The sequence below is a fragment of the Microplitis mediator genome, chromosome 6 (assembly GCF_029852145.1).
Source record: "Microplitis mediator isolate UGA2020A chromosome 6, iyMicMedi2.1, whole genome shotgun sequence".
NCBI classification, from domain to species: Eukaryota; Metazoa; Arthropoda; class Insecta; order Hymenoptera; family Braconidae; genus Microplitis; species Microplitis mediator.
Genome location: NC_079974.1, coordinates 8,832,785 through 9,121,142, shown reverse-complemented (window position 1 = coordinate 9,121,142; position 288,358 = coordinate 8,832,785). Strand labels below are relative to the sequence as shown.

General features: G+C 32.3%; 5 protein-coding genes and 1 long non-coding RNA gene across 13 annotated transcripts; 4 read left to right on the top strand and 2 right to left on the bottom strand.

The window, feature by feature from the left end:
* The first annotated feature begins 40,294 nt into the window (after nucleotides 1–40,294).
* LOC130670489 (uncharacterized) lies at nucleotides 40,295–42,948 on the top strand. Its single transcript, XM_057473897.1, has 2 exons — nucleotides 40,295–40,611; nucleotides 42,138–42,948. The coding sequence occupies exons 1-2, from the start codon at nucleotides 40,295–40,297 to the stop codon at nucleotides 42,946–42,948; spliced, it is 1,128 nt and encodes a 375-aa protein (XP_057329880.1).
* Nucleotides 42,949–55,438: 12,490 nt separating this feature from the next.
* On the bottom strand, nucleotides 55,439–57,067 carry LOC130670488 (uncharacterized). The gene has a single exon (XM_057473896.1). The coding sequence runs from the start codon at nucleotides 57,065–57,067 to the stop codon at nucleotides 55,439–55,441; it is 1,629 nt and encodes a 542-aa protein (XP_057329879.1).
* A 69,607-nt stretch (nucleotides 57,068–126,674) lies between these two features.
* On the bottom strand, nucleotides 126,675–242,543 carry LOC130669708 (uncharacterized). Of its 6 annotated transcripts, none has more exons than XR_008990235.1 (6): nucleotides 177,626–177,791; nucleotides 131,323–131,566; nucleotides 131,183–131,245; nucleotides 130,589–130,795; nucleotides 130,308–130,523; nucleotides 126,675–129,183 (listed from the first exon to the last, which is right to left on the bottom strand). XR_008990235.1 is itself a non-coding variant. In XM_057472738.1 (6 exons), exons 1-6 carry the CDS (start codon nucleotides 242,230–242,232, stop codon nucleotides 129,127–129,129), a joined length of 795 nt encoding a protein of 264 aa, XP_057328721.1. In that variant the 5' UTR covers nucleotides 242,233–242,543; the 3' UTR covers nucleotides 126,675–129,126. The 6 variants fall into 6 exon arrangements, 3 of the variants coding, with proteins under 3 accessions (XP_057328721.1, XP_057328719.1, XP_057328722.1); XR_008990236.1 differs by lacking the exon at nucleotides 177,626–177,791 and adding an exon at nucleotides 137,560–137,718; XM_057472738.1 differs by lacking the exon at nucleotides 177,626–177,791 and adding an exon at nucleotides 242,225–242,543.
* On the top strand, nucleotides 139,244–141,209 carry LOC130669709 (uncharacterized protein DDB_G0290685-like). 3 transcript variants are annotated; one of them, XM_057472742.1, is made up of 3 exons: nucleotides 139,244–139,384; nucleotides 139,971–140,611; nucleotides 140,688–141,209. In XM_057472742.1, exons 2-3 carry the CDS (start codon nucleotides 139,977–139,979, stop codon nucleotides 140,818–140,820), a joined length of 768 nt encoding a protein of 255 aa, XP_057328725.1. In that variant the 5' UTR covers nucleotides 139,244–139,384; nucleotides 139,971–139,976; the 3' UTR covers nucleotides 140,821–141,209. The 3 variants fall into 3 exon arrangements, with proteins under 3 accessions (XP_057328725.1, XP_057328723.1, XP_057328724.1); XM_057472740.1 differs by lacking the exon at nucleotides 139,244–139,384 and adding an exon at nucleotides 139,507–139,854; XM_057472741.1 differs by lacking the exon at nucleotides 139,244–139,384 and adding an exon at nucleotides 139,507–139,890.
* Nucleotides 141,540–142,436, top strand: LOC130669710 (uncharacterized). The gene is made up of 3 exons (XR_008990238.1): nucleotides 141,540–141,995; nucleotides 142,114–142,260; nucleotides 142,335–142,436. It is a non-coding gene; the product is annotated as an uncharacterized LOC130669710 (long non-coding RNA).
* An 11,143-nt stretch (nucleotides 242,544–253,686) lies between the features above and the next one.
* Nucleotides 253,687–257,305, top strand: LOC130669497 (uncharacterized protein DDB_G0271670-like). The gene is made up of 2 exons (XM_057472440.1): nucleotides 253,687–253,840; nucleotides 254,700–257,305. Exons 1-2 carry the CDS (start codon nucleotides 253,690–253,692, stop codon nucleotides 256,235–256,237), a joined length of 1,689 nt encoding a protein of 562 aa, XP_057328423.1. The 5' UTR covers nucleotides 253,687–253,689; the 3' UTR covers nucleotides 256,238–257,305.
* The last annotated feature ends 31,053 nt before the right edge of the window (nucleotides 257,306–288,358 follow it).

The following is a 288,358-nucleotide window of genomic DNA, read 5'->3' as shown; positions in this document are numbered from 1 at the left end:
ACGTAAACCACTAACACTTATGGGTTTCTTTTAGATTCAACCACTAAATACTGCTTAACTATACTTTATAAGATATTTTTAATGAGAAGTTTAGGTTTTATTTATTAAGATATATATTAAGATTTATTTATAAGAGAGAATACGAAAGAAAATTTCCGACTGAACGGTTCAACTTCTCAAGCTTGAGTGACGTCTTTTGATGAATTGTCTTGGGTCACAACCTCGTGCTGACCCCTCCCAATCATGCGCAGTGACAGATTTGCGGTCACCTCCTGCGCTTAAACTGCCGCCAAGACTCAGCCACACTCGCAGATCAGAAAATATACGACAGAGGGAGAGAGAGAGAAAGAAACAATGGAAGCGAGAGAGCCACACTCTCACGTCTTAAGTCGCTGCTGCACGGTTACAATCTCCAAAACTTCAATGCGTTTGGGAGGGTCCTTACGAAATTGAAAATAGGCTAAATAACGTAGTTTATAGAATCAGAAAAATCACCAAAGGAAAATATTAAATCGTGCATGTAAACCGTCTTGCACCGTACTGTGATCAATAAGAAAAATAAAAGAGAAGTCCGGCTGGGGCCCTGAACGATCTCAGTGTAGACGTTGTAAAGGGTTCCCGGGATTCTGTAGTCAATTAGTGAGTCTAGAATATCTTGCAAACTGATAGAACCGAAGACGTCTGAACGACTGCTAAAGACTGGTATAGTCCTTAGGAGAAGTCTGACAGTGGACCCCGAATAACCATTTTTATATAGTGGAAACCTAAACATGCAAACATGCAAATAACCTTCTCAATAAGACAATTTATAGATAAATTGAGAAAAATATAGATAGCCCGCACTGGGAATCGAACCCAGACCAATTCGGTATTGCGCCGAGTGCTCTACCAGTTGAGCTATCCGGCACTATACTATATTCCATTCAATTTGATCTATCACTTATTGAGCCACACCGTCCATCGTACGGTAATACACCATTTAAATATAGTGGAAACCTAAACATGCAAACCTCTCAATAAGAGTTCTGGTTCAACCACACTGTAGACGGTGTTGACGAGTTCCCGAGATTCTGAAAGAAGTCTGGCTGAGGGCTCTGAACGATCTCGGTGGTAACGCTGTTCGAGGGATTCCCGGGATTCTATAAGGACTGGAATGTTCTAAGTTCGGTTATTAGCTGAGGCAAGTCCGTCTGAGGACCCTGAACGACTAGTCGTTGTAAGGGGTTCCCGGGATTCTTGGGCCTTTGATGAGAGACTGGATATTTCTATTGGTTTAAGTGAGCTCAGCTCAAATCAAAAGTTTGAATTCTTAGGGCTTATCATTGGTTAACAGTATCCTGACTGGAGCTTTGGGATCCATCCGGAGTTGGCATAGTCAACATTTCTCTTGAGTAGTGCACGACTTCTGGGAGATAGGTGGATACCCTGGAGAGTTTCCGAGGAACTTTTAGGGGGAAAAATTGAAATTCGTTGCAACGTGTATTATTCAGTAATCATTGATATGTTAGCTATAGATAACATATTGGCATATGAGCTGAATGGATCGAACGGTGAAACATCGAGCATTTAAGATCGAAAAAGTAGCAAATTGATCACACTAAAAGTTTATAATTAACAACTGATAAATATTAGAATGTAATGATGAAATATGTTTAAATATGAAATTTAATAAAATATTGGAGATACTCGTTTTGTTTTTTTTTTTTATTATGTGCAGATAATATTTCCAATTTCATTGGCGAAGGAGAGAAGGAGTCCATTCCTAGTCCTTCAAGGAGGAGAGGAAGGAGTTCCTGTTCCCATCCCGTACCTGATCCCATTCCCATTGAAGGTCCATTCAATCAAGAGGAGGGTTACATTTTTAATTTCACTTATTTTAATTCGTTGAATAGGAAAATAGAGTCACGTGTACTGATTCACTTCTTAGCACAATATTTTATTTTTTTATTATCAATTCTTAGCTCAATTAAACTATAGAAAATTTTTTTTATCTTTTTATTATCTTTGCGTCAGCCTATAGGGTTGTTTTTTGGCTATGGTGTTTTTTTCCCTGTGGGATGATAGATAGGGTGTGTTGGGACCATAGCGGAATCGAACCAAAATTGCAAATGGTTTTAATTTCAATTAAGTTCGATTCTTCCAACACAAATTTTATCGGGACGATAATTTATTGAGACGGGGGTAGTGTAACAAATGTGAAACTGATCTTTAAAATATTTGAATAGCTAGAAAACAAATGCCTTCTTCTCTTGTTTTATAGATGCGTGACAAAAGTCAGTCAGTCTTATATTGACAGTTTAACAGCAAACATTGTATTTCAATAAACTATATATTGCTCTTGCTTTCTTTTACTGCTGTTAATTGTGGTGTTGTTATTTCTAATATAAGTGAGTTATCATTGTAGTGTATTAGTGATATTAATTTAAGATACTAATCACTACAGTATTTATGTAATATAACGGACTTTTGAGGACACGATTGCGTCTACGATTCTTATCCGATCTTAATGACATTATCTACACTTATTTTATGTGTAATTACCACGGTTAAGTTCGGAGATGCGCTAAATCAGTCGATTAGTTTCGAAGTTATGGCTGTTTGAAATTTTAACGATTTTTCGAAAAAATCAGTTTTCAATCACTTTTAAAGTCCATATAAATTAAAAACTAAAATTCATAGATAATTCCTGTAAAAAGTATTCGAAAGCTTGACTAATAAGCTTTAATTCATGACCTCAAACTTTATATTTTGACCATTTCTTCCAATAATTTGATAGCCTTGAAATTTTTAATGAAATCAAAAAATGTTGTAAATATGGTTCTCTATTCTACATTACTTAAGCATTTCCCATTATAATCCAATTTCGTCAGTTGTATTTTATTGTGAAGAAAATAACTTGTGACTTTCACAGCTATTTTACATTTTAAAAGGATTTCTTTTATCACTTATGATGTATCAAATGTACTCCTAATCCCTACGATTATCACTGGTCTTGCCATCGTAATAGCGATTACAATTATGATCTTCTACTAATTAAATTTTCTATACTTTGTTTACGTAAAGGCTAGTTTGATACATTACCTATATAATGTTTTGTCAAATCAACTATCTGAAGTTTTCTATCGAAAATAGTCGTTGTCTTTTTGTACTCTCACTCTAAGAAAACGAGCCTAATTCCATATCATGACTATACACTAACATATATCACAAGATATGTATGAAACTTTTTATATAGATTAATTGGAAAATCTACCTTCCATTTCGGCTGCCGCATGGCCTTTTTTTTAATATGTATTGACTTTTATAAGAATTTTTTTTCGTAAATTATTTTAAATAATTCATTTTTTTTTCTAAAAGCAGTATGCAAGCGTTTTTGGCATTGACAGGCCAACGTGTAGATTTGACATTCAAATCAATTATTTCGATCCATTTCGTTTTATCTTTGACTATTGCAATGTACTGGTTAGAATTTTTATTTACAGTAGACTTAAAAATTGCGCTTACGACATTATATATTTTAACACAGAGACATATCTTGGACGTTGGAATAGATTTTATAATACCTTTGTTCATAACTTTTGTTTTATTTCTTTCAATTATCGATGTATCCAAATGAATAATTATTTTATCACTAAAAGAACTTAATGAAATTTTACTATTAGTTTTATTTTCGCTTTTACAATGATTACAGAATTTAAAATTATTGAACCCATTGATTCGTTTCTTCATACAAAGTAATGTAATTACATACTGTGCACCTATTAGTATACGTGAAATCGAGTTTGTACCAAATTTTTTATGTTGTCATTATTACCAAGGATATAATGAAATATTATTAAAGGGTCTTCATTGAAATGGAGACAGTTTTGTTCAAATAGTGATTCTTTTATTAAACTTGCCTCTAAAATTTGTTTATTTATATACATATTTAACAATTTACGTCATTCTGTATTAAATAAATTTTGTGGTTTCTGAAGTAATTGTACTCTAATAATTTTGTTATTGAAAATACATTGCATAACTGAATTAATATCACTAGAAACGCCATCGGAATTTTTAATATCACGTACTGATGATATTAAATCTACATGATAAGACTTACCCGTAATTTTTTGTTCATTTTGATGAACTGAATATTCATCAGTTCCCCATATTAAATCCCATATTTTATGCCAACGTATTTTTAAAACTAAAATTATTGGAAGATCAGGTTTGTATATTCGTCTTAAATGGCTATATTTTTCAATCGCTGATGAGTTATCATTAACAGATGTAAGGGTTGGCCCTTGCTTCCCCGTACTAAGAAGTTCGGACCATCCTTCGATAGAAAATTGAGTGTTCAAATTTTCGGGTTCTGAAATGTCTGACGTAGCTGAGTACGCAGCTCGATTTGGAATAGGGGGAAAGGTAGTTAAAATAATGTAACAGTGACTCTAAATTTAATTGTGGCTCTTTTATTATAAATACTTAATTAATTGTTTAATATATACACTTAATACTAAATTTAATCATAATTAATAATTAATAATCGAGAGTTTTACAACGTAGTTTTACTACGCATGCGCCGCTTCCGTCTCACCGGGATACCAGTCCCAACTTTATTAATATGAATTTTCTCGATAATTTAATTATAATAATATTCCCGAGTCTTTTATTTAATTTAAAAAAATAAAGAAATTTAACGTTGTCGAGGGAAAATCCTGACAACTAAATTTTACCGATAATAACTTCTCGCATGCACAGAGAATAGAAAATAATTTTGACAAATTTAATATAAGAATTTAGAATCAAAAGACGATAAAATAAATGAGGGGATCTCCTCCACGTGTTTGACGAATATAAAATATTATTAATTTCAAAACCTTGATCCTGAAGAACTTACATCAACCTGTCCCAGGTGTTGCGGGGCGTTGGACATCTTAGTGAAAAGCAGCAGGATCTTTCCTTTCAAATACGAGGATTACGTAGTAAGAACTTTGGCTGAAGATGGAACACTCACAATCTGTGGCGTCTGCCTGAATAATAGACTTTATAGATATTTGGTGTGGTGGAAAAATTGAGCGACTGCTCTATTCAACAAGTAGATGTTAATTAATTTTCGGTTGTGTCGTCTGGCAACGAGGTGTCCAGTTTACCCCTATTTTCGCGCCGTTAAACCAAATTCGACGCAAGGGCGGGTGCGCAGATAAAGAAGGGCGCGAAATTTAATTTTTGCTGACCTGGCAGTCAAACACCAGGTCACCCCGTTACACAGAATATGGATCAAAGTTTATTAAATGTACTCCTTCTAAATTAGTTACTCGAAAAAGTGCTACGTATATTTGACCAACGTGAAAAATACTGTTCCCTGCTTCAATGACAGCATTTTTAAGACTTAATCCTTGGCTTATATGAATAGTTACTCCATAACTAAGGCATAACGGAAATTGTTCTCTCATAATAAATATTTTATCTGAGATTTGAAATTTTACTTTGACTTTTTCGATAACTTTCGAATAGATGGATTTATCAAAAAATGATAAGAGATCTTTTTTGTAGAGCGTTAAATTTTCTACAAGAATATGCTATGGGCTTCTTAATATGAGGTGCGAATACCGAGCTAGAGAAATAAAAACATAAAATTTGTTTTTCCCATGTTATTTAAATGGGAAATCGAAAAATAGAAATAGGCACTTCTAAATATTAATATTAAAAGTTCCGCTAGGAACAGGCTTCTTTTCCCACCTTCCTGCGAGTTTTCAGCTTGTTTTATTGTTGAAAACAAAAAAGTCGCCTCAAAATGGCACACCCTAATAACTATTTTTTTAATCGGCAAAATGAACATTCAATCCATCAGTTTAACTCAGGAAAGAATATAAAGGTACAGATTGATGAAGAAAGAACAGATATCACAGTACATATTAAGTAGATCTGACTATAGGCGTTTATATGTAAGTGTGCGTTTCAATCAGGGGATGTCAACCTTCGACTCTGACTATAGAAAACTGAATTATCCCTGATTAAAAACTACGATTGAAACCAATGAACTCTGATTTAAAGTCTTTCAGATTTTAATCGGAATCAATCAGATTCAATTCGATTCAATTGGAATTCAGTGGTTTCAATCGGAGTTTTTAATGAGGGAAACTTTTTTAGGTTTAAAACATGATTTAGGCTTGGAATAAACCTTTTAGACTTAAAATTTTATAAATCGATGATATATATTAGCTTATATATTAACATTATAAAATTCCTTATGTGTTTATAATATAATTTTCAATATATGGAGTTCATATAGATTGAATATATGCCAACATATAATGTTATATATCATATTTGTATATTTTAAGAATATATAATTATATAATTAAAACGGCAAAAAAATAGTTATTTTAATATATATGACTTCTTATATAAATAATTTTATTGTAATATAAACTGTGATATTATTCAGTATAATTTTAGGATATAAGTTTTTTTCATGCGGGATGTATTGATAACAGCGGGAAATTTTGGGTCTGGCTCGTAGGATCAACCGTTTTCCAGATTTGTTAAAAATAATTTTCAGATGCTCGTAGTTCTACGTCAGTGTACGTGGATCTACATTGACTTATGTGGATACTCATTGATCTATGCAAATCCAATTGGATTGTATAAGATAATAAAATTCAAATCTATGTAGATTAATGAAATTACCGAGAAACTGCATAGACTTTTGTAGCACTCTTTAGATCTATGTAGATCAGTTTTAAAATTTAGATGCACGTAGATCTAATTAATTTTACCACGGGTTGTTTGATATATTTGTACATACTTTGTTAAGATTATTATCTGTTGGCTATGGTTCCGTAACAAAATATCCGAAGACAAAATAACCGCGACAAAATAACCGCACGACTATATATCCGGGGGAAAAATAACCGCACGACTAACTATCCGCAGACATAATAACCGTGGACAAAACATCCTCACGACAAAATAACAACACGACATAATATCCGCGCGATAAAATTTACTGGAAAAATTAAATCAGTTGACGAAGCAACCGTAACGAAATCACTGTACGGTCAAATATCAGGTGCCAAAAAAACGTCAAATCGATATATTTAGATAACTAATTATTAATGATTAATTAGGAATTATCAAGCGAGTTTTGACAAGTCTTATTATTGAAGTATATAATAATAATTTCAATATATAACAATATTATTAATGATCTGCAAATATAATGATCTAATGACATAAATATCTTAATTCATAAATACATTCAAATTATCAAGTATACAGTTGTCATGATTAAATTACATTTGATAGTCATTTATAACTATTGTGTATGTACAATTACAAAAATATACCTACACACATAAAAGCTGTGAAAAATAGCACCCTTTTTTCACAAATTTTGTGTGTGTGCAATTACGAAAATATACCAACACACAAAAAAGGTATGAAAAATGGCGCCGTTTTTTCACAAATTTTGTGTGTGTGTGTGTGTGTGATTGTAAAAATATACCTACAAACAAAAAAGTGTGACAAATAGCACTAGAATCATGAAAAAACCGCAAATGTTAATTTATTTCAATTTAATTGATTTTTTTTGCATACAGAAGACATATTTTATAGTCAAAAATGGGTAGAGCCTCACTTGGAGACTATTACCTTATAAATTTTTCTTAAGGATATATTGTCCTGTGGTTATTTTGTCCGCGGATATTTTGTCATGTGGTTATTTTGTCCGCGGATATTTTGTCATGTTGTTTTTTTTTGTCGTGAGGATGTTTTGTCCGCGGTTATTTTGGCCGCGGATATTTTGTCGCGGTCATTTTGTCCGCGGATATGTAGTCGTGGCACCGTTGGCTATAATCTTTTGATACTTTATTAAATATTAGTATGACAAATAGATCACTTATTTAACTTTTACATTGTGAAATAGACATTTTTAACATTTAAAAAATGAATGAAGCTTAAATTTTGTAACTTATACTGAAAAGACTCGACTTTTTCCAATATCTTATTTTCAATTGATATGATATGATTTATAAGAAAATTTTAATTACCTCATTTCATAACTATGTCAAATGCAATTTTGATACAGTAAAATTCTTAAACAAGATAAAATCTATTGATTTCTTTTATTTTAACCAAAATATTACATACTTAAACACATTTTTGTAAATGTAATCTATTGAATATGTTTTGAACATATTAATGTCAATTTAAAAATTATATATTTCTTGCAAGCTATCATTATATTGCAGGCAAATTCATGTGTCCGTTAATGCAACTATTGCAGAACCGGCAGGTTCTTCACTGATACCAACACAGCTCCATTCAAACCAAAACAAACATTGGTCACAACAAACGCATTTTTCAGAAATAGTTGTGTTGCATAATTTACACAACTTCAATCTGGAATTTATTTTTTTACAAACAATATTAGATATATATTCGAAAGCCCATGGCGTGAAATATTGTTTGACAGTAGCCAGATCATAACTCATGACAGGATCTTAGTAGATAGGTAGGCGGAGTTCTGGCTCACTTGGGGCAAGATGGGCATGATCTGTTGTACCAGCGGATGGTAAGTTATCGATTAGCGATGTTGTACCTGCGGATGGTAAGTTATCGATGTTGTATCGACTGTTGGTTATCGATTGTCGATAATGTATCGACTGTTGGTGTGGTTATCTAGGGCTCTTTTGACATCATTTTGAAGCTAATTGACATCATTTCAGCTTATCTGGGACCTTTTTTACCGCCTGAGCTTATCTAGGGTCCGTTTGATGCTAATTGTCAGCCATTTTGAGCTCTTATCTGCCATTTTGAGGTCTTATCTGCCATTTTGAGCTCGTGATACATGGCACATCTCGCGTGTTTTGTGTGGAAAATTTTCCAAACAAAATGACACCGTGAGGGTGCTCAAGGCTGATATTTTTTCAGTCTATCAGCCTTGAGCGTCATCACGGTGCCAATTTACCCCCTGACTAATGTTTTATATATTGAAACTGGAGTGAGTAAGGGTACATGCGGGAAGCATGCAAGAACACGCCATCTAGTGGTGTAGTTTCCCCCCACCCTCTTTTTTTTCGCTAATGCGTAGTAGATGACGTCATCAGACAAGTCTGAACTTGTTTTTTCTTTGTTTGTGACGTCATTCGACAACTCTGAACTTGTTTTCGGCTGATGGTGGGGGAAATGAGCTGAGCACTGAGCTCAAGAGCTCACAGCAGTCAGTCTTTATCGAGAAACGTTCTAGTTAATAGTGAAAAAACTTGTGTGGCTTATTAAATTAAAATTAAAATTTTATCAATAAGAAATTGTTTTTAATTCATTATTAATTAAGATCTATTTCAATCCTACATTAAGTAAGTATTAATTTATATTGTTTCAGCGAATTGTGATCAATTGCATTGAAAAAATTATCTAATTAAATTACTAGTTTTCAAGATGGATCTATCAAAAATCAACGAAATCAACACCTTGGCATACATCTTGCCTGTCAAAAAACTTCAGGAATTAGAAGTTGACAAGACCTACAAAATTACTGAAATTAAAAAAATTTCAACGCAGTGTGGACCTAAAGTAGTTGCTAACTTGGATGACAAATTTACGATCTACTTTCCTACAAGAACAAATAATGAATCGTTACTTCATGAAGATAAATTAAAAACTCTCATTGATATTGTTTCTCAAGAAAATCTCCATCTTCTTTTCCATGGAACAAAATACAGTAAAGTTGAATTTATAACTCAATCATTATAAATTTTTATGATGTAAAATGTATATTTATAATAAAATTCCAAACATCTTAATGTAAATATTGTCTTATTATTACTATTTATAGATCTTATTACATTAATTTTATCCTTTAAATTTCATTATTAAGATAAAAAAATTTATTAATCAATTTAAAAATTCAAAAAACACGCGCTTGCACATGCGTCTGACTGAAAATGATTCACTCAATGTTTTTGAAATAGTTAGTGTTACAACCGTGGAGAGCGCGCGGCAAATTTAAAATCACTTTATTACACATGTGCTGTAAATATTATAGGTTCAACTCAATGTTTTTGAAATAGTTAGTGTTACAACCGTGGAGAGCGCGCGGCAAATTTAAAATCACTCTATTACGCATGTGCTGTAAATATTATAGGTTCAGCTCTATGTTTGTGAAATAGTTAGTGCTGGCAGATGGTATAATAAAGAGTAAAAGAGATCATGAGAAAGAACAGATGGGAAAACATACGCGGCAAAATTCGAATAAAAATATTATTATTATTATTTGTTTTCTTTTTTTTTCGTTAACTCAGTAGAGAGCACCATGGTTTTGATATCAGAGGAAAGTAAATTAGTAAAAAAAATTATTTGTTAATAAAAACATTTTGCAATTCAATTTTTAAATTTTTACTATCAATTAAAACGTAAAATAATAATGATGACATCTTATATCAAAAGAACTAATTAAACTAATATTAAGAAATTATTGATAAAATCTTATAAATAAAAACTCTAAATAATTTTATAAAATATCAATTGTACAAAGTGTCTATATTAAAAAGATTAATTATTGAATGAATGAATGATTATATGTTATTCATCAGTATAAAAAGTAAAAAAAAAATGTTTTATATCTCTTTCCAATTTTTATCAAAAACTAAATTTATTATGCGTTAATATATATATGAAGTTAACGTTTCTATATAAATTTTCCTAAAGATAAAAATAGAAATAATGAGCATTAACATAATAAAAAGCTTTATAAAAAATCAACATTTTTATATCTTTTTCTCTTAAAAAAAAAATAATTAAAGACCATATTATGTATCTTTATAAATACTAAGCAATTGTATCAGGTCCCCTTTATAAAAAAATTAACGTTTATCTTTTCTAATTTTTTAAAAAGTATCATCATCAGAGTCGCTTATTTCTAATATATCATGTTCACCATCTGAATTTTGAACAATCGAATCACAAGATATAATTAACGTGTCGGCAATTGAGTCTGCATCAGAATCATTACACGCTTGTAGGTCTTGGTGTTGCTCTTGTTGCTGTTCACGTTGTTCTCGTCTTAATAGTAATGAACCTCTCAAACATAATTGTAAAATCAAACTACCAGTGAAATAATAATTTTCAATGCTTGGTACAGTTGTTACGTCGGTTTGGACTCTAAACCACCAATAATGCTCTTCATCATTAATTATTAGATATGCAGACACAGTCCTAATGGTAACAATTGGTTGGCTGAGTCGTTGTCTGTTGTCATTTCGTATTAAGCTCAGATGATTTGATACAGCAGTTATGATGTATCCCATTGAAAAAGTGCTCAACCATGCTCGTGGGATAATGGCTTCATATTTTACATACCTTACCATAAAGTGTTCTAGCTGCACACCTTGATTTTCGTTTATTATCATTTGCTGAAGAGCTTGCAGAGGTGCCAGGGTGATGTTTTCATTGTGTAACCGATTAATTTCTGTCCTCCACGGCACTTCCAGATCGGGATACATTTCCATGAGTAAATTTTGCATAAAATGATACTTCCATGGTGATGGTACCCTATCACCAGGAACCTGGAACTACCAGCTCATGTTAATGTCACTTATCTGTAGAACTGTTGTTGTATTGCCAAGCGTAATTATTGCATCATTGAATTTTTCATTAATTCTATAAACTTCCAATTGATCAGAAATTTCCTTTGAAATAGTTTTAAGTCCTAAATTTAACCATTCAATAGGAAAAATGATTCCATATTGTAGTGTATTCCCCATCTAGAAAGAAAAATAAAAAAAATTTCAAATTAAAAAAATTTTTGAATATGTCAGCTTAATCAAATCTAAAGATATTTACTTTATTAATGATGTTGTCTTTGATAATATTGACTACAATGATATCCTGATGTTCTTGTTGATCAGTGTTGATTTTTGAGAATTCAAATAATGTTATATATTTTTTTATCTGCAATTATAAAATTTACGTTAATAAATATTTGTTGAAGTAGAACATGATGTTGATTCATTAAAAATCATAAATTTATTTTTCTATTTCGAAAATATTATTTTTGTTTCACACCAGTATTTTTTATTAACAAAATAAGTTATGCACTGATTCATGATTAATTGTTAATCAATTATAGATTTATTTATACACTTATCCAAAAAATTAAAGGAACAAGAAAATTTTATAAATTTTTTAGTGATTTTTGGAAGGCTGTATTTTCGTGGAAAATGACCGTATCGAAAAAATTAAAAAAGCAAATTGAAGCTTGAAATCTCTAGTTCAAAGATCTTCCAGCAAAATATTTCTTTGAGCTACGGTTTTTGCGGAATCATAAGAAAAAGGTCGAGACGAAATTTTTCTAAATTTTTTGGTTTTGTTTTTTAGGTCTACGGGGCCGGGAAAAATCTTTTCAAAAAAAAAAATTCATGTCTCGTTTAGGAAATTGATTCAGCTACAAGTTGCTTTTTTTTTGGTTCTCTGTACAACAATTTGCTGCTGAGATATCAGCCTTCAAATGAAAAAGGATCCTTTTGTCTTTGATTATTCATATCTCAGCAAGTAATGGTCACACAGTAATTTAAAGGGCAGTTTAATAAACTTGAATAAATTCCCTACAAGCTCCATTTTTGATTTTTTCAAAAAAAAATTTTTTTTAATCCTTGATATCCATTTGAAAAACCCACAAAAAATGGCCATTTTCTGGTTTTTTAGTCAACTCATCGCTACTCTGCAAATATTGATAAAAAAATAATGTTGCCAGGTAATTTTACAGCTTAATGTATCCCCAAAAACCCTGGAAATTTTCAGATTGATCCATTGAACCGTTTGTCCAGACCGATTGCTCAACGTTTTACAAATCAATTAAAGGAACAAGTTTTGTTTCTTAATTTGTGTAATCATTACGAAAATGAAAAAATTAATTTTTTTTTTATTTTCTTTCATTTTTGCGTTAGTTATTCAGTGCATTAAGCTAAAGAGGAAAAAAATAACTTTTCCAAAAAACGAGACCAAACAAGAATTTTTTAACATTTTTTTTTTTACGTTTTATTCGTGGGGTTATTTTTTTTTCCGTTTTTCAGAAAAAAATTTCTTTTTTTTTCTTTTCTACCTTAATGTACTGAATAACTAACGCAAAAATGAAAGAAAATAAAAAAAAAATTAATTTTTTCATTTTCGTAATGATTACACAAATTAAGAAACAAAACTTGTTCCTTTAATTGATTTGTAAAACGTTGAGCAATCGGTCTGGACAAACGGTTCAATGGATCAATCTGAAAATTTCCAGGGTTTTTGGGGATACATTAAGCTGTAAAATTACCTGGCAACATTATTTTTTTATCAATATTTGCAGAGTAGCGATGAGTTGACTAAAAAACCAGAAAATGGCCATTTTTTGTGGGTTTTTCAAATGGATATCAAGGATGAAAAAAAATTTTTTTTTGAAAAAATCGAAAATGGAGCTTTTAGGGAATTTATTCAAGTTTATTAAACTGCCCTTTAAATTACTGTGTGACCATTACTTGCTGAGATATGAATAATCAAAGACAAAAGGATCCTTTTTCATTTGAAGGCTGATATCTCAGCAGCAAATTGTTGTACAGAGAACCAAAAAAAAAGCAACTTGTAGCTGAATCAATTTCCTAAACGAGACATGAATTCGTTTTTTTGAAAAGATTTTTCCCGGCCCCGTAGACCTAAAAAACAAAACCAAAAAATTTAGAAAAATTTCGTCTCGACCTTTTTCTTATGATTCCGCAAAAACCGTAGCTCAAAAAAATATTTTGCTGGAAGATCTTTGAACTAGAGATTTCAAGCTTCAATTTGCTTTTTTAATTTTTTCGATACGGTCATTTTTCACGAAAATACAGCCTTCCAAAAATCACTAAAAAATTTATAAAATTTTCTTGTTCCTTTAATTTTTTGGATAAGTGTAGAAGAACATCAATCACGGAATGGATGTTGCATATATATATTAGGGTGATCCAAAAAATAACAAATTTTTTTTTTCTTCCAAACAGGTTCAAAAGTTTCATTCAGATAAAAAAAGACACTTGTAAAAATTAGAGCTCTTAATATTAACATTACGAGGTTCCTCATCGCACTTTTCTATTTTCCATAAGAATAACATGGGAAAAATTTTTTTTACGTCTTCTGATTTTTATAAGTAGCTAACGATGCGTCATAGGAATAAATGGCAGGCATATTTTTGTAGGGAATTGAATGCTCTACAAAAAAAGATTCTTATCATTTTTTGAGGAATCGATTTGTTCAAAAGTTATTTGAGGTTGAAGTCGAATTCATATTAAATTTTGAGATTTTCTACTTGTCCGGCGAAACTATCAGACTTATTACAAAATATCACCAGACCTTTTTTGTAGACAATTTTATTCCCTAAAAGTTATTTCCAATAAAGTTTTTTCGAATTCCGCATTGTTTTCTAGTTATTTTTATTTTAATGTCAAGCTCTTAAAATTGATCAGAAGACTATTTTTTTATGAGCATGACATTAAAATAAAAATAACTAAAAAACAATGCGAAATTCGAAAAAACTTTATTAGAAATAACTTTTAGGGAATAAAATTGTCTACAAAAAAAGTCTGATGATATTTTGTAATGTTATGTCCGCCGCTTAATTTTTTATTATTTATCCGGGATTTCTCCCTTTGGTAGCGATAGTAATTTTGGACAAGCGGGTTGGAGGGTGCGGACAACAATAGAGAATACGAGGAAGAAATTATCTTCCTATAATTTATTATTTATAGTGGATCTTTTCGAAAATTAAGAACCCAAACGTCTTCAAAGAGACTGGTGCTCTTGTTTAAGCCAAAAGTATTTTATGATGATAGAAAAATAGTTCTTTCACCTACCTTTCGATGTAACTTCTTCTAGTACGGCAGATTTTACCCCTCCAGAACGTTGCAGCTCGCTTGACCTTCCTCCTAGGATTTGGGTTGAGTGGGCGCGGCTGGGTTATAGGATAAGACCTTATGTACTACTCTCGAATGAAAACCGCAAGGTTGGAGTGATGAACTTTGTCTTTATTTTGATGGTTCAAATTACAACGTTTTCAACTAAACGTCACTTATTCACTCTAATTTTCACAATTTTAAGTTTACTTATATTATAGGATTATTTATCCTTGACAATTATTTTATTAAGATTTTAATATATATTTAATGCGTCCTTTTACACACCCGAAAAGTGGTTTTATGCGCAAATTAACTCGGCACGAGATGGAATCGCAAATTCACGTGATTTGCGTCACTGGTTCGATCGTACCGGATGGTTTTTAAAATCCGGCAAATATTGTATTAGACGAACGATTACTACAGTTGCGTCAGATCGAATTTTAGATCAATATTTGAGGATTTTTAATAATAATTTGAATTCAATTACTGATTATTCGACGCCGAAACGGATTCCTGCAATAATTGACTCAAAAGATTTTAGTTTTAAATGCCTTACTGATTATTCTACGCCTAGGGCGGATTCCTGCAGTAAGGTTAGTGATAAATTCACGATCTTTGACTATTTCTTATTGATTATTTCGACGCCGTAGCGGATTCCTGCAATAAGAATTAGTCTAGATAAATTAAGAAATGCCTTATTGATTATTCAACGCCGAAACGGATTCCTGCAATAAGGTTTATATTGAAAATATTAAAAATCCTCTTATTGACTTTTCAACGCCTAGGGCGGAATCCTGCAATAAGAGTGCACGAAATTTCGACGTTCGAATCTTCGCGGACCGTAAGTTTTAAGAACCGACTAGCCCTGAGCTATGGGTGCTCAGGCTTTTTATAAACTTTGATTGGTAATTTGATGGGGAATTTATAATCATTGTCATTGGTGGAAAGTGACGACAGTTTATTATTTATTCGTTAAACTTATTGCAGGTGTCTTCCCACTATTCTTTGCCGCATAAAAAGGTGAAAAAGCTGACGCTGCGTTTTCGCGCGCTTTTCAAAGAGGAGCTCAGGAATAATTATTTTAAATAATTATTAACATAAAAAAAATTATTTGGACATAACAATCCCCCGGAAAGTAAGAGTGTTGCAAAACTCTCTTGCTTTCCTAAACATATGTCCCCTCTTTCGAAAAGCTCGCGATAACGCTTACAAATTTATTTAAAAAGAAACTTACAGCTAAATATATGAAAGTATTTAAAATATAGAAGATTACATCTGAGGTTCCCAATATTTATGGTGTATACGTTGTAATGCACGTATATATGTTAGTTAGTAAAAATTTATAAAGTTTTTCCCCTAAAATCTACGATTTCCATCACCAAAGAAAAATATAATTATTATTTATAAATATAAGGATTAAATATAAAATTCCATTCATATGATTCCCATATAGTTGTAAATATATATATAGATATATATATATATATATGCATCAATATACAGGTGACCTTGAGAAATATAAGGTTGTCTAGATACTGAAATAAGCTGGAGAAGATAGTTTCGCGATTGACTGCAAATCTGCATCGAGCCGACATCTGGCGATGTTTAATTGCGAGTTCGTTTTGCCGCGTCTGCACAAGCGAATTTGATCTCCGGCTACCGTCTTATCTCGGTACGCATTCCAATTGCCGCTGAGAGCTATTCTCAGTGTGCAATTCGACTTGTTGAAGTGAAGGTGAATAAAAAAAAAAAAAAAAAAAATAAGAAATGTATGCCACCGACGAACACATCCAGGGCTTCTCGTCCTGGATGCAATACGTCATTCACCGCGGCGGATCCAGGGTAAGTTTGGCTCCATTTACTAATCGTATTTATCCGTCGGTTTTTTTTTTATTAAAAAAAAAATTTTCTTTCAGACCATCTTACAGATGGGTGTTCTCGTGGGTAGCTTGGTCGGGTTTATAAACCCGACCAATGCTATCGAGGTGATAGACGTGGTGTGGTCGATGGCTGCGGGGCATCTTCCACCGGAATTGATCCAGGCTCGGTGGTTCTTCGAAGGTGCCCTGGAGTCCACGGGGCCATTTGAGGTTGTCATGGCCCCCAACCATGAGGAGATCGAGGTATTGTCGGTCTGCCTCATGGAGACGGCCGAGAGCCTGTTACGGTAAGCTAAAATTCATCTGAATTAATAAAAAAAAAAAAAAATCTATTAATGTTTATCCCTTATCTCCCCCTTTTTTTTTTCCAGTGACTGGACTCGGGAACTCCTAAGGCTCCAGTAGGGTTCCACGGTCGAATAGGGGAAGAGGCAGAGGGAAGCCGAAAAAGAGAGGGAAAAAAAAAATTTTATACCATAATTAATAAATATTAAGTGTTATAAATATCCAAAAAAAAAAAATTCAATTTCGTGTGTGGTGTTTTTTTTTTTTCCAATAATAAAATTTAAAATTTAATTTTTTTGAATTTCTGTGTTTGTTTGTTTTTTTTTTTCTTTTCCCCCCCCCTTTTTATTTTCCATTAAAAGAAAATCAGTAGGTGGGTTTATTAATTAAGTTATCAAAATAAGTTAGTTTAATTAATTTAGGTTAAGTCGTTTATTATTTTATTTATTTTAGTTTTAATAAAACTTAGTTTAATTATTATTGTTAAATTTAATTTATAAAATGGTCGTGTAGGAGCGAGTGAGCGCGATAGATTTAGTCGGGACGTGGGAGGGAGAGAGAGCCCGTTGCGCGACCGTGAGCGACAGCTGTCGCTAATCGGTCTCTTCTTTGCCCGCGTTCGCAACTCTCGCGACGGTGTGGCATCAATGAGATGCTAAGTATCGACCGCTGAATTGATCTTAGATTTACCGGTAAGTGTCTCCATCTTACAGTCACCGAAAGGACTATTCTCTAAACAGCTTATTTCATGTATAAATCAATGATATGTTTTATATCGTAAATAATTTTGAATAATTGATGGCTTTTTAATGATAATGTTGAAGAATTCGACCTGAAAATTAAGAATGAAGGTCACTTATATAGATAGCATGCATGAGGAATGATTTTTTTTTTTTTTTGAGATTATTCTCAGTATACCCATAAGTATTTCAGTGATATTTTATGGAAAGATTTTTGAGAATTCTTTTCGTTGCTTTTGCGTATATCGCTTGGTTTTATTCGCGGTCAGTTTTTTTTTTTTTTAATTTGCTGATTTCGCAAGGCCACGGTTATTATTGTGTTTGTTTTTTTTTTTTCTTTTATAGAGTAAGAAAAGATGATTTTTAAACATATTTCTTTACATCAAGTAGTTCTTAAAGCTAGTGGACGCTCGTTACAGTTGAGGGGTAAGTCGGTATAAAAACCCATTTTCAATTTAAAATTAAGGAATTTGATAACTCCAAAAAAAAATTATTTATATATTGAAACTCGTAATTTCAGAATTTACTGAAAATGTGTTTTACTCATCAAACTATCGAGATTGCTGATCCGGAAATGGATCTTTTACCAGTTTTACTGGATGAAATTTTGATGGAGGTGCGAGCCCGTTGGTACCTAGATTCGGATCCAATCTTTTTGTTCGTTTCTCATCAATATGAGGTTGACTGGATCCATTCAATCGCACCACCCTTGCCCCCAATAGGAGCGGATGGTCGCGCTCTTACCTTACTAGAGGTATTTTTATATACTCATATTTTTCTTTATATAAGGAGGCATTCTTTAAAAGTGATAATTTTTGACCATTTTAGTATGTCGTGATCAACTAACATTGGTATTTTACGGACGATGTTCTAATTGGTAACAGCTATTTAATGGAAGTCCTGAGATATATCCGTCGCATTCGAGGATGCAGAAATGATTTGCGTCTGTTAAATTCTACTCTGAAAGACTCTAGTATCGCCTGGCTTTTCAAAAGGCGCTAATGTTTTGAATTTGAAAAAAAATAAATTGCGAACGAATTTAGAAAAATGTATAGCGTTTTATTTGTTTAGTCTTTAAAAATCATTCTCATTGTTTTAGTCTTAAGTTTAGTTTGCGTGACTTCGACAACCGTTCTCACGGTTAGCGCGTCTTGTTACTGCTGACGACGCGTTTATGCGTTAAGTCGGGCATTCAGTCATCTGATTTGTAACTAGTACAATGTGTAAGTCCTTCGGTCAGAAGTATAACCTTGGGGATCCCATTTATTATTTTATAAGATCTTATTCCGAATTTATTTATATTCGGAGGATTTTTGAAATTTGGGCCCCCAACATTCATACTTGTGAGTGTTATAATGTTTGTGGTGTGCGTAATAATTTGCTACACGTAAGTGTTGAGGTGAAAAGTCTAGTTGATCGTGATTTTAGTGTCATTTAAAATGTCGGTTTGTTTGTCTAGTATTATTTGAGTCGGGGTTCTCTGCCGGACTGCCCATCCCGTTTAAAGCGTGAGCTTTTTCTGGCATGGAGCAAGCATCTTTGGAGGGAAAAGGACGAGGATTTGGATGATTGGATGGAGGATTGGAAATCCATTTCCTGGCTCTTTAGGGAGGATGGAGAAGACGAGCCGGAAGAAGAGGAATTCGAGATGGAGGAAGAAAATGGGGCAATTCAGCCATCACCAGCGTTCGCTGGGTAACCGAAATGATGTTACTACTTGCAAGTCAAGTTCAGCTGTCGGTTTTCTTTTATTAATAAAAGGAAAATCAGCTTAAAGATCGTGCGTTCCTTCTTTTTAACCCAAAAATTCACACATTCTTTAAAATAACCGTATACAACTCGGATATGGTTAAATATGCGAGTGTATACGTAAGGAAAACTTGGTTTTTCCTTTTTCTTTTTGAATTTAAAGTTTCACCCCCCTTCTTTTTTTTTGTTTTCCCTTTTTTTTTTTTTTTTATTACGGCGCAATTATCTAATTCGCCAGGTAAGTGTTCTTAGTTTATTATGGAACATATGACTAATCTGAGGTGAGTAACATTCTGAAGTTGGTCTTGAAACAAAAGTTTCTATCTATTTACTGCTTCCATTTTCTTGTTATAGGTGGTGGAAAAGGAGTATTTTAAGGAGTTCTCCAGGATTTATTTTTAAAGGAGAATTTGGCGGAGAATTGATGTCCTATGAGAAAATTTGTCAAGGCTGTGGTGATATTTGTCAGCGGCTGTCGTCTGCGTTTGGATTCGCGCATGCGCTATGAAAGGTAAACGTTTAAATAATTTGCTTTAATTTCAAAGGTAATTTCGCGGTTTTTAACAGGAATTTACCAATTATCCTGTTTCCTCGAATGTTCAGGTGATTTTAAATTTCTTTAATAGTTTAAATGTAAAAATCTATTATTAAATTTACTCTTTTTCTTTCAAAATTTATCATAAAATTTAAGTCTAGTCTAGTAATATGTCTCTTAATTAAAATTTTTTCTCTTTTTTTTTAAAGTAAAGTGGTGGTAAAATAGGAATCTTCTTCGAAGATAACCATAGATATGTTTAACTGAATACAAAAATTTGTAGATGTTTTCAAAAATGGCCCCGAAAATTACTTCGGGGTCAGTTCCTAAATAATTAGAAGAAGATTGCTATTTTTACCACGCGAAAAATTTTTTTTTGTTTGATTATACATTTCTCTTATCTTATTTAGGTTGATTATATTGGTGCATTGAAGTCGGAGAGACGGAGACCTCTGGATGTACGAGTTGGAGTTGTTCGCCGATTTGCGGAGAATGAGACATGAGTTGGTGTCGACGGATGATCTTGGAGTTCGATGACCTCTGGTTGGTCCTTAATTTGGACTGCCTTTGGTTTGAGATCGGAGGTACGTTTGGTTTCTGTTATTGTCTTATGAAGTACCTCGACTGGCTGCTTGTTTTTCTTGTAGGTGAAGCAGCGCCTCTTGCCTGAGCAGATACAACACTTGAGGAAAACTGGTACGATGAGAATGACACACAAGATGACAAGGATAGACATATTTCCCGCTGTCATCGTTCGTTGTATCTCGTCCTCCTGATGATGCAGCGATATTTCAGACATCCGGTTTTCTGTTTCTTCTAGTCCTGCTCCCCAGGGTTGAAATTTATCGATTGTGTTTAACGGGTCGATGTTCTTTTTGAAGAGAAACCCTGAGACTTTGGGCTCAGCTGTTAAATTTGTTGACAGTGTTTCCAAGGTTAAATTTAACTTCGGCAGCGTGATATTCAGCTGGGTGATTTCCTCATCTATACTTTTGATTAAGTATTTTCCGTTTTTCATTTCGCATCTGCCCTGGATATGGATCATCCCTGTTCCATTGATGTAGTAATCTTTTTCGACGGGGTCCAAACATTTGAGACTTAATTTTTCCTCTTTGCAGGTCGAGTAAGCCCAAGAGTTTGGTTGATTTAGCTTTATCCACGTAGTTTTGCAATCGGGGATAATGCGGATGTTGCAAGTTCTCGAAATATCTTCTGTCGATTTCAAGAGCAGCTTCATTTCGCAGTCGACTTCTTCAGGATCTTCTGTAGATTGAAATGGAATATCGGGACGACACGATAGATCTTCTCCGATGGTTCTGCATTTATTTATATATTCAGAGTCTGCCAGGAAAAATCTTCGCAGGCCTGGATCTGTAACCAAGAACCTTTTGGATGGTAAGATGGTCAAAGTTTGAATTTTTCCGTTCACGTTTTCTGGTTTTGGCAACGGTCTCATTTCATACGATAGTAGCGGAATCTTGTGAAACAGAGGCAGGGTTACTATGATGAGCAGATAACCTTTTGCCCTCGCTACCTTTACTGTCGATACTGCTGACAAGGTTGAGAGGTCCATCCTGTCAATCGGCTGAGGTGGATTTAAATCAGGATGTTTCCGCATGATGTCGATCGTTGCTTTGTAAAGTTGTTTTGGCGATATCGCTTGAGGAGAGAGTCTGCCGGCTTTTGCCTCTTCGATGATAGTTTCAGCCTCTCTCAGGACTCGTAGGTGGTGATTGGCGACTTCCAAGCGCTCATCCCCCAGCATGAGGACTTTCGTGACATAAACGACTTTTTCTAAGGAGTTTAGCGTTGCGTTTATGAATGCGTGAGTGACGTCCGCGAGTTTGTTTAGATTTGACTGCATCTGAGCCTCACTCTGAAGGATGGTATTAATCTCACTCTTGACGATGTGAGTGGCGTTCTGTACCAGGTGCACCATTTCGGCATTATCTTGGTATAACTTGTTGATTTCCTTATTAATGTGTTCCTTGTCTTCATAATCCATGGTCCCAAACAATTCTCGAGAAATCGTGCCTATAAAACCGAACCATGGAGCTCTCTGGTTACGGTCAAGTGGCGGTGTTTGGAAATTCGTTTCGTCGAGGAGTTGGTCTAAGCGATGCATGGCCTGATATATTTGAACCTGTACCTCATTTATCATGTCGATTTTCAGATAATGCATGCAGGACCCGACGTCGATGATCTTGGCACAAGCGAGCATGGTTGAATGTATATGTTCCAACTCGAAGGGGTACAGGTCTACCAACCCCTTGACGTTAATGGAAGAAATGATGCACCAATTTTCTTCAATCAGGTGAATCCTCTTAAATGGGTCATACAATAACCCTGGGTTGTCTGCCAATGGTTGAATGGTCATGACGTCCTTGGATTGGCTGCCTTCTATGATGATGGCCAAGAATATCAACAACGCCTTCATGGTGGTAAATTATTTCCTTGGATCTGAAACAGAGAACTTTATAAAGGTTTAGCCTTTTGATCGACAGCAGGTTTAGCCTTATTAGGGTTGACCAATTTTCGGTTCCCTTTGTCATTCAGATAAATAAGACTTCCAAATTCGTTAATTTCGACAATTTCATAAGGCCCGGTGTAATAAACATCGAGTTTATTTTTCCTCGGCTCTTTTAGAACATAAATAAAATCACCTACTTTAAAGGTTCTGGCATGTATGTGTCGATCATAACGAATTTTGGAATCTTGTTTTGCCTTATTGAGACAATCAGCAGCGATTTCTCTAACTTCTGATAATCTTCCCATAAGGTCAGCGAGATAATCAGAATAAGTTTCGATTCTGGAATAATCAGGGAATTGGGTTGGCAATCTCGCTCTTCGACCAAACATCAACTCAAATGGAGTGAATTTGGTAGAGGTGTGCACGTTTGTATTGTAACTCAACGCAGCAAGACCCACATATCGATCCCAGTTCGGATACTTATCTGAAATTACTCGCAAAAAGTCTATCAGTGGTTGATGGCTCCTTTCTAAGGATCCATTTGACTGGGGGTAATAACCCGAAGTCGTTAATCTTTGTATTTTTAAAGCTTTTGCAAGCTGTTGTATTATTTTCGAGGTAAATGACGTACCTTTGTCTGAGAGGATGACTCTCGGGCACCCATAATAACACATATATCGATCGACAAGGGCTTCAGCCACTGTTGTCGATCGGATATCGGGTATTGGGATCGCGGTTACGGCTTTCGAAAAGTTATCCTGGATCGTCAGGATATGGACATTTCCACTTCTGGTCATTGGAAGTGGTCCAACGGTATCGATGGAAATTTTCTCGAAGGGCTCGAAGGGAGTATCGGTTATCATCATTGGTTGTTTAGTTTTTATTCGCGTGAGTTTGTTTTTCTGGCAAATTTCGCATTTCTGGATAAATCTATAGATCTTTTCCTTCATGCCGGGCCAGTAGAATCTCTCGCGGATTCGCCAATAAGTTTTCACGACACCTTTGTGGCCTGCTATAGGGCTACAGTGGTTTTCTTCGATGATTTTATCGCGTAATTCTTCGGCAGGAACTTCTATATTTCCCTCGCAAAGAGTTACCTCGATTGGACAATCGCCCAACTCTTGTATGAGATAAGACTTTATGTTCAAATCGTCGAAGTCATCCCCCTGTTTCGCTATGCGGAACGTATAAATCTCATGTTTGAACATGGATGCTCGTAGATTTCGTAGTCCTTCAATTAAATTTGTTAAGTCGATTTTTTCAAAATGATTTTTCTTGACGAAAACGGTAAAGATGGAACATTGACCCAATTTTGTGACAAGTACGTCACCCAATTTTGGTCTAGCCGCTTTCAGATCTTCTCGATTGATGAAAGTGAGGTCTCTCAACAGCTTTGAAACTGGTTTCATCATTTCACAATCCAAGGACAGGAAATGCACCATGTGATCTCTCACATACGTGATTCCATCTCGACTGTCTTTGAATTTAATTTGATTTTTAGGCAGTTTCTGAGGTCTGTCAGATTCAGAGCCAGATGAAGAAGAAACTTCGGGCGGTGAGTAGTTTTGACCACTCAAATCTTCGGCTATGTCCGAAGATGGAGGGTCGAAGACGCACCATGGAGCTTGATTCGGAAATTTAGGTGGCAAATCATCATTCACAGCCAGCTCATCCCCCAGTTGTTCGTCAACAACTTCCGGACGTGTCACATGGCGAAGATCCGATTCATTTGCCTGCTCATTTCCGTCGTCTTGTTCTTGGTGTACCTCTACTTGAATCACCGTGGCTTCGTCATATTGTGTGGTCTCTGATTGGTTTGATTGAGAAGAGCTCTCTTCCCCTCTCGTCAGATCTTTTGTAAAATTTTTATTTGGTGGTTTGGGTTGCTGGCTTTCGTTCAGCAACGTTTTGTCATTATCATTATTTTTTGGAGAAACTTCCCCCGTTCGCTTGGGAGTTTCCTTTGGTGCTATACTGGAAGATGCAGCTGGAAAATCTTCAGTATTTAAGGTTTGAGAAGTAGAAGGTCTTGCTGTGATGGTAGAATTCCGACTGTCTGCTTCTACATCGTCATTCCAATAAAAGGTTTTAGAATGGTCATCATATTCCAGCCCTTTATGCTCTTTCTGTGCAGCTCTCAACACAGTGTGTTTCCACATGGGAGTAGATGGGCTTGAACCACCACTTAAATATTTTTCGCGAAGTTTGGTAGCTCGCGACAACGGTGGAGTTGCTGGATTTGTCTCGACTTGGACTTCTGGTTCAGAGCAGCTGGCTTCGCTGGAGTCTTCATCTTCTTCAGTATTTTCATTATCTCGAAGAAATTCGTCTTCTTCTTCTTCTTCTATTTCTTCGGATTCGTCCGGGTCTTCGTTTTCATCGTATTCGTGCGGAAGGTAACTCTGTTCAAGATATTCTCTGACTTCTTTGGCCACCTGAGGGCTGACTACTGGCAGTGGATTGTAGTAGTCGTCTGGATGGACAGAGCAATCCGCTTCTTTATCTGGGATGTTAACGGTTCGTTGTTCAAGAGCTCTGTTGAAACGTTCGAATGATTTTCTCAAATCTTCCCGCAATTGTTGTCGATCTATCGCCTCGGGCGAATTTTCATCCCCCTGATCACTGGAGCTTTTATCCTGTTCGTTCATCAGATATTCTTCGTTCATGAGTCGGACTGCTTCTTCTTCCTCCTCATCTGTTTCTTCCGAATTTGTTTCAGGTTCTGGTTCCGGATCTACTGGAGCTTGAGGTTTTGATGATGCGGGTGGTTGATTTTCTTCGAATACGTCGTCTTCAATACCCCCTGAAACGTCAGGTTCGGCGGTACTTATCTCACAATAATTTACCTTTTTCCGATTTGGGTTTAGTTCTGTGGCTCTTCTCATACGTAAACGAGAAGCAATTGTGTCACGAGGTTGTGGAGCGCTGTTGACACGGGGTTTATTTTTACCTCCCGGTTTTCGACCTCGTTTTACTGCTGCTACTGCTTTGTCGTCAGGACAAGAGTTTTTCTTGAGCGGTAACATTACGGCTTCCTTGATAGGTGTTTCTTCTGAATTAATCTCTGCCGGAGATCTTCCCTCGGGATTGTAAGATAGTCCTTCTGCATATTGCTCGGAGATTTTATGACGAACAACAACAGAGAATTTATATTCGCTTAATTTAGATCTCCATTTGATTTGGCGTTCTGTAACGGTTTGGCTATCCTTTAACCAGGACATACACGGACTACTTGTATACAAGGTGAAGGGCTTACCGTAGAGGTAAGGCCGGAATTGTTGCACCGCATACAAAACAGCCAAACATTCTTTTTCGTTGTGTGTATATCTGGTTTCAGTTTCTTGCAAAACTCTAGATGTACATGAGATAATTTTCTCGACATTTGCATCCGGGTTTTCGGGAGTTTGATCTTCGTTATCGAGTTCTTGGCTCAAAATACCCGAGATGCCAACATCAGACGAACTAGTCGCTAATATGAATGGTCGATTAAAGTCTGGATAAGCGAGGAATGAATTTTCGCACAGTGCATTCTTTATGTCATCGAAAGCTTTTTGAGAATCAGCTGACCAGACGAACGGTTTAGTTTTTCTGGTAAGGTCAGTGATTGGTTTCGCTCTTTCAGCGAAGTTTTCGATGAAACGTCGGTAGTAGTTAGCTAATCCCATAAATTTGCGCGCCTCCGTATGGTTACGGGGGTGGGATGCATTTTTAAGGGATGAAATTTTCTTCGGGTCAGGTTTCACGCCATTTTTAGTGATAATATGACCCAAATATTCCACCTCAGGGCAGAGAAATTTACATTTCTCGGGCTGAAGAGTTAGCCCAGCCTCTCGAAGGCGGTTGAAAAGTCTTTGCACTCGCACTTCATGCTCTTCAAGTGAAGATGCGTAACTTACAAAATCATCCAGGTAAATGAACAATTCGGTGCCTTTTAACCCACTCAAAGTGGAGTCCATCATGCGTTGGAAAATTGCTGGAGCGCACTCAAGCCCAAAAGGCATGCAGCAATATTCCCAATGGCCATCAGGGGTAGAAAACGCAGTTTTCTCAGCATCCCTGGGATCCATTGGTACTTGATGGAAACCGCTTGCAAGATCAAACACGCTGAAATATTTCGCTCCACCGAGTTGATCTAGAATGTCAATTATGAGTGGTAAGGGATAAGCATCCCCGATGGTTATTTTATTCAAATTTCGAAAATCGATAACCATTCTCCATTTTTTATTACCTTGTGCGTCAGATTTCTTAGGGACGATCCACAAGGGCGAATTATACGGAGATTTTGATTTTCGTATAATTCCTTGTTTGAGTAAATTATCGACTTGTTTCTTGATTTCCTCGCGATGTTCTTGAGGAAACCGGTATTGTTTGATTCGGACTGGCGTATCACTCGTGGTTTCGATTCTACAAGTGAACCTTTTAGATCGTCCCAGACGGTCGCCAGGAAGGTGAAAAATATCGTGATTTTTCTGTATAAGTCGAAAGATTTGTTTCCTTTCCGTACGACTGAGGTGGTCAGTGGGGATTTTGTCAAAGATTGAGTGGACACGTTCTTGCTTAGAAAGTGAGTTCGTTTCCGGTGGAGTTTCAGCAGTATCGGAATATTCGTCGGATGAATCGAGGTGATCGAATTCGAATTCTTCAAGCATTTGAGGTTCGATCTCGATTTTCGCTGGGTCCGATGTCGTGTTGATCACCATACACATCGCCTGGCCATCATCCACAGAAACAACGGCTTCGCCCATTAAGAGTCCTTCCTTAAGAGGGACCTTACGGAGATAGCCTTGTCTGATTTTTGGATTCAAGACAGGTACGGAGACAGACATTCGCATACGGGGTGGAATGACATACGAACGTGATGGCTTTACCCCTAGGCTGAAGTATAGGGGTCGGGAAGGTCTGGAAAATAAATTCAGAGATTGATGATGATACGAGATTTCGGCCTGTTCCTTTCTCAGGAAGTTGTTTCCCAAGATGCCCACGCCATTGAAGGGTAAATTACCCTCACAAACGTGAAATCGAATTTTGGATCCCAAAACTTTCAGTTCGACAGAACCGATCGTCTCCATGGGATGCCCATTCAAACCACGGAGTAGCATCGTGTCACCACGATCCACTCTAATTTCGGGTTTAAGGGCTGAAGAATTTATCAAACAGACATCCCCCCCTGTATCCACGAGAAAGCATTGTAATTCTCCATGAAGGGAATTACACGAGTCAAAAATTTTTGGTCCTGTCCCTAAGGACAGGATATAACCTCCGTCAAGGTCGTCTTCCATCGTAAAAGGGATAGGACGGGTAGGTCGATTTTTGAGGACCAACGTATTCCAATAAAAGGAAATGCCAGCTCGTTCTTTGATGAAAAATTCGTTTCCAAGGATACCCGGGTAACCTCCAGGTGATCCAGGTACAACCTGAAAACAAATATCTACTTCAAAGACCTTGAGCGTCACAGTTTCAATGATTGGCATACTGCTGGTCGCTATGCCGCCCACTTTACCTCCGTTTTCTGGGTAAACGATGGTGTCATCCCCCAGAGCGTCGATACAAAGAAGGTTCAGGTCAGAACCTGTATCCAGTAGAACTTCACAACCACCCTGGAAGAGGTCTGGAGATTTCATCCAGACTCTCGGACCTTTACCGATTACTAGTGCGAGGGCTTCGGGCGTTGAAGGATTTTGAATTCCTTCGCAGTCTGAGGCCTCTGCTGGGCACTCATGGATCGGCGAGGCTCGCGGGGCATACTCGCAGTCGCCTCGGCCTGTCGAGCGCCCATTAAGTTTAAATGATCGTCGTTGTTTTTCCTTGGGGCGGATTTATTCGAATCGCGGTGAGGGCAGAACGGACAGTCGCAACATGGAGCGTTTAATTTCAGATGCTCCAGTTTTTCAGCGTCTATGTCAGCAGGATCAAACGTCACAGTCTTTGGTCTGGCTGTAAACTGCTCTTCTGTACGAGAACGTAAAGTGCTTTTCTTGTACGTTCGTGGAGTCGAATCATCGTCACGAGTCTGGCTACGTCCCCCTTTACTTGAGGTGTAAGCGTAAGTTAAGTAGTCTGCGGACTCTGCACTGGCGTCAGAGTCTACACTGTCTTCGTCGTCTGTGTCATATTTACTTCGTCTGTGGTTATTCTTAGAGTAACTGAATGTTCGTCCTCTAGTCTCTCTACGATCGTCGTAATCGTTGTAATCTCGACGAGGTCTCTGATAATCGTCTTTTGAGTATCGTCTGTTATAGTCTCCGTCGTAGTCTCGACGGTCTTTATGAGAATTACGCGAAAATTCGTTAGAATCGCGTTTCCGAGCAGGCCGCAAACATTCGCGAGTTCGCTCTTCTTTAATCGCTTTGTAAAGCTCTTCCAGCGTTCTGGGGTTTTTTAGACGCGCAAGACATTTTGGAAGGTCAGGCAAAGCGGAATAAAGGAGGTCGAATGCAACCTTTTCTTGCTGCGACATGATGGCGTCTCGATTTTCTGCTGGGAGTGCAGCTTCCAGGCCTTTGATCATCTTGCGTAACCTGAAATAAAAGTCTTCGATGGTTTCCCCGTCCTTCGGGGACGCTGCAGCTAGACGTTTGTGCCAGATGAGAGCAGGATCGCCGTGGCGAAACCTCTCTCCCAGAGCGTCCAGAAGTTCTTCAACGCTGTGAATCGGAGTGTATTCAATGATGCTCTTAGCACGACCCGAAATTCTCTTCGCGATTTTTGCAACGAACATGTCATGGTGGTCTGGGAGGATGCATGGTAACCAGCTTCGTACGATTGCGTCAAATTCTCTGAAATCTTGTTCGCAAGTTGGGCCTTCACCGTTGAAATTAGGTAGCTCTCGATAGAGATCTTTGGCCATATCGTACTGGGTTGGTGGGGTGTTTGCATCGTGCAAAGTGGCATCCAGCCGGATGATGGGTCTGTCGTTGTCAGGCATTTCTGCTTGTAAGCCGTGAAATGGGGGAGGCGTTAGATTTCTTCGCCTCCGGTGTTGTTTATTACGAGTAATGGTGGTGACCACACCCTAAGGTGTTGGTGAAGCGACGATTTTATGAGTCGTTAAACTCGAAATGCAAATTGCTGACTTAGTCAGACAGAAAGAGAAAGAATTACTTTCAACAGCTCGAAGCTGTGACAATAAAGTCGATGTTTGACTTTTCGCTGACTTTGCGGTTTGATCGCGAAGTCGCGGACTGTGAACTCAGGTGTTTCGCAACTCGATTGAGGGGCAGAAAACGCTGAGTTCGCAATACGTGGAATTGCTAACCGTTAAGGTGTGGCAAGTCCACGAAAACAGGGTGTGGCACTTTCAAAAATGCCACGAAAATATAATTTTGAAATTTTTAGAATTTTGAAAATAGGAAAATTACCACAAATCTACCTTTAATATCAAAATTGGTAGAAAAATGATACCTGTGGCTCAAAAAGAAGGATTTTTAATTTCGAAAATCCCACCGCTGCCACCAGTGTTCTTTATGTTATGTCCGCCGCTTAATTTTTTATTATTTATCCGGGATTTCTCCCTTTGGTAGCGATAGTAATTTTGGACAAGCGGGTTGGAGGGTGCGGACAACAATAGAGAATACGAGGAAGAAATTATCTTCCTATAATTTATTATTTATAGTGGATCTTTTCGAAAATTAAGAACCCAAACGTCTTCAAAGAGACTGGTGCTCTTGTTTAAGCCAAAAGTATTTTATGATGATAGAAAAATAGTTCTTTCACCTACCTTTCGATGTAACTTCTTCTAGTACGGCAGATTTTACCCCTCCAGAACGTTGCAGCTCGCTTGACCTTCCTCCTAGGATTTGGGTTGAGTGGGCGCGGCTGGGTTATAGGATAAGACCTTATGTACTACTCTCGAATGAAAACCGCAAGGTTGGAGTGATGAACTTTGTCTTTATTTTGATGGTTCAAATTACAACGTTTTCAACTAAACGTCACTTATTCACTCTAATTTTCACAATTTTAAGTTTACTTATATTATAGGATTATTTATCCTTGACAATTATTTTATTAAGATTTTAATATATATTTAATGCGTCCTTTTACACACCCGAAAAGTGGTTTTATGCGCAAATTAACTCGGCACGAGATGGAATCGCAAATTCACGTGATTTGCGTCACTGGTTCGATCGTACCGGATGGTTTTTAAAATCCGGCAAATATTGTATTAGACGAACGATTACTACAGTTGCGTCAGATCGAATTTTAGATCAATATTTGAGGATTTTTAATAATAATTTGAATTCAATTACTGATTATTCGACGCCGAAACGGATTCCTGCAATAATTGACTCAAAAGATTTTAGTTTTAAATGCCTTACTGATTATTCTACGCCTAGGGCGGATTCCTGCAGTAAGGTTAGTGATAAATTCACGATCTTTGACTATTTCTTATTGATTATTTCGACGCCGTAGCGGATTCCTGCAATAAGAATTAGTCTAGATAAATTAAGAAATGCCTTATTGATTATTCAACGCCGAAACGGATTCCTGCAATAAGGTTTATATTGAAAATATTAAAAATCCTCTTATTGACTTTTCAACGCCTAGGGCGGAATCCTGCAATAAGAGTGCACGAAATTTCGACGTTCGAATCTTCGCGGACCGTAAGTTTTAAGAACCGACTAGCCCTGAGCTATGGGTGCTCAGGCTTTTTATAAACTTTGATTGGTAATTTGATGGGGAATTTATAATCATTGTCATTGGTGGAAAGTGACGACAGTTTATTATTTATTCGTTAAACTTATTGCAGGTGTCTTCCCACTATTCTTTGCCGCATAAAAAGGTGAAAAAGCTGACGCTGCGTTTTCGCGCGCTTTTCAAAGAGGAGCTCAGGAATAATTATTTTAAATAATTATTAACATAAAAAAAATTATTTGGACATAACAGTAATAAGTCTGATAGTTTCGCCGGACAAGTAGAAAATCTCAAAATTTAATATGAATTCGACTTCAACCTCAAATAACTTTTGAACAAATAGATTCCTCAAAAAATGATAAGAATCTTTTTTTGTAGAGCATTCAATTCCCTACAAAAATATGCCTGCCATTTATTCCTATGACGCATCGTTAGCTACTTATAAAAATCAGAAGACGTAAAAAAAATTTTTCCCATGTTATTCTTATGGAAAATAGAAAAGTGCGATGAGGAACCTCTTAATGTTAATATTAAGAGCTCTAATTTTTACAGGCGTCTTTTTTTATCGAAATGAAACTTTTGAACCTGTTTGGAAGAAAAAAAAAAAATTTGTTATTTTTTGGATCACCTTAATATATATATATATATATATCATTTATTATTATTTTATTATTTCTATTTATTCAATATATTTTTATCATTTTATATATTTGAATCAATTATATAATAAATAATAATAAATGATTATAAATAATAATTATTAATTAAAAACAGTACTTACGATTTTTCTCAAAAATCCGTGGTCGACACCCAACACGTTAAGACACTTTTGATATTTTAGTTGAGAGATTTGCATCTCCGAGAGTAAAAAAATTTTTTTGTTTAGTTTTAAACAACCAATGATAATGCATGAGGCCTAAAAACTCGAGACCTGATTGGTCCATTACACTATGACGCAGTTTTGCTGTCACCGGCAAGTTATGACGTCAAAAATGATAGTAACTATTTTTTGATGCACTTTATACCAAAAATGCAATTAAATACATGTCTTGATGCGATATTGAGCATTAATTTACAGAATTTTATCAATCATATATAGAATAAAAATTGATTGTTATTTACGGGCGGGAAAGGTTATATCTACCGAGGCGACCTTACTGAGATAGACTGATATCACGCATCGATACTTGTGATCGATAATGGTGGTAAAAATTTCGAATTTGAATAAATTAAACTTATGAAAGTAAAAATTTAATAATTATACATACCTGACAAATGTTTGTTTCATAAAATCAATTAAGCAATTCGTTTTAAACTTAGAATATATAAAAAATTGATCAACATATTTAAAAAAATATTAATAAAGAATTATACTCTTGGCGGTAAAAATTTTAAATTCAAATATTATACATACCTGACAAATATTTTTTTCTTTAAACTTAAAATATATATTTATATTAATTAATTTTTTTTATAAATTGTGATTAACTTAATCTATTAATTTTATTGAAGGTTAAAAAATAAAAAATTCAAATATTATTATTTCAAATTAAAGTTTTTGTTGAGTGTCAACAAACCAATCTTTCAACATTTTTACATTCTCAAGTGCACATAAATAATAATTATTATTATTATAATTTAATTGGCAATGATATTTACAAAAATCATTGTTGGATAATTTTAAATTTTTTAGCGCAGGACATTTGAAGTCATCTAAGTCAATCACAATTTTCTCATGATCAATTAAATCTCTTATCCACAACTTTTTTTCATAACCCTTGACGTAAATATATTTATAATTACGTGTTACATGATTAATTACTTCATTCAGATTATAATATGATGTATTTCCAGCATTCCAGTTAATTCCATGATAATAATGTGTTACCCAAGTATTTAGACGTTGATATTGATATGATAATGATTTCCAGTGATAAGGTGGCTTGAATAATGTGCATGATAACTCTTCAATATCATCAATTACATATTGAATTGTGATTGTAGCAAGTTCTTTCGCGATAAACTGATTATCAGGACCTCTGAATCCCTGCACATCCAGTATCATTTCCATTTTTATAGCTTGTATCACAATGACACTCAACAAACAACTAAAGTATTAAAAAATTCAGCTCAACTATTTTTTATTATCCCCCCACCACACTATTTTTTTGATTAATTTGATGGGCTTAAAAAAATTTCTTTGTTCTATTTCTAACTGCGAAGTAAAATATTTATTTTTTAACTGCGCAGTAGAATGTTCTAGATGATGACGTCATCTAACAGCTTTGAACTTGTTTTTTCCTTTGTTCTTTTCTAACTGCGTCGTAGAATATTTATTTTTAGATGGTGACTCACTCGATTCTATTTTTACATCATGACTCATCAGTGAAATTTTTAACTGCGTAGTAGATGACGTCAAACTCTCCGTCACGCCATCTAGATCTTAGGTTATGTTGATAAAATCTAGGGAACTTTTTGTCAAGATTCTAGAGGATTTTGTTTTAAAAGGTTGGTACTTTGTTATTTTCTAGGGAATTTTTGCAAGTTTCTGGGGATTTTATTTCATTAGGTTGGTACTTTTGAGAACTATAAAATTTTTTACTGCGCAGTTAATGAGTCGCGCCCCACCTATAAACGCACCGCGCGAGAGCATACTTCATCAAAAAGAAGTACGAGTTCCCTCAATGAAGTACGAATCTCTGCTCAAAATTTCTTTAACATAAAATCTGATAAAAAAGTTATTCATCTCTTAATGGTACAGCAAAATGTTAAATTAAATACATCTGATTTTGATATCAAAAATTTTCAACCCAAATTTCACTTTGCTTTGATCAAAGATCTTTCACGTCTAGTTAAATCTCAAGTTTCCAAGTTAAACAGCAAATTATTTTTTTGTGATCGATACTTGAATTATTTTAAATATGTTTATTCATATAAAAATCACAAAGCTGACTGTTTTAAAATAAATAAAGTCCATATGACATTCCCAAAAGAAAAAGATCAAATTTAAAAATTCAAAAACTATTAAAACAAAGACACTGTACCTTTTGTTGTGTATGTAGACTTGGAATGTACACTAGAAAAAACCCCAGGAGATGATGAAACTCAGAAGCATGTTCCACACAGTGTAGCATTCTATCAGCATTGCAGTTATGATAATAAATTATCTAAATTCGAATTAAATCGTTAAAAATTTTGTATTGGGTGGTTTATTTTAAAGTTAAAAAAATTAGCTATTGAATACGAAGGATATTTAAAAAATCCTATACCAATGAAACCACTCACCAAACAACATCAAGAGACACATGATCAGGCAACTGTTTGTCATATTTGTGAAAAAACGATCACTACAAATACCGACAAGTGTTATGATTACTGTCATTTCACTGGTAATTATCGCGGTCCAACTCATATATCTTGTAATGTCAATTATCCTAAGTCTCATGTTATTCCCATAGTCTTTCACAATTTATCCGGTTATGATTGACATTTTTTAATTAAAAGTTCAGCTACATTAATTAAAGGTGATATAACTCTGCTACCAATTAATAAAGAAAAATATATATCTTTTACAAAATCGATTAAAAATACTTCAGTGACATTACGTTTCATAGACTCATTCAGATTTATGGCATCTAGCCTTGAAAAATTAGCTTCAAATCTTGGTGATAATGAAAAGCTTATAACGAAACTTCACTATCCCGACCTAGATGAATTTAAATTAGTTACGCGTAAAGGTATATTTCCATATGAATATATATCCAGTATTGATAAGCTGAATGACAAGCAATTGCCTGATCAAGTATCATTTTTTTCAAAATTAATGAATGAAAGTGTCTCTGATGAAGATTATTTTTTTGCTCAGCTAGTCTGGAACAAATTTAACATCAACACACTAGGAGAGTACTCGGATTTATATCTTAAAACTGATGTACTTCTTCCAGCGGATGTCTTTGAAAATTTTAGACGAAGCTGCTTTGAAACTTACAGTTTGGATCCGTTACATTAATATACTGCTCCCGGTCTGTCTAATGATGCAATGCTAAAATATACTGATGTGGAACTTCAGCTTTTAACTGATCCTAAAATGGTACTTTTTTATTGAAAAAGAAATCAGGGGTGGGGTATCTCAGTGTACAAACCGATATGCTGCTGCTAATAATCGGTACATGGGTAAGGACTTTGATCCAAGCAAAGCTGAATCTTACTTGATGTACTATGATGTAAATAATTTATACGGTGCAGCTATGAGTATGGCACTGCCAACAGGTTCATTTCAATGGGTGGAAAATGTAGATGATGATGTAAATAAATTTGTAAATGATAATGATGATCGTGTGGGACACATTTTAGAAGTAGACTTAGAGTATCCAGAAGATTTACATGAACTTCACAAGGACTTGCCCTTGTGCCCTGAGCACTTTGTTCCGCCAGGATCTAAACACTCAAAATTATCGACAACTTTGTACGATAAAGAAAATTATATTATACATTACAAAAATTTAAAACAATGTCTAGAATTAGGATTGGAATTAACAAAAGTCCACAGAGTACTGCAGTTCAAACAATCGCCATGGCTCAAATCATATATTGATAAAAACACTGACGGTAGAAAATTAGCAAAAAACGAATTTGAAAAAAATTTTTATAAACTGATGAATAACGCTGTATTTGGTAAGACTATGGAAAATGTAAGAAAGCATAAAGATGTACAATTAAAAACCGAATGGGAGAGTAGATTTGGTGTCAAAGAATTGATATGTAAACCAAATTTCCATAGTCTTACCATGTTTGATAAAGATATGGTAATTATTGAGATGAAGAAAGTAAAAGTCTGTTTCAATAAACCTATCTATGTGGGCTTTTGTATTTTAGATCTGTCTAAAACATTTATTTATGACTTTCATCATAATTATGTAAGAAAGAACTTTAAAAATGATGAGTCTAAATTGATGTATACTGACACCGGCAGTCTCATCTATCATTTTACTGTGCCAGATATCTATGAGATCATCATACGTGATATCTCAAAGTTCGACACCTCTGACTACCCCGCTGATAATGTTTACGATATGCCACAAGCCAATAAGAAAGTCCTGGGTCTAATGAAGGATGAGAATAATGGTGAAATCATGACTGAATTCACTGGACTCAGAGCTAAATTATATGCATTTGAAACATATAAGAATAAAAAGGCCAAAAAGCGAGCAAAGGGAGTTAAGGGTCCTACTTTGAGAACGATCACGTTTGATGATTTCAAGCAATGTCTTGAAAATCATGTCACATTAACAAAAAAACAATATTTAATAAAATCAAACAAACATGATGTTAGGACAATTGCACAAAATAAAATTGCATTGAGCTGGGCTGATGATAAGCGCCAGCTAATTGACGGCAGCCATGACACCCTACCATGGGGCTATAAAAAAAATGATGATGATGATGATGATGATGAAATAATAATTAAAAAAAGAAAATTAATGTAAATAGTTGTAAATAAAAAAAAAAGAAAACTTATGTAAATAGTTGTAAATAAAAAAAGAAAACTTATGTAAATAAAAATTATTTCTAAGTTTTTGTAAAAATAGTTTTAAGGATTATAAATAAAAAAATGTATATATACAATTAAAAATTTTGTTTTTATTTATTAGAATATAAGATTACATAATAAGTTTTTTACAGGTCTGATTTATCAATCCAGGTGTTGTGAGAGCTATCGAAGCCGAGCCACTTTACATATAATTTATTTCCACGTTTTTTTATAATTTTTTCTATTAGATAGACATCTGGATGCTTGACTTTGCTGAGTTCTTCAACCTAATTCCACCTTCAATTGGCTTATCTTGGTAGTCAACAAGTTTGTATGTTGTTGGATTTGTATTCTGCACTGTCTTGATTGTAAAAATTTCAGTGGTCCAGTTGGGTGTGTAGCCTTTTTCAAATACATGTTTGAACTTGCTGATTCGAACTTTGTCTCCAACTTCGAATTTATGTTTTCGTGCTTGCCGCTGAGCTTGAAGAGGTTTGTATATTTTTTCAAATATCTGCTTCTCATTTTTAGCAGTTACATCAAAAGGTTCCAGTTGAATAGTACGATGTTTTCTAGTATTATATTTGTGTACCAAATCTTCCAATATATCAATCCACTTATAGATACCACGAGCAGTGAATTGACGCCACATGTTATTCTCAAGTGTTCGATTAAAACGTTCACATATTGATGCCTTCATGTTGCTGAATGTCGAGTACATGTTGATGTTTTTACGTTTCATCAATTCTTGAAATTCTTTATTGTAAAATTCTTTGCCTTGGTCGACATGCAGATTTTCTGGTACACGTCCTTGTTGAAATATAGATTTCATTGCACTAGTGACATCACTGCCACTTTTACTTTTAATCGGGACAGCCCAAGCATACTTTGAAAAAATATCTATGACAGTTAGCAGATATTTGTTTCCTTTATTAACTGTTGCATAAGGAATCATTTCAAGTAGATCAGCTTGCCAAGTTTCATCAAGTGCTCGTATGTCAACATGACAACGTTGGTAATTTCTGCGTGCTGGTCTGTGTAGCTCATACGCTATTACTGATTTTTTGTCCTCCATTGTCAACAAAAATTTTAGCTTCCAGTTCTTTTATTTGCTGTGTATTTCTATTAATTAAATCTTTTCGTGACTTTATACGTTTTATTATAACTTTTAATTCTTGATTTTCTTTTCTTAAAAGCGTCACAGTAGAGTCCAGTGTTACTACTTGAGAGTGCAAGTGTGAAATGATCTCTGACTGATCATTCCTCATACTATCATACAGTAGCGACAGCTCTTTGTGTACAAGATCACGTGTAACTTTGACAGTTGCTGCATCATTGTCCTCAGCAGGTTTGCCAACATGACACAGTCTCTTGCTCTCAACATCATACTGTCCATCAACAGTTATTTGAAATCCTCATCCAGGTGGTCCTGGTGGTCCGCTGATTGCAGCACCAGTTTGTAGCGAACGTCCACAAATATCGATACTCATTTTTGCTCTTTTCACTTCAACAGTCAGCAAGTAAATGATATAAATTTGATGTAGCGGCTGCTAATAAAAAATTCCTGCTTCCCGTAGCTCTTCAATAATTGATATGATTTCATTGGTGTGACTTGGATTCCCAGCTGCTTGAGATGTCATGAGTAAACGAAGACGGTCAACTAGTTCATTCGGATCATCTCAGTAGACATAATCCATATGTGCTTTTTTCTTTTTCGCAATCATAAGATCAGGTAATCCTTTACTTCTTGATAAGTTTGCATTTTTAGCAACAAAATCAGCAATATAATTATTATACTTGATTGTTGAGTCTTCATAAAAACTACCATCTGGCTTATAATTTTTTCTATGAGTATTTGTTATCTTTATAATTTCGAGATATTTATTTTTATCATCTTGTGTGACATTTGAATCATCAGGTGATTTTTTAAATAATAATTCCATTAAATCTGGAGTCACTGAGTAATTTTGATTTTTTATATTAATCTCAGTATCATCAAAAGTAATTTTAGAATCACCAATATAAAAGTCATTGTAACGTCGACGGACACCATATCACATATCCATATCTTTACTTTTTTTATTTACTTTAGCTAAATAAGATTTTATTGAACTGTTTCGCTTAGCAGGGGTACTTGATGCAGCAGGAGATATTTGTGTTTCTTCCAGAGTCCCGCTTTTATCTTCAGAGATGATACTGTTATATTTACTTGCATCATCATCATCAAATTCTGTATTATTATTCACAGAAAAAATGAATCAGCTATTATTAATCTTGATGATAAACATAAACCTGGTACTCATTGGGTTGCATACAAGAAAAATAATAATAAAGTTATTTATTTTGACAGTTTTGGTAATTTACAACCACCACAAGATCTTATGGAATATCTCGATGTTGGTAGCGTGAAATATAATCACAAAAGATATCAGGATTTTGATACAATTATATGTGGAAATCTATGTCTCAAATTTCTAACTGGACAACTATAAATTGAAGTGACTTTGTGTACAACACATCAGTCATGGCTGAGTCATTCACATTAACACTGACAGGATCGTTATCCGAGTTGGAGGCTAACTACTTCCCTCCAATTGAATGATCATCAGCTAAAAATTATTTTCTGAAACTTGTAGAGTTATTAACATTTAATTCGATACCCAGTATTGATGTGGGTGCTAATAAATTCTATGTCTCTTATCCTGTGGATAATATTGATATCAAAAAAATTGATACAAATAATGTTGATAATAATGTTGATGAGAAAAAAATAGCCAAGAAAAAAGAGCTAAAACAAATGCTGCAATAATTACAAAGTTTGATGACAATATCTCACTAACAGCGAAGAATATAGAAGCTGAAAAATATGAAACTATTGAAGAGAGAGTCTTGACGATACCAACAGGAAGTTACGAGATAACTGACATTGAAAAATATATTAAAAAAAAATTACGAAGACTCAGCATTAGCATCAGAGCCAATAATAATGAATTGAGAAGTGAGATAAAATGTGATCAATTTATAAATTTTACACCTCAAGATTCTATTGGTCGGCTATTGGGATTTACAAATCGGAAGCTGATGCCACATAAAACTGACTCATCAGATTTACCAGTGAAGGTATTAAAACTCAATGCTCTGAGAGTTGAGTGCAACATCACGTCTGGTGCTTACATAAATGAACACAGAGTTCACACTATTCATGAATTTTTCCCAAGTGTACCACCAGGATATAAGATTGTTGAATTGCCATCACACGTCATTTATCTACCGATCGCCGTACAAGCAATACAAAATCTCAGACTGAGAATTGTAGATCAGGACGGAAAACTGGCTAATTTCAGAGGTGAAACGATAACCATAAGACTGCATAAAAAAGTTTATAAAATAATAGGTATCGTGTATGAAACAAAAAGTGGTGCTGGGTATAAAAAGACAGCAGCATGGTCGAGCAACATCAGTCACCGAGTACCTCACAAGGTGTTAACACATCAGAACGCTCAGTTTCTACAGAGCCTAGGACTAAAATTACGTGGAAAATTAAGAAAATAAAAATTTATTTTTGTTGTTTGACGTGTACACGACAATGGCGGCGGCGGCGGAAATCTTAAATATTCAACGACAAATAATTTTTGATGAGTCAATAGCGCACTATGAAGCGCATGCTCATCTCCCGTATGCTTTATCAACATTCAACAACAGCGATGAAATAAGAATTGCAGTTCAACACCAAGATTTGTGTCTACTTCCAAGTAAAAGTACATTACATGTGTATGGAAAATTCACAAAGTCCGATGGTACAGCTGTGAGTGCAACGACTCACATGGTCAACATGACAGGTTGTCATATGTTTGAAGAAATACGTTACGAACGAATGGTGTTGAGATTGATCGTAGCAAAAATGTTGGTATCACAAGTCTCATGAAAGGATACACATCACTAAGTCCTGCTCAAGAAAATATACTTGAAAATTCAGGCTGGATTATGGATAAAGCTGTAAACAAATTACACAATGACAATGGTTTCTTTGATATATCTTGTGACGTTACATTGCCGAGGGGATGGAGTTGAAGGTTGGAGTACGTGGGAGTCGGTGTGCTAGAGAGAAATAAAGTGACTGTGTGTGTTGAGTTGGGTGTAGTAGAGAATGAGTTGAGGATATGGAGTATAAATGTGTATGACCAGTTAAGTGTGTGATAGAGTACGTGTACGGTACGGAGTATGTTTTTAGAGTGTCTGTGTGATGGAGCGTGGATTTAACGGGGGATGTCTAGCTGTGTCGCGGATAGTGGCCAATATAACGTGCCTCCCGACCAGTGATGACGACTAGGCCTAGGCTTAGCCCTCGGGGTTGACGTGGTGATTGCGGAGGTGCGACTGAGATGTCGCCGCCCCTTCATGGTGGTACTCGAAGTTAGCTGGGGTACGTGTACGGTTATTGGGGGGATGGCAGGCCTCGTTTGCGATGCTCGAGGAAGCCAAAAATTCGCTAACTTCGGATATCACGGGGAGTGACATTACGGGAAGGCCCGTGAGTCCACGGCTTGTATGTTTGTGAAGGTAAGAATGGATGGAGAAGCGAGAATGTAGGATTGAAAGAGATGGAGTAAAGTAAGCGAGTTAGAGTGGGAGATTATCGTGAAACAGTTGTGCGAGTACCGTTGAGGAGTAAAGTTGAGACCTGGCGTCGCTCGTATACGAGTCGACCCAGTAGTCGAGTTTGGAGTCTTGGAGTAAGCGGTAGTGGGTCGGAGAGTCGCCATGGTGGACCTCGACCACCACCCTAGACTTTCGTCGTTTTGGAGCCTGTAGCCCTGTGTATGGTGCTCTTGGAGCCGTCTGTCGCATTAATTAATTATCGTGAATTATCGCATTAATTATTTATATTTTATTTTATATCTCATTTAGTAGTGTATTAAGTTTGTGATTCGTCGTCGTCTAGGGGTTCCCGATGTCTTACTCAGGTAATTATTTGCGTGATGGACCGAGAGTATTGGGCCGCGGGTCTTTTGGGCCCTCCGCGTCGCTCTCGCGTTATCTTTATTACATTTTATTCAGTTTTGTTTTGTTATTTTACGTCTTTCCTATTAGTTAATTAATCGGCTTCTTTCGCATTGAAAGAACCGCGACCCTCTCTCCACAACCTAGCATACTGAGCGCACCAGGACATGCCGCTACCACCGGTCATGTCTCTCATCTCCAAAGGGTATAGTTTTTAGGTTTTAATTTACGTGTACGTTTAGACCGGTTGCCGATACCAGGGAAATAAAAGTCGGCTGGCGCCCGTCAGGATCTGGAGGAGATGAGAGGGGTGATTGGTGGGCGAAGTGTAACGTAGCCCGATTTTGAGTAATTTGAGTTTTGAGTTTTGGAGTAAATTTATCGAGTAAAAAGTTTTGAGTAATTATTGGGTTTAATTGAGTTTTAAGAAATATTACGTTACAATCTATACCACTGAGTCTCCTGCTTGGTTTTGCTGAAGATTACCATAAAATTGTCATCAATGCAAGATATGAATTAATTTTGATAAGATCAAATTCTGATTTAAATGCATACATTGTGGCCACACCTGCTGCTGGAGCTCATGCTGAAGCTGTTAAAATTACACTGCAAAAAATCGAGTGGATTGTACCATATGTGACTATGGCTGATAAACAAAAAATTGAAGCTTTGAATTATATTACAAGTGATCCAGCTATCTCAATCAGTTTCCATGCTTGGGAGCTGTATGAGTATCCTCTATTACCAAATACTTCGAAGCACATATGGGCAGTCAAAACTTCTACGCAGCTCGAGAAACCACGTTTTGTGATACTTGGATTTCAAACAGCAAGAAAAAATGACGCAACTAAAAATGCCAGCGGATTTGATCACTGCAACATCAGAGACATAAAATTATTTTTAAACTCTCAGAGTTATCCTTATAGGAATTTGAATCTCAACATTGCAAATAATCAATATGCTTTGTTGTACGACATGTATATAAATTTCCAAATTTCATGCTACAACAAAGAACCAGAGCCACTGCTGACAAAGAAAAAATTTTTGGAACAAGCACCACTGTATGTTATCGATTGCTCGAAACAAAACGAATCAATAAAATCTGGACCAGTAGACATTCGCCTAGAATTTGAATCTGCAAATCAATTCCCTGCGCAGACATCAGCTTATTGCCTCATTATACGTGATCGCATAGTTGAGTATAATCCCATGAGCAGCATCGTACAAAAACTAATATGAAGACTATTCAATTTAATCCAACGCCAACCATACATTATATCTATGTATGGAGATTTGCACACGAACAAGCAAGAAGAGGTGAATGGGAACAAGCAGCAAGAGATCGGGAACGATTTAAACAAAGAATTAATAAATTAAATATAATTACTAAACCTGTATTAATTCAAAAACTTACATTTATAAATAAATAAATTTTTTTATATTGACATATATTGTTTTTTATTATTTTTAACCTAAAATATACATTTAAGTCTTACATAACCTTAAATATTTTTTTTATTCTACATAACCTCCAATACATAATAAATTATAAATATTTTTCTTAAACTAAAATATACATTTTGGTGTAACATAACCTTAAATACATAATAAACTATAGATATTTTTCTCATCCTTAAAATATACATTTTGGTCTTACATAACCTCCAATACATAATCAACTATAGATATTTTTCTTAACCTAAAAATATACATTTTTTAGTCTTACATAAACTATAGTCTTTTTATCTTAACCTAAACGTACAATTGCAGCAATCTTTTCTGAATGGATATGCAAGGCTATCAGGGATATCATCATAGAAAAGAGAATGATCCCGACACCTGTGATAGCCAATCAATTTTTCATTATTTTGTAATCGTTCCGGTAGTTTGTGTCAAGCGAAATCGATTTGTTGGGTTGCATTTTCAATGATGAATGCAACATCAAGATATGATATATCTTCATTATCCATACACAGTAAGTTCCCCAACTGATTGAAGATCTGAACTGACTTTTCATAGGTTGGTTGGTTTCCATAACAAGTCCAAAACCACTTCTTGAAAAATTGAACATTTTGATATGCACATGAAGAATAAAACTTTTTTTTTATGATGAACATGGTATGGACAGCGATGTTTTGGAAAATCATAAGCATCAAATAGAGAAAAATGTCTTAATTTTTCCATATCCATTATAGGTACAACAGAGTCAATTAGATCATCAAGCCATTTTTTCTTTCGTTCACCTTGAACGTGAAAGTAACGTGCATTTCTCACCAAAATATCTAGATTTCCTTTCAATGATTCATATGGTTGCACACCAGATGTCCATGAAATTGAATGTTGGGGTCCACAATGATTAACACTTTTTTGCATTAGTGCAACATCAATCTGATCTAAAGGTGGTCCGAATAACCAATGTTCACATTGCACACGTTTATATGGATTGACTTTAACAGAAATATCACTAGCACAAAGTTCTTTTATCACAAATCTGCCATCAGGCATCTCAAAACCCACAAAATCAATTATAAGTTCCATTATTGCGGTTTGTTAGCTTTAAATAATGACTTAGTTAATATGAATGTGATTTCATGACACGCTTCTTCGTCATTTTCGCGATCATTAAAGTTTAATAATAATTCTTTCTAATGAGAAAGTTGTAAGTTGATTTCTTTCCTTCGAATAGCCAATTCTTTATTTCTTTCCTCATTCGCTTTCATAAGATAATAGGAATCTGGGATAGCGTTGTTGTCGTTGTCGCCGTAGTCATTAAAAATATCACTTTCGCTGCTTATATCCTCAAACTCGATTTGGGCATCGTGGTTACACTCAACAGTGAACTCAACTATACATGAAGTCTGTAAAAGTTAATAATTAAATTATCATAGTTAAGTTATTAAAAAAAAAAAACAATTTTTGAAATAATAATTCTTACATACTTTGAACCGTGAGGACCCATTTTTTATGATTTCCCAAGTATACGTAATTGTAGTTTTTCCGTTTTTTCACTAATTTCGAATAGATTCTTCGCTAACTTTCGTTTTTCAACACAGCCTGGACACGATACTTCTTGCGCACTTTCAATAATTTCAATATTTTTGGCAAATGCAATTACATCATTGATAAATTTACCAATATCCTCGAGAGGTATGTCACCAAATAACGATTCAATAATATCGTCAAGATTATCAGTGTACGGCCGGTTATGTATGAGAAAAATTCTTTCACTTTCACTGAATTTATTATCCATTTGCACAAGATGTTAACTAGAACGTTTCTTGATGTAGACTGACTGCTGCTGCGAGCTCAGCGCTCAGCTCGATTCCCCCACTCTAGCTCAAAAACAAGTTCGAACCTGTTAGATGCCGTCATCATCTAGAACATTCTACTGCGCAGTTATAAAATAAATATTTTACTGTTTTATACTGCTGATTGTAACTTTCTTCCAATGAACTATTAGCTAAATTTTGAAATAATTTAAATATTTTTTCTTTTTTATCTCCTGATATTTGCTTATTATTTAAAGCTCTTTTTACTGCTTGCATTGTGTGAAAGAAACAAATATATACTGGAATATTTTTGAAATTATCTTTTAACACTCGACGTTCAACAATACTTATCTGCCATGAAAGATTTTATTCTAGGACATGGCTCTTGATTGTTTTTGAAAAATATTTTTATAAACCAATCAAAAGATTTTCTGATACTAGTAAACCAATTGCTACAATGTTAGTCGAGCCATTGGAATCCTCTACAGCCACAATACCGAGAGTCAAATTGTTGTCAAGCAGTGTGTAGGTTCCATCAATGAACACAATTTCAGGCCATGCATCCATACAATTTTTCATGTCAAGGGTTGAAAAATATAATCCTTTAAATTGATTTTCTTCCTTAGAAACTGATACATCTGCACCTGAAATATATTCTATTTTAGAGGACTATATGAGAAACAAAGCTAAGGTAAAAGTAGTTGCATCACCACCGAGTATCAAAGTTATTTTAAACACTGATTAAAAACTCCGATTAATACTGATTGAAACTTAATCGGATTTCCTTCAGATCCAATCGTAAACAAAAAATCAATCAGAATTGCTCGGAGCGTTCCAAGTATCCGATTAAAATTTAATCAGATTTAATCGGCAAAAAAATTTATTAATTTCTGTTCAAATCAAATAAATAAATTTATTTTTCACTTGAATCCGATAGGAATATCTATATGACCCAGAGAGGAAAGTACCACAGGCTCAGGCTTGGCTCAGATTTAGCGCAACTTTGTAGAACATTGGGCCAGGCTTGTAAACCAGTCTTGGCCCAGTTTTGGTAAAAGTCTGGAATGATAATCTCGGGCCAAGCCTGGTTGCCAGACCTGGCCCAGACTTCGTTGTCAGACCTTGCCCATGCATCAAGGAAACGAATAAATTTAATTAAAAAAAAATTTTATTATTATTAAACTCTTAGAGTTCATGACCATTAATGTTTAAACTATCTAAGAGAGGTAAATGATGTGAAAAAAACTTGTGAAAATTCTGCTGGGCTCTAGGCGCGAACTGCCGTTCTTCTGATTGCTGAGTCCGAACGGTAGCTACTGGACGAACCTACTAATGTTGAACTGATACATTTATATGAACCATTTTTATATAGTGGAAACCTAACCATGCAAACATGCAAATAACCTTCTCAATAAGACAATTTATAGATAAATTGAGAAAAATATAGATAGCCTGAACTGGGAATCGAACCCAGACCAATTCGGTATCGCGCCGAGTGCTCTACCAGTTGAGCTATCCGGCACTATACTTTATTCCGTTCAATTTGATCTATAACTTATTGAGCCACACCGTCCTTCGTACGGTAATACACCATTTTTATATAGTGGAAACCTAAACATCTACTTATTAAACCATAGGTATAGCTAAACTAGGGTAATCCTGCCTTGGCCCAAGCTCGGGTAATCATTGTAACGCCCAAGGCTAGGTTACCCAGTCCTGACCCAAGTCTGGGTTGCCATTGAATGACCAAGGCTAGGTTTCCCAGTCTTGGCGCAAGCCCGGGTAATCATTGTAACGGCCAAGACTGAGTACCCAATCTTGAGCCAAGCATGGGCCAATATAGGTGTGCCAAAGCTAGGTTCCCTAGTGCTGGGCCAAGTGGGGCCTGTCGTTTAACTCTGGCAGCTCCTGCATGAGGATATACGCTTACTATTGCTCACACTATGCTAATTCATGAAAATGAGCCAATAAAAAGTTATTCGTTATATAATATCAATAAAACAAATTTCACACTATTCCTATTGAAATACTTTTTGTTTTGAGTTCCGAGCTTCATATATAAATAATCACAATACTGACTCATTGCATATTTTATCAAAAACATATTTTTGAAAAATATTTTCTTTATGAAAAAGTTTCGAATTTATAAAATTTTACCAAAAAAAAAAAAAAAAAAAAAAAAAAAGATGAGATCTCAAAATTTATGTGTCAAAAATTTTTATTTCAATCCATAGTTTCATAATCGAGTCAAAATTTGAGAGATACACAGAAAAAAAAATTCTCGACTGAAGGTAAATATTCTAAATTCAAGAAAATTTTTTTGGAAACCTAAATTTTCTCACATAAAGTACAAATCTTCTTCAACCAAGACGAATTTTTTTTTAACCAAGACAAATTCTCTTAGCTCAAGAAAATCTTGACTTGGTTCCCGAAAACATTTGTCTTCCAAAATATTTTCTTGACTCAAGAAAACTTTTTTTTCTGTGTATGAGAGAGAGAGAGAGAGAGTTTCTTGCTGTAAAAGCCAGTTATGTAGGGCAGTCTTGAATGCCGATGTGCTCTGAGTTTGTTTCAGGGAGTCAGGAAGATCGTTCCACAGATAAGGTCCAGCAATAGAAAAGGCAGCTCTGTAGGCATCAGTTCGATGGTTGGGTACAACAAGAGTAGATGCTGGAAGTTGGCTACGTAGTGGTCTAGCAGGAACATGAGCAAGTAGCAGATCAGTCAGATATGGTGGCCGATGGTATAGATAAGCATTCCTAACCGCAATAATTAAGGAACGAGATCTTGCTTGTCCAACTGATAGCCAGCCGAGGTCAACTCTAGCTTGAGTGATAGGAGAGTCCCACGGAAGTCCCAGAACAAATCTAATACTCTTGTGGACTATTCTCTGGAGCTTGGTGTCCAAGATCGACCCAATGCCATGCAGGACTGCTGAACAGTAGTTGACGTGTGGCAGAACTAAGGCATTTACCAGGTTCTTGCGAGTATTCACATCAGTGAAAGTACGCAAGCCACACAAGCCATAGAGCGCTGAGTTAATCTTGGCAGCCACATGCTTCACATGATCTGCAAAGGTAAGTTTGGAATCCAGGATGACTCCCAGGTTGCGCACCGATGAAACGGACTCAACATTGATACCGTCACAGCCAAGTTTGAAAGCAGAGGTGTCAATAGAGTTGATAAAAGGTCTGGACCCGAGGATTATGGCTTTAGTCTTGCCCAGATTTAATTTGAGTTCATTCGAGGTGGCCCCTTGCTTGATACGAGCAATGTCCTCATTGATCTTGGCAATACAATCATCCATATCCCGTGGGTAACACGGTAGATAGATCTGGAGATCATCCGCATACAGCAGTCTTTTGCACCAATGAATACAAGAGCCAATATCATTGATGAAGAGTGAAAATAGCAGAGGTCCAAGGATTGAACCCTGTGGAACACCAATATTAGTACGAATCCAGTCAGTAAGTTTACCACCATCGTGCTTTACAGCTTGCTCTCTTCCAGAGACATAGGACATGATCCAGTAGGCAGCAGACGAAGAAAATCCGATTGTTATCAGCTTGCGTATTAGCAGTGCAGGAACAACTGTGTCAAAGGCCTTGGAAAAATCGAAGAGAACCAGAATGGTGACCATACGCTTATCCATATTGTATCTCACGTCATTAAGCAGCTTTAGCAAGGCTGTTCGAGTGCTATGTCCAGTGCGGAAGCCGCATTGGAGTGGATCAAGTAAATTATATTGACCAAGATACAGCGATATCTGATTAAAGACAACCCTTTCCAATACCTTACCCAAAATAGGTAGCAAAGCAATCGGCCGATAGTCATTAGGTGTTGAAGGTGTCGAGACCTTGTTGACTGGCACTATTATAGCCCTTTTCCAAGCATCAGGAAAGGTATTGCTAGTTAAAGACGCATTAAAGATACACGTAATGTGATCCAGGACCATAGGTAAGATAGCCAACAGCATCTTTCTAGATATTCAATCGGCTCCAACTGCATCAGTGCTTACAGAGGATAAGATTTTACGAACTTCATCTGCATTGGTCTCTTTAAATAGTAGCTCAGGTTGCAAACCTGATTTGATTGCTGGTTCTGTGAAGTGATATACTGTACATGACTGGGATATGGCCGCGAAAGTCATGTTAAGTTCAGTGGGATCAACGGCAAGGGGCTTAGGACTAGTGTCCTTGAGCAAACCGAGCTTCCGCAGCTCCAGCCACATTGCACTACTAGATAGGCCCTTTAGACGATTGGCATAATAATCAGCTCTAGCACGATTAAGTTGAGAGCGATGGATATCACGAGCAGCACGATAATGCAACAAGTCATCATGTCTTTTGTGCCGTTGAAAGCGTCTATAGATAGCTCGAACACGCCGCTCAGAGTCATCAAAGTCCTTCGAGATCCACGGAGCAGTTTTGAGTGAGTTGACAGTGATTTTACGAACTGGTGCATACTCATCAACATGTGTCATAAGTTGTTGGGTGAGTCTAGATGCCAATTGATCAGCTGACAGATCTGGTGATGAGACCCATGACCAGTCCCCACTGCGTAGTGACTCAATAGCAGGTTGTGTAGAGAGTAAGTCAAGTTTTCGAGACAAAATTACTTTGGGCGATGGAGCTTTAGCAGTTAGTTGAACAGCAATAGAGACCAAGTGATGACCCGCACCCAGAGGACGATCAGATTTGCCCCATGATACAACCGTGTCAAGTTCATCAACCATGCATAGATCAAGCCAGGTTTGTGATCGCGATGTAACATGAGTGAAGCCGTGATCGATGAGCTTCAGAGAATTCATATGTAAGAAAGATCTAAGATAATCAGCATCATCACTGGATGACAGTTGGTCAGCATTAAAGTCACCACAAATGATTTTATGGCTAAAACCCTCCATGGCTGAAGCAATAACTGTTGCTAGATCATTGTGCAGCGAAAAAGGAGCGTGCGGTGGTCGGTATATAGCTGCGATGAAGACAGGTTGAGAACCATTGATGTTTAACTTGCACAGCAGAATTTCAGGTAGACCAGGTGGACCAGTCCAGATTATCGGTTGCTTGAGAATGACAGTTAAGTGTAGAGATTTGTGGTAGTATATAGCAATGCCACCCCCATGCGTGTTCCGATCGTTTCTGACAATACAATAATCCGGCAAGCTGACAACCGTGTCATCAATTAAGTTGCTGAGCCAAGTTTCAGTAACCACAATGACATGGTACAAAGGTTCATTGGCCAAATACTGCTGCAAGACACATAAGTTAGCACGTAGTGAGTTGATGTTGACACAGCAAGCACGCAGAACAAAGTGGTCAGTGGTATTAGATACACGGGGACCACCTGTAGATAAACTCGCTATTAGTTTTTTGGGTGAAGCTGCAATAGCTTATTAATGTCACTTTGAGATGAAATGATGTGGACAAGTGCATGGTCATTGAGCTTGGCAAAGATCGTGTCATTTTTGGCCCAGATGTATTTAAATCCCAGCGGTTTCAGCAATTTTTTCGATTCGCCAAGAAGCTTAAAAGTTCTGCTGGTTAAAAGCTCATTAACATAAATACTAAAATCACTGTACAGAATAAGTTTCAGATCACTGTTAGCAGGTAGGCCGGTAACTGCCGTCCACTTGAGTTGACCATACTTCTTCTTGGCATTGATGATCCTAGACACAGTAATCACATCAGCGCACTTGATGGCAATAGAAATACGTTTGTTACTCGCAGAGCTAGGTGGCCGTAACAAAGCAGGAGTATCCGAAGATGTTGAGGGTGGTACATTCGAAACTGCTTCGCGTCTCAAGCATCTGACATTAGAGGAGTCAAGACCAGGCACATTGAAATTGAAAGTAGCAAGTACTGGAGCAGCAGTCAATAAGGTCATTTGTGAATTAGAAGTAGATGATGATCCAGCAACAGAGGTTTGCTCGAGCCTATCAAGTCGAGAAATGACATCAGATAGCACAGCTTTGAACTCAGTGTTTTCCGACTTAAGCTCTGAAGTTGATTTTTTAAGTTCAGAAATATCATGATTATAGGCTTCCAGCTTATCATTTATACTAGGCAGTTCTTTTAATAGATTGCTATGAACTTCAAGTACTTCGTTTATTGAATTAATACCTGCTGCAATCGTGACAATAGGAGGCTGACGACCAGTTGGTTTTTTAGGAGGTGGCATAAGTTCCCGATCATCACGTGGTCTGCCGCGCTTAGATGAACTGAATGACTTATCCGAGGAGTCAGAATCAATATGATCAATACCATCCATATTACAAAGTTACTCAAGATGGCGTTGGTTGATTGTACTTATATCGATCTTGAAGAATTACAATCAGTTTGGATCAGAGTACAACCAGCTCACTGCAGATGGCGCTTAGCTACTATTCTCACTTAAATGAGGTGTCACAAGTATGGCAAACCCACTATAGATGGCGCTCCAGTAGCATAAGCAGATGGATAATAAAAAATAAACACCAACCTCAAAATCCAGAAACCCAAAAGAAAATTGATGAAATAAGTATAAAACAGGCCTCAAAAAGTAATTAATAATATCTCACAAGCGAGACCTGCTATTAAGGCAAGCAGAGTAACTAAAACAGAAAATGCCCGGGGGCAAATTATGCAGAATCGAGCACCAAAAGATAGAGCACAAAAAAACACACACTGTAATACTTACAGAGAGAGAGAGAGAGAGAGGGAGAGAGGGAGAGAGAGAGAGAGAGAGAGAGAGAGAGAGAGAGAGAGAGAGAGAGAGAGAGAGAGAGAGAGAGAGAGAGAGAGATTGATTGATTAGATTTTATTATGCCAAGGCACAGGCCAAATGACAATTTACATAAATACAAAATACAAAAGTTGAACAAAATAAGAATGTGAAATGTAAGTACATTAAAAGTAACAAAAATAAGAACTTTAGATGTTAAATCGTATGATTTAACTAATAAACAAATATAGATTCAACTATAATAAACTATAACATTCATTTTACTGGTAAACTCCACTAATTTATTTACACTTGCTAGTATAAAGACTAAGAACAGGTCGAAACCGTTTATAAGACATATTAATATTTATCATTACTCTGTCACGTAGCCATTCAAATAAATTAATAATTAATTAGGAATAAGTAATAAAAATAATATTTAAGTTCAAATTTGAATGGTTACGCGGGCATTTCGTTGCCACGCCGGTGAGACAGCGTTTGCTCGCGCATGCGCGCGGTATGACTGAGAGCACGTGTGTGCAAAAATTTTACTTTTCAATTTAAAAATAATTATATTTAATATTAATTATTTATAAGGGAATATTTATGATTTGGCGTTATTCAGGGGACATAATGTGTGGTCACATCATGCCCCAATTATTATTTTTATTTTATTTCGATTTAATTTCATGTCCAGGTATTGAGGAGATGAGAAATATTGACCGCAGAGGAGGGGAAAATCAATATTTTCTCCTGCAATATCGACGCGGGTGACATGTGTTAAATAATTATTATTTAATTATATATATGTTTTACGATTATTATTCTGGTATAAATAAATACCATATATATATATATATATATATATATATATATATTCAATTTATTATGTATCATTCAGGTGGGGTAAAAATGTTCTTATAATTTATTTAATTAATTCAAAGGCCCGGGGCTAGGTAACAATGATAATAATAATTAAGGGCGATTGTTGCGCCACGTGGGTGGCCAACAAGTGGCCGGCCCATTAAGTACTCAGAAAGGTACGGAAAGTGATACTGAGCAGACGCTGTTTCTCATTTTACGTTGTCAACACGTTTTGATCTATTAATTAATTTTGTCGTTGTTTGCGGTCTAACTAATGAAAAGTTATTTGTTAAATTCACCGGATACGTGGTTATCAGGCTATTTCTTTGGAAGTTGAAGCAGTAATTAGTAAGTACTTTGATTTCTCTCCATGCATTGTTACCTGTAACCTCCCCGGGAATTGTTGGCAATCACGACGCGAATAATTCGACTGATTTTATATTTCGCTACCCCCTGAATGATACATTTTTATATATAAACGGAACTGGGGATAATAAATTAAGTGTATTTTGTTTAATTTACGATTTAATATTGGAAATTGCGCGGTTGCGGTAGTTCGCTGTATAGATGTATCGATAGTTACGTATATCAATAGCTACATATATCTATACCTATAGCTATAGCTATACACCGGCTAAGAAAATTCCTGAGGGACGACGTAATAATTCAGAGGAAAAATTCCTGAGCCAATAATAATTATAAAGTGGAATTATTATTATTATTTAATATAGTTACTATTAGTATTTAATTAATTAGTCCCGAATTATTATTTATATTTTTCTTTTTGTATACCCCAGTGGACAAGTAATTGAAATTATATTTTTTTAATTATAAATAATTATTGAAAGAGGAATAATTATTTATTACAAATAATTTATATTATATTTTTAATTATAAATAATTACGGACAGAGGAATAATTATTTATTTAAAGTATTTTATGTAATAATTTTCTGGAAATTTATATTGAGAGTGAGTGTGTGCCGTATCTTTCTCCCCTTATATAGTGTAAAGGGGTAACCCAAGGTTCGAGGTGGTGATAATTTTTTTATTGACATTTTGTTTATTTTGTTTGAGTGAATTATTATTATAATATCTTTATATTATATATTGGATTTAAATTCAAAATTTTCTTTGGATTATATAGATTCTGCCCCCAGGGGTTTATTGACGAGTATAATTTATATTAATAAGCAATATATTGTATCAGAGATTCTTGATAATTTTTTATAAATAATTGGATCCAACAATTCTCGGGGAAATACTCTGTATTTATTTGCCTGGGTCTTTTCCTGCTATATTTAATTTATTTTATCATTTAATATATATTTAACTGTGCTTATTATTTTCTTTTCTGATTATTTCTTTTTTTTTATTATTTCATTCGATTTATCCGCCTTGTTACTGGCTATACTCGCTCGGATTTATCCTCGCGAATTTCCCCCTGATAAAATATTTTGTCCGTTTTTGAGAAACGGTCTGGCGCCTACGTGCACTAACCCAGCCTGAGGAGCTGGTCCAGGCACACCTTATTTTTTTTTATTTGCAATTTAATAACCTTATTATTTATTTAAAAAGTTAAAATTTAATTGAAGTAAGATTTATCAATATTTTATTTTTCCGGACTTCGACATTATAATTTTTTTTGTTTTACACGTGGGTGACCGCATACAGTACTGGGATAATTCGCGTCTCCGTCGCGAAATTTAAAACAGTATTTGTTATAACTCAAGATAAAAAATTTGTAGTTGAAAAGTCAATGATCCAAATTCAAGAGATAGTCGAACACTTTATTTTTAAATACTTCTAAGCTACAAGAATTTACTATCTCACCAGGTAATTCCTCCCACATCCTTATCACAGTTACCAAAAAAGATTTTTCAAGATAAGTAGTGGTGAAATTTGGCAATTTAAATGACGAATGTCTCTTAGCCGCCAGTCTTTTTGAACGCTTAACATCAGTCTCTTCAACAAATTGATCACGTAAATACCGAGGTTTGCCGACATCTAGTAGCTTATAAAAGTAGCATACTAAAAAATACAGCCTGCGGTATTTGACTGATAACCATCCAAGTTCTCGGCGATACGGGGTGATATGTTCATCTTTTTTTAAATAAAAAATGAACCTTATCAAAGCATTTATTGCACGCTGCAATTTTAGATCATTTTCAAAAGTACAATCAGTGAGTACAACAGAGCAGTAATCAATGAGAGGTAAGATGGTTGCTGATACCAATAACTTCCTGATCTCAACAGTAAAAATGTTCTTCCTGACTTTAAGACTATGGAGAGCTGAGTTAACTTTGCTGGAAATTTGTGCGACATGATTGTTCCAAGATAAGTTCTGGCTTAAATATATCCCTAAGCATTTAGTTAATTCAACATAGGGTATTACAATACCATTTACTATAGTAGGAAGAACATCTATAGCTTGAATTTGCCTTAATTTACTACTCGAACCCAAGATCATAGCTTTCGTCTTTGACAAGTTTATCTCTAAACCATGCTGCTTCGCCCAATCTGCAACTGCTTGAGCATCAACAGTGACCTGCCTGGCTGCTTCTTGAAGCTGATAAATATAACAGTGCCGATAGATATATTTGTCATCAGCAAACAATCCATGCTTGCAAGATACTAACTGTTTGACCACGGAATTCATAACAATTAGGAATAATATCGGTCTCAGGACAGAGCCTTGAGGGACTCCTGATGACGTTTTCAGAAATCTTATTGGGATTCCTAAATCATTCAATAATGATTGAGATCGATTTGATAAGTAAGAGGAAAACGAAGTTATTACTTCAATTGAAAAACCAAGCTCAAAAAGTGCAATAAATATAGTTTTTGGATCCACGTAGTCAAACGCCTTGCTTAGGTCAAATAGAACCAGCAAGGTCACTTGATTTTTATCCATAGCTTGTCATCAGTGAGCTTTAGCAATGCAGACTGCGTACTGTGATGTTTGCGAAATCCAGACTGAAGTGGATCAAACAAGTCATTACCCTCCCGGTAAGCTACCACTTGACTTGCAATAATTCTCTCAAAAACTTTTGCTAAATGAGATAAATTTGCAATCGGCGTAGTGTCCAACGGAGATCTAGGCGGTGTCACTTTGTTTAATGGTATTATATAAATGGTCTTCCAAACCTCGGGAAAAGTACAGGTGTCAAGAGATCTGTTGAATAAGGCAGTGAGAAAGAGTGAGATTTGTGAAAAATGATCTCTCAGCCATCTTAAATCCAGCCCATCAGGACTATTCCCTTTAGATTCAGAGAGCGTAAGATGTAATGCTTTAGTAACATCGACAATTTTTGACCACTTAAACGAGCACTCAACTAACCTCGAACAAGTCAAAGGTAAAAGATCTATAAAACCATTACTGCAAGGTGGATGTTTTCTAACTATATTAGCATAGTAGTCATTGAGCTCAGAAGCGTTGAAGAAATTAAGCGGTGATGAAGAGTTTGATTTAATTAATCCAAGATGTTTAAGTTTGCTCCAGACAGTTGATCCATGCGGTAGTTTTGAGAGAGCAGTTTTCAAGTATATTTCACGGGCACGATTCAACTCAACTTTTAGCTTTTTCCTCTTTACTCTGTAAAGAGCAAGTAAATTTGGATCTCGATTTCTTCTAGCTTGCTTGTAAATTTCATCTCGTTCTTTGCACTTCACTTTTAATTCTTTTGTTAACCAAGGATTACTATGACGAACAATTTTTTTTGTAATTACTGGTGCAAATACATCCAAAGTTGATAGAATTTCAGTTTTAAACAAATCAAGTAGTTTAATTGGATCTAAGCGTTCAAAAACCGAATTTCCCACATTTAGAGACTTTGCTAATGAATTTGACAAGGCTATGTGATCACAGCTCTTTAAATTTCTGAAAGCAATCTTTTTTTCCAAATGATTTGAATTACTTATAAGATACTGACAAAATAAGTAATCATGACCATCTATGAAAAGGGAGTCAGATTTAGTATAAGATGCCAACTTACTTTCATTATCTAACAGATTCACATCTAACCAGGAGTCACAATTATTTTTATGAAATGTAGCACTAAAGGAAATACAGTACAATGATGATTCAGCAATAAAGTTCTTTAAGTGGTTAGTAGTGCAACTATTTTCAAGTAAATTACAGTTTAGATCACCAGCTATAATGATATTTTTGAAATTTGGAGCAAGCTTTGCGTAAATATCAAAAAATTCATTCAAGAAAAGACCTTTTGGTCTTCTATAAATACCGCAAAGTAAGAGATGGGTCCCAGTAGCTAGAGTAACATCTGTTTTAAAAAATTCCGGTTGATTTACATGTTCTGAAGATGATATATGAAGTATTTTTACCTTGAGTGATTTATGAACTAAACAAGCAACACCACCACCTTGAATATAACGACCTGTGTTAGAATGTTGCAGAGTTCGGTCTTTACGGACAGCTATATAATCATCAAGTGAGAAAATACTATTATCAGTAGATGGCTTTAACCAGGTTTCAGTTAAAATAATTATATCAGGCTTCTTCATAGCAACTAGGTTTAAGAATTGAGCAATATGACCCACAAAACTGTTTATATTTAAGCTTAGGATATTTATTGGTAAATTTTGTTGAACAGAGTTTATAGTTGAATCTACAGAATGCTATTCCAGCTTAGTTAGATCAGAATCACAGCTTATAGTTAATCTTTCAGAGCCATCATCTCTTCTAGCAAAAACTTGTCCACTTCTAACCCAAACATATTTAAACCTCTTGGTTTTGGCCTTCTCTTTGGTTCGCTGTAGAAGTCGGTGAGTTTCCAGGGAAAGAAATTCATTGATATAAATGAGTCCTTTGAAGTTTGAGTCTACATAAGCAGGAAAAACAGTACTTGCTAGTAGATTTCTCGACTTACGTTTCTTATCAATTATAAAATCACGAATCTGCGACGACTTCAGGCAAACCAAGTAAGAATGAGACAAAGGCTTATCGTGATTGGTATTAGAATTTTTCGTGTTTTCAAATTTACGTACGGTTAGGACATCACCAATCAAATTTGGTAACTCTAAGTTATTTAGAACAGCTGATGAGATTTCAATTGGAGACAGATTTTTAATTACCAGGTCAGGAATTCCAGAGATAAGCAATTCAGATGTACTAGACGATTGTAAAGATGACAAGGCTCTATTGCCCAAGGTCTCTGGCTTCACCACAAGCCTATGCAATTTTGTAGTACAACACAACAAATTGATGTCAACAGAGATGATAATACCACTATGGTAACACTACGAAGTGATGTTACCTTACCATCAGAGTGAGTAACAAACTGAAGTCAACTGATTACCATGTGCTGTCACTATGATTTCTAAGCTACCACTTTTACACGAGACACTGAGAACTAATCTCTTCAATGTTGAAAATGCTTAATTCAATTTTTTAGCAATCCACAAGGCACAGATAAAAAAAATTTATATTACAGCTTGCAGATTGCAGTTTCGTGGTTGCAATAGCTCTGAAACAAAAAATGCCCGGAGGCAAAAAACAGCAGGATCAAGTTCTAAAGACAGAGCGAAAAAAATAATGTGCTTATGTACTTACGTAGAGAGAGAGAGAGAGAGAGAGAGAGAGAGAGAGAGAGATAAATACATATATAAACTTTTGAACTGAATGTATTTCCTGACTCAGTTTAGAGGTAGCAAAATTTTTCGAAAATTCCATCATGGGGACAAATACAATAGTTAGATTTTTATGAAATCTACTAAAAAGGACGCATTTAGAAATAAACTTGGATATACGTATGTATAAGTCTATATATTATTTGTTCTGATGCGGCTTGTTTTTTATAAAACCTGAATAGTTCAAAAACTTATTTTTTTTTGACTCAAATTTTCGATGATTTTCAAAAAAATTCAGGAAGCTATTGTTTTCGCCGCGATTTTCGGAAATCGAATTTTCATCAGATACCGACGTTTTAAAGTCCTAGGAAGCTATTCTGACTATTTTCGGATTGATATTTTTTGTTATTGGGCACAACCACAAATCGAAAATATATGACAAAATAAAAATTCTGTCGATTTTTGATTTCCCATTCAAATAACATGGAAAAGAAAAAAATTTTTTGTTTGAAATTGTTTAACTTGGCAATGGCTTATTGTATAGATAAGCCTAGTATACATTTTTGTAGCAAATTTAACGCTCTACAAAAAACGTTTCCTATCATTTTTTGATAAATTCATCTGTTCAGAAGTTATTGGAGCTCGAAGTTGAGTTAATTTTGAGATTTTTTTACTCTTTAAACATGAACAAGTGAACTGAGTGAATATTCACTAATTCTGAGTGCCAATCGAACCACTTTTTGAAATTAGTGATTCGGTTTGCACTTGGAATTAGTGAATATGCACTCATTTTCACTAATTCATGTTCAGAGAGTACTTTTACGGCGAAACTATCATAAAATGGCACACAGTAAAAAACGAATCGTCAAAGTGTAAGAGAAAACGTGTGTTAAAATTCTGAGTGTTGACTTTTGAACAATTTTGTGTGTCAATTTAACACACAGTGTTTATCTTGTTTGAACTGTCGCAATCGATCGATTTTTTAAGACACAAAAATGTCATTTTATTTGTAAGTAGCACTTTTTATATGTTACTATCAAATCAACACACAAAATATGTTAAAAATAATGTCGACCATCACAAAAGAATTCTACGAAAATTTTGATTTTTAACGTATACGTGTGTAACTTTTTTCAACACTCACACCATGTTGAAGTAACATATAAATGAGTGTAAAACGTTTGTTTTACACACGGTATGTGTTAATTTTGACAAATCCATTTTTACTGTGTGGATTTTTAACTTCCCGCTAAGAAAATTGTAAATTTTCAAAAATTCGGGAAGTTATTGGTTTCGGTCCGGTTTACGAAAATCGAATTTCCATCAGATGTCGACGTTTTGAGGTCCTAGGAAGCTATTCTGACTAATTTCAAGATGATGTCCGAGTGTATGTATGTATGTATGTACGTACGTACGTACGTACGTATGTAAATACCTGTATCTTTTGAACGGATGAACCGATTTTGAACTTTAAGGTGCCATTCGACGCGGATTGTCAATATCTTGAAGCCGAGAGAGAATTGAGCTTGATCGGTATGGCTCGTTCAGAGATATTCCAGTAATAAAGTTTTTTCAAAAATGTTTATTTTGGATAACTTTTAATGTGCTCGATGGATTAATTCCAAAATAGACTGGGCTCTAGAGCTTTATGAGCTGCGTCGAATGCTACCTCAACCATCAAAATCGGTTCATTCGTTCGAGAGCAACCGTTGTCGAAAGAATTAAAAAAAAAAATTTTTTTATTTTTCCTGAAATATCTCAAAAACGACTCGATAAATCGAATCCAAAATTTGATCAGCTCTAGAACTTGACAAAACGCGTCGATTGCCGCCTCAACCATCAAAAGCGGTTAATTCGTTAGCGAGATATCGTGGGAGAAAGAAATGCTAAAAAATGGTTTTTTACAAAACAATGGCATACAAAAGTATTTGCGAGCTCGAAGAGCTCGAAAATGTATTTACAATAGTGTTTTCGAGCTCAACAAGCTCGAAAACAGCGGGAAGTTTTGGGGCTGGCCCGCAGGGTCAACTGACAGACCGATTTTTTTCCTGATTTGCCTGAAGCACCACAAGGACTCGCTCAGGTTAATATAAGATTTACCTTATTTGGGCTAACCTGACAAGTTCCTTATCAGGACCTCATCAGTATATCCTTATTGAAAAAAAAATCACTTGCCATCGGGTCAACCTTACAAGTTTCTTATCAGGACCTCATCCGGATATCCCCAGTAAACGGAATCGCATTGAATCGCATTCACTTTTCTATCCGATTCAATCCTATTTTGGGAATAACCGTCTTGTCAATCCGAATCAATGCGATTCAATGCGACACGTTGATATAGGCAAAGTAGGAAATTTTTTTTACCGATAAACCCAAAAATCTAGATTACCGATAGCCGAAAGTTAAAAATTTCAATACGATTATCATATGACTCAAAAATAATTGAGAGAAAAAAAATTATTTTAATACACAGTGTAAATAGAAAACATCTAGTAAAATTATAGCTTTTGCAATCATTTTAATGATATCAAATTTTTTTAGTAAAATAATCCACTAAGCACAAAAAATTGAATCACTGTGAAAGTAATGAAGTTTAAAAGCATGCATTTATTTATTTAAAAGATACAAACTATTGAACTTTGTTAATATATAAATATTACAAATGTCAGATAGACAAAGGAAACTAATTTGAAACGAATTTCATTAGCATAAAATGATATAAAAAAAATTATTACAAGTAGAATGATGGTTTTTTTGGAGTAAATACTAGCAAACGTACAATATAATATATTTTTTATTTTACAATTATAAATAATCATAGTTACAAATGTAAAAAATTTGAAATAATATGCATAATGCAGACAAAATCCATTTGGGTCATTCCATGTCAAATCGACCAATAGTTGGAATCGACCCCTTTCGATTTGGACGAATTTTGGTCAGAAGTTTTTTCTCATCATATTACGAAGTTCTGCCACGGGAAAAAGAAATAAAAAATTTTTTTTCAAAAGTTATGCAATTTTGAAAATTTCACTAATTTTCCTGTTTCTTAAACTTATTCTTTAAAGATCTCGACAACTATTACAATAACTCTAATGATCTAAGCTAGGTTTTAAAGAGGATACTTAAAGGTACCAAAAAAAAATTTTTTCGAAAAAATTTTTCAAAAATTCGCTTTTTGGGAAAATTTTGAAATTTCAAAATTGCAAAAGTCAATGACCGCCATCAAATTTTTCGCTCAAATTTTTTTCTAGAGTACCTCTAATTGATTTAAAAAGATCCTGAAATTTTTAAGTAGGGGTTTTTTTTTGTTCAAAAGATATAAATTTTTGAATTTTAGGAAAAAAAAAATTTTCTTTTTTTGGCATTGACTGAATAAAATAATGATAAATTTACTTGTAATTTTTAATTTTAAGGCTCAAAAATTTATTTTAATGCAATAGAGTCAACAAAAAACTTATTAATGTGATATTTTTGTTTTTCAGCTACATTTTGATTTTAAATTGGATATAATTTTGTTAGAATGATCGTTTTTTCTTAGCCCCTTGCTGTGGTGTTGATTTTGCACTTCTTTTTCTCAATCTGAAAGTAAATAGTATTATTAGAAAGCTATTTTTCAATGGAAATTTTATATGAATCGAATATACATGTATACTAATAATACTATTTACTTTCAGATTGAGAAAAAGAAGTGCGAAATCAACACCACAGCAAGGGGCTAAGAAAAAACGATCATTCTAACAAAATTATATCCAATTTAAAATCAAAATGTTGCTGAAAAACAAAAATGTCACATTAATAAGTTTTTTATTGACTCTACTGCATTAAAGTAAATTTTTGAGCCTTAAAATTAAAAATTTCAAGTGTATTTATCATTATTTTATTCAGTCAATGCCAAAGAAAGAAAATTTTTTTTTTCCTAAAATTCAAAAATTTATATCTTTTGAACAAAAAAAAACCCCTACTCAAAAATTTCAGGATCTTTTGAAATCAATTAGAGGTACTCTAGAAAAAAATTTGAGCGAAAAATTTGATGGCGGTCATCGACTTTTGCAATTTAGGAAATTTCAAAATTTTCCCAAAAAGCGAATTTTTGAAAAATTTTTTCAAAAAAATTTTTTTTTGGTACCTTTAAGTATCCTCTTTAAAACCTAGCTCAGATCTTTAGAGTAATTGTAATAGTTTTCGAGATCTTTGAAGAATAAGTTTAAGAAACAGGAAAATTAGTGAAATTTTCAAAATTGCATAACTTTTGAAAAAAAATTTTTTATTTTTTTTCCCTTGGCAGAACTTTGTTATATGATGAGAGAAAACTTCTGACCAAAATTCGTCCAAATCGAAAGGGGTTGATTCCAACTATTGGTCGATTTGACATGGAATGACCCATTTATAATATTTTCTTCAATTATTCAGATAATTACTAGGTACCATGGCAATATAATTAGAACTTTCACCCTTGATATAGATTACTAAGAATGTTATTCAAAGACGTAGTTGCAATAATATGTCGTTCTGCTTTTACTTTCCAGATGTGAGTCATAACCACACCATTTACAATTATTTTTTCAACATTATATAATTTGACAGTCAAAAAATTTTTCTGGTTATACAAATATATTTCCTGAATTTGAGCGAATTCACCGGATTTAAGTTGTACGTAACTATCATCCCACTTATCCGTTTTGTTACAATACACACTAGTATAAGCAATTTTTCCATTAATACGTTTGTTGTAATATATTTTATTGGGATCATTATTAATTATATCGTTATTGTGATCGCTATAAATTACACCGTTTTTTTTTTGTACCCGTTACTGGCTGACCAGAATTAGAAAAAAGATTCTTGCAAAATATTTTCACTTTTTCATTTTTGGTTCCATTATTATCGTTTAATTCCGTTTTATAACTTGTTACATTAATAGATTTTTGAACAATCTGAAGATCAACGCCTTTAGGGCCATTGACTAACATTTTTAAGAAGTGAATGTTGCTTTCATGAGGATATGTGTAATTAGCCCATAAAGGACCGCTCTTACGCGCAGAGTCTACTGCGTGTAGTAACAAGTGGACATTAAATCTCATAGCTGATTCACCAAAAAAATTCTGAAAATTTCCAACAAATATAATTAACATTTCTTCACAGTTATTTAATTCTTCTTCGGTTATTTCAAGTTGTAATAAAATAAACAAACTTTTAGATAGCAATACTAGTAAATATAAAATTTCGTCACAAAATAAATCAATTCCAATAGGTATGCTGTAATATAATAACAGAGCATTAAAATATTTCGCTTTGAAATTATTAAAGTCAGCAAGTGCTTTTGGTAGAGTCCCAACGGTCCGAGGTGGTTTTATATTTTTTATTACATCATCAAGTCTTCTTTTCTCATCTTTATGTAATCCTTTTATTATCAACTCCCATATAAACTTAGTGACGCCCAGATCCTACGTGTGCATGCTATCAAATGGAAAATTCCATACCATGTTAAAGTTGGGCAAAGATGACAACGCCGAGAGTCTTTTTACCCCACGACATTCAAGCTTAGATTTCATCTGAATACTTTCCTCAACATCAATCATGTGTGATTTATTGGTTCTTAATTCTTCAATCGTAGCAGTGAATGGGAAATGTCTAGCTCCATCAGTTGTTTTTCCCATTATATAACAGTAGCTACAAGCGAAATAGCCACTGTGCTTTACTCTATTTTGACATAATGCTCGCGCTACAGAATCAGCGGAAAAGTTCGAAACGGTAACTTTAATGGTATCATCTTTCATCTCTTGATTATCGTTGGTTAGACTGAACCCAGTTTTATGTAATTTACTAATTTGTTGAACAAAGCTTTCCATATATAAGTTCATCAATTGTGGAGTAGGCTTATGTTTTACAATCATTAGACCGGCGATAATTACGTTTTTAAATCGAAGCCTTGGTGGTAAATTATTTATCATCATTTCTAAAGGCCACATACTTCTTTTGGATTTTCTAAAAAATGGTGCTCCATCCGTGCTGACATTTAAATAAATAGTTTTTTCATGATGATTGGCAAATTTAACAAATAATTCTGAATCTGTAACGTCGGTAATTTCTGAGTTTTATGATACTCCACTTGAAAACTGTCATGTACTGCAGAATAAACATTTTTTAATTTCAATATTTCCTCCAGTTGATACTCTAGATTAATTGATAAAAAGTAATTTTCGTTCAAAGAATTCAGTAAAATATCTTCCTTACATTGCTCACACTACTTTTTAAAAAAGAAAAATTTCATTTAAATGATGAGTAGATATAGATAACCGGCTAAATTTTGGCCCCGCACATAGTTTAAACATTTCCACTAATTGCGTTCTAGCTTTATTACATAATCCGAATCGCAATGTATAACCAGCTACCATTGTTAGAACATCATTTATGGTACACTTCGATTCTTCAAACATTATCCGTTCATAACTTAACGAAGATTGATTTAATATTTTAGCGTAATCTTCATGTCGAGAAGTATTTCCGGTTTTTGTTGATGTTTTTAAAGAACCCGTCAACGATTCAACTCTTTCTTGACTGTTGGAATGAGGCCTTTTATTGTTGGGTGAATTGTTTTGACTTTACCGTCTATTGGATCGTTGACTTGTACGTTACGATTATCAACCATATCTACGAACGCATTATCAGAAGACAAAGGGTTATTGGGTGAATGTTGAGCGTTCGATATTGTAGAATTCATGAAATTTGTGACATCAAATGCATTTAATGAACGACCCGCGTTATCTGTAAAAAATTATTTTTAATACGAAAGCATTATAAATATTATTTACAATCAGGTTTTCAATCCGTTATTTCATTTTAATATAAGTTTAAATGAATCTGTACACTATATTTATGTATAAATATTGATAATGATCATTATAATTTAAACTCAGATTGAAAAGCTGGCACTTTTTTGTTTAGTAACTTACATTTTTCCTTATATTTATGCACAGCTTTTGAAAAAGGAGCGTTCCGTTCAACCCATTTTTTATGAGTTGATTTGCTTACCATTTCAGAATTATAATCAGGTTTTAAATAGAGCTTATAGCACTTTGGTGGTTGCTCTGTCATTTTATCTCGTCTGTAAAGAAAAAAAAATTATAACTAGTTAACGAATAAAGGTAGTATTTTATCAAAACGGCGATTCAAAATTATTGATAAAATTAAACTTTGGATTTTATCAGTATTTTAATCATTTTTCATTTTTTTTTATTTTTTTAGTATCCTTGTATAGGCTTAAAATATCGAGTAATGGTAAATCTGCATTAAAATTTTATAACTTATTGAAAAATTTTCCCTTAATTTTGAGAAGTTTTTTTACTACCGTTAACGACCAATGAATAAAAAAAAAGGTACATAACAACAGACATAAGTGAAAATCTTAACTGGATTTTTAATCCAAAAAAAATTAAATTAAAAAAATTACATTTTTCAATGTAACGCAAAACTGGAAAAATTAAACGAGTATAATTTTCAAATTTTACGATTTTTCAGATTTTAATACTTTAAAATTAAATATTTATTTTAACTTCGTTGTGCTCAAACATGTGATTATGGAGACAATATACATGTATATAGTCTCCATACATGTGATCTATCATAACCTACAACTATCATGCATGTGAGAACTCTCGAAATTTATTTTTTTTTAGTTACATTAATAAAATTGCATACTTACAATTCATTTATTCCCGTATATTTTTCACGCTTAGCAAAAAGAATTAAATTATTAAAAATATTACACTGCAGAATAAAAACGCTCAGTATTAAAACAAATACAATTCACAACACTCCGTGTAATAACGCCACGCACCTTTCTATCTTCACTTTACTGTATACTGATCTCCCAAGAACCTAAAACGTTTGAGGTTTGAGGTCTCTTCCGAGGTAGTGGTGGAAAGGTTCGAACTACACACTAATGGCCCAGTCGATGCGCCCGAAAAAATGGTCAAAGATCATTTTGTCGGTGGGTAAAGATCAATTTAAAAAAATTTTTTTTTTAAAATACTAAAAAAAATTTAAGGACAAAAATTGACATAAAATTGGAAAGAGATCATTTGTTTTTTATAAAAAAATTATATGTAAAATGCAATATCTCCGAAACTATTGAGAAGTTATCGAGACAAACTAGTATCATTGTTTTTGCGATTTAATAACGAAAAAAATTAATTTTGAACAAAGTCTCAACGACGAATAGTTGCTGAGATAAAAATTATTTAAGCGCGAAAAACATAAAAGTGCGTCATTTTGTCCGCGCGCGGATAAACAAAACAGTGTAACTCGGCAGGAAATCGATATTTTTACAAATTATTTTTTATTCTCTTAGAAAATCGTTTATCAACCATACCAAAAATTTATTAACTTCCAAAAAAATTTTTTCAAATTGTAAATTTTAAATAAGTAAAAATCACTTTTTGTTAAATAAAAAATAAAAAAAATTAAATTACCCAATGGATAACGGAAATTACCCAATGGATACGTCTTTATTTATAATGAATTAGTTAACAAATTTGAAAAAAAATTTTTAAAAAAAGTTATCTACACGATAAGTTATTTTTCCGATTCAGAAAATTTGCAATCTTTTGATACCTATATTGTACAAACGATTTTTTTTTTGTTTTTATGACATATTATTTATAACAAAATAAGAAATGCGAATTGATGAAAAAGAGAGTTTCAGTCGTTGGAAACGAAAAAAATTAAAAAGATCATAATCTGTCCGTGGGGATATGCACGGACTCAATCCTTTAGAGAAAGACACAACGTCTTTTGCCTACTTTCTCTCTCTAACAATTCCCAAAGATATCCGAAGTCCTATTTTTATCAACTCCCGCAGCAAGAAATATTTCTAAGTTTTTATATTGAAAATTATAAAGGATAAATTTCACAAAATCGATCAAAATTAGTATATACCATTCGATTAAGTATTGCGTGAGATGAATTTCTGTCGTATAAAAAAAAAAGAATTTTTTTGTTGCTGATAAATTTCAAAAATATTCAAAATGCTTTTTTTTATGAAAAAAAAATTTTTTTTATCTGTCTTAACCCGAAATTGTTCGGGTAATGGTTCAAACAAAATTATTCATTGGATAATTTAATTTTGTTTATTTTTTATTTAACAAAAAGTGATTTTTACTTATTTAAAATTTACAATTTAAAAAAATTTTTTTGGAAGTTAACAAATTTTTGGTATGGTTGATGAACGATTTACTAAGAGAATAAAAAAAAAATTGTAAAAATATCGATTTCCTGCCGAGTTATACTGTTTTGTTTATCCGCGCGCGGACAAAATGACGCACTTTTTTGTTTTTCGCAATTAAATAATTTTTATCTCAGCAACTATTCGTCGTTGAGACTTATAAAAGAAACGTCTTAGCGTAAGTGCCCGGTAAGTAGCCAAATAGGAGAGACAGTCTATCGAAACATTTCAAAGACTCGTTGACTAGGTGTCACCAAATATTTTGCCGTATCGTCGCCTTCACGCACGACGCGCAGTAATCAAAACTTTGAAGTGTGATATGTAGTCCATGGGTCTTTGAAATATTTTGATAGGCTGTCTCTCCATTTGGCCATTGAACCTGGACTTACCTTAATCCATGATAAATGTATATCTGTATAGTATTCAATTCATATTATTTAAAATCGTTTTACCTATTCAAAATTACTTTTATTCATAAACTGGAAAAAGATGAAAAAAAAGGATAAACAGTTTTAGTTTGATAAAGTTAAATTCTTATTCTATTTTAATGTCTGTTAAAATGAATGATTATTTTTTTTTTTTATTCAAATTATTATAAAGCCAGCTACTTTACATCAAAGGCACTTTTAAATAAAATAATTATAACTAATCACTGAAAAAAAATGCTTGCAGAAACCAAAGATGAAGTCCAGAAGAAAATAAATGACGCAGGGAGACTACGATTTTACCCTGAAAAATTTTTGAAAAGTTCGAGAAACTTAGCAGTGCAGCTCAAAAAGTCAACGAATTCAATCCCAAGTAATCTGACAGTACCTGACGATGTTATACCTGATACTCTATTAAGTACACCTGATCACCAATCTTCAGACTCTATTACTCAGCGGTTAACGCAGTTACAAAATAAAAAAAGAGGTCTGATTCAGTCAGATCCATGTTGTAAAAAATGTTTTGATTACAAAAGTGAAAATAAGGAATTAAAATTACAGCTGCAAGATTTAAAGAAGAGAAATGAAGAGTTATCTGAATTAAATATTCAATATCAATAAAAAAGTTTAAGTATTTTTGACAAAATTGAAAGGGGTGAGCATTTAGATAATATTTTTGTAAGCTTAAAAAAATTACTGAACTTTAACAATGATTTTAATTTTTATTTATACTTTTTATCTCTTTAGATCTTGTACGGACTGTCGATGGCGGTGATAATCAATCTACTGAGTTAGAAAAATCAACTCAAATCGGTGAAATGTCAGAAGATGGCGAACAGGTGATTACCTAAATTTTTTTTAAGTACTTCAATTAGCAATTCTTTTTCCTTCTAAACGAATAGTTAATTATTATAATTGTGATTGTTATTGTCACTCCTGTTATTTATATCATTACTTTTTGTAGGTTCACATCAGAGGGGGCATGTGGTTACCCACACCCACATACTATAATATTACCACCAAGAGTAGTGTTACCAAGATGGTTCATTTATTAATGGACAACGTCTTTGAACAGCAGGAGCTTGAAACTTTAACTATCAGCGGCAAACCATCTAACCGAAAGCGTAAAGGTCTTGAAGATGAAGAAATTTTAATTAATCAATTAGACAGGAAAAAAGTTTGGATAATACAAGGTATGCTGAAATAGAAATCATCTATTACTAATATAATTAAGATTTTAATTTTTACCCGTTGTGTCTCTTCATAAATATTTTTAGTACAGTCAGAGTGCATCAATAAAAGTTGAACTTATCAATTTTAGAAGTAAATCGGTCGATTTTAAGAAATTTTTGTAACCTATTTCGATGCTTTCTTTACATTTGTTTAAAAAATTGTAATTTTTCAACTACCGTTTGAATGTACAATTGTGCAGTTCCGCACGCGTGCTATCTTTAACACACTTCGATGAAACTATTTATGTCACATTAAAAAATTTTTTTTACAACTCAATATTAAAATCAATTTAACTTATTTGTGTTACAGAATTGATACGTAGTTATTAAATTAAAAAAAATTGGAGCAGTTAAATACAGTAAGTACTTCAATGACATAATCCGATTCCTATAAAGGTTTCTTACAATTTTTAAAATTTTCATTACTAAACTGAAAAATATATGACACTTTATGAAGAATGTTTCTTCTTTGTATTTTGCCATAACTTCTAAAATATTAACACGATTTTTTTTTATTTTTATTTTTTAACTCCAGCTTTTAAAGATAAACTACAATAGTAACTTTATTTTTTGAATCAATTTTTATAATTTCTGATCTTTTATGTTAAATGTATTTTTGAGAATAAGCCGTAAGAGATGAGATTATGAATGAAAAATTGTAAGAAATGTTTTTAGTATGTTTGAAAATTAAAAAAAATAAAGATTTTTATAATAATTAAATAATTTTATCGTATTCTATTGTTTACAGAACCTAAAAGAAAATTGAAATTGTTAAGCAATAAAATAATTGAAGATGATAATCGTCTGGAAAATGCAGATTCAATTACCTACGAAGAAGACAGCCGACATAGTTTAAATAATGTAATTATCGAAGAGACGATGATTGTAAACATGTCTGACGATTCAGACACTGAAAATATTCAAACAAATTAATAAAAATAAAATAATTTTTTATAAATTTAGTCTGTTCTCTTTCCGTACCTTTCAAAGATTCATATTATTTCATAATACAAAAATGTTTACTTATATAAATCGAAAAATCAATTTTTAATTTTTTCTGCTCCACTAACCAATGTCAGGTCCAGAAAAATTGTCAAGATCTTACTTTGACGTTTGACTGTCAAGAAATTTTAGTATTTTTTAAATTGTCTTCTCTAAAATTTACGCGGTTAAATTTAATTAAAAAATTACTATTCAATAATCGAATATTTATTTTAAATAAAATTATTTAAAAAAATTACATTTTTACTTGTAATCTAATATTTTTTTAAAATTAACCGCAAAATAACCTCTTTACATGGACGATATAATTTAATTTTATTATAAAATATATATGATGACGGTTATTATTTTTCATTTTATGAGAAGCTTTTGCTTCGAATAAATGACCGCGATAATTAAATAGTAATTCGATTTGATATTTCATTTGAATAATTACTACTTTAACGGCTTATGGTACACAGAAATCTTTGTTGGTTATTCAGTTTGATCTCTAAACTGCATGATCTACGGAATCTAGAAAATCCTATGCGATTCAATACTTTCCAATGCGAAACATAGGGTTTCAAAAATAATATTGAATCGCATTGAAACGCATTGGATCGCATTGGCTTCCAATGCGATCCCGATTGCTGGGTCCTTATTCAAAAAAAAGTTATCCTATCCCTTTCAATATTTTATTTACAGGCTGAAAATGAAACAAAGTACAAAAGAAAATTATATAAAAATTATGTTAATCATTATTGCAGCACGAATTTTTTACTTTTTCATCAGTTAATCTTTGGCATCATCATGAATATAATAATAATATTTACACTTCCAAGATTACATGTGTATTTCAGCGTAGTGGATAGAATCAAGGACTTTGGATCAAAAGGATGCAGGTTCGAGCCCAGCAGTCTTTGGGATTTTCTCATCAATAAAAAACATGTCTATTAATGCTATTAATGCAATAAATAACACTCCCGATCGAATTAAAATTTCTTATTTTTTTTTTTCGCAATTTAACTTTTTTTAAAAAATAATTACTAAAAAGGCATCTTTGATAAGGATTTGATGAAGATATCCTGGTAAGGATTCGATGAGGATATCCTGGTAAGGTTCTGATGAGGCATCCTGATAAGAACCTCATGGGTCTTAAGCGTTACATCCATATCAGTTCCTCGTCAGGATATCCTGATCTGGACCTTATTTAAAATAAGGTTAACCTGGTAATGACCTCATCAGGTCCTTATGAAAAATTTTAGTCGGGAATATTAAAAAAAAAATACAGATATATAATAATAATTAATTTTTTTTTAGTTTTTTATTGATTAAGAACGGTGTAAAATGAAATATAAATTTAATAATTATAAAAGTGATAATGAGTTCCGCTTGTAGAACAAGCTTTATTGTTGTCATTGTTGTTATTATTGTCATTGTTGTCATCGCTGTTATTGTTATTGTTGTCATTGTTGTTATTATTGTTATTATTCTTATAATTGGTGTTACCGTTGCGAGATGTAAATTTTTTCAATTCATGGTAAATTGTTTTTTTCAGCTTCCTCTGCTGACCACCATTAAAGCCTCTTTTACGCTTAATGAATCCTATAAACAAATTTTTTTAAAATTAATTGTAGTAAAGATATGTATACACGAAGAAAAATGCAGGTCAAAATTAAATAATAATTACAACCAGTAGTTAAACAAGGAGGCTGTGGGGGTGAGGTTTATTTCCCCGAAGACTAAAATCCCGAATGAAATTATTATCGACATAGAAATACGGTAATGTAGTTTCAATGTGAATGAATAGATGGCGGACTGCGTGCAATAAATGAATATTGCGGGAATTTATTAGAATAAAAGTACAGATCGAGAAGAGCTATGAGTATGATGTAGCATAACCCTGACAGACGGAGGTGGGGGGCTTCCGGTCATAATTTAAAATCTCGATAGCAATTTATGAGTAATATACAAATAAATTGTAGTCCGGTTAATTTTTTTTCAGAGAAAATATAAGACCGGAAGTAAGGCCCCTGGGACCCATAAAAATTATTGAGCACTAGTTTTAAAATTTTAGAATAGAAGAGAATTAATATTTAAGCAAATAATACTCATGATGATGAGAAATAAATAATAATGCCGAAAGTAGGACTACTAAGGCCCAAAACTGTTTTTAGACAGAGAATGATATAACAAATTGCAAATATAGCTCTAATTGTTATTTAAATAATTATTATCCATGAAGGCCACAAAAAATTAATAATTATTTTGGGGCCTTAAGGCCCAAAAAAAAATTTTCACCTTTTTTAACAAATTAACGTAAAAAGATGCTTTTATGGTACAAAATTTAAAATATAGTTAAAAATTGGTCTATACTAGTAGCCGTTTAGTATGAAACGGGTAGTGTAAAATGTTTCCGAAGTAAATAAAGAAAATTTTAACCGTGTTTTGTAGGAAAAGAAGATGAAATTGCCAAGCGTAAGAGAACGTTGTCATATAATTAATAATTGCATCTAACGAATACCCGTTTACCATAAAACGGGTAGATTTAACCGCTGTAGTAGGGTAAAATGAAATTCTGTGACTAATTTTTCCAAGTATATAAACGTATATAGCCCATTTATGTGAAGAAATGGCCTAGCGTAAAAGTTCATTGACATATAATTATTAATAGCACCGCACAAGTGCCCGTTTACTGTTAAACGTACGACATATAATAAATAGTTGCACCCTACAAGTGTTTTGTATAAAACGGGTAGTATCAACTGCTATGGTAGATAGTATAACAATTCGTTGGATATTTTTTAGAATATAGGGCCGTATAAAGTCCATACACGTGATAAAATGGCCTAGTCTAGGAGTACGTTGCCATGTAATCAGTAATTGCGTCCTACAAGTGCCCGTTTACTATCAAACGGGTAGTATTAACTGCTGTAATAGAGAGTAAAAAAATTCGGTGACTATTTCTCAGGCATATATAGACGTATAAAGTCCACACATGTAACAAAGTGGCCTAGCCTAGGAGTACGTCGACATATAATAAGTAGTTGCACCCTACAAGTGCCCGTTTTGTATAAAACGGGTAGTATCAACTGCTGTGGTAGACAGTTGAAAAATTCGGTGACTATTTCGTAGGCGTATATAGACGTATAAAGTCCACACATGTAACAAAGTGGCCTAGCCTAGCAGTACGTCGACATATAATAAGTAATTGCGTCCTACAAGTGCCCGTTTACTATCGAACGGGTAGTATTAACTGCTGTGATTGATAGTAGAAAAATTCGGTGACTATTTCTCAGGCGTATATAGACGTATAAAGTCCACACATGTAACAAAGTGGCCTAGCCTAGGAGTACGTCGACATATAATAAGTAGTTGCACCCTACAAGTGCCCGTTTTGTATAAAACGGGTAGTATCAACTGCTGTGGTAGACAGTTGAAAAATTCGGTGACTATTTCGTAGGCGTATATAGACGTATAAAGTCCACACATGTAACAAAGTGGCCTAGCCTAGGAGTACGTCGACATATAATAAGTAATTGCGTCCTACAAGTGCCCGTTTACTATCGAACGGGTAGTATTTACTGCTGTGGTAGACAGTTGAAAAATTCGGTGACTATTTCTCAGGCGTATATAGACGTATAAAGTCCACACATGTAACAAAGTGGCCTAGCCTAGGAGTACGTCGACATATAATAAGTCATTGCGTCCTACAAGTGCCCGTTTACTATCAAACGGGTAGTATTAACTGCTGTAATAGAGAGTAAAAAAATTCGGTGACTATTTCTCAGGCGTATATAGACGTATAAAGTCCACACATGTAACAAAGTGGCCTAGCCTAGGAGTACGTCGACATATAATAAGTAGTCGCACCCTACAAGTGCCCGTTTTGTATAAAACGGGTAGTATCAACTGCTGTGGTAGACAGTTGAAAAATTCGGTGACTATTTCGTAGGCGTATATAGACGTATAAAGTCCACACATGTAACAAAGTGGCCTAGCCTAGGAGTACGTCGACATATAATAAGTAATTGCGTCCTACAAGTGCACGTTTACTATCAAACGGGTAGTATTAACTGCTGTGATTGATAGTAAAAAAATTCGGTGACTATTTCTCAGGCGTATATAGACGTATAAAGTCCACACATGTAACAAAGTGGCCTAGCCTAGGAGTACGTCGACATATAATAAGTAATTGCGTCCTACAAGTGCACGTTTACTATCAAACGGGTAGTATTAACTGCTGTGATTGATAGTAAAAAAATTCGGTGACTATTTCTCAGGCGTATATAGACGTATAAAGTCCACACATGTAACAAAGTGGCCTAGCCTAGGAGTACGTCGACATATAATAAATAGTTGCACCCTACAAGTGCCCGTTTTGTATAAAACGGGTAGTATCAACTGCTGTGGTAGACAGTTGAAAAATTCGGTGACTATTTCGTAGGCGTATATAGACGTATAAAGTCCACACATGTAACAAAGTGGCCTAGCCTAGGAGTACGTCGACATATAATAAATAGTTGCACCCTACAAGTGCCCGTTTTGTATAAAACGGGTAGTATCAACTGCTGTGGTAGACAGTTGAAAAATTCGGTGACTATTTCGTAGGCGTATATAGACGTATAAAGTCCACACATGTAACAAAGTGGCCTAGCCTAGGAGTACGTCGACATATAATAAGTCATCGTGTCCTACAAGTGCCCGTTTACTATCAAACGGGTAGTATTAACTGCTGTGATAGATAGTAAAAAAATTCGGTAACTATTTCGTAGGCGTATATAGACGTATAAAGTCCACACATGTAACAAAATGGCCTAGCCTAGGAGTACGTCGACATATAATAAGTAGTTGCACCCTACAAGTGCCCGTTTTGTATAAAACGGGAAGTATTAACTGCTGTGATAGATAGTAGATTAATTTGGTGACTATTTCTCAGCGTATATAGACGTATAGATTCCATATATGTACTACAATGGCCTAGCCTAGGAGTACGTTGCCATATAATCAGTAATTGCCCCCTACAAGTGCCCGTTTAGAATAAAACGGGTAGTCTCAACAGCTGTGGTAGATAGTAACAAAATTTTGTGACTATTTTTCTGAAGTTTATATGCCTATGTATTTGAAACATTGTTCCAGCCTAGGAGTACGTTGGCATGTTTTCAATATCTGCACCTCACAAGTACCCGTTCACTATAAACCGAGTAGTCTGAACTGCTGCGATAAATCGTAAAAACGGTTCTGTAATTATTTATCAGAAGTCTATGAAAGTATAAAGACCATATGAGCAAAACATGGGCCTAGTCTAGGCGTACGATGATATGTAATTAATATCTGCACTTTACAAGTGCCTGTTTACTTTAACATGAGTAGACTTAACTGCTGCGGTAAGTCGTAAAAAAATTCTGTGACTATTTTTTAGAGCTAAATGACGGAAAATATCTCACATATATATAAAAATGGCCTAGTCGAGTAGTTTATTGCCAACTCATTATTAATAGCACTATTCAAGTGCCCGTTTAGTATAAAATGGGTAGTCTAAACTGTTGGGGTAAATAGTCAAAAAAATTCTGTAATTATTTATTTGAAGGATATGGAAGTATAAAGACCATATGAGCAAACCAATGGCCTAATCTACAAGTATGTTGCCATATAATCAGTAATTTCACCCTACAAGTCCTTGTTCTGTATCAAACAGGTAGTGTTTCTTTCTGTAGTGGATAGAAAAAATATTCAGTGACTATTTTTTAGAAGTATATGGACGTATAACGCCCTTATGTGTAAACCAATCGCCTAGTCTAGGAGTACATTGCTATGTTATTAATATCTGCACCTTACAAGTGCTCGTTTACTATAAAACGGCTAGTTTTAACTGATGCGGTGATTAATAAAAAAATTTACCTACTATTTTTTAAAAGTATATGGAGATATAAAGCCCATATACATATAAAATGGCCTAGTATAGTAGTTTCTTGCCATATCGTTATTAATATCACCATCCAAGTGCCCGTTTACTATGAAACGGGTAGTGTCAACTGCTGTGGCTGAAAGGAAGAAATTTCTGTGACTATATTTTAGAAATATATGGACGTGTAAAGCCCCTATATGTGAAAAATTGGCATAGCCTAGAAGTTCGTTGCTATATAATTAGTTATATCACTTTACAAGTGCCTGTTTACTATAAAACGGGTAGTCTTATATGCTTCGGAACTTCAGAGAAATATTTTTTTACTATTTTCTGGAAGTTTGTAACATTTATAAAGCTCATACATGAAAAAAATGGCCTAATGTTGGAGTCATTTTCCATATTATTACTTATTGCACTTCATAAGCGATGATTTATTATAACATGAGCAGTGTTTATTGTTTCATAACAAGTCAAAAAAATTTATAACCATTTTTTGAATGTATTTAAGTGTATTAAGTCCATACAAATGGATAAATGATCTAGTGTAGGATTATTTTCCCATATCCCTGATTCAGAAATCTCTTTTGGAATGATTCAATCCATGCTAAAGTGTATATCTACATATAGTCAAGTTTTCCAACTTTGAATTGTTTCGGATCGTGTTTGAATTATTTTAAATTAGGTTTCTCAATCAAGGATAGTTAATCATGGCTCTATGTCACCTTTTTACAATGTATACTGGTTTTCATATTGTTTCATTTTTTTCAATGAGCTTTTATTTTTCCTCAATATTATCTAAAAATTTTCCCATTATTAATGTTATAATTCAACCAATTCAATGTTACGTGACATGTTTTTATTTATTAAAATTAAGTCGTTAGTATGCAATCACTGCTTTCTTAATTTTTGTGATTGTATAGAAAACTTTAAGTATTTAAAATGAAATTGGAAATGAAAAAAAATTTATTAATTCTTAAATCTAAATATTCCGATGTTAATTGATGCCTTAAAGTTTGTGATTGTCAAGCGTTAGTGCCGTCATTTGTTTATCTAAACCTAAAAACTTAACAGTAAGTAACATATAATTATACGAAGCTACAAACGTAAGTATTTACTTTTCATTATTTCTATTTTAATTAATATTTTTTTTTCTATCGCTACTTTTCTTTGTGAATATATTTTTACTATCGTTGTTACTGTTCTCACAAGCATATCTGTTTTAAATTTTACTTATATACTCTGACATTTCAAAATTTTGCATATTTTTTGCCCCTTGTTTTATTTTTTATTTTGAACGGTTAGCTAATATTCTACAAACTTAATCATTATAATGATAATAAAAATAACAATAATAATATCTCACTGTTGCAAGTCTTTTCTGTTTCTGGCAAAAGTCAGTCATGATGCTCTTACGACTTTTTATGTTGCTGCAATATAATATTTCTGTTTCTATTATCTAAAAATTATATTGCTTCTACAAAACTGTGTCCTGTTTCTGCATATATTTACTTTTGTACCTGTAGTTATAAATTTTTTTTCAGCCGCATTAGTAACACAAAATTTAAACCAATATTCCATGTGATATTTTTTTTTTTTCAACAAATATCAATTTGTTATTTTTCTTGTATATTCCAAATAAGTATACATTAAAAATATTTACTAATCTATTTTATTCCAGCAATTTAGAAATGGCGGAGTATTTTTCACTTGCAAAAAATTATAGTAATACGAAAGATTTTTTGAAAGATATTGACCACTATGAAGAAGAAACTGGATTTGAGTTTTCATCATACGAGACTAGAACAATAAAAAATTGTCGTGATAAAATTGGCAAAATGAAAAATTTTGGTGCAATTAGTATGTCTGAAATGTATTTACAATGCGTATTTGGAAACAAAAAAAAATTAGCATCCCAGCATTCAAAGTAAGCAATTTTTTTTTTTTAATATTACTGAAACTTTGTTATTTATTTTTTTCTCATTTCTGTTTTATTCTTTATTTTTATATTCATAATTTTTATACTTTCACTAAAGATTCTTTTGAAGAATTATGAAACATGTCAAAAACATTTTTTTGTCCGATTTTGTTAATGAGCAATAACTTTTACTTCAATTTAAAAAAAAATCGTTAAACTTTGAAGGATTTTAAAAATCCATTTAATTATAAAAATTATTTAATAATATATATTCAATAATTTTAACTTAAAATAATGGAAATTTTTATTACTTTTTTTATATTTTTCTTCAAAAGTTCATTGGCGATAGATTAGTATAAATAAATATTGATTGGATTATTAATTATGTTTCTTTGACGAAACATAGGATCGACTGTCCCGTGAGACTGATTGGTAGGCTGCAGAAGAAGTCCAGAAAGTTTGTTATCACAACATGGATTCATGAGCATAACCACCAGCCAGCTGAGGTAAATAATAAATTATTGTAATCTTTACTGCGAGCACTTTCAAATATCTAAACGGAGAAAAGTACATACGAATTTAGGCCATCGCACATCGCATGTAAATCTCAACAATATGCAATTTTATGACTTTTATCCAATTTTTTACGAAAAAATTTACCTTTTAGCGATATTTTATATTTCCGTGATAAAATGCATACCAAAGTTTAAAAGTTTGAGCTTCTGTGTATCTAATTTAAACACTTTCGAACGCTATGTCGCTCATTTCGATCGGTTGATTCATTCTAAAGATAACGTACGATAGAATTTGATTCACATACATACATACATACATACATACATACATACATACATACATGCATACATACATACATACATACATACATGCATACATACATACATTCATACATACATACATACATACATACATACATACATACATACATACATACATACATACATGCATACATACATACATACATACATACATACATACATACATACATACATATACATACATACATACATACATATACATACATACATACATACATACATACATCCATACATACATACATACATACATACATACATACATACCGGGAATAGTCAGAATGGCTTCCTGGGACCTTAAAACGTGTAGATCTGATGAAAACTCGCATTTCCATAATCGTACCGAAATTAATTACTTCCTATTTTTGAAAATGATGCATTGTCAAAGCGGGAAAAGTTATAAATTTCATAGTTTCTTCTCTCGTTTCAGAGACAATGTGATCAAACTTGGGTTAACAGATATAGAACTCCTGGACAAGCGAAAAAAGCTAAATGGGCACTGAAAAAGACGGAACGTAACATAAAAATGGTAAAAACTATTGAAGAAGAAGCAGTTGATAAATTGTGGATAAAGATAAGCAGAAATATTTTGAAAAATCCTGAAACTGTGAAAGAAAAGTTATTGTTGCTAAGCAATTGTGCGAGAGAAATTATTAAAATTGATGATCATAACTTTCCTGATTCTATTGATAATGAGTCTATATTATCAATAGAATCAGAAAATAATGACTTTGAAATAGCCGATAATAGCACAATTAATCAACCCGACGTAATGGAACAAAATTCAGATCAAACTATGAGTGAGCCTGGCAGATTTGAAATGGAAGTAACATCAGTCAGCGACATGACAGACAATGATAATGAACGGAATGGAGAAGTAGTAACGATCAACAGCACAAATGGAAAATTGGATGAACAATTGGAAAAAGAAAAAGATAACTCTATTAACAACGTTGGAGCGAAAAACTTAAAAGATTTAAATAACTTGACGACTGAATACTTCATCGGTGACATGACGCGACTTGACGAAGCCAAAACTTCTCTGAAAGAAAATGAATATTCAAAAATAATTGAACAATTATTTACAGATGTAATCGCATAAACGAAAAGTTTTTATTAATATTTGGAAAAATTGTTTTCATTATCATTACTGTAGTCATCATTAAATATGAAAACAATTTACTTAAATAAATGACAGAAAAATTTTTAAATCAATAAATTTGAAGAAATAAAAAAATTTTTTTCAGCCAAGAAACAATTTTTAGTTCAATTTTTTTTTTGCCCATAAAAATATGAATTTCGTCTAACATGATTTCCGTCTTCCAACAAATTTTTTTGGTTCCATAAATTTTTTATAGGTTCAAATAAACCTTTTTTTTATCCAAACTTTAAATTTCATATCATAATTAATCGGCCCTAGGCTTTCAGTCCATGTTCATATTTTCGTGCCTTTGCTCAGCTTTATTGAAAATAATATTTGTTTAACTTTCTCTGCTATTTATTATTAATTTCGTTAATAAACAATTAAGGTTTATCAATCATATTATTATTCATTACCCGATCGGCATGAATATCAGAAAGATATATTTTTTACATCGGAAATATAACAAAATTTATTTAAATAACTTCATGATACCAGTAACATGAACTTCTGACATTTATGCCGAGCAGGTAATTATCATCTTAGAAAAAGTGTCATTTTATATTTTTAAATATAATATTATTTAATATCGAAATTTATACAGGTTAACCTCAAGAAGTAACTAACAAATTTATTTAAGCTTACAATAACTCTGTAAAGGTAAGTTTGAGTTATATATTTTTTCAACACGACGATAATGACTAGAGTAAATGTTTTTTTTTTTTTTAATTTTATTTTAGTTTTTCCATATATTTATGTTTAACGATTATTCCGTATTGTTTATTTTCTTGACAAATACGCATTTGTATTTTGACGAATTTACACACATACATATGAACATATATATATGTATATATATATATATATATAAATGTTTATATATATATACATAAACATATCTATATATTTGTTATTGCTTCGCTATTGTTTTTTATAAGCGGCTAGTTTCAGTCTTATTCGTATGCTTCAACAAAGTTAATTTATTATTTTCTTTAAATTATTCTTATTTTAATTGACTGTTACTGTTTATTTTTAAATACAAGTATTGAGATCAATAATATATATTTTCATTAAATTATTTCATTAAATAAATTATTTTCATTTGCTGTAAATTTTATTTTTTTATTAAAAAATGGAGTATGGTGATTATAATTATCACCGTAATCAAGTCATTAGGCTTGATGATGGGACAATTTCCGCTATGTAAGTAATTTTATTGCAATACTCTGGTTAAAAGAAACGATTCTAAATTATTCGCAATGTTAAAAGCTTATAAGAAGGGTGATTCAAAAGTATTCAAGGTTATCAAAAGCATTGAAAAGTATTAAAAAAATTTATTTTTTTCCAGTTGTTTTAAATCGTTTCTTTTTATAAATGTACCTTAATAACAATTAATTTCAATTCATAGTTTATCAAAAAAATGATATCTAAAATTTAATTTTTAACTTCCTACTACGAAATCAATGATTTTTAATAATTGGTACTCTTTGAGTTTCTACTACCCGGGTTAATAATCAAACTTGATTCAGGCTCGCTTCACCTTATTTTCTTTTTAAATTACAAATTTGCCGACGATTTTTCAATAAGCGATCGACTTTTTCGACTTAAATAAAATTTTTGGCAACTCTTAAAACTTTTGTCATCTTAGCTTCAACTTACTCGTCTTCACTTTGAGCACGACAATCGTTCCCCTTACTTTTGACTTGCTGATTCAAGTCGAAAAAAGTTATTTACTAACCTTACTTTAGACTTAATCAACCAAGTTAAAAGCAAGCGGTATTTTTTAGTGTAAAACTTGTTTTTCACATTTCATCTTAGCTATACTAATAAAGAAAACGTTTCCTTCAAATTATTTTTTTTTTTTTGGAATTTGTAATTGATATAAAATTGTTTTAAGTGTTGGATCGGTAATGCGCGTTTTCATCCCCCGACAAAATATCTTTCGATATAATTTTCACAATTTTCCTGAAAAAACTAGCATCTAAGCAGGCAGTTATTTTTTATTTATAAATTCCCACAATTTTCCTGAAAAACAAGCACCCAAATTAGTTGTGAATAGTACAAATAAGCATTAAATTTTTTTTGGGGGACATAATATCCTCGACAAAATATCTTTCGATATAATTTTCACAATTTTCCTATAAAACTAGCACTCTAAATAGGCAGTTACTTTTTGTTTATAAACTAGACACAATATGCTCGCTTCGCTCGCCTTCATTCTTTCAAAAATCCCGCCACTATCTCAGTCGACCAATCGACAACCGAAAAAAATAGTCACAGAAGTGACGTAAAACGATACGACATCCGGTCATCAACTTTTTAGAAGAGGATTATCACAATTTCCCTGAAAAACAAGCACCCAAATTAGTTGTGAATAGTGCTAATAAAACATTTAAATAAAATAGAGAAATTTTGCTGATAGGATATTTTGTCGGGGATATTATTTCCAGAAATATTTTGTCGGGGAATGAAAACGCGCGAAATCGTTAGATCCTGTTATATTTTTATACTGAAAATCAATAAATATTTTTTCTTCTTTTCGTAGATATTACAATTGTCACTATAAAAAATTTAAAGGCAATGATCACTGCACCGGAACGTTAGTTTGGAGAGATGGTTGGTTCACGGAGAATCAAAAACATAGTTGCTTAAAAAATAAAATGCTTGGGGCGAAACGTCGATTTAGGCAGGCATTAAAAGAGAAATGTTTGCCTAATTGTGATAAAAAATTGATTTACTCCGAAATCGCTAAAGAGTTAGTATCTTTATTTATTATAATGAAAGTAATTACCCAAGTAACACGTGTTTGAGCAAGATTCTGTATTAAGTATCTTGAGCAAGACCCCCTGCTGCTAGTGTCTTTTACTACTCATGTGTCTTTGACAAGATTTGGCAAGATCGTGTATCAAGAAACCTACGTCAAGATTTGTGTATGTCTTGCTCATGTTCTCGTACACAACTATATTAAAGATATTTTGAACACGTGTAATGAAAAGTATCTGACGCATTTTCTGCAACAGTAACTTACAGTAGATACTCCCGCATGACTTGCTCAAGATCTCCCAAGGCTAACGGTCAATTTTGAAGCTTGACCATATCTTAAGCAAGCCATGCGCAACTATTTTCAACTATAGTCTTCCTCCAGAATTGAGTTTTCATCTGGCACGAATTTTTGTGTAAGGCTTACACTAGGCTTGCAATTTAAATCTGTTCACTAGTATCTGCAGCAAGACACATACGTAGAAAAAGACACTAGCACCTATCGATCTTGAGAGTAGACCCGATGAAAAATAATTTAGTATAATTATATGTGACTCCATATATAATCAGATCTGAAAATTGGCCAGATCTGATCATATATAATCATAAATGATTATACATAATCATGCATGAACGAATATAGTCATTTTTAAAATCTCATTGAAAATATCTGTAAATTATTAATTAAGTAATTAAATTCGATTTTTTTGTCTTCAGTAATATATATGTCGGTTAAATTTAAATTGAAAAAAAAAAAAAAAAAAAAAAAAACATTTACTCTCGGTTAACTATTATTTTACTACGGGTCACCTGTGTAGATAATATCCCACGTCAATCCTGCTTAACTGGTTATTGCTGGATTGTAGTGTGATCCTCTAGTCGGCTATACACTGATAATTAAAAAAAAGACATGGCATAACTTAACTCAAATAATCTAGTTGATACATCCTACGCAAATAATGCACCTAATGATGAATTTGGTTTTGTACATAAATTACAATAGCATTGATAAGATAGATGCAATCAAATCTTTTTATCTATAAACATAAAAAATCCATATATAAATCGATATTGATTTATACTTTTAAATTGCTGCCGAAACCTTTCAATAATTTGTAAGTAATGGGGATTAAAGTTTGATTGATAGTTGACAAAATAAAAATTTAATAACATTAATACTAAAATGGTCATATTATGTTATATATATATTAGGGTGGTCGTTAAAAATTAAATTTTCTCAGGTGCCCCATAAAAAGCTTCTTTTTAGTGAAAAAATACGTGGGGAATTTAGTTTTTTCGTTTTAAGTAAAAAGAACACGTGTCGAAGGAAGATCAAAGTTCATTTTTCGATACAATCTTGGTTTTTTTTAAATATCTCATGAAATATGCAGTTCAGAGGAAAAAACTAGTGTGCCAATTTTGTAGGGAATTAAATTGTTGACAAAAAATGTTGTTTTCAATTTTTTTATACAACGTGTTTTTATGAAGATATTTTAAAAAAAATTTTTTAGATTAGCAATTGGGCATTTTAAGGATGATGAATGTTAAAAATAACGTTTTTTCTTAAATATAGACAACTTCGTTACTCGTAACATATCAATTATTAATGCTTGTTACAGTTTCTATATACTTAGAACAATGTTATTTTCAAAATTTGTAATTCTTAAAACGCTCAATTCATCAGATCTAAAAAAAGTTTTTTTTTTAAATATCTTTATAAATACACATTTTATGAAAAAAATGAACATGACCTTTTTTGTCAAGTATTTATTCCTACAAAATTGTTTCCATGTTTTTTTTTCCTCTAAATTGCATATTTCATGAGATATTTTTAAAAAAACGCGATTGTATCGCAAAATGAACTTTGATCGTCCTTCGGCACGTGTTCTTTTTACTTAAAACGAATAAACTAAATTCCCTACGTATTTTGTCACTAAAAAGAAGCTTTTTATGGGGCGCCTGAGAAAATTTAATTTTTAACGACCACCCTAATAGACTCATATAAATATAAGTAATTCTACGTATAACTATGTATAATCATATATAATTCCATATATGATTATATACAGTTATATATGATCTCATATATAATTATATATATTCATATATAATCAAATAAAATCATTTTTTATTGGGGACTTGCTTAAGAATTGAAAAAGATTGTTATATAGGTGATTGATTTAAAATGGAATAACTCATGTATAAAGATGTTATTTTTTTCTCAAATAAAGACATTCTGAAGCGGCCGTTGAAATTCCCTATTCATCAATTAAAAGTTCAATGAAGCGTTGGTCAGGCACTGGAAAATCCTTTCCAATGATTAAAAATGGTTTAAAGGAGTTTTATGAAACCATTACAAAAGATGAATTTTTGGATAAGCTGGAATATACGGGTGGGCGATTAAAAGTGGACTATGTAATGGAAAATGGGAACGAATCTGTCATTCTGTGGAATCCACAGTACATGGCCAAATTTAAAAACTGTGAAATGTTGTGTGGGGATGGCACATTTTCGAGATACCCAGACATTGGCCCTAAAATTGACATTAAGTACCACCAATTATATGTCATTAATGCCATTTACGAAAGTTCGGTGAGTAAATATTTTCCTTCAAAATTTCAGTGCCATTGCTAAATATTCGAATTAATACTTAATTTAAAAGAACGTGAGCACAGTTTGATTATGATTCTGTTTATAATTTTTAACAATGTTATTTACTTCATAGGCATTTCCTGTGGCGTGGATATTAATGGATCATAAATCAGAAGCTGCTTATAATTCTGTATTTAAAATTATTTTCAAAGATTTTGGATCATATAAAAATGTTATAATGGCTGATTTTGAAATCGCTTCACGAAATGCATTTAAAACAGTTATGCCTGCAGCCGACATACGGGGATGTTACTTTCACTATGCCCAGGTAGAATTTCTTATATCCTATCTTATCATATCTTATCCTATCCTATCCTATTTTATCTTATCGTAACCTATCGTATCCTATCCTATCTTATCCTATCCTATCCTATTTTATCTTATCCTATCCTATCTTATCTTATCCTATCCTATTCTATCCTGTCATTTCCTATCCTATCCTATTATATCCTAACCTAAACAGCATTCCAGTCGGAATGACTGATTTACGATGCGTTTTTGAAGGCGTTCTCAAGAAGTTACGACTCCTTAAAGGTGTAATTTTTAAGAACTCTTAAATAAGAGTTCTTCAAAACTCCATAAATACGACATCAGTTTTGTGACGGCTGAATGTATTCTTTTTTTCAACTTATTCGTGAAGTCTAAATTAGGGACTCCTCAAGACGTCATTTTAAATTCATACTGAAGTCTTATTTGCGCAGTCAGAAAAAACAACTTCTTGAGAGCTCTTTTTAAAATCGTCTTACTGAATTCACTAGGTGACTCATTCGACATCTTGAAAACTTCTTAAAGACTTCTTTAAAAAGTTTATAAGACGTCCAAATTATACATAGGAACTCATTCAGAACTTATCAAGACGTCATTTTGCTATCTGGGCAGTATTTCAATGGAAAATAATCGTGATATGGATTTAAAAAAGATTCAAAACTTGAAAATTATAGTTTTCATATCTTTTGGACATAATTTTTTAGGAGTTGCAGTAGTTACAAAATCATAGGCAGTATCGCAAGGGTTTCTATCTCGTGGCACGTTCAATTAAGTCTAGGGGCCAGTATTGTGAAACATGACCACATTTTTACAGGCTTTGTTCATTTGGCACTACCCGGGGAAGAACTGGTTAAATTTAACCTACTGATGAAAACCACTTTTCTCCTCAAATGCCTATCCTTTCGTTCTTTCAATTATTCCTCTCATTCATTACATCCCAACTCCTCATTTCCTTCCTAGGCTATCCAAAAACAAGCGGGAAAACTTGGAGTCTGGAAAAAAATAAAAAATGATGATGATGCTCGACAACAATTGAGGAAATTGATGGCAATTGCTTTCCTGTCTGAAGAACGTATTGAGGAGGGCTACCGAGAATTCATTAAAAACTTACCCGAAGATCAACATGATGTTTTCGAACCTCTTTTGGATTATTATCAAAAGTACTGGATTGAGCAAAGAGGCCCAAAAGATATTAGCGTGTATGGTTTGAACTTCAAAACAGACAACTTTTCAGAGTCATATAACTCAAACCTTACACGCAATCTAAGAAAGAAACCAAAACCTCTACAGCTCGTTGGTGAGTATATATCTATCCTATCCTATATTATCCTATCCTGTCCTATCTTATCCTATCCTATCCTATCCACTCCTATCCTATCGTATCTTATCATATCCTGTCCTATCTTACCCTATCCTATCTTATTCTTTCCTATCTTATCCTATCCTGTCCTATCTTATCCTATCTTATCTTATCATATCCTGTCCTATCTTACCCTATCCTATCTTATTCTTTCCTGTCCTATCTTATCCTATCCTATCCTATCCACTCCTATCCTATCTTATCTTATCATATCCTGTCCTATCTTACCCTATCCTATCTTATTCTTTCCTATCTTATCCTATCCTATCCTTTCTTATCCTATCCTCTCCTATCCTATCTTATCTTATCGTATCCTATCATATCTATCTACCTAATTATCTCTTTAAATTCTTAAATACACTTATTTCGTTCCTAAGATTACATCAAGCAGAACTTGGAATCTGGAGAGAGGAAACTAGCGTCGATTAAAGCTGGAATAAGAGTCGACACTTTGGCCGGCGATACTCTTATAAAATTAAGAGAAATTCGGCAGGCGTGGGATGAAATCGACGAAGGAACAAAGTCCATAAACTTCTTCCTTTGTCGAATAAGTCATCTCATCCGAAAGAGAGCTCCGAAATTTGCGGTTCCGAGCGATGACTCAGATTCAGAAGTTGATATTGGTACAGTATTAGAAATTTGAAAAAATTTATCATATTCCAGATTAAAAAAACTATTTGGAAAATGATACCATTTTTTAGCTTCCCGCTGAGAAAATCGACGATTTTCAAAAAATTCGGGAAGTTATTGGTTTTACCTCGATTTTCAAAAATCGGGTTTTCATCATATGTCGACGTTTGAAGGTGCTAAGATGCTATTCTGACATTTTCAGAGCGAGTTCTGTATGTATGTATGCATTTGTGTGTGTGTGTGTGTGTGTGTGTGTGTGTGTGTGTGTGTGTGTGTGTGTGTGTGTGTGTGTGTGTGTGTGTGAGTTCTAAAGCTGATCGAATTTTGAAATTGATTTATTTAGTCGTTTTTGAGAAATTTCAAAAAAAACAAAAAAAAAATTTTTTTTGAATTCTTTCATCAACGGTTTCTCTTGAACGAATAAACCGATTTCGATAGTTGAGGTGGCATTCGACGCGGCTTATAAAGTCTTAGAGGTGATTAGATTTTGGAATCAATCCACCGAGCAAATTAAAAGTTATCCAAATAAAACATTTTTGAAAAAATTTTATTTTTGAAATATCTCCGAACGCACCCTACCGATTAAGCTCAAATTTTTACAGCTTCAAGATATTAACAAGCCGCGTCGAATGACACCTCAAAGATCAAAATCGGTTCATCCGTTCAAGAGTTCATGCACTCGGACATCATCGTGAAATTAGTCAAGATAGCTTCCTAGAACTTCAAAACGTCAACATCTGATAGAAATTCGGTTTTTGCAAATCGGACCGAAACCAATAACTTCCCGAATTTTTGAAAATTTTTTATTTTCTTAGCGGGAAGTTAAAAATATTCAGAATATCGAAATTTGAAGTTTTTTTAATACTTCTAAATATTTTCAATACTCTTGAATTTCTTCTGTTTATGGAAAATTAACATTTCCAATTGTTTTGAGTTGTTTTTTTTTTAATCAGAGATGTAAAAAATTACAGAATAAAATAATGTCAGATTAATATTTTTCAAAATAGCTAAACTATTAGAAAGCTTTTGTGAATAATCGAGAGTATGATAGTTGATATTTGTTGATTATTCTGAATACCGTATATTCAATAAAATTTCTGAAAGTTAATAATGTATGAATTACATAAGCTTTAAATTGTCTTAGCTGACGAAAATGCAGAAAGCAACAGTAAAAATGGCCAAATGAAAAGTGTCTCTCCAGTCATTTTAACAGAAACACCGCGAAATGGTAAGTTAACCATGCATAAAAAATTCGATAGATTCTTATAGCTGTATATGTAAGGCCCTATACTTAACTATAGCACTTTTCATAGAACTCATTCATTCTTATAAAATCTTTATGGGAATTTATGAGAATCTATTGGATTCTATGAGATTTTTTAACCAGGGTTATTATATAATATGATTACAGATCAGCCTTCAACTTCGGGAATAAAAAAAAACAGGTCACCTCCAACGCTTTCCAAACCTGCACGAACACCTCTGAAAGGACTATTAAAAATCGGTAGAATTTTGATAACTATTTTCTGTGAATTAAGAATTTGCTTTTCCCTGCCCGAATGAAAAAAGTGATTTTTGAAACAAAGACTTGACACTTGACTAATCTATTTCCCTTGCATACTTCTACTAGTTAAAATTCACATAATAAGTATATTCGAATGTATTATATGTTCTTTATATTTGTTGATATTGTAGCTATTGTTCGTTAAAAGTTCAAATGTGCTATTGTTATGCCATCCATGCCATCTATGCCATCCATTATGATCCTTATAGGAAAAAACGATAGGCCCAAGCTTGGCCGAGGCTTGGCGAAAGATTTATAAACTTTGGGGAAAGCTTGAAATCCAAGCTTGGCCCGAGATTCGTTGAGCATCGAAATGATAACACCCAGGCAAGCTTGAGTGACAGTATTGTGCCAAAACTGCAACTAAGTATTGGCCCAATATCGAGAGTCAGTATTGTGCCAAGACTGTAGCTAAATAAGCACTTACACTTATTAAAAATAAATAAATTAAAAAAAAACGTTAGTAGACATGTGCGTGGTGGTAACATATGAGAATAAATTTGTACAATGGAGAAATCGGGTAGATCGATGAATCTAATTATTTTTTGCATTTGCTGGGTCTCGAACCTGATCCTTCACGGCTGCTAGGCAAGTGTCTTATCCACTAGGCTGTTACACTATGCATAGAAGCCTGAGGTTTATATGTACGATTTGTTATTTAGCCTGGTAAACCAAGGCTTGTTACTTGAGTATTAGCTGAATCTTGGCTCAAGACTTACAAGCCAAGGCTTGTTACTTGATTAGTGGCTGGATCTTGTCACAAGACTGGCAAACCGAGGCTCGTCACTTGAACGTTGGTCGGATCTCATACCAACCTTTAGAGTCCGAGCCTGGGAGGCCAAGTATTGTGCCAAGACCAGCCCCGTTGTCAATATTTGTTTTTCTACAAATGGAGATCTGAATGACGAACGTTAAAGTAATATTAATCAATTTTTGTTAAAAGACCTCGTTACAATAGGAATGTTGAATAAAACTGTAGAAAACTTATAAAAATTTGAACTCTTACAGAGACATCGTTGGCTGCCACTGAAGCAGAAAAAATAATTAAGCGCACGAGAGGTAATTGAACCGTAATTCAATTAAATATACAAAAAGAACAAGTTAATTCGATTGAAAAAAAAAATATATCAAAAAATAAATAGTATATTACACACCTAGGGCAGTAAAGTAAGAAATGTCTCTGCCAAGGCGAAGCCTAGGTCGACAAACATGTGATGTGAGGCTTTCTTCTTTACTGCCCAAGGTGTGTAATATACTATTCTTGCCTCCGGGTGGAAAGCGTTAACTTACGTCCCGCTGTGCAAAACGAAGTTGCTGTTTTCCGCCTCCGTGGGAAGAGAAAAATAGTATACCCGATAAAAAATGTTTAGATCCAAGCATATATGATTGGATCCAAATTTTGGCGCGACCCAAGCGGATCCAAACAGATCTGACAATACCCAAAGAGATCTCACTATATCTAAGTATATCCAAACAGATCTTAAAGTATCAAAAGAGATCCAAACAGATCTCAAAATGTCCAAAGAGATCCAAATAGATCTCACTATATCCACGTTTATATAAGTTTATCCAAGCAGATCTGCGTAAATGTCGATCTTTAAAGAAATCTACATAGATTCAAGCACATATATCTAAAGAAGTTTCACTGCATTCTAATGAATGTATGTATTATATTATACTTTAGACCATTCTAAAAACAATGTCTACTCACATCTCGGATCTTATTGCTATAACCTCTTATGCTTTTAATGAACCTATGTATAACATAGATCAAAAGTCAATTGATATTTAAGTGAAAAAAATAGATGAATACTTTAGAAACATTAGTCAAACTGATTTATTTTATTTATTCATTACAATATCAAGTATATGATTTAAATATTCTTATTCGCAGTAGAACCCTGACAGTTCGACGATTCAGGAGCCTTACCTGTATTTAAATATTATTGGATCTGACCAAATATGACTACATTTAGACACACATTTTTGGATATAGTCATAAATTATTGGATATACGTATATATCTGCTCGGATATGAATTATTTTTGCATCTATATACCCACCTACATGCAGTTAGGTCTGAGCAAATATAATTATATGTAGTTATATATGCTTGGCTATAAGTATATTTGCTTGGATATAAATCTTTATATCTGCTTATATATAGTTGGATCTGAGCAAATATACTTATATATGCTGGGATATGCGTATATCTACTTGGATATTAATCTTAATACATCTCTATATCTGCTCATATATGATTAGATCTGAGCAGTTATAATTATATATGCTGACAGCTAGCTTGAGATCAAATATTTGGATGCATTTTGATATAAACAGATATAACGAGATCCAGACATATCTGGTTGGATCCAAACGTTTTTTATCGGGTACACACCTTGGGCAGTAAATAAGAAAGCCTCAGATCACAAGTTTGTTGACCTCGGCTTCGTCTCGGCCGACAAGTACATGGGATCTGAGACATCTCTTACTCTACTGCACTAGGTAAGTAATATACTATTGAGAAATTTTTTTTTTGGAATCGATGAAAAAATCTATAACCAAAATTTGGATAATAGATGTACAAAAATTTTGTTTACAGAGCCCGTGAACAACGAGAAACACGAAGGTGCCAAGAACACTGAAAAAAAATTTAAACTCTCGAGTATAAAAATAACCAAGGAAAATATATTGTTATTAAAAAAAAAATAATATTTACAGTTAATATGTCCAGTAAAGATTATGTTTTGCTCATATAGTCTGTATCCTTCCATATCCTTCAAATAAATAATTACAGAATTTTTTTTTACTATCAATCACAGCAGTTAATACTACCCGATTGATAGTAAACGTGCACTTGTAGGACGCAATTACTTATTATATGTCGACGTACTCCTAGGCTAGGCCACTTTGTTACATGTGTGGACTTTATACGTCTATATATGCCTGAGAAATAGTCACCGAATTTTTTTACTCTCTATTACAGCAGTTAATACTACCCGTTTGATAGTAAACGGGCACTTGTAGGACGCAATGACTTATTATATGTCGACGTACTCCTAGGCTAGGCCACTTTGTTACATGTGTGGACTTTATACGTCTATATACGCCTGAGAAATAGTCACCGAATTTTTTTACTCTCTATTACAGCAGTTAATACTACCCGTTTTATACAAAACGGGCACTTGTAGGGTGCAACTACTTATTATATGTCGACGTACTCCTAGGCTAGGCCATTATGTTACATGAGTGGACTTTATACGTCTATATACGCCTGAGAAATAGTCACCGAATTTTTCAACTGTCTACCACAGCAGTTGATACTACCCGTTTTATACAAAACGGGCACTTGTAGGGTGCAACTACTTATTATATGTCGACGTACTCCTAGGCTAGGCCACTTTGTTACATGTGTGGACTTTATACGTCTATATACGCCTGAGAAATAGTCACCGAATTTTTTTACTCTCTATTACAGCAGTTAATACTACCCGTTTGATAGTAAACGGGCACTTGTAGGACGCAATGACTTATTATATGTCGACGTACTCCTAGGCTAGGCCACTTTGTTACATGTGTGGACTTTATACGTCTATATACGCCTGAGAAATAGTCACCGAATTTTTTTACTCTCTATTACAGCAGTTAATACTACCCGTTTTATACAAAACGGGCACTTGTAGGGTGCAACTACTTATTATATGTCGACGTACTCCTAGGCTAGGCCATTATGTTACATGAGTGGACTTTATACGTCTATATACGCCTGAGAAATAGTCACCGAATTTTTCAACTGTCTACCACAGCAGTTGATACTACCCGTTTTATACAAAACGGGCACTTGTAGGGTGCAACTACTTATTATATGTCGACGTACTCCTAGGCTAGGCCACTTTGTTACATGTGTGGACTTTATACGTCTATATACGCCTGAGAAATAGTCACCGAATTTTTTTACTCTCTATTACAGCAGTTAATACTACCCGTTTTATACAAAACGGGCACTTGTAGGGTGCAACTACTTATTATATGTCGACGTACTCCTAGGCTAGGCCATTATGTTACATGAGTGGACTTTATACGTCTATATACGCCTGAGAAATAGTCACCGAATTTTTCAACTGTCTACCACAGCAGTTGATACTACCCGTTTTATACAAAACGGGCACTTGTAGGGTGCAACTACTTATTATATGTCGACGTACTCCTAGGCTAGGCCATTATGTTACATGAGTGGACTTTATACGTCTATATACGCCTGAGAAATAGTCACCGAATTTTTCAACTGTCTACCACAGCAGTTGATACTACCCGTTTTATACAAAACGGGCACTTGTAGGGTGCAACTACTTATTATATGTCGACGTACTCCTAGGCTAGGCCACTTTGTTACATGTGTGGACTTTATACGTCTATATACGCCTGAGAAATAGTCACCGAATTTTTTTACTCTCTATTACAGCAGTTAATACTACCCGTTTGATAGTAAACGGGCACTTGTAGGACGCAATTACTGATTACATGGCAACGTACTCCTAGACTAGGCCATTTTATCACGTGTATGGACTTTATACGGCCCTATATTCTAAAAAATATCCAACGAATTGTTATACTATCTACCATAGCAGTTGATACTACCCGTTTTATACAAAACGGACACTTGTAGGGTGCAACTATTTATTATATGTCGACGTACTCCTAGACTAGGCCATTTTGTTACATGTATGGACTTTATACGTCCATATAGTTCTAAAAAATAGCCACCAATTTTTTTTATATCTACCACAGCTGTTTAGACTACTCGTTTCATACATAACGGGCACAATTACACCATAATTACTGAATATATGGCAACGTACTCTTAGGCTAGACCATTTTTTACATGCATGGGCCTGATATAGCTATATACTTATAAGAAATCTCCACATAATTGTTTTACTATCCACTACAGCAGTTATAACTACCCGTTTAACAGTAAACGGGCACTTGTGCGGTGCTATTAATAATTATATGTCAATGAACTTTTACGCTAGGCCATTTCTTCACATAAATGGGCTATATACGTTTATATACTTGGAAAAATTAGTCACAGAATTTCATTTTACCCTACTACAGCGGTTAAATCTACCCGTTTTATGGTAAACGGGTATTCGTTAGATGCAATTATTAATTATATGACAACGTTCTCTTACGCTTGGCAATTTCATCTTCTTTTCCTACAAAACACGGTTAAAATTTTCTTTATTTACTTCGGAAACATTTCACACTACCCGTTTCATACTAAACGGCTACTAGTATAGACCAATTTTTAACTATGTTTTAAATTTTGTACCATAAAAGCATCTTTTTACGTTAATTTGTTAAAAAAGGTGAAAATTTTTTTTTGGGCCTTAAGGCCCCAAAATAATTATTAATTTTTTATGGCCTTCATGGATAATAATTATTTAAATAACAATTAGAGCTATATTTGCAATTTGTTATATCATTCTCTGTCTAAAAACAGTTTTGGGCCTTAGTAGTCCTACTTTCGGCATTATTATTTATTTCTCATCATCATGAGTATTATTTGCTTAAATATTAATTCTCTTCTATTCTAAAATTTTAAAACTAGTGCTCAATAATTTTTATGGGTCCCAGGGGCCTTACTTCCGGTCTTATATTTTCTCTGAAAAAAAATTAACCGGACTACAATTTATTTGTATATTACTCATAAATTGCTATCGAGATTTTAAATTATGACCGGAAGCCCCCCACCTCCGTCTGTCAGGGTTATGCTACATCATACTCATAGCTCTTCTCGATCTGTACTTTTATTCTAATAAATTCCCGCAATATTCATTTATTGCACGCAGTCCGCCATCTATTCATTCACATTGAAACTACATTACCGTATTTCTATGTCGATAATAATTTCATTCGGGATTTTAGTCTTCGGGGAAATAAACCTCACCCGGCTGTGGGCCCCGGAATCAAAACAGTGCCCTACTTTAACGATCTAGGATAAGTACCTGATGTCGGCAATGAAGATTTGTTTTATTGACATTTGAGCCGGGTGTTGGTAATGTAGATTTATTTTATCGATTTTTTGGAGCTTTTTTCATATATATGACAATGCAGATTTGTTTTTATCGATATTTGGTGCAGTTATCAGTAATGTAGATTTATTTTATCGATATTTCAGACCTTTTTTCAGTATTTAACGATATTTTTGGGGCCTTTTCTCTTATTAATAATAATGTAGATTTGGTGGGGGACTTGCTCATGATAATGCAGACTTGGTTGAGGCCCAAACATGGTAATGTATAATTGACCGAAGCCTGATCATGGTAATGTAGATTTCTTTTGGGAGCCTATTTCCTCTTATCGATAAAAAGATTTTGGGAGTTAGCTGATAAATGTGGACTTTTTACTATATATTTTCGAATTTTGACTGTTTTAAGTAGGATTGGGCGGGAGACTTGGTTGGAGGTTGATTATTTGAGAATGTTCTCGGATTTTCTATGCGCATATTGGTGGGGGTTTATTTTTAATCCTAATTATTCTAAATTTTTTAACAGCTGTAAGGGGGGCGGGTAATGGATAAAAATTTGAAAGTTTTTCTAAGAATATTTTTTTTATTAGAAGTAGGGGATTTAACGGTCGATCTAACCGGTTTTGAACAAATCATCTTTTTCTTTATATCCCCCAAATATTTTTTTCGTAGAAATTCCCACAAAGGAAATTTTTTTTAAGTGGGGATCATCAATATAATAATAAATGAAAATAATACACTTATCCAAAATATTGAAGGAACAAGAAAATTTTATAAATTTTTTAGTGATTTTTGGAAGGCTGTATTTTTGTGAAAAATGATCGTATCGAAAAAATAAAAAAAGCAAATTGAAGCTTGAAATCTCTAGTTTGAAGATCTTTCAGCAAAATATTTTTTTGAGCCACGGTTTTTGCGGAATCATAAGAAAAAGGTCGAGACAAAATTTTTCTAAATTTTTTGGTTTCGTTTTTTAGGTCTACGGGGCTGGGAAAGATTTTTTCAAAAAAACGAATTCATGGCTCGTTTAGAAAATTCATTCAGCTACAATTTGCTTCTTTTTGTTTCTCAGTACGACAATTTGCTGCTGAGATATCAGCCTTCAAATGAAAAAGGAGCCTTTTGTCTTTGATTATTGATATCTCAGCAAGAAACGGTCACACAGTAATTTAAAGGGCAGTTTAATAAACTTGAATAAATCTCCTACAAGCTCCATTTTCGATTTTTTCAAAAAAAAATTTTTTTTTATCCTTGATATCCATTTAAAAAACCTTTAAAAAATGGCCATTTTCTGGTTTTTTAGTCAACTCATTGCTACTCTGCAAATATTGATAAACAAAATAATGTCGCCAGGTAATTTTACAGCTTAATGTACCCCAAAAAACCCTGGAAACTTTCAGATTGATCCATTGAACCGTTTGTCCGGTCCGATTGCTCAAAGTTTTACAAAACAATTAAAGGAACAAGTTTTGTTCCTTAATTTGTGTAATCATTACCAAAATGAAATAATGAATTTTTTTTGGATTTTCTTTCATTTTTGCGTTAGTTATTCAGTAAATGTAAGGTAAAGAAAAGAAAAAATTTTTTGTTCGAAAAACGAAAAAAAAATAACCCTCCGAATAAAACGTAAAAAAATGAAAATGTGAAAAAAATTCTTGTTTAGTCTCGTTTTTTGGAAAAAATTTTTTTTTTCCTCTTTACCTTACATTTACTGAATAACCAACGCAAAAATGAAAGAAAATCCGAAAAAAATTCATTATTTCATTTTGGTAATGATTACACAAATTAAGGAACAAAACTTGTTCCTTTAATTGTTTTGTAAAACTTTGAGCAATCGGACCGGACAAACGGTTCAACGGATCAATCTGAAAATTTCCAGGGTTTTTTGGGGTACATTAAGCTGTAAAATTACCTGGCGACATTATTTTGTTTATCAATATTTGCAGAGTAGCAATGAGTTGACTAAAAAACCAGAAAATGGCCATTTTTTAAAGGTTTTTTAAATGGATATCAAGGATAAAAAAAAATTTTTTTTTGAAAAAATCGAAAATGGAGCTTGTAGGAGATTTATTCAAGTTTATTAAACTGCCCTTTAAATTACTGTGTGACCATTTCTTGCTGAGATATCAATAATCAAAGACAAAAGGCTCCTTTTTCATTTGAAGGCTGATATCTCGGCAGCAAATTGTCGTACAGAGAAACAAAAAGAAGCAAATTGTAGCTGAATAAATTTTCTAAACGAGCCATGAATTCGTTTTTTTGAAAAAATCTTTCCCAGCCCCGTAGACCTAAAAAACGAAACCAAAAAATTTAGAAAAATTTTGTCTCGACCTTTTTCTTATGATTCCGCAAAAACCGTGGCTCAAAAAAATATTTTGCTGAAAGGTCTTCAAACTAGAGATTTCAAGCTTCAATTTGCTTTTTTTATTTTTTCGATACGATCATTTTTCACAAAAATACAGCCTTCCAAAAATCACTAAAAAATTTATAAAATTTTCTTGTTCCTTTAATTTTTTGGATAAGTGTAATAAATGCCCACGGCGCATATTGTGCGGCCAGCGGGGGTTCTTTTTACCCGGTGGCGCATCGTGGGTAAAGTAGGCCGGCTTTCCATCTGCTGGCCTACCAAGCGCACAACAAACTCTACGTTGGGTTAACTTCCCAACGTAGATTGTAACTGAGTTCAAGACGATACTGAACCAGGAAGTGCTCCCCACAACCGGCCCTTCTCGGATAAGGGCTACCCACTAGCTGGGTGGAGCACCAAGATTCCGAACGATGACGACCTTGGCGAACAACGGACTGCATTTAGGTGGACGGAAGAATTACGAGCCGATCTCCTGATGTGCCATAATAACAGGGAACCGGAGCGGAGAGGCTATATGGCTAGGATGCATGCTCTCTGGAGCGATATGCACCCTAACCATAGCCATTTTTCACAACAACATCTGCGTGATTACGCCTCTCATCTCTGGCGAACACGATGATCACTGTTACCTAACAGACGAGTATCTCATTGTCTGTATTTTCCAGCACAGCTACATCAGGAGAGACGCCGTTCTTCCAAAGACGCCGACAATGATTTTGACACACGGAAAGTGTGTATGTCTAAGAAGATACACTACCCAAAACATCTACTTGACCCGAAAAACCACGAGCTATCGACTCGGATTCAGGAGGATTCTACTCTACTCACCATCAATCAAGCTGTCTATGATGCTGCTTCCTCACTCTTACCTTCGGCAAGAAATAATACTTCTTCTCCTGAGGCTAAGATGAGAGGTCGCATTGGGCAGCTTTCACTGAAGATTGATGATCTCCGGAAACATGTCTCCCGCATTCAGTGTGTGATTGAGTACGTAAATGCTTGTAAAGCGTTTACGCCGAAAGTCCGCCGTATTGCGGCTGGACTACGATATCAACATCACACACTGAATAAGGAGAATCTTCTTAACATCAAAGAAGGTTCACTTAACAGGTTGCGGGCTCTGGTGACTTCTAAGAAGTTACTAGAGAAAAAGATAAAGCGGCTGACCGATAGCTCTTTGTTCCGGTTAAGTCCTTCACGCGTTCTGACCTGTTGCGTAAATTTCAAATGTTCGCGCCAGAACACTTGACAACTCTACGCTCTACTATACCAGAGGTGTTGCTATCGACGCGCCCTCTGATACTCGGAATTTCAACTCGATAGCCAGCTACGCGGCAACTGGCATTATTCTACAACACATGTTATAGAACACCACGTGCAACAAGTTTATTATAATTTCCAATTACATCTTGCTAATTATCGTGCTTTGTTAATTAATTCAATTTGATTACCACTCGCAAACTCATCAGGTATTATTGTTCCTCTATATTTTTTATTTACATTCTCAATTTGATTTATAAAGTCTGTGATCATTTTTGTGTTGACCACGTGTCAGGGTAACCTGCCGGCTATATATATATATATATGTCGGAGATGAAAGAATAAAACGGGGTTTTCCAATAGGACGGGAAATTCCCAACAGTCGAGACTAGTTTTTATAGTAACAATTAAATAATAAAATTTAAGTTCTAGTTGTTTACAACTTAAGCAGATTATGTTTATTACGGGAGGCTTAGGCTCGCCGTGACATCTGTTCACTAAACGTAGCCACGGTCACAGGATGGGTATAGTAAGACACAGAGGACAAGATAGTAAGATAATATGAGACGGTTGTCCTTCTTTGAATATTTTGACAGAAGGTTTTTAACGAAAAGTACAGAGTTTGGTACTAGTTGAGTCAGTTAGTTCTGATTGAGCATTCGTTGTGCGAGTACAAGTTTTCCTGTCGACCGTGGATTCGTTCTCGAGCCTAGTTTACCGTAGTATTTGTAAATTATTCGATTAGGTTTTATTTGAATATTATTGGACTGTCGTGCATTGCAATTATTATAATTCCCTGCGTAATCAATTATTGCATTAATTAGTATTTAGTGTATTTTGATATTTGTGCGATACTATGTTTATTCTTTTACTTGTCTAAGTATCGTTACTTATGAACAATACTTTTAATATTAAATCATTGTGTTGCATAATTAATATTCGTTCATATTTTAAATAAAAATAAGAGATATTAGTATTGAGACTAATACTCGGGATAACGCCCAAGGTTGTAATGACTTTCCGACATCAGAAGTGGGATCTGAATCGTCAACAGGAATTTCTGCTGAACAGCTTAGTCTTCTGTTAGAAATTCAAAATCGTAATTCTGTAAAATCAATCTCGGTCTTCAATAGTGAATATGTGTTTAGCTAAATGTTCGTTAGGAGGTAGTGCGCTCATTAGTGAATATTTAGCTGTATATTCAAGCCGTATTTTGTCAGTGTTTGCATCGAAATGAAAAATCGAGTTTCGAAGAAATCGCTGTATCAATTGTGCTCGTTTATGTTTTAAGTATAGCATGTGTGGTCATATTGCTTTAAAGTGTTCATTTCCAATTGGAAACGAGAATACCAACCCCACAATGAACGTCGTGTGAATGTTTGCACTGTGGCAGCTCCATCAGAATTTTTAAGAGAACTTGGTGAGTCGTTTTCATTTTGTTTTGATTTTTGAACAGATTGTTCATTAATTAAAAGAGAGCAATGCTGTTTGATTCTTAGAGAAAAGAGAACATAAAATAATAAATTTAAAGTGAATAGGAAATGCTATTGTAAATTGTACGATACAAATTGTATCTACTGTAACCGTCAATGGTGATATATTAGATTTTTTTTCTATGTTGTATGAGATGATTATTTAATGAGTGACGTCATGATTAGTCGTGAAATTTTTTAATCAAAGATTTGACATTACCATAATTTTAGATCACTTTACGATTTTTTAAGAGTAAAACTATTTGTGCATTTCATAAATCGGAATTAAATGATGAAATCGATTCAAATAACGTAGATACAGATGTAACCGGTAATTACAAGATAAATGAATACTTATGAATATTTACAATACGTACATTGTAAACAAAAAAAAAGTAAGATCAAAATCTCTTGAAACAAACTTGGTTTTTTTCGATTAAGAAAATTGTTTTTGAATGAAGTCTTCAAATTGTTGCACCGGAGGTGTATTGGATTGAAAATTTTTAATAGCATAATTTATTGTGCTGGATTTTGCTTTACTTTTTTTTTTCAAATATTTATTTCTTAAGATCCCTGTTCATTATCTCAGGTATGAGATTGTCCGGTGAAGTTCGACCAAACCTTTGTAACATGTTAGCACTAACAGAGCTACCTGCATCCCAGCGTCTCACTCAACTGAGACAATTCACAGACCTTTAATCTCATTTCCGTAAATATATACCTGAATTTTTACAAATATTGATATCTTTTATATTACATTGATTTATGATATTTAATTTGAAGTTTCTGATAGAATTGCACACATACGCTAGTTCCGATGATTATGATGCATTTCTTATGCAAAGTTTAACGGATCCAAATCGAGTTGTCGAGCATTATAGTAAAGCAACTAGTAAAGCCGAGTTAAAGTACCAATCATACGAATTTGGGACATAATTGGTATTTATTTCTGTTAAATTCTTTCATAACTATTTATACGGTTGTAAATTCACGATAATAACTGACTGCAACTGATCGAAAGTATCTCATAGTAAAGTTGAGTTGACCCTAAGAGTTCCTCGAGGTAAAATACTTTGCTTACCGATCGTACCCCGTGTCTTCAGGTGGTCAGTGATTAGTCATGTGCATGTGAGTCAGTTATGCACTTGGGATGGGAGAAAACACTTGATAAAGTTTGCAAGTACTACTGGTTTGAAGGAATTACGAAATATGTTCTTAAATTCATAGACAACTCTTTTGCTTGCAAACTTTTTAAGTTGAGCTCAGGTAAAACTCAAGACGAGCTACATCCCATACCCAAGACCAGCATACCTTGGCATACTGTGCATATAAACATAGCAGGTAAATTAAGTAGCAAAAATAATTCGAAAGAATATGTTATTGTTATGATAGATATCTTCACTAAATTTGTCTTGTTACACTAAACACACAAAAAAAAAAAAAAAAAAAAAAAAAATGAACTATATAAATTGAGAAACGACAGGTAATACATTGATGGAGTGATCAGCAAATGCTTTCATTCTGAATAGTGATTCCTTAATTTATAATTGAAGCGTGAATAACTATAAGATGAAGATTAAATTTTGTTGTCTATGCGGGAGATATTGATATTTGTATTTAAAAAAAAAAAATAAAAAATAATAATAATGATAATAATGACGATGATAATAATCGTAACTTGAACACAGAGAAAAATTTATGACACGTACTATAAAATTTATTATTTGGAATGTTGGAGTTCCCTATGCTGACACCCGGGTTCCGGGTTATAATTTTAAACACTAATTTTTAAAGTTTATTTTTCCGGGCATACTGGAAAAGTAGATACAGCAAATACTATCAGACCCTTGAATCGCGCTGTATTCTCGTTTGGTCCATTCGCTCGTGTAATAGCAGACTACGGTAGATGTTTTAGAGGCAACGAGTTCAGAGATTTTTGTACCTCTCAAAATATTTAATTACATTTACTAGTAAGGAGTGCCAATAGGGCCAATGGTCAGGTTTATCGAGTAACGAGTACTCTTAAAAATATGTTTATAACAGTTGGAAGAAAACGAACACTCATGGCAGGCGGCCATTCTTGAGGTTTAATTAGCGATGAACAATTACTAATCGCGTTACAAAGGCTAGTTCACTGCAATTGTCAATTGGTAAAGTAGCACGGTTGTTTTGGGTTAATTGTTGATGATAAAAAAAAAAAAAAAAAAAACTGAAGTCTCTGAGATAAGACAGAATGGGATTGAAAATATAAAAAAAAAAAAAAAAAAAAAAAAAAAATGCTAGATATAATAAGTATGGATTTGAGAATAATAAAACAAAGATAGTTCGATTCAAGTTCAGTTATTTTGTTTTAATTAAGAATAAAGAAAGACATCAAATTTAGCTTGGTCCGAAGTTCAGGGATCCATTCGTGGTCACAGAAGTTCTCTATAACAATCGATAAACTTTAAATCTTTAAGCTGTAACAGAACTTATAAGAATAGTCATGAGAACTTAAGAAAATGCCGAAGAGTCATATTCCTAGCGAGTTGGATGTTTCAGATGGGAGTGTTGATGCAAGAGACTCTGTGGCAGAGTCTTGAGCCACCAGGGGAAAGATCAAGCACTAATGACAGAAAAAAGATCGCACCACTTGCACCAGAATGTAGGTCGTAACTGCAAACCTGGAGTGGTTTGATCAGGGGGCGATGGGCATCTGGTGAAGTGGCGGGGGTCTGAAGTTTTTGAGAAGTCGCACCATACGTATCATACTGTGGCAGTTGATAGTATGGCGGGGGCTTGGATTAAAGATTGCATAGTTGAGGCTGTGGCAATATTGGACAGAAAAAGATCGCACTACTTGCACCAGGTTGTAGGTCGTAACTGCAAACCGGGAGTGGTTTGATCAGGGGGCGATAGGCAACTGGTGAGGTGGCAGGGGTCTGGAATTTCTGGAAGTCGCACTACACGTATCATACTGTGGCAGTTGATAGTGTGGCGGGGGCTTGAAAAAGTGTACCTAGTTATGACAACTGTGGTAGTATCGGACTGCACGTGGCATGCAGGGGTCACTGAGTGTAAGGATCTATGGTGGACGAAAATACGAACATAGTGAAACGACTGCTGAAGGGAATTATGAAAGGCATACTTAAGAGATCATATAGTAAAATTAAATATAATGTTAATGAAATACTACTGAAAGCTTTTAATACTACTTTGGATTTCTGAACTGGATAATGAAATAGAAAATTTGTAAATTATGTTTTGTTGTAAAAAGTAGTAAATACAAAAAAAATGTTTCATTGTAAATAGTAGTAAACACAAGGAATTTATGTGTGGTTTAAAATAAACGTTTTAGATTCACTCGAGGACGCGTGATCGTCAGGATGGCCGTGTCGGAGATGAAAGAATAAAACGGGGTTTTCCAATAGGACGGGAAATTCCCAACAGTCGAGACTAGTTTTTATAGTAACAATTAAATAATAAAATTTAAGTTCTAGTTGTTTACAACTTAAGCAGATTATGTTTATTACGGGAGGCTCAGGCTCGCCGTGACATCTGTTCACTAAACGTAGCCACGGTCACAGGATGGGTATAGTAAGACACAGAGGACAAGATAGTAAGATAATATGAGACGGTTGTCCTTCTTCGAATATTTTGACAGAAGGTTTTTAACGAAAAGTACAGAGTTTGGTACTAGTTGAGTCAGTTAGTTCTGATTGAGCATTCGTTGTGCGAGTACAAGTTTTCCTGTCGACCGTGGATTCGTTCTCGAGCCTAGTTTACCGTAGTATTTGTAAATTATTCGATTAGGTTTTATTTGAATATTATTGGACTGTCGTGCATTGCAATTATTATAATTCCCTGCGTAATCAATTATTGCATTAATTAGTATTTAGTGTATTTTGATATTTGTGCGATACTATGTTTATTCTTTTACTTGTCTAAGTATCGTTACTTATGAACAATACTTTTAATATTAAATCATTGTGTTGCATAATTAATATTCGTTCATATTTTAAATAAAAATAAGAGATATTAGTATTGAGACTAATACTCGGGATAACGCCCAAGGTTGTAATGACTTTCCGACATATATATATATATATATATATATATACACATACTCGCAATCACGTGACTTTGCAGCCACAAATAATTATTCTTAATTACATTTACTTTCATTACTCATCGATTAATTATTTGCTTGGACACGATGTCGGCTGGTGTGACTGATGTCATCATTCAGTCGTCCAGTAATCTTAATCTTAAAAATCAATATCAAATTTTATTTGTGACTGCAAAGTAATTATTATACGCTCAGACTCGGCTCGCTACGCTTCTTATATTTTTGCTCTTCTTACTCGTACTCTGTGTCGCGAATTAAATTTAATTGTGACTGAAATGCATACTCGAGCTCTTGATGATAGTTGTAAATCATTAATTGTTAATAATTTATTCTTTATTGCGCTCTTCTGTGTAAATTAATTAACGTGTATGGTGCCGTGTAAATTTATAAACTCGTATTCATTAAACTCAACAAACTCGTTCTTCAACTACGCTCTATATGTATATAATATAATGTTCATGTGTACGGTGCCATGCAATTTATATAAAACTCAATTAAACTCAAATGCAATCGAATAATGTTCAATAAGTGCTCTAATAACACTCGTGATCGACTCTTGTACTCTATGCTATTATCTGTGATTTATTTTTATTAAATATGGACAATACACCAAATAAGTGAATTTTTATTTCTTTCACCATCCCGATTCAGCAAACTAAATATTTAATGTAGTTTTTAAGTTAATATTTTACAACACCTAAGACATCTGTTTCTGGCGATCCCCCATCTATCGAGCGAGTAGAGGCTTTCTGGTCCGAGTTGTATGGTGATCAACCGAACGTGAATCGTGACACTCCAGCTCTCCACGACTTCGAGGCATTTTGTCACCACCATCGAAACGACAATGCTGATGAAGAGAGCCCTGAAGTCAGCGTGGAAGAGGTTCGTTTGGCTCTGAATCATGGTAAGAACTGGGCTGCTCCGGGTCCGGATGGCATTAACTTATTTTGGTGGAAGAAACTTACTTCTACCCATAGCCATCTGGCCCGGATTTTTACAGCGTTTATCAGAGGCAACGAACCTATTCCGTGCTGGCTTGTAGAAGGGCGAACCGTGCTCATCCCTAAGAAAGGTGACTTGTCCGACCCAAAGAACTACAGGCCTATCACCTGTTTGAATGCAGTTTATAAGATTTTCACAAAAATCTTGAACAATCGCATTCTACAGGAGATAGATCCTGTATGGCAGCAGATATACGAACAACGTGGCAGTAAAAGAGGCCTGTCAGGTTGCAAAGAGAATCTGTTAGTAGATCGTTGTGTCATTCAAGACGCGACCTACTATCAGCGCAACCTGTCAATGACCTGGATTGAATACCTTAAGGCATTTGACTCAACATCTCATGAGCTCATTCTCTTTTTGCTCAAATGCCTTGGGGTCAATCGCGATACAGTGGGATGCATACACCGTACGATGCAACTTTGGCGAACACGGTTCCACATATCATATGGCAACGACAAACGTGTGACCGAAGTTGTACAGTACAAACGAGGTGTCTTCCAGGGAGATTCCCTGAGCCTTCTGCTGTTTTGCATCTCACTGCTGCCGATATCTGTTGCGCTACGCCGTACCCGTGGATACTCAGTGGGCCCACCAACTGATCGAAAATACTCGATCACCCACTTGCTCTACATGGATGATCTGAAGGTATATGCTCCTGATGAGGAACACTTTCAGACAGCCTTGAATATCGTAGGGGAGTATACACGGGATGTCGGCATGACTTTTGGGTTGGACAAGTGCGCGGTCGTTAATCTGGTGAAGGGTAAGTGCTCTGATTTGCGCGAAGATATCGAGTTACTAGATGGGAGCGTCATTCACCATCTTGACGCTGGAGAGTCGTGCGAATATCTAGGGATTGACGGGAGTCCTATGCAGGACGTCTCGAGAATCAAAACGACTCTCTGCAGCGAGTATGGGCGGAGACTCCGGAAAATCTGGTCATCAGAACTTTCCGGGAAAAACAAAGTCTCTGCAACAAACATGCTTGCTGTCCCAGTACTACTCTACTCTTTCGGTGTCCTTAAATGGACCCAAAAAGAGCTTAGAGATCTCGATATCAAGACACGCAAAGTCATGAACATCAATCGGAGCATGCACCCTAAGTCCTCAGTCACCAGATTATACCTTTCCCGGCACATCGGAGAGAGAGGTTTACAGAGCTTGGAGTGTCTACATGATCGTTTGGTTTTGGGTCTTACATACGAAGTTGTCAATTTCACAGCAGATGAGAACGACTTTCTTATGCAGATTGTTCATAGTCATGAGAATCTGCAGAAGGGAACGTTCTTATATAAGGCAGCAAAGTTCGTGGCAAAATCCCTCGATCTCGGAAGAGTAAACCCTCTTATTGAACTCCCCAAGGAGGAATTTAAGAGTATCGTCAGGAATGCTGAGCAGCGAAAACTGCTCAGTTCACACATGGACAAGACCATGCACAGCGTGTTCTTTAAACACGGGCGTGACCATGGCTTGTCCACCCAGCTGACGTTTTCCTTCCTTAAGTCAGCTGGCCTGATGTCCGAGACCGAAGTATATATTTTTGCCAGCCAAGATGGTGTAATCAATACCCTCGAATACCGTGCGAAAGTATCCAAGATGCAGCTACCCGACACACTGTGTAGGGTGTGTAAGCAACATCTTGAGACGCTTATGCATCTCTTGTCAGCATGTCGTGTTCTGGCAAGAAGTGCATACATCCAGCGTCATAATGCTGCTCTGCGAGTACTTTACTAACACCGTAGACATACGCACGGTATCGATAAAACACCAGTGCTGCCTTATCTGCCAGTAGATATTCCGCAAGTTGTTGAGAATGACCGTTGCCGTATTTATTGGAATGTGCCATTCACAACAACTCGGAAAATAGATCACAACAAACCTGATATTGTGCTCGTCGATAAAACCACTCGAGACATTTATGTCATCGAGTTCTCAGCACCTGCTGAGTATAACATCACGGTTAAAGAAGAGCACAAACACGAAATATATCAGGATCTCCTGTTCGAAATTGGCAAACTTCACCCAGGTTACCGTGTCAAACTTGTCGTCCTCATTGTTGGCGTCCTAGGAGGGATGGAACAGTCGTTTGTGTCTGCATTAGCTAGAATACCAACTTGTTCAGCGCAAGTTGAGTTTCTGGCATCGCGGATGCAAGAGGCTGATATACTCGGGTCCCTCCGTCTCCTAAGGCAACGAAACTTGGTCTGCTGTGCATGCTAATCATCTTGTTGATGATGCATCGCAGCAGTAACGATTTGGCGCTCAGCTGAGGCCCTCGGTAGAGTCGGGCTACCAGGGATAACCCCCTTAGCAATTAATTAAAAAAGAAATAATAATGATAATAATAATAATAATAATAATAATAATAATAATAATAATAATAATAATAATAATAATAATAATAATAATCATCATCATCATAAAATGATAATATAAAAAAAAATAATAATAACAATAATTATAATAATAATAATAAATATAATCATATTAATAATTTAAAATCATTTTCCATACTCTCATCATACATATTGACGAAATTGTTTTGTACAAAATGTTAGTTGTGATAATAATAATAACGCCCATTATTATCATATTGCTGTGGTCGTCGTTGTTGATGCTGCTGTTGCTGTTGTTGTTGAAAATCCTGATGATCATTATAATTTTCGTGGTGATGTTGAGGTTGTTGCTGGTATGATTCAGATGGAGCTGGTACCTACACCGATTCATTTGGGTGTTTATAATGAATATTATTATTATCCCCCCATGGCATCAGTGGTTGTAGTGGTAAATATGTCGATGGTGGAGAAGGTGGCGGCGGCAAATATGATAGCTGCTGTGATGATGGTGCCGGTGGTAAATATGATGACCATTCTGAAGGTGGTGGCAACAAATATGGTGGCTGCTGTGATGATGGTGGTGGTAAATATGCTGGCGGTGATGGTGATAATGGTGGTTGTGGATACAATGGGTATGATGATGATGACGATGATGGTGACAATGATGGTGGTGCATGTGATGTGCCTGATGATGGTTGTGACTGCGAAAATGATGCATATGATGATGATAACTGTGGTAGTGATGGCGACGGTAAATAAGATGATGTCAATAGTGCGTACACTGTTTGTGGTAGCGGGTAAATCGGAAACAATGACGAGTATGAAGGTGGTGAAGAATATGGTGGTGGTGGTGATGGTGTTCTTGGTGGAAAGTCATTAATATCTTCATCATTATCCTCGTCTTCATCATCATTATCCTCGTTCCATCATAATCATTATCAATGATGATTTCATCATCATCATCTATGGTGATGACTTCAATGTTCTCATCCACAGTCAGTAGCTCTTCACCAGGTCTTAAAAAATTAACTATTTCACCTGGCCACCTTTCGCCACTGGCTGCAAATCTTATGCAGCGAGCTGTTATGGTATCTAGGTAGAAATAATGTGGATCGTGAGCGATTTCCCGCAGGTCTGCGTGCAAAATTTCTTCGTCATCATTGTCGGTCACCATAAAATAACACCAGATATTTGCCCTCAATTTAAGCAGCCTGGTCTTCTGGTCGTCAATTAAATAAATAATTTCCGACCAATCTTCACCACACTCTATATGTCGCCAAACTTGAGTCATTATCGTTTGCCAGAGTATAGCCAAACCATATTTTTCCACCCACTTCAATGGCATGTAGCATGAGTCATTAAAAATCTAAAAAAAAATCTGGGCGTCGGTTAGCCCTGCGGGCCAGCCCCAAAACTTCCCGCTGTTCTCGAGCTCAGGGAGCTTGAAAACATCACTGTGAATATATTTTCGAGCTCGAAAATGCTGTTACATGCAATCATTTTATTATGAGCCTTTTAAGCTCTAACAAGTTACGTTATATGCTAGAGTTTGAAATGTTAAGAATCGAAAATCATTAATGAAGAAGCGGCTTTTAAATTTTTATTATCGATTATGTTCTCTGGAATAAATGTATTGAGGCAGAAATCAATGTCAGTGATCAAAATCGTGATTTGAATAAGTTTCGACTTAGGTCGGAGCAATAATAGATAGAATATCCGAGAAAAACATTAACGACTGGGTTTTTTCAATTTTTTGCTGACGATATCTTTAAAACTAAGGAACAAGTTATATGACATTATCTGATAATCGAAAAAAACTATAATGAGAAAGAGTTGGTATAATTTCAGACACATTTTAGCACATTATAAATTGATTTATCCGGAAAAAATAACATTTTATGTTATTTTTTTAACTTTTCAGCGCCTATATCTTTTGAACTAATCAACCGATTTTGACGTTTGAGGTGGCAATCAGCGCGTTTTCTTGAACTCTACAGCCGATTAAATTTTGAAATTCATCGGATTAGTCACTTCAAAGATAATCGAAAAAAAACGTTTTTCACCATTTCTTTCGCCATCGATATCTCTCGAACAAATTGACCGATTGAGATGATTAAGGTGGCATTCGACGCGGCTTACAAAGTTCTAGAGCTGATTAGATTTTGAAATCAATCGTTCAAGCCGTTTCTTAGAAATCACTAAAAAACTAAAAAAAAAAATTGGTCTGTCAGTTGACCCTGCGGGCCAGCCCCAAAACTTCCCGCTGTTTTCGAGCTCGTGGAGCTCGAAAACATTATTGTGAATACATTTTCGAGCTCTTCGAGCTCGCAAATACTTTTGTATGCCATTGTTTTGTAAAAAACGATTTTTTAGCATTTCCTTCTCCCACGATATCTCGCGAACGAATTAACCGATTTTGTTGGTTGAGGTGGCAATCGACGCGTTTTATTAAGATCTGAAGCTGATCAAATTTTGAAATTGATTTATTTAGCCGCTTTTGAGAAATTTCAAAAAAACCAAGGAAAAAATTTTGTTTGAATTCTTTCGTCAACGGTTTCTCTTGAACGAATGAACCGATTTTGATGGTTGAGGTGGCATTCGACGCGGCTTATAGAGTTTTAGAGCTGATTAGATTTTGGAATCAATCCATCGAGCAAATTAAAAGTTATCCAAATAAAACATTTTCGAAAAATTTTTATTTTTGAAATATCTCTGAACTTACCCTACCGATTAAGTTCAAATTTTTACGGCCTCAAGACATTAACAAGCCGCGTCGAATGACACCTCAACGATCAAAATCGGTTCATCCGTTTAAGAGTTATGAATATTTACATACATACATACGTACGGAAGTACACTCGGGCATCATCGTGAAATTAGTCAGGATAGCTTCCTAGGACCTCGAAACGTCGACATCTGATGGGAATTCGATTTTCGTAAATCGGACCGTAACCAATAACTTCCCGAATTTTTGAAAATTTACAATTTTCTTGGCGGGAAGTTAAAAAAATTTTTTTTTTCATTAATTCGCCAATATCTTCGAGTCTACTTAATCAAATGATCTGAAATTTTCAGGAAAGTTGCGGGCCAACAAGCTCTTTCGATTGCCACACACCCACTCGGACATCATTCTGAAAATAGTCAGAATAGCTTCCTAGGACCTCAAAACGTCGACATCTGATGAAAACTCGACTTTCGAAAATCGGGGTGAAAACAATAACTTCCCAATTTTTCGAAAATCGTCGATTTTCTTAGCGGGAAGTTAAAAAAAAGAAATACACCGATAAGATCAAATGTATACTATAAATTGAACTAAATAAAAAAAAATAATAATAATATTATACTTACATTTTCGATATCCATTTTGGTTTTCTTTTAATATGACTTCTGATTAAAAACGTTTACGTATTCACACACTCACACACACACACACACACACACACACACACACACACACACACACACACACGCACACACACACACACACACACACACAATGTACAATTATTACTTTGAATAATAAAAAATTTTTATCGGATAGATATGAAAAAATCTATGCTCGAACACAATGCCAGTAAAATTCAAAGCTCGAGTATTTTCACAAGATGCTTTGTAATGAGCTCTGCAGTGTTTGTAGCCGATATTTATATGGTCAGTAGCAAATAACAAAATTTCAGCCAGCCTACTCCATTAGGGCAATAACCTATCACTTAAATTTTTGACCAAATAACGGGTGGAGCATCAATTTCTTAACTATTTTCTAAGTAAGGCCCGTAATCCGCCCTCGCCATAAACGTTCATTGGAAATCTCTAGGAAGGTTGTAAAATTTTGGCCATCCCATCTCATTAGGACAATGCTCAATTGCCAAATTTTGACCATGAAAACGGATGGAGCGACAGTTTTTTTATCCATATCTCGTTCCAGCCCACGCTATGCACTTGTATATTACATACCTGTAAGAAGGGTTGTCTTATACATTTTAGTATACATCTTTTCAACCCCTACCATGTACTCATAAGTACTATTCCTAGGAGGTGTATGTCTTATGTTTTTTCGAAAAAGTTTTTTTTTAACCCTACTACATACACTTAAAATTTAAAAAAATGTCTATAACTATTTTAATATAAGTAAATCTTTAATGAATAGAAATTAATTTTTTTCATGGATGTAAAATCAAAATCATTATGAAAAAATATTCATGGAGGTTTTTATACATGGAATTTTTCGTATTAATCGTTCACTCGTATAAAAAATGTGCCTCGTATAAATAATTAAAAATTGCTTAACGAAAAAAAAAAATTACTTTATAGAATAGTTAAAATTATTCTTTATTTTATATGTTATAAGAAGTTTTTCTTTAAAACCTCTAACGCATTTAAAAAATAAATCCATTTATTTACACATCTAAATTTTGTCTTAAGAATAAATTTATATTTATTCATAACAGCTGGGAATTTATACTAATACATATGTTTTACTTGTTTTCTCTAAAACTGGGTCCCGCAATCTTCATTTATTTGCGCATTGAATATTTTTTCGGTTGGACACTAAAATTTTAGCTCTAGAAGATTTTACATTTACTTGCAGTTGGGATAGATTTATCCTAATGCCAATATTTACCTGCTTCAAAAATGTCGTTCCTAAACCGCTTAGCTGTAATTTGCATTCGTTTATCTCAGGGATAGAGAGTTACTCCTCAAAAGCCGCTCGCTCCTCGATAACTCCCCACTCCTTAGGAGTGAAACTCATTGTAGGATTCGGACGCATGAGAGTATAGATGACAAAACTCTCCCTACTCATCGCTCTGATTATGAGTAACTCTAACGAAGAGCAAGAGAATGTAGCTCGTCACAAGTAATACTCCTTCTACGAGTTACTCACTAAGGAGTTTTTCAAGAGAGACTCTTCTAGCAAAAACTCCTTAAAGGGGCGAAACTTGGATGCTTAAATCTAATACTCTTTAAAATTGTGGTGGGGTAAAAATTGAGAAAGAGTTATTTGGGAGCGACTTCTACTTCATCTACACTGAATTCTACTATATCTACACTGATAAAAATTAAAAATAATTTTCTTAATAAACAGAAAATAGTTTTTAATATATTTTTTTTTAATTTATGAGGCGTTGCAGTTAATAAAAAAAAATTGTTTTAATTTTGAAGTATTTATTTATTTATTTTTGTAAAGAAAAAAATATTAATTTTAAAATAAACGATAAATCATACATATGTTTTTTAAACTATTAAATATATTAGAAAAGTGGAATAATTTTATTTATCAAATTATCGTTTAGATAAATAGGTAATTCAATTTTGTTATTTTTTAATAGTTGATAAATACAAATTGTATGATGTTTTTTTTAACGTCTTTTGTATGTTGGCTTGACAGTAACATATAAAGAAGTGTTACTTTCGTAGAAAAAAAAATTGTTGTATGTTAAAAAATCTATTAATTGCGACTGTTTAAACAAGATAAATACTGTGTGTTAAATTAACACACAAAAATGTTAAAAATCCAACACTCAGAATATTAACATATTCTTTTTTTTACACTTTGACGATTTGTTTATTACATTATATGGGGCATTCCATGCCAAATCACCGAGGTTTTGAACCGTTCCCCTTCGATTTTGCTGAAACTTTTTTATCATTTTTTATCCTACCAAGGACATTGTTCTGAATTTTAGCAGATTTTTTTATCCAAACCAAAAAAAGTTACGGATTTTTGAAAAAAACCGCTCTTTTTTTTTAAATTGCTATAACTTTCTCAGAAATTAACCTTTCGGCATTTTTTTTTTTTTTTCAAAATTTGTTTTTTTAAATTAAGTTTTTAGAACAAAATACAAAAAATTTTTCGGAAGTCACGATATATGAAATATTTCAGTTTTTTCAAAAAAACCGTCATTTTTTCGAAGTCCGAAACCTTCGATTCTCAATTTTTTTGTCTCAAAAAAAACTTCAACTGAGACAGTATTTAACCCCACTATTCCCATTTTGTGCCGACTTTCCTTTATATTACCGTACGATGGACGGCGTGGCTCAATAAGTTATAGATCAAATTGAACGGTATATAGTATAAGGCCGGATAGCTCAACTGGTAGAGCACTCGGCACGATACCGAATTGGTCTGGGTTCGATTCCCAGTTCGGGCTATCTATATTTTTCTCAATTTATTTGCATGTTTGCGTGTTTAGGTTTCCACTATATTTAAATTAGATGATCTGATGCTGTAAACAGTTTTTATTTTAGAGCTATTTATTTCCGCGGTCACATCGTGGAACGCGTTTTTTTGTTAATAAAAAGTAGTCGCGTAGGGTTTTTTGTCTGGTAAAAAATTTTTTTTCCCGTTGAATTTGTGGTTTCAAATGACCTCACAGAATTTCAGAACGTTTATGACCTCATGAACATAAAATGTTCGCAAAGTAAAATTTTTTTTTTTATTAACAATAAATTAATAACTTTTTAAAAAATCATCACGAGAACGTTTTCAAAATGAAGTTTTTTTTTTTTTTTTCATTACAGTAAGTCAATAATAAAAAAAAATCGTCTTGACAAGTTATATATGAATCAAATGAAAATTCCGATTCATTTATACATTGTCGGGTCGATTTTTTTATAAAAGTTTTTTTTTATTGACAATAATATTAATAATAGAATAAGTAGTTTAATAAATGAATGATCGAAAAAAAAATTAATTTTAGTTGCATAATCGTTCTTGACACGATAAGTTATTTATCCATTTAACGAAATTCGCAACTTATTAATAAACACATTGTCGGATCGATTTCTTAAAAAATTTTTAAATTATTGCTCATTCAAGAAAAGAAAAAAAAATTTTGTGAATATGATGAGAACATGAGAAAGAAGTTGAAATTTATGACGACGACAAGTTTAGGGCGCTAGCATATGGCGTTTCATTATGGTAAAGCAGATACCTCTCTCCGTATAGAGAGCTTCGAGAAGAACAAAGGTGGAGGGAGTTTTTGGTCAAGCGTCTTGGACCGACTCGCTCCTCTCAGGAGTAACTTTATGAGTTCTTGCTCTCACTCGACTCGTGAGTCGAGCATTTCTAAGGAGTCGACGAAAAACTCCTGAGTGGAGCGAAATACCAATAATGTCTTTCGCTCTTACTCGGAGCTCAACTACATGGAGAAGAAGTGGGGATCGCTCGCGAGTGAGTTTAGGCTATTTAGTTACAGAAGTACTAGCTAAAGGAGTTTTTCGTAAAAAGAGCAAAACTCCTACTGCATATCCCTGGTTTATCTGTTAATAGATTCTTTCAGCTGCTCAAGAGTTTCAAAGTATTTTATAAAAATTATTTGATCCTACAGTAGTGAAAAAAAAAATTTACATTTATTTATAAATGTTTTAATCTCACAGATTTACTCTTCTCAACACCCTTTTGAAAACTTATATTTACTTAAAACTTTACCTTCGAAAAATTTTATACATTTTATTCTAATTTTGTTTATCACCAACTTAAAAGATTTAAGATGTTTTTGAAAACTTCTGCCACCTGTTTATGCAATCTGTAAAATAAATTATGCTATAGCAGACCTTTATAAATCTACTTTGTTATTTTGAGGAATCTTAGATAAATTCTTGAAAAAATATATGTATGTATTTGCTCAAGACTTTATCTTCAAAAATTTTATATATTTATTATAATTTTGTTCATTACCACCATAAAAGGATTAAGATATTTTCGAAAACTTCCGCCGCCTGTTTATGCAATCTGTAAGATACATCATGCAATAGCAGACCTTTATATATTTATTTATTATTTTAAAGGATCCTAGATAAATTTTTGAAAAAATAAACGTATTTGCTCAAAACTTTATCTAGGAAAATTTTATATATTTATTCTAATTTTTTTTGTTACCGCCATAAAAGGATTAAGATACTTTTGAAAACCACCGCTATCTAGTTATGCAATCTGTAAAATACATTATGCAATAAAAAACCTAAATTTATATTTGCTATTTTAAAAGTTTTTAAAATTTTTATATTTACTCAGATGAAAAACTAAAATAATTTTAATCAGCATAATTTATACATTTACACGATTTTAGAGAAATTTTTTCTCAGAAAAATAATCGTAAATCTTAAAAATTCAAGGAAAATTTTTATCCTTTCATAGTCGGTTTTTCTTTGATGCATTTTATATAAAAAGAGGTGTTTTAGGAGATGATGCATTAGTTCATTTCTGCTCGTCATAAAACGAGTTTGGTATAATTCTGTGCTTTACGAAAAAAATCTTTATTTTTCAACTATGGCGATACAATTATATTCCAACGTAGTGAATACAATTGCTCAAACATATGAAGATCTTTTAACACACAACCGTTTAAGTAATGATATAAGTAATAGAGCTTGTAATGTTTGCAGTGATACTATCACATCATTTAATATCACCTATTAAATCCGCGAGTAAGTGTTCAAGAGAGACGCTGTATACAAGCAAATATTACACTATTACATTCTCATTATGAGAAGTTTCTACGATTAAGTGAGCAAGTGGTTGGTGGAGATTTGAATTCTAGAAATTTAATTCAGTGGCACGATATAGAAAACGCTTTTCAGAATCGAATAACAACTGGCTGCATTGTAAATATTGGTCATATTGATTTAAGAACATTTCTGACTGATAAAAAAGTTTAACGCAAATTTTGTGGCAGTTATTCCATCAAATTAACGACACCTACAACTTGGTCTAGTCCTAGTTGCAGTTTCATTATCTTACAGGCAAATAAAAAAAATTCCAGGTTGAGTAAAAAACTATTCCAATGTCTAATTATTTATTACTTTAAGATCCATTTTGGCAAGTTATTTTGATCTACAGTTTTAGAACGTTTAAACTTATTACTAAGCTATAATTGTATATTATTACACTTTATTTCTGTCGTCGATTCTATTTACATTTCAATAATTTCTAAATTTCCTTCTTGATTTCCATCTATATCACGATCTATATCTTTATTATAATAAGTCAATATATGCTGTAACGGGTTTTTCACCACCGGGGATCTACCGGAGTAAAGTCCGAATACACTTACGATCCTTGGCAACCTTGTTCAAAATTATTAAGTTGGGCGCCAGGTGATTTTATAATCACCAAATAAACAATTATAAAAATATAACTCGGCTCAGGGTGGCGGATCGGGGAAAGGTCAGGCACTTAAGATTACGATAAATAATTGATCAGAATTAACACAAAATAATTAGTCGTATATTAAATACAAAATGATTGATCAGTATCACAAAAATAATCGGTTACAACAAAATAATAAATTGCCGTGGTCGGCTTGACTCGATATAAACAAAACAAAATTTCTCGTACTTGATCAGAAAACAAATCAGTTCATTGCTTAAAAAAAAAAACACAGTCGGTTGACGAAATTAAAAATAAAATAATTTTATTGTCCGGAGACACACATACAGCGGAAGTATTAAAGAAATACTTGACGAGTGACGTCAGAGTATTCATACACGGCGAGGTGACAAGACTACTGTTGCGAATGAGACACGGATAAGCCGTAATTCTCAGAATTGCTCGAACGAAATAAAATACAATATAAAATAATATTTTATTTCGGTAACGCGTTCAATTTCACGATCACAAAGTTATTACGCGAAATCAATTATTTCATTAATTAACTATTATTGCACTTCACTCGTTTATTAACCAATCGGTTATACACTTTGTTCAGTTTCGGGCCGAGGCTTCGGCTTGTTCACTTGTTCACGAACTCGGTTATTGTCGGTCGTAAATAATTGTCGCGAATTATTGTTCGTTGATCAAACTCGGATTGATCTTACATGTCGTAATTCAAATTGTTCGTACGTCGCAATCGAAAATTCGTTTGGTCGGGTCGGATTGTTCAAACAAAAAAAAACGTGGCCGTTCAGTACGGCGTCTATCCCGGATCTCTCGTTTCAATCCATGCGTTGGATCGTTTGCTCGGTCAAAGTCGGAATTTTTCGTCATAGATGTCACCAAAAATTGCTCACCGGGTAATTATTTATTATTTTAAATAATTTTTAAACCACGGGTCGATGTCGAATTTTCCTTATGTTACAATGCTTGCACAAATTTTCGAAATTCATTCGTTGCCTGTTTTTCCGATAATATGCCTTATACAAGCTGAATGACCTTTCAACATCAACACATGTCAATGGTGCATAAGTCATGCTTCTTGCATCATTAATGTTCCATCCATTTAGAAGATTTTCGAATCCGTTACCTTGAAGACATCTGTTAATGTTAATGATTTCCGTCAATCCAGCATTATCATTCAATATTTGGTGTAGTTTTTCGGTTATTTCTTTCGGAATGTCTTGGTCTTCTTCAAATTCTTCCTCCAAGTCAGGCTAAGCTATGCCCTCTCTTCTCTAATCTCTTCATAATATAAAGAAGGCATGAAAATTTAATGGCTACTTCTTCAAATTCTTCACTGTTTTCTGGTCTTTGCAAAGATTGATGTAATCGTCTGACAGCTTCACTGTTGCATTCAAAACCCATTACTACATCTTTTACCTCATCATAATGCACACAATAGTATTGACAAGCTTCTATCCACGTACCTCAGCGAGTCGTAACCGGTCTTGGTGGCAATGGAACTTGTGGAAGTGCATTTTCAAACTCTTCAATTCGTGTTCTTGACTTTGAAAATATTTCTTTCACATCAGCAATGACATTATTTATATCGTCGTAAAATTCTCGAACTTTTTCAGCTACGTTATGGCACGCATGTGCCAAACATGTGACATTGATAGCTTAACGGTATGTTCTAGATAGGATTCTTGCAGATGCCTTCATGTATGGTGCTGCATCAGTCAAATAAAGTAGCACTCGATCATGATCAAATCCTCGCGGTCGGAGTTTGTTCAAGCTCTCGATAACATATACAGCCATGTTCTCTGCATCAGCTGTATCAACTTTGCTACACTTAATCAGACGCCCAGGAGATGGCCCATCCTCACGTAATGCTCCAACAATGACATTTGTTATGCAGCGACGATTTGAATCAGTTGTTTCATCAACTGAAACCCAAATGAAATGATCTCCTATTTCTTCACGTATTTTAGAAAATGTTTCTGTATGGTCGATTGGTGCATATGTTTTGGCTAAAGTCATAGGATCCGGAACTTTCAGTTTAAAATGTCGTTCTAAAAAATCTTTAAATTCTGGCTCAGGTAATTTCTTAAAGGGTATATCTGACTTGATCAGAGTGGCAGCAAGATCCAGCCATTTAAATATAGTGAAAACCTAAACATGCAAACCTCTCAATAAGATAATTTATAGATAAATTGAGAAAAATATAGATAGCCCGATTGGGAATCGAACCCAGACTAATTCGGTGTCGCGCCAAGTGCTCTACCAGTTGAGCTATCCGGCCCTATACTATTGTAGTAACTGGTATCTTATAAATTAATATCACTTATACACTACAATAATAACACACGTATATTAGAAATAACAACACCACAATTATCAGCAGCCAAAGAAAGGCAATCAAAGATATAGTTTATTGATACAAGACGTATGCTGTTTAGTTGTCAATATATGACTGACTGACTTTTGTCGCGTATCTATAAAACAAGAGAAGAAGGCATTTTTTTTCTAGCTATTCAAATATTTTAAAGATCAGTTTCACGTCCCGATAAAATTTGTGTTGGAAGAATCGAACTTGATTAAAATTAAAGCCATTTGCAATTTTGGTTCGATTCCGCTATGGTCCCAACACACCCTATCTATCATCCTACAGGGAAAAAAACACTATAGCCAAAAAACGACCCTGTAGGCTAACGCAAAGATAATACAAAAATAAAAAAAAAGTCTATAGTTTAATTGAGCTAAGAATTGATAATAAAAAAATAAAATATTCTGCTTAAAAGTTAATCGATACGTGTGACTCTATTTTCCTATTCAGCGAATCAAATAAATAAAATTTAAAAATGTAACCCTCCTCTTGATTGAATGGACCTTCAATGGGAGTGGGAACAGGTACGGGATGGGAACAGGAACTCCTTCCTTTCCTCCTTGAAGGACTAGAAATGGACTCCTTCTCTCCTTCCCCAATGAAATTGGAAATATTATCTGCACATAATAAAGAACAAAACAAGTATCTCCAACATTTTATTAAATTTTATAGCTAAACGTATTTCATCGTTACATCCTATTATTTATCAGTTGTTAATTATAAACTTTCATTATCGTGATCAATTCAATAATTTCGATCTTAAATGCTCAATGTTCTGCCGTTCGAATCATCCAGACCATTCTCCGATATATCATCTATAGCTAACATATCAATGATACTGAATAACGCACGTTGCAACGAATTTCATTTTTCTCCCTAAAAGCTCCTCGGAAACTCTCCAGGGCATCCATCTATTTCTCAGAAGTCGTAGCCATCAACAAAAGAGAAATGTCGACTGTGTCAACTCCGGATGGATCCCAAAGCTCCAGTCAGGTTGCTCTTAGCCATTGATAAGTCCTCAGAATCAAACTTTTGATCCTCGTTGAGCTCACTTGGATCAAAAGAAATATCCAGTCTCCGATCAATGACTGAGGAATCCCGGGAACCCCGCAACGATTAATCGTTCAGGGCCCACGGCCAGACTTCCCTTCAGCTAATATACTCAAACCCAGAACATTTTCAGTCCTTATAGAATCCCGGGAAACCCTCGAACAACGTTACCACCGAGATCGTTCAGAGCCCTCAGCCAGACTTCGTTCAGAATCTCGGGAACTCTTTAGCAACGTCTACAGTGTGGCTATTCAGGGTCCACTGCCAGATTTCTCCTAAGGACTATACCAGTCTTTAGCAGTCGTTCAGACATCTTCAATTCTATCAGTTTGCAAGATATCCTAGACTTACTAATTGACTACAGAATCCCGGGAACCCTTTACAACGTCTACACTGAGATCGCTCAGGGCCCCAGCCGGACTTCTATTGTATTTCCTCTTATTGATCACAATATGGTATATGACGATTTACATGCATGATTTTATATTTTCATTTGGTATTTATCTAATTTTATAAACTACGTTATTTAACCTACTTTCAATTTCATAATGATCCTCCCAATCGCATTGAAGTAAATAAATTTTTTATTTATTTCCGTTAACATTGATTTTTCTTCTTTTTTTTTTTTTAAATTTAACTCATGATAGTAATCTCAGCAGTTTCATAAAACTTTCCTATTCATACGTAAAAAAACCATGTTCATTAACTCGATAAACACTTGAGGTATATTATATAGCCCAGGTAAAAATTTTCAAAAATGACTATCTATACAAAATTTTTTATCTATTGTTCTTCAACACAAAATGATTAAATATACCCGGTTTATTAATTACGATAAAATGATGTTTCTTTTATTTTTAATTTTACCCAACTACTATTATTATTAAATAATGATACATCACCAAATTTATCCGTTCCCAATTCTAATTTGTTCACAAGTTCAATTTTAACTCGGCAATCAATTCTACGAAAATTTTTACCGTCTTTACTTCTTCCTATTTAAAAAAAAAATAAGATTATCCGTCGGTTGATGTTTCGATCACTTTAATTTTATATTTTCATCACACGCGTAATTACTCAGACTCGCATTTTAACAAAAATTGATAATATTTTCACAACACTAATTCATTAATCCCGAACTTTTTTTTTTTTTTCTATATTGTATATCACACAAATAAATTCAAATACGCACTTTGACACCGATTAAGAAAAATATTTTCACAAAACTTAATTATTTAATCACTGAATTCGTTTAAATTATTACACGCACTTGAAATCTATATTATAAAATATATTCACAAATTTTAATTAATTCATCACCGTATTTATTTATATTACTACGCGAACTTTAACACTATAACACATATCCACAGAACTTTTTTTTTTTTTAAATTCATCACCGAATTTACTTATTTTACTACATGCACTTTAATATAATAACACATATTCACAAAACTTATTTAATTCATCACTAAATTTATTTAAATTCACACGCGCACTTTATCACAAATGATAAAAAAAAAATATGTTTTCACTAAACTCGTTTAAGGGGGGGGGGGGGGGGGGGTAGGGGTTTAAAGGCGAAAAAGAAGCATATTTTTGTGATTTTTTCCCGGCGAGATGAGTAATATCATTTCATTAAACTTAATCACATATTATTGTACAACTTTTAAAGAATATCAGAAAAAATTTTCAACGAAAAATATTGATTAATAAGCTGGTGACGTTGAATCTCCGGAGGCGCCTCGAAAAAAAGTTGTTTTGCGGTGAACATCATAACTCGTTACCGGATCATCGGAAAAAAAAAAATCGATATGCATTTTAAAGTTGATGTATTTCTCGAGGTAACCACGAAGAGTTTTATTTTTTTTTTTTTTTTTTTTTTTTTTCGATTTTTTGCAGCACTTGGAAGTGAAAAACGCGATTTTAGCTCAAAAAATCGCGGTTAATTTGTTATTAAAAAATAGAAAAAAATGAAAAACAAAAAAAAACTCTTCGTAGTTACCTGTTGATTTATGTGAAGAAGTAATGTTCAAATTTTCAAAGGGATCGGTTCAGTACATTTTGAGTTATGATGTTCACGGACTTTAAAAATAACGTTTTCGGGAAAATCCATTTAAAGTTTTTTATTCGTGAAAATTTGAAATAAACTATCAATCAAAGAATATGAATTTTTATACTTATATTGAATCATCAGTTTACATCCTTTAAAAGACACACTGCCGGAGAAAGGGATTCGGAAGAACAAAGAAAATTGCAGCTGATTTCTACTAGGGGTATGTAGGGGCAGGTCCGGCAGGTATAAAAATCAGGTATCCCGGCCAGTCATTTGAAACGCCGTAACTCCGTTAGTTTTACTCGTATTGATTTAAAATTTGTACACAATATTCTTGACATATTGTTCATTCAGAAAAAAAATTAAAAAAAAAAATTTTTTTTAATAATTTTAAAACCCTACCCCCCCGCCCTTAATTGATCACTGAATTTACGTCTTTTTTTAATATCAAAAACACGATCGTTTCAAACTTTTGCCTTTCCCATTGCGTCACGATATATTGACAGATATGTATATTTTTTTTTTAATTTTATATTTGTAAATACACACGAAGGTTACGCGTACTTCTGACACCAAATTGTAGTAATTGGTATCTTATAAATTAATATCACTTATACACTACAATAATAGCACACTTATATTAGAAATAACAACACCACAATTAACAGCAGCAAAAGAAAGGCAATCAAAGATATAGTTTATTGATACATGAAGTATGCTGTTTAGTTGTCAATATATGACTGACTGACTTTTGTTGTGCATCTACAAAACAAGAGAAGAAGACATTTTTTTTCTACTGGCGATTGCTTAATCTTTCGCTGTTTTGCGGGGTGGGAAAAATCGGTATGTTTTGTCTCCGCATAGCTACTTGGTGTTTTGTAGCCCTCAAGTGACGCTAAAGAATCCATTTTCTGAACGTTCCTAACCCAGTGGTACATAGCAAGCAATGAACGCAATTATTCTCAAGCCTTAAACCATTTTCGGGTAACTGTAGTTCTCTAACATATCTTAAAAAACTCCCTGCACGATAATTTCCGTCTCCCATTTTCGTTCCTTGAGTTATTCGGAAAAAAAGTACGTAATTTGAAAAATAATTTGTTATAAATTTAAATTGATAAAATTTCAAAACTTACCTTTTTGAACAGACTTGTTAATTAATATTGACAGATATTAAAACAAATTCAATGAATACAACTAAAAAAAGTCAGCTAATAATTTAACTTTAATGAATTTATTTAAAAGTTATTAAGTTTTAAATGCCATTCGTTAAGTTCAATTATTATAAATCTTTAATTATTCAACTCAATATTTTACTGTCGAATCTTATTTTAAAATGACGGCTTGTCAAAAATATCAATCAACATTATAATATTGACATTAGCAACAAAATGGAAGTAAGAAAAAAATTTTCTTGAATAACAATTTATTTTTTTATTTTATTTTTTTTTCTTCATTGCTTACTAAACTAATGCTTTAACTTAATGGCGAGTTATAATCTCTGGAGTGATAGTTTAATAATTACAAGTATTTAGAAATGTGTTTTGATAAAAAAATACTATTTAGACTGAAAATAATTATCTCTCTATGATTTAAATCTGTTATTTCAAAAAAAGAACTATGTTTTGTTTTTTAAGAAAAATAAATGTATATACACTAGCAACGTAAATAAATTTTTTTTTCGTGTTACTGTTCATTTGTTCTATTGTTCATTTAATGCTTTTTATTTAATAAAAAATATTAAATAAACGTCAAAAATAATTTACTTCGTAAAAAATATAATATTTATAATGTATGCTTTGTTCTTCTGGATTAAACAAAAATCTACTTCAGTAGTAAAGTCTAGTGATATAAATAAACGGTTGGAAGTTAATCGTGCTACTATTTGGTGGAGGCGTAAATTTGTATCCGTAAATAAAAGTAATGACACTAGTAATAATGACAGCTGTGATTATAGCACTTGTAATAATGAATTAAATAAATCAGATGGTACTAGTGATGATACTACTGATTTTGATGATAATAATTCTTAAGATGATGTAGGTGGAATTGTTGAAAGAGTTGTTAATGATGAAGCTATTGCTGGTGATCAGTTGGACAATGGTGAGGCTGTTAATGGTGATCAGTTAGGCGATGTTCAGGTTGTTGCGGGTGATCAGTTGGGTAATGTTGAGGCTATTGCTGGTGATCACTTGGAAGATGGTGCTGTTGATGAAAAAGTCGATGAGTCTGATGAATCTGCTGATCAAGCAGTTGCTTTAAATAACAAAGTCATGGGACAAGATTGTGTTGTAGCTGATAAAGTTGCTGCTGCTGTTGATCATCAATCTGATAACGGTGAAACTATTGCAAATGATGAAGTCACTTCCAGTGATGAAATAGATAATAATATCAACGAGAATAATAGGAACGTTACTGACGACCGTGTTGAATTAAATGCTAACAGTGAATGGGTAGAACTGATTCCCGGAACTAATGTCTTTTTAGAGAAAATAGTTTGCAAGAAATAATGGAAGATTATCGTGATAAACCGAAAGAGATTGTACGAAGATTGTTAATCTATCTTGTTGGGAAAGACAATTTGAAAGAAATGACCAGAGTAGGAAGAAAGCAGAGAAAAGCTATTCTACAGAATGTGCTTGACACAATAGAGAGTAAGTGTTCCTTAAGACGAAATTATGACTCATGAAATGTACCATTTATTTACCCATATGATTTCTAGAATATACACTACAAAATACACCTGCAGATAAGAAATTGACCAACCGGAAGTTTAAGAGATGCGTGACGCTATTTTTGGGGAACTTGAGACAGCCACGACGACACTAATATTAATTTCATTCACTTTAGTAATCATTTGAAAAAAAAAATTGTTTTAACGTTAGCATTCTTTGATTTGATGACAAAAAGCCATTGTTCTGATCAAATTATGACAATGGTATACACATATAACAGAAAGGAACTCCATAATTATGGGATCGAACATCCAAGATGAAAAAAACCGCCCCTGTAATGTTTTTTCATGTTGTTGAATAAAAATTAAATCAACTATTATACTGTCTTCTACTTTATCACTTACAAATCAGCAATTATTCAAACGAACAGCAAAAAATAATCTTAATTAGACATTGATAATTTTTTGTAGACCTAAAATTAATATTCTATAGAAGCTTTTGTCACTTCTAGACTACCTGTAGGACCTACTTCAGACCTAAAAGAGAGTGATCTTCTACAAAAACTACCACAAGATTTGATAAAATGTTTTACTTGACCTGAAATTCAATTGCTTAATCGTTGTCATGATTCGACTGCAACTATGACTGGACCGAGTCCTAGATGTCGTTAATGTGTGGAATGAACTGCCAACAGATTTGGTACAGTTTTTTACTCAACCTGGAATTTTTTTTGCCTGCAAGATAATGGGACTGCAACTAGGACTAGACCAAGTTTATTTGATGGAATAACTGCCACAAAAATTGCGGCAGCCGTTACTCGACCTGGAATTTTTTTTGCTGAATCTTGTCATGATAAGACTCCCCCTAGGACTGAACCAAGTTCTAGATGGCGTTAATCTGCTAAAAAAACTAAAACAATATTCCTGACAATTGTTTATTTGACCTGTAATTTTAGTTATTTTTTATCTTTGACACTATAAGAACGCTCATTGTCTTGCTGATTGTCTTGCTAGTTGTCTTGCTGACTGTCTGGCTAGTTGTCTTGCTTATTGTCTCATTAATTGTTTTGCTGATTGTCTTGTTAATTGTCTCTGTGATTGTCTTGATGATTGTTTTGCTAGTTTTTTTTCTAATTGTCTTGCTGTTTATCTTGCTAGTTGTCTTGCTGATTGTCTTGCTTCTTGTCTCGTTGATTGTCTTCTTACTTGTCTCTGTAATGGTCTTGCTGATTGTCTTGCTAATCGTCTTGTTAGTTGTCTTACTGATTGTCTTGGTAAAGGTCTCGCTCATTGTCTTGATAAAGGTCTTGCGGATTTTTTTGCTGATCGTCTTGCTAATTGTCTTGCTCATTGTATCGTAAATTGTCTCGTTGATTGTCTTGTTAGTTGTCTTGCTGATAGTCTCACTAATTGTCTTGCAACTTGTCTTGCTTATTGTCTCTGTAATTGTCTCGTTGATTTAGATTTAGATTTAGATTTAGATTTATTTATGCCAAAGCTTAACTAGCCAGATGGCAAAAGAAAAAATGGTTACATTACATAAGTGTATTACATATTTGGTAATTAATTTTAACGAGATCTTTGAAACTTAATATATACTTGAACATAATGTACAATAGAGTATTTGTATGACTGCAATACATAGATTATAGTATAAAAAAGAAAAAAAATTGATGTGATAAATAACTCTAACATATTATGTATTTAATGATTTTGGTTTAAATGATTTAACTGAAATTTAGTGATTTCGCTGAATTTTAGCGATTTTACTGAAATTTAGTGATTTAACTGAAATAAAGAGACAAATTAGAGATCAAGATTAAATAGGTAGTCGAACATTTTATTTTTAAAGATTTCAATACTAGATGAATTTATCAAGTCAGCTGGTAATTCTTCCCAGAGACGAATACAGGTAACAACAAAAAAAGATTCAAACGCAGTCGTAGCAAAGTTAGGCATCTTAAAATTTACATAGTTCTTTTTTGCTGCTAGTCTCTCAGAACGTCTAGTCTCGATATCGTCAATAAATAATCCACGTAAATAGCACGGCTTGCCTATACTTAATAGTTTATAAAAGTAGCACGCTAAGAAATAAATTCGGCGGCTATTTACCGATAGCCACCCAAGTTTACGTCTATATGGTGTGATATGCTCATTACGTTTTAAATTATAAATAAAACGAATAGCTGAGTTTAAGGAACGCTGCATTTTACAATTTTCTTCGACAGTAGAGCTAGTTAATACTATAGAGCAATAATCAATAAGCGGTAATATAGTTGCTGAGACTAATAACCTCCTAATGTCTTTTGTATAAATGTTCTTCCTTAATTTTAGACTATATAACGTCGAATTTATTTTGCTCACAGTTTTTGAAACATGTAAATTCCAAGATAATGTATTAGAAATATAGAGACCCAGACATTTAGTTGACTCTATGTAAGGAAGGGCTATCCCGTCAATAACAATTTCAGGTAGAGTTTCATTTTGTAACTTTTTTAATTTGCGACTTGAGCCCAATACCAAAGTTTTAGTTTTAACTAAATCTACTTGTAGGCCATTTTCTCTTGCCCAATCAGCAACAGCTTGAGCATCTAGGGTCATTTGTCTAATTGTCGATGATTCTGAAATAACGTCTTAAAAATATTTGTAAATATGATTCAACTCAAATTACTTTTTGCAATAGTAAAACTTGCTGTTCAAATTGCAGTATTGAAATTTTTATATGAAATTTAAAAAATGTATTACAAAGTTTTTTGATAATATTTATTTTCAACATGTTCCGATAAAGCGTAAATAATCTAAAGGTATCCGATTAAAATATTTTCATTCGTAAAAATAAAATATTATATTTTGTTTTAATCAAAATAAATTTAATGCAAACAAAATAATATCAGGCCATTGAAAATGATTTTTGTACAAATAAATTATTTTGTAGAAGAGCAAAAAGCAAGGAGTTTCTTCTAAAATATTCATTTTTAAAATTGTTTGAATTTGCAGGCCGTATAAAGTCATAATTGCATATTAATTTAATTAGCAATTTTTGTTTTTCACAAAAATAATTTTATCTTAGTACACATAGACCCAACCTTAATTTCGATGTTCTTTTATGACATTCGATATTCGAATATATCTTTCTATTTAATTCACGTGAATTTGTTCGCGATCGTCATTTTCATACAGGGGAATTTGCGCGAATTCTTTTTTATTATATTCTCATTGTTGAGCACCAACTTCTGTACCCTGATGATGATGATGGGCTTGAATTTTTATTGTCTATTATTTTGGAATCCTTCTTAATATCGATGGGCACCAATTTAATTACATTTTTGTTCGATGACTGTGGTTGATAATCACAATTCAAAATCACCCATTTTCTGTTGGTATTCAATTTTGACTGCTTAATGTTTTGATTAAAGTTGGTTTGTTATCAGGAATATTTCTTGTTTTTATTTGTCGATTTGAACTAGCATTGAGAGGCTTTGCGTTCGATGCAGCAAGTTGTGTAGTGATTGATTCAGTGACTGTTGTTAAGACTGATGAGGTGGTTGTTATAATTACTTTTGAACGAGATAATGAGATATTTGTTACTGTAACGGGTGTGATAAGTCGAGAAGATGTTCGTGAAGTGCCTATTGCAGTAACTGGAGTGATGACACGCAAAGTGGATAATGAAGTGGTTGATGCATTGACAGGTGTGATTACTTGAGAGTGGTATAATGAAGTGATTGTTGCTGTAACAGGTGTGATGAATGGTAAAGACGTTCGTGAAATGTTTATTGTAGTAGCTGGTGTGCAGGCTTGTAAACCAGATGAGGTGATTGTTACAGTGGCTGGTGTGATAACTGGTGCGATGACTGGTGAAGTACCTGATGCAATAACCCTCGTGGTAGTGGACCAAGACACTTTTTTTTTATTCAATGTTTTAGATGACAGAGCTCTCTTATGTAAAAAAGGATTAGAAGATTTAGCAGGTATTAGTTATTCTACTTCATTTAATAAGGTATAATAGTCCTTTTTTTTATCATTAATGTCTTTCTGGGATATCCAGACTTTCAGGAGCTAAATTGTCTTCAATAATGTTACTGACATCTTTGCCAATCAATAGTCGTAAAGAAAATTTCAATTCTTCTAATGATTTTGGTACCATTCTCATAAAATTTTTAATGTCAAATCTGCTGCTATTGTTTTCAAACTCATGTTTTAAACTATTAATGTAATAACGCCTATTTATGAAGTGTTTCGGGGTAGATCTCTTCAGTTTTTTGCCATTTATCGCCATTCTGGTATAATTTGATTTTTCATAGATCCATACTTATTCAATACCATCTGAAAATATAAATACAAAAAATATAAAAATACTCTTAGACACTGACATTTTCTTAAAGTAGAAATACGGAATAGCGATAAACAAATAATAAAAAAAAATCATTTGTAAATATTTCTATCAATTATCATGGAACATAATCAAGAATAAATAACAAAATTTTTATTTAAACTTGAATAATATTATAAAGATCAAGAGAGAAACGGAAATTTTCAGTTTCAATATAATTTGAAAAATAAACTTTATTTTAAAAAACTGTCAACATTATAACATATTTAGAATTGTTTTCAATCATAATTGGGTACAATTACCAATGTATGTGTAAGAATTTCCAATAAATGAGAGTCAAAAAAAAATAATTTGATTCTTTGCTGTCGAATAATAAATTCAATTCAAGTAATGATAACAGTGTTTTATTTGGTTAAAAGATAAAAAATGTGTATTTATTTATATATTCAAGCTTTTCGTACTGCTAAGAAATGGCAACAGTTCTATTTAAAGACTAGCCTACAGTTTTGATGGATTTTCTTTTTTTTTTTATTAAACCCTAATGAGCAATAATATTAAACTTATATAATCTTAATTCCAAATGAACTAAATAAACTAAAAACATATAAGTTATTTATAAATATAAAGGAACTGAATAAAAGTGATGGAAATATAATAAATGAATGAATATATTGTTGACTTCATTAATCCGAATGTAATCTCGAAGATTTTAACAATAAAAAATTTTTAAATTAAGATAATTTCGATAGTGCCTTATTTTAATTATATTAAATTTAAATTTCCAAACTTAACTTTAACTAAAAAAGTGGATTTAAGAAAATTAAAAATTATTTTAATATTAATTTTAAGTAAATAAATGAAAGAATTTATAACTGTAACTAATCTCAATTTTTGAAACTGCTTTAATAAGATTAAAACAGAGTTTTATTCCTAATAATAAACTTATTTCATGTTTAATGTTAATTTTTTCTTGTACAAAGTAACTACTACAGAATGAAAAAAAAGTTGACTAACTAAATCCCAAACGACTGGCTGTATACCACCTAATTTTTTTGGGATGACGATGAAAACTTTCGGGTCCATCGTTAACTAAATTTAAGCACTCGTAAAGACTAACATGATTTGAGTGGGATATCCACGTTTTGTGAAAATAGTCCATGAACAGCAATATATTAGTATCTTTAGCAGAATAATTATTTATCAAGATATCAACTTTTAAAATTTTTTCAGCTCCATTGAATTTTTTACAAGGTAATAATGGTACAGTCAGTATCATTGACAAAAAAATATCGGGAATATCAAGGCGCATCTTTGTCCATTTCCTAATAATAGCCTAAAAAATTAAAAAATTAAACAAATTTTGATGCGTCAAAAATTATCAATTATAAATTGACTTACGTGCACATAATGAAAATAGCAGCCATGGATTTTGGCTACGGGAAAGCTTTGCCTTAAAGCCTTAATGGTTGCTTTTTCGAAATCACTGAGAAAAATCAATTTATTATTTGTTTCTAAAGATAGTGCTTGACTTTTAATCCATTTGAACACTTCATTGTAAATTGCAGTATCCCGATTTTCCATCAATACAAGAAATGCCGCAACATACTGAAAATGCATGTATGTAATACGTTAAATAAATCAAATTCGAAACAATAACGATGTGCAGTAATACAAAATTAAGTGAAGCAAGGAAATACACAACAATAGATACACGAAGTACGATGGAAAAAAAAATCACAAAATATTTTCGCATTTGGGAACCTCGGTATCTGCTCTACTAGAAAAGTACATTTTCAAATTTAAGCAACGTCAGCACAATTAACGTACATGTGGCAGTTTTTTCATTTTTAAGTTAACAAATTTAACATTAAGAGGCAATAATTTGAAAAATTGTTTACGAAGACCTTCAAGAAATCTTTATGTGTATATTTTAAAATAATTTTCAAATAATAATATTCAAATATTATTAAAAAAATATTTTTTTATATTTACCGTATCTCGGCATTTAATGTAAATGGTGTAGAGTTGATGTATATTGGGTTTAGATGAAATATTCTAAAAATTTTTATCGATTTATTTTTTACTGACAATATGGAGGAGAAAAAAAGAAAAGTGATTAAAAAATGTAGAACCTCAAAAGTGCCATCCATAAATACATCGTCACTATCATTAGAAGCCGCTAATAACGTATATGTTGTAAACATCACAGCAGATTTTCCGATAACTCCGATACAAGCTTTTGCAATTTTATTTGCATCTGAAATTTGACCAAGTTCTCGTAAGCTATTTGGGATTTTAAGTCGAAATTTTTGTCGTTCTCTACACAAAATACTCGAGCAAGGATCAAAATTATAGTTTGCACTTATTTGTGGAAATCTAAAACCAAAAAGTAGATAAAATTTATTGTAAGATAATGACGTAGTTAAAAAAATAGATCTACTGTTACGTTCCCGTAATATTTTATTGATTAAATTAAATTAATTATTTTTAATAAATTAATTTTTTGCAATGTAACGGAAATCGGTTACGATAAGAGAGTCGCCGTGGCTCGCGGGCAGTCAAAACAGATGACGATGCATGAGACCTGGGCCACGACGATTCTCTCACAGAGAACCTGAGATGCAGCGTCAACATTTTGTCAACTCTGTTGACTTTATTATAATTTTATAATGACTAAATAGTCAGTCCTTCGAGAGAGCTCATAGAGCTCGATCCTCTGCTCTCTATATAGTTAATAAACGTAATTAATTCTAAATTAATTCAACCTTATTTTGGGGTGCCAATTGGCACCCCAATATTTTCACCTACACTATGACCTATCCATTCACTATCCAAAATAAATAATTACAATAAAATAATCGACGACCAAGGCCCACCGGGGGTCTGTCGATACTCCAATGAGGCCAAACCTGAATTAAATTTAATAATTAAAAATTATTTTTATTTTTAATTAGTTTGGGGTAATTCTCAAAACGTAACAGTGGTGCTGTGACTAGGATCAGTGACCATTGTTTATAGACTATACAAATAATTATTAAATAATTAAAAATTAATATTGGGAATTATCCAAAACGTAACACTACCTTAGAAGCAATGACAGTCGAGATTTAAAAAATACAGTATGTATTGTATTATGCTCGAATTTTTTTAGATTTGCTCAAGCCTTAATCAATACAGCTATTAGGGTTGATGATATTAACTTTTAATTAACTAAGCTGCTGGAAAGTAAAATCGTAATAAAAAGGCATAAAAATTTACACAGAAATAGTATAATTCACGCTAAGTGATGAAATTTATTGTCAGTTATAAAAAAGACCATTCGGCAGCCGAAATGGAAGTAGATTTCTGCTGATTTTTTGATTTTTTTCACCTTTCAAATGAAAGTTAATAACGAAATAAAATTTATTTTGACATTTTCTTAAAAATTCTCAAGATAATGAAACAAAAAAAACAAAAAAATTTGAACTATAATGCCAAAAATTGAAGCTAACTAAATGAGCTTCAGAGGAATTTTTGATGATAATGCACTGTATGTTTTGATTTGACGTTATTTAAAGATACCTATGTATATATTAAGACTCTCAAACCAATGGTATTTCGGATCCTATTCGAAGAATTATGATAGATTATGGTTTTATTCCTCGAAAATTCTACCATAATGACAAAGGCAATAATTTGCTTTCAAGAAAATCCACTGATAAAATAATCTAAGATTAAAATTTTATTGTGATATATCAAAGTGTCATACTTGAAATTAAAACTAATATTTGAAATGAAAAGCCTATTAGAATATCAAACGACGAGTAGAAATTAAGGATATTATCATCATAACTAATGTTAATCTTGTTATTGATATATAATATCATTTATACACTGTCGATAAAACAAAATTGGTAATACCCACTGAATTGAGATGTTTGCATTTTATCAGTGTCACACTGAGGTAATATAAATTTAAGTAGCTCCATAAATTTACTAAGAAGTAGGAGAACTAATGCAATATCAAAATTTCATTAAATGAATAGTGTAATAAGTAACTTCATTGGTCTGGGCACATATATAGGCATGAAAATGACAGCTTATTTGAAGAGCTTTCCGATAAATTTGATATTAAGTCGATAAGTTATCACATCCAAAAAATATTGGAGAAAGAATAAGTAAAAATATGAATTTTGGACATTTTGAAAATTTTGAAATGCTATTTATTCTAAACTAATCGACCGATTGAGCTCATTTTCAAACTCAATCAAGGTAGTTACCCTCAAAATACGTATACCAAGTTTCAAAGCAATAGGTTTGAAATTGTGGCTATAATCAAAGTGACAAACTGTATAAAATTAGTTATTATAATATTTTGTGAATGTTGAAAACCATTTATCTATTAGAAAAAATGGTTAAATCAATAAGCTGTATAGTGATAATTGTAGGCAATCGAACAAGCTTTCACATAGACCAAACAAAAATAAGCTTCCGTTGGAAAGTTACATGCAGTTGAACGAGTAAACAAATTTTTTTCGGAAATTTTACAAAATTTCAATTAATTATAACTTCTCAAATTATTGGCCGAATCGGCTCATGTTTGAACTTATCCAAGGTAATCGTTCATAGAATAAGTATACCAAGTTTTATAAAGATCGGTGTAGAATTGCGGATGCTATCGTTGGAGAACGGCGCATTAGATTGTATATATATATATATATATATATATATATATATATATATATATATATATATATATATATATATATATATATATATATATATATATATATATATATATATATATTAGGGTGCTTCATTTCGGAGCCAGATTTTTTTTTTCAAGTGCATGTGGAAAAAACCATAGTTCAACACTGAATTTCGCGCAAGGAAAAAAATTCTATGTCGATTACAGACCTAGCTCATTGGAAAATTCGATTTTCCCATTTAAATAACATGGGAAAAATTTTTTATTTTAGCTTCAAGTATTTTTAACCCCGTTAACAAATTAATAGATCATATAGACTAATACACATTTTAGTAGGAAATTAAACGCTTTACAAAAAAGGTCTCTTATTATTTTTCAATAAATCCATCTGTTTCAAAGTTATTAGAGCTCGAAGTAAAGTTGGAGATCGTTTTAGTTTTCCGGTGAAACTATCAGACCTATCACAAAATGTTATTAAGTCTTTTTTGTTGCCAATTTCATTCTCTACAAATTATCATTAGTGAAGTTTTTTCAAATTCCGTATTGTTTTCTAGTTATTTGCATTTCAATTTCAAGCTCTGAAAAAAGTATTTCTGGTCGATTTCAAGAGCTCAACATTGAAATGATAATAACTAGAAAACAATGCGGAATTTGAAAAAACTTAACTGACAATAACTTGTTGAGAATAAAATTGTCAACAAAAAAAACCATACAAAATTTTGTGATAAGTCTGATAGTTTCACCGGAAAAGTAAAAAGGTCTCCAACTTTACTTCGAGCTCTAATAACTTTTGAATAGGTGAATTCATCGAAAAATAATAAGAAACCTTTTTTGTAGAGCGTTCAATTTCCTACATAAGTATGTAATAGTCTATTCGATCTATTGATTTGTTAACAAGGTTAAAAAGACTTAAAGCAAAAAAAAATCTGGGCGTCAGTTGACCCTGCGGGCCAGCCCCACAACTTCCCGCTGTTTTCGAGCTCAAGGAGCTTGAAAACTTTACTGTGAATATATATTTTTGAGCTCTCTGAGCTCGAAAACCTGGGTTTATTTTTTATGAGCTTTTCAAGCTGTACCAAGTTACGTTTTTTGCTAAAGTTTGACAAGTTAAGAATCGAAAATTATTAATAAAGAAGCGGTTTCCAAATATTTATTCTCGATTATGTTCAATGAAATAAATGTATCGAAGCAGAAATCAATGTCAGTGATCAAATTCAAGATTTGAGTGAGTTTTGGCTTAGGTCAGAGCAATAATATATGAAATATCCGAAAAACATATTAAAAACTGGGTTTTCTCAATTTTTTGCTGATAATATGATTTAAACTTAAGAACAAGTTAGATGACATTCTATGATGATCGAAAGAGGCTATAAAGAGGAATAGTTAGTATAATTTCAGACACATTTAGTACATTATATTTTGATTTATCTGAAAAAAATAACGTTTTATGATATTTCTTTAACTTTTCAGCGCCGATATCATTTGAACTAATGAACCGATTTTGACATTTGAGATGGCAATCGGCGCGTTTTTTCAAATTCTAGAGCTGATATAATTTTGGAATCGATCCGTTCTGCCGTTTTGAAGATATTTGGAAAAACCCGTTTTTCACCATTTCTTTCTCCCACGATATCTCTTGAACAAATTAACCGATTGAGATGGTTAAGGCGGCGATCGACGCGTTTTATCAAGTTCTAGAGCTGAATAGATTCTGAAGTTGATCATTCAACTTTATTCTGAGAAATCAACAAGAACTGAAAAAAAAAAAAATTTTTTTTGAAAATTTTACAAAATTTCAATTAACCATAACTTCTAAACTTATCGGCCGAATTGGCTCATTTTTGAACTTATCCAAAGTAATCGTCCATAGAATAAGTATACTAAGTTTCATTAAGATCGGTGTAGAATTGCGGACGCTATCGTTGGAGAACGGCGCGTTATATATATATATATATATATATTAGGGTGGTCCTTATTTTGGACATTTTCGAATTTTTATGCTCCCAGAGGCTTATGTGGTTCGAAATAAATAAAAAAAAATATCCTCAAAGTTTCAGGTCTCTATCTCAATTTTAACCCGTGCCGCACAGCGATGTAAGTTTCCCATTTAAATAACACGGGGTTTTTGGCATTGAACGATTAAATTTTTATTCCGGCTAAAGTAATTGTTCGAAAAATTTGAAACTCTGTAGACTTTATCCTCATATAAGCAGCTACTCCTCAGAATTTTTACAGATTTTCAGCTACTATAATTTTGGGGGTACAGCATGATGAAAAAAAAGAAAAAAATTATTTTTTTTATTTTTAGCTAATAGTTTTTTCAAATAACATATCAAATCAGTCTGCATCCTTATCAGAAGTTCTTACTTTTTTTCATTCTCGCACCTAAGTGGGTGAACGGTATATCTTTGTTGCACTAATACAGTAATCAGGAACTTTGCATTAGTTTGCAGTAAAGCGTTCCTTAAAAGGATTTTTTAAATTTATTACGATTACCTCACAAACGGTTTCAATTACGACAGAAAAAAAATTGTCATAAAGTTTGAGCTCTTAATTCCAACAGGACCACGTGCCGCAAATTTCGTTTCCGTGATTTTTTAAATTCATTATATTTATTTATAAAAGAGATCTATTTTATTAATAATTTATTATAGTTAGAAAATCGTAAATTTATTATAGTAAAGAAAATAATTATTTCGATATTATAATGCACAAAACTATCAACCTTTTGTTTATTATTTATTGCTTAAAACAAATAATAAACTTAAAGGTGACCAACTTATTTAAGCAAATATTGAAAGAAATTTAATTTATTGATAATATTTATCAACTGTTAAACTGAGACATAATATGATTAGTGGCATTGATATACCGATCTCAGATATCAATTGAATGCATTATGTATTTTTGAAAAAGACACATTGTCAAATAACATAAACAAAATATTTCTTGAAAAAATCACAAAAAAAATTTTGCGGTAACTCTTCCCGTTAGAATTAAGAGCTTAAACTTTAAGGAAATTTTTTCTGTTGTAATTGAAAAAAAATGCTCCTGATTACTGTATTAGTGCAACAAAGATATACCGTTCACCCACTTAGGTGCGAGAATGAAAAAAAGTAAGAACTTCTGATAAGGATGTAGACTGATTTGATATGTTATTTGAAAAAACTTTTAGCTGAAAATAAAAAAAATAATTTTTTTCTTTTTTTCATCATGCTGTACCCCCAAAATTATAGTAGCTGAAAATCTGTGAAAATTCTGAGGAGTAGCTGCTTATATGAGGATAAAGTCTACAGAGTTTCAAATTTTCCGAACAGTTACTTTAGCCGGAATAAAAACTTAATCGTTCAATGCCAAAAACCCCGTGTTATTTAAATGAGAAACTTACATCGCTGTGCGGCACGGGTTAAAATTGAGATAGAGACCTGAAACTTTGAGGATATTTTTTTTTATTTATTTCGAACCACATAAGCCTCTGGGAGCATAAAAATTCGAAAATGTCCAAAATAAGGACCACCCTAATATATATATATATATATATATATATATATATATATATATATATATATATATATATATATATATATATATATATATATATATATATATATATTGTGACCGGTTATTTAATTCTCCGGGAATCCTTCCGGCGAACTAATCCCCTCACAAATATTTGGCTTACCTGTTTCGGGTTCGGTGGTTGTTGAGCGCCAGGTGAGTTCCACTCACCAAAATTCTTACTGATCGTTAACTCAGGGCGGTGGATCGGGGTAGGATAGGCACTTAAGGTTTCGATAAATTACGTACTCACAATTGTACGACAAAAATAATTCGTATATTAAACAAACAAATAAACTAATCGATTTTACAGTAAGAGAAAGCAAGAAAAAAAAAACGTTTACTTCAACAAACTTAATACTAATGCCGTTGTCGGCGAGCCTCGATATAAACAATAATCAAGAAAACGCGGAATAAGATACCCAGTAACAAAATAAGTTCGAACCGTAACTTGACGGCAAGGTGATGTCAATTTACTTGACCTCAGCCACAGTCGGTAACTTAACGGCCGTAATCGAATTACCGTCGGAATGTTACCCGTACCAATAACCATAAACAAATTAGTACGGTAATAATCCGGGTTCGGAGAAAATGAAATGATACAAAAAAAAAAAATAATGAATAACGAGACCCGAATACGCAGTACAAATAAAATAACAAAAACAAAAACCATAAAATAAAATAATAAAAAAAAATAAAAGTAATAATAATGATGTGAAGTAACAAAACAAAAAAAAACTCTATAGGTCGATCAGACGACTGTCGTGACACCAAGAAAAGGTGACGATTCACCGTACAATGCTAATTTTTACGTGTACCAGTAGAGATAAATTTGTAGGACTCGCTCACCGGTCGATGATCTCGGAGTATGGGCGATCCGTCTCCACGTGGTCGTTGCCTCTCAAAACTCTAGCCGGGGTCGGCGTGGACGTCCTTACAATATAATCGGCCTGTCCGATCATGGAATGGTATTGATGTCCCCAATTAATTGCTGTATATTCAATTTAGTATCTCCGCGCGCGGAAAAGAAAATGCCGGTATTACTGGCTTACGGAAATCTCCAATAATTACTTCCCGAATCACAAATACTTAGGTCCCTCACGGACAACTATATACCAAAATATAGTCCGACTCTCGGTACAATCCGTCTTTATCAGATCTGAAGTACTTTTTATTAACGATAAGCACGAAACGCAACTTAATTTTATATTTTCGGTAAACACGTGTACTTGACAACAAGGTACGATCCAGAATGGCGTTGGTCGTTCCTTTTCCCTCCTCGTCGATCGTAGTTCAGGGCTTCCCCAGTTGGCGGCGCTTCGATCGCTACTAATACAGAGCTCGGTCATGCGTGGCGCGGACAATTGCTCCCCGGATCCCTCGATGTCGGTTCAGTTTTCCAAAATAAATCACTTGGGCCGGTATACCATATGTCGTATAAATCTTTGTTACGACTGTTCGTGGACATTGGCCAAGTCGTTCGGGTGTTTTAGTCGTCATACAGGCTAACTCGCTAGACGATGTCAACTTCAAAAACTTTCCGCTGGCGGAATTATATACACTCCGCACTTCGGGTATTGTCGGCCGTTGTCGTCGGATTTGACGTGTGGATCGTAGCAGTGAATCCTCTTGGGCTCTGGTGACCAGCAAACGAGTACCTAAATTTCTAAAAGTCACGATACCAACTTAAGCTAGCTTAATTACTAAAGGACTTATTACTATTATTATTATTATTAAGTATCTCGAGTCTCGGATCCTTCTCGTACCAAGCTGCCAACTGATCGAAACAAATTATCATACGCGGGAAAATTGTTCAAAAGTTATTCAAACTCGTGATCGGCCAAGTCAATATACAGCAGCTGTCAAAATATATATAACCTTACATTATTAAATAATCGTAATGTACGGATTAATAACTAAATGGCCACGTGTCGGCGTCGAATTAGAAGGTGCAATTTCAAATGTCACAATATATATATATATATATATATATATATATATATATATATATATATATATATATATATATATATATATATATATGTACACTTGATGGTTTAGTATAGTTCAATTGTTCAAAATAAATTATATTTAGGGTCAGTTTTTTCAACCGGGTTTTTCAAAATCCAAACTTAAATTATAACTGCTGGTAGATCTGATTTATAGGTATATTAGCAATATTAATTTAAACCTGGATGAAAAAAAAACCCCGTTTAACAAACTAGCCCTGAGTCCATAGTAAGATTAGATTAGTAAAATATGCTTTTCTTACTATATCGTGACAACGCAATACAACTCAATCTGAGTGAAGCTTAAAGAAAAAAAAAAACAACTAAAAACATCTGAAAAAAGAGCCTTAGCAACGCTTACAAATAAAATTGAAATCAAATAATTATTTCGTGTCCTTCAATTACATCTAGTAAATATTTTCGATGGAATATTTATTATTATTAAAGTATTATAAATGCAGGATAATTAAAATTTTATTATCAGAAGTAGATTTTATTAATATGAACTTTATATTTCACTTATTAGTTGGAAATGAACATGGAAGTCGATGAAGAAGCTTTACTGGAACGAATGATTGGCAACGTTGACTTGCAACTCCCAAATCCAGCTCAGAATCATCGTGCTAATATTGCAAATGGAAATCAACCTAACAGGGGTAATAATATTAATGCTCGAAGTGGAATTCAGAATGCTCAAGCTGGTGGAATTGAACCAGGTGTAAGATTAATTCCAGCCCTCGGTAATCCTCAAGGTAATGGGCTTAATCAAGTTGCTGCTGCTCATAATTTGCAAGTTAATGGCCAAAATCAAGTTGGTGGTGTTGGAAATCCTCAAGCAGGTGAACAAAATCAAGTTGTTGGTCTTGGTAATCCTGGAGACGGTGGAGAAAATGCAGGTGGTCTTAATCTTGCACATGATGGACAAAATCGAGTGATAGGTGTTAATCCTCAAGTTGGTGATCAGGCTCTGCTCAATGGAATCGACGCTATAGTGGACGGTAGAATGGCTGAACGTTTGAAAAAACTAATCCAAGAATCATTGGAACGAGCTGAACGGGCAAAACGGGTATTTGAAAATATGTATGGACAATATGAAGATGTTGGACATGGTAATCGGGAGCATAATAGTCGTCGCGGTGGTCGTAATTTACCAAATCGGAATGCATCGTAAGATAATTAACAACTTCCTTAAAATTTCGAAAAAGTCCTTATTGTAAACTAAAAATACAAAAACAATTTCCAGGTACTGGAAGGGGCAATACTTTAAAGCCAAAAACCAACAAAATAGCGGAAAAAAACATATATTTTCAAGAATAATTAATTTCCAATGGTTTTGTATACCAAAAATTTTGATTGCTTTTGGCAAGTACAATTAGGGCCAGTTTTTCAAACTGAGTTTATTTTTTAATCCGGGTTTAAGTTATTATTACTGGTATATCTTTATATCATTAATGTATAGACATCCTGATAATATTAACTTAAACGCGGGTAAATATAAACCTGGTTTGAAAAACTGGCCCTTTTAGATTTCCAATTAAATTCTATTTCATTAAATGCCATTGAGTAATATACAATCAAGATTGCAATTCTTTTTCTTGAAATTAAACATTATTTGACATCAGATAATGAGTAAAAAATCCCGTTTTGTTAAGTTTCATTTTAAAAAAAAAGTTATTTAATAAGTTTTCGTTTTCTTTTCTTTTCATTTTTTAAAAATAAAATTGATTAAATTAATGTAATTGTAATTAAATAATTATATGATAGATCTGTGTTAGTGAATTTATAAATTTTATAAAAAAAGTTTAAAGTTATGTAAAAAAAAAAAATACAAAAAAATACAAACATTTTTAATCAAAGTATTATTTCATGTTTTGAATAATTTAGTTTAGGTTATACTACAATTTCTGTTTTAATGACAGTATCTAGTGCATAACTATAAAATTTTTAATTCTGGTTAATATATGCACATGGGGTCATCGAAACCGAGTTAAATTAACTTAGTTTTAGTAAATGAGTAAAATATCAATCTTCAGTTTGTTGACAGATAGATGTGACAATTTAGTAGGTTAGTTATAAAGTTGAATCGTTACAATAATAAGCAGGCTGTTAATAGATTTCTCATATCATGGCTTAGTAAGTTATGAATCGTATGTGAAATTTTTCCAAGTAATTGAGAGCCAGTTTTTCAAACTGGGATTTCTTTATTCGAATTTCAATTAATATTGATAGTATATCTATATATATATGATAAATATACTATAAATTATAAGTGATATAACAGCAATAATAACTTAAACTCAGACTTAAGAAAATCCGGTTTGAAAAACTGGCTCTGGAAGTCCTCAATAAACTTAGTTTACTTATATGGGTAAGCTTAAAAGTTTACTCAGGACTAATTTTGACTGAACGTACCAATAGTGAAGGACTCTGTTGTTCAACTATTTCTTTACTCAATTAAGTTGAGATTATTCTTGTTGATAGTACGTGTAATAAAATAGTTCGTATCATATTCATTACAAAATTCAATAATTTTGTTACAAGAACTCTTTAGGTGATTATCAATCAATATTTTATTGTATTTTTATAAAATATTTTATTCTTTGAAAGTATGCTAAAACATTTATATCACAATGCACTAATATATTAATATATAATAACCTATCATGCAGAATGGTATTAAAGCCACAAAATAAAATGTCTAACGATTCTGCAAGGCTGAAACAAATTTATGAGGAGGCACAGTTTTACCATAAAGATTATCAGACTCGAGGAACCTTAAAATCTCATTATTTCATTTTATGCGATTATAATGGATAGTATGTATATACTGATTAAGTTTTTATAGATATGATAAATCATTAAATTTGTAATAAGGATTTCTTAATTTTAGTTCTGGGGAAGAAGTCAAGGAACCGGTCAGTAAAAGATCGAAAAATGAATAATTAATTAAAGCTATGTTTTGGTTTCTGTTCAGTGCTTTGTCAAATTTAATGTCATAATAAATTTATTTGAGCTTGTCTTTAATTAGCTTTTAAAATTGCCTTATTCATAGATTCAGAAGATCGATAATTTAGATTTCTAACCCTATAAATATTTAGTATATAACAGGGCTATGCTGCTACTCTGGTCGTCCTTTATCAAAGGTGCCACTGGAAGTGATAACGGCCTCCCAGAGCCGGATCTTTGATCATCAGGGTCGTTGTAAATTAATTAATTGTAAGAGAGAGGAGAGGAAGGATAATTTATAATAATTTCAATACACTTTTCAATTAACCTTTTTACCTTTTATTTATTTAATAAACCTTTTAACCTTATAAACCTTTTTAACCTTTATAAACCTTATAACAATTTGTCAATTACCTTTGACGACCTTATAAACCTTATAAACCTTATGACCATATACCTTATAAACCTTATACCTTATAACTACCGTCAACTACCTTTGACGTTTTAAAACCTTATTCTCGTCAACTACCTTTGACGATTTCCTAGACCTTAACTAAGCCAACTACCTTTGGCATCACACACACACGCACACGACTTTATTATTACTATTAACCAACTACCTTTGACCTTTATTTAAAACAATATAAAATTGTCGTACCTGACAAACCTTAATTAACAATAATAATTATTTAAAATCGATCCCCTGGATCTATACACACGCACACTCACACTAGTCCCCTGGACTTATTTCCACACACTCTGATTTTAAACAATATTAAAATGGCGTCCGGCCATTACTTTCCCGCCACGACTTTTTCAATAAATTAATTAATTTTAGAATAAGAAAATTTATTAATTAATTTAATTTATCAAATTTACTTTTACTTCCTTTCAACCAACAATTATCTGTATCCACAATAAATTTACATCAAAGATATCAATACCGCGGTAATCCGATACTTCAAAGTATGCGTTACTGACTACTTTAGATCTCCGACTTTTATTTCTCTTGTATTGTTATTAATTCTATTGCGGTAAATTATTAACTAATTTTATTTAATAATTTTAATTGTTAATTAATTAAACAACTATAATTAACGCGGACTCGACCACGAAATGTCTGGCTTGTGTTGTTACACAATAGGCCTAGAATTTTCTACGACGCAATAATTCCGGCAATGGCCTGGAATCATGAACGACGCCCTGGATCCGGCTAAAGGGCCTGGATCCGGTTAGACAACGTCTGGCTTAAATTAATTTTAACACAATTATAACTAATTAATTTATTACGGGCCTAGACGTGGATTACCCGACGAACGACTAAGTATTTTTATAGAATTAAATTAATATTCTGGCTTGGGCCTAGAACAATTAATTTAATTAATACCTGATGTTAATTTCTGATGCGTAGTTTTCTCTGGCTTGTCTCCGTTTCGTTTTGTTGGGTTCCTTTGTCTCGTCTTGTTAGGTTCCTTTGTCTTGGTCTTGACTCTCCTTTGCTCTCGTCTCTCAAAAATTCCAATTTTACTCGTACTCTCCTTCACCTGCTTTTCCAGTATAATTAATTAGATGTTATGAAGGATACCGGCTAATGGCCTGGTATCGATAATATTTAGAATTATTATCGCTTGGTTCCACAATTAGAATCCAAGTCTAAATTAATTAATTACCTGAGTAAGTGCAGCGTCTCAATCCTTCGGAGGTCTGTCCGGTTGTCTTCTGGTCTCGATTTTCTCACCGACACTTATCACTGTGTACCTACTCGATTAGATTCGGCAACTTCCGGAAATCTGGAAACTCCTACTTACAGCTAAGAGGGGGATTGACGGACAAGCCCCTACAATTACCACTCCTGGTGACAAGTCGCGCTCTACCCCGGATAACCCTGGAGTAGTTATGGTTTTTATCGACGGCGCGCATAATAGATAATTATGGGAATCTGAACGCGGAAAATTCAAATTTTCCTTGTTACAAGTTTAGATCTAACTAACTTCAGAAACAATCATACTTTCACGTATATTTCAATTAGTTTTTGCCAGAATTTTTTCAAAAACTAATGGATTCTAGAAAAAACAGTTTTTAAAAAATTCAGAATATTTTTGTCTAATCATATATAATTATGGATGATCATATATGAAAGTATATATGATCATTTATAATCATTTCAACCTTTATATATATATATATATATATATATATATATATATATATATATATATATACAGGGTGATTCAGAATTACCTTTACAGCGAAAATATTCCGATAGAGGAGACAATTTTGAGCAGAAAACTCCTGAGTCGTGATTGAAAATTTTGAGTGGTTGCGGAGTTATTGAAAATTTTAGTTGACCAATCAGATGCGAGATTTAGCATTTAAAAAAAAAGCAAAAGAATAAATAATAAATTTGGCTGCGTTGCGACTTCCAACTTCAAGCTTTACTTTTGTTTTTTTATTTTTTTAAATAATTCTAATTTTAGAGAATTCAAACGAATGTAACCTTCAAAATAAAATTAATTTTTTAGTTAAAAAAATAATTTAAAAATTCTAGAAAGTAATTAAATAAATTGACAATGTAGAAAATAAATTGATTCGATGTTTACGATTGAGCGGACAAATTTCAAACTGCTCATTATGATAATAATAAGGACTTTTATCGGAAAAATAAAAAGAATGAACTCTCAGCTGCTGTTCAAGGTAATAATAAGGACTTTTATCAGGTGGAGCATCAGGACAAACTCCAGGCTGCTTATCAGAATAATAATAAGGACTTTTATCAGGTGGAGCACCAGGACAAACTCCAGGCTGCTTATCAGGATAATAATAAGGACTTTTATCAGGTGGAGCACCAGGACAAACTCCAGGCTACTTATCAGGATAATAATGACTTCTATTAGGTGGAGCACCAGGACAAACTCTAGGCTGCTTATCAGCATAATAATGAGGACTTTTATAAAAAAAAATAAAAAGAACAAACTCCAGGCTGCTTATCAGGATAATAATAAGGACTTTTATCAGGTGGAGCACCAGGACAAACTCCAGTCTGCTTATCAGGATAATAATAAGGATTTTTATTAGCTGGAGCACCAGGACAAACTCCAAGCTGTCTATCAGAATAATAATCAGGACTCTTATTAAAAAATTAAAAAGAGCGTACTTCAGGTTGCTCATCAGGATAATCATAAGGGCTTCTGTCAAGTGGAGCACCAGGACAAACTCCAGGCTACTTATCAGGATAATAATGACTTCTATCAGGTGGAGCACCAGGACAAACTCTAGGCTGCTTATCAGCATAATAATGAGGACTTTTATAAAAAAAAATAAAAAGAACAAACTCCAGGCTGCTCGTCAGGATAATAATAAGGACTTTTATAAAAAAAAAATAAAAAGGACAAACTCCAGGCTGCTTATCAGGATAATAATAAGGACTTTTATCAGGTGGAGCACCAGGACAAACTCCAGGCTACTTATCAGGATAATAATGACTTCTATCAGGTGGAGCACCAGGACAAACTCTAGGCTGCTTATCAGCATAATAATGAGGACTTTTATAAAAAAAAATAAAAAGAACAAACTTCAGGCTGCTCATCAGGATAATAATAAGGACTTTTATAAAAAAAAATAAAAAGGACAAACTCCAGGCTGCTTATCAGGATAATAATAAGGACTTTTATCAGGTGGAGCACCAGGACAAACTCCAGGCTACTTATCAGGATAATAATAAGGACTATCAGGTGGAGCACCAGGACAAACTCCAGGCTGCTTATCAGCATAATAATGAGGACTTTTATAAAAAAAAATAAAAAGAACAAACTTCAGGCTGCTCATCAGGATAATAATAAGGACTTTTATCAGGTGGAGCACCAGGACAAACTCCAGTCTGCTTATCAGGATAATAATAAGGATTTTTATTAGCTGGAGCACCAGGACAAACTCCAAGCTGTCTATCAGAATAATAATCTGGACTCTTATTAAAAAATTAAAAAGAGCGTACTTCAGGTTGCTCATCAGGATAATCATTAGGGCTTCTGTCAAGTGGAGCACCAGGACAAACTCAGTACTTTTATCTGATGAAATACGAGGACGACTTTCCGACTGATCTTTAGAATCATACGAAGGACTTACTGACAAGACAAGTTATAAATCTTCATTTAGAGACATAACTGAGATCATGCTGAAGTGAAGAAGATCAAATTAATTAAATCATATTTCAGGGTACTAACTCAATTAATCTATTAACTTATCCTAAAGTACGTTATCACAACTGGGTTGTTTTGTTCAATATAATTCATTAGCATGCAAAATTCATGTGATTGAACATAGCTACAACAGTTGTTCAAAATGCCCTCCATTATTTTGAACGCAACACCGAAGACGCTTAACAAAGTTTGTGGCACAGTTATCAATCATCTCCCGTGTGATTTCATTGAGGCAATCAGTGACTTTTTCTCGCAATGTATCTTCGTCATTGACGGGATGACGGTAAACATTAGCTTTAACATGACCCCATACGAAATAATCCAATGGATTGAGATCTGGTGATCTGGGAGGCCAATTAATTATCCCGCCTCGACCGATGTAGCGATTGCCAAAATGTGCATGAAGCCATGCTTGAGAAGCTCCTGCTGTGTGAGCCGGAGCGCCATCTTGCTGAAACCACATTTCTTGATAAATTCTCTGTGGGATTCCTGCATCTCGGCATTCTTGTTGCAGATGTTGGTCGAGAAAATCTACATATAATTCAGCTGTTAAATTTTCTTCAAATTCATAAGGGCCGACCTATAATAAATTTTTAAACATTAATGCCACAACGTCACGAATCAAAATTTGGTAAAAGAAAATTATCATAATAAATTTCATTTACAATAGTGCGTTGGCCAAAGTGGATTCCTGCCCAGATGTTGATGGAAAATCGGTCTTGGTGATTACGAACAACCGTGCAATGAGGATTTTCTTCAGCATACCAATGGAAATTTCGGGTATTCCAAAACGAATTCCGGCCAAATTTACTCTCATCAGTAAACAAAATTTTATTTAAAAAATTATCATCGTTTTCAATTCGATTCAAGAGCTCCTGACAGAAAGCAACACGAACTGGATAGTCTTCGGGCTTCAACTCTTGAACTCGTTGATAATGATAAGCGTGGCGTTTTTCGTCTTTCAACGTTCGTTGAACAGTACCATACGATAGATTTAGTTGCTGAGCAACTCCGCGAATACCAATCTCTGGATCTTCTTCGACAGCATCAATGATGGCCCCCTCGTTGTCATTATTTCTGGCATGACGTGGTGCACCAGCTTCTCTATGATTTGGTAAGACACTACCTGAAGCACGTAATCGGTTGACGGCACCAAGAATTACTGGAGAACTTGGATGTCGTCGATTCGGAAATCGCTCTGCATACCTGCGTCTCGCTTCAGCAGCAATACAACCAGCCATGCCATATAAAAGGACCATGTCGGCATACTCTTCAGCAGTATATTCAGCCATATTACACTGATATTTTGGAAAAATCGATGAACCACTGTGTAAACTTCTAAGTAAGTAATTAAAAGCAATGACACAAGCAATCTGCAGCAAATTAATTAATGTGACGTGAATAAAAGACAATCAATCTCAACATGAACATGGTAACAAGCCTACTCTCCTGTTTTAAATAAACAAATAAAAGATAGAATAAAATTTAGAATACATTATTTTCTATATCGTCTTCACCCGAACTGGCTGTAAAAAAACACCCAGAGCTACTGTCATCTTTATCTAGGTTGCCAGTAGTAGTAAAATCAACCGCAGCGGAGTTGACTTCATCAACAATCACATCAAGGATTAAATTAAGAATATTTTTAGGGGTTATATCCTAAAAAAGTAGAAATACCCAAACCAGTATGCAGAGTAAAATTGAGAATATTTTTAGTGTTAAGACATAGGACAATTTAGGTTGATTAAAAAGACGGTATGAATGGCATTAACTAGATGAATACTTTATTGGTTAAATAAAAATACAACAACTGCGTGAGGTTAAAGTATTATCATACTAAATAATGAATACAGAGGTTAAAGTGTGATACATAGTCGGTTTTCCAGCATCGTGACACTCTGTGGCTTTTTGGTCGGATAAAATTTTTGAAACTTTGTCTGTTGTTTTAGATTATCTCAAAATTGTGATCTAAAACAACAGTCAAAGTTTCAAGAATTTTATCCGACCGAAAAGCCACAGAGTGAGTCACGATGCTGGAAAACCGACTATCTCAAAATTATAATTTGTGTATTAGTGATAAATACAATACAAACTATTTCAATTTAGAAGCAGATATTAAACTCAAAATTAAGACTTCACTGAGTTGGTTGTGAGGCTCGAAGGTTTGTCAAAAATTTTGTAATGCATTTCTTGTGTTCAAATTTTGTGAGTCTCAGTTCCTTTGGCGTTATCTTTGAAACAAATTCTGTAAAAAAAATATTCATTGTTAGTTCTTTCCGGTATAATTGTAATAACTACTCTTAGAAATTTACTTCTTATCGTTGTGTCAACATTATTAGGAATGGCTTCTTTTTCATTTCTTCCTTTTAGAGTCATTTTCATTAAATCTTCTCAGCCGATTATCTGCAGTAAAAGTCGACGTGTAGCTTCTCTTGGGTTATTTTTAAATCGGTCAGTGATGTCTTTTAAGTCTAGAGCATCAACATAGATCTTACTGCCAGGTTGAAGCTCGACGACTTCATCATTGTCATCACTACTCGATATCCCAGAGCTAGCCGTAAAATATGACTCAGAGCTATCATCGTCTTCGTCGTGATTAACAGCTATCACGGGGTTATTTGCAACAAAAACAATTTCTTGATGATGATCTGCACCACTTTCGATTTTACTTCTGTCATCCTCCTCGTCCGTGTCAGTAGAAATCGAGTCAGCTGCACCAACGCCTACTTCATTATGATCTAAATTAACAGCATGACCCACGTCTTCGTCGTTTTTGTTGATCATTCCTTCATCTCCGTTGTTTCCACTTATTTCATCACCGGCATCTTCATCAACGAATCCAGTAATGACACCGTGTATATCAATAATGAAGCGATTCAACCACTCAACGTTCTCTACAAAAAGAAATTTTTGCATTTTGGATTTCATTGAAAACTTTATAAAGTAAAAGATCCCATTAGTGGCACTTTTTCTTTCAATGAAAAAATGTTCTACTTGGAATAAAAATGAAAAATTTCTTCGATCTAAAGGTCTTAAAGATTAGAAATAATATATTCATTGTTGAAATGAATGATTTCATTAATTCAATAAGTACCAAAATCGAAGAAAGTGTCAGTAATGGGGTCCCCGCCAATAATGGGGTCTTTTACCCTACCGTAGTTAAAAAAATACATGTGTTCTAATCAAATTTACCACTTTCAGCTATAATAAACCCATGAACAACTTTACGATCCCAGCGAACAGTTACTTCATTTCCTGAACGACGCTTAATTAGAGCACATTTTATGACACTAATACTTTTATCAGTTGGCCAAAAAATTAAGACGTGCTTCATGATCACTTCAATATTTTATTACTGCCGACGTATATATTAATTCCGACTCGTTAAAAATTTATGGTTGGAATGACAATGATTATTAAGAAAAACAACTTGAACTTAGCAGCAGTTGTTTATAATAAAAACTCCAAGTTAAAAAACTCATGAAAATATGATCGAACGTATTAATTAAATACATTGACACATAGAATTAAGATTTTTTTACAATTATACTAATCGATGTCTTCATTAGTATCCTAGAAAGCAGCGTTAAGTTTGTTGCAAATTTTTTTTATAAAAGTCCTTATTATTATCCTGATGAGCGACCCGAAGTTTGTTCTTTTTTTTTTTAATAAAAGTCATTATTATCCTGATAAGCAGTCTGGAGTTTGTCCTGGTGCTCCACCTGATATTAGTCCTTATTATTATCCTAGAAAGCAGCCTAGGGTTCATCGTTTTTATTTTTTTACAAAACTCCTCATTATTATGCTGATAAGCAGCCTGGAGTTTGGCCTGGTGCTCCACCTAATAGTAGTCCTTATTATTATCCTGACAAGTAGCCTGGAGTTTGTCCTGGTGCTCCACCTGATAAAAGTCCTTATGATTATCCTGATGAGCAACCTGAAGTACGCTCTTTTTAATTTTTTAATAAGAGTCCTGATTATTATTCTGATAGACAGCTTGGAGTTTGTCCTGGTGCTCCAGCTAATAAAAATCCTTATTATTATTCTGATAGACAGCTTGGAGTTTGTCCTGGTGCTCCAGCTAATAAAAATCCTTATTATTATCCTGATAAGCAGACTAGAGTTTGTCCTGGTGCTCCACCTGATAAAAGTCCTTATTATTATCCTGATGAGCAGCCTGGAGTTTGTCCTTTTTATTTTTTTTTATAAAAGTCCTCATTATTATGCTGAAGAGCAGCCTGGAGTTTGTCCTGGTGCTCCACCTGATAAAAGTCCTTATTATTATCCTGATAAGCAGCCTGGAGTTTGTCCTTTTTATTTTTTTTTATAAAAGTCCTTATTATTATCCTGATGAGCAGCCTGGAGTTTGTTCTTTTTATTTTTTTTTATAAAAGTCCTCATTATTATGCTGATAAGCAGCCTAGAGTTTGTCCTGGTGCTCCACCTGATAGAAGTCATTATTATCCTGATAAGTAGCCTGGAGTTTGTCCTGGTGCTCCACCTGATAAAAGTCCTCATTATTATGCTGATAAGCAGCCTGGAGTTTGTCCTGGTGCTCCACCTGATAGAAGTCCTTATTATTATCCTGATAAGTAGCCTAGAGTTTGTCCTGGTGCTCCACCTGATAAAAGTCCTTATTATTATCCTGATAAGCAGCCTGGAGTTTGTCCTTTTTATTTTTTTTTATAAAAGTCCTTATTATTATCCTGATGAGCAGCCTGGAGTTTGTTCTTTTTATTTTTTTTTATAAAAGTCCTCATTATTATGCTGATAAGCAGCCTAGAGTTTGTCCTGGTGCTCCACCTGATAGAAGTCATTATTATCCTGATAAGTAGCCTGGAGTTTGTCCTGGTGCTCCACCTGATAAAAGTCCTCATTATTATGCTGATAAGCAGCCTGGAGTTTGTCCTGGTGCTCCACCTGATAGAAGTCCTTATTATTATCCTGATAAGTAGCCTAGAGTTTGTCCTGGTGCTCCACCTGATAAAAGTCCTTATTATTATCCTGATAAGCAGCCTGGAGTTTGTCCTTTTTATTTTTTTTTATAAAAGTCCTTATTATTATCCTGATAAGCAGCCTAGAGTTTGTCCTGGTGCTCCACCTGATAGAAGTCATTATTATCCTGATAAGTAGCCTGGAGTTTGTCCTGGTGCTCCACCTGATAAAAGTCCTTATTATTATCCTGATAAGTAGCCTGGAGTTTGTCCTGGTGCTTCACCTGATAAAAGTCCTTATTATTATCCTGATAAGTAGCCTGGAGTTTGTCCTGGTGCTCCACCTGATAAAAGTCCTTATTATTATCCTGATAAGTAGCCTGGAGTTTGTCCTGGTGCTCCACCTGATAAAAGTCCTTATTATTATCCTGATAAGCAGCCTGGAGTTTGTCCTGATGCTCCACCTGATAGAAGTCCTTATTATTATCCTGATAAGTAGCCTGGAGTTTGTCCTGGTGCTTCATCTGATAAAAGTCCTTATTATTATCATAATGAGCAGTTTGAAATTTGTCCGCTCAATCGTAAACATCGAATCAATTTATTTTCTACATTGTCAATTTATTTAATTACTTTCTAGAATTTTTAAATTATTTTTTTAACTAAAAAATTAATTTTATTTTGAAGGTTACATTCGTTTGAATTCTCTAAAATTAGAATTATTTAAAAAAATAAAAAAACAAAAGTAAAGCTTGAAGTTGGAAGTCGCAACGCAGCCAAATTTATTATTTATTCTTTTGCTTTTTTTTTAAATGCTAAATCTCGCATCTGATTGGTCAACTAAAATTGTCAATAACTCCGCAACCACTCAAAATTTTCAATCACGACTCAGGAGTTTTCTGCTCAAAATTGTCTCCTCTATCGGAATATTTTCGCTGTAAAGGTAATTCTGAATCACCCTGTATATATATATATATATATATATATATATATATATATATATATTAGGAAGCTTTTCTTTGCGACTATTTTGTTTTTCCCTCCCATCCCGAAATTTTGTTAGAAAGACCCCCCAAGAAATTCCCTGAGAGTTTGAGCCCTTAATATTCAGTACTCGTCCACAGAGTGTGAAGATTTCCCATTTAAAATACACGGGAACTTTGATTTTTTTTAATTTTTATAGCTCAGCGGTATTTCATGGTATTATCTTGTCCAAATACGGGATTTTATCAGAATTAAATGCTCTTTAAAAGTGCCCATTGTCACAAAGTCGTAACTCATACGGGTGGGGTAGTACAGACCGCTAAACCGAATTTTTTCATTGAATTCTTGTTTTTTCCCTCATTATCTGCTAAACAACAAGACTTATAGAAAAAATGCAGATGTCAATTTCATAGGAAATTTAATTTCATACAAAAAAGGTCCTTATCACCAAATCACTAAGATTGATATTTTCTAAGATTTTAATTATTGAAGTTAACGTAGCATTAACTTCCCATAAAATGTCGAATTAAATTTTAGAAAATATTGATTTTTTTTATTTGACTAATATCTCAGAAAATACCAATCTGAGTGATTTGGCGCTAAGGATCTTTTTTGTAGAAAATTAAATTTCCTATGAAATTATTATTCACATTTTTTCTATAGGTCTTGTTGTTGAGAAAAAAAACAAGAATCCCATGAAAAAATTCAGTTTAGCGGTCCGTCCTACCCCACCCGTATGAGTTACGACTTCGCAGCAATGGGCACTTTTATAGAGCATTTAATTCTGAGAAAATCCCGACTTTAAGCAAGATGATATTATTAAATGCCGCGAAGTTACAAACGTTTAAAAAATAAAAACCCAAGTTTACGTGTATTTTAAATGGGAAATCTTCACACGCTGTCGTCGAGTACTTAATATTAATATTAAGGGCTCAAACTTTCAGGGAATTTTTTTGGGGCTATTTCTAACGAAATTTCGGGATGGAAGCGAAAAAAAAACATATTCGCAAAAAAAAAGCACCCTAACATATATAGTAAGGTGCTTCGTTTGAGACGACTATTTTTTTTTTTCAAGTCCCGTGTCAAAATATCATTGTACACATTGAAAAAAAAATTCTCACAAAATTTTAGCTCTTAATTTTAATTTTAAGAACTCGCTATTTATATTTGAAATTTTCCCATTGATTTAACATGTAAATTTAAGATTTTTGTATTTAATTATCTATAACTTGCCTACATTGTGTGTTAGTCCATTGTCCATAGGCTGTAATTATAGAAGATTCTTTGCTCTTTAAAAGTTCCTATAGTGGCATTTGTGTGACTTGACTGATTCCCCCGATAAAAAATCCTTAAATCAATTTTTATTGATTTTTCATGGTTTTCTTCGTTTTTCCAGTAAACAGTTAGACTTACAGCAAAAATTTAAATGAAGATTTTATAGGAAATTTGATTCTCTACAAAAAAGGTGTTCTAAGTCAAACTCGTATTATTAATAGTTTAGGAGATATAAAGAATTTAATGTGTTAAAACTTAAAAAATCTTTATATTATCAAGCTTATTGTTTCGAAAATTTGATTTTTTAATGTTTAATAATTATCGTTTATATACTTTACTTATTTGTGATTAATGGGTAACTTCAAAAAAAAAGTCAATGAGGGATTAACGCTACAACATCAAATATAAAATTTATTAAATGATTTGTATTATTCGTCTACGTAGGTAATTATTTAAAACATACAATTTGTTGTATTTTTTATGAATATATATTGAGGAATTTATAACAAAACTTTGTTTGTCAAATATGATTTAGTTTATTCTAATTATCTTTTTATATTTTTATTTATCCGTTTAAATTATCCATTTAAATATAGTGGAAACCTAAACATGCAAACACGCAAATAACCTTCTCAATAAGACAATTTATAGATAAATTGAGAAAAATATAGATAGCCCGAACTGGGAATCGAACCCAGACCAATTCGGTATCGCGCCGAGTGCTATACCAGTTGAGCTATCCGACCCTATTTATATCTTTTTGTAATTATTTTCAAGGTCAATTACCACCTAAGCACATCCTGTATCAAAAAATATTAAAGTAGATCGGAAAAATTCTCGGAATCTTGTACGAGCTAAAATATAGATAAGTCATAAATTTTTTAAACACACTAAATACATATTTTTCTTATTAGTTTTGTTTTTATATTTGATGTTGTAGCGTTAATTCCTCATTGACTTTTTTTTTGAAGTTACCCATTAATCACAAATAAGTAAAGTATATAAACGATAATTATTGAACATTAAAAAATCAAATTTTCGAAACAATAAGCTTGATAATATAAAGATTTTTTAAGTTTTAACACATTAAATTCTTTATATCTCCTAAACTATTAATAGTACGAGTTTGACTTAGAACACCTTTTTTGTAGAGAATCAAATTTTCTATAAAATCTTCATTTAAATTTTTGCTGTAAGTCTAACTGTTTACTGGAAAAACGAAGAAAACCATAAAAAATCAATAAAAATTGATTTAAGGATTTTTTATCGGGGGAATCAGTCAAGTCACACAAATGCCACTGTAGGAACTTTTAAAGAGCAAGGAATCTTTTATAATTACTGCCTATGGACAATGGACTAACACAAAATGTAAGCAAGTTATAGATAATTAAATACAAAAATCTTAGATTTACATGTTAAATCAATGGGAAAATTTCAAATATAAATAGCGAGTTCTTAAAATTAAAATTAAGGGCTAAAATTTTGTGAGAATTTTTTTTTCAATGTGTACAATGATATTTTGACACGGGACTTGAAAAAAAAAAAATAGTCGTCTCAAACGAAGCACCCTAATATATACATATAATGGCTTTACAAAAAGATTTGAAATCACACCAAAAACAGCACAGCTGTAATAGATTGCGCCAAGTACACGTTCAAATTGCAATAATATATGTACTGTTCTATTCTACAAAAATATTTGAAATCACTAAATAATGCCAAGTTAAGATAGAACATTCTGCAATAAAATAGTTGATAGATCGGTTCAATAGATATGAATGTACTTAATATAAAAAGGAAATTGCTAAAAAAGGCGAAAATCATAAAAATATCAAGTATTTGGAATTTTCTTTAATTAAAAAAAAAAAAGTATTAGAAAATATATAAATGAAAAAAAAAATTAGTTGAACGTACTTGGTGTGCGTTAACGCAAACAACTTGTTACGTCATAATTCAGTTATTTCATAATTTGTAAATGTTTTACAATCAATTGATATACTTATTTCGCTTTACTAACGCACACCAAGTACATCCAACTAATTTTTTTTTTTCATTTATATATTTCTAAAACTTTTTTTTTTTTAATCAAAGAAAATTCCAAATACTTGATATTTTTATGATTTTCGCCTTTTTTAGCAATTTCTTTTTAGGTAGATTTTTCTAAAATCTAACTATTGTATTTGTCCTCATGGTAGATTTTTCAAGGAATTTTGTCACAACCTATCATAATTAGTTGAGTAAGGTTCGAAAATACCATCCGTTAAAAAATTTATATATGTATGTATATATATATATATATATATATATATATATATATATATATATATATATATATATTTATATATATATATATATATATATATATATATATATATATATTTATATATATATATATATATATATATATATATATATATATATATATATATATATATATGGGATATAACGCAGTTTTGAGGACACGATTACGCCTACAATTCTTATCAGATCTTAATGAGATTTTTCACACTTATTCTATGGGCAATTATCACGGTTAAGTTCGAAGATGGGCAAAATCGGTTGATTAGTTTAGAAGTTATGGCTTTTTGAAATATCCATGATTTTTTGAAAAAATCAATTTTTTTCCACATTCAAGTTCATATAATTTTAAAACTAATACTCATAGACAATTTCCGTAAAAAGTATCTGAAAGCTTATCTAATAAGCTTTAATTTATGACCTCAAACTTTATATGTCGGCCATTTCTTCCCATAATTTGATGGCCTTGAAAATTTTAATGGAATCAAAAAATGTTGAAAATATGGGTTTCATTCCACATAACTTATGAATTTCCCATTATAACCTAGTTTCATCAGTTGTATTTTATTGTGCACAAAATAACCTGTAAATTCCACTGCTACTTTATATTTTAAAAGTATTTCTTTTATTACTTATGATGTATCAAATGTACCTCTACTTCCTATGATTATCACTGGGCTTGTCATTACGATAGCACCTACAGTTCTTATCGCATCTTAATGAAATTTTTCACACTTATTCTATAGGCGATTATCTTGATCAAGTTCAAAAATGAGCTGAATTTTTCGAATAGTTTTGAAGTTATGGATGTTTAAAATTTTCACGATTTTTCGAAAAAATCAGTTTTTATGCACTTTTAAAGTTCATATAACTTTAAATCTAAAACTCATAGATAATTTCTGTAAAAATTATTTTAAAGCTTGACTAATAAGCTTTAATTTATGGTCTTAAACTTTATATTTTGACCATTTTTTTTTAAATTGGATAGCCTTGAAAGTTTTAATGAAATCACAAAATGTTGAAAACATGGTTTTTATTCCACATAACTTATGTATTTTCCATTATAATACAATTTTGTCAGTTGTATTTTATTGTGAACAAAATAACCTGCAAATTTCACAGCTATTTTATATTTTAAAAGTATTTCTTTTAATATTTATGATGTTTCAATCGTACCTGTAGTCCTATAATTATATCTGATCTTGCCATCGTAATAGCAATTACAATTATGATTCATACTAATTAAATTTTCTATACTTTTTTCACGTGAAGGTTAGTTTGGTAGGTTACCTATATAATGTTTTGTCAAATCAACTATCTGAAGTTCTCTATCGAAAATAGTCGTTGTCTTTTTTTACCCTCACTCTTAAAAAATGAGCCTAATTCCATATCATGACTATACACTAACATGTATCACAAGAGATGTATGTATTAAACTTTTTATATAGATCAATTCGAAAATCTACCTTCCATTTCGGCTGCCGAATGGCCTTTTTTTATATTAAGTACATTCATATCTATTGAACCGATCTATTAACTTTTTTATTGCAGAATGTTCTATCTTAACTTGGCATTATTTAGTGATTTCAAATATTTTTGTAGAATAGTACAGTCCATATATTATTGCAATTTGAACGTGTACTTGGCGCAATCTATTACAGCTGTGCTGTTTTTGGTGTGATATATTATTACGTGTCTGAAAGAGTATGAATTCAGAAAGTAGACAACGAATACAAATTGCTTTAGAAGTTTCACTTCTTTGGTGAGCTCATGTGGATGATACTGACATGTTTTTTTTTTTTTTTTTTTATATAATTAAAGTTTCATTTTTGCTTATGAGACTTATAAAAAATAAATTTTTTTTCTTTGGACATCCTACTGTTGAAGTTATAGTTTTGTTTGAGTAGCTTTCCTTTGTATAAAATTATAATTGTTGTCATGTATTGACAAAATGAGGATAATTTTTGTTTTTTATTGATTTCAGAACAATGACCAAACAAGCAATATGGATGTTGACCACGATAATGAAGACTCCGAAAATGAGCCAGGTTGCTGCTATGAGACGAACGATAGCATTCCCGAGGATTATAGTAATAACATTGCCGAAGATAATTCTAGTGATGACGACGACGACGACGACGACGATGATGATGATGTTAAAGATGATGATAATGATGATGTTAATATCGATGATGATGATGATGATAATGATGCTGTCGTTTATGAACATGAAGATGTCGCTGCTAGTAGTGGCACTGATGGTGATGATAGTGATAATGATGATGAAAGTAGTGATATTGGTAGTGATAGTGATGACAACAGCCGTGATCAAGATCGGAGTAATCATGATCCTAAAATCTTTGAACATAGTCCATTTCTTAGCGTAAATAATATACCAAATTCTGATGTTCCCTTGATTGCTAAGCGAAATATTACTATAAAAGATCATTTACTCGCTGCAGTTGCTATGTCGGTTAGACATCATTTAACATATGAAGCAACACTCGATAACTTAAAATGGATGAAGTCTATGTATCATGATAATTCAATACCAACGAATAAAAAGAAATTATGGGAATGTCTTAGTCGTAATAATGATTGCTTAACATATCATTATTATTACCGAAAGTGTCGTGATTATTTAGGTCCCAAATGTAAAAAAGAAAAAAAATTACAAAGACAATGCCATTGTAATTCATGTGGTCCAAATGATGAGTTGGAAATTGATTTAAGTTACTTCATATACATTAATTTAAGTGCACAAATTCAAGAACTACTATCAATACCTAATATCTGCGAGTCATTAAAATATAGATTTCATAGAGTAAAAAAGGATTCTAATGGTATTGAAGATATTTATGACGGGCAAGAATATAAAGTTCTGAGTGCACCTGGAAATATTTTAGAAAAATGGTATAATTTTTCGTTTACAATTAACACCGATGGATGCAAAGTGTCTAATTCTTCCAATTCAAGTGCATGGCCTATTTATGCAGAGATCAACGAACTACCTCCACATATGCGAAAAAAACATATGCTTCTTGCGGCAATATTCGTTGAGGAAGAGCATCCATTGATGAATAATTTTTTAAGGCCATTTACCATTGAAATGCAAGCGCTTTATACCACAGGAATCAAGTGGAATCCTTCGGATACATCAGAAGTTACTTCGAAATTCGTTGTAACTACATGCAGCCTAGATGCTCCGGCTAGAGCAGCAGTGGCTTGTTTAAAACAATATAATGGAAAATACGGATGTTTATATTGCTATGCAAAAGGAAAGAGCTTAGGGCCTGGTAAATATGTGTATCCGTTAAGTCAGTGTTATAAAAAAGAACGAACTGATGCTGAATTACGTCAAGATATGGTTCACGCTTTTGATACAGGAAAAATAAGACACGGAGTTAAAAATATCTCAGCATTAATATCGTTGCCATTATTTGACATAAGTAAAGGTGTCGTTGTTGAAGCCATGCATGCTGTATTTCTTAGAGTAGTTCGACAACATACAAAACTACTTTTAACGAAAACAAAAGCTCCTTATTATGTTGGCGACCCCGATCGTAAGAAATCGATAGATAAATATTTATTGCCAATTAGACCTCCATCGTGTCGGTCGCAAAAACCACGAACTATACTAACCCACCTACAATGGAAAGCATCGGAATGGCGGAATTGGCTTGATTATGCTCCCATCTGTCTACAAGAAGTATTACCTACGGAATATTTCAATCACCTAGCACTTCTATCGGAATCAATTTATCTTTTAAACAGTGACTGTATAACACCGGCTGATTTAGACTACTGTGAAATGCTATTAAAAAATTACGTGAAATTTTTTCAAAAGTATTTTGGTATTGCAAATATGACCTCCAATATTCATTTACTGACACATTTAGTACAAGTTGTACAAAATTGGGGTCCAATATGGGTACACGAGGCATTTGTATTTGAGGCATGGAACAAAAGAATTATGGATTTTGTAACTAGCTCTCATGCCCGGCCTGATCAAATCGCGATACGTTTACTCATGCAAAAGTTCATTATTACTACTTTACATGACGATACCGTTTCTCTAGAAACAAAAAAGTTTATCGCTAAACAAATAAAGATACCAATAGAGAATTATGGTATTGAAATTAAAAATCGTTTCATAGGATTAGGAAAATGTATAACACGTTCACCAACAGAAAATGAACGCGATGCATTGAGTAGAGTTAGGTATGAACCTACGAACATTATGTGTTTCAGAAAGATGAAATTAAATGGAATAAAATATGAGTGTAAGAACGAAAAACATTTGAAATTTTGTAACCCTACAGTTTTTGATGGTGTTGGAATATTTGGTATAATAGTGACGATGGTAAATTTTTGTTACAATGATGAAACAATCGGTGGTGTTCTTATTCAACGATTGCAGCTAGTCAGCCATGCATTTAATACCCAATACATCTATGAAGTAACACCCGTATTAAATGATTTAATCTTCATTAAGGAATCACAATTTATAAAGCCAGCAATTCGGATTTTTGGATCAAAAAAACTATATGTTATTAAACAAACCAATTGCTGGGAAACAGATTAATAAAATATAATTTATCTTACCTTAAAAAAATTGAAAAATTTTTTTATTCAATATTTATCAATAATTAGTAAATATGTAATTATTGTAATTTTCTTTTGTGAATAAAAAATTGAATGTAATATTATTAATTCAACAAATTAATTAATTTTTTTATTTCTTCATTGTTTCTAAAATTTTTTAAGTTTTTAGTTAAATGTATTAAAAATAATAAGTTTAAAAATATCTGATTGTAGAATAATTTTTGAAATATCTCATAATAATAAATACTTATAAAAATTTTTCTTTTTTTAATTCTCCGTTAAAATAAACCAAATTTTAAAATATCTTGATCATTAAATTTGCGAGTTAATGAAGAAATTTATCTTATTAAATTTGAGTAGTAATGAATATGAAAAAAAGATTCTAGAGTAAATTTTAGAGTGGAGAATTTCATAAACAATTACATTCAAATTATATTTAATAAATTTGGCAGTAATACTCAGGCAGTCACTACGTGACTGCAGGTTGTTCGTATTTTTTTATTTTAATAATGTTCACTGCTAAAATTCCTTTGTAACGTTATTAAATAATAGTGATAGCGAATACGATTAAAAAATTCGAAAAATTTATTTTAAAAAATATCTGGCCAATTTGACGTATTCATATTTTAAATTCAAATTTTAATACCTTTACGGTCGATGTTTAAAAAATTACGTAATGGATCGAAACTTTCGAAAAAAATGGGTTTTGTTGGTTCTCGAAATTTAAAAAATTCTAGAGCGAGTTAAAATATTTAAAACTTCCAGAAATTATACTATTTTTTATTCTTAACCAACTTTTTGAACTGTCCAAATTTTTTACTTGATGTCTATTAAATGATATTACACGACGTGTGAATATTATGGGTGCTCTATAAAGTCACTGTGGTTACCTTGGGAAACCACGGTGTACACGCTATACAATTTCAGTGTATCCATTACGGACATTGACCGTGTAAGCACCGTGGATACACCAAGCAATCACCGTGGAACTATGGCGTTTCCATTGTAGATATACCTTGAAACCACCACGGGTACACCGTGAAACTACTGTGTAAACACGGTGGGTACACCGTGTAACCACCGCGGATACACCGTGGAACCACTGTGGATACACCGTGTAACCACCGTGAAATCACTGTGTAAACTATGTGTAAACACCGTGTAACCACCGTGGACACACTGTGAAACCACTGTGTAAACACTGTGAATACACTGTGGATACACCGTATAACCACCGTGGTTACTCGGTGGGACAATGGAACAAACACACCGTGGAGCCACGGTGGAATCCACCGTGGTCCCACGGTGTTTTCTCTTTCACGGTGATTCCACCGTGGTCTCAGAACTGAGAGGGATTAAAATTTATTTATTCAAACTATTCGATAGTCATACCAGTAAAATAGGAAATATATAGGATGAACAGTGATAGATGGAATAAAGGAAATAATCAGAAAATTATGCAAGTTTATTGCCAATTATAATAATAAAAATTACTTAAAAGGAAATGCAAGCGCTGGATATAATGTAGAGAGATGCGTGGCACAGTATAGTTTTATATTGCGAGTATATTGCCGGCAACGTACAGTAGTATTTAACTGAACTAACTTTATTTATAGTAATCAGTAAACTTGGACAGTAAAGTATAATCGCAAGAGAATTGCTAGTAATACAACTATAACGCAAGCTAATTTCCCGATTTACAAAGTAGTTATCCGTATTAACAAAGTCGCAAATAAATTGCTAGTTTATGACAGTAGTACTAAATTATACGTCTTATTGCTAATTGATCCAGGATCGAAATGATTGACTGATAATTTAGGGCGTAGGACTAGCCTCGGGACTGTCCTCACTTTACCTTTACGGACATGCGTCGACGTGATAATTAGTCATGTGACCACTGCACTATGACTTGTGTAGTTTCAGACGGCAACGAGACGGGGAAAATCGGGAACCGCAAGGCTGAGGACGAAGATGACAATTCACATTGTTTTAATATTAATATCTTTCATTTTTATTTTAAATATAAACGAATAATAATTATGCATTCACAAATAATGATACTTAGACAAGTAATATAATGAAGATAGTGTCGCACAAATATCAAAATACACTAAATACTAATTAATGCAATAATTGATTACGCAGGGAATTATAATAATTGTAATACAAGCCAGTCTAATAATATCCAGATAAAACGTGATTGAATAATTTACAAATACTACGGTAAACTAGGCTCGAGAACGAATCCACGGTCGATAGGAAATCTTCTACTCGCACAACGAATGCTTAATCAGAACTAACTAACTAACTAATACCCAACTCTGTACTTTTCGTTAAAAACCTTTTGGTCAAAATATTCAAAGAAGGACAACCGTCTCATATTATCTTACTATCTTGTCCTCTGTGTCTTACTATACCCTTAGTAGAAATGTTCAATTTTTTACTCGATTAAGTCTAGTATCTGGCTAGCGTTCATATCTAGTAACTGGCCAGCAATCTTATCCAGTAACTGGCTAGGGAAACTAGGTAAAAACTGGAAGTTGCGCCACCTATAACTGAATCGTAAACATTGGTCACACTGATGTTCTCCTTATACTAGTGTATGTGTATGTTTATTTTTTCACTTTAACCTGTAAGTTGAATAATATTTAGTAAACATCAAGAAACAATACAAATAATTATCAAAAAATAAAAATTGTGTCTTTCAAAATAAAAATAATCGGTAATATATTTTAAAAAATTAAAAAATAACAAAAAACATTGTTTTATGTTATTAATGCTTCTCGTTTTATATTTAAAAATATAATATAATAAATTAATAAATAAATTTTATAACTTTTCCGTGTATTATTATTATTATTGTGGTTGTTGTTATTATTATAATTTTTAATTGTAATAAAATCAATATTTAATACTTGTTGCGTAATCACAACTACATTCAAATTTGAATGTAGTTGAACTTCCGGCAAATAGAGGCAGCACCTACTGGGGCCTAGTGTCCATCTATGAGAACTTGACTTGCGCTGTGCGACGCATGCGCATGGATTTTTCCTGCCTCGTGGCAAGAAGACCGACGCCATTATCTATTCGTTTATACAATTCCAAGTGTCACCACGTGTTTTGTATAATCTATTCAAATTGCGCTCATCTCGAGTAAATCATTAAAAGTAATCAATCAATTACATTCAGAGTTCATTGCTCTATATAAAAATATAATTATTTTTATAATCGCGAGCTCCAGAGCTCATAAAATAATTAATAAATAACATCAAGAAGTCCAGTGTTCTACAACCTGTTCCTGACGAGGTTGTTTTCGACGGAGAAAGCAACAGGTGCATTTTTTATTAAACATTTGCTTGCCATCAGTGCTCAATTAATTTAAAAGACTCAGTTTTATTATTTATTTAATTATCATTATGCTCAATTTCTTAATTAATATAAAGGTTATGTTTCGCTCAGTAGCCTCTGCTATCATGCTACCACGTGTTCAACAAATAAATTAAAATCAGTGTAATCTATCATGAGCTCATTAAATTCAATTCAATTAAGTGATCATCACTATTAAAACTCAATAACAAAAATATTTATGTATTCAGTGCTATTAAAAATAGTAATTAATGTGTTCACTTCGCTCAGTAACCTCTGACATCATGTTACTTATTATCATGACATTTTTGCATTCAACTCAGTGTTCAATTAAACTCAACTCGATTATTTTTAATTCATTATTTACTCGAGCTCAACTCAATAATTTGCATTCAATTATTCACGTATTCATGAGCTCAGACAATTAACAGTATTGATAAATTAAATAAACTATTTAATTTGCAACCCAGTGATATTTTGTGCTGTGACAAATAAAAATATTGTTATATTTTTAAATATGCGTATTTTTCAAACATCCCAACCACCAACCAGTCCTGGCATGTCTTTATTTAATTAATATTACAACAAATACTCAATAACCTCAAGATCAACAAGAGTCGCCATGTTTTATTTGCTATCTAGTAAAACTGGCCAGTTACTAGACAGTTACTGGATATTATACTAGCCAGTTCCTAGCTTAAGTCTAGTTAAACTCGCCAGTTATTGGCCAGATACTTGATTACGTTTCTACTAGGGACCCATACTGTGACTGTGGCTACGTTTGGTGAACAGATGTATACCACAGCGAGCCTAAGCCTCCCGCAGAAACATAATTTGCTCAGGTTGTAAACAACTAGAACTTAAATCTTATTATTTAATTGTTACTATAAAAACTAGTCAATACATCTATAAACTTTTGAACCAATGGTATTTTTGGAACCTACTCGATGAATTATGATAGATTATGGCAAAATTCTTTGAAAATTCCATTATGAGAACAAATGCAAAAGATAGATTTCTATGAAATCTACTAAAAAGCTGTTATCGACGAAAATAATTGTGATGCTACAAAACTTAGGAGAATAATACTTAGGAAGATATAACGTTCACTACTATTTTTCACAACCCACGGCGGAGTGTGGTGTATGCAAAATAGCCGTTATGGGCCACCGATGGTAAAAACTGAAAATAAAATAATAAAACAAAAAAAAAATATCCTTTGGAAATGCCCACAATCCCCACTAGACACGCAGCTCTTCTCAGGCTGGGTTAGAAAACCGAATTGGGCGCCAGTTCGTGTACCCCCACGAACAAAACTTACTCAATGACAAATTAAAGAAATGAAAATGAAAATGAAATAATAAAATCAGAGAGCAGTTTCAGATGTAGGAAAAGGATAGCAAGAAAAAGATAGTATGCAGTTCATAAACAATATAAATTAAATAAATCCCGGGTTGGTAGCCATTTATCAAACCAATATATTTAAATTATAATATCAGTCCCATCGGGTATTAACAAAAACAATAATGCAAATAATAATCTTTTACTTCAAAATACACGCTTAACCACTGGTCAAGTAACGCAAATAATAATTATAAAGTTGTGCAACTTGACATCACTCGCACGTGATAGCAAAATAAATATAAATAATTATAAATAATAATATTGTGCACGCTAGATATAATTTGACCACAATTTATAATTATATAATACGCATAAATTCATTTAATACTTTAAATAATTGTAACTATTTACCGCCAATAATAATGATCGCTAATAATAATCGTAAATAGTAACAGCAAAATAATGAATACTCACAAATAGTATTTACGCAAATAATCACCAGTGTTCACAAATAATAATTAAATAATTGTAACTAATCGACGCCAAATAATGAGAAATGATCACTAATGATAATTACACCAATGTAAATATTTACCGCAAAGAATAAGTGATCACTGAGAATAATATTAAATATTTACCGTAAAAATAGTAAAAAATCACTGATGATATATAAATGATTGTAAAATATTTGACTAAAAATGATAAAGAATAATCGCAAATAAGGATTACATACCCGTAGATATTTACCGCAAAAAATAATAATTAAACAAAAGTAATATTGTCATGTTATGTCCAAAATAGTAGCTTGTACCGTAATATTGTGGACAAATTATTATTATTTTTATTTTCGGCCCTAGTCTTTCAACCAATAGACCGGGATCACACTGAGTGTAATTATCTGGGAGGTGTGTTGAAATAAAAGATTTTTGATGTACAAATTAAATTACTATATATTATAATATGAAAAAATTCGATGATATGAATACAATAACCTTGATATTATTTTATGAAAGTATTGGGTGGCTAGTCAGCCGACTCTAATTTACAATAAAATTCGTTTTGATAACTAGAGAGGACTATAGAATTTTGAATACAATACAACTTTCACGATATTTCCGTGTGTTGGAAATGTTTTTGTTTTTAATACACCATAAACTTAAAATTTACAGTACCTGTAGTCGCAGCAACTGGATGTTTGTATGATCGTAGTTTTCACTGACTCTAGGTAGTTCTTTCGCTAACAATTTATTTTAACAGTTGAATTTAAACTTATAGAACCACTAATTTTAATAAAACTCTTAATAATGTAAGTGTGCGGCCACTTGTATAATATAAACTAGTACGGAACTAGTGTAAAAGCATGAGAACGCTGTATAAAACTGAACTAGTATGGAACTAGTGTAAGTAAATTTTTGTGAAGACACTATTCCTTTAATATTTGAATCTAAGAAATATTATGTTTTAGAAATTATTTATTTGGTTATTAAATATTTTTTTGAGAATTTCATTATTTGAATATTACGATTTAAAAATTATTTGTTCGATTGTTATTTATTATTTTAAATTGTTTATTTGAATGTTTTTTATTTTAAGAAGTACACTTATCCAAAAAATTAAAGGAACAAGAAAATTTTATAAATTTTTTAGTGATTTTTGGAAGGCTGTATTTTCGTGAAAAATGATCGTATCGAAAAAAATAAAAAAGCAAATTGAAGCTTGAAATCTCTAGTTTGAAGATCTTCCAGCAAAATATTTTTTTGAGACACGGTTTTTGCGGAATCATAAGAAAAAAGTCGAGACAAAATTTTTCTAAATTTTTTAGTTTTGTTTTTTAGGTCTACGGGGCCGGGAAAAATTTTTTCAAAAAAACGAATTCATGGCTCGTTTAGGAAATTTATTCAGCTACAATTTGCTTTTTTTGTTTCTCTGTACGACAATTTGCTGCTGAGATATCAGCCTTTAAATGAAAAAGGAGCCTTTTGTCTTTGATTATTGATATCTCAGCAAGTAATGATCACACAGTAATTTAAAGGGCAGTTTAATAAACTTGAATAAATTCCCTACAAGCTCCATTTTCGATTTTTTCAAAAAAAATTTTTTTTTCATCCTTGATATCCATTTGAAAAACCCACAAAAAATGACCATTTTCTGGTTTTTTAGTCAACTCATCGCTACTCTGCAAATATTGATAAAAAAAGTAATGTTGCCAGGTAATTTTACAGCCTAATGTACCTCCAAAAACCCTGGAAATTTTCAGATTGATCCATTAAACCGTTTGTCCGGTCCGATTGCTCAAAGTTTTGCAAAACAATTAAAGGAACAAGTTTTGTTCCTTAATTTGTGTAATCATTACCAAGATGAAAAAATTAATTTTTTTCGGATTTTCTTTCATTTTCGCGTTAGTTATTCAGTAAATGCAAGGTAAAGACGAAAAAAAAAAATTTTCCAAAAATCGAGACCAAACAAGAATTTTTTTACATTTTTTTTTTTTTTACGTTCCATTCGGGGGGGTTATTTTTTTTTTCGTTTTTCGGAAAAATTTTTTTTTTTTTCCTCTTGACCTTACATTTACTGAATAACTAACGCGAAAATGAAAGAAAATCCGAAAAAAATTAATTTTTTCATCTTGGTAATGATTACACAAATTAAGGAACAAAACTTGTTCCTTTAATTGTTTTGCAAAACTTTGAGCAATCGGACCGGACAAACGGTTTAATGGATCAATCTGAAAATTTCCAGGGTTTTTGGAGGTACATTAGGCTGTAAAATTACCTGGCAACATTACTTTTTTTATCAATATTTGCAGAGTAGCGATGAGTTGACTAAAAAACCAGAAAATGGTCATTTTTTGTGGGTTTTTCAAATGGATATCAAGGATGAAAAAAAAATTTTTTTTGAAAAAATCGAAAATGGAGCTTGTAGGGAATTTATTCAAGTTTATTAAACTGCCCTTTAAATTACTGTGTGATCATTACTTGCTGAGATATCAATAATCAAAGACAAAAGGCTCCTTTTTCATTTAAAGGCTGATATCTCAGCAGCAAATTGTCGTACAGAGAAACAAAAAAAGCAAATTGTAGCTGAATAAATTTCCTAAACGAGCCATGAATTCGTTTTTTTGAAAAAATTTTTCCCGGCCCCGTAGACCTAAAAAACAAAACTAAAAAATTTAGAAAAATTTTGTCTCGACTTTTTTCTTATGATTCCGCAAAAACCGTGTCTCAAAAAAATATTTTGCTGGAAGATCTTCAAACTAGAGATTTCAAGCTTCAATTTGCTTTTTTTATTTTTTCGATGCGATCATTTTTCACGAAAATACAGCCTTCCAAAAATCACTAAAAAATTTATAAAATTTTCTTGTTCCTTTAATTTTTTGGATAAGTGTATTTGAATATTTTTTATTTGTTTTAAATTATTGAATTTTATTCAATGACTATTTTGTCATCAAGATTTAATTTTTCTATTGTTTAAATTATTGAATTTTATTTAATGACTATTTCGTCATCAAATTTTTAATTTTCTATTTGTTTTATGATGCCAAGATGTCTCGACAAAAGTGCACTCAAAGAGAAAGTGAGGGATTAAGATTATTTTTATTTGTAACTAAAAATATATTCCACGTACACTTTTGTTGATAAATATTTTTGGTTTTCTACGAAAAGTGTTTCCAGCTGGCCTTTGGGCCTTTACCATTGCCCGAGGGGTCATTAAGATTACATGTATGTATGTATGTATTTATTTAATATGCCGAGGCAAATTAGCCGAATGGCAAAGGTTTGTACATAGTTTTATAAATTTTCACTTAAAATTCAAGGGGGTATTCTGGTCTAGAAAAAAAAAAAAAAAACGATTTTTTTTTTTTTATGTTTTCATAGTTTAACTATTTAAGAATATGTCTACGAGAGGATTTTTCAAAATTCAAATTATTTTCGGAGAAATAAGTATTTTGCTGAGCTGGCATCCAAACCAGTTGGGCTGCAACTAATCGAACAAAAGACATAATGGATTCTCCGACTACCTGAATCTATATTTCTTAGTAAGCCCTTTTGTTCCTATATATATGTCGGAGATGAAAGAATAAACGGGGTTTTCCAATAGGACGGGAAATTTCCAACAGTCGAGACTAGTTTTTATAGTGACAATTAAATAATAAAATTTAAGTTCTAGTTGTTTACAACTTAAGCAGATTATGTTTATTACGGGAGGCTTAGGCTCGCTGTGACATCTGTTCACCGAACGTAGCCACGGTCACAGGATGGATATAGTAAGACAAAAAGGACAAGATAGTAAGATAATAAGATTGTTGTCCTTCTTTAAATATTTCTGACTAAAAGGTTTTTTATGAAGAGTACAGAGTTTTTGGACTAGTTGAGTCGGTCAGTTCTGATTGAGCATTCGTTGTGCGAGTACAAATTTTCCTGTTGACCGTGGATTCGTTCTCGAGCCTAGTTTACAGTAGTACTCGTATATTATTTAATCATAGTTTATTATTAATATTATCGGGCGATTGTATACTACGATTAATATCATTTATTATTATTAATTTATTGTTATCATTTTATGTGTAACAAATATTGTGTTAGTTGTAATTCTGTATGTATTAACAATTGTGAGATATTATATTCGTTATACCGTTAGTTTAGTTACTACTATTTGTGAATAATACTTTAATAATAAATTACTGTTCTGTGTAATTATTATTCGTTTATATTTGTAATAAAATGCCAGACAAAAATAATAAACCCGATGGTCAGGGTGATGCCCATCATGTTACTGGTCTTCCGACATATATATATAACGAGGAAGGTCCGATGTATGCAGCAGGAATGGCAGATTGAATAAATGTAAGTTAAAAATATAATTTTATGACTTAACCTGCAAAAATTTTACTTGAAACTTTAAACGCGTTTTTCTCAGAACTGTCTTCTTGAATCTAATACCCATGATTTCTCAGGTTCTACTGAACCGATTTACTTGAAATTTTAAGAGAGTCTTCTTTAGGGACTTGTCTATAGTCGGAACTACGGCCATCCCCAAATTTTCATTTTTACTGTTTTTAAAAAATCGAAGAATGTCCAAAAAAGTGGTACAAAAATTTTGTTTTTCATTAGGCAGTCGCCATTTTGTCACAAAATTTTTTTCCAACTTTTCCGTAGTTCCGGCCATTGCGACATTATTACAGATTAATAATCTTCCTTATTTTTTGGTTTCAGATCGCTAGGAGAGTTAAGATCGTGGGTATGGTCAAGCACCAAATTTTTGAGACTCCCCACTTCATCAGCTGATAATTAACTGAATTTTGAATTTTTTTTACTTTTTAATTTTTTTTTGTATGCTTCTCATGTGAATAAATAATATATAAAAAAATTTATAGTTAAAATATTGCTTGCTTTTTTTTTACAGCACTTCAAAAATTACCTAAAATTCATGCCTCTAGACCAGAATACCCCCTTAATACAAAATAATAAGCTTAGGTGTAGGTGTACATCAGAATCTTATTTAAAAGATAACAGTTATAATTTTATTTTAGATTTAACTTTAATTTTGATTTTAGATTAAATTTGATTGAATAAGTAACAATGTAATATTTATTCTAATCCACGCATTTGACAATATAATGGTAGTTGTTTTGACTAGTAAGTAGTAGTAATTTGTAAGAGTATTTGTATATATACAGAAGCCAACGTAAAGGTAATTTACTGAAAGTCAAGGTCCAAGAAATAGTCATAGATCTTTGCTTTAAACACTGCAAGACTGCTTGCATTCGCAATTTCTGCAGGTAAATTTTGCCACAAACGTATTGTAGTTACCACAAATGAATTTTCAAGATAGTTTGTAGAGAAATTTGGCAATTCAAAACTTACATTATTTGTTTTTATAGCTAATCTTTCAGAACGTCTAGCTTCATCTTCAACGAATAATTCCCTAAGGTAACTAGGTTTTCCTGTTTGCAATAGTTTATAATAATAAGTGATTAAATAATATAGACGTCTTGACTTCACAGATAACCAATTTAATTTACGTCTGTAAGGGGTAATATGTTCATCTTTCTTCAGATTATAAATAAATCGTATTGAACTATTTAATGCTCGCTGTAGTTTTAGATTATTGTCAGCTGTAGCATCAATAAGCACTACAGTACAATAATCAATAAGGGGAAGAATAGTTGCAGTGACTAGAAGTTTTCTGATAGCAGTAGTATAGATATTCTTCCGACTTTTTAATGTATATAGAGCAGCATTTACTTTTCTAACAATTTGTGAAACATAATTTTTCCATAAGAGATCATTATTTAACGATAAGCCCAGACATTTTGTTTGGCTTACATACGGCAAAGCAACATTGTTTATAATAATGGGTGGTAGCGATTCGATGTTTAACGATTTTAGTTTACTGTTTGACCCTATTATCAAAGATTTTTTTTTATTTAAGTTTACCTGTAATCCATGATCTTTAGCCCAATCAGCGATCCCCTGTGCATCAATTGTTACTAATCTAATTGCTTCAAATACTGAAGTAGGTTTAAAGTGATAATATATATATTTGTCGTCGGCAAACAGACCATATTTACAGTGAGTAATTTGTCGTACTACTAGATTTATAACTATTAAAAACAATATAGGCCCTAAGACTGAACCTTGGGGTACTCCCGATGTTATATCAAGGAACTCTAGTGGGTGGTTTTGATCGATTAATATTGATTGTGAGCGATTTGACAAGTAAGAGAAAAACCAAGTCACAGTTTCAATCGAAAAACCTAGTTCAAATAAAGCCACTAATATCACCTTTGGGTTGACATAATCAAAAGCCTTGCTCAGGTCAAATAATACCAGCAGAGTTAATTCACCTCTATCCATTGCACATCTGATATCCTCAGTGAGCTTAAGAAGGGCTGATTGAGTACTATGGAACTTTCTGAATCCAGATTGATATTTGTCAAGTAAATTATTTTCTTCTAAATATTCAACTACTTGATTTGCTATAATACGTTCAAAGACTTTGCTTAAGTGCAATAAATTTGCAATTGGACGCGTATCAGACGGAGACTTTGGTGGACTAACTTTGTTTAGCGGTATTATAAAAACCATTTTCCAAATATCTGGAAAGATACCTGACTCAAGTGAACGATTAAACAAAGAAGTTAAGAATAGAGATATTTGTGGTATATGATCACGTAACCAACTCAGATTTAAGCCATCAGGACTTTTCCCTTTTGTCTTTTGAAGTGTTAGATGTAGAGCTTTTGTCACATCAACAATATCTATTTGGTGCCATTTAAAGGAGCATTCAACTTTTTTTTGATATAGGGAAGATAATGAATTTACAAAGTTTATATTACAAGGTGGATGTTTCCTTACTATATTTGCAAAATGCTCATTTCAAAGACTCGCATCAAAGTAATTCAGAGGTGAAGTTTGTTTTGTCATTATTAATCCTAGGCGTTTAAGTTTATTCCAAATTGTTTTACCAGGTGATATAATAGTTAGTTGACTTTTTAAATAATTTTCACGAGCAATATTTAATTCTAATTTCAGTTTCTTTCTCATATCCTTGTAAAGAGCAAGTAATTCTTGATTATTAGTTCTTTTTGCTCGCTTATAGAGAGAGTCACGCTCATGACATTTATATTTAAGATCTTTGGTAATCCAGGAGTTTGAATTTCCAGTCACTTTGATGGTAATTTGAGGGGCATATTAATTTAATATCTCTAAAACTCGACTTAAAAATAGATCAAGCAATTCGTTTGGATCAGAATCTTTTATAAAAATATCATCAAGTTTTAAGGCAATAACTAGGGCATTTGCTAGAGCATCATGATCACAATTTTTGTAATTTCTAAAAGTTATAAATTTATCTGGTAGTTTAGGACAGTTTAGATGATATTCACAATACAGATAATCATGACCTGCTATAAAGGGAGATGTTGACTTATGAAAGGTACCTAATTTACTAATATTATCTACCAGGATTACATCCAACCATGAATCGCCATGTCCACTGTGATGCGCAGTATTATAAGGTATACAATATAGGGATGATTCATAAATGAATGTCTTTAGATAATTTGCTGTCCAAGTGTTATATAACAGATTACAATTTAGGTCTCCTGCTATAATTACATTTGTAAAATTTGTTGAATATTTCGTGAAGATATTGAAAAATTCATGCAGCGTATGGCCATTTGGACGTCTGTAGACACCAGCTAGTAACATATGCGAACCACAGGTCAACATGACATCTAACATTATATATTCAGGTGAATTTATATCATCAGAGATTGAAGAGTACAATAATTTAGCTTTTATTGTTTTATGGATGTAGCAAGCTACACCCCCACCCTGTACATAACGACCCGTGGCTGGATGTATCAGGTTTCTATCTCTTCTAAATAAAGAATAATCGTTAAAAGTGAGTAGATCATTATTTATGCTAGGTTTTAGCCAGGTTTCCACTAAAACAATAATATGAGGATTTTTCTCAACAATTTGCTGAGTTCATTGGGATATATGGCCAACAATACTATTTATATTAAAACTTAATACCCTTAGAGACGTAATTTATCATTAGTAACATTTATTAAATGTTTCTTATGTTAATCTAAATTTTCTAAATCTAAATTAGATCTGATAATAATACGTTCAGCTTCATCAGTTTTCCTTACAAAAATTAAAGCATTTCGTACCCAAACATATTTATAATTTAGAGATTTTGCTTTAGCTTTAGTCTTGAGAAGTAATTTATAAGTATCGGAATTTAGAAATTCATTTACGTGAATCAGACCTCTAAATGTTTTCTCAACCAAAGTTGGGAAAACATACTTTATATTTACAGTTTTTAAATATTTTTTGGCACTAATTATGAAATCGCGAACTTCAGTAGATTTTAATTTTATTAAGTAGGAAGAATTTTTATTATGGGGCTTGTCATTCGCACTTTTTGTTTTATTATTATTTTCGAATTTGCGGATTGATAAAATATCACTTTTTAAATTATGAACCTTTAGTGTATCAAAGACAGTTTCGGTGATCTCCAATGGAGATAAGATAGCAGCTACAACATCTGGGATTCCCGAAATCACTAATTCTGATGATGAAGAAGTTCTTGTAGATGGTGAGCTATCTGGATATAGCGTAGCCTGTGTCTTGAGCTTTGATAAGCTGTGTCTAGCGTTTCACGAACGTCAAAACAAGCAAGCCAAATCTTTTAAAAGCATTCTTTAAAATTACATTATACCTTATCGCTTTAAGTTTATTCAAAAAAAAGAAAAAAGAAAATCTGGTCGCTGCATAAGTTTAATTATATATAAAAAAAAAAAATATATATCAATAAAATATAACGTTCAGCATTTAGCTGGACGTAACAGTCACAATAAATCCCAAGTATTCACAGACAATAAATAAATAGTTGTAAATATCTACCGCAAACAATAATATATTACCAATAATACTCAAATGTTGGTGTATAATAAATGTAAATATTTTTAGATATTTACCGTCAAAACATATGAACGGTCACCATATAATTAATCAATAATAAAAATGATAAATATTAGTTTTCCAAGTTTTGGAAAAAATATTTACCGCTGGGACAAACAAGTACGCAAGTATATATATGTATGTTGGACTTTACTTATAAGTATTGCGCTCTCTCTCACTCACACTCGTGAGATATACAAATGGCCACCAACGCGGGAAAAAAATTACACGCCAATGTATAAAGCACAAAGGTACTTACAGTCATCATTGTAATAAAGAATGCGTATAGGTTCCATTGGTCTCGATTATTATTCTGGCAATAATTATTGCAACAACTCAAATCAATTTCAATTGCCAAATGGCCAATACACTTTATAATTTTCAATTATTTCCAAATGGTGTTTCAACAAAAGTATTTTACAGCAGGAGGCACACACCCTGCTCGTACAGAAGATTATCCACGTCTGACCACGGCAGCGCGTGTTTTTCACACCGGCACTTCGGCCGACGCCATTTTGTGATCTATCTCACTCTATTCAATGGAGAAATATATCTGTCGCATGTTAATTTTTACAACACACCAACATAATGCATGACTTGTTTTTCGTGTAATTTGGCCCATTCTCGACATTAAATGACCATCCACTTATCTCAGAGCCAATTATTAATATAATTTACAGATAAATCTCGCACTGATTTATTAATAAAATACTAAATTTATTTAAAATAAATAAATTTACCGATGCCAACTGTTGCGTTTACGCGCATGCGTCAACCAACTAAAATAATCATAAGCATGTAAATAAAATGCGCGATTATTCATCCCAGCGTCTATAAAATCCATTTATATGTTTATAAAAATCAGTAAATTTTACTGATTCAGACGCAATTTACATCTAAGAAATCAAACAGATAATAAAGATACAATAATTAACACGAAATAGTACATAAAATAATAAGGGTGGATGTCAAAATCCCACATAGCCAAAATCCCACGCAACCAAAATCCCACATCGCCAAAATCCCACACAACCAAAATCCCACATCGCCAAAATCCCACACAACCAAAATCCCACATCGCCAAAATCCTGTATGTCTGTATGTATGTTTGTGTTTGTGTATGGATGTAAACTCTTCATATCTTTTTAATGAATTGACCGATTGAGATGGTTGAGGTGGCAATCGAAAGAGTTTGTTGGCTGTCAACTTCTCTGAAAATTTCTAATCGATCGATCAAATGGACTCTAAGATATAGAAGAAATACAGAAAAATAAAATACAACGATAATATGGATTCGTATAAGCAGAAACGCCTAGAATATGCAATATAAGTATATCTTTCATCCGATAGAGCTAGTACTGAAGAAATCATCAGAGGATTTGACAAAGAGGTAATTGTTACTGGTGACTTAAATGCAAAATCTACTGAATAGAGAGCCAACCTTTCAGGCACTAGAACTAAAGAAGTAGCTGAATTTGCAGCTAGAATGGATCTTATCGTCTTCAATACAGCCACTATCTCCATCTTCAAGAAACCAGGGTATTTGCCAAATAATCCTTGATATCATGTAAGGGACGTCAAAAACATTAAGGAACATTCATGATAAATCACTATGTAAAAAGTATACTGGTAGCGATTATCTGTTTATTTTATTCATGGTCATCGACACTCTAGATATCGATTCGCACAGTGACTTTTTCATTGTTAGAAGATGAAGCCCTAGCAAGTTGAACTTGAAAGTACTTAGAAAAACTTTGGTCCATAAGACTCATATTTTAGTGCACCATGAACCTCCCATTACCAGTAGAAGAGCAAAAGAACTGGTCTAAAATACAATAGAGGTGATTACCAAAGCTTGCAATGAATTCATGTCCAAATGTAACCTGCGCTGTTTTCACAAACTTACTTACTAGTGAACGTTTTGGAATATAAAGAAATCTTTTATAAGATATTAATCTGGGAGAATAGGTTTTCGAATAAATTATTTTACCACAAACTAGGCCTGGTTTAAAAGATAGAAGCTCTGCGCGTAGCAAGTGCATTCCACATAATGTCTGAAACAGCAGTATTAGTAGTTTTAAACGCTATTTCAATTGACTTTTTGGCAAAATAAAATTGAAAAAGATACAAGCTAAGAGTTTTCGGGCAACTGGTTGCTGACAGTAAGTTACTGCTCCGTAAAGAGTCTTGAATCTTAACCAGCTACATTGGAAAACGAAACAGCTGAAAGATGGGGTGCGTACCTAGTCCTTGACTTACGACTATAGTACAGAAGTATGCATGATGAAACGAATCACTACGTGACGCAGTTTCTTAACAGACATGGATCTTTGTGCAAGATGAAAATACGTAACAACTCGATCTATTGCCACGCGCAAATCAACACCGCAGAGTTCACAAAGTTCGATTGCAATCGTTGGATTGCTTTGAAGAGAGTCGGCCTGGATCGAAATTATAATGAACAGCGAAAAGGAGATATCTTTAGTAGCGACACGAACCGGGTTGAAGCAAATGCAAAAATAGTTCAAAACCAGTCTCCCTTTCTTTGCGGAAGAGAATGAGAAGGGAGGGGAATGTTTTTAGTAGGTGGAAATCCCACATACCGCGAACTTGATGGTATTTTGCCATACATGGCGGTAAATTCAGCGTAAATTACAACGATTTTATCATAAATTACGGTGGATTTACTAAATTTTATGGGACATTTATTATATGATAATGTAAATTTTTTTTTTTATTATTTTCAAAAAGCTAACTTACTTGCTCTGTAATTTATATAATTTTGTACCAATTCTACGAACTCCATTGGACTAATTAATTTCCCATTCAATTGATCATTCAAATTCTCAATTTTTTTCATTTTTTGCATCGTTTGCGTGTTAGTTTTTTTATGAACTTGATTTTTTTTAATAGAGGCAAAATTATTATCGAATCTGTTTTCAATCTTGACTAAAATTCCTGTAATGTACAGAGTGACTTATATTAGAAAAACATGATGTACTTTTAAGATGTCCATCAATATATTAAATTATTGAGTGACAATATTTATATAAGTGGAGGCCTGCCTATGTGTGCGCATATTTGTTTAAATCGGTAAATAGGCTTTTTTTTTTAGTCAACTTGACGTCAAGATTGGACCGCAGAATCCCGTCAAGGTGGCTATTAGAAATCAGACTTCAATGAGGCGGATATAAAATATTATATATGTTTTCATGCTATATAATCTTACGTAGAAATAGTATATTACACACCTAGGGCAGAAAAGAAAGAAATATCTCAGATCAAATGTAATTATTGGTCGAGGTAAAGGTGGCTGGAAAATTGCAACTTCGTTCAGGGCAGCGGCCCGAAAGTTGCCTCAGACAACATGTGTGTTATCCTTGACCAACAATTACATGTAATCTGAGGCTTTTCTTATTTTACTGGTCAGGGTATGTAATATACTATTTATGAAAATTACAGCACTATTAAGTATTAGATTTTGAGAGATATTTGTAAAACTAATCAAATCGAAGGTGCTATGAATATTCTATACAACAGCCGCAAAGTAACGATTCACCAATATTAGATTAGCACACAAATAAGCCGTAAGTTCCTCAAATTACACGAGTTTCTGTGAATGAATGTAATAAATTGTTCAGAAAATGATACTGATAATAAAAGATGCTGAGTAATTACTCTTCGTCAAACAGAAAAATAGTAAACGAACCGCGGCCAATAAAATAGAAAATCTCAGACCACATGTTTGTTAGCCTCGGCCAACAATTACATGTGATCTGAGACTTTTCTTATTTTACTGGCCTAGGAATGTAATATACTATTAAATCATAAGAATATTCAACTTGCGTGTGACAAGTAAACTTGTCACACGCAAATTTTCTTCTTGTCACATGCAGATTATCGTATAACCCACAAAAAAATTCCTCTCAAAAAATCTTGAAAGTTATTGTAAGGAATTTATTAATGTTTTTAACAAAGCCTTTAAATATTCTAAGCAATTATTGACTACTGAGATATTGATGATCAACGATTAAATGATCCTTTTTCATTTGAAGACTGATATTACAGCAGTGAATTGTTGTACAGAGATAGAAAAAAAAGCAAATTAAAGCTGAATCAATTTGAAGTCTGGCATATGCATTGGTTTAACTGAGTAAACTTCTTTTGAGCTCGTGGATCTTTTGAAAGAAAATAAAATTTGTGAAATTTTTCTCTTGCATTACTTTTCATAATTGTGTGAGAAACGTAGCTAAAAAAAATCGTCGAAATATCTCGAAAAAAAAAGAAATTTCAAGCTTTAAAATGATTTTTTTATTGTATCTCGATAGAACCATTTTTTACGAAGTTATGGCCTTTTGAAAATCTCTAAAAAATTTATAAAGTTATTTTGTTCGTTTAATTTTTTGCATCAGCGTAATTATTTTGCTTGAAAGAAATGGAACATGCAATACTGCATTGAAGCCTGTGGAATCACTGTTTGGATGGCGTTTCTCTTAGCAAGTTCGAAATCCGTGTGAAAGATCAGACGCTTCTCGGATATTTGTCTGAGATATTTTTTAAATATAATCCTTAATAGTGCTGTGTATGCTATCTCAGTTTTCTTTTCCATTAACGCATAACACAATGGTATTGCCTGTTCAAAATAATATAGATAGATAGATAAATTATTTTATTCGAAAATCAGATTGAAATATCTCATGGCCGTCCAAACAAAAATAATTAAATTTTAAGCATAAATTTCAAATGTAAATCTAGTTTATAAAGATAATACACACAACAATTCAATAATTTAATTTATATAAAACTAGATAACACATGTTTAATAAATCTACAACATCAAATACATTTCAAACAATCATTTCTGAATCACAAAAATAGTTATCACAGCATAATGAAATTCAGTGACTGTAGTGTGACATATATAACTTGCGCAACGCTGTAGCCGATGCGCTACAACAAAGTGTTCAAGTTCGCATGATGTCTCGGAAGGTAACTATCGAAATAAACAATATAGATGAGACAACTACTACGACAGAAGTTTCAAATTCTGTCAAAGCTCAGTTCGAACATGCGTGTGACGACGACGTTAGCATCAGAAGTCTGTGAAAGAGCTATAAAAGTACCTATAAAACAATCCTTGCTATGTCATTGGACGTGGCAGACAAATCACTAAAAGTAGGAAAGGTAAAGATTGTCTGGCTCTTGTGTTGCGTCAGAAAAAGAGTCCTTGTTACGCGGTGCTTTTAATGCTAGGGATCCCATCACACTGCACAAGACTGCGAAGGACAGATCTGAAAAATGTCAACTATGCAAGACAACGAGCCAAAGAGTGCAAGGGAAAGCACTTTTGCGTCATCTGTGACGAAAGAAAGGTAGATTATGGTTCTGCACAGATTCTAGACAGTGCTAAATATTAAATATCCCTTCTAAATATCAATATAACTCTGAAGGCAGTTAACGTTGAGAGCCCAACATCGTCTGAGTCGAACTAGAAGGTCTCAGAATATACAGCTGCTACTATTTACCGAATATATCATTCGATGAGTTCACAAAGCTACTAGATAACCTTGAAGCCAGCATCAGAACTATGAACGTTGACGTTCTGGTAGTGCGAGACTTCAACAGTAAATCATCAGAACGGGGCACCAAGGCACTAGACAGGAGAAAGACATATCTCTCTGAAATAGTAGCTTCTTCAAACCTATACGTACTAAATGAAGGGAGCACATACACTTTTTGCTGAGGTTACACAGGATCCATTGTAGATCTCACTCTGGCATCTCCGGCAGTAGCAGCGATAACAACTTAATTGCTCTTACAAAGACAATTTGGTCTTTAAGAAGGCTGATCGACAATTAACGCCATTAGAACAGTTACGGACGTCGACACCGCAGCAAAAAAGGTCAAAATAAAGACCAAAAGGGTATTGTACAGTAGTAACTCTGGATATTCAGAATGCGTTCAACACAGCAAGGTCAGATAAGACCATTGACGCACTAATTAAAAAAGGATTCCCTGAATACCTGATATGCATATGATAGAAAATTATCTGTTACGCAGGATTATAATCTATAAGACGGATAAAGGAACGATAGAATATAAGATCACACAGAGATCTCAGCGTACAGAACGATCTACAGCGGCAGCCCAAGTGAGTGCAGGTATACCACTTATAGATCTACTGGTCCACGAACGAAAAGAAGTCCACCTAAGCTTAGAGCAAATAGAGAAAAGAACACATCGGCAAAAAAAGAAACCAATAGTCAAAACAGAAGCTCCTGAAAAAGTGGCAAGAATGTTAGGACAATAAGTCGGCAGGGCCCTGGACACATAAATTTATCGTTAATGTTTCTGAATGGTGCGAAAAGAAAGGTACGGTAGATTACTACCTCACGCAGGCATTATCTGGATAAAGGTGCTTCAATGCCTACGTAGAACTATTTAAAGTACAAGAAACAGCTAGGTGCAACAATTGCTCTTGTGAAACAGATGATGCGAGGCATGGAATTATTTAATTTCTGGTCTACGAAAACGAGCGGCAAAATCTAGAGGATACCCTGTCAATAAAAGTAGTGCCAGATACTCTAACTGACACAATGCTCAGCAATGGAGAAGCGTAGAAAGCAGTAATCATATGCATAACAACGATCCTGAAGAAGAAACGAACCTCAGTGGAAACAAATCGGAGGACATTGCCTAACCCGGACCCATAAACTCACAGAACTTAGAACCGGTGACGTGGAGACAATGCTAAAAGGATGGTGTTAACGGCAAATGAACAAATTCACGCTGAAGTAAAAATAAGGCAGTTACAGCATGGTGCTCTGGTGTCAAAGAGCTCACTTGAGAATGCTTGCGTTCTTTACACCCGGCAAAACACACACACACATATTCAGACATCATTCCGAAAATGGTTAGCGTAGCTTCCTAGGACCTGACAAACGCCGACATCTAATAGAAACTCAATTTTAAAAAATCGGAGTGAAATTAATAAATTCCTGAATCTTTGAAAATTTACAATTTTCTTAGCAGGAAGTAAAAAATTGAATGCTTATCTTAACTTATGAGAACACAAATCTCAATTTTAATGCCTATTGGTTTCCTAATTGAAAGCAAGTTATTTTAAAATGTGTTTTTGTCTGATTTTGACCAAATTTGAACAAATACGCAAAACTATTAATAAGCTATAATGTTTGAAGGCTCTAGAGGTATAAGCATGGTGAATTTGCCCCCGAAAGGTATCGGCTTGATACTGCGGGGATTTTTAGGTACTAATAAGATATTAAGATCCTGAGAGTTTCAGCTTTTGAAACCAATCGGTCTTCTAGAAAAAGCCAAATATGTAAAAATCAGATAAAATGAATATTCTCAGAGACTATTTTATCGATTGACTTATACTCGGGATATGTTTTGGGTGTCGATAGTAGCTCCTCGGAAAAAAATTGGGAGCTTGATCGGTTAACAACAACCTCGAAAAAAATGACTTTTTAGTTTTTATTTCGACTTTTCACGATGTTACGGTTCTGGTACAATTATGTAATAATTTTTTTTGGATTCCTCATCTAATTTCCTATAGATTTAAGTGCTTTTAAAATTTTTAAAAAAGGTACGCCATATAGAAAAAAAAATCAAAACCACTTTTTTAGCAAATATTTACTTCATTTACATGTTTAAAGTGTGAATCATTATTTTTCTAGTTTGTATATGTTCTTGAATGTTATTTGCAAAAATAATCTCTGCATCAGCAGTTAAATTTTGTCATATCATATAATATCAACTAAAATATTATAAACATTATACACATATAAAACAGGAAATAGATTTTAGTTTGTAAATTATAAATACATAACAACAAATGAAAGATATACTTGAGGAAAAAAATGTATAATCATATTTTATCAGTCTTCATCACTATCCTTTTCAATCACAGGTGAAATACTGTCTCTATCAAATAATTTGCTAAGTATTTCAGCAGGCCTTAAAATCTTTGTTAAATATCTCCCGTGTGATAAATAGTAAACAACAGCAGCAACATGAGAGCAACATCCAATTGTTCTCAGACCGTTTGCACACTCACAACTATGCCTCAATATGCTTTTTGGACCAATAGCATTTTTTTATACTCAATAAAACATCTATAAACCTTTCTTTTAATGTGTCTGGATTGAACTTGAATTTTTAGTATATTTGACTGTTCTTTCACATATTGAATAGTGAGATTACGTTTCATCAAGCATTTCTGCTAAATAGGAAACAGCCTGTTTCAATTGATAGGAACCAGTGAAAAAAATACGCAGATCATTTTCTGTCATTTCTGGAAAGTCTTCAAGAGTTTCAGATGAAATTGTTTGAAACGGCAATTTTTTTCGCTGCCAGCCATTTTTTTGAACGTCTTCAGCTAACGTATTTACTACATTATTTTGCGATTTCATTGTTTCGATGACTTCATCCAAAAACTCTGAGTCGGAAGTAAGATGCTTACTATACATATTATGCAAAAATGAGGCAATCTTAAAAAAACTTCCAACCCTAGGAAGCATTTTGTTGTCAATTCTTTGATCGAGTAAATGATATTTTTGTTTTAACATCCCATGAACTGCTTCTACGGCCCAACGAATTTTTGTTACATTTCTTGAAGCGTTAGACTCAGCTGTTGTTAACTGATTTTGATTTCCTTTGAGTGCTGGCATTAATACTTTATAATTTTTTTCTTCCAAGTATCCTTTCACATCACGGAATCCTCGATCTACCACAAATGCATCGCCAGGTTCTAATAAATGACATATACCATCAGGATTATCTATGATATCCCGCATTATAGTAGCATCATTTTGGTTAGCATAATACGGTCCCAACATATCAACTATGTATCTATCAGTTGTGCAAATCGTGAATGGCTTACATAGTGGTACTTTTTTTTGACCAGAATATGACTTTCTTTGGTACTCATTATTAGAACTTTTCTCATGACGAGCATAAGTCCCATCACAAATTAAAATGAGTTTATCATTCAAATCATTGTGAAGTTTGTTAGCAACTGAAGATGTATGATCCTCAATAAGATCAGCCCTAGATACTGCATTTAAACCAAAACGCGAAGGTAAAATGTCTTTTTCGAAAGATTGGATGACTTGCTCACAATACTTTGACACTAACTGCTCTTCGTTAATATCCAAGATTGTAGATATTAACTTATTTGAATTACCTGTGCGAAGCTTAACCAAAAACACTATTATTGCTTGATATACACTTCGAGCATCAGTATTTCTCATTGAAACTAACCAATTCCGCAACTCAATCACATTTTCCCATTTTAAACCAGTCAAAACACGAAGCTTTTCATCTGATAAACGATAATCCTCCATTTTATTCAGTAATGTTGAATCGCATTCAACAGCAAAATTTTCCATCATATTACTCAATTCTACAGATGAAATTAAAGTCCAGTTAGAATAAACTCTGATCAAACTTAGAGATTCATCATAGAATCGTTTGTTTATTAAATGATTTCGACAGCATCGATTTCCATCTGGTATGAAGACTCGTCGCTTAATGAATGACTGCATTCGGGCTTTTTGAGGAATAATAATTAAGTCACTAGTATTACCGCAAAGACAACAGTATCAATGAGTTGAAATAGTTCTTTTCATACGAATCTCAACGTACTCTGTACAATCGGTAGGAGTAATGTTGACTCTAAAAGAAGGATCATCTGAAATTGACCGAGACAATGTCATGTGTGACAGACTAGACTCCGTTCGTTCTAACATTCCACTAACGATAGATTCAGATCCATCTTCAGCATCAAAAACCACCGGTTTAACTTTTCTTTTTTTATACATCTCTACACGACATTTACCACAAACAATATCACCAGCAAAAAATTCACCATCAAATACTGCAGAAAACTCATCAATGTCTTGTTCTGTTAATAAAGTTTTAGGAGTTCCCGGAACTTTCTTTACTACTTTTGAGCAAACGCAACACTTATCATTGATTGTTTTATTTGGAGTCATTTTATTAGCTTAATAAATAAAATGTGAACAGACAATCTCTCAGATTCAGATCATAAACAACACTTTTGTCAGCTGTTGTATATACAACCAAATACGCCAGTAGGCGCGTCGGTCGTGCGGATCTTTTTGCACATAAGACGACTAAGTCGATAACATACCATATTCAATGACTAAAAGCGACAATTTGAAAATAATTTTAATATTACTGCAAAAAAAAACTACATAATTAATTAAAAAGTGGTTTTTATAGTTTCTATATGGCGTACCTTTTTTAAAAATTTTAAAAGCACTTAAGTCTATAGGAAATTGGATGAGGAATCCAAAAAAAATTATTTCATAATTGTACCAGAACCGTAACATCGTGAAAAGTCGAAATTAAAACTAAAAAGTCATTTTTTTCGAGGTTGTTGTCGACCGATCAAGCTCCCAATTTTTTTCCGAGGAGCTACTATCGACCCCCAAAACATATCCCGAGTATAAGTCAATCGATGAAATAGTCTCTGAGAATATTCATTTTATCTGATTTTTACATATTTGGCTTTTTCTCGAAGACCGATTGGTTTCAAAAGCTGAAACTCTCAGGATCTTAATATCTTATTAGTACCTTAAATTCCCCGCAGTATCAAGCCGATACCTTTCGGGGGCAAATTCATCATGCTCATACCCCTAGGGCCTTTTTAGAAAAAATTTTATTTCTACAAATTTGGCCAGGTTTGATCAAAATTAGCAAGATTAAAGCAGCAATATGATTTACAACGATTGAGGAATCAAAACTTACATGGTTATATCGACACACAGAAATTTTCAAAAGCTGGCGTGTCTCAATATTAGATGGCATACTATCAAATGTGGAATCCATAAAAAATTCAGCATCATCTTCAACATTCTCTAGGACTTCATTAATAAAGACAGGGTCACCGAAAGCAACAGAGACATACCCCGAAGAATCTCTAACTCGCAATGTACGCATTTGTCCTTTATTATACCTCAAAATTTTTCGCCATTGTGGAATCTTCAAGTATTTGTGGATCTCAATTAATTTCGAGGGTATAGGGGGATTAACTTTTTCCCTTAAACGGTTCATAGTTCGAACTTTTTTTGAAAAAGATACATGTGGAGCATCCGGGTGGCTAAATTAAGAGAAAGTTGAGTAAGTGTATACAAGCAATCGCACATGTTTAGTATAGTTAGGTGTAGCTGTGTTTATGGTATGCAAGTGCGCGCGCACGCGTGTGTGTGTGTGAATGAGAGTAATCTAAAATAAGATGTCTAGCTTGGAAGTGGATAATGGCCAGAGCAACGAGTCCTCGAGACAGTGATAATTACCACGCATAGAGCCAACTCCGATGGGTGATGTGGTAACCGTAGAGGAACATTTGGAAAGTCATCGCCCGGGAAAAAATCACCATGTACATATTATATTATATCCATATCCTAGTATGGGCAACACCAGCGCAGAGAATAGGCTCGTTAGAGAGTTGTTGTTTTTGAAATCTCTGCATGTTCGGGTGATTAGTCCAAGAACTCTATACGCCTGTATATTTATTTTCTCGATGTATTTGTGGGAAGTTAATTTGTTATTAACAATGATTCCTAAATCTATGATGTCCTCTGCTTCAACAATGATCTGGCCATTCAGTTTATAATTAGTTGACGATTGCATATGTGCACGGGAAAACGAAATTACAGCTCATTTCTTTATATTAAAGTCAAGTTTATTTATCCGACACCAGTCGCAGAGATTGTTCAGATCGTTCTGGAGGATGTAAGAATCCCGTATGCTGGTCATTATCCTGAAGATTTTCAGGTCATCAGCATGCAACAGATAATCCGATTGGAAATTCATTCCAATGTCGTTGACAAAGATGTTGAAAAGTATCGGATCTAGGTGGGATCCCTGAGGAACACCAGATGTAGCAGAATATTTTTCAGATATATGTTCATTGATCCTTACTTGCAGTCTTCTACCAGATAAATATGATCCAATCCAGTTCAATGCATTTCCAGCCACTCCGTAATCACCAAGTTTTTTGAGAAGTATTTCATGGTCCACTTTATCAAAAGCTTCGCTGAAGTCGGTATACATCGCATGTACCTTGATGCCACTGTTCATGGCATTAAGGGTGTAATTCACATACACGTATAGATTTGTTGTTGTAGACCTTCCACCCACGAATCCGTGTTGTTTAGATGAGATTACTCGACTAAATGATGTAGTTATCTGTGGCAGCACAACGTTTTCAAACAGTTTTGCTAATGCCGACTGAATACATACTGGTCTGTAGTTTACAATTTCAGACCGAGGTCCCCTTTTATGTATTGGACTGACAAAGGATAGCTTCCACGCAGTTGGAAAAATGCCGTGTTGCAGTGATTTCTTAAATAAATGTGTAATCGTTCATGGAGACCAACATCACAGTTACGTAGAAATAGGTTACGTATACCATCTGGCCCAGCTCCTTTATTGGTATTCAGTGATATTAGTTGTTTATAAACTTGATCGAAGTTAGCGTTGAGATCACACAGATTAACTTTGTCTCCACCACTAAAAGTTCGATGACCACCACCATTTAAATTTGTGGTAGAGAAAGTACTTTTAAAGTATGACGCGAACGAATTACTGATTTTAGCTCCTGAGTCAGCTGATAAATCATTCCATGACATGCTTGATTGTAACTCTGCATTGTCGCTCTTTTTATTTTTAATAAATTTCCAAAATTCCTTTGCGTCAGATAATACCAATTCTTCAATTCTATTTATATAGATTTTATAACTAATTGCAGTTAGTTTTTTACACTCAAATCTCAGCTGACTAAAACGTCTATAATTTTGTTTATTTGCATTCTTTTTGTCACAAGAACCCTTATGAAAATTACTATCTGAATCCTTTTAGTTTAATTGTAATTCATTAACGACGTAAAACTGATCATTCGTGAATAATTTAGCTGAGTTCGGAAGTAACTCATCAACTTTACGCGGACCATGAAGAAGCATCCTACCACATTAACTTCACGCGGACCTCAGATCCGAGTCTTGTTCCCACCTCACAACCCGACGTCTCATTGGCCAGCTCTTAAGTTTTCCCTTTCTCCTCGACTTCGAGATTTCTCATTGGAGCGCAGATACCGACGCCTCCCACTCCGCGGAGAACTTTCTCGAACCCGGCTCTCGGGTTTAAAAGAAGGGACGCTCAGAGCGGCAGCGCATTAATTCTTGATCAGTCTGACTGGTAAGAATATTTCTACAGATAGCGTGCAAGGCTATTGCGATTTAACTCTACATAAACTACTCAAGTGCGCAAGCTTGATTAGGCTCCAGATCTTTCTCAACAACAACCAGTTCTTTTAAGAACTCTCCGTCAAGTTGACTAGCACTTGTCAGTGCTAGCCAACCAGACCTTCGGGTCTAGTAAGAAAGCTTTTTATCCATTACTAGCTCTTTTCAGAGCTAGTATACGATCAACACCGGTTCTTCTCAGGACCTCTCAATTGCAGACAACGTAACCAACTCAAACGGTCTTTCTCAAGACCAAATCGGTCTTTCTCAAGGCCACCACATAATTTCTACGTAAGAATTCGCTTCAATACAAAGCAATCTACCGGCAGACAACTTGTCTGAACAAGCTGCTATTTTTTTACTGTTGTTATTATTTTTTTCATTGTTTCTCTCTATCAACTACTGGTGGCAGCACTAGCGTATCAATATGTTTAAAAAAAAAAAATATGTTTAAAAAAATTAAACTGAAAATAAGAAATAAAAAAATCAAATTGATAATTTGTAAGTTGAATAAAAGTTCATAATAAAAAAAATACATTAATATAATATAATAAAAGTAGTGATTAAAAATAAAATGAGCGATTGAGGTGTGCACTTTTGGATTTTCCAACATTTAATTTTTTTTTAATGCTACTAAACTTGGCATCACATTTAACATTCACTTCTTTGGAATCCGAAGAATGTATAGGCTCAATATTTAATTTGTAATCAGTTGTGTCTAATTTTGCATATGAATGATCTTTCAATGGAGTACTAGACAATAAAGGATCCCTTGATTTCGTAATATCACAGTCAATTTGTTATTCAACATCTTTTATCAATAAACAATTACTATCATTTATTATACTGATATTATTATTATTATTTCTCTGTTAGCCCAATGCTCATGGGGTTATCCCTGGTAGTCTAACTCTACCGAGGGCCTCACCTGAGCACCAAATCGTTACTGCTGCGCTGATCTATCAACAAGATGATCAGCATGCACAGCAGGCCAAGTTTCGTTGCAGATGTAGGCGGAAGGATCCAATAATTGCAGCCCTTTGCATCCGCGATGCCAGAAACTCAACTTGCGATGTACAAGTTGGTATTCTAGCTAATGCAGATACGAAAGTCTGTTTCATCCCTCCTAGGACGCCAACAATGAGAACGACAAATTTAACACGGTAGCCTGGGTGAAGTTTGCCAATATCAAACAGAAGATTCTGATATATCTCGTGTTTGTGCTCTTCTTTAACCGTGATGTTATACTCTGTGGGTGCTGAGAACTGAATGACATAAATGTCACGAGCGGTTTTATCGAAGAGCACAATATCAGACTTCTTGTGATCAATTTTCCGCGTAGTTGCGAATAGCACGTTCCAATAAATACAGCACCAGTCATTTTCAATAACTTGCGGAATATCTCCTGGCAGCTAAGGCATCACTGGTGTTTTATCGATACCATGCGTGTGTCTACTGTCACGATCGGAGTGAGTAAAGGCGACAGGCGAAAGGGTTATTTTAATTTAGCATTCAACATCGAAGTACCGAATTACCTCGTTCTATAACTCAGCCAAGGAGTTCGATTGAACTTCTCGTGGTGAATGTGAGGACATATGGGCAATTGGGTACCGATTATCAATTTATAAATTGAAATATGAAATGATTTTATCCTGTCATCCAACCAAGAAATTTGCGTCACGTGGATGATATAAGAATGTTATAATTCCCTATCGTTTTGCAACTTATTTGTCTATTTGTACCGAGCGGATGTACCCTTCTAATATTTTAGTTTTGAAATAAAAGAATCGAGTTGCGATTTTCGATCTAGGACCCCCGATTGCCTAGACGTGGAGCGTCACGAGAATGAATTTTGAAATCGACTCAGTGAGCCTTACTCGCGGGTTTGAATAGATCCGACACGGGTTTCTGTAGCTGAAGTAATGACTTTTGGATATTTAATGCTAGAATAAAAGAATCGAATTCCGATTATCGATCTAGGAGTGATCTGGAAAAGTGGGGCTGGATGATGTCACATCTCTAAGGCTAAGATGGGTTAAAAAAAAGGAAAATAAAATAGAGGAGTTTTGATTTTTGGACAGCTGAAAGTGAAATATGAGGTTCAAGGGGTCACGGAATTTGATAGCGACTGAATTAAGATAGAAGAATGACTCCACGGTGGACCGTAGGACACCTTAAAACAATGTCACTTTGACAAATATATAATGACATTTAATACCGATATTTTAGATGCCCTCAAAAAAAATTAATTTTTAAAAAACAAAAATCAAGAGGAAAAAAATTTCCTATGGTAAAAAGGGGAAAGAGGAGTTTCGCGGGGTACCGTGAGACTTGGTCTCCATATCAAATATATGATGACTTTTACAATCAATATATTATGTACTCTAGGAAAATATAATTCTTTTAAAAACAAAAATCGAGAGGAAAAATTTTTGGTGATAGAAAAAGGTACAGAGAGGTTCCGCGGGGGACCATGTAATTTATTGGTAACAGAAGTAAAAATTCGATTCAAACTAGATCACGGAAATATCTTAATGAACTTATGTGACATTTATGATGACATTTACGATGATTTGAGGGACTCGCGTTGGACATTTGAAGAACATTGACTCAGTGAGCTCAGTGTAAGAGACCGGCAATAGCAGTGCAGCTGTGCATAGAGGGAGAAAGATACAGAGTTTTCTTACTTGGTTACTCTTATTTTCCTGTCTCTCTTACTCTTTTAACTTGATCATTCGTATTCACACACTCTTTCAGTGAGAATTCAAAGCAAACCCAAAAATGAGCTAGATGAATATAGGTGTGTGAAACAATATACACATAAATAGACCTCCACATATACGTACACGCATTTATATAAGTATTGTTGGGTGTGCTTTGAACTTCGCATTCTAATTCTTATTTTAATAAAAATTTTAAAAAATTAAAAGAATTTCTTGGTGGATGTCAAAATCCCACACAAACAAAACCAGTTAGGTTTTTAAGTCAACGTTATGAAATGGTTAAAAAAAATGTGTTTCAAAAAATGGCGTTATCATTCTCTAGTAAGACTGATTTTACAGTAGATAGCGATATGATTAGCCGTAAATGTAAATTCCATCTGGAATTATAATGAAATAAACCAAAGACAAAATTTTTTTTTATATTTTAATAATCTATTATGATGATATAATATCATTGATTTGATTTCACTCCCAATTCACTCCGGTTCGGAGTTTTAATATTTAAATGAATTTATATCAAACTGTTAAACAGTATGTGTGTGCGAGTATGTGCGTGTGCGAGTGTGTGTGTGTGCGATTGCGTGTGTGTGTCTGAATATGTGTGCGCATGTGTATGTGCGTATCAGTTGATGTGTAATGTAATACGCGAGTTTTTACTTCGATTTTATTTAGTGAAGTTATTTTTTATTAAAAATAATTTCTAAACTCCTCTCCGGAGTGAATTTTACTTCGGAGGGATAAAATTAATAAAAAATTATCTACTTGGCGAAAACTTCCCTGCGGAGTGAATTTCACTCGGAGGGGAGTGAATAATTAAACATTCATTCACTTCGCATTCACTCCGGATTTATTCTGCAGTTACTCCGCGAATTTTTTACAGTGTATACACTCAGCATGGATTGAATCATTTTTTTCAATAAGGGTAATCTTTTATGGGTTGAAATTTTCTGTTGTGAAGAATAATACATTAGAAATAATACAATATTTAATTAGATGAACACATTGAATTTTTTTTCTGAAACAAGAAATGTAAGCAGCTTTGTTAGTCTGCACGACTAGGCCACCGCGCTGATTTATTTTTTTTTATTTAAACTTTCTAAATAAAAAATTCCTTGCCGTTTGTATTTATTTATTTATTTTTCTTTTTCGAACAATTGATGTTGAGTATATCACGCGCTTAAAAAAAAGTGAAGTCTTTTTTTATAAGTTGTGCAACTTCACGACATTGATAGATGTCAAATTGTAATTTATATTCACAAAATTGAATATATATGTTATTTCCATATTTAATATATACCTCATTATAACTATATACAGACATATATAAACTTTCGAACCAATAGTATTTTTGGAATTTACTCAATGAATCATGATAGATTATGGCAAAATTCTTTGAAAGTTCCACCATATGGTCAAATGCAAAAGATAAATTTCTATGAAATCAACTAAAAAGTCTGGATGAATTTGTTGTATTTGTAATAGTTTGTAAGTAATTTTAATAATAAATAAAGAAAAGCAGGCGCGAAAGGTAAGTTTGAATATATAAGAGAATTTAAAATTAAATAAAAATTCGAAAAATCAATTTTTTTCCAAAAACTAATACTGCGCTGTTTTTACTGTATTTTTTAGAGTAAAAAAAATGTAAATGAAAAATTCTGTTGTTTATAACAAATCGTTTGTAGTATAAACAATAGGGTGGTCCTTATTTTGGACATATTTGAATTTCTATGCTCCCAGAGGCTTATGTGGTTCGAAATAAATAAAAAAAAATATACTCAAAGGTTCACGTCTCTATCTCAAATTTAACCCGTGCCGCACAGCGATGTAAGTTTCCCATTTAAATAACACGGGGTTTTAGGCATTGAACAATTAATTTTTTATTCCGGCTAAAGTAATTGTTCGAAAAATTTGAAACTCTGTAGACTTTATCCTTATATTACCAGCTACTCCTCAGAATTTTTACAGATTTTCAGCTACTATAAATTTGGAAGTACAGCATGATGAAAAAAAAGAAAAAAATTATTTTTCTTATTTTTAGCTAAAATTTTTTCAAATAACATATGAAATTACTCTGCATCTTTATGAGAAGTTCTTACTTTTTTTCATTCTCGCAACTAAGTGGGTGAACGGTATATCTTTGTTGCACTTATACAGTAATCAGGAACTTTGCATTAGTGTGCAGTAAAGTGTTCCTTAAAAGGATTTTTTGAATTTATTACGATCACTTTACAAACGGCTTCAATTGCGACTGAAAAAAATTCCCTTAAAAAGTTTGAGCTCTTAATTCCAACGGGATCACGTGCCTCAAATTTTGTTTTTGTGATTTTTCAAGTTTATTATATTTATTTATAGAAGCGATCTATTTTATTAATAAGTTATTATAGTTAGAAAATTGTAAATAAATAATTATTTCGATATCATAATACACAAAACTATCAACCTTTTGTTTATTATTTATAGCTCAAAACAAATAATAAACTTAAAGGTGAGCAGCTTATTTAAGCAAATATTGAAAGAAATTTAATTTATTGATAATATTTATTGAATGTTATACTAAGGCATAGTATGATTAGTGGCATAGATATACCGATCTCAGATATCAATTGAATGCATTATGTATTTATGAAAAAGACACAAAGTCAAATAACATAAAAAAAAAATTTCTTGAAAAAATCACAAAAAAAAATTTTGCAGTAACTCTTCCCGTTAGAATTAAGAGCTTAAACTTCAAGGGAATTTTTCATGTTGTAATTGAAACTATTTTGAGAGGTAATCGTAATAAATTCGAAAAATCTTTTTAAGATATACTCTACTGCTCATCAACGCACTATTGTCTTATTTAGCGAAGTGCGCTTTAATTTTTTGAAAATATTCGTTTGGTCATAAGAAAAAGTCGTCCAAAGCTCCTGATTATTGTAGTAGTGCAACACAGATATGCCGTTCACCCACTTGGGTGGAACTTTTGATAAGGATGCAGAGTGGTTTGATATGTTATTTAAAACAAATGTTAGATAGAAAAAAAAAAATTTTGTTTTCTTTTTTTTCATCATGCTCTACCCCCAAAATTATGGTAGCTGAAAATCTGTCAAAATTCTGAGGAGCAGCTAGTAATATAAGGATAAAGTCTACAGAGTTTCAAATTTTTCGAACAATTACTTTAGCCGGAATAAAACATTAATTGTTCAATGCCAAAAACCCCGTGTTATTTAAATAGGAAACTTACATCGCTGTGCGGCAGGGGTTAAAATTAAGATAGAGACCTGAAACGTTGAGGATATTTTTTTTTATTTATTTCGAACCACATAAGCCTCTGGGAGCATAAAAATTCGAAAATGTCCAAAATAAGGACCACCCTAATAAACAATTAAAATTTGAAGAAAAATAAAAAATTTTTTTCAGACATCGAAGAACAAGATGAATTATGATTAAAAAAAATGGTTCCTTAATTTTCATAACAAGTGGTCAAAAAATCGTTAATTAACAAATTCGTTTTCAAGTAATAAGAAGTAATAAACGCTTTACGAGCAGTTACATTAGGGTGGCCCAAAAAAACCGACTATTTTCTTTTTTCGAGTCTCTAATGAAAATTTGTTGATTCAAGATGTTTTAAGAAACCTCTCCAAAAATCAGCTCGATAAAAAATTTTCAAGAGGTTGCTCACGAATTTTGAAAAAATCAAAAATGATCGAAATTCGGATTTTTTTGTTCTAAATTTCTTCTTTCTCGTGGCAGCTATAGTTTATATTTATGAAATCATGACTACGCTGAAAATTTTAGCCCAAAATTTAAATATTTAAATCACGCTCAAGAATTTTGAATGTTTCCGAGTACTGCCCTTGGACGTTTTCGAGCGACCCTTGAATATTAATAATAAACCTTCTCAATTTTTTCACCATCAATTTGCATGACAATAAATGAACATATAACCCGAGAAATAGAAATAATAAGTTATTTACATACTTTTTTATTTTTTAATTCAATTTTTAGGTTTTTTTGCTTATTCAAAACTTACCCAATTTTATTGTTTAAGACTGTCTTGTATATTTTCGGTTATGCAAAAGTTATATTCAAGTGTAATGACAGTAATTGAGTTATAAAAAAATACAAAAACTAATTCAAAGTATTAGTTACATATTATCAGTTATTATTTAAAATTCTTGAGTGCCGTTTAAATATTTCAATTTTGGGCTCAAATTTTCAGTGTAGTCACGATTCCATAAATATTAACTATAGCTGCCACGAGAAAGAAGAAATTTAGAACAATAAAATCCAAATTTCGATCATTTACGAAACCTTTATTTAAAAATTTTTTTTTTAATTACTAAAAATCTCAGTTACTTGGTGTTTTATGATTTCAGCCATTTTTGTGAAAATATTATTTATTATGCAACCTGAGATCAATGTTGAACGTGTACTTGGCGCAACCATTTATAGAGAATCTGTTTTTTGGGCGATTTCAAATTTTTTTGTAACAGATAATTTTTATTGATTTTACTACTCTTTGGATGATTTATTATTATTTGTATCTATATTGTTAGACAAGTTAAGAAATTATTTTTAACGTTAAATTTTGGTGCGCCACCGAATTAGCGGTAATGCTCCCCCCTGGGCCGAGTTTGACAAAAACGGAACCCCATTGTCGTCAAAAACAGAAAAGTCTGAAGTTAACGGAAATTAGACAAAAATTCAAGGAAACTTTTGTAAGTAAACTTTTGCTAAAGCAAACTGTGCTATTAGGGTAGTAAACTTAGTTGTTTAAAATATAACCACCACATAAGTGTAAATTGACAGAATAATAACCGCAAATTATACTCTAACCCTAATAGCACAGTTTGCTTGAGCAAAAGTTTACTGTACAAAAGTTTCGTTGAATTTTTCTTCAAATTTCTGTCAACTTCGGACTTTTCCATTTTTTACGACAAGTTGTATGCAATTTACTATTGAATTTGAGGTAAATTTACAGCCAGAATTAGAATGCAAATTCACATCAAAAGTTGACTACAAAAAAGTTGTCCTTAATTTTCAGGCAAATTTTATGTCAATTTATCGTTAATTTGATTTGGAAAATTGTTAAGTATATTTTTACGCTCAAATTGTAGACAATTTTACGTATAAATTTGCTTTTTCGTACAAGTTTATTTTAAAATTGAAGAAAAATTAACCGCAAAATTTTATTTTCAACTTTTGCTGTGAAATTGTCTGCAAATTCGGGCAGCAGATTTCAGGTAATTTCAACATCAAATTACCGTCAATTTCAATGCAAAGTGGCCATTAGGGAACTTTTGCTGGCATTTTGCCGTCCAATTCCAGCCGTAAATTTCGAGTGAGCTGAATTTCTAATTTAACATCAATTTGCAGATAAAGAGGTTATTAAAATAGTTCAAGTCGTACTCATATTGTTGTCAAACTTAAATATATTTCATCAGATTTCTGTACAATCTGATAGCAAATATATGTCAACTTGTTGTTCGGTTGTTTTTCTATTTACGATATGACAGAAACTTACGGTCAGAATTCGACGTAAAGTTGACTGCCAAGAGCTGATGCTTTTCTCATAGTTGACACCAACTTTCCTGCAACTTTCCCCAATCAAATAGCCAGGATTTCTGAGCAAGAGATTACTTACATTTTGCCGCCTAATCATAGAAGTAGATTTCCGTCGTTAAATTCTACGTTAATAATAATATGCGGGGAAAATGGTTACTGAAGCAGATAACCAAATTTTTTTTAGTAAACTTTTGCTCACTGAAAGTTTCCTTTCATTTGACGACAAATTGTTGCCAATTATAAGTAAGATAAATTTCAATAATTATCAACTGCCACTTTTGGAAGGTAAGTTTATGGGAGGAGTAGCCTGAAAGTTACGAGAAAGTTACCGAAAAACAACAATTGTTTTCAATTTGACAGGAAGTCGTTCAAAAGTTATGGTTAACTAATTAAACAACAATTCTCTACAGTCGATTCAACGTCAATTTCTGGCAGTTGTATTCCTGATAGCAAAGTTGGCCACAACTTGTCAACAACCTACTGCCGCAACCTGTTGCCAAGTTGGCCGCAAAAGTTGGCATTTCCATAAGTTGACGGCAACTTTCCGAGAAACTTGTCGACAACTTTCAGCTTGTGTAACTGTTGCCAACAACTTGTCTACAAGTTGCTCAGAAACTTGGTGACAGGTTGCGGCAGTAGATTGTCGCCAAGTTTCTGAGCAACTTGTAGTCAACAGTTACACAAGCTGAAAGTTGTCGACAACTTGTCGTCAAGTTGGTCGCAACTCAGGTACACCAACTTTTTGATCAGAAACTCTGGCTATCAGGGATTCCACTCAATCGAAATAACTGTATTTCTTCAGATTCGTTTCCACAACTTTCCATCAACACTTCCTATCGACTTCATATTGTAGTCAAAAGTTGAAATATCTTATATAATTGGCAACAGCTTGTCGTCAAGTTAATGATCATTTTTGCTGAACAAACATTGACTCGGCCAACCTGACTACCTAAATAGCCATTTTAGCTTGAAATTGACGGTAATTTGGTGTTGAAATTACCTGAATTTTAATGCCCAAATTTGCTGACAATTTGACGGCAAAACTTGAAAATAAAAATTTACGGTTAATTTTGCTTCAATTTAAAGGAAACTTTTTACAAAAAAAAAGTCGGTAATGTTCATTCTAACTATTTTAGAAGGTAAGGGAATTTATACATAAAATTGTCTACAGTTTGACGGTAAAAAAATACTTAACAATCTTTCAAGTCAAATTAACAATAAATTGACATAAAATTTGCCTGAAAATTGACGACAATTTTTTCCTAGTCAAACTTTTGAAATAAATTTGCATTCTAATTCGGGTAGTAAATTTACGTCAAATTAAATAGCAAGTTGCATTCGAATTGTCATAAAAAATAGAAAAGTCCAAATTTGACGAACAATTCGATGAAATTTTTGTAAGTAAACTTTTACTAAAGCAAATTGTGCTAATATGGTATCTAAGTATATATATATATATATATATATATATATATATATATATATATATATATATATATATATATATATATATATATATATATATATATATATATATATATATATACCGGGAGGATTACGTGAAATGGCTAATGTGAAGTTGGCTACAGAATTTGGGACTTTTTCCAGTTGGTAGTAGATAGTCTTATTTGGTGGTGAACTATAGCTAATTTGGAAACCCAATTAGTGGCTCCACCATGTGAAAACTACGATCGAGATGGTAAAGAAGTAGAAAATATGAATTTCAAGAAGTGGTACTCAACCACTCTGAAATCACTTTTTACTTATTTATTCATTTATTTTTTTTTAATTGATAATCGTTATTAGTTTGCTTTATTCAATTAATTAATTAAAATTTGAGTTAATTATAATTTAATTTAATTTCCTAATTCAATTAAATTAAATTAAAGTAATATTATTTATGAGAAAATGAAATTTTTGTAATTTTCAGTACAAATTTTTTTTTTTTTTTTTTTGTATCATATTATTGAATTAATTAATTTAATTCTTCGTTAATTTCAATTCAATTCATATTATTGAACTTTTATTTGATTTGTTATAAATAATATTATTTGATAAGAAAAATTACATTTTCGTAACCTTGAAGCGGAACTTGTTGTTTTTTTTTTTTTTCTTTTTTTGAGAGATGAGATTAATTAACATTTGAACAGACGAATTTCAAAATTATGAAAAGTATTTTGTTTTACGTTTTTAAATTAATTTTTTTGTATTCAACGATGTTACGTGTGAGCTTACACCTTAATGTTCTTACTGCGTAACCGATCTTACCGTGCCTAGCTCAGCGTCTCTAGAAATTTAATAGGATGTTATAAAGGGTGTGGGTCGCTCAGTGAAGGAATGACTATATGTGAATTTAATGGATATTTGTTTATTGGGCGTCCCCAAAATATGGGAGTACCCAGAAAAGGCCCTGAGAGTCTCTTTTACAAATCTAAGATAGCATAAATAAATCGGATACTAATACAATATTTTCATTCAACAATAGTGGCATTAAACGTATTCTTTTAGTGATCTGTAATAAAAGCGGTAAAATAAGAGAGATATAATATTTATGCGCGAGCAGACGACTATTCGAATCAGCTTAACTATGGTAACTAACTCTTCTTCTGCAATTGCATCCTCTGCTTCCAAAATATCACTCCGCCGTTTCCCATGAGAACTCTTTTCGTGCTGCATAAGAAAATATCCCTTCGCCGTCTCCAACGGAACTCTTTTCTTCCCACAGTCAAACTGCTGACCACGCGAAACGTCTGCTCATCGCATTGTCTTTATAAAAGTAAGACTTAATGTAACTAATGTAATGCGATATTTATGTGCAGCTGTATAGCGCCTAATGAAACTACAATAAAATGTATTGCTTTCTGAACTAAAATATATCTATCTATTATTTGGTTATTAGTATTAGACGGATGGGCGTCAGCTCACCCGTCACACGCTCCCCCGGCTCGAAAAAGAAAGCCATTCTCCCGAATGGTAAAAGGGACAATCCTATTCACAGGGTAGGTCGCATGTGAACTCCCTGATATCACCCGAGATTACGATTCTCCTTCTCGACCCATTGGAGCTCAGGTTAATTTTCAGCTGCACAACAGTATACGTTGCATACCTGTTCAAAAAAAAATATAATACTCGAGAAAAAAAATAAAATGATTACTTATCTCTTAGGATGCCCTTCGGATTATATGTATATATTTTAACGTAAGCTTATGTTCCCTAAAGAGACTCTCTACATACTAAGGAAAATAGAATATTTGTTGAAAGAACAATGCACAAGAGAATAATAATGATTGATAATTAATGATAATAATAAAAAACTGTAATCTGCATTCCACTGCCTTGCACGTTGTAATTGGGCTTCATCGACCGCCGTCTTCGTGATCCTGAAATCCAATGGACTTGAACGACCCGGCATGCTGGCTGCATCTCCCCTGTGTGGCGTGCCTGCAACAAAACAATTAGGTTGGGAAAAGGGAATAGAAACAGATAGGTTGCTGATGGCGAGCTCCTCTACAATCTCAAGTTCTTATAATGCCAAATACTCCGACGGGCAGTAGTAGCTCTGGTCAAACCTCCTGATTCGCTACTGTGATGAGGAAGCTGTGTTAACTGCATCATCTCCAAATCCGCATACGATACCCCCGCTTGTTCCTGTGCCTCGTCAGTTCCGATAGCGTTGTGTACTTCCTTCAATTGAGGTATGTCTGCTTCCTTTTCCCTTTTTGTCCGTTTCGATTTTGGCGGCGGCATCGGACTACCTAAAATCTTATCCTTTTGCTGAACTGGTTCCATCTTAAGTTCTTCTATAGGTGTCTCTTTCTTGTCTTCCGTCTGTTTCTTGTTTTCCACCCGAAATCTTCCTTTTGTAGATACCCCTGGCTTTTTTGACGTTGTAATTTTACCTTCTTCTGCTTGCCTCTCATTCTCTGCTTGAAGTTTTCGTTTTATGTATAATCTTGAACACAATCCACCCAAAATTAAAAATATAACGACGCCTAGTCCTATGCAGAAATACACGGCCAAGGTCTTGATTTCCACAATTTCAGCTTGTATTCTTTTAATCTCTACCATGTGGCGCAACTCCTGTTGCACCTCTGCTAATCTGACACCTCCTTTTTCCACAGTGGCTCCATCACCTTGCATTTGTCCCACCGCGGCCATTAAGTTATCCAGGGCAATATGAGTTCCTTCCAGGATCTTTTCCAACTCTTCCCTAATCTCTGGCCAGCCCAACTCTCTATCCATAATCTTTGCCACGACGTGTCTTCCTCGAGTTGGAGTTAAGAATGTTTCACCTGTCACTCCCTCACACTCTTCCCGCATCCACATCACTCCCGTTCCGTTCACGGTCATTTCCTCAGTCTTATTTCCAGCGCAACCAATTTTTAAAATTTCGTCGCCCATGGCAACAAACAGCCAGGCATTCGTATTATGTAACTTCGTCCAAAATGTCTTTTCCAACTTGACCACTCTCAATTCACACTCGTTGATATCGACGTTTTTCCCTGCATACAACCTCGCTTCGCAACCCTTTCCACCTTCCAGCTCATGTGCGACAACTCTACTAACTCCAAAGAATCGATCACCGATTACCTTACTCTTTTCAATGTCATCCCTGGTAAGTGATATATATTCACCTTCTCTTATGGCAGTATATGGTGTAGTCGGCATTATGATCATCCCATACATCGGTGCTGTTGATAGTATGGTGGGAAATGAATAGTGTTTGATCAGTCTATATTTGATTATAAACTTGTACCTCTGCATCTACAAAATAACGCCAATGGCCCGCTGAAAATCCGACACCGACAATATCCCATTGAAAATCTGGCCTTCAGTTACCATAAAGGAGGCGAAAAACACTCTTTTCCTAACAGACTCGCGGACTTCTAACTCCCCCTCAAACTGAGTCAAATCCACCTTGTCTTCTTCATTTCCTTTTCCAATGCTGAATTCCTCTTGGTGTCGGAGTATGACCTCGTTATCTCCTGTCCTTACTAAACTATTATTATTTTCCACAAAATTAGATATTTTCTCATAATAATCCATTAAGTCGGGCGTTGATTCCGCTGCTCTCCGCCTACACCAATCGCTACTTTCTTCTATCCAGGTTTTTATCTGGTTAACTCGTTTTTCCAATTCCATGAGGCCCTCCTCACTCTTGACCTGCTCCCTTAATTTGTCCAATTCCTTCACTAACCGATCCGTCTCAGCTTCTTCCTCATACATATCTATAAATGTTATTATTTTCCACTCATGCGATAAAACCCTGTATTCCCCGATATCCTCTGAATACAATCCCCGTCTGTTGTCCAATCTTATCATCCTTCCTGTAGTCCCTTCTCCCGTCCTCATCGTGGCACTGCAACCATTTAATTCATCAAATTTAAAATCATAATCACCCTTCCTTCCTTTTTTTTTTGTTTTTTTTTTTTGTTTACTATTTTTCAAGAGAGAGAAAAAGAAAAATTTTTTTTCAAAATAAAATAACCGATCTTTTAACTAATTTCCCTCTCGTTTTTTCTCGCTTATCTTAATCTGCGGTTTCCGAAACCGGCTTCCCTCTATTTTTACGTTCCCTTGATTTCTTCTTCTTCTTGCTTTTTAACGGTTCTTCCGCCAATTGCAACAATAAATGTGTTACTGACGATAAAATTGCACCCACTAAATACAAACTCCAGCCGTATGCTCGATGTAAAATGTATCCATGTACTACCGTGTCGATTATTATTTTCAGCATTTTTATACTTATCATTATGCCTATCAATCCCGCACTTGCCGTTCCGAATATTAAAAATCCTCCCCAAAATTTATCCCATTGCTTCTTTGCATAATTCTCAATTACTGATTCATCCATGAACTGCGTCATTGATATTCCCGTACTACCAACAATAGTGCGGCCTGTTGCCCCTCTTATTATAGTATTAACCAAAACTGGAGTTTCTACCGGCAGCATTATTCTATTCCTCAACTTTTCCAAATCCTTTTCCGTGTATATCCCACTTGTCGCCAAATATCTTGTATCCTCATAATCCCAAGTTGGTATGGTCGTTGGTTTTAGCATTTGTGGTTCTTGGATATCTTCAAATCCCGGTTTCATAACGATCCATGCCCCATCTACTTCATATCCGACCGATAGTAATTGGTTGCAATCTATAATAGTACCTTGCTTAGTCAACATTCTTGATCTAGCCGTGACAAACCAACTCTGATTTTGATAAATCACCGGTAACTCCTGATAACATTCTTCCACTTTTCTCAATTGGACATCTATCGGTATGCACTTGATTAGGTAAATAATTTCTCCTGCAACTGTTGCGTAGTATCCTGGTCCTTTCATTATCGCATAAGCGAATTCCTCTGGTTTTAGTCCTGATAACATCAGCGCATTTAATATTACTTGCCTTTCGACCTCGCACTTGTGTGTTAATATATCTCTGTAAAGAGATCTCATTTGTCGTTTAATGTGTTTTTCTACATACACAAATTTTGAATTTATGTAAGCAAATATGTCAAGGTCCTGCGTCGAGATTGATTTTACTCTCGCCGTTTCTTCACCTGGTTTGAGTACCTTAATTAATAGTTTGGGATGTTCCGTTTGTATTAAGGTGTAACCGCATATTTTCTTCTCCATTTTCTTCGCTAGAGCAAATGTTATATCCTCTGTATTGATCGTATAAATTTCTGGTTCTCCTTTTTCTCCAGACAATAGCGTGCCAGGTCCCTCGTACAAAATTATGTGACTCGCTGTTTGACATGATTCCTCCCTTATGACTTCCCAAAATGTATTGCCTCCTGTTTGATCTATACACCCTCCTTCAGCCCAGTCGCATCTTGCTCCACTGCTAAGAACTACCTTATTGCTTGCACGTTCCACTGTGGCAAAATAGTTCCTAACTGTTACTCTAACGGTCGCTTCCACAATCACTTGACTCCAAGTACCAAACGGGTCACTATATTGTGTTCCCGCACATTTTCCATCCACCGTGGTAGTTCCTGCCAACATAATTGTCCGATAATGTGTTGCGTTTCTTGTTAATCCCTCCAATTCTGCATTATAACCCAATTTTAAGCTGCCAGTCTCATGTAACCTTTTGCATTGTCTGTACTCTAATTCATAGATATATTCTCTTCTTCCATTTGCCACTACGAATGCATGATACCAATCTCCACAATATGTTATCACTCGATTTATTTCTACCCGGCATTCAAACACTTCCGTGTTACTAAATTCTGCTAACTGAAGTAATTGAAGCGATACTGGCTTTTCCTCTGGATTCTTCAACGGTATGTCACTCTCGCCCACTTTATTTGCTGATATGGTAGTGACGTTCATAGATATGCCCCCACAATCGTACCCCAATAGTGCTTGTAGGGGTTGAGCCAACAGGATTATTGCAAGCAGTACCATTTTATTCTTGCGCTCCGTCCTGTATTCAAACAAATCTTTTTGTAACTTAGCAAAATTCTACAATACTTTGCGATTCACATATATACTTGTCACAATTATTTTATTATTAACTTATCATTTTCACCCTCTGTTATTTAGTAAAACCGATTATTATCATTTATCGTGACTGTGCATAATTCCATTGATTTACCCTATTATTCGAAATATTATTTATTACTTTACTATTTATCTAAAAAAAAATATAATTTCTTTACTCTGTGTTTTTTTTTTCAATGCTCTTTAATTAGCGTCGAAAAGGAGAAAGGAAAGGAGAAAGAGATGGCGAAGAGTACGAGGGAAAAAATTCTAAATCCGCCTAACTGACCTCTTTCGAATTAATCTATCAATCCCACTGATTCGGTTTCTTAATTCGAACAACAACGAAAAATATCATCGATTCAACAATATTTACCACGCATTTATTCGATACGATACTCTAACTCCCTTATACATAAGTGATTATGTGCAATATTCCTAATTACCGTGTAATTTACAGGTAAGTATCTTATTGTATCTCTTACGATCCCAGGATATATATATATATATAGTCCAGGTGCACGCGACTGCTGCATTGTTAAAATTATTTTGAATTTCGTACGTGAAACACCATGAAATTCCGATTGCCTCCCACAAAATTGATTTATCCAGGTATTACTAGAGCTCTAGAGTTTGGTTTTAAAATTCCAATAGCAGTTTCGCTTATTTTAGAGAATTTTTTGAAAAAAAAAATTCCAACAAAAAGTTATTATTTTTTTTTTTTTTTGACTTTCCGGAAAATGTCTATTTTTAAAATTTAACTTGTATATCTCAATTTAGTAAGCGATCTTGAAAATTCATCAACAATTTTGACTGAAAATAAAACTTGTAAAAGGTGTATTTCTTAATTGCTTATAAACTATAAAATTTCAATGTAAAATTCCTAACAAAACATCTCTCAATTGACAATATATATAATGTCGTCGTATTCTAATGAAGGATTTAATATTCTTTTCTAAAAATTTAAAATCATAATAAAAAAATTCCTTTTAAAATCGTACATGTTTTGCCGTCTATTTTATGCAATTTGTTAACCACAATTTCACGCATGTATAATTACTATTTAAGAAAATTTATAATGTATATATATTTAAAAGAAAATAATAGAAGTATGAGAAATAAGGATAAAGAAAAATTGTTCTAATTAATTTTGAGATTTATTCTAATTTCCTTCCGGATTCCTTTCTCATAAATATAAAATACGATCTTTAATGTTAAATTTTTCTAATATTTCACGTGCTTTCTGTGTAACTTACTCGATTTTTTTCAAGAAGAGAAATAACTTATCTGCATATTAATTTCTTTCCTCCGATACTTCATTTTGCACGTGTGCGTCTCGACAATCCGCTTGTCGTTATCAGCCTCCTGAGCTGATGCTGCGGTTTTCGCGATATCTTTTCTGCTCTCTATGTTTTTTACCATTGCCATCATTCATTGTACCGAGTTAATTGTTCTAATACACTGGTGGAGTTTAACAAAAATTTTAACATGGATCAACCCCTTACCCTCGAACAATGTTGCGAGCGATTCGTTCCTGTCGACGTAAGTTACATTTTTATTTTCTTGTTTTTCCTACTTGGTGATTTATCTTGAAAACCTAGCTTCTACTACATATTTATTATTTTATATACTCTCCAGATCATCCTCCGTGTTTTCATTTATCTCCGAACCCTAACTTATGATCGACATCCTCCGCAACGGGGTGTTTTCTTGTGTGACCAGGTTGACCAACTTATTCGTTCGTACCTTCCTCCCGGTCAGCAATATGAATTGTCCGGGTCAGTCATTCGAACGCGGTTATTTTTTTCTGCTCAAACACTACAACCGGGGGCTACACCTCGTCGAACTACCGAGTTCCAAGGTCTGCATCGCTTGTCATCTGACCTTGAAGTTATTGCAGTCAATAAGATTTTTAGCGAACAGTAAGTTTCAAAAAAAATAAAAATAAAAATAACATAGCGAGAAAGACAAAAGTAAAAATTTCAACTCTTTTTTTTTTTATGTGTTTTTCAGGGCCTCGATTTCCCGTCTCGCTGTATTAGACGCAATCGATTAGTTAAGATTCTTTATACATATTTTCTACTTTCTTTGTAAAAAATAAAAATCTATAAGGTTGAAAGAAAATAAGTTTCAGAAAAAGAAAATTCTTTTTGCATCCAAAACGGACACTCTTTGCTTTTCCTTAACTTTTCTTTAAGGTTTTTAGGATGTGATAACTATTAAAATAATTGAACGGCAAGTAATTATTGATTTGAACGTATCAAAAAGGTTTACTCTTAAGATTCATAGTTTGTTAAAAAAAAATTTCCTAATTAAAGTTCTACGTCGCCCGAAAACCAAAAACAGGTGATTCTTATCATTCCCTAACTTTTTAACTCCAGGCCCTAGAATATAATGATTATAAAATAATTATAGGAGAATTAATTACGAGTTAACAAGCATTCAGAAATTCAATCATATCATTCATGATTTACCTAAAAAAAAATTGGTTGAGTTAAAATTTTCCACTGCTTAAAATCTGGAAGCAGCCGCTCATTATTTTTCTTAACTTTTCAATTCGACGTCTTAGAATATAATAACTATAAGATTAGTATAAGGTAATTAATTATTAACTAAAAAGTGTTCTAAAGCTTAACCGTAATATTTATAGTTTATTCAGAAATAAATCATTTAGATAAAAATGCTACACTGTTTAGAATTCAAAAGCGGGTGCTTATTATTTTTCCTAACTTTTTACCCCGAATTCCTACAATATAATAATGACATTAAAAACTTTAAATCACGACATTTATAGTTTATTTTCAAAAAAAAAAAAAATCATCCGAATTAAGTTTTACGCTGCCCATAACTCAAAAACAGGGTGCTTATTATTTTCCTAGCTTTTTTTTCGAAATTCTACAATATACTAATTATAAGGTAATTGCTATATTAATTATTACTAATTAATTTATACTAATTGATTATTGATCAAAAAGCATCTAAAAGTTTAATAATATCATTTATAATTTGCCTGAACAAAATTATTTATTCTAAAATTCTATGCTGCTTAAAATTCAAAACAGGCGTCTATTATTTTCCTTAGAAATTTTTTTTTTTTGACTCAAGATTCTAGAATACAATAATTATAATATGATTTTAAGCCAATTTATTTTAACTAAAAATATTTAAAAGTTTAATCATGTTAATTATGATTTGTTTGAAGAGGAAAAAAATTATTTATGTTAAAATTCAATGCCGCTTAAAATCTGAAAGTAGACACTTATTATTTTTCTCAACTTTTTAACTTAAAGTTCTGTGGTACAACAGCTGTAATATAGTTATAGAATAATTAATTTTTGACCAAAAATCATTTAAAATTTTAATCATATTATTTATAGTTTATTTAAAAAAAATTCATTTGAATTAGATTCTTACGCTGTCAGAAAAAGTAGGTGCTTATTATTTCCCCCAACTTTTTCCTTCCAAAATTCTAAAATACAACAATTATAAAATAATTATAAGACAGTTACTATTACTAAAAAAAAACATCTAAAGTTTTATCATGTAATTTATAATTCATCTGAAAAAAAAATTATTTATTCTAAAATTCTACGCTGCTCAAAACCTGAAGTAGACACTTATTATTTTTCCGAACTTTCCAATTTAAAATTTTATGGTACTATAGTTGTAATATAATTATAGAGTTATTAATTTTGGACCAAAAATCATTTAAAATATTCCTCATATTATTTATAGTTTATATAAAAAAAATTCATTTGCCTTAGATTCCCACGCTACCGAAATTCAAAAGTAGGCATTCATTATTTTCCTTAACTTTTTAACCCGAATTTTTACAATATAATAATTATAATATTATTATCAAACAATTAATTCTAAACTAAAAAGCATTCAAAATTTTAATCCTATCATGTATATTTTGTTTGGAAACTTATTTATTCTAAAATTTTATTCCACTTAAAATCTGAAAGCAGTCACCTATTATATTCTTAACATTTTTCAAAATCCTAGAATGCAATAATTGTGATATTATCATGAGGCAATTAATTTTAACTAAAGAGCATCTGACGGTTTTATCATAACAGTTATGGTTTATTAAAAAAAAATGCACTTAATTTAATTTCCTAAACCATACAATGCTTGCGCCAGTACTCATGTACACCGGAGGTGAACTACTTATAGGACTGCTACTTATCGGGTGGTGTTATTGATCGTTGGATCTTAATGTACATCTAAGTATTCCTTTTCTTTCCTCCGTCGGTTAAGAGATTTCCTCAGTATTTTATTAATCCCCCTTTTTTCTTTAAAAACCGCAAGTTTTATTTATTTATTTGCGTCAATGTAATTTAAAATAATAACTAATTTTTTTTTTCACTAATGAAATATATAAAATAATAGCAAAACCAAAGAAGGAAAAATTGCAAAAGACACGAAATTACGTAAAAAAAAAAAAATTTTTTTTTTTCGTATTCTGTATTATAATTTTTTTTTTTTTTTTTTTTTTTTTTTTACTCCCGTCATTACTATCGAAAAAAAAAAAATTTTCCTCTTTCTTTTTTTCTTTTATATACCTAGATTTGAATGCATATGAAAAAAAAGGTAACCGAAGGAAACATACAATTTCATTAAGGGCTTTACTTATTATTATTTTGCAGTTTTTGGTACAGCAGTAATATTTTATATTGTTGCTATTATAAATATATATTTTATTTTAACTTGTTCGAGTACATACAATTTAGTTTCAATCTCCATCGAGTGATCCTCTTATCTACTATAAGCATATCCTATTACCAAATTCCGAAGTCAAAAAAAAAAATGACTTCATTCAGCCTCCAACTCTCGTTGTTGCGACACTAACTTATATCTTCCATTAGTTAACTAATTTCAGGAAAAAATTATTCTCATAGTTGCATCCAGGTGTGATAGTGTTAGTGATAACTGTGTTTCTGTATCCGTGTAGTTTTAAGTGTAAACCGCAGTGTAAAAACTTTAAATCTGTATTCTACACAGGTGCAATAGCTGTATTCCATACAAGGTAACAATTATTCGTTTTCCTTACTTTTAGAACTTTTAATAAAATCACAATTTCCTCAAATAACAAAAATTTCCCCACTTCAACTACCCTTTCCTGCAAAAAAGAAAAAGAAAGAGAGAGAGAAAAAAAAATTCTATTTAAAATACCTCCCTTTTTTTTTATCAAACTTTAATTTTGCAAGCTGAAAAAAAAATTTTTTTTTTTTTTTGATACTCTCTTTTCCCTCGTTTTCCGAAGAAATCTTCTAAATTTAAAATACCTTTAATTAACATTTTTTTTTTTGACTAATAATTCAAGGTATCCTCTTTTTTTTTTCGAAATTAGAACTCTAATATTTCCAACCAACCAATCTCCCAAAACTTAAAATAAAACAAAAAAAATTACAATTTAATATATCCATAATTAACATTTTAGCATCCCCCTTTTTTGTTTGTTTTTTTTTTTTATGAGGAACCAACGGAGAAAGAGAAGAAAAAAAAATTTTACATTTTTTTCCTCTCTCTTTTTTTTTTTAGATATATTTATCATGCGGGCCTTCATGGGTATGCGGTTTTTCAACCACCGCGTGCTTCATTTTCCGCGGGATGTAAGTATTTTGTTTTTTTTTTCTTATTTTTTCTTCTTGTATATCAAATTTGTCCCCTAATATGCCTCCTTTTTCCAGATTAATCGACGGCTCGTAACTATCCTGGAGATTCTATGTCAAGGTCATTTCCCACCATTGCTGGCCTTGGAGCTGATGGATGAAATTGAGCAAATTTCTGGTCTTCCTCTTCCTGCCATCTTTTCTGACCTATTCAGTCACCTCGAACGTATTAACGAAATACGGATCGTTCAATATACCCGTGCCCGGATTTCGACCGAAGAATGGAATCGGCCGTACCATTACGAAGGTGATCTAGCCCCCATCCAGGATCTATTATATCGAATCCAGGATCTGCTGGATAGGACGGGTTAAAATAAAATTCTAGGGCCAGCGTCGAGTTACCCCCAGATTTTAAAATTTTGATATTTTTAATTATATTTCCTTCATATACCAGTGAAAATAATTCCTTAAATATTATTAAATTCATTTTAAAGGCTTATTTTTTTCTTATTTACCTCCTGTACACATTTTTTTTGTTATTATATTTTTCGAAGTTATTAATCAATAAAGTTTATAATTACATTCTATAGATATTGATTGTTTTTTTTTTTATTTAGGAAATGAGCAGAATTTTTAAATAGAGAAATTCAGTTTTTCTGCTTTCCGCGCCAACAATGGCCATTCTACTTTATACATATAGATATATTCCGTGAGTATATACCTAACAGTGAGAGAAAAGAGTTTAACTACGTTAAATTTTGCTGGCGTATGTATCACTACTAGTTTTATTGAATAATTAAAATTTATAATTTAACATTATTTGTTATTATTAAATAATATCTAATATTATTAGTATTATTAATCACATTTGTTATCTGCTTTTTAATCGTAATAATAATTGATCAATAAGTGAATTATAAGTATGACACAGGGTTTTTAAACGCTTTTTATTTTCAATATATATTATTCATCCTCTTTTATTTTGTATACTTAAATCGGTTTTCGCACAATACCTGTCATATTTTTAAATCAATTCATTCAACCAATTACACATTTTTAATTACTATTTTTAGACGATGTTTGACTAGTATTTTGTTTGTCGAATATTCTATGACTATTTGTTGATAATAGCTAAATAATAATTAGATAATAAAAACAATAAAAAAAAATCCAATCAAAATTTAAGTAATTGCTTCATATATTTTTTTTCATTCTGTTTAAAAAAAATTTCATTTTTCAAAATGAAGTCCATTCAACTAAAAGACTCTAATTTTAATTTATGAACTGAGAGAGAGAAAAAAAAAAACCCTGCAATCATTACTGAGATTATGATCAAATAGTATCATTAAAATAAATTTTCAATAAGGAACAATAAGTTTTTCCTGTAAATATCTAACGAAGAATTCTATTTTGGAACTATTCTTAGTACTTCCGAAAATCGACCGTTTTTTTTAAAAAAAAACTCTTTTTTTGTACAATTTTTGTTGCACCTTTCGAATTATGAACACGGAGAAAAAGAGAAAAAAAAAAAAAAAATCTGGTAACATCTGTTATTTTAAAAATAAAAAAAACCACCATTTCGCCGAGGTTTTGATTTGGATTGCAAAATTCTCCTCGGAAAGTAATTTTTATTTGACAACCACAAATATTATCTAACCTTGAGCTCCGTTTTTTTTTTTGTGAATAATTGATATTTAATTAAACAACGGTTGAATCACGCCAAAACAAAAACATACATAACACATTTTTTTGATTTGCAATGATTCGAAATATATATCCCCAAAGAGAAAACCAATTGATACCAATTATTATTATCCCCCTTTCTTCCTTTTTTTTTTTTTTGAGAAAAATGCATTTTAATAATGTCTCTTACTAAGCGATTTCCTTATCTATCGTACCCATATCCTATTTCCAAATTCCTTCGTGATTTCATTCGAGTTCTGACTCGCAACGCTGCTGTAACAAAGGTTCAATTACTCATTGCTCATCAACACTGCATTTTGGATTAATTAATATTTGCGGACCTGGTTTTTGTTCTATTAGAGTGTTACCGTGCCACCAATTACCTGGACAGCCATAACTCGAAGTGATACAGTGTCACCTATTACCTTTTATCGTGTAGTGTAGGTGTAACATTGGGATAATAAAAAAAATTCCTGAATGCTATATTAGCAGACCATAAGTGATATAGTTTTTTGTGTTCGGCGCTTCATTACCGCAGGTAAGATTTATTTTCTACGAGAATTTCCTATATATAAAAATTTTAATTTATGCTTCCCTTCTGTCTATTATTAATTTTAATTAAATAAATCAAGGAAAGAGAAAAAAAATTCCATTATCTATTTCCTGCATTTTAAGAAGTGGATAAAACATCCTGATTTGATTTTTTTTTTGTTTTACCATTAACAACTTCCGTTACCCATTTCCCAAAATTCAAATTGAAATACTTTTAATTATCCATTTCCTAACTAAAATTGAAACTTCAAATTACCCGTTTTATAACTAAAATTCTAGCTATTGCTCAAAAACAAAAATACACCCTCTCCTTCCCTTTTTTCTCTTTTTTTTTTCTTTTTATACTCGTTACCTTTTTTTTTAAATCGTAATAATTGTTTAACATATATCCCTTTCACAATTTGAAGTACTTGTACAGGATTATGTATATAAAAAAAATCATAACAGCTTGAAATTCAAAATGCTTTACCATACCCAACCCTGAGATTTAAATTTTGAATCACCTTGACGAGTTATTCTTAAAAATTTTTAAATTTCCGGTTAAAATTCGAAATACTCTAAATTGCCCGTTTTCCAAAATTAACTTAAACATTTTGCTTTCAGCAAAAATTGCATTTAAAAGGTTATAGTTTAGAATACCTCTTTTTTTGTAATTCTAATTTACTATAAAATACCTCTAATATTCCATTTGTCAATACTTACAAAATCAAAAACAAATTCCTTTGAATTTAAAAAAAATACATCTTTTTTGTAAAAAAAATAATTTTAAATACCTTTAAATTCCATTTTAAAACCAATAAAAAAAACCCAACTAAAATACCTTTAATAAAATCCATTATTTTTCTCTAAAATTCTAATATTTTCTGTTTTCCTCAAAAAAAATTGTATTAATCGCCATTTGCCTTCTTTCACACAAAAAATTTAATTAACAATACAGTTTCCTTCTTTCAAGATTCATTAAGAAGTCATTATTCTCTCTCTCATTATTTTCATCTCTCTTTCATTTTCCATAATGAAAAAAAATTTTGAATTGATCACTAAAAAACTTCTTAAAAATTTCTTTCTTTCCATGTATGTAATTACGCATATACATATATACACATACTCATCTACATACACTGACAAAAATTTTAGTTCCTATCATGTTTCCTCTAACCATTCCCCATTCATTCATTCATTTCATTTCATTCGTTTTTCTTTTAGCACTATGTTCCAACAAGGCGTAACCTTGACCGAGTTCTGCCGACATCGCGCGTCCATATACGTAAGTTTACATAATTTGATCGTCTTTAAACTAAAAATAAAAATTCGTTCTTCGTTTTTACTTATTTTCTAGATTATTCTCCGGATCGTGGCATATCTTCGGATGCTAATGAACCCACAACCCCCGAATCGTGGCGTGTGGCTATGTGACCAGATTGAAACGTTAGTCCGGTCACGACTTCTTCCCTATGAACGCTATGAGTCAGAGAACTCGCTCGTTCGGACTCGGGCATTTTTTTTTTACGCACGTACCCTTAGCGCCCCGATGCGATCGTTCCAGTCTCCGGACATACATATTTTCTGGCAATTATGGCCCGAGCTGGAAAAGATCGCTGTCAATAAGATTATCGTCGAGCAGTAAGTATCCGCTTTAATTTATTTTTCATATATTTTTTTTTTCTTCTTTTTTTTTCTGTTCCTCTTTCTTTTTCATATATAAGTTTTACTAATTTAATTTACACTTCCAGGATTTTGTCCGAAACGCCGCCTGCCTTCCCGGACGCGGCCGCATAGAGCTTAACAAAAAAAAATATTCCATTTATTAAGTTTTCTTCTTTTATACATAAGAAGAAAAAAAAAGGAAAAGACTAATACGAATATTTTATTTTTTTGATTTACTTTACTTATTACATTGTTATACTCACACTGTATATAATCTAATTGATAATTATCGTAACTATGTGAAAGGTAGTACGCATTTTTCTTATTCATTCAGTTTCCCTTTGGTTCTGTTCATATTAATATTTATTAGAATTTTTCTTTGACCGAAAAATAAAAAAATTTGATTATTTCCTTAATTTGCCCGACGAAAACAAAAAAAATGGTAAGTAATAAAATTAATTCGGCTATGTTCACTCGACACTGTCGTGTGATCACTTGTCTGAATTCCCCCCTTTTTTTTGTGAACTAATCCTGCACAGCTACATATCCGCTACCCTAATGAATTATTGTTCTTAATTTATAGGTGCGAGTAACGACATATTTTGTTTGTGGCATGCACCAATCTGATAAAGGCAAGAAAATTTGGAATCACAACGAGAAAAGTATAAAAACATCAGCAACCAACTAATCTTAATAAAACGTCAAAAGGAACAGGAAGAGAATGGAAAATTTGAACCAATATTATGCATTTATATTGCCAATCGGGATGGTTTTAAGTTTTGGGATAATGGAAAAAGAAAGGTGAGGAAAGTAGATTTCCTCGCACTTGGTAAGTCCATTAACCTCCCTTTTATTATATATTTCTTTTACTTCCTTAATTGTACTGATTCCAAATATTTTATTTAGATGAGCTGGAACCGTCGTGAACTGCAATAATCTGAAAACGTGGGGACTAAAGATAACTGAATTGCAAGATCGAATCACCGTTGGTAAAATCCATCGATTTCCGTACTACCACAACTATAATTATAATTCCTGCAATCTTACTTCTGCCTTCACGTCTATCTTCTTAATAAATTTTTCCTTTATAATAATATAATTCTTTACTTCCCTTTTTTTTCGGTGTTTCCCAACACAACGAATCTCTGTCTTTTATACTTACATTCTTTCTCTTATTTATTTCCCACTCGATTCTTATTAATATCCGGTGGAATTATGCACAGTCATTCGCGATTATATTCTTGACTTAAATAATACTAAAGATTTTAAATATAGATCATTATTATTACTTATTGATTGATTTCTCAAGTCGGAGAAAGAATTTATTAGAGTTTCATTTATATGATCTGAAGCCATGCAATAGAAAGCAGCAGAAAGTAAAAATAGAAGAATAGTTTACCGGTACCGGGTTTTCATGCAGTGAAATTTTAAAATTCCTTCTCCCACTCTCTTATTCTAAGTTTACTTGTTATTATTACCAACAACAAAAAAAAAAAAAATCAGAGGGTGAAATTCGAGTTAATTATATTCTTTATTAATTCCGTACGCAATTATTGATACATTCAATAATCATATTTCATTATTATATATATATTTTTTTCTCTAATTCACGTATTTACGACTATTTCGTTTGTTTTCACACATTTTTTTTCACATTAAGAATTACTGGTCCATGCGTGTCATCTTGATGAGCTCTTCATTATTAATATTACTAATGATTTCATCCAATACATGTTTTGGCAAGTCTTCTAATGGTATCTTGCTGTTTCTTGTCGCACTATTTAACACCCGAATAGCCCGTTTGATAAGCTTCTCCCTGTATCTTGCCACCACGATTTTTTTCAACATTTCATTCCCATAGTGGCCGATCTTCTCTCGTTGAAGATTCTGAACAAAATCCTTATGCTTCATGAATCGCCTCATCTCTTCCGTTGATGCTTTCCATACGTCGATAGGTGTTACTTCTCTTCCCCCTTGACGTATTAACACAGTTTTCTTCATTTTCTTCACTTCCTCTCTACATTTCACTTCATACTCCTCTTCATTTTGTTTCAAGTACAGCAATTCCAGCTCTAGATCCTGGTTTATCATATCTCCCATAACTCTTTTCTTTATGAGGAACTGTCTGATTATCAAATGCGTCCAACTGACATGTCCCTCAGTGGTTGACCATATTTCATCCGGCTCTTTCTCGTATCCTGCAGGCAAATCATCATCTTGTCGCGCGTATCTACAATATTGTACCACATATCTTCCCTTTTTATCTTTTAAATTAACATCCGCCCCATTCTCTAGCAGCACTATTACAATTTCATCATATCCTCTTGCTCCTGCTAGGTGTAATGGTGTTACGCCCCCATTAGTCGTCTGCTGATTGACATCGGCTCCAAATCTTATTAGCATTTCCGTTATTTCTATCTTCCTTATGTGATCCGGACTATACAAATTGTTTTCTTCATACCGGTGAGTCAAAATTTTCTTAAATATCATAAACAGCGGTGTCATTCCATGGGAATCTCTATGATTCACTCTAGCCCCTTGCTTTAATAATGCATTTACTTTTTCCGATTGTCCATATTCCACCGCGTAGAATAATGGTGTTCTTCCTTTTTCGTCCTCAATGTCCATATTCGCATCGTGCTCAATGAATAAATTAAATATTCCCATGTATCTCTGTCGTACGTCTAGATGCGCAGCTGTTACTCCTTCACGATTTCTTGCCTCTACCTCGACTCCATTCTGTAGCATATATTCCATTATTTCCGCCAACCTTGTCCTGTTCCCTCCTGTTTCCTGTCCAACAGCGATGACAAGTTGATGTATTGGTCGATTTCCACTGTCATCATTATCCGCATTGATGTTTGCACCTCGAGCTATGAGTAACCATGCCAATTCCGTGTTCGAATATTTCAAAATTCTGCATAATGGGACTATGGAGTTTGCGTGACTTGGTCCATTTACATTTGCATTATTCATAATGAGAGCTTCCACCGCCTCTTCTTTTTTTCGTAGCAGTGCCCTTATAATTAGCGTATATCCTTCCCTCCATTCTGGTACGTATGACAACCCGTATCGTCTTATTATTGTCGTCACTTCGTCGCTTCCATTCGTATCTATTGCTTCATTCATCAGTCTTTCGCCTTCTCTTGCTCCATCTTTTCTCTTCTTTATTTATCTGTCAACAGAGTAATTTTTATCTATCATTGTTATTGCTATAGTAATTCCTTTCTTCTTTTTTTTCTTTTGCACTTTATTTTAATAATAATATTGTTTATCGTCTTATTTTATCTCCAATTGTGGATTTGCTGAATCAGACTCTGAAGCAATATGCGCCAATTTTATTTTGTCCTGGTGAACTACACGTTTTTTTCCTTTTACCATCAACTCGACGTTTTTGTTGTCAAATATTCTGATTACCTCGTACGGGCCGTCATAATGATCCTTCATTTTATCCGTCCTCGGTTCTTTTAGCAGCCACACCCAGTTGCCGACCTCGAAAATTCTTTCTTTTGCATTTCTGTCGTAATATTTCTTTGATCTTTTTTTCGCTCTTTCCAAATTTTCTTTCGCCAGCCTACGAGTTGTTTCCAGCGTGTCAACTAACTCATCCAGGTAATCATGGTACGATCTTCCGCCCGCCGCTCCTTCTCGTGAAAATTCTGATGGCACTAGCGCGGGTCTACCAAAAACGAGCTCATGTGGAGTATAATTTGTCGCCTCGTGCACACTCGTATTATACGAAAACATCGCAAAGTCGAGCCATTCATCCCATTCTCGATATTTGTCTATAAAAGTTTTTAAATACTCCGTAAGAGAGTGGTGACTCCTCTCAATTGACCCATTGGACTGTGGATGATACGCTGTTGTATTTAAATGCCTTATTCGGAACAAATTACATAGACGCTGTATCATATCACTCATAAAATTTGTTCCTTGATCTGTCAGGATTGCTCTTGGTGCCCCAAACAAGCAAATTACTTTTCCTGCCAATGCCTTTGCTACATCTTCAGCTTCTTGTTGTCTGAGTGGAATCGCTATCCCGAATTTCGTTAACAAGTCTTGCACAGTCAGAATGTATTTGTAACCCCGCCGCGTTTCTTCTCGTGGCCCATAAATATCCATGGAAATTTTTTCAAATGCGGTCTCCGGTGTATCAGTAATCATCATCGGCTTCTTAGGCTTCACGCGTACTAACTTTCGTTGCTGGCAAATAAAACAATTTTTCACAAAATTTCTCACATCTTGCTGCATCGTTCTCCAATAAAATCGAGTTCTTATTCGGCGATACGTCTTTGTCATCCCCTTGTGTCCTCCAACAGCGGACGTATGATGCTCTCTCATCAATGATCTTCTGTTAATAGCCTTGGGTACCTCCAGTTTTCCACCACACACCGTTATTTCTATATTCTGTTCCTTTACAATCTCATGTAATTTCCAAATGTAATAATCTTGCAGCGCTTTATTTAAATGATCACCTCCCGTCGGAACTCTCAAAGTCTTATACTCTTGTCGTTTTATCAGTATCCCCAAAGACTCCATAATCATATCTATTATTTTTTCTGATGTACGACCACTAGCATCGATTGAGTAGACCAACCCCAATCCGTGTCTTTTCCGCTTATTTATTATCAAAATATCACCTTTTTCCAACTGAGTTCCTTGTAAATTTGCCATATTTATCCACTTCATCTCGAGTAGCACGTCCGTTAAATCTGAATTCACATCCCCGTTGGCTGGTACAAAAAAGGCGAAATTGTCGTTAACATCGGTGACATGCTGTCTTGAATGTTTTAATTTTAATTTTTCTTCCGGGTTTGTACAGTAATCATTCGGAACATCCCATTCCATTAATGAGTCTCCCGAATCTGACTCTAAATCCGTGGAGTCATTAACACAAGTACTTCTTGCTTTAAAATCTTCCGATAACAGGAATCGCCATGGTTCGTTACTATTCTTATCATCTCTTTCATCGTAGTTTTGTTGATACTCATGTCCCGTATCCTCTTGTTCCATTGGAACGTCCATATTCGGCTCCAGATCGTGTTGTGTCAACCTGGGTTTTTGCACTTCAATCACTTCGTCTCTCTTTTTCTTTTTCACTTTTTCTCTAACAGCTGGTGGTGTCTTGATTTTTCCTTTCGCTGCTACCCTGCTTTCTTCTGCTGATTGTTGTCCCTTGGTTTCCTGTTCCACTTCTTTATCTTTTTCTGCTTGTTGCATCTTCCCTTTCATTTTTGCTTTATTTTTTCTCCGTTGCGGACGACTACTGGCAATTTGTGGTTCCGCTCCAGGTTCTGACGCTGATCCGGACGGCACGTAATACTCCCCACTTCCATCACTTGCCATTCCCCGTGCTGACTCGCTGTCACTGAGGGGAATTCGTACCACCTTCTTGGGTCGCGACTTACTTCCTCTTGGACGTCCCCTTCGTCGCACTTCTTTTTGTTGTTGTATACCCGACGGGCCCGGATTTGGAGTAATCCCGGCTGGATTCGGCTTATCATTTCTTCTCGTATCATTGTCAGTCCTCATTTCGATGTCAGATTCTCCCGATGATGTATTATATTGATGATCGTTCGTTCTTCTTAATTTCTTCTTTAAATTTTTGACCTTTTCTCTCCGACCTCTTCCGTCAGCTGATGAGTGTGTTGCTGATGTTTCCTCTCTTGCTCTTTTAGCAACATTTACTTCCACCATTGCTAATAATTCACCGTTTTCGTTTCTCACCGGGTTTCGTGATAAAGCATCTGCATTTGTGTTACTCTTACCTGGTCGATGGATAACTTCATATTCATATTCTTCTAATCGATTTACCCATCGCCGAATGTGCTCTCCGGGGCTTTTTGTAGACTTGAGCCACTGCAACGGTTGTTGGTCGGTAACTAATGTAAATTTCTTACCAAAAATATATGGTCTGAACGTGTCAACAGCATACATAATAGCCAACAATTCTTTCTTGGTCACTGTGTAGTTTCTTTCTGTCTTTGATAAAGCTCGAGAAGCATAACTTATCGCTCTATCTTCTCCAAGTTTCCCTTGGCTTAGTACTGCACCCAATGCAAAGTCTGACGCATCTGTAGCGACAATGAATGGTAATTCAAAGTTCGGATACTGCAACATTACATCTCCACATAATTCTTCTTTCAGTATTTTAAATGACTTTTCTTGAGATTCACCCCATGTAAAAATAGCGTCTTTTTTCAATAAATCAGTCAAAGGTTTTGCTTTACTTGCAAAATTCCGGATGAATCTTCTATAATATCCTGCAAGCCCAAGAAATTCTCGTACTTTCTTCTCGTCCGTTGGCCTCTTAAATTTTTCAACTGCTTCCACTTTCGCTGGATTCGGTTTTACTCCTTCCGCACTGATTATATGTCCCAAATACGCAACTTCCCGCCGTAAAAATTCGCACTTTGCCGGTTTTAATTTTAATCCTACTTTTTGAAGTCTATCAACAAATTGCAAATATTTTTGACAATGTTCTTCCAATGTTCTTGCATATATTACTGCGTCATCGACATAAATAAATAATATTACACCTTGCAATCCGGACAATACGTTTTCCATCGTACTTTGAAACGTCGGTGGACCACCTTTCAAACCCATCGCCATCCTCTTGAACTGATAATGTCCCATCGGGACTGAAAATGCCGTTTTATGTCGGTCTTGTTCTGCCAATGGTATCTGATAAAATCCCGAATCGAGATCAAACACAGAAAAATATACAGCATCACCAATTTGATCTAAAATGTCCCGGATATCTGGTAACGGATACGAGTTTGGTACTGTTTTATCGTTTAACCTTCGAAAATCGATTACCAACCTCCAATCTTTAGTTCCATCAGCTTTTGGTTTCTTGGGAACGATCCATACGGGTGAACTGTATGCAGAATCCGATGGTTCAATTATATCAGCATCAATCATTCCTTGTATTCGTTCTTTTAATACGTCTTTTAAATGATGCGGCATGCGATACTGTTTGATATTAATTGGGTTATCATCTTTTGTTCTTATCCGATGAGGTGGAACATTCGCTGCATTCAGTCGTTCGCCTGGTAATATGTAAACTCTTGGTTCGTATTCGATGTTCTGCCGCACTGTATTTAGTTCTTCTTCGTCCAGATGTGTTACCGATATTAAATTTAGTACTCGTTCTGTTCGTTCTGCTATATTTTCTTGCTCCGTTTTTTCAGTGAACCGCACCTTTGCTTCTGCTGTTATCTCTTCAAAATATTCAACTTCAACGTACGGTATCGCAAAATCATGTTCTTTTTCTGTAGTGTTAAATGCGTACATTTTCGCTGCACCCTGGTGAATTGATACTATGGCTTCTCCCAAATATATTCCTGGTGCAATATCACACCGTGGAATGTATCCTTCCGAAACGTTATTTACAACTCTTACCTCTATCATTTTTACACATCTTCTCGGAATTTTTATAATATCCTCCAAAAAGTAGTATTTCTTATTATTAATTGAAACAGTTTTATTACCAAAATCAATTTGCGAATTTTGTGCTGAAAAGAACGGCTGGCCCAATATACCATCTTCTTTTATGTTAAACTCCTCTCCCACGATATCAAACAGTACCCATTGACCTTCTATCTCTAGTTCAACTTGACCTATCGTAGTTATAGTATCAGATGTTATACCTTTTATCAGCGTTCTTCTTGTACTGTCAATTTTTGTTCTTAATTCCAGTGAGTCTCGTCGTATTAAATTTATTTCTGCGCCCGTGTCAATGAGGAAGATACCTGTACCTCCAAGTACTTTATCGGCTCTTAATTTTACATATATATGTGTAGCACCCACTAATTTAACAGATTTTACTTCTTTTTCTTCATTTATTCGCTCCTTATTCGTTTCTTCTGAGTTGGCCGTTTCGACGGAGCGTGTCATCGCACCGGCCTTTTCTAGTTTAAAGGCTGTGTGTTTGGACCCCTGTTGGACATCTGATTTCCCCGGTTCTGCTGATTAACTCCACGTGATCCGTCCCATCTATTGTCGTAATTACCAGGCAAACTGTTCATAAGCCGCTGCGTTTCGAACGCGTTCGTCACCATTGCACCTGAGTTACCATAATTATTGTACCGCCTGTTGAGATTGCCTTGAAATTCTTGACCTCTGCCTCTGCCGTAGTAACCATTATTTCCATAATTTCCCCATTGATTTCCATAATTATTTCCATTTCGATACCCATTATAATTGTTGCCATTCTGTCCATATACATAGTTACCATTATTCTGCCAATTATTACCGCTTCTTCCATAATTATATCTCCCATTTCCTCTGTATCTATCGTTTTGCACATAGTACCGCTCCTGTTGCTGTGGAACTCTTCCCCGGAATTCCTGCTGATTCATTGGTGCCCAAGAATTTCGTTTGCTTTGCATTGGAACTGGACAATTTCGTGCCAAATGCCCAACTTGCCCGCATGTGAAACAGCTTCGCTTGTCTCCATTGTCCGCAATCTTCTCGTTAGTAATTGTATACGTAAATTCCGCGCTGGGTTTTGGTTTATGAACATATTCTGTGCCTTCTTGTTTACTTTCTTCTTTCACCTCTTCTTCAAGCGTTAGCTGTCTTATCCTTGCATGCTCCCTCTCCTTGAACCTTAGTTTTCCTTCTCTCGCTCTTTCCGCTGCTTTCGTCCTCTCGTATTGTATCTCCGCCTCCGTTGCGATCTTTATTGCGTCTGCTAAAGTTCTGGGTTCTTTATTTGAGACTGCGAACGATAATTTTTCGTAGAGTCCATTAATAAAGGTTTCCAGCACTGTCGCCTCCAAATCCTTTGTTCGATAATCTTTTTGTTCTGCTGTTAATCCACTCCTGTTTATTTTATTCTCCGCTTCCGCTTTTATACCCTCCAGACGCGCACCAAATTTTGTTACACTTTCATTATCTTCTTGAATCATTCCCGTCAATCGATGTATTACCGCATGGAATGTTTCCATTCGACCAAAATTTTGACGTAGTTTCTCTATTACTTGGTTGACAGACTCTGCCTTTCTCAAAAACGTACGCATAATGCTTAAAGCCAGTCCCCCGAATCGCGTTGACAATTCAAAAATAAATACCGGATCATCATCAGCCTTTAACCTCGTCGCACTGTACTTAATAGCGTCAATGAATGATTCCACGTCACCCTCTCCCGTAAAAACCGGTATATGCCGCATTAACGATATTATTCGTTTCAATTGAACCTCTTCAGTCTCCGCCATAGTTTTTACCGCTTTTGCGCCTGAAGCCGCACCAGGGCAATTTGAATTACCGTTAGTTTTCTCCCGATTTTTTTCAAAAATGTCTAATAATTCCTCGATATTTTGTTATGTCGGTCTCGTACGAACAATCTTCGATCGATTCTTTCGAACTTATAGAGCCCGACAGGGAGTTACTTGGATTTCCTAACCTCCAGTTAGTCCAATACTCCCGTCGATCCGAATTACTACTATCGTTAAAAGACTCAATTTTTACTACTTACATAGACACCACGATGAATAATGCTACTGCTATCAGCATCCCTGTCTGTTGGCTTTGATTTCCTCTCAGACTGGTGTTGTATCCGATTCTTTGCAGCGGCTTCTTCTCTTAGCGGCACTACAGATCACTACTTTCCTCTTCTTTTTTTTTTTTCGTACACTTTGCTTTTATCACTTATTTCACTTTTTATTTCTCTTTTCTTTTTTTTTCTTTTTCACTCACTTATCTATTTTTCTCACTTATCACTAGCGGGGCAACTTTGACATATAATTTGACACAAACAACCGGCTTCACTAATTCAGAGGATTTTACAGTTCATTCGGCAATTTCTCAGTAATCTCTAATATTTGGCACTCAATTAAATAAATCTTTACAAATCTTCAATATTTCTCAGTATTTCACAATTCAATTCAATATTCTTCAGTAATTCACAATTCAATAATCTTCAATATTCTTCAATAATTCACAATTCAATTCAATAATCTTCAGTATTCTTCAATAATTCACAATTCAATAATCTTCAATATTCTTCAATAATTCACAATTCAATTCAATAATCTTCAGTATTCTTCAATAATTCACAATTCAATTCAATATTTTTCGGTAATTCACAATTCAATAATCTTCAGTATTCTTCCATAATTCACAATTCAATTCAATAATCTTCCGTATTCTTCAATAATTCACAGTTCAATTCAATATTCTTCAGTATTCTTCAATAATTCACAATTCAATTCAATATTCTTCGGTAATTCACAATTCAATAATCTTCAGTATTCTTCCATAATTCACAATTCAATTCAATAATCTTCCGTATTCTTCAATAATTCACAGTTCAATTCAATATTCTTCAGTATTTTTCAATAATTCACAATTCAATTCAATATTCTTCGGTAATTCACAATTCAATAATCTTCAGTATTCTTCCATAATTCACAATTCAATTCAATAATCTTCCGTATTCTTCAATAATTCACAGTTCAATTCAATATTCTTCAGTATTCTTCAATAATTCACAATTCAATTCAATATTCTTCGGTAATTCACAATTCAATAATCTTCAGTATTCTTCCATAATTCACAATTCAATTCAATAATCTTCAGTAATTCACAATTCAATTCACTTATTTTTCCATATTTCCATTGCAATTCGATATTTATCCATAAATCTTCAATATTTCTCAGTATAATTCAATAATTCTTCAGTATTTCTCAATTCAATTCACTTTTCTTCAATATTTCACAATTCGATTCACTTAGTTTTTTTTTCATATTTTCATTTCAATTCAATATTTTTCCGTAATCTTCAATATTTCACAGTATCATCCAATAATTCTTCAATATTTCTTAATTCAATTCACTTTTTTCAATATTTCATAATTTAATTCACTTATTTTTCCATGTATTATCTTCAATGTGTGCACTTTCCTTGCTATCTCATGACACCGTTCACTAATTTATTTATCGGGAAAGGATTTAGAATCTCAGTCTCACAGTTTCCTGTCGCGTTAACTGGGCACTCACCACTAAAATTCCCGAAAATTCACTTCACTCACCTCACTTCGCTGGGCGAAAACCACGTTGGGCGCCAAAATTTCTGTTACGTGTGAGCTTACACCTTAATGTTCTTACTGCGTAACCGATCTTACCGTGCCTAGCTCAGCGTCTCTAGAAATTTAATAGGATGTTATAAAGGGTGTGGGTCGCTCAGTGAAGGAATGACTATATGTGAATTTAATGGATATTTGTTTATTGGGCGTCCCCAAAATATGGGAGTACCCAGAAAAGGCCCTGAGAGTCTCTTTTACAAATCTAAGATAGCATAAATAAATCGGATACTAATACAATATTTTCATTCAACAATAGTGGCATTAAACGTATTCTTTTAGTGATCTGTAATAAAAGCGGTAAAATAAGAGAGATATAATATTTATGCGCGAGCAGACGACTATTCGAATCAGCTTAACTATGGTAACTAACTCTTCTTCTGCAATTGCATCCTCTGCTTCCAAAATATCACTCCGCCGTTCCCCATGAGAACTCTTTTCGTGCTGCATAAGAAAATATCCCTTCGCCGTCTCCAACGGAACTCTTTTCTTCCCACAGTCAAACTGCTGACCACGCGAAACGTCTGCTCATCGCATTGTCTTTATAAAAGTAAGACTTAATGTAACTAATGTAATGCGATATTTATGTGCAGCTGTATAGCGCCTAATGAAACTACAATAAAATGTATTGCTTTCTGAACTAAAATATATCTATCTATTATTTGGTTATTAGTATTAGACGGATGGGCGTCAGCTCACCCGTCACAAACGACCACGCGCATGCGCGTTATTATGCTGCGCGCAATTTTTTAAATTGCTGTAATCAATAAATTATTATTTCGGTTTGTCAATAACTATTTTTTTTGTATAAAACGTGTATTAATGTTCTTTAGTGTATCACTGAATAATATTAAATACGTAAAAAAATTATAAACTCATCATATCAAAAAAACCTTAATATTCTGAGGTTATTATAGTAGCCAAGCGTTTTGAGATGATTACGTTCATAACTATTTACATGTTGATTTAATTATTCATTGAAAGTATGTAAAATATAAAAGTCATAAACTTTAATAGAAAACAAAGTGCAGAATTATCTACTATTCGTAGCAATGACAGAGTCACATTGCTGTAGATTAGGGGAAATACGTCGGGTGTTCGAATCCTGCTAAGGACAGCATTTTTTTTTTAATGATTTATAATTATTCGAACTATAAGTAAATAATGTAATCAAATTTATCGACATCAAAAAATTAATGTAAATCATGTTATTTAACTTGAAATTAATTTTTGACTATTCAAAAATATTAAATATACGTATGTAAACAGAAAAATTGTATGAATGGCGAAGATATTTTTCTTTTCTGTTAAAAAACCCTGATTAAAAAAAATGATTAAAAAGTATTTAAAATGATTTGTTTTTTAATCATTTTAAATACTTCTTAATCCTTCAAATCATTTCTAATCCTGTCTCTTATGGACATTTAACGTGTGAAATCATTTTTAATCATTTTTTTTAATCAGGGAAGGCTTTAAAAGGTTTCTCCCAGAGTCAATTTCATTACTATTTATTTTTTACTTATTTTTACAATTTGTCATTTATAATTAAGTATGAACAAATAATAATAGAAAATATTTCAAATCGAATAATGTCGGCGAGCTCATGAATGATCGAGTTTGGCAGTTAATCAATTAGGTTAACCGATTACCAATTTTTTTTTTTTGTTTTTTAAGTTAATATACTGGTAGCTGTATTAAGGGTTTCAATATTTAAAAACTTTCTTTTATTAAATAATTACATTAGAAAATTCAACGGGTCCGGAGTCTGTCACTCTACTTGGGGTAAACCCAAGAAAAAAAATAAAGACTTACAAACAATAAGTCATAAAATGTAACGATAGTAAAAGGGATTAGGATCTTTCCATGTGCCGGCTTTTTCCTTCTGTAAAAATTATTTTCACAAAGTTTTTTTTTTTAACCCATAAAATACAAAATATAAAAATATTTTAGTTGTTAATTTTATTCTGATATTTATATAAATTGATTCATTTATTTCTAATTAATATTCAAGAATAATGTACTTTTCATTTTATACATATTCTTATATTACTTGCATCTCGGCTTACAATAAAACAAGGATATTTAACTTGTTTCTATTAATTGAGCATTCTGATTAAAATTTGAAATTTGTTTTATTTGTTTAAACTTTTATTTATACAATTGCAAAACACAACATTGGTAAGTAAATTAAGCTTTCTTCGTGAGTACACCCTGATTAAAAATATTGATTGAAAATAATTGAGAAGCGGTCGCTCCATGCAAACTGTATATCTATATATACAAACAAAAAAATTGAAATCAATTGAAATTATTGGAAAAAATTCGAATTTCATCACTTTTAATTCTTTACAATCAATATTTTTAAACAGGGCAATAATACGATAAAAATCTTGTGGTCATTAGCAGGTATAGGTATAATGGACCGTACTTGGGTCATTATGCTTACAATGCTGCTACCATTTTACATTACAAAATATTTATTTTATATAATATTGAAATATTAAAAATTATTAAATATTTAATATAAATTAACTCATACGATAAATAAATTTTATCTCAATCTTCTATAGTATTAAAAAATTTTACATATGATGCAACAAAATTACAATAGAGAGACAACTTTTTAAATAAATGTATTTAAATATAGGAAAACAAACAATCAATTTTATATTTTTAATAATAATTTACGATGCAAAAACGTAAAAGTCCTATGAAGGATGTAAAATTAGATTGTTTTTCGGAATTTTAATGAGAAGTGAGAGAACTTTCAGGATTCATCTCGTACTAAAGAAATGGGTAAAAGAAGACACGGCAAAAAAGACAGTTTGTAAGAAAAGAAAGATAGAAATATAGTAAAACGAACAATAAACAAAGCTAACAAATAGTAATGAAGAGAGACACATGATCAAGGATATGAGTGAAATAAAGGTACAGAATTAAATGCAAGGAAAAAAAAAGATTGAAGCATCCAATTAATTAAAAGATAGGACAAAAAGGAAACGATGTGGAAACTAGGAAAAGCGCAAAGAAGGAATGAAAAAAAATATAGGAACAAGAAATACGAAACTTTTTATAAGGAGTTCTGGTCGGAAAGTTTGTCAGACACACAAGGAAGATAAGAAGATGGGATAAAACAGAGAATGAGAAAGTAGAAAATAGATTATTTTTATAATTTGCATAAAATATTACACAAAAAAAAAATAGAAAAATTATGTTATAATTAAATTTGAATGGAAATAATATCTGTCATTAACATATAAACAACATGTTTAAAAAAATCAATATGATTAGTCGTCTTCATGGTCATTGTCTATTTCTATCATTATTACATTATCATTAATATTATTATCAATATAATATTATAATATTATTAATCATAGGATGGAGAGAATATCAAATTTTTGTCCAAAAAAAAAGTTAATATAAATTATAAAATATTTCTGCGAGACAAAAAAAAATTTATTTTGGAAATTTCTTTGCAACTAATATTATAAATAATGAAATTATGAATTAAATTGATTCAATATTTATTAATAATACATATCTCAAACAACACTATTTGTTAAACATGAAACTATGGAAAATATTCTAAAAGACAGCTCTTAAATTTTTGAATGCTCCTAAACCTCTTGATTTATGACTGGACCTACGGTATCCTAAGTATTACCAGTAAATTTTTTGTATTTACAAGGTAAATAAGACTCCTCCATACTTATTGTTATCCTCACAAGCAATTGCAAGTCTTTTTACAACATTATCTTCAAAAATAGAAAAATTTTTGCTTCAACCATTTCTTCATTTATTTTACGGATTCAGTGCAGGAAGCATCGAGTGTCATCAGAAAAATTCAGTGTTTTTATCAAGTGCAGTGATTAATTTAAACATGCCTAATAACGTTTATACATTAATTGAAAAAAAAGAGTGGGTAGAATTGGCTTTACAAGGCAGAAGTTCTTTGGAAATTCAAGCGGCATTCGCGGGATTTCATCCTAACCGCCCTATCCCTGGGACATCTACGATTTTACGTGCTGTGAGACAGTTTAAAGCTACTGGTGTGATTGGACGAACTGTACCCTACAAACAGCCCAATAAAGCAATTCCCGAAGATTTTCAATTAGCGATTTTGTTGGAACCATACAATTCTTTTGGAATAAACGCCCGACAAATATCTGAGAAGTATGGTGTTTCAAAGTCCACTGTGGTTAAAATTTTGAAAGAAAATACTTTCAAGCCTTATAAAATTTGTGTTCATCAAAAGCAGCATTTCGGTGATCACCAGCGTCGGATTAATTATTGCCGACGTATGCAAAGAATGATAAATCAAGATAGGTCATTACTCCAGCGTACATTATTTACTGACGAATGCACTTTTTATGTAGGCCAGGGGCCTAATCGTCAAAATCAACGAATCTGGGCACAATCACCTCCCCATATCGTTCATGAAGGCAACAGACAAGTGCAGGAGAAAGTAAATGTGTGGGCTGGGGTGGTTGGCAATCAAATAATTGGACCTGTATTTTTTTTCGAAAACATGGATGGAGAAATGTACCATGATTTATTACAAAATCTGGTTATCCCAACAGTGAGAAATATTGAGCAAGAGGTAAGTCAATCTTCTTCAAGAAATCAAATATTTTTCTAATAATTAAAAATGAATTATTTATTTTTTTTTTTTTTTATTGTTATTTTTATTTTTATTTTTAATACTTTAAATAAACAAGAGTGGAGCGACATGGGTAGAACGGTTACAGCATCTAACAATAATTGTAATGATAGAAGAGTTCTGAACAAAAGTATAATTTTACAATTATTATGTTAAACTTCCAGACAGGAGAAGAAGTCTGGTATCAGCATGATGGAGCTCCAGCACACGGTACCAGGCCTGTAACAGCATTGCTGAATCAGTTCTTCCCAAACCGGTGGATTGGTTTAAGGAACAGGGGATTCGAATGGCCACCACGATCACCTGACTTAACAATTCTTGACTTTTTTATTTGGGGACATATAAAAAATAAACTTTACGAATATGAATGTAATACTCGTCAAGAATTGATGAACGCGATAATTCATCTTTTCACACTGATTACGCCAGAGATGTTAGACAGAGCGTGGGAGGATTATTATGCGAGACTCCAATGGTGTATCAACGAAAGGGGCGGTATTTTTGAACATAAATACAAAAGAAGGAGAGCTAATAACAACAACGACTATAATAATAATGATAATAATAATAATAATAATAATAATAATAATAATAATAATAATAATAATAATGATAATAATGATAATAATAATAATATTAATGATAATGTAATAATGATAGAAATAGACAATGACCATGAAGACGACTAATCATATTGATTTTTTTAAACATGTTGTTTATATGTTAATGACAGATATTATTTCCATTCAAATTTAATTATAACATAATTTTTCTATTTTTTTTTTTTGTGTAATATTTTATGCAAATTATAAAAATAATCTATTTTCTACTTTCTCATTCTCTGTTTTATCCCATCTTCTTATCTTCCTTATGTGTCTGACAAACTTTCCGACCAGAACTCCTTATAAAAAGTTTCGTATTTCTTGTTCCTATATTTTTTTTCATTCCTTCTTTGCGCTTTTCCTAGTTTCCACATCGTTTCCTTTTTGTCCTATCTTTTAATTAATTGGATGCTTCAATCTTTTTTTTTCCTTGCATTTAATTCTGTACCTTTATTTCACTCATATCCTTGATCATGTGTCTCTCTTCATTACTATTTGTTAGCTTTGTTTATTGTTCGTTTTACTATATTTCTATCTTTCTTTTCTTACAAACTGTCTTTTTTGCCGTGTCTTCTTTTACCCATTTCTTTAGTACGAGATGAATCCTGAAAGTTCTCTCACTTCTCATTAAAATTCCGAAAAACAATCTAATTTTACATCCTTCATAGGACTTTTACGTTTTTGCATCGTAAATTATTATTAAAAATATAAAATTGATTGTTTGTTTTCCTATATTAAAATATATTTATTTAAAAAGATGTATCTCTATTGTAATTTTGTTGCATTATATGTAAAATTGTTTAATACTATAGAAGATTGAAATAAAATTTATTTATCGTATGAGTTAATTTATATTAAATATTTAATAATCTTCAATATTTCAATATTATATAAAATAAATATTTTGTAATGTAAAATGGTAGCAGCATTGTAAGCATAATGACCTAAGTACGGTCCATTATACCTATACCTGCTAATGACCACAAGATTTTTATCGTATTATTGTACTCACGAAGAAAGCTTAATTTACTTACCAATGTTGTGTTTTGCAATTGCATAAATAAAAGTTTAAATGAATAAAACAAATTTCAAATTTTAAACAGAATGCTCAATTAATAGAAAAAAGTTAAATATCCTTGTTTTATTGTAAGCCGAGACGCAAGTAATATAAGAATTATGTATAAAATGAAAAGTACGTTATTCTTGAATGTTAATTAGAAAGAAATGAATGAATTTATATAATATCAGAATAAAATTAACAACTAAAATATTTTTATATTTTGTATTTTATGGGTTTAAAAAAAAAACTTTGTGAAAATAAGTTTTACAGAAGAAAAAGCCGGCACATGGAAAGATCCTAATCCCTTTTACTATCGTTACATTTTATGACTTATTGTTTGTAAGTCTTTATTTTTTTTCTTGGGTTTACCCCAAGTAGAGTGACAGACTCCGGACCCGTTGAATTTTCTAATGTAATTATTTGATAAAAGAAAGTTTTTAAATATTGAAACCCTTAATACAACTACCAGTATATTAACTTAAAAAACAAAAAAAAAAATTGGTAATCGGTTAACCTAATTGATTAACTGCCAAACTCGATCATTCGTGAGCTCGCCGACATTATTCGATTTGAAATATTTTCTATTATTATTTATTCATACTTAATTATAAATGACGAATTGTAAAAATAAGTAAAAAATAAATAGTAATGAAATTGACTCTGGGAGAAACCTTTTAAAGCCTTTTTTAACAGAAAAGAAAAATATCTTGGCTATTCATACAATTTTGCTGTTTACATACATTATTGTGTATATTTAATATTTTTGAATAGTCAAAAATTAATTTCAAGTTAAATAACATGATTTACATTAATTTTTCGATGTCGATAAATTTGCTTACATTATTTACTTATAGTTCGAATAATTATAAATCATTAAAAAAAAAAATGCTGTCTTTAGCAGGATTCGAACACCCGACGAATTTCTCCTAATCTCAGCAATGTGACTCTGTCATTGCTACAAGTAGTAGATAGTTCGGCACTATGTTTTGTATTAAAGTTTATGGCTTTTATATTTTACATACATTAAATTTACAATAATTATTTGTACTTTAATTGCAATCCAATTCATTAAATACAAAATTAGCGATAGTTATTAAACTATTTCAATCAAGAATAAAAAAAATTTTTTTTTCAATACACTCTTTGGAACGAAAATTTTTTTTTTAAATTGAACACAAACAGAAAATGAATGATCAATTAAATCAACATGTAAATAGTTATGAACGTAATCATCTCAAAACGCTTGGCTACTATAATAACCTCAGAATATTAAGGTTTTTTTGATATAATGAGTTTATAATTTTTTTACGTATTTAATATTATTCAGTGATACACTAAAGAACATTAATACACGTTTTATACAAACAAAATAGTTATTGACAAACCGAAATAATAATTTATTGATTACAGCAATTTAAAAAATTGCGCGCAGCATAATAACGCGCATGCGCGTGGTCGTTGAATACAAAAAAATTAATTTAAAAACGTAAAACAAAATACTTTTCATAATTTTGAAATTCGTCTGTTCAAATGTTAATTAATCTCATCTCTCAAAAAAATAAAAAAAAAAAAAAACAGCAAGTTCCGCTTCAAGGTTACGAAAATGTAATTTTTCTTATCAAATAATATTATTTATAACAAATCAAATAAAAGTTCAATAATATGAATTGAATTGAAATTAACGAAGAATTAAATTAATTAATTCAATAATATGATACAAAAAAAAAAAAAAAAAAAATTTGTACTGAAAATTACAAAAATTTCATTTTCTCATAAATAATATTACTTTAATTTAATTTAATTGAATTAGGAAATTAAATTAAATTATAATTAACTCAAATTTTAATTAATTAATTGAATAAAGCAAACTAATAACGATTATCAATTAAAAAAAAATAAATGAATAAATAAGTAAAAAGTGATTTCAGAGTGGTTGAGTACCACTTTTTGAAATTCATATTTTCTACTTCTTTACCATCTCGATCGTAGTTTTCACATGGTGGAGCCACTAATTGGGTTTCCAAATTAGCTATAGTTCACCACCAAATAAGACTATCTACTACCAACTGGAAAAAGTCCCAAATTCTGTAGCCAACTTCACATTAGCCATTTCACGTAATCCTCCCGGTATATATATATATTAGGTTTCCAATAAGATACACATACTATAGAAATTTAATTTTGTTAAGTTGCTAACCTGAAGAGATTTCGATTAAAAAAAATTTGAGTTAGCTACTTTCATTGCATACTACGATATGAAGTCAGCTGAAAGGCGAAAATTAGACAAAAATCGGAATTTTTCTCTGTGGATCCCTAAATCGGCGCAAGAGAAATTTTTTAAAAATTGTTTTTTTATTAGATCATAAAATTACGAAAATTATGAGTAACTTCGACAGAAATAAGATAATTATTAATAAATAAATACACTTATACAAAAAATTAAAGGAACAAGAAAATTTTATAAATTTTTTGGTGATTTTTGGAAGGCTGTATTTTCGTGAAAAATGATCGTATCGAAAAAATTAAAAAAGCAAATTGAAGCTTGAAATCTCTAGTTTAAAGATCTTCCAGCAAAATATTTTTTTTAGCCACGGTTTTTTCGGAATCATAAGAAAAAGGTCGAGACAAAATTTTTCTAAATTTTTTGGTTTTGTTTTTTAGGTCTACGGGGCCGGGAAAAATTTTTTTAAAAAAACGAATTAATGGCTCGTTTAGGAAATTTATTCAGCTACAATTTGCTTTTTTTTTTCTCTGTACGACAATTTGCTGCTGAGATATCAGCCTTCAAATGAAAAAGGATCCTTTCGTCTTTGATTATTGATATCTCAGCAAGTAATGGTCTCACAGTAATTTAAAGGGCAGTTTAATAAACTTAAATAAATCCCCTACAAGCTCCATTTTCGATTTTACCAAAAAAAAATTTTTTTTCATCCTTGATATCCATTTGAAAAACCCACAAAAAATGGCCATTTTCTGGTTTTCTAGTCAACTCATCGCTACTCTACAAATATTGATAAAAAAAATAATGTTGCCATGTAATTTTACAGCTTCATGTACCCCAAAAAACCCTGGAAATTTTCAGATTGATCCATTGAACCGTTTGTCCGGTCCGATTGCTCAAAGTTTTACAAAACAATTAAAGGAACAATTTTTGTTCCTTAATCTAAGTAATTGTTATCAAAATGAATAAATTAATTTTTTTTTTATTTTCTATTATTTTTGCGTTAGTTATTTAGTACATGTAAGGTAAAGAGGAAAAAAAAAAAATTTTCCAAAAAACGAGACCAAACAAGAATTTCTTTACATTTTTTTTTTTTACTTTTTATTCGGGGGGGTTATTTTTTTTTTTCGTTTTTCGGAAAAAAATTTTTTTTTTCCTCTTTACCTTTCATGTACTGAGTAACTAACGCAAAAATAAAAGAAAATAAAAAAAAAATTAATTTTTTCATTTTGATAACAATTACTTAAATTAAGGAACAAAACTTGTTCTTTTAATTGTTTTGTAAAACTTTGAGCAATCGGACTGGACAAACGGTTCAATGGATCAATCTGAAAATTTCCAGGGTTTTTTGGGGTACATGAAGCTGTAAAATTACCTGGCAACATTATTTTTTTTTATCAATATTTGCAGAGTAGCGATGAGTTGACTAAAAAACCAGAAAATGGCCATTTTTTGTGGGTTTTTCAAATGGATATCAAGGATAAAAAAAAAATTTTTTTTTGGTAAAATCGAAAATGGAGCTTGTAGGGGATTTATTTAAGTTTATTAAACTGCCCTTTAAATTACTGTGTGACCATTACGTGCTGAGATATCAATAATCAAAGACAAAAGGATCTTTTTTTATTTGAAGGCTGATATCTCAGCAGCAAATTGTCGTACAGAGAAACAAAAAAAAGCAAATTGTAGCTGAATAAATTTCCTAAACGCGCCATAAATTCGTTTTTTTGAAAAAATTTTTCCCGGCCCCGTAGGCTGTTACGACCCGGCATCCTTCATCCCTTACGCATGTATATATATATGTGGGTACACATATATATATATGGATAAAAATAAACATACACAATTAGGATAATATATATATGTTAAAATCGGATAAATTTAAACCGAATGAGCATTTAAATAATTGGAAAATAATTTATATACTTTAAATGGAATGAAATATATATTTTAAACTAAATAATGTTTAAATATATATTCCAAATTAAATTAAATATATACAAATTAAATGTATATGTATACATATTTATATAAGGTTCGAAATAATTAAAGTTATAGCAAGTAAATAAATATTCATAAGAATAATTAAGTACACCATCTTGTACGAAAGAGAGCACACGAGTAGATAGAAACATTACATATGAGTGAGCGCGAATACCGTGCTGTAACCTGAGTACCGGGCGGAGCAAAACAATAGAGCGAAGCCCAGATTTACTTAATGAAAACGCCCGCAGCAAGAGTAAACGATCAACTTACTCCTGCTGCTATCTTAATACCAAAAATCAAGAAAAGATCGTTCAGAGGGCTGTAATACCCCCAATTTAATAGTAAATTTATCGGAACATCAAATTTAATAATAATTTCAGTTTTACAAATTTTGACCTATGCATTTTGGAAAATATCTATAATTTTATTATTTATTAATGCAATAAATTAAACTGCCGATGGCAGTACTTTTTATTTTATTTAAATAAATAAAAATTGCTGATATGATATATCAGATTTATTTAAATAAATAAAGATTCAGAGAAAACCTGGATCATCGATAAAATTTCTGATGAACAAACAATAACTATGGGAGAGTGTTTCTGCGTCTTTTCTCATAGCCCCTACCATGGTAGACCATCTTAAAATTACAAAGTAAAATAAAAGTTACTGCATCCGCTAATGAGAGTCAGTCAGAAAAATTCATCAGTACGCGATGTAATTTCGTTACCGTCGGGCGTAAGCCCGTTCTCGTCGGGTGTGACCCCGTTTTGTTTTTTTTTTATTATTTGAAGTTTTCAAGTATAGTACTCGGATGTGATTCCGCTTTGCGTCCGATCAAGGATTACATAAATTCAATTTCAAGGATATTTCAAATTTTATCATTCGTTCAATTTCAAGGATATTCAAATTTTGTTTCTCATTCAATTTTCAAGGACATTTCGATTTTCACCATTACACATTTCAATTCAAGAATCTTAATAAATTTAAATTCATCCCCTGCGTTAAAATAAAAGGGTGCAGTGATTTTTGTTTGTTTGTGAAGTGAAATTTATGGGCAATTAAAATAATTTAATTAAAATTTATTAGTGGAAACTTATAAAATCCAGTGATATTAAAACAAGTTTGTGAAGTTTTATTTTTAGGATTTCTTTTAAAAATCACAACAAAAAGGTAATGATTTGTTTATGAACGTGTGTTCTCTTTCCGACGGTCAATTAGAATAACAATTTATTTAACTTTAATTGAGTGATAAGTGATTCAAATGACAAAATATTATTTTATGAATCCAAATAATCATTTTAACTTGTGAGTTATAAAACCATACTATTTTCAATAGTAGTTTAAATATTAATCTAAATAACTAATTTTGAGTGTGAATTTAAAATATATTACAAAATATTATTTTATGAATTTGAAGAATAATTATAATTTGTGAATTATAAAACAATACTATTTTCAATAATAATTTAAATATTAATCTAAATAATTAATTTTGAGTGTGAACTTAAAATATATGACAAAATATTATTTCATGAATTTAAATAATAATTTTAACTTGTGAATTCTAAAACAACACTATTTTCAATAATAAATTAAATATTAATCTAAATAATTAATTTTAATTTGTGTTTAAGATATGTTACAAAAATATTATTTTGTGCATCTTAATAATAATCTTAATTTGTGAATTATGAAATAATACTATTTTCAATAATCAATTAAATAATAATTTAAATAATTAAGTCTAGTTTGTGAAACTAACTACATTACAAAATATTATTTTACGAATTTAAATAATCACTTTAAGCTATGAATTATGAAATAATAATCAATCGTAGTTTGCGAATTTAAAGTACATTATAAAATATTATTTTATGAAGCTAATTTAATTTGTGAAGTTTGAAAAATTAATATTTTCAATAGTATTTCAAACATTAAATAATTAATTTGTGAATTTTAAAATATTACGAATCTAAATAATAATTTCAAGTTGTGAACCATGAAATAATGATTTTGAATTTAAAATAGTATGATTATTCAAATAATAGTATTAAATTCTTAAACAAGTTATATTAAATAACTGAAATATAAATTTAAATAGTAATTTCTTATGGATTTAAATAATTTTAAATTTGTTAATTTTCATTAAGTATTTAATAATTAAATGTGTGATTAAATAAAATTTAAAACCACGAAATAAAATCTATTATTATAAAATTTCACATCCATGTTTCCCCGTAAATCCCCCGAAACAAGTTATTCCAAGAAATCTATAGATTTCTAAAAATCAAAATATAAACACAATAACCCAGCAAACGGGATCGAATTGAGTCGGATTCAACATCCTATTCACTTTAACACGATTCAATGCGATTTTTAAAAACAGTGTTTCGTGTTAAAACGCATTGAATCGGATAGAGTAAATTCGAGGCAGAGTTCAACTTACCGACCAAGTCGGTAGTCCAGTCGATGCGCACGAAAAAATGATCAAGGATCTAGAAAAAATATAAGGAAAAAAGTTACCATAAATTTGGAGGGTGATCTTTTTTTTTTTATAAAAAAATTAGATGTAAAATGAAATATCTCTGAAAGTATTGAGAAGTTATCGAGACAAACTAATATCATTGTTTTTGGGATTTAATAATGAACAAACTGAATTTTGAACGGTCTCTACGACGAATAGTTGCTGAGATAAAAATTATTAAAGCGCGAAAAACGAAAAAGCACGTCATTTCGTCCGCGCGCGGATAAACAAAAGAGTGTAACTCGGCAGCAAATCGATATTTTTACAATTTTTTTTTTCTCTTAGTAAATCATATATCAACCATAAAAAAATTTGGTAACTTCCAAAAAAATTTTTTCGAATTTTAAATTTAAAAAAAGTAAAAATCACTTTTTGTTAATAAAAATAGAAAAAATGAAAAATAAATAAAATGACCTAATGGATAATTTTGTTTGAACCATTACCCAAACAATTACAGGTAATGACAGTTAAAAAAAATTTTTTTTTCATAAAAAAACTCGTTTTGAAAATATTTGAAATTTATTAACAATTAAAAAAAAATATATATATTTTTTTTGATACGACAGAAATTCATTTCGCGAAATTCTGAATCGAATGGTATATCCGAATTTTTGCCGATTTTTTGAAATTTTTTCTTTATAATTTTCAATATAAGGACTTAAAAAAATTTCTTGCTACGGGACTTAGAAAAAATTGGACTTCGGATATCTTCGGGAATTGCTAGAGAGAGAAAGTAGGCATAAGACGTAGTGTCTTTTTCTAACGGATAACGATTACTTAACGATTAGACAGTAAATTCTCTTGCTCCAAAAAAATTTATTTTTGAAGCAAAATTGAAAATTTCTTGGTTTAAAAAAAAAATTCTTGGCTAACGAAAATAAGTCATCTCTTGCCAAAAAATTAACGTTTTGAACGAAAAAAAGTTTAACTTCAGCCAAAAAACTTTTTATTCTTGCCCCAAGGAAAAAATTTTCTTGCTCCAAAAAATAAACGTCTCGATTGAAAAAAAAAAAACCCTTGGGCCAAGAAAAAATCTCTTGGCCCAAGAAAAAAATTCTCTTGCTCCGAAAAATAATTTGCCTAAGTGAAAATAAAAGTTGCTTGGGCCAAGAAAAAAAAATTTCTTGCTCCAAAAGTTTGCTTCTTCACTAAAGACTTGAATTTTTCTTAGTCAAAAATGTATTCTCTCTCCGACGGGTTGACGTGTTAATTCTTTTTTTTGATCTGAAACGTAATTTTTTGTGTTTTTTTTCCGAGCAAAATTATTCAAGACTTGAATTTCAAGTAAACTTTAATATTAAATATTAAAGTCATGATGTATTATAGGATATACTATAGTACAATTCGAAAGGGTACTGGTAGTTCTGTCGAATGACAGCCCTGATTAAAAAAAATGATTAAAAAGTATTTAAGAGCGTTTGGAATGGTTTGTAATGGGTAAAAAGTCCCCTTACCGACAGTTCTTAGCACCATCTATGAGTTAAACTAATAACGATACTTTTACTCTGGCTTATCGACGTGAATTAAAATTATATATCAGCGACATCTATTAATAAAATAAATGTACAAATGCGAATAATCGCTTTAATTATGAAATTTAAATTATTTATGCCTTCCAAGCAGAATTTCGAGCAATTTAAATTAGTGGATAAAATAAATTGAAAGTTTTTTTAGAAAAAAAAATATAACTCATTTTCCACTGAATTTTTCAGACTCTATTTGCTAGGATAAAATTCTATTCGTTGGTTTTCAACTATTAAATAAGTATATTTTACTTATAGTAGAGGTAGACTTCAGACATTGAAATCCAAAGCTTTAAAATGATACATGCGATTGTGAAAAACATAGTACGTATTACATGGCAAAGCTCAATTTTCGATAAGGCGACAATCTTTTAGATGTAGCTCCCACAACTAAGTAGAAAGTTGTGGCAAAGATCAAAATGACAGGAGGAATAGAAAATCTTTCCTTTTTGATATTCACCATACAATATACTTTAAATACTACCCATTTGAAGAGACAATATATGGTTAAAATATATCAAATCGTATATATTTGCAACAAAATAATATATATTATATTATCTTGTATATTATAAAAAATCATATACGGATTTTGGCCGATTCAATATATAGTATTAAGTATATATAGTATATAGTTTATATAGTATTAAATATATGTATTCCATATATGTAACTTATATGTTTTTTATATTAAGCTGTATATACATTTACAGTTACCTTATAATATATTGTATTGATATATTTCCTTTTATATTCAAAAAACACAAAATTTTTACATGAAATGAAATATATGGTAGCATATAATTTATATTATATATGGCAGCATATATTTCCTCTGTTATATTTAAGAATATAATTTATTCGGTGTATGTATATGTATATGGGTATATATATTCGCATCAAATTAACTAATTTTGAAAATTTTAGCTGCGATTCAAAGAATATATTAAAATTTAGATCTAATTTATTGGATTTAGCCATACGAATAAGAACGTTTTTTTTTCCGATACACAATATAAATATATATTTTTCTTATATGATAGAAATATATATTTTTATGTATGATAAAAATATACTTTTCGTGTATGATAAAAATATATTTTTCATATGGGTATTCCTATCAGTTCCCATGTGGATTTTTATGATGATTTCCCATGGGAATCTGCACCATTTCAAAATCCATATGGGAATCCTGTATGGATTAGGAACTAGGAAAATTAACAAAAATTAAAAATATTGATATGAACAGCATCAATTAATTAATTTTATGTTCAAAAGTATCCTGCCAATAGAATGTGAATCTGTCTTTTTATTCAGACACGCGTATCAGTAGACGATAGACATAAAAATCCAGATACCCCGGATTTTATTGAAATTACTTATATGGGAACCCCGATTTCTATAGGAATTCCCCACAAAGGAATCCATATATCCAAGTACCCACAGCTTCCTAGATGGATTTCCCATATGATAGTTCAGATACACATGGATTTTTATATAAATCCATACACTCCTATATTAATTCCTATGGATACTTACACAAATCTATACTTTTCTGTATGGATTCCTCTGGGTTTCTATGCAATTCTACACTGATTTTTTTGATAGAGAATTAAATAGTTCTATGCCCTACAATATTTAAGAAAACTTAAATGAGCACTCATTTTAGAGATGCTAAACTATTAGTTGTCAGTGAGCTTCACTAATTTTGTAGAGACCAATGAGTTTTGTAAGCTTATAGACATTAGAATATCAAGCATAAATTCGGATTGAGTATGGACTTCATTTTGATCCGAATCCTCTACATCACTCGCAGTTTCAAAATTCATAAAAAAAAATCACTTCACGTACGAAGTAAATAGGGAGTTTTTTTTATTAAAAAAATAAACCGTATTCCAAACTGATATTGCATTTTATATCGTAACCAAAAGTTTACAAAAATACTAGCGACTTTGTCGTTCGGAGAATTAACATTGAAGCACATCATTATTCATAATGGAAATAAAATTTAAAAATATCAATTGTTCTCTGAACAGGGCTAATGTTCATGATAATTACTTATTTGATAAAAAGTAAACCATAATGTAAATTATTGAAAATACTTCATGCGAATCTAGACGACTTGCATATACATATTTATTATATCTATTTTTTTAAAGGCAAATTACTGCTACTTCATCTTTAACTTTCCAGCTGATTTATTGTTGAAATACGATTCACAAAGTTATACAACTGGTCGAATTTAATGTGTATTAAGTAGTAAAATATTATTTTTTACAGGTACAGCATTATCAGCTCCATACCTTATATGCTCTTTACCCGTTAATATATTAACGAATGTACAAGCCGAATCGCTTATCGTCGAGTTCTATACTCCAACGATAGACTTTTCTTGTGCAGCTAAAATATTTCAACGCTTTGTCCCACATGGCTTCGGTGAGCCATTAATATTTAAGTAATTGAAAAATGATAGACAAATATACTTTTTGTAATAATTTGGTATATCCATATAGAGTAATTATGCATTGAAATGAAGTATTCCTTGCCACTGATAAAAAAAACTGTTGCTCGAATAATTCTTGCATTCGATATAAATCTCAAAAATTTATCAACACAGAAAATTGTATAGTTCTGAGAATTATAACAGCAGAGCACAGTATTTTCCACGAGGTAAAAATACAATTAGAAAATATCAACTTTTCAATACGAAAAGATTATAAATAATGACAAGTAGATTTACTTGTTAAATGTCAAATTGTAGCATAAATTATTGAAGCTGTACTTTATGCAAAACTGGTTGTTTTGAAACCGTACACACTTTTAAAAACAAAAATTGCTTCAAATGAAAATTTCGCAGATTAAGAAAAATTATAATCGAAATTCATTTTATTTAGCTAAGGAATAATAATCACATGAAATATTGGAGGTGTTCGTTTTGCAAATCTGAACAATTTGCAATCACACACATATTTAAAAAAATTAAATTGCTCCAATTCGTGATAGTACTAATTTAAAATTCAGATTACAATATTGTTGAAATTGAATGATTTTGACTAAAATTATAAAGTAGTTAAATACTTTATGTTTTTGAGAAACTAATTATACTGGGATCCAAAAATAGTTAGATAATATTGATTTATTAAATAATTACCCCTCCATGTGAGAAGTCTATTCACTTCAACAATATTTATTTACTGAAATGTTATTAGAGATGTACTTAACACAAATCTGAAAGATTTGTAACCGTACTCACTATGTAAAATACAAGTTTCTCTAATATGCAATAATACTAATGCAGAAACAATGACTGTCTGAAAATAATTGCGGTAAGCAACAGCAATGTAATCTTAAACTGTTATTGTCCGCATAATCAAGCAATAAACTACAAGCGGTGACTCAAAAAATACTTTAACTAGTTGATAGCAGTGTTTAGAAAGGCGTTTCACGTCAATAATCCAACCATACTTACAGATCCAATGCATATTAATAACAAAAATGATATATAACTGATACATTACCAAAAATATTCAAGAAATCACGTCATTCTGATACCACTATCTTCTTTTGAAAAACCAATCAGAATCAAGACGCTGGTGCAAAAAATGATTTCTAAAATAAAAAATGGAAAATAAATGATTTAGAAATTTTTATATTTTAAAATTGTAATTATATTATACCTTATTTATAATCTTTTCTAGCTCTTCAGAAGAAAACATAAGTTTCATCTCGGCTTCACCGATGTACGTTGGTTTTGATTTAGTAGCGATTGATAATGCTTTGTAGCTAATAAATTTCATCATTCACTTGATGAAATTTTCAACCCAAATAATAACTTTTTTTTCATGCTGTAAGTACTTACAGTCATTTTATCACCATTAAAGATATCCTTACAGAATTAACAAAGAAATTAAGAAATTTATTGATAAAATTAGAAAAGTCACCAAAACTTTAATAATTGTAATAGATAACTAATTACGATTTTAAAATGACACAATAATTATATTATTTTGAAACAGAACAGGAAAAAATCATGATTGATGACTCACGGAGTAGAAAAATAATAATTATTATTTGAAAGGAAAATTTATTGATTGAATTACGAAATTTAGGAGTGAGTAAGAAACAATAATTTAAACAAATAAATAATAAAAATTGTAGAATCAAAAGAGAAAATTAAATTGCATTTAAGGAGGCATAAAAACAGCATTGATGGGAGAGGAACGAGGCAGTAAAAATTGAAATTATATATGCCTTCCAAGAAAAATTTCGAGCGATTTGAATTACTGGATAACATAAATTAACAATATTTTTAGAGAAAAACTTATAACTAATTTTAATCCACTGAAGTTTTCAGGCTGTATTTTATAGGCTTGATAACAACCGTCACTTTCTTAGTCTCCATGTTATTATAATTTCGTAAATTTATTAACAAATTTATATAATTATTTATTTTTTTTCTTAACGACCACTCTGGACTTGCCACGTCATCGTCGACGATACCCTACTGCCTTTATGAGATATATATAACTACTTTTCAATTCTACAACCACAATTATAAAATACAATCGTAAACTTCTAAGCCTCCATGACTTTGAATATAGTAAATTAATTTAAAAATTTGAATAATTATTTTTTTTTCTTTACGACCACTCAAGACTCGCCACGTCACTATCACCGATACTCCACTGCCTCTGTCAAATTGACATATACATCAGTATTTTTAAATCCTACTACTTCAATTATTCATAAATTGCAATTGCAGCTTTTTCGTCTTCATGTTTTTTAATTATGATACTGAAGTTAGCTGACGTCTTATATTTTTTTGAATTTTTTTTGGACATTAAATTATAAATAAAAAAATTTTTTAAAATTGCGCCTGTAGTTTTTAAAATTTTCTACGTCTGCAAATTTTTAGATTATTTTCTTTTTTTTAATTTATTTGTTCATAAAAAATCAAAAAAATATTTAACTGTCTGCTAACTTCAGGATCGTTCTCTAATTTTGTAAATTAATTAACAAATTTAAAAAAATAATAATTTTTTTGATATGACCCCTTAAGACTTGCCACGTCACTATCACCGATACTCCACTGCCTCTGTCAAATTGACATATACATCAGTATTTTTAAATCCTACTACTTCAATTATAAATTAGAATCGTAACCTTTTGAGCCTACAGGACTTTCAATTTATTAAATTAATTTAAAAATTTAAATAATTATTTTTTTTTCTTTACGACCTTTCAAGACTTGCCACGTCACTATCACCGATACTCCACTGCCTCTGTCAAATTGACATATACACCAGTATTTTTAAATCCTACTACTTCAATTATTAATTAAAATCGTCACTTTCTTAGTCTCCGTTATTTTTAATTTATTAAATTATTTTAAAAATTTAAATAATTATTTTTTTTTCTTTACGACCACTCAAGACTCGCCACGTCACTATCACCGATACTCCACTGCGTCTCTCAAATTGACATATACATCAGAATTTTTAAATCCTACTACTTCAATTATAAATTAGAATCGTAACCTTTTGAGCCTACACGACTTTCAATTTATTAAATTAATTTAAAAATTTAAATAATTATTTTTTTTTCTTTACGACCACTCAAGACTCGCCACGTCACTATCACCGATACTCCACTGCGTCTCTCAAATTGACATATACATCAGTATTTTTAAATCCTACTACTTCAATTATAAATTAGAATCGTAACCTTTTGAGCCTACACGACTTTCAATTTATTAAATTAATTTAAAAATTTAAATAATTATTTTTTTTTCTTTACGACCACTCAAGACTCGCCACGTCACTATCACCGATACTCCACTGCGTCTCTCAAATTGACATATACATCAGTATTTTTAAATCCTACTACTTCAATTATAAATTAGAATCGTAACCTTTTGAGCCTACACGACTTTCAATTTATTAAATTAATTTAAAAATTTAAATAATTATTTTTTTTTCTTTACGACCACTCAAGACTCGCCACGTCACTATCACCGATACTCCACTGCGTCTCTCAAATTGACATATACATCAGTATTTTTAAATCCTACTACTTCAATTATTCATAAATTGCAATTGCAGCTTTTTTGTCTTCATGTTTTTTAATTATGATACTGAAGTTAGCTGACGTCTTATATTTTTTTGAATTTTTTTTGGACATTAAATTATAAATAAAAAAATTTTTTAAAATTGCGCCTGTAGTTTTTAAAATTTTCTACGTCTGCAAATTTTTAGATTATTTTCTTTTTTTTAATTTATTTGTTCATAAAAAATCAAAAAAATATTTAACTGTCTGCTAACTTCAGGATCGTTCTCTAATTTTGTAAATTAATTAACAAATTTAAAAAAATAATAATTTTTTTGATATGACCCCTTAAGACTTGCCACGTCACTATCACCGATACTCCACTGCCTCTCTCAAATTGACATATACATCAGAATTTTTAAATCCTACTACTTCAATTATAAATTAGAATCGTAACCTTCTGAGCCTACACGACTTTCAATTTATTAAATTAATTTAAAAATTTAAATAATTATTTTTTTTTCTTTACGACCACTCAAGACTCGCCACGTCACTATCACCGATACTCCACTGCGTCTCTCAAATTGACATATACATCAGAATTTTTAAATCCTACTACTTCAATTATAAATTAGAATCGTAACCTTCTGAGCCTACACGACTTTCAATTTATTAAATTAATTTAAAAATTTAAATACTTATTTTTTTTTCTTTACGACCACTCAAGACTCGCCACGTCACTATCACCGATACTCCACTGCGTCTCTCAAATTGACATATACATCAGAATTTTTAAATCCTACTACTTCAATTATAAATTAGAATCGTAACCTTCTGAGCCTACACGACTTTCAATTTATTAAATTAATTTAAAAATTTAAATAATTATTTTTTTTTCTTTACGACCACTCAAGACTCGCCACGTCACTATCACCGATACTCCACTGCGTCTCTCAAATTGACATATACATCAGAATTTTTAAATCCTACTACTTCAATTATAAATTAGAATCGTAACCTTCTGAGCCTACACGACTTTCAATTTATTAAATTAATTTAAAAATTTAAATAATTATTTTTTTTTCTTTACGACCACTCAAGACTCGCCACGTCACTATCACCGATACTCCACTGCGTCTCTCAAATTGACATATACATCAGAATTTTTAAATCCTACTACTTCAATTATAAATTAGAATCGTAACCTTCTGAGCCTACACGACTTTCAATTTATTAAATTAATTTAAAAATTTAAATACTTATTTTTTTTTCTTTACGACCACTCAAGACTCGCCACGTCACTATCACCGATACTCCACTGCCTCTCTCAAATTGACATATACATCAGAATTTTTAAATCCTACTACTTCAATTATAAATTAGAATCGTAACCTTCTGAGCCTACACGACTTTCAATTTATTAAATTAATTTAAAAATTTAAATACTTATTTTTTTTTCTTTACGACCACTCAAGACTCGCCACGTCACTATCACCGATACTCCACTGCCTCTCTCAAATTGACATATACATCAGAATTTTTAAATCCTACTACTTCAATTATAAATTAGAATCGTAACCTTTTGAGCCTACACGACTTTCAATTTATTAAATTAATTTAAAAATTTAAATACTTATTTTTTTTTCTTTACGACCACTCAAGACTCGCCACGTCACTATCACCGATACTCCACTGCGTCTCTCAAATTGACATATACATCAGTATTTTTAAATCCTACTACTTCAATTATTCATAAATTGCAATTGCAGCTTTTTTGTCTTCATGTTTTTTAATTATGATACTGAAGTTAGCTGACGTCTTATATTTTTTTGAATTTTTTTTGGACATTAAATTATAAATAAAAAAATTTTTTAAAATTGCGCCTGTAGTTTTTAAAATTTTCTACGTCTGCAAATTTTTAGATTATTTTCTTTTTTTTAATTTATTTGTTCATAAAAAATCAAAAAAATATTTAACTGTCTGCTAACTTCAGGATCGTTCTCTAATTTTGTAAATTAATTAACAAATTTAAAAAAATAATAATTTTTTTGATATGACCCCTTAAGACTTGCCACGTCACTATCACCGATACTCCACTGCCTCTCTCAAATTGACATATACATCAGAATTTTTAAATCCTACTACTTCAATTATAAATTAGAATCGTAACCTTCTGAGCCTACACGACTTTCAATTTATTAAATTAATTTAAAAATTTAAATAATTATTTTTTTTTCTTTACGACCACTCAAGACTCGCCACGTCACTATCACCGATACTCCACTGCGTCTCTCAAATTGACATATACATCAGAATTTTTAAATCCTACTACTTCAATTATAAATTAGAATCGTAACCTTCTGAGCCTACACGACTTTCAATTTATTAAATTAATTTAAAAATTTAAATAATTATTTTTTTTTCTTTACGACCACTCAAGACTCGCCACGTCACTATCACCGATACTCCACTGCGTCTCTCAAATTGACATATACATCAGAATTTTTAAATCCTACTACTTCAATTATAAATTAGAATCGTAACCTTCTGAGCCTACACGACTTTCAATTTATTAAATTAATTTAAAAATTTAAATAATTATTTTTTTTTCTTTACGACCACTCAAGACTCGCCACGTCACTATCACCGATACTCCACTGCGTCTCTCAAATTGACATATACATCAGAATTTTTAAATCCTACTACTTCAATTATAAATTAGAATCGTAACCTTCTGAGCCTACACGACTTTCAATTTATTAAATTAATTTAAAAATTTAAATACTTATTTTTTTTTCTTTACGACCACTCAAGACTCGCCACGTCACTATCACCGATACTCCACTGCCTCTCTCAAATTGACATATACATCAGAATTTTTAAATCCTACTACTTCAATTATAAATTAGAATCGTAACCTTCTGAGCCTACACGACTTTCAATTTATTAAATTAATTTAAAAATTTAAATACTTATTTTTTTTTCTTTACGACCACTCAAGACTCGCCACGTCACTATCACCGATACTCCACTGCCTCTCTCAAATTGACATATACATCAGAATTTTTAAATCCTACTACTTCAATTATAAATTAGAATCGTAACCTTTTGAGCCTACACGACTTTCAATTTATTAAATTAATTTAAAAATTTAAATACTTATTTTTTTTTCTTTACGACCACTCAAGACTCGCCACGTCACTATCACCGATACTCCACTGCGTCTCTCAAATTGACATATACATCAGTATTTTTAAATCCTACTACTTCAATTATTCATAAATTGCAATTGCAGCTTTTTTGTCTTCATGTTTTTTAATTATGATACTGAAGTTAGCTGACGTCTTATATTTTTTTGAATTTTTTTTGGACATTAAATTATAAATAAAAAAATTTTTTAAAATTGCGCCTGTAGTTTTTAAAATTTTCTACGTCTGCAAATTTTTAGATTATTTTCTTTTTTTTAATTTATTTGTTCATAAAAAATCAAAAAAATATTTAACTGTCTGCTAACTTCAGGATCGTTCTCTAATTTTGTAAATTAATTAACAAATTTAAAAAAATAATAATTTTTTTGATATGACCCCTTAAGACTTGCCACGTCACTATCACCGATACTCCACTGCCTCTCTCAAATTGACATATACATCAGAATTTTTAAATCCTACTACTTCAATTATAAATTAGAATCGTAACCTTCTGAGCCTACACGACTTTCAATTTATTAAATTAATTTAAAAATTTAAATAATTATTTTTTTTTCTTTACGACCACTCAAGACTCGCCACGTCACTATCACCGATACTCCACTGCGTCTCTCAAATTGACATATACATCAGAATTTTTAAATCCTACTACTTCAATTATAAATTAGAATCGTAACCTTTTGAGCCTACACGACTTTCAATTTATTAAATTAATTTAAAAATTTAAATAATTATTTTTTTTTCTTTACGACCACTTAAGACTCGCCACGTCACTATCACCGATACTCCACTGCGTCTCTCAAATTGACATATACATCAGTATTTTTAAATCCTACTACTTCAATTATAAATTAGAATCGTAACCTTTTGAGCCTACACGACTTTCAATTTATTAAATTAATTTAAAAATTTAAATAATTATTTTTTTTTCTATACGACCACTCAAGACTCGCCACGTCACTATCACCGATACTCCACTGCGTCTCTCAAATTGACATATACATCAGTATTTTTAAATCCTACTACTTCAATTATTCATAAATTGCAATTGCAGCTTTTTTGTCTTCATGTTTTTTAATTATGATACTGAAGTTAGCTGACGTCTTATATTTTTTTGAATTTTTTTTGGACATTAAATTATAAATAAAAAAATTTTTAAAAATTGCGCCTGTAGTTTTTAAAATTTTCTACGTCTGCAAATTTTTAGATTATTTTCTTTTTTTTAATTTATTTGTTCATAAAAAATCAAAAAAATATTTAACTGTCTGTTAACTTCAGGATCGTTCTCTAATTTTGTAAATTAATTAACAAATTTAAAAAAATAATAATTTTTTTGATATGACCCCTTAAGACTTGCCACGTCACTATCACCGATACTCCACTGCCTCTCTCAAATTGACATATACATCAGAATTTTTAAATCCTACTACTTCAATTATAAATTAGAATCGTAACCTTTTGAGCCTACACGACTTTCAATTTATTAAATTAATTTAAAAATTTAAATACTTATTTTTTTTTCTTTACGACCACTCAAGACTCGCCACGTCACTATCACCGATACTCCACTGCCTCTCTCAAATTGACATATACATCAGAATTTTTAAATCCTACTACTTCAATTATAAATTAGAATCGTAACCTTCTGAGCCTACACGACTTTCAATTTATTAAATTAATTTAAAAATTTAAATAATTATTTTTTTTTCTTTACGACCACTCAAGACTCGCCACGTCACTATCACCGATACTCCACTGCGTCTCTCAAATTGACATATACATCAGAATTTTTAAATCCTACTACTTCAATTATAAATTAGAATCGTAACCTTCTGAGCCTACACGACTTTCAATTTATTAAATTAATTTAAAAATTTAAATACTTATTTTTTTTTCTTTACGACCACTCAAGACTCGCCACGTCACTATCACCGATACTCCACTGCGTCTCTCAAATTGACATATACATCAGTATTTTTAAATCCTACTACTTCAATTATTCATAAATTGCAATTGCAGCTTTTTTGTCTTCATGTTTTTTGATTATGATACTGAAGTTAGCTGACGTCTTATATTTTTTTGAATTTTTTTTGGACATTAAATTATAAATAAAAAAATTTTTTAAAATTGCGCCTGTAGTTTTTAAAATTTTCTACGTCTGCAAATTTTTAGATTATTTTCTTTTTTTTAATTTATTTGTTCATAAAAAATCAAAAAAATATTTAACTGTCTGCTAACTTCAGGATCGTTCTCTAATTTTGTAAATTAATTAACAAATTTAAAAAAATAATAATTTTTTTGATATGACCCCTTAAGACTTGCCACGTCACTATCACCGATACTCCACTGCCTCTCTCAAATTGACATATACATCAGAATTTTTAAATCCTACTACTTCAATTATAAATTAGAATCGTAACCTTCTGAGCCTACACGACTTTCAATTTATTAAATTAATTTAAAAATTTAAATAATTATTTTTTTTTCTTTACGACCACTCAAGACTCGCCACGTCACTATCACCGATACTCCACTGCGTCTCTCAAATTGACATATACATCAGTATTTTTAAATCCTACTACTTCAATTATTCATAAATTGCAATTGCAGCTTTTTTGTCTTCATGTTTTTTAATTATGATACTGAAGTTAGCTGACGTCTTATATTTTTTTGAATTTTTTTTGGACATTAAATTATAAATAAAAAAATTTTTAAAAATTGCGCCTGTAGTTTTTAAAATTTTCTACGTCTGCAAATTTTTAGATTATTTTCTTTTTTTTAATTTATTTGTTCATAAAAAATCAAAAAAATATTTAACTGTCTGCTAACTTCAGGATCGTTCTCTAATTTTGTAAATTAATTAACAAATTTAAAAAAATAATAATTTTTTTGATATGACCCCTTAAGACTTGCCACGTCACTATCACCGATAGTCCACTGCCTCTCTCAAATTGACATATACATCAGAATTTTTAAATCCTACTACTTCAATTATAAATTAGAATCGTAACCTTCCGAGCCTACACGACTTTCAATTTATTAAATTAATTTAAAAATTTAAATAATTATTTTTTTTTCTTTACGACCACTCAAGACTCGCCACGTCACTATCACCGATACTCCACTGCGTCTCTCAAATTGACATATACATCAGAATTTTTAAATCCTACTACTTCAATTATAAATTAGAATCGTAACCTTTTGAGCCTACACGACTTTCAATTTATTAAATTAATTTAAAAATTTAAATACTTATTTTTTTTTCTTTACGACCACTCAAGACTCGCCACGTCACTATCACCGATACTCCACTGCCTCTCTCAAATTGACATATACATCAGTATTTTTAAATCCTACTACTTCAATTATAAATTAGAATCGTAACCTTCTGAGCCTACACGACTTTCAATTTATTAAATTAATTTAAAAATTTAAATACTTATATTTTTTTCTTTACGACCACTCGAGATACGCCACGTCACTATCACCGATACTCCACTGCCTCTGTCAAATTGACATATACATCAGTATTTTTAAATCCTACTACTTCAATTATTCATAAATTGCAATTGCAGCTTTTTTGTCTTCATGTTTTTTAATTATGATACTGAAGTTAGCTGACGTCTTATATTTTTTTGAATTTTTTTTGGACATTAAATTATAAATAAAAAAATTTTTAAAAATTGCGCCTGTAGTTTTTAAATTTTTCTACGTCTGCAAATTTTTAGATTATTTTCTTTTTTTTAATTTATTTGTTCATAAAAAATCAAAAAAATATTTAACTGTCTGCTAACTTCAGGATCGTTCTCTGATTTTGTAAATTAATTAACAAATTTAAAAAAATAATAATTTTTCTGATATGACCCCTTAAGACTTGCCACGTCACTATCACCGATACTCCACTGCCTCTGTCAAATTGACATATACATCAGTATTTTCAAATCCTACAACTCCAATTATAAATTAGAATCGTAACCTTCTAAGTCTCCATGACTTTTAATTCAGTAAATTAATTCAAAATTTTGAATAATTATTTTTCTTTCTTCACGATCACTCGGGATTTTTTTGTTATGACCACTCAAGACTTGCCACGTCACTATCACCGATACTCCACTGATTTTGTTAACGATACTGTCCTGTCCTTCTGAAATTAATATAATTATTTTAGAATTATACAATCGTAATTTCATTTTCTTACAATTGATTTTTTTTTTTTTTATTTTAAAAATGATGTGAATAATTTATTTTACCATTTATTCTTACTTGACACAAAATTAGCATTCTACTCTAACCTCAAGTTTGAGCTTGATTAATGTCAAGTATCCTCCAATTGTCCACATCAGTATATCTAAAAATTTTTATTAATAAATTATTAATGTTTACTTATTTATATTCAATCATTTATTGTTGACTTCTTTTATAAATTATTACACTTACTGACACTTTATGTTTTCCAACTATTTTACTTTCACAAGAACACTTTTTCACTTTTTTTTTTGCTTAAAAAAAGCTCACACTGTATACTTGCAAACAAATAATTTATCAACGAATAATTTTAACTAAATAACTATTCATTTTATTGTTTTATTTATTTATAATAAATTATTTTAATGCACAAAACCAGTGATGTCAAGTACACAACGAATGAATATATGGAGACGTAAACACGACAATAAGTTTGGCGTGCCAGTCGTAAAAGAAAGTAGAGACATCTACAGAAGAGGCGGGCCATTCAAAAAAATAATTTTTTTTCTTATTATTTTAATTTAAAATAAACTTTTTTTATTGACTTAGCACCATTTTTTAAAAAATAAATATTAATATCGAGAAAGGAAATCGATGTTCATGATTTTCACATTTTATTTATTATTTATTATTTATTTACTTTAATTTCCACAATACATGAGCGATTACTCTCTCCAAAAATTTATTATATTATCACGATCTTACTACAAATTTAATCGTTTATTTATTTTCATCGATGATCAAATTTTTAATAATAATCATTTTTGTACCATCATTGAAATTTGATTTCATTAAATATTTTTTGGGTCTGTTTCATGAGCTACTTAAAAAATTTATAATTTTTTTTCGCATTGACTAAAATTTTATTTAATTTATTAGTTAATCGACAATAATAATTTGTTATCATCATATAATTTTGATTTTATCAAATATTTTTAATACCCAATTAATTGTTTAATTACATTTAAAACAACAACAAAAAGTTAACATAAATTTTGAATACATGCCGCCAAAAATTTTCAACTCTTTCAGTACTGCTGCCTTTATATGTATGCACTTTACAGTAATACATATGACAGGGTTAGTGTTTCCGTACACCCAGCCAGTAAATAAACAATTGATGCTTTCCGCGTTGTCTTACGTAGTCATTTGCGTTGTACGTTATTCACAATACGAATCCGAGTGTTTCAACATCACTGTTTTCCTGTTTTTTGTGTCTTCAGTCTCGCTAATTATCTTCATGAATCCTTTGAATTCTAAATCAAATCGAGGTAAGTTATTCTTTGTTAACTTCATATTTAAACTATCTCAATTATTGATGATAAAAATAAATGAAATTTGATGTAAATTTTTTGATTATACGAGCTTATATATAGTTGGCGTCATGTTGCCTATCTTCCTTTTACTTTATTTTTCTCTTTTTTTTTTTTACAACGACGATTTTTTGTCAAATGCTAAAATAATTTTTTCAATGTGAGAAATTAATTGCAAATCATAGTGATGACTTAAATAATTATTTTTTCGTCTGAAGTCTCACTCTTGCACGTTGAAGTCTGATCTTTCGCGCGCTCTCTCTTTATAACAATCTGCGTCGTACCGTCCATAATATAAAATATTCATAAGTTTTTTATGTAAATAAAACCATCGAAATTTAAAAAAAAAATACAAAACGTAGGTACTAATCAATTGTAGTTTTTTGTTGTATTAATTTACTTGTGAGCTGGAATTAATCTATTTAATTTTATTAACAAATTTGATTTTCTTAATTTGAGTTGCGGTCACTAAAATTTCATTCGCTTAGATAATTTCTTTAGAAAAATAATTGGTAACGACAATACTTTATAGTTTCTTAAAAAATTTTATTGGTGGTTATGAATAATTGAAAGTTTAAAATTTTAAATCAGACAACTTTTTTTTTCTTGTCTCAAGAATTTTGCATTCTTCTTTTACTTTGGAAATAAGAATTATGACTGAACTATTGGAAATATGACAAAAATTACTGTTAAAATTTTTGTAGGAAACTTAATTTTCTATAAAATGGTCCTCACAAATTTTTATTTCAAAAAAAAAAAAACCTATTTTCAGGAATTTTTGACAGGATCATTGTTTTCATTTTAAAATTGTTTTTAGGTGGTGCTCGCAAACAGCGTGGTGCGTCAAATCAAGGACGAGGTCGAGGGCAAGTTCAAGGACGAGGTCGAGGACAAATCCAAGGAGGAGGTCGAGGACAAGGTCAAGAACGAGGTCGAGGTCGAGGACGAGGTTCCTACCGAGATGCGGTTCTTACAAGAACTGACCTACCTCCACCTCCAAAATCTGCTGATGGATTACCGTCTTCTACAATTGCTGATCTAGTTCTGCGTCAAACATCTGCTGCTGGATCTTCGACATCTACAAGAGTTGGCCTACCTCCACCTCCGATATCTGCTACTAGATCATCGGCTTCTGCAAGTACTGATCGACCTCTGCGTCAAACATCTGCTGCTGGATCTTCGTCTTCTACAAGTACTGACCCATCTCCACCTCCGATATCTGCTAATAGATCATCGGCTTCTGCAAGTACTGATCGACCTCTGCGTCAAACATCTGCTGCTGGATCTTCGTCTTCTACAAGTACTGACCCATCTCCACCTCCAATATCTGCTGATGGATTACCGTCTTCTATAATTGCTGATTTAGTTCTGCGTCAAACATCTGCTGCTGGATCTTCAACATCTACAAGAACTGACCCATCTCCACCTCCAATATCTGCTAATAGATCATCGGCTTCTGCAAGTGCTGATCTAGCTCTGCGTCAAACATCTGCTGCTGGATCTTCGTCTTCTACAAGAACTGACGCACCTCCAATATCTGCTAATAGATCATCGGCTTCTGCAAGTGCTGATCTAGCTCTGCGTCAAACATCTGCTGCTGGATCTTCGTCTTCTACAAGAACTGACGCACCTCCAATATCTGCTAATAGATCATCGGCTTCTGCAAGTGCTGATCTAGCTCTGTGTCAAACATCTGCTGCTGGATCTTCGTCTTCTACAAGAACTGACGCACCTCCAATATCTGCTAATAGATCATCGGCTTCTGCAAGTACTGATCGACCTCTGCGTCAAACATCTGCTGCTGGATCTTCGTCTTCTTCAATAACTGACCCACCTCCAATATCTGCTAATAGATCATCGGCTTCTGCAAGTGCTGATCCACCTCTGCGTCAAATATCTGCTGCACCGTCTGAACAGATGAAAATTTTGAAACGACGCCTAAGATATGTGGAGAGGAACAACAAGAAATTACAACGTCAAAAGTTTAATACTCAGCGAGGTGTTAATGCATTAACCAATAATCAACAACAATTGTCCAATCGCTCTCGAACATTCAATCATACTCAACGTTCTAATCAGGCTCAAACTTCCAATTCAGTTCAATCAAGTCCGATCCAAGTTGTTCCCGTTCAACCTGCACTTCATTTACAACCTGCGCCCTTGCACCATCTTTCCAACAATTATCAGCTGATTTTTCCTCCAGCACATCAACCACATTACCAGCCTCTGTATCAACCTCAATATCAGCCTCTATATCAATCTCAACCTGTCTCTGTAAACTATCATCCGACGCCAATCCAGTATCAGATAGTTTTGCCACATCAACCTTCACTACCATATTTACCTCTTAATTGATCTTGGAAACTACAACTTCTCTAATTATTATTATTTGCGCTATTACTATTTTTACTTTTAAAAAACTAAACATTTTTAGTTCAAATTAAATAAGTTTTATTTTATAATTTCAACGACCATTATTTTATTTTTAACAAGTGTCGAAAATTTTCTAATTAATTATCTTTAATAATAAATAATTTATATGCCAAAAAATAACTAATTAGCCCGACGAATCCATGGTGACCGTGCTTAGATAAACCCAGCTCCAACTAATCTAACAATCTTATTAAATATTTCAACATTTCATTAACTTCACATAAATTATCATCTTTATTATTATTCAATCTTCAATATTATAAACTTTAAGATTATTTATATAAGTATACATATTTAATTAAACACATTAATTATTCTTAATTTAATCGGTGTCACTGCCAAACACGTATCAATCGGCACGGAGTTGATAAAATGAGCCAAAAAATTATAAATTAAGAGTAAAATTATTAAAATTACAAATCTGTTCATCTTGAAAATTGAAAGAAAAAAAATCAAATTTACAATAAAAAAATTAATGCGCTGTAATTATCTGATTAAGCCAGAGAAAAAAATAATTTACACGTTTAATAACGTGTCAAACAGTTATGACATCACTTTAATTACATTAATAAAAACACAGGTCGCTGATTGATAGCCGATTAACATTTAAATAAACGATTTAAAAAAAAAAATTAAACCAGCATGGTGATATCATCTCTGTTGGCATTGAATCTTTTTGATAGATTTAATTAAACATCTTTAATCACTATTAAAATTTAAATTAATCATTAAGAAAAAGGTTTATATGCACAAATAGGGATTAATATGTATTAATTTTTTTTAGGCAATCAGAGTAAGATTATTATTACAATTATAATTATCAATTATTATTATTATTATTGTAATTATTATTATTAATGATATGTAATCTAGAAGAGAGCCGAGTCCTGATTAAATAATTTGGCATTGCTTATCTCATTTTTGATTCCCGATAAAAAAAGATTTTATACAATTATATATAGACTATATATAATTGGATAGAAAAAATGGCCCGATCCAATTGTATACAATTTTTATACAGTTGTATATAATTGGATCGGGCCATTTTTTGTATATAATTTTATACAATTGTATAAAATCTTTTTTCATCGGGTTATCAATCAATTACTTGAAAATCATAAGAAAAATTTTTAATTTATATCGATCAAACGATATGTTATACTTTAATTCTTATGAAAAATTAAAATTAATAAATATTTCTGTTTAAACAGTTATAACTATTTTTATTTATTTATTTTATTTTAAGTTATCAAGCTTCATTAGCAATAATTTAATTCATGAAAAAATAGACTTTCTTGGCACAAGATATTTTTATTAGCCGCAAAAATTTTTTTTTCTCGCCCTAAGAAATTTATTTTACAATGATAAGAGATCTAGTTGTATATTGCACCATTAGTGAGATTGAGAGTGCCAAAATTAAAAACTATTTTTTCCTATATTAATTAAATGGAAAATAGAAAATTACGATGAGCCATATGATAATAATAATAATAATAATATTAACATTTTAACTTTTAATAATCATTTAGTTTTACCTCCCAGCAAGCATTGAGGCTATTGATAAATTGTAAAAACAGTTGCTCCAAAATGATAGATTTAATATATATATATATATATATTTATAAATGTAGTTGACATTGTTGTTGGCTTGACTATATCTATAAATATATAAACATTTTAGCAATGTCGTAACAATTGATGTTTATTCTTTTGTTTATAGTAAGCGACTCCATTGTAGCAGTTCTTATAAACTATCGTTGACACGTTTACATAATGTGAATTTGTATTTTTTATGAAATATAAAATTATTTTTAAAAACGTAGGAAACTAAACAAATACTTTTTTTTATAAATCAATAATTTTTAACAATTTTTAATAATTATTTTTTTGTAATTTAAATATTAGTCTCGTGTTCAGTGGTAAAATAAATTGTTTCAATTTGTGTATTGTTAGTCTATAAAATTTGTAATAATTACTTATTTTTTATTTGGATATCATTATAGTGTTTAGTGGTGAAAAATTGTTTTCTTTTATTTTGTGATCATAATTTTTTTTATGTCTGGGTGATAATAATGGGAAGACAATCGAATAAAAGAAGACCCCATTCAAGAAATCATTGTCGTATGAAAGCGTACGTATTTTTTATTATATTCATAACTAACTCATTATATAAATATATAAAAAAATGTAAAGCTCTAGCAACCTCTCGGTTAGATTCCTAGAGTCCTTGGGCCACAAGTCAGGCGCTTCAATAGATATTATAGATCGATTAAGTATTGCTGATGTTTTGTGGACTTTAGTGTGAGAAATTAAATTGTTTAAATCGCTCTAGCAAATGAACCAATTACATTATTGAAAAAAGTAAATTGTAGTTATATTTGTTAATTTATTTACTTTAAACTTTGTTTCTGTAAATTTTTCCATATGTTATTCATTTATTGAGTTATTTAATCGAACGAGTTAAAAAATGACTTAACTCTCGTGGCATCCTTCTCACACTTACGCAGCTCCGCTGTCTGTTTTTTACGCTCTCACTGTGTTCGGTTTATATCTATTGTTGGTAGTGCGATAAATGAAAATACGCTCAGCTTTAAATTTAAAAATAAAGAAATTTATTGAAAAAATCTCGAAACTATCAGTAATTACAGAAATTTTGAAAAATACAATAACAAACAGAATAAAGTTTATTCAAACTCTCTCAGACTAATAGCTATTACCATTTTTTTCATTTGAAAAAAATTATATTTATGTTAGGGCTTCATTAAAATAATATTAACTAGCTTGGTTTTTTTTTTAATTTCACCATTATTTTCGAAATTTTTCAAATAATTACATGCTAAAGTATTCTACATTGTTATTAATAATTTACGTTATGATTGTCAATACCTTTTAAATAATTATAAAGATTTTGAAATTTAAATCTGAGCTCCATGCTATTTTTCGTATTCATACACTTATAAAAAAGTTGACTTGATTCAAGATCAAAAATCTTGAACCAAGAATATCATTTTGAAGAAAATGATATTCTTGAGTCAAGAGAAGAAATTCTTGAGCCAAAAAGTTATCCTTGGTTCAAGTAAATTTCTCATCGACTCAAGAATATCATTTTCTTCAAAATGATATTCTTGGTTCAAGATTTTCGCTCTTGAATCAAGTCAATTTTTTTATCAGTGTAACAATAATTACAGACTGAGCGTAGTGAGAGCATACAAGATAGTAGAGCTGCGTAAGTGCGAGAAGGACGCCACGTGAGTTTAATCATTTTTTAACGCGGTTGTTTAAATAACTCGGAAAATAAGAAAAATATGAGAAAATTTAAAGAGACAAAATTTATTCTGTTTAAATTAACAAACATATCCATGTTTAAATTTTTTAAAATAATGTAATTGACAGGCTTGTTAGAATTGGTTAAAAAATTAGATTTTTTCTAAAAAAAAAAGTAATTATCGTTCAAAAAAATAAACTACTTTTTCGAATTCCTCATATTCAAACTTATAAAAAACATCAACAATATTCAATTGGCCCGAAATGTTATACAGAGCCTTATGTGTGATCCAAGGACTATAGTGGTGTTAGAGTAATTTTTTTTTTTAAATTAATAAAAAAAATCAATAAATAAAAAATAATAATTCGACTCAATATCAATCATACTAATCGATTAAATTTTCATTAAATGAATTACTGTTGCCTGAATGAAGGAAATTTTTATTTTTTCCAAGTTTCATTATAAAGTAGATAGAATTAAGTATAGATCGACAATAACCTATATAACAAACTTTTTCAATTCTTGAGCAAGTCTGCTCTTAAGATCGATCGGTGCTATTGTCTTTTTCTACGGATGTGTCTTGCTGGAGATACTTGGGACCAAATTTTAATTGCAAGCCTTACACAAGAAATTCGTGCACGATTATTACTCAATTCTGAAGGAAGACTATAGTTGAAAATAGTTGCGTATGGCTTGCTCAAGATCTGCTCAAGGCTCGAAATTGACCTTGAGCCTTGAGCAGATCTTGAGCAAGCCATGCGTAAGTACCTACTGTTAGTTATACTGGTGCGAGAAATGCGTCAGACACTTTTTTATTGCATCGTGTTCAAGATATCTTCAATATTCTTGCGTACGATACCATGAGCAAGACATACACAAATCTCGGCATAAATTTCTTGATACACGATCTTGCGAAAGACGCATACGTAGAAAAAGACACTAGCAGCTAGGGGTCTTGCTCAATATACTTACTCCAGAATTTCGGTCGATCACGTATTACTAGGGAAAATATCTCAAAATATAAATTTTAGTCAAAGTTAAAAATTATTAAACAAAAGTATTTTAAATGTGTATGTTCAAAAATTTTTTAGAGCTATTAAATTATTATTCATTTATTATTATGGTTACATTTGATCAGCTTAAAAAAAAGACAAAAATGAAAAACGAAATTTATTACTTAAAAATCACGAAAGTTATTAATGAAATATAAGTCATAATTAACAATAGCAATACTTTTAATCCATTAAGGGTCTTGACTTAAACTAACTTTTATAAAATTAGATAAAAATAATGTATTCTAAAAAGTAACAAAAAAATTTTTATTCTAATGTTTTTATACTTATGAACAATTTGTAATGAACCCATTACTTGTCTTCCAAGTCTCGTGTTCATAACACACGTTTAGAACCACGTGACCACTGATTTCTGCGCATCAGCCGCACGCATGATGTCATAGCCTTTTGTGTATTCAAATGCTTTCAAATATTGCTGTCAATGTGGTTATATTACAATATTATGAAATAATTACTGATGTATAAAATCCTAAAAATGATCAATTATACTAATATCAAGCTTTTTTTTAAATTGAATAGAAAAATCACGAGTGAAAATAATTTTTGGATTAAAATTTTTAATTTTTTACACTTTTGTGGCTTCTAATTTTTAAAAAATTATTGGATTAATATTTTAATCTTATTTAAATTTTAATTTTGATGTGATCTTAAGATAACTTTTAGTTGAAAGATAAATTAATTAATTTATAATTTTTTTAACATATATTTATAATGATTTTATTCCGTTATTCTTCTATTAAATTTCAAAGAAAGCTTGATATTATTATATTTGATAGTTTTTAGGGTTATGTACATCAGTAATTATTTCATTAAATTGTTATAAAATATATTAATAATAATATTTGAAAATATTTGAATACATCAAAGCTTCGACATCATATGCTTCGCTGATGCGCAGAAGTCAATGGTCGCAACTAGGTTCTAAACTTGAGTTATGAACACGGGACTCAAATAAAATTAGTTTTCAATCCCACTATTTTCATTTATTTTTTGAAATTAATGTTTCCGACATTTAAAAAATTTTATTGTTACTGGTATTTTTTTCCTAAAAATTTTCTCCGAAGGGAATGACGAAAGCATTAAAAAATTAAAATACTCGAGATTTTTAACTAGAGGACTTAGAGACAATCTTTCGTATAAGTGTTTCGGAAACTTTAAACAATTCGCTATTAGTGATATTTTTTTCGAAAACCGACTCCGACGGGCAGAGATGGAAATACTTTCGTTTGTTAACTGGATCTCACAGACTTGAACTTCGGAACTAACGTTTCTTATACTTAGAGGAGGGTGAGGCAAAACGTAACACTTCGGCAAAATAAAACACTTTCGAATAAAAATAAAAAAGTAGTATGTTGTGAGACATGAGATCAAAGAAGACGATTTCAGATTAGAGTGACGTTGGCTTTTCAAGCCGAAGGCAAGGGCTAACATCATCCGCCGTCTGAAATTGTGTTTCATCGTATGTTACACACTATACTTTTGAGAATTATCTGCATTAGAAGTTTCGAGGTCAGTAGCTAATCAGAAATAAGTTAATTTCAGGTCAATGGTGCGGAGAACTGTTAGAGAATGCGGAAATTATAATTTTCATGATACCAGCATCGAAACTTGAAGTTTCAGTGTCTCTACAGCCCGTCAAAACAAGCTAATTTCAAGCCGATGCTGCAAACAACTGCTTGCGAATTCGTAATTCAAAAATACCTTGATACAGCGGGCAGAAACACGCGTGTTTCTTCCCTTGGGAAGAAACATAATTGTTTTTGCCCGGTGTCACTTATATTTTATGTTCATTTGCAGCCTTATTACTCTCATTTGGTTACTTGTCACTTCAGTTTACTCATTTCATTTTTTAAGTGACAGTTTTAATTAACCAAATAAGATTGATAAAAAATGAGTGGAAATATTATTTTTGTTTTATTTACTATTTCATAAGTGACTATAAATCACATATTTCTCATTCTCTAATAGTTCTCCGCATCATCAGGTTGAAATTAACTTGTTTCTTACTGGCTACTGACACTGAATCTTGAAGTTCCGATGCAGGTATAATCATGAAAAATATAGTGAGTGAGTATTTTCTTATCACACTTTTCAGTATTGTTAGCTAAATTATTATTTGATAACATAATCTGTAGTTGATTAACTTAACTTCAATTCTAAGGATCATTGAAAAGAATTTATGAAAATTAAATACCCAATATCGTAGTAATTGTGAATTCTCGATGAATAACGTAAATTTACACCATTGGCGGAGTAAACGTTATAATTCACTGGCTTGAAAATTTAACACAGCACATCATGTAATTTTACACCGCTAACGTTAAAAAATTTTAAACTAAATCATTTACACCACACCGTGGACTTCAAATTTTTTACAGTGTGTAGCTAAATTTAATTTTTCAGTAAAAATACTTAGATGTCTCATTTTTGTCTCACCTCTCCCGATAAGTCTTTACGAATATTGATATTTTTTCAAAAATCGTCTCTGATGAGGGATTCCTTTAGAATTATATCAACAACTCTAGTGACACGTGTCTGAGCAAGATTCTGGAGCAAGTATCTTGAGCAATACCCCTAGCTGATAGTGTCTTTTTCGACGTATGTGTCTTTCGCAAGATCGTGTATCAAGAAACCTATGTCAAGATTTGTGTATGTCTTTCTCATGGTATCGTACGCCAGAGTATTAAAGATATCTAGGACACGGTGCAATAAAAAAGTGTCTGACGCATTTCTCGCACCAGTATAACTAACAGTAAGTCCTTTCGCATGGCTTATTGTTCAATACTTGCTCAAGGCTCAACGTCAATTTTGACTCTTGAGCAAATCTTGAGCAAGCCATGCACAACTATTTTCAAATATAGTCTTCCAACAGAATCGAGTTATAATCTAGCATGAATTTCTTGTGTAAGGCTTACAATTTAAATTTGGGCCCAAGTATCTGTAGCAAGGCACATACGTAGAAGAAGACACTAACACCAATCGATCTTGAGAGCAGACTTGCTCAAAAATTGAAAAAATTGTTATATGGGAATATGTATGCAACATAATTAGCGCAGGTAAAACCGCAGGTAACAGTTAGTTAATTGTAATTTTAAAAATAAGTTATGAAATGTATATGATGATCTCAATTCAAATACTGTGTATTAATTACTAACTTAATTTATTTGAACTATAAATGAAATCAAAAGGTTTAGGACTAAACTGGTATCAATGACAAAAAAAATTTTTTAGCTGAGAGTGATTTTGAGCTTACAAAATTTAGTTTTTCTAACAAAATCACATCAGAAAAAATTTTTTTTTTGTCATTGATACCAGTTTAGTTTTAATCCTTTTCATTGAACTTTAATTAATTTTTCAATATGAACTGTAATAGATTATACAATACTGTAGTCAAGATCTTGTGATATTAATCGATTGGCTTGACAACATTTTCTTGTGGTTTACATTTTATTTTTTAAATTTTGATTAGTATTTTTGAGATGATTCTAATACTTAATTTATTTTTGTATAATGTGCATAAAAATAAAATTTTCATTTTCTTTATAGACGGGCGGAAAAACTTAAAAAAGAAAAAAGAGTTATTGAAGAAGCAACCAAGAAATCTACAGCAGGAAGAAATGAAAAAACAACAGAAGAAATGCAAACAGAAGAATTGGAGATAGAAGAAATGGAATTAGTAGAAATTGAAGAAATGGAGATAGAAGTCATCGATGAACTACCAAGTGATGAAGCTAAAACAACAGGAAGTAATCAAGAAAAAAATGTAAGTTTTAATGGAAATAACGGTAACAGTAGAGTAGTTAATAGTCGATCTGTTGAATCTGATAGTTTTGGTAATGATTATTGCCAAGTAGACTCTGAGAATTCAGAGAAATGGAATAATCGAGGATCTAACAAACTCGATGGATCCACCCTTGGTGATATGAATCAAAACAGCGATCAACATTCATCTAATTACAACTGTAGTATTGACCAAGTATCATTTGAGTCATCAAAGATATCAGGTAATCAAGCATCTAGAAAGCTCAAAGCACCTAAACTTGGTGATGTAAATATACTTAGAAGCTTTTTAGTACCTTCTGAGAAAGATGCAATGCCTAGTAATGTTATACAAGAAACTTATGATACTGAAAATTTATCTTGTGATGAATTTGATGATATCAGTGACGGCGAAATATACTTTGAGCCATTTAGAATTCACAGAGATGAAGAATTCAATGATCTTGATGAAAATGAAAATGATGATTTTAGTAGCAGCAGAATTCATTCTCATTTAGATACGTCATTTAATTCTAGACATTCTAATAACAATTTTGAATCATTGTTTCAAGATAGAAATGAAGAATCAGAATTTCTTTCAGAGGAAAGAAATTCTTTTACTTTAAATAATGATTCAAACAACATTGAAAATCTGGACCAATCTCTTCCTGCTAATAGCCAAACAAACAACTCTTCTACTATTTCTGGTCGTCGAATAGTTGATATGGCTTACTTTTTAAAAGAAATGCAAAATTTCGGTAAGCGTGAAAATCATGCAATTAACTGTACTAGACGATTAGAAAACGTAGATTTGCTTGAGTATCAAGATATAGGGTTAAATGTTTTGTGCTACTTTAAATGCCGTGAATGTAATTTAATTGGCAAAGTGTACACGAACCCACCCAAACCTGAAAATGATTTTCGTATTAATGAAATTGCTGTATTAGCAGTAATAGGTACTGGTAGTACTTTTACAGCTTTTCAAAGTACGTTAGCAGTATTTGATATACCTTATATTTCGCACAAAACTTACAATAAATACCGAGAAAAATTTACATCCACCATTGATGCTGCTCTTGCTGATGAAATGAAGGTAAATGTATTAAAAGAAGCAGAGATTGCTAAAAAAAATGGTGACGTCACTTCGAATGGTACACCTTTTATTAGAGTTATTCTAGATGGAGGTTATGGCAAAAGAAGCTATCCAGGAGGAAAGTACGATTCTCTTGGTGCTGTAGTGGGTGTTATTGGTCAAGCTACCCAAAAACTAATCGACATTGAAGTCCTTAATAAATATTGTGGTGTATGTACTCTTTATGAAAACCGCAATTTGCCAGTACCAGAACATCAATGTTTTAAAAATTATGATCGAAACCTAAGCTCTGGAAGCATGGAAACTGTAGGTGCTATTAGGATATTTAACCGAAGTGTTGATTTGAATGGGTTAATTTATAAAGTTGTGATTTCTGATGACGATAGTAGTTCATTTAAAGGTATCCTTGATGCTAATCCATATCGAGATTTTGGTATTACCGTAGAAAAGATAAAATGTACGAACCATATGTTCCGCAGGCTGGGTACGAAAATTCGTAAAGCTTCTGAATTTACTCCTACAAAATCTTCGGGTGTTGGAGCTATTCGAGAAAAAATTAAGGCTAGCGGAATAAAATTGCGTAAAATTATTAGTACTCAAGTAGATCGCTTAACGAAAGATTTGGATTTAAATAAATTATCGATGAGCAAAGATGAACTTGAACAGTTTAAGGAAAAGACTGAGGAGTTACGGAATATAATAAAGCTTTCCCCTCATCACGTTTTTGGTAATCACGAAAAGTGCCCTTCAGAATGGTCATGTGATCACTCAAAGCCAAATTTCGTACCAAAATTAGAGGAATACGGTATGTTTGCAGGTGTAGAAAAAGCTGTTGATAAGTTTAGCTTAGATGCTGGACATTTGCTCTATAAATGTACGAATAATCCTATAGAACAATATTTCGCACTTGTATCTAAGTATATAACTGGTAAACGAAATAATTATTATAGCAGAAGTGGGTATCGAGATAGAGTAAATGTATCGGCTATCGATCAGATTTCAGGCACTCCTCTGACAAAAATTTACACTTATTGTAAAAATTATGTGCCTGAAAATATTATAAGATTAGAAAAAGAACACGTCTTACAAAGAGTTCGCAATAAAAAATATCGTGAAGCCAATAAAAATAAAAACAAACGTTCACGACGTTTTCAAGGTGCTAATAAAGACTACGGTCCTAATGCATCCCAACCAGATTTAGCTGATACAGATCATATACTTTATCTACAACAAAAAGAAGCTCATCATGAAGAGCTTCGTAAACGTCAAGAAGACCGTGTAAATCTTGAAATAAAAACAAGGGAAGAGATAGTTTATGGCCAATCTCATCCTTTCGAAACAGATATGATTCCCTCCTTTGTGTTTGGCAAAATTTGTCGAATGGGGGAAACAACGTCTTGCATACCTGTTGTAAATAATATCTGTAATCCGCTTGTTTTTGATGAAGCTACACTTAATTCTATGGACAATCAAAGAGCGAAAGCCTTACAAATCTTACAGTCCGAAATTGAAAGTGAAATTTCACGTTGTGGTATATATATTTCTAATGATAAAGACTGCTTCTACTTATGTGCTAGGCCAGATGGCGTTGTTGAAGATGATTCTATTGTTATTGTTTATAATATCTCAGAAAATGAGCACATAAGTGTCGATGAAGCATTAAACAGCAACAGGAACTTAAAAAATTTATTTTCAACTAAATTTCCTGGACAGATTAATACGATCCACCCAGTGTATTACATTATTCAGGGACAACTCCATGTTACTGGTAAAAAATTTTGTCACTTTGCTGTGTATACACCAATGGGTATAAAAAAAGCTGAATTAATTGAAAAAGATTACGCTTTCTGGAATATTCATATGAAAGAAAAGCTTGAGAGATTTTACAATGAAGCATTGATTGATGAAATAATCGATAGTAGACTAGAGCGAAGCATGCCTATTCGCGAAGCTCGATTTACTATCGATGCAAAAGCTAAAGAAGCTCAAAGGAAAGCTGAAAAATTAGAAAAAAAGACAGGGAATCAGCCACAGCAGCAGCAACAGCCGCAGCAGCAACAGCAAGTATCGAAAACTTTTCGAAATTCTTCAATGGATGATTACGATCAAGTAGCAATTAATAACTATCGCATGGTAGTTTTAAATCAATCAGATTATGAGTATATGATAAATATACTGACTGATAAGAGTTACTTAGATGATATTTCCATATCTTCTTTTCTTTTATTACTTGAAGATAAAGGATTTTCGATTCAATTTCCAATAACAATTTTAAATCCGCTCAAGCCATCAACCTCAAACAATGATTTGCAAATCATTGGTGGCCATCACAGCAAACAGCATTGGTGTTGTTTATATTATGATGGCAAGACTGTCATAATATACGATAGTATGAATCTTGGCAATTTTTTGGATATGTCAGAAGTCGAAAAAAAGTATATCAAAGTACGATATCCAAAACAAGTTAAAGAGAATAGGGTAATTTTTAAGCAAGTTACTCAGCAACCTGATGGAAGTACTTGTGGAGTATATGCTGCTGCATATGCGACAACAATTGCATTAGGCGGTGACCCCACTGCTCTTGATTATTCTCAAGACGCAGCAGTAATGCGACAGCATATGTATTATCAGGTAATTCAAACAAGGAGATTAGTCCAATTTCCTTGTACTCAAAAAAAATAATAGGTTTCAGTTATTGAAAATAACGAAAAAGACAATGCGCCATCTTGTGTCATTCGAGTTAAAATTCAACTTAAATCATTATAATTTTTTCTTTTCACCACAATCAATCACATTTGTTATTTTATTTCTCGTTGGAAAAACAGAAATAAAGGGAAATATGATTATAAAGGTGAGAAACATAAAAATACTTGAGATACTACGTGATTTGGAAGCCTTACTGATGAGTCCTAATAATCGCGTTTAGAAATACCATACTCTGAGTATCATATAACAATTTCATAGATCTGATAGGTCATGTTTTTAATTTCTCTTCACAAATATATATATATATATATATATATATAGTATAATATAATATTGACACTTGCTGCTAATTTTGAACCACTACTATTAAATAAAGTAATATTTATCCGCTTAGCTGCATTTATGTGTAAGCGCAATATGGTGAAAAAATATGTTTTTGAAATAAAAGCAGTATTAGCTTGATGAAAAATCTACAGCAAACATCAATTTAATTATACTATTATAAAAATGAATTAGATTTTTTGATTTTTTGTGACAATAAAAATATGTTAATGATATTCTGTTAACGCGCATGATAAAAAGTGGTCTAAGGCAGGACGTGGATAATAAGCATTATGTGGATTATTGTGTTAGACACGTTCAGGACGAAACCAAACCTAAAAATAATGGCAATAGCTATGATTTTAACATACCAATAAAAATTACCTAGTTGTAATTCTTAACATAGACAACTACTAAGATAAAAATCATACGAAAATATCTACGACAAAATAATCATACACGGGTCATTGTGTTTTATTTGTTTATCATCTAAGCATCATGTATTAGACCGATAAAAAAAATCAACTACGTTTTGTTTTTCAAGGACACACACTCAAAAGCTTAAGTAGGAGAAAAAAAGACGTCTGTTAAAATTTGATCGCTTAATATTAAGTGCTTTCTGATTGCGATTCTTTATTTCTCATTTAAAAAACATGGGCAAAAAATTTTTATGTTTGTAATTTTATGTAAAATCGGATTCCATCGGAGTTATTTAATTAGGAATATATACCTTGATAATGGCGTATCGTACAAATATGCCCATACGGAAAAAAATTGTGGATATTCCAACTACAATATTGTAGTAAAACATTGTAGCAGCGAGTACACCAATAGGTAGTGAAAGATACTAAATAAATAGTACTGAGAAGTAAATATTGTAGTCAACATTAATGATTGTATTTGGCGTTACTGCACGTATGGATAAGGTTAATCCAAGTTGCAGTTGGTATTTCTTTACTCCAATTTGTAACAACCTCATCTACAGATATTGTTGTAGCAGCAACAACTGTTTTTCCTTGCAGGATACATTTTTGTAAGAAATTTAACGCTCTACATAAAAGATCTCTTATGATTTTTCGATAAATCTCTTTGTTCCATAGTTATTTGAGCTTGAAGTCAAATTTAAAGTAAATTTTGAGATGTTTTAACTTTTTTAACGAAACTATCAGACTTTTATCACGGAATGTCTTGCAACTTTTTTTGTAAGCAATTTTGTTTCCTATAAATGATCTTTGATAAAATTTTTTCAAATTCCTTATAAATTTCTAGTTATTTTCATTTTAATTTCAAATTCTTGAAATCAATCAGAAAAAACTTTTTTTTTTCAAGTTCTTTCCATTATAATTAAAACAACTATAAATTTATGAGGGATTTGAAAAAACTTTATCAAAGATAATTTGTAGGGAATAACATTGTCTAAACGAAATATTTCATGACATTTAGTGATAAGTCGGATAGTTTCACTTGAAAAGTAAAAATATCTCGAAATTTACTAAAAATTTGACTTTAAGCTCGAATAACTTTTGAACAAATCGATTATCGAAAAATCATTAGAAACCTTGTTTTTGTAGAGCGTTAAATTCCTTAAAAAATATACCCTGTGCTTATTTGTACAATACACCATTACCGAAGTATGAAATTCCAAGCTTAAAATTTTTTTTTATTTCATTTAAATTGGGAAAAGAAAATCGCAATCAGGGAGTACTTAACCCTTCGTCGGTCGCGCTATGAGCGTAGCGCCGCCTAACAACTACTCAACCTATAGAGACTCGCCACAGTGCGAGCAAGAAACTAAAAAAGACGCGACCGACGAAGTGTTAATATTAAATCTAAGGACTTAAATTTTAACAGGAGTCTTTATTTATCTCATTGAAACTTTTGAGTGTGTCCTTGAAAAAAAAAATAGTCGATTTTTTTTGACTCGGTCTAGTACATTTATATTCTATATATTGACATCCCGGGAAAAAATGATCAGACTTGATCAGACATGAACAGGCATGAGTCTTCAGGCCTGATCAGACATGAAAAATGACCATGCCTGACCAGGCCTGATCAGGCATGTTTAGGTCTGATCAGGTATGTTCATCCCTGTGGAAAAGCTCTCATAAATTCTGATAAGATATTGAATATTTTTTATGAGAATCTATGAGCTTCGAAAATATCTATGAGATTTAAAAAAATTCTCATACGAATTTTTATGAGAATCTATGAGTCAAAGCTTTTGATGTTTTCCTATCATGATTTCCGTACTAGATTTTTAAAAGAATGAGTAAGATTTTTTAATTTATGAGATTTTGTGACTCGAATTCCGCCAACGATTATGAGATTCAATAAGTACTTTCACTTCTATAAGATTGTTACAGTTTATTCTAATGTATTTTCAATAAGAGTTGATCAGGCGAATTCCGATGTTATAATACTTACAAAATCTCAATAAGATTATTTTTTTATACGAAATTTTTAAAATTTATAAGTTTTAGTAAGAGTTATCCTAGGAGATAATATCTTATTGAATATCATAAAATATTTGTCATATTTTATGAGAAAATATTTAACATGTATTTTATGTATTTTTTTTCAAAATTTTATGAGACTGAATCAGGAATCACATGGACAAATGCAGACCTTTTTCTCATGAAAATTTTATGAGAATTAGTAAGAAAATCTATAATCGAATTAACTTGTAAAAACTTGAAAGATTTAATTTTAATTTAAAAGCTATGTGATTTATGAGTTTTTGTAAGTTTTATTTAGAAGGCTATTACTTATAAAATATTATGGAGTACTTATGAGATTTTATAAATAATTTCCATTCACATAAAATATTAATTTTATCAGATCATTTAAAAATAATTGCTTAACTTCATTTTTTTTTTACAAGAATTTACACCAGAAATACTAATATTATCATTTTTTCTTGTACTTTAAATATTTTAACTGTTCGGAGATGAGTGAAAATATAAGTTTTTATGTGATTTTTTACAAACCCAGTAATGTATCTTGCCCCATTTTTGTTTTGGTGCAAGATACATTATTTTTTTGTAGCAATATTGCATTTTTTTGGTTAAAGAGAATAAAATTTCTCGGAACAAGTACTATTCTTTTTACGCAAGTATTTTTGTATTCTCCGACCAAAATAACAAAAGTTGCTTAAGCCAAGAGAAAAAATTTTTTGGGAGAAAAGATCGATATGGAGAAGGGGAAAGTCACCGGTGCTAGCCAGCAGCAGCGGGAGTAGTTCGGTGCTCGCCACGAGATCGCGCCTACGACATGTAGTGTCCCTGGTAAGACATTTATTTCAGAAGTGTTATATTCCAAATTTCAATACGATTTTATTCGAGTACTCCTCTGTCATTTGACAGACCAATAAGTACCTGTTTGGGGTGTACTATAGTATATCCCATAATTCATCATGACTTTAATATTTAATATTAATGTTTACTTGAGTAATTTTTGATGAATAAATAATCTGACTCAATATCATTGATTTTTCGTGAATAGATTGCTATGGATTTTCGGCATAAATACTCATACAAATATTCTTGAGTATACATAATAAAAACTTTTTGAATTCATGCTAAAAAATTCAATAATTAAGCATACAAACCTTAATCAATCTCATAAATTTTTTCGTTACTATATGGAAAATTACTGTAATCACATTGATTAATCAGTATCAAATCTTGTATGATTACTTCAGAAATCGTCTCATACAATCTTATTCATTTCCAAAATCTACTCAATTGTATACTGTACATTTTTCGAAAACTTATAAATACTTATAATCACAATATTACAGCTTCTGTTTCTTATAGATTCTGATGATTTATATGAGAATTTTAAGAAAAAATTTTTTTTGATGCACCATCTATGAGAAAATAATTGTATAAGAATTTTTGAGATTTTTCGTGGACAAATACTGATCGTTTTCTCATAGCCAATTTTTTTTATGAGATTTTATAAGACCTTTTCCACAGGGATGTCTATTCATGCCCATCCGGGTAAAAAAATTATATATAAAAAATGGCCCTATATAATTATATATAATTATGTATAACTATATTCAATTATACATGTATATAATTATTGCTATAAAAATAAAAAAAATAAAAAATTCGGGCGTGTGCCGGATTTGAACCGTGGACCTTGCGCTCGAAAGTGTAACTCGCTACCCACTGACCTAAGAGATTTAGTTGAAAAGTAAGTTTCGTATGAACTTCAAGTAATAAAAATCTTATACGTGATAGATTCTTGGTCAACAAAATTTTAGATCTATGAGCAGACATGAACAGCCATGAACAGACATGAACATATATGACCAGGCATGAACAGGCAAGGACAGGTATGATCAGGCCTGAGCGTATTTAACGCTTCAGACATGACCAGGCATGAACAGGCATGGGCAGGTATGAACAGGCATGATCAGACTTGAGCGTATTTAACGCTTCAGACATAAATAGACATGAACAGCCATGAACAGACATGACCAGGCATGAACAGGCATGGACAGGTATGAACAGGCCTGATCATGTCTAATTTCAGGCCTAATCATACATGAACAGGCATGATCAGGTCTAATTTCAGGCCTGATCATACATGAACAGGCATGGTCAGGTCTGATCATTTTTTCCCGGGATGAGTGCTTATATATCTTCATTAAGACGTCCGAAAAAAAGAAAACAAATTTTTTGTTTTAGTCTTGTAAGCTCGAAAGTTATTTTAAATTATACAAAAAATTCTCTCCGGAAATCAGCCTCGTAAGTTATAAAATGAGAAAGGTTAGGAAGGTCAATAAATACTTTGGTTAAATATTGAACATATATATTTTTAATTATGAAACAATTTTTTATTATAAATGTATTAAATTTAAAAAAAAAATGTTTGGATTTTCAATTTAAATAAAATTAGTTGATTTTTTTTTATCAAAAAAGTGTTGTTGTTTAATGTCGGCACGAGTGAAGAACTATACAATAGTTTGTGTTATGAATTTACGAAGAAAAACGCAGTGTAAAATTAGCGTGATGTTGTCAGAGTTATAGTGTATATTAAAATACTCTTTTGACCGATTAGAAAGGATTGTATTTTAATATAAAATATTATGAAGAAGTCTTTAGCTACTTAGCGGCGTATTTTTTGGCATAAGTTATACAACCATAATTATGAAATTTTACAGTTAAAACAATTTTTATTATCTCTAATTAAAAAAAAATGATTTAATTCATGCTCAGTGTATATATTTGTCGATTCAAATTGTTTTAAATCATTTAAAATAATTTTTCTTAATCAGGGATTAGATGTTGAAAAGTTTCTCACTGTTTTGTGAAGCTAATGCAAAAATTAAAAGGACAGAAAAGTTTTAGAAATATTTTAGTGATTTTTAGAAGGCTGTATCTTTGTGGGAAATGATCTATCGAGATTTAAAAGCTTAAAATATTCAGTTTCGACATTTTTCGATTGAATTTCCTTAAGCTACGGTTATTGCACAATCAAGATAAATAGCCCGAGAAAAAAATCTTTTAAATAGTGCGAGATAAAATTTGCTCCTTTAAGTGTTTTGCAAAACTTTGATCAATCACCTCGGAAAAATGATTAGATGGATCAATTTAAAAATTTCCAGTTATTACGGGCACATCAAGCTGGAAGAGCACCTGGCAATACTAGTCTTCCCATCAATAATGAAAAAAATATTGTACTATAAAAAATAATGAAAGAGTCTGGTAGAAAATTTACTTAAATTTTTAAAACAATTCTCCAATTTATTGTACGACCATTGGTACCTGAGATCGCGATGATCAAAGAGAAAAGGATCCTTTTTCGTTCGAAGGCTGATATCCTAATAAATTTGCTCGCCAACCTATGCATTGGTTTGACTGAAAAAATTTTCTTCAGCCTGTGCACCCTATGAAAATAAAAAAGAAAAAGTTGGAAAACTTTCGTGTCGTGCATATAATTGCGCGATAACCGTAGCATTGAAAAAGTTTGATCAAAAAATTTTGAAACTAGGCATTTTAAACTTTAAAATACTTTTTTCAAATCGATATACAATTATTACCCACAAAGATACAGCCTTCCAATAGTAATAAAAATGTTTCTGTTCCTTTAATTTTTTCTATCAGTGGTCTAAGGTTTTCTATCAGTTTAAACTATTTAGCAGTAAACAATTCAAAATGTTAAAGGTTCTGTGTAATAAGTCATTATTTCTATCTTAAATATAGATTAGAGTGAATTAAAAAAACAGAATATATCGAGTTTAACTTAACACACATTCCTTCATTGGCAAATGAATAACAATAATAGGACAATGTTATAATTTCTCAATAAAATAGTTAAGTAATCAATTGTTATTATTGATTTTTTTTCCTCGCATGTCGGCTTAAAGTAGGTAAGTAAGATATTTTACGATTTAAATTGTGTTGTTTTCCACACACTGACAGTGATTCATGAACAAGTTCTTCTTGACTCATTCTAGTTTCCTCTCCTACGAATTTTATCCAGATCTTCATTTATCCAGATCTTCGCACTTCTAGAATTTATAAGGTGTTACTGCTGATTTTACCGATCCCGGATTTGCTTTAATTTTGAGGTCTTCAAAGATAGTGTTTAGCCGTCCGTCATGATTGCTCACGACGCTACTTTTACCTTGCCTCTAGTCGTCGTAGTAAATAGCATAACCTTTCTTTGGTTATTCGATAAAAGTATCAATTGATTTACTCAATGTACCAGGTCGAATTCTTGTCGACTAGCCTAACTTAACTACCAACTTGATTGTCTGTCAAACAATGCTTGTTTTTAAACCAAAAATTGGTCATTAAGTCAGTGACACTTTTTGTGAAAAAAAATTATACTTATGAATTGACAGCCAAATTACATCGTGGAAACTCCTACCTAACGCCAACAGTACACGAAGAGAATTTTCGAGTAAAAATTACCCATAAAGTTAGGTACTGTAAGGATATCTAGCCGGTAACCAAATTTTTACTACGTTGTTAGTAGAAACTGCATTTTATTTGCATGCTACCGAATAGAATATTTTACAATGTGCATGGAAAAATTTTAGATATTTACCACATGTCCTCACAGTATCGAAATTTTGGAATAATTAAAAAAAAAAATTTCCCTGCGTGTAACACAGCATTGTGATACTTGGAAAATACTTCCCTTATCCGGTGGGTACTGTTTTATTCACTTGATAAGAATTACAATGGTCTAAATTTCCTTACATGGAACCACTCGTTTTATCTTCTGAATGCTAATTCCCTTTAACACTGACAACTAGGGTATACATACCCAGTTTTTTTCATTTTCTGGATTGAAAAAGGTGCTAATGCCTGATTTCTTTATCAAGAAGAACTGTTTCACTACGTTTAAGTGTTTCGGAACTTTGGATATCAATAACAGATAAAGAAATAGCAAAGTTACATCCACCGTCCACGACCTGCTGAAAAAGTTTACAAACGACGCTTCTGGGTCGTTTGCAACTATTATCGCATATGTTGGAACTACAATTGATTTGTTTGTTGCCAACAGATCTATTTGTGGAGTCCCTCATTTCTTGAAAATGATCTCTGTTACGCTGCTCTTCAGGAAGCAGTTTGTCAACGGAAAAATCTTTGATAATCGGTCTACCAAGTAAAACAGGACCAATCTAATTTCAAAGTATTATGCCATTGCCAGGATCTGCTTCACTAAGCTCTGAAGAACCTAGGAAACAGTCTCTTCTTGAATTTACGAAACTATTGTTTTGTCTGATTGCAATAATACTGAATTATGTTCCTCATCACCTGTCTGAATTTCTGAATTGCTATCAAGATCGTAAGAAGCTCTTTGAAATGGACATGGTAATCTATTTGAAACTATTTTAAATAACTAGATAACGCTGGGAAGTAAAAAAGTATGAAATATATATGCAGAACTATATTAGTAGGGTGCACGACGAAAATGACTTCGGTCGAACACATTAAATCATACTCAATAAGCGTTTTGAGAATATGACAAATTTTTATAAATAAATAATAAAGGCGTATAAATGCCAAAAAATATATGTGAAACACCACATATTAAAGACGCAAACAAATATTACACATTGTGCTATAAAGAGGAAACTAAAAATTTTAATAAATACTAAATAAATTTGGAAAATCCAAAAGTGCACGACTCATAATGCTCAATTATTATAAAATAATAAAATAATAATGAAAAAAAGGGGGGAAAGCACGAATAAATTTAAAATATATAGGGGAGGGTGGGCAGAGCGGCCCCCCTAAGCCAATTATTACTTTTTGTGGCTTTCAACCATCAGATCACTTTACTTTTGTCCTATATCGAACAAATTTATGGACATTTTGCCGAAATTCTGAAAAAAAAATTTTTGTGGGGCAGAGGCCCCCCTTCCAACGGACTGGAAATTTTTTTTAAACTATTTTGATGTTTTTTACGTTTTTATTCAACTAAATAAATTGTTGAAAAGTATGGAATTAATCTTCATTAAATTGTCTTCAAAATAGTATGCAAAATATTTTAATTCCGTGAACTAAAAAGGGTATAATAATTGAAATAGTTGCCGAAGTGAGGCGAAAAAAATTTTTTGATCGTAAAGCACACTGATGCTTCGCACCAAGAGTCGTGCAATATACTAATTTGAATGTAGTACACTTACCTTATTTTACTTTAGTTAACCTTGTAAGGTTAATTAGTAATAATAATAACAACAATAATAGTCAAAATAGCATTAGAGTTGAAATAATTTCTCATTTAAAAAACACGAAAAAATTTTTTTTTACTTTTGAATATTTTTAACTCGTTAACAAATCAATGGATCGAATAGACTAATACATATTTTTGTAGGAAATTGAACGTTCTTCAAAAAAGGTCTCATATCATTTTTTGATCAATCCATCTGTTGAAACGTTATTTGAGCTCGAAGTAAAGGTGAATATCTTTTTACTTTTACGGCGAAACTATCAGACTTATCACAAAACGTTCTCGAGTCTTTTTTGTTGACAATTTTATTCTCTACAAATTATTATCAGTAAAATTTTTTCAAATTCCGCATCGTTTTCTAGTTATTTTAATTTCAAGCTCGAGCTCGTGAAATCGATCAGAAGTACATTTGTAAAAGCTTGAAATTAAAATGAAAATAGCTAGAAAACAATGTGGAATTTGAAAAAACTTTACAAATAATAATTTGTAGAGAGTAAAATTGTAAATAAAAAAGACTCGGCAACGTTTTGTGATAAGTCTGATAGTTTCGCCGGAAAAGTTAAAAAATATTCAACTTTACTTCGAGCGTAAATAACGTTTCAACAGATGGATTGATCAAAAAATGATATGAGACCTTTTTTGAAGAACGTTCAATTTCCTACAAAAATATGTATTAGTCTATTCGATCCATTGATTTGTTAGTGAGTTAAAAATAGTAAAAGATAAAAAAAAATTGTTTTGTGTTATTTAAATGGTAAATCGAATTTTTCAATGAGCTGTGTCTGTTATCGACATAGAATTTTTTTTCTTGTACGAAAATTGTCTTTTTGTGTTGAACTATGATTTTTTCATAGTTAATATGACAATTTTAATATTAATGCTATTAAATTTTTATTTTGTCAACTGTCAATCAAACTTAAATTCCCATTACTTAAAAAATATTCAACGGTTTAGGCAGTAATTTAAAAGTATGAGTCGTTATTGATTTATATATAGATATTTATAAGTTTATACATAAAAAGATTTGATTATATCTATGTAATGAATTCTATTGTAATTTATGTACAAAACCAAATTCATCATTAGGTGCATTACTTACGTAGGATGTATCAATTTGATTATTTGAGTCAAGTAATGCCATTTAATTTTCTTAATTATAAGTGTATAGCAGACTAGGGGATCAGACTACCATCCAGCGATTACCAGAGTTAAGTAGCATTGACGTCATATTTTCAATGAGATTTTAAAAATGACTATATTCGTTCATGCATGATTATATCTAATATCATATATGATTATATATGATCAAATCTGGCCAATTTTCAGATCTTATTATATATGGACTCATATATAATTATACAAAATCAATTTTTATCAGGTATGTTTCTAAGCCCATAAAAAGTCGCCGTTGATGGAAATAATACCGTAGGTTGGCTGATGTTTAACTGTCGTCGCTCGGCTAAGCATTAGCAATTAGTAATGATCAAAACCTGGTTAATTACCAGTAACCGTTTAATTTTTTATCAAGATAACGTAGTCAAATCGAAATTAGTTTTTAAAAAAATTTTTGAATGTATATGTTATGGCATTACTGGTTTCATTTTAGAATAAGACTGTCGCAGTTTTGCGTTTTATTTATATATTCGTTTCAACTTTTCTCTATGATACAGTGTATCTATTTTATATATAATCATAAATAAATAGAATTTTGTAGTTCTTTCCAGTGATTAATTATGTGATACCACGAAATTTGAAATATTCTTTATAAAAATAAGTTATTTAATCTAAAATCTTTATGTATGTACATTATACCCAGTGAACACATGACCTTATTTTGACGTCATACGTAGGTCATAGCAATGTCACGACATCTGATGTAAATTTGGTGTCAATCTGACGTTCTACATGACTTTAATATGATGTAAAGCTTGTGACATCATATTGATGTAAGCATGACTCTTGTATTATGTCACAGTTATGACTTATGTATTACGAACGTTTGACATAGAATCTACATCACATTGTTATGTAGTAATAAAGTCATTATCCGTATATCATAATGACGTAATTTTAAAATCATACATTTATGTCAGTAGCAAAGTCACGGTTATACGTAATGTGGATGTCACTCTTAAATCATATCTATACATCAGTGACAAGTCAGTATTGTACGCAATGCTGATGTAATGTCCGAGTCATAGTTTTTTATCATCTATTTATTGAAATAAAACATAGAATAAATGAATTTATTGAAATAAATCATAGAATGAATTTTCAAACATGTGTAAATGTGTCAAAATAACAACTAAACGTCGAACATTTTTGGGGTCAAAGTAATCGATAAACTCGATAATAGATCATTCAGACGTTTTAGATTAAAACATTAGCGTGAGCATAAAAAAATTAACTTTATTTTTTTAAATGATATATCGAAAATATCATTTAGGATGACAAAGAAAATGTAACGACAGTTTGAACTCTTTTGCTATTATGATTTTAAAGTTTAGTATCACAATTTTTCAATCGATTGAATTTCATACGATTTTGTGAAATTATTTAATGTTTCGCAAATTTGATTTAGGATTTTTTAAATTTCACATCACAACAAAAAATTAAAAAATTTGATAAAACTTAATGAAATTTTATACAATTATCATCGAGGTCGACAAATATTGCTTCTATAAAATTTCATATAAGTTCATGGAGTTTTTTAAATTTTGTAAAAATCCATCACGAAAACTTATTAACTATGTCTTTTCCGGCATTTCACTCTAAATACATCAATTAAGCACGAGATTTGAACTCTCGTGATGTGGACCAGTGAGCAACGTTCAGAACCACCAGCCAAGAGGAGCCGTGTTCGAACCCAGCAGACGCCCAGGATTTTTTCATCATTTAACGTTATTTAATCTTGTTTCAGAATTCACAATGCGTTCGCGCGGTAATAATCAAATAAAAAATTCGGTATTTCATTTTATTTTTTTCTTTTTCAAAATATTTTTTCCGAATTGATAATTTTGACATCACCCATATGTCATATTGACGTCATAGAAAGTCACACAGACATCACATTTACATCATGCATACGTCATTAGTTTTACATCATAATCTTACGTAAAAAAGTGGGAAATAATGAGTCACACCTGACTCATTCGTGACTTATACCTTACGTAAATGATGACATAGCGTAACGTCACTCTGACGTCAAATTTACGTCAATGTGTTTACTGGGTAGGGTGATTCAGAAAACAAACAAATTTTTTTTTTCTTCCAAAAAGGTTCAAAAGTTTCGTTTAGATAAAAAAAGACGCCTGTGAAAATAAGAGCTCTTAATATTAATATTAACATTGTCCGCATTGCACTTTTCTATTTCCCATAAGAATAACATGGGAAAAATTTTTTTTATGTCTTCTGATTTTTATAATATATGCGTCATAGAAATAATTGGCAGGCATATTAGTGTAGGGAATTGAATGCTCTACAAAAAAAGATTCTTATAATTTTTTGCGGAATCTATTTGTTCAAAAGTTATTTGAGGTTGAAGTCGAATTCATATTAAATTTTGAGTTTTTCTTACTTTTCCGGCGAAACTATCAAACCTATTACAAAATATCATGAGACCTTTTTTGTAGACAATTTTATTCTCTAAAAGTTATATCAAATAAAGTTTTTTCGAATTCCGCATTGTTTTCTATTTATTTTTATTTTAATGTCATGCTCATAAAAAAAATAGTCTTCTGATCGATTTTAAGAGCTTGACATTAAAATAAAAATAAATAGAAAACAATGCGGAATTCGAAAAAACTTTATTCGATATAACCTTTAGAAAATAAAATTGTCTACAAAAAAGGTCTCATAATATTTTGTAATAGGTCTGATAGTTTCGCCGGAAAAGTAAGAAAAACTCAAAATTTAATATGAATTCGACTTCAACCTCAAATAACTTTTGAACAAATAGATTCCGCAAAAAATTATAAGAATCTTTTTTTGTAGAGCATTCAATTCCCTACACTAATATGCCTGCCAATTATTTCTATGACGCATATATTATAAAAATCAGAAGACATAAAAAAAATTTTTCCCATGTTATTCTTATGGGAAATAGAAAAGTGCAATGCGGACAATGTTAATATTAATATTAAGAGCTCTAATTTTCACAGGCGTCTCTTTTTATCTAAACAAAACTTTTGAACCTGTTTGGAAGAAAAAAAAAATTTGTTTGTTTTTTGAATCACCCTAATGTACATTTTATCTCGATTTTAGTCGTAATTGTCGTTAGTCTTATAGTGAGGTTTCGGCATAAACCTTTTATTGAGTTGTTGGTGGGGGAAGCGCTCCGAGCGAGTTTCAACAAATTGAGAGGAAGAGTCTTATATCGCGTAGTCTTATAACGAGGTCCTACTATATTGCAAAAAAACTGGGCGTCGGTTGACCCTGCGGGCCAGCTCCAAAACTTCCCCCGGTTTCCAGCTCAAGGAGCTTCAAAACATCACTGTGAATATGTTTTAGAGCTCTTCGAGCTCGAAAATGCTATTACATGGAATCATTTTTTTATGAGCTTTTCAAGTTCTAACAAGTTACGTTTTATGCTGTAGTTTGAAAAGTTGAGAATCTAAAATCATTAATGAAGAAGCGGCTTTTGAATTTTTATTATCGATTATGTTCTCTGAAATAAATGTGTTAAGGCAGAAATCAATGTCAGTGATCAAAATCAAGATTTGAATGAGTTTTGACTTAGGTCAGAGCAAAAATATATGGAATATCCGAGAAAAACATTAAAGACTGGGTTTTTCAATTTTTTGCTGACAATATGTTTAAAACTAAGGAACAAGTTATATGACATTATCTGATGATCGGAAGAGACTATAAAGAGAAAGAGTTGGTATGATTTCAGATACATTTTAGCACATTATATTTTGATTTATCTGGAAAAAATAATATAAAATGTTATTTTTTTAATTTTTCAGCGCCGATATCTTTTGAACTAATCAACCGATTTTGACATTTGAGGTGGCAATCGGCGCGTTTTCTTGAATTCTAGAGCTGATTAAATTTTGAAATTGATCGGACGAGTCACTTCAAAGATAATCGAAAAAAACCGTTTTTTATCATATCTTTCGCCATCGATATCTCTCGAACAAATTAACCGATTGAGATGGTTGAGGTGGCATTCGACGCGGCTTATAAAGTTCTAGAGCTGATTAGATTTTTAAGTCAATCGTTCAAGTCTGATCTGAGAAATCACTAAAAAACTAAAAAAAAAAATTTTTTTTCGTAATTCGCCAATATTTTCGAGTCTGCTTGACCAAATGATCTGAAATTTTCAGGAATGTTGAGGGCCAACAAGCTCTTTCAATTGCCACCTCAACCATCCTAATCGATTTATTAGTTAAAAAGCTACAAAGAGTTTACACACACACACATACATACACTCGGACATCATTCTGAAAATAGTCAGAATAGCTTCCTAGGACCTCAAAACGTCGACATCTGATGCAAACTCGACTTTCGAAAATCAGGGTGAAAACAATAACTTCCCAATTTTTCGAAAATCGTCGATTTTCTTGGCGGGAAGTTAAAAAATATTACAAATATATTTTATGAAATATTTTTTACTTAATATTGAAATTTGATAATTTAACAAAATTTCATATAAAAATATAAAAATATTATTTTTTTATAAAAATATACAAATATTATTTTCATATAAAAATTAACAAAAAAAAATAGTTGCCGAAGTGAGGCGAAAAAAATTTTTCGATCGTAAAGCACACCCTGATGCTTCGCATCATGAGTCGTACAATATTTGTTTGAAACGTTATAAGAAAATGTTTTTAAAATATAGATCAACAATGTTTTTCGGCAATTATTTTAAGTTTGCAAAGAAAATATTTTATAAGTATTTCTGCATAATACTGCAACAAAAATTTTGAAAATATGGGAAATATATTTGACATAAACATCCTCAAAAAATATTTTCGAAATTTTATTTTTAAAAAATATTCCTGAAATATTGAGTGATGATAGCGATCCATATTTATTTGGTTATATCCGGATATACTGTATCTTTGGCTCAAACAAATCTTATTTGACGCAAAATTTTTTTTTTCGGGGTATGTTTATGTATGTGTATACGATCGACAGTATATATGCGGCTCTCTGTGTAGTCTCATTAACAAACTATTTTTATAATAAATGATTAAATCTCCTCTCGTAGAGCCATCTTTCAATAAATAGAGTAATTACCCACTTTCGCTTGCTGTCATCTAGCGGAACGATCACCAACACACAAATTGATGTTTTTGTTGACAAATGTCATCAATCGTAAAAAGTTCGGTGAATTTAATTTTCAAACACGTTGATTGAGTTAATTAAATAATAATATAACTATGTAAAGTATGAAAATAATGTATTATGTAATGCTCTTGAATTTGAAGCTGTTCATTTTCCGGGAAAATGCTGTAAATAATTAAATTTTAAGTTTTTTGACGTGCAACCATAACCTTGCATTCGTTGCTTTAAATTTTTTAAATTTTATGATTTTTTTTTTATTTAATTTTTAAAAATAGAAAACGTCACATCCTTCAGAATGATATTTTGAACATTTCCACCAAGTTTCGTAATTTTCCATTCATTTAAATCATCAATCAACCTGTTTGAAAAATTCCATTCTCAATCGGCAATTAACGAACATTCCGCACGCTCTTAAAATGATTTGTTTTTTAATCATTTTTAATACTTTTTAATCCTTCAAATCATTTCTAATCCTGTCTCTTATGGACATTTAACGTGTGAAATCGTTTTTAATCCTTTTTTTTAATCAGGGAGAAGAGTACTCAAACAAAATCGTAATGAAATTTGGAATATAACACTTCTGAAATAAATGTCTTACCAGGGACACTACACGTCGTAGGCGCGATCTCGTGGCGAGTACCGAACTACTCCCGCTGCTGCTGTCTAGCACCGGTGACTTTCCTCTTCTCCATATCGATCTTTTCTCCCAAGAAATTTTTTATCTTGGCTAAAGCAACTTTTGTTTTCTTGGTCAGAGAATACAAAAATACTTGCGTAAAAAGAATAGTACTTGTTCCGAGAAATTTTATTTTCTTTAACCAAAAAAATGCGATATTGTTACAAAAAAATAATGTATCTTGCTCCAAAAAAAATTTCTCTTAATTTAAGAAATATAAACTCTTGGAACAAGTGAAAATTTTTTGATTTAGCGTAAAAATATTTTGACGTAAAAAAAAAATTTGATTCAAGTTTTTTCTGTGTAGAGAACTGTAATTACTAAATTTAGTAGGTTATTCAAAATATTGTAAAATTTTAATTATAATGGTAGTTTTACCCCACACATTCTCAATAGGATTTAGGTCAGGAGATTTGGCAGGATGGGGAATGAGGATGAAATCCGGGTGAGCCATAAACCAGTATTAAGCGTTCCGGGATGTATAGATAGGATTGCTGTCTTGGACGTAATAAATAAATGGAGACTCATCTGTTACGTTTTCGCTGCACGATGTTGATGTTGAGCTCAGCTAGTTCTGTAGTATTTCTAGGTATTGGGTTCTCGACAGCAAATCACCTCACGGTGACCCGAAATAACTGGTTGTATTTTAGATATAACAATAACTTTATTCACAATTGATAGTTATAGAATTTAGAAGTTGAAAGTATACACTTAATATACAAATGATGTATGTTCAATAGTCAAACTTACAGAAGGTATGACTATGGACTTGATAATTTAATAAGCTCTGATATCAAAGATCTGGTGTTCAGAGTCTAAGTGCGTATGAGTCTAAGTCTAATGTGTCTAAATAATAAGTGAATAATGAGCCCCTCCTGCTCTGAGAGCGAGGGTTTTTATTAGGTATTCTAAGCACCAAAAATAGTGGGGTTGAATTGTTGATCAGAGTTCACACTCAGTGGTCATTGAACTCGTCATTGCTTATCAGCGCGAGGCGATTGGGCATGAGACCCATGCGTCGAGCGCGAGAAGGGATTTGATCCTCGGCTGATGTAATATCTGAGAAAAGTTATTTATTTGAAAGTCAAAGTCCATTTTCATATCATCTGCGTTTGTTACAAATTATTACTAATAGTTTATACAGCTGTGTTTTAAAATGATTAAATTATCTCTAGTTGAATATACTTGAAGATTATTAGGAAAAATGTTCTCATACGTGGGATTAAGTACATCCGGTGATAGTTTGTTATTTGATTATTGATTTGTAAAATACACGTATGTTAAAGATATTCTTATTTTATACAATTTAAATGATGGAGTAATTCTTATGATATATAATATTCTTAAGTTATTATAATTATCTACTTAAGGTACTCTAATTGTTGGTAATTAGGGTGCCTTATTTTGGGAATAGACTTTAGGTCGGTAAAATAATCTAGTGAGCTAAGAACGGGCCCTGCTTGACAGCCAGGATATAACACGCCCCACCCCGTTGGACGAGCGCCCCGCTCGTTATTTTTTTTTAAACATAATGGGTCTTACCGACGTAAGGTCTATTTCCTTACAAATGTATTCTATTTTAACTACATGATAAGTTGATAAACAGATGTCTTTCTTGTTTTTTTTCTTTGCTTTATTACATAAATTTTGTTTTATTATTCGTTATATAGTTTTGCTTAAAATTCTACTTAAATCTAACTTACAAAATTAATTATTTTATTTAAAAAAAATTTTCCTTGTTTACATTTAATTATTGATACATATATATTTATGATTTTAGTATCTCCTTTTTTTCTTATGAAGCTTTGAGAATACGTTTATTGATACTATTAGTGGTTTCTCCCTAGAGAAATACAAATTATTTTTCTATATATGTTTTTTTTGACATAGTTATTCGATTTTTTTTCTCATGTATATTATACATACATATATTTTTGTATAAATTTTTTTATATTTGAAATTCGTGTGTTAGTTTGAGTCCTTAGTCAAGGATCGTTGGTAGGAAAGAAAGTAGTCTTCAGTATTGTGTGAATGGGAAAGCGAGATAACTTATTTATATGCTATTTTTGCTCTATCGCAGTGAACTATTTTTCTTTTCCCCGGTTTGTATTCTATCTCTATATCATTCTTATCTGCAAGTACATCAGTAATTTTAAATGGGCCTAAATAATTGTCGTCAAATTTACCGGTTTTTTGATTTTTGATTAAATAGATTTCTTGACCTATAGTAAATTTCACGGGATTAATTTTCTGATCATAATATTTTTTTGATTTTTCTTTAGCTTTTTCTAAATTTTCTTTCGCTTGTCTTTTAGTTTCAAAAAGTCTAAGGGTTAAACTTTGAACGTGATCATCATACGTGAGAATTTCTTCAAGATAAGGAAATTCCGAAGGCATACGGGCTTGTTTTCCGTAGACCAGCTGATAAGGGCTGAATTTAGTCCCTTCGTGTACACTAGTGTTAAATGCAAAAACTGCAAAAGGAAGCCATTTATCCCAATCTTTATGATTTGTGTAATGTTTAATGAAATCTGTAAGAACCTGATGACTTCTTTCTAATGAGCCATTAGATTGAGGGTGAAAAGCTGTAGTTTTAACTTGTTTAATTTTAAATGCTTTCGCTACTCTCCGCATAACTTTACCGATAAAAGCCGCGCCTTGATCAGTCAAAATAACTTTTGGACAGCCATGAAGACAGATGAAACGTTCTATTAAAGCTTCTGCAATATCATCTGCTGTCATGCCGTATAAAGGAATAGCTAAACAATATTTAGAAAGATCATCTTGCATAGTTAATATATATCTGTAACCATTATTTGAAATTATGTTAGGTACTACGATATCCATAGCAACTTTATCAAAAGTGTCTGAAGAAGTATCGGTAATTATCATTGGTTGTTTAGTTTTGATTCTAACTAGTTTTTTCTTTTGACAACTTATACATTTACGAACAAAATCTTCTATATCTTTTTTTATATTATCCCAGAAATATCTCTGTCTAATTCTATTGTATGTCTTAGTCACACCTTTGTGACCTGCGAACGGAGACTCATGATTCTCCTGCATGATTTTTTGTCTCTGTTCTACTGAAGGAATAATGATTTTATCTTTACAAATAGTTATTTTTATTTCTGTTCCTGCAAATACTTGATCTATAATATTTTTAATTTTTAACCACGAAACGTTTTTCAAATTACTTCTACCTTCTGAGATGCTAGCCGTTTTTAAATCCATTCCTAACATTGTTTCTTTTAAATGTAAAAATGCTTTTAAATAATTATTTTCGATAGGCAAATCTTGATCATTATTTTGAGTGACTAATGCAAACACTCTTTTTCGCGTAGTTCCTGACTTAATTACTTCACCTATTTTATATTTATTTGTTGGAGATAATTTTAATAAACCCAATTCTAATAATCTTTTACCGATTTCACTGGATACAGTGCCATCTGCAGAAATAAAACATAAATAATTATCTTTTTTCATCTCTAAATTGTCTCTAGTTTCAATAAAATTGTTAGATTTTTCGATTTCTTCACCGTGAGAAATATTATCAATTACTAGCTGTGAATCATTATTGTTAAATATTGGAGGATTATTATTATCGATTCGTGTTAAAACGTTATTAGTATGTGTCGGAGAGTTGTAAACAGGGTCCGAGGTTGCTCTTATCGGCGCCGCTGGACTACCTGGATCATTTAAAAATGTTTGATAATTTTCATCAGCTGTAATTCTTGCAATGTTATTTTGTGTAATATTTAAATTATCATTAGGATCATTAGCTAATATTGATTCATTTTCTTTTGAATGTTCTGAATTTATAGTTTCTAAATTTACAGGTTCCAAAGTTGCAATAATATTAGGAATTTGTGGATATCTCTGTCTGAAATTACTATTTTTATTCATTTGTTTTGATTTTGTTTTTAAATCTTGATAGCTATTTTTGTGTTGCATAGCATTTTTAATATTTGAAATGTGTTGTTGATGATTATATTTAGTTACGTCACAGCAAGCGCATTTTGTCGGCTTACGTTGGCGTGAAGATCTTCGTAACGGCTGTATATGTTGTGTAGGATTAGTATATTTATTTACTGTATTGTTTACAAATGTATTTTTTGGATTACTTAAGTCACGTGATGGTGATGGAGCATTAACA

What these genes read in the sequence shown, in the direction of transcription:
- LOC130670489 (XM_057473897.1), top strand. Translation starts at nt 40,295, where the DNA reads ATGGCGGCGGCGGCGGAAATCTTAAATATTCAACGACAAATAATTTTT. An exon ending in AGATTGATCGTAGCAAAAAT is followed by an intron (nt 40,612 to 42,137) that starts GTTGGTATCACA and finishes TTGAGTTTTAAG; the next exon opens with AAATATTACGTTACAATCTA.
- LOC130670488 (XM_057473896.1), bottom strand. Translation starts at nt 57,067, where the DNA reads ATGAAGAAGCCTGATATAATTATTTTAACTGAAACCTGGTTAAAGCCA.
- LOC130669708 (XM_057472736.1), bottom strand. Translation starts at nt 138,397, where the DNA reads ATGATCGGACAGGCCGATTATATTGTAAGGACGTCCACGCCGACCCCG. An exon ending in TACTCCGAGATCATCGACCG is followed by an intron (nt 131,567 to 138,284) that starts GTGAGCGAGTCC and finishes TTTTGGTTTTAG; the next exon opens with ATTTCCACAAATAAGTGCAA. An exon ending in ACATTAAATGCCGAGATACG is followed by an intron (nt 130,796 to 131,182) that starts GTAAATATAAAA and finishes ATGCATTTTCAG; the next exon opens with TATGTTGCGGCATTTCTTGT.
- LOC130669709 (XM_057472742.1), top strand. Translation starts at nt 139,977, where the DNA reads ATGAACATGGAAGTCGATGAAGAAGCTTTACTGGAACGAATGATTGGC. An exon ending in TTACCAAATCGGAATGCATC is followed by an intron (nt 140,612 to 140,687) that starts GTAAGATAATTA and finishes AACAATTTCCAG; the next exon opens with GTACTGGAAGGGGCAATACT.
- LOC130669497 (XM_057472440.1), top strand. Translation starts at nt 253,690, where the DNA reads ATGCTTTCCGCGTTGTCTTACGTAGTCATTTGCGTTGTACGTTATTCA. An exon ending in GAATTCTAAATCAAATCGAG is followed by an intron (nt 253,841 to 254,699) that starts GTAAGTTATTCT and finishes AATTGTTTTTAG; the next exon opens with GTGGTGCTCGCAAACAGCGT.